The sequence below is a fragment of the Aquarana catesbeiana genome, linkage group LG06, assembly GCF_042186555.1.
Source record: "Aquarana catesbeiana isolate 2022-GZ linkage group LG06, ASM4218655v1, whole genome shotgun sequence".
Lineage (NCBI taxonomy): Eukaryota > Metazoa > Chordata > Amphibia > Anura > Ranidae > Aquarana > Aquarana catesbeiana.
In genome coordinates, this window is record NC_133329.1 from 85,910,784 (window position 1) to 86,178,767 (window position 267,984).

At 43.8% G+C, this 267,984-nt stretch overlaps 2 protein-coding genes and 1 long non-coding RNA gene across 3 annotated transcripts; all 3 read left to right on the plus strand.

Moving 5' to 3' along the window:
• The first annotated feature begins 1,306 nt into the window (after window positions 1-1,306).
• On the plus strand, window positions 1,307-163,963 carry MYO15A (myosin XVA). The gene is made up of 64 exons (XM_073635189.1): window positions 1,307-6,430; window positions 20,655-20,737; window positions 22,431-22,494; window positions 22,808-22,917; window positions 23,064-23,138; window positions 23,977-24,067; window positions 25,934-26,037; window positions 27,018-27,081; window positions 28,232-28,345; window positions 32,785-32,946; window positions 35,262-35,375; window positions 35,452-35,510; window positions 38,183-38,306; window positions 40,776-40,871; window positions 41,221-41,352; window positions 41,834-41,959; window positions 44,848-44,925; window positions 46,698-46,852; window positions 48,282-48,327; window positions 52,240-52,364; window positions 53,355-53,475; window positions 54,895-55,070; window positions 58,724-58,808; window positions 69,636-69,689; window positions 69,841-69,922; window positions 73,826-73,956; window positions 75,553-75,648; window positions 77,235-77,470; window positions 79,091-79,269; window positions 80,163-80,235; window positions 81,178-81,366; window positions 81,491-81,603; window positions 82,881-82,972; window positions 90,445-90,565; window positions 93,212-93,273; window positions 95,468-95,647; window positions 95,866-95,944; window positions 98,142-98,289; window positions 103,828-103,960; window positions 106,464-106,572; window positions 109,142-109,263; window positions 110,930-110,989; window positions 111,377-111,452; window positions 117,513-117,628; window positions 118,074-118,192; window positions 130,396-130,537; window positions 130,673-130,784; window positions 131,004-131,078; window positions 132,534-132,739; window positions 133,053-133,225; window positions 138,722-138,794; window positions 139,817-139,889; window positions 141,682-141,755; window positions 143,546-143,628; window positions 145,325-145,455; window positions 148,672-148,766; window positions 149,973-150,050; window positions 151,996-152,092; window positions 152,287-152,447; window positions 152,557-152,690; window positions 153,935-154,068; window positions 155,608-155,741; window positions 158,215-158,355; window positions 163,471-163,963. Exons 1-64 carry the CDS (start codon window positions 1,307-1,309, stop codon window positions 163,570-163,572), a joined length of 12,216 nt encoding a protein of 4,071 aa, XP_073491290.1. The 3' UTR covers window positions 163,573-163,963.
• A 19,293-nt stretch (window positions 163,964-183,256) lies between these two features.
• Window positions 183,257-210,755, plus strand: ALKBH5 (alkB homolog 5, RNA demethylase). Its single transcript, XM_073636374.1, has 5 exons — window positions 183,257-183,846; window positions 187,709-188,004; window positions 200,305-200,385; window positions 207,271-207,405; window positions 209,793-210,755. The coding sequence occupies exons 1-5, from the start codon at window positions 183,481-183,483 to the stop codon at window positions 209,977-209,979; spliced, it is 1,065 nt and encodes a 354-aa protein (XP_073492475.1). The 5' UTR covers window positions 183,257-183,480; the 3' UTR covers window positions 209,980-210,755.
• A 19,889-nt stretch (window positions 210,756-230,644) lies between these two features.
• Window positions 230,645-247,131, plus strand: LOC141148709 (uncharacterized). Its single transcript, XR_012245245.1, has 3 exons — window positions 230,645-230,908; window positions 245,810-246,033; window positions 246,950-247,131. It is a non-coding gene; the product is annotated as an uncharacterized lncRNA (long non-coding RNA).
• Window positions 247,132-267,984: the final 20,853 nt, after the last annotated feature.

Below are 267,984 nucleotides of genomic sequence, written 5' to 3' on the forward strand. Positions count from 1 at the left end.
TTTAGGAATCTTGTCTTGACTTGAGTCGCAAAGATTTTAACAGTTCCATTGCCGGCAATGGGGTGTGACTTGTCATGTGATTTTGAACTGTCAAATCGTATGAAAAATCGCACTGGTGTGAACCAGGGCTAACTCTCTTGCAAGGGAGATTCCACTGACTTTCTATTGGCAAGCAAGTGGCACCTCACCCATCCGGTCAAGGAGGAATCATCACTGTATGATGAGTATTTTCTTTGCTCTTTTTAGAGACCAATGACTGAACGGCAATTGTGACATAGGCCTTATTTCCTATGTGGTCATCTGGACAGGATGTGTAGTGAAAACCTCCCCAATGGGGACGGCTGTCACAGAAGCACACAAGCAATTATGCTGCATCCTCATTGCATATGGTCATGTTACAGTTTTGCTACATTTGTCCTGGGTCAGTTATAGTGTTATCAACTATAACATTTATTCCTAGTAATAGTTTTAGTGTTCAGAACTAATGTTAGTAATCTAAAACTCCCTTTGCAAAGAAGTTCAGCTGGGGTTGCACCAACATTCTCCTGGACTTGTTCTTTCTTATAAAATGATTGCACCTTACCACTTAAGTCTTTTCTTTGTAAAAACTCTGAGAGTGGTAAAGTAGGAATGGTACAGGCTACTTGCATTATTCATACTAAACTGAGCCAAGAAGATAGTGTTACAGCACAGGAGAATCACCTCTATATCTTAGCATATTACTTCCCGGCACTGCAGAAGCCTCACATCTACTCCGTGACGGTATCAGAAGAATTCCTTCCAGCTTGCAATGCCACAATTTGGATTTTTGTTTTGTTCGTGCTTGGAGAGGATCCAGTGAATACATTAGCCATTTTTATTTTGGAATCTACAACTTTTCCAGGAGAATTTCAGAAAACAAGATCATTTTGTGAGAAGCAACTGCTTGAGGAAAGGATGTATGTCTGGGTCATAACTTTACAACCTTGGAGAGGTAACTGAAGATGTTCACTCTACGGCGAACTTTATATTCATGAGCATTTTGAATTGCTTTGATGGCAGCTTAGTAGGCTAAAGTATTTTTCTTAATTAATGTAACGGCATTGGTTGCAGCTGGGTCACTGTTAGATTTTTTTTTTTTTTTTTTGAGTATCGCCTAACAGCATGAGCGTTCAATTCCGCAGAGTGTTAGACTTGCCATTTACTCACTGTGATATCAGCCTGCCGCTGATGTCAATAGACTCAAACCGACGAGAAACTCTGGGATATAACTTTGAGTGAATCCCCGAAAACAAGAACTTTAGCATGAGCTTGGAAAGCTGTCGTCATGGGGGGAAAAAAAGGTGATGCAAAGCCGGCAAAGAAAGGTGGCGGGAAGGAGTCTTCCGCGCCTGCAAAGAGTGAAGCTAAAGGGAAGGATGACAGAAAAGGAGGAAAGGATAAAGAAAAAGAGGACAAGAAAAAGGGAAGGGATGCCAGGAAGGGAAAGAAGGAAATAAGCGAAGAAGAAGAAGAGGTTTCTGAGCCAGAGGTTGCTAAAGAGCAAAGCGAAGAAAGCAAAAATGAGGAAGAGGAGGAAGAAGACATTCGACCAGCAAGAGCTAGGAGAGGTAGAGACAAGGGTGTGGCGGCTTTAAAAGGGGCTTCTAAGGCAATGGCTGGCATGAACAAGGGTATGGCAAAAGGAGCAGTTGGTGCTGCCATGGATCTCAAAGCTAAGGAGCAGAAGAAGGATTTAACAAGGGCTCAGCTAAAAGGGGCGACAAAAGCCATGGCGGGGCTGGCCAAAAAACCACCTCCACCAGCCAAGAAGAAGAGGAGTTTAAAGGCCACCTCAAAAATGTTTATGAAATTTAGCAAACTCAAGCCAAAGAGATCCAAAAAAGGGCATTTCAAAGTGGCCTCAAAGCTCTTCATGGGATTCAGAAACAAATTTGCTGCCTCATCATTGTTAGATAAGAAAAAAAAGTCTGCAGCGATGCTGAAAAATACATCAAAGCTTATGTTGGGTTTAAAGAAATCGTCAAAAAAGCAACTGCCAAAACCACCTGATAGTTCAAAGCCGAGGCCTTCCTTTTTGCTTATCAGATTGGGGGGCAATGCTCCAAAACCTGAGCAAGAAAAAAAAGGCCCAAATAAGCTGTTTGGAGGCCTTTTTAGTAGGAAAAAGGCTAAACTAAAGTTCAAACCTAGAGCTAAAGTGCTTACTAAAGTTTCTGCAGCTGCCAGTTGGTTGACCAAAAGGTTTCTGTCCAAAAAAACCCGATATTTCCAAAATGAAAGAGCCATACAGGATGCTTGGCTGACTAGGATGGGTGCCCAGAAATTGCCTTTTCCTTCAGAAGAAGAGCTTCAAAAATACAGGATGAATATAAAACGGTTCCCTGGTGGTCACAGGTTCTATGGCCAAAATGAGGATGTGTATGGTCATCCTAAGGACTTTGAAGCCTACCGTCACCAGCGATTTCCAACTCAAAGATATCTGCAAGGTGGACCAGGTACCAGGTATGATGATCCATCAGTTGGTTATTATGACTACCAAGATGAGGAGTGTGGGTTTGATCATTATGGCTATCCTAATGAGGAATATGACTATCCCTATGACCAAAATGGGCAAGATTTCCCATATGGTGGAACAGAGGAGGATTATGATAATTATTCTGGGTACCCTATGGAGGAAGATTATACTTCTTATCAGGAGAACATGGAATATTGCGATGAGGAGAGTCATCTCCTTAAAAGTCAGAATAACTATTTTGATTATGAGGTTGAAGTCCATCATCCACAGAATACCTATTCATCTTATGGCTATGCAGAAAATGAAATGGATTATTCAGGGGATCCACTGAATCCATATGACCAAAGTGAAAATGATGACTCATATGGTTATTTTAGTGGGCAAGATCCATATTCTGAAATGGAGGAAACAAATGATTACAATGCATATGGTACAATGGGTCCAGGTACCTACAGTAGATCCCCTTATGCAGAACCCGTAAACCCGTATGCTCACCCCTTGGATGATATAATGGAAAATGAGGACTTAGGGACCATGGCAGAACACAGTGACCAATTCGATGGTCAGGATATAGAAGAAGATTCTGCTATTTTTTCCCGAAACAGGAAATATAAATTGTTTCCAAGGCCTCAGGTTAAACTCTTTGGCCGAGAGAGACTGGACGTTCCATTGCCACCATCTCCTCATATATCGTTTACAGATTTTGATGAAGAAGAGGAAGAAGGTGAAGATGAGCCTTTGTTGGGACCTCAGCAGTGGGAAACAAGGCAACCTGCTACAAGATCCCTTTTTACAAAGTCAGCTCAAAGAAGCTTTGGCCAGCAGCATGCAAGAGGTGTTCAAAAGCTGCTTTCAACAAAACCAATAGGAAAAAGATTAAATCCTCCTCAAGACCATTACCAAGATTCAGGTTCTCAAGATTACTCCCCTAGAGCATTTGGTAGTCCACTAGGACAGTTTATGAAAAGGACACTCTCCCCTAAGCCAATCTTAAAGCGCAATGATAGTCAATCACAAAGGCATCCTGTTTCCCCACCACCCAGAAGTCAATTTTCAGAAACTTCCTTTGCCAGAGCACCCTCCCAACAACTACCTGTAAAACATGTTAGAATCCCTAGCCCCATCAATGATTACCACAATGCTGACACACCTAATGCGCGGCAACTAGAGGCCTTGCAAAAAGATCTAGAAAATGAAAGGTCCTCCCCCTTACCTTACCATAAACGATTTGGCCATAAGTTGACTGGAATGGAAACATCACAGTTCCCAAGAAAAACTGGGTTGTTAACATCTAACAACAACAGCAATGAAACAAACTCATCTTTACAGCAGTCTAAATCGAAATATCCTCCATCACCACACATGCATCCAAGATTTAATAAGCAACCACAAGATGTCACCATGCCTCCATCACCAAATCTTTCAACACGACAGAGGCCAGTTTCTCCAAAGCCTTCTATGAATGCATTTGGCCTGAACAAGTCCAATATTATTGGCCAAAATCAGCCTGCACCACTCCAGCCAGGTTCTTCGTTTAGACAGAGAGTTCGTTCACCTTCACCTCAAATGAACCAAACTAATTTTCAAAGACCTCCTTCTCCAACAAGAACAACACATTGGGCTTCAAACTCTACTATTCCAGCAACATCTCCTGTAGGAACATTAAGCAACACAAGTGCTGCATCCCCATCATCACCTTCCTCCCTTAGACGGGGAAACAGCTTTAGAAATGACCATGGCCACCCTCTAAGCACTCAACCATCCATTAAACCTAGGCATGGTTCTAATACTTTGCAGGTCCAAGGAATGAAGAGCAGAGAGGATATCCAAACCCATTCCAGCACAACATCTCCCAGATCAAGTCCACTTCTCCAAAGGTTTGGCAGCATCAGAAATAAAGAGTTTCAGTCACCACAGCCAATGAAGATGCCTGCTCACAGTTCCAAATTTAATACTGAAAACCAAGTAGCCCACCAGAGGTCTCCTGTTGTTGGGAGAAGACAAATAAATAACACCCAAAACTGGGGAAATATTGAAGAAACAACAAAAGGGGCAGCTAAAAGTTCAGTGATGAATCCTTTCATGAAAAATCTTAGGCGCACCAGTGAGATGAAACCGCTAAATTCACCTTCACCCAGAGGGTCAATGGCAGATATGTCACCATATAGCCACAACAGCATTAATCCCCAACAGCAATCATCCCAAAGAAAAGGAAATATGTATGGAGCAGTCGGTGCCCAATCTGAACAGCCGAAGTCACCATTATTGGGAAGACATGACAGCCATTCACCTCATTTGTATCCGCCTAGACAAGTGCCAAGCCCCCTGCCCAGGCAAGGAAGTGAAAATTCCATGACAAGGGAATCCTATGATAGATCTTCTCAATCTCTTCCATTCTCCGATAGACCAAGATCGCCATTGATGGGGCATCATAACAGCATTAAAGGAACGTTGAACCATCCTCCGCAATTCCCAGCCTCCCCAGTATTAAAAAGACAAGGGAATAGACGTATGATGCCCAATGAATTCAGTGAGGTCTCCTCTCAGTCTGTTCCAATCTCAGATCAAGCAGAATTACCTATGATGGCAAGACACAACAGCATGAAAGGGACTTTAAATCGTGCACCACGGCCCCCAATTTCTCAAATGGTAAACCAACAAAGGAGCAGCCATTTCACACCCAGTGAATTTAATGAGCCACCTACACAAGCTCCTCCATTCTCTGATCCGCCAAGGTCACCTTTAATGGGTAGACATAATAGTATTAAAGGCACTTTGAACCGGTTGCCACAACATCCAGTTTCCCAACCTTTAAACATGCACAGAAGTAGTTCGTTTAAAAACAGAGATGCTAATCAAGATGCTCTGCAGTCTCACCCAGTAAAACCAAAATCTCCACTCCTGGGCCAATATAATGGCTTAAGACAGTCATCAGAAATGTCAGCACCAGCAAGTTCAGTTCCTGAGCCCAAAAATCCTTTTTGGAAAAGGATTGGTCAGCCTCTTGTAGGGATGTCTCAAGGTCCTCCACCATCACAACAGTTGTTAGGCAGACAAGAACGTCCTGTGGCTTCCCATCTTCCAGAAAAAGCAGCTTCAAATACATTTGTAAAGAAGTTCGGTCAAATGGCAGGTAGTACGCATAGGCCAAAATCTCCATCTTTGTCTTCTCCATCACAAAATATAACACATTCTCAAGATAACTGGCAGCCTTCTCCCAATCAAACACTGCAGCGGAATGCCATGCCCTATGCAGGAAATATGAGCCATCCAAAGTCACCTTCTCAGCCTGCACCAAAGTCTTTAGGTGGTTTCATGGCAGAGTCATTAAATCAAGCAAATCATGAATCTTCAAAAACAGGATCCACTCTCCATCTAGAATTCCGGGGTTCCCCTACTTTAGCTGGTGCTAACCACTCGCACCCAAGGTATTCTCCACGAAGAGATCCATTTATGGGTCATGGACCTCCGAAACAATCACCAATGAGTCATGGACCTCCAAAACATCCAGCAATGGGTTATGGACCTCCAATACAACCAGCAATGGCTTATGGACCTCCAAAACAACCAGCAGACTTCTACGAGGGTGACTTTGAAGATCCCGTGGGAAGATATGCTGTAGTAATGCCCCAAGTTCACAGGATGGAAGCATTCAGAGGACGAGGTAGTCCTCGGGGAAGCCTGAGAGGTAGCCTACGGGGTAGTGTACGAAAACCACCCTGGCCAAGACAGCATGTGGGGCATTTTCAAGGGATGCCAGGTATGAGGGCCCCCAACAAATCTATGTATCCGCCATGGACTGAAACACTAAGAAGGGGCTCACGCAGAGCCAAGGAAAAGGTTGCTAGCTACCTTGCACATGGTAGCATGAGATCCCAGGGAGGCTGGCAGCAGATGACTGGAAAAGGCCACGGACCTCAATTTGACGACAAGGTATGTTCTTTTTCATGTCACTTTTAACTATACTACTATATATAGTTGTTTCAGTACAGTTAGATGTGTTTCGTTAAAAATTATTTGGTCAGACATTACAGTGAAGAACATGAATACTTGTTGACACTATTGTTTAGGAAAACTGTTATTATTTTGTAGTGGGGGGGGGGGGGGGGGGGTACTATCTATCTATCACAGTGATCATGTAATCAGAAAATTGAATCCACCTCCTGGTGTTAAAGTGCACTAACACTGATTTTAAAAAAAATATTCTATTCAAATATGTATTCTCAAAAAATACCTTCTATTGTTTATAGCCTCTTCCAAATCTTTTTTTGCTGCTGTGATCTGACTTCCTGTTAGAGAGTGGCTACGTTCATTTTCCATGATCCCCCTGTATGTAGAGCACCCCCTTAACCACTTCAGCCCTGGAAGATTTGGCTGCTCAATGACCAGGCCATTTTTTGTGATTTGGCACTGTGTCGCTTTAACTGACAATTGCACGGTCGTGCAACTCTGTAACCAAACAAAATTGGCATCCTTTTTTTCCCCCAAATAGAGCTTTCTTTTGGTGGTATTTGGTTATCTCTGCGGTTTTTATTTTTTGCGCTATAAACAAAAAAAAGAGCGACAATTTTGAAAAAAACACATTTTGTACTTTTTGATATGATAAATATCCCCATTTTTTAAAAAAAAAAAGCGAATTTTTTCCTCAGTTTAGGCCGATATGTATTCTTCTACATATTTTTGGTAAATAAAATCACAATAAGCGTATATTGATTGGTTCGCAAAAAAGTAGCATCTACAAAATAGGTGATAGATTTATGGCATTTTTATTATAATTTTTTTTTTTTTTTACTAGTAATGGCGGCGATCTGCGATTTTTATCGGGACTGCGACATTATGGCGGACACATCAGACACTTTTGACGACTTTTTGAAACCATTTACAATTATACAGCGATCAGTGCTATAAAAATGCACTGATTACTATGTAAATGTCACTGGCAGAGAAGGGGTTAACACTAGGGGGCAGTCAAGGGGTTAACTGTGTTCCCTGACTGTGTGTTGTAACTGTGGGGGGAGGGGGCTGACTATAGGAGGTGACAGATCGTTGTTTCTAGCTATTAGGAACTCCCGATCTGCCTCTCCTCACAGAACAGGGATTTGTGTGTTTACACACACACGTCCCTGTTCTGCCTCTCTTGCCCGTGATCGCGCGCGACCACCGGCCACGAGCATCGGCACCCCCGCAATGCAGCGGGCGCGTGTGCCTGCTATCCAGCTTAAAGGAGCCGATGTACAGCTACGACGATTCGTGGGATCGTGCCAACCTGCCGCAGTATAATGATGCCAGCTGGTCGGCAAATGGTTAAGGGCCGCAAGTAACTTGGATCCCCCACCCTGCACAGCCAGGCTCACCGAATTTTCACAGTCACTTCAGAGTCAGAAAACAGTCCAGTACTTTGTATTTTTTTTTGTTTTATTGAGGGTAATAAACTTGGATGGGGATAAGGAATTACGGGATGCCCACTTCTGAACAATTCCAGGAGCAACTTTTCCTATATACAGTCTATATGCACTCCTCTGCTTCTTCCAGCACTCGCTTGCAGTACTTCTCTGGCACGCTGATGGTGGATCTGACACAGCACTTAGATTCTGAGCAAAAGCTTGTTATGGGCAGGAACCCGAGAGGCCCCTTAGTTGTGTAGCAAAAAGGTCAGTGTCCATCCCTGTGGCTACTGATCCCAGCACCACCACTTTAGGCACTGCCAGCCTGCCTAGCTACAGTTGCCCCTTTCACTAGCTCTCCTGGCTAACTTCTTCAAAGTCCTCTCAGACTGACTCTCTCTCAACAGTCCTCCCAGACTGAACACTCACCAGCCCACCCTCCTTGCTGCCGTGCCTCCAGGAAGGGCTTCCTCTGTGTGTTTTGGGGGATCCTTCCAGTACCCAAGCCCCCAGACCCAAGGTCACCCACCCCCCCCAGACATGGGGGCGCCCTGCAAGGGCCTCCAACCTCATCCTCAGCACTCCATCTCCATCTTCCACCTGACTGCCCCTGCTGGCATGACTGGTAGACGACCTCATAAATATGCCAAATAGCTCCTCCTAACCTCCGCCCACTACATCTGCCATACACTCCGTACCCCCCTGCTGGACATACCACCCACCGCCATACACTCTGTGCCCCTCTCCTGCACATTCCACCCAGTGCCATACACTTCATGCCCCGCTCCTGCACATACTACCCACCCCCATTCACTCAACACTGTACGTTTCCTATTTAACATTACCACATTCTGCACCATGTAAGTCATCTCAAATCCTATTTAACTACATAACTAAATACGCCCCTGGCCTGATCTATCCATCCATTCACTCCCTTCCTTCTCTCTCCTGCCTCGCAGTGAGTACTCTTATGTAAGGGGCACCTTTCTTTCTTTCCCCCACCCCTTCCCTCATGCCAGCACAAATCCTCCTTTTTTATCCCTATACAGACCAGGATCCCCCAGTTTCACTCCAGTTCTGCTCTACCCATCCCTCATCTCCTACCCACTCCCCCCTTTTTACCCCCTCCTCCTCTACCCCATGGTTCCCAGTCCCATCCCCACCCCCATTTTTTCAGGGGCTAAGGAAGGACCCTGAGGCGGAGCATCTTACTACTGCTTGTATGGGTGGGATGTGTACTGCGCCCATCCTTGCTGACCCTCCTCTCCTATTCATCCCATGTGATTGGCGCAGTACACATCCCACCCACACAAGCAGCAGCATTAATAAGATGCTCCGCCTCGGGGTTCTTCCTTAACCCATGCAAAGATTGTGAGTGGGGCCTCATGTCTAAATATTGCCTAAGGCTTCACAAACCCTAGAGCCGCCTCTGTCTGGAAGCTTCTCCAGGGTTCAAGAAAATAGGGGGAGGTACCAGAGAAGCTGCTTGCTGAGTCACCCAGCTTCCCTAAGTCACTCAGCCCTGACCCATATTCATCCCAGGCCTGACTCTCAGCCAAACCAATTTTTCCTACACTAACAAACCCATTTACATCTGACACTAGCTAGAGGGTGCTACAGTAGGAACATAGCCACCATCTCTTGCTCACTACTAAGATGGACTATGGGATGTGTAGTGTGTGTAGACCGGTGCACATGACTGCAACTAACATGAACTGCTTGTTCTAAACCAATGGAAGAGAGTGCTAAAAAGAAAGGTTGTAGAGCCCAGTGAGGAAGTTACAAGAAGGCAAAAAAAACACAGTAAGAAGTTATTTAATTAAAAATAAACTACAGGGTCTACTGTGTAGTAAATGGATTATTTTTTAAAAACAAGGTTCATGATGTGAGTTGTTGCCTGTCTGCTGGTTATCTCTTTTCACAATTTCCTGGATTCCCTGCATGCTTTGCAGAAAATAATGAATACGTGTCGCAGAATTCAGGGTAGTAAATTTGTGGGATTCTTCACAAAGTAAGTATACAAACTTCAAGATAATTTAGGGAACTTGCCGACCACGCTATAGCCAAATGACGGCTACAGCGCGGTCGTCCAGTTCTGGAAGGGCGTCTATTGAGGTCCTCCCAAAACTATGCAGCATGCACCCAGCGCATTCTGTGATTGCTGAGTACTTCGGTAACCCTGCCATTTTTTTATACAGCGGGCAATTCGGAATCAGATAAAAGTGGTCCTGGAGGCAGATTCGCCACGGGATCAATTTTATAGGCAGCGGGAAAGGTCCCCCCCCCCGCGGGGGGGACCTTTCCCCCTTTACTGACCCCCCGCTTACCGGAGGGGTCAGTAAAGGGGGAAACGATCCAATCCCCTGGAGCGTTGGGCAGGAAGTCAAGTGAAGGCAAGATGGCCCCCACTTGACTCTATGCCTTTGCAGGACCAGAGCGACACCTGACGTCACCCCCACCAATAGGCCTTTTTTAGTAAATATAAAATGACTTTTTTTTAATTTTTTTTTGCTTTTAAGTGTAAATGTGAGATCTGAAGTCTTTTTGACCCCAGATCTCACAATAAAGAGGACCTGTCATACTTATTTCTACTTCAAGGGATATTAAAAAATATTTAAAGGGACAGTGTAAAAATGAAAAATAAAAAGTAAAATAAATAAGAAAAAAGATAAAAAGAAAATATTTTAAAGCGCCCTGTCCCTCCGAGTTTGCACGCAGAAGCGAACGCATACGCAAGTCAGGCCTGCATATGTAAACCACACATATGAGGTATCTCCACGACTGTTAGAGCAATTATTCTAGCCTTAGACCTCCTCTGTAACTCTAATCAGGTAACCTGTACAAAAATTTGAAGTCATCGCCTATGGAGATTTTTAAGTACCATAGTTTGTCGCTATTCCACGAGCGTGTACAATTTTAAAGCATGACATGTTGGGTATCTATTTACTCGGCGTAACATCATCTTTCACATTATAAAGATTGCGGCTAACTTTACTGTTTTATTTTTTTCTTATTCAAAAATGGGGTGTGACATAAAATATTGCAATGATCTCCATTTCATTCTTTACTCTGCAAAAAAAAAAAATAATAATTTATATATATATATATATATATATATATATATATATATATATATATATATATACCGGTATACCTAAGTAATTTTCTAGCAAAAAATTCTGATTTTAACTTGTAAACAACAAATGTCAAAAATAGGCTTGGTCAGTGGTTAAACGTTTGCTTTTTATGTTTCTTCAGTTACTTCCTGGTTTCTTGCCTAGGCAAACAATGTCATACATCCCAGGAGAGGAGGAGGGGTTTTCTCAGCTAAGCACACCATCCTGTTTTCATGCCTGAGCTAATGGCAGATGGTTTCCAGAAAGTAAATGCTACATGAACCATCTGCCCTTACTCAAGATGGCCAGAAATGCAAGACGGATGTTTTTCAAAGTGGTTTCTCAGCAAAATAAAGCATGAAGACATGGATGGATGGGGGAGTTTGCTGTGAATATTAACCACTTAAAGAGGAAGTAAACCCTCAGCAAAAAAACAAAAAAATAAAAAACCCTGCAAGACAAAGGCATAATTAGCTAGTATGCATAGCATACTAGCTAATTATGTATTACTTACCTCAGATCGAAGCCCCCGCATCGGTCTACATCTCCCCCTTCGACCCCTCACATGTTGTCCCGGAGTGACTTCCGGGTATCGCCGCTCCGGGACTGTGATTAGCAGGAGCGGCGATGACGTCACTCCGCACATGCACGCGGGAACGTTACAGTACAACTGAAGCAATGGCATATAGCACCATTGCTTCAGTTGTCTTAAGTGCGCATGTGCGGCATGACGTCGGCACATGCAAATACGGGGATATCTCCTAAACCGTGCAGGTTTAGGAGATATCCTTGTTAGCTACAGGTAAGTCTTAATATAGGCTTACCTGTAACATAAAGTTGTAAACAAGGGTTTACAACCACTTTAAGGACCACCCCACGTACATGTACTGCGGCAGGGCGGCCCCTAAGCGTAAAATCACATACCTGTACGTGATTCCTGTTGTCGGCTCTGGGGCAAGCGCGGGTCTGGGGGGGCCGCGATGGCTCCCGGGACCCGCCGATCGTTCGTAGGAGGGGCAGAACGGCGGTCTGTCAGAGAGGAAGAGAGAGATCTTGTGTTCCTGCTAATTAGGAACACAGATGTCTCCCTTCCTCCAGTCAGTCCAGAGAAAGCACTCCCTAGAATACACTTAACCCTTTGATCACCCCGATGTTAACCCCTTCCCTGCTAGTGTCACTTATACAGTAACAGTGCATTTTTTTTTAGCACTGATCACTTTATTGGTGTCACTGTTCCCCAAAAAGTGTCACTTAGCTTCAGATTTGTCCGTTACAATGTCGCAGTCCTGCGAAAAATTGCTGATCACCGTCATTGCTAGTAAAAACAATAACAAAAATAAAAAGTCCATAAATCTATCCTATAGATTGCAGACATGATAACTTTTATGCAAACCAATCAATATACGCTTTTTAAAATTTTTTTACCATAAATATGTAGCAGAATAAATATTGGCCTAAATTGATGAGGAGATTTGATTTTTTTTAATTATATTGGATGTTTTATAGCAGAAAGTAAAAAATATTGTTTTTCTTTTTTTTTTTTTTACAGCACACTCCATCCAAAGCTTAAAGCCCAACTCCAGGCACAACAAAAAGTACCCTTGCAGTGTGGCCACGGCAAGGGTTAAATGCTTGTTATTTCTAGGGGTGCCATAATAAGAAGGAGTACCTTGTTCCATGCTCCAACAGGGTCCTCCTAGCAGTGTGCCCTGCTCACTACAGCCTCCTCTCTAAGTAGCTCTCAGTTGCAATCGCACACTCATCTTCACTATGTACAGTACAGGGTTATTAGCCCTGCATTGTACATGATGACATAGCGCCCAACTGTCCCTGATTTTGAGGGACTGTCCCTGATTTGGAGCAATGTCCTTCTGTCCCTCATTCCTCCTCATCTGTCCCTCATTTTGGTCTGATCCATATAGTTATATATAAAATGCACTTTTTATCTATCAAAAAAGTGTTTCCCAGTGCTAAACCTTTCATCTGATTTCTAATTTGCTGCATTTGTAAATTCCAAAAGCCAATATAAAGTAATAGTAGTGGTAAAAAAAGCACTTGTGCGTTTAGGCAATCTTGTTTTTTTTTATACAATTCTCCTTAAAGGGGGTGTGGCAAGGGGTGTGTCCTATGCCTGCATACTTTTGCTGATAGGTGTCCCTCATTCCCATCTCAAAAAGTTGGGAGGTATGTGATGACAATGAATGGCTGCTCGCAGACAGGAGCTCTGGGGGGGGTGGGGGGTAGCACCGGAGTGGGGGATAGGGGGATAGGGTAAGTAATCATGTTCATTCCCCTACTCTAAGATATAACAGCCCTGTTGCAACATTTTTTCTCATTTCTAGAGTTGAGCTTTAGAAAAAAAAAAAAACCTTTTAGCAAGAGTTCTACTTTAAGTGTTTTGCTTTGATACCTTGCTTCCCAATAGGAATACACAAACGCCAATAGGAATACGACAAACATATGCAAAAAAAGAAAGCTCTAGATCTAAACCTAATTACTAAAATTTAATATAACCTTTAACACAAAAGATTTAATTTAATGTTTTAATTTTAACGAATATAAAATTAAAGCTTTAAATTCAAAAATAGTTTAAGCTCTCATTCACATCGGCTTTGAAACTGTGCAACTTCATCTGAAATTGCGCAATTTCAAAGCCGCATGTCAGTGCGACTTCCGGTGCGACTTTGAAGACATCTGTGCAGCTTCATGCACAGATGTCTATTCAAGTCGCCCCCGAAAATGCCAAAAGTGGGGCAGGGACTACTGTTTTAAATCGATGCGGCGCCGCAAAAGTCGGTGTCACATCGTTTCAAACGCGGCCATTGCCGACAAGAGGGTGCGACTTGTCATGCGGTTTGACCTGTCCGTTTGCATGACAAGTCGCTCCAATGTGAACGAGGGCTTACATCTCTTTAGGTCAGCAGCATTAGGTCAACGAATACCTCGTGATCATGCCATGAACGTCCTTTTTCAGGCACTTCCTGTTATGGGGTGACAATTGTCTCCCAATTGTGCTTCTGTGTTGTCACCCTGTCATTTGCACCCATGGTGGAGACTACAAGCAGCTGCGCTGACGTGTATTTCATAGGCATGTTCTAACATTGTCACTTGCAGGAAGCCAGTTTATACCAACTTCTCCAGTAAATGCTGGGACAAGTGACTGTAGACAGGAAGTAGCTGGAAGAGGATGCAGGAGATCAACAGCACTATGATGGGGAAAAAAAGAATGAAAAAAAGGCAAACCAGTATTGTTTATAAAAAAATAAAATAAAAAAAATCTTCATGATACAGAGTGCTTTAGCAAAGGAAATGTCATCCAGTTGGGGTTTATATGTACTATAAAGTAGAACTCCGGCCATAAGTAAAAAAATAAATAAAAATGAATAGACCAATAAAAGTTAAAAGAGCAATGCTTGTGCTTCAATATTGACCATCAGTTCAGAAATTTCCCCCGCAGTGCCTTTTTTTTTCTCTGCCTCTAGATTACCTCAGTCTGATGGTCATTCTCATTCAACCCATGTCCTCTGAGCCCAGGTCTTCCTGGACCCACCCCAGTCTGTGAGTGGACAATGAATGAGCAGCACAGTGATAAGCTTCTTATTATTTGTATATCACTCTGCTCTTTTCTACTATTAGAATTCTTCTTGTCAGCACATGATCTGATTAGCTCCTTGTGCTGTTTCTTCCCCTTACACTGCAGCCCTGCTGTATAGAGACACCAATAGGCTGATACCAGGTCAGATACAGGTGTTTGTATTTAAAAAATGCATATAATGATGTATGAATGATCAAATGGACCTTCACCCTAAATTGACTTTCATTTCATCCTGCCGACCCCCCCCCCCCCCCCCCCCCCATTTTTTTTTAAATTTACATACCTCCCAACATTTTGAGATGGGAATGAGGGACACCCACTAGCAAATGTATGTAGGCATAGGACACGCCCCCTGTCAACCCCCTTAAAGGAGAATTAACCAAAAAAAAGGTTAAGGGCCTCTTTTTTTTACCACTACTATTCCTTTATATTGGCTTTTAAAATTTACCAATGCAGCAATTTGGAATTTGGATGAAAGGTTTAATACTGGGAAACACTTTTTGAAAGATAAAAAGTGTATTTTATATACAACTATATAGATCAGACCAGAATGAGGGACAAATGAGGAGGAAAGAGGGACAGAGGGACATTGCTCCAAATCAGGGACAGTCCCTCGAAATCAGGGACAGTTGGGAGCTATGAATTTAATAGGTTTTCTGCTGCAAAACAACACATCTGCATTTCTCGCCTAGGTGAGAATGACTATCCTGCCCCCACCTCCCAGATTCCAGATTCTGCCCATGCATGAATGTGCCACAGCGATTCAGAACACTACGGCACATCTGCGCATATGCAGTTTATCCGCACGTCTGCGCATAGGCAGCGTCTCGCGTGCATGCGCAGAGATGGGGTAGTCATGGATGTCCAAAAATTTGCCCTGTCTGTGCATGTCTGGAAAATCCCCCCCCCCCCCCCCCCCCACCATCCGCATGCATGCAGATGTGCCTAAGCACTCTGTTGGGACCCAAAGCCTTTTGGCACATTTTCACACGTGCCAGACTTACAAAAATGGTGGAGCCAAACTCTGCATTTATTCATTTTCATTTTCATTTTTATATCTTCTTTGAGTTTAGCTTCAACTGCATATCGAGTGTGGTGCTATAGGATGGAATCCTAGAAATTCATTTAAATGCCCCCCCCCTTATATTCCTTCCTTGCAGCTCATAGTTAGAGATAGAGAAGTGGGACGTGATCTCAGATGCCCCCCTACACCAAGACTTGCCCTCCAGCTTCGGCCAGTTATCGATTTCAACCTGCATTGATTTCCACCAGGACACAATACACTTTATATTCCCTTCTAACAAATGATATCACGGAAAGTCAGAGGGGGGGGGGGTGGAATGGGCCAGACTGAAGTCAGTATCTCTCACAATAGGGATTTATGTAAATGTGGGGACCTGATCCAGTTCCAGCGACTGCAGGAGAATGAGAGGGAAGTATTGAATTAGGAATTGGATGTACTGTTGGCAAAGGTTTCAGTGGTGGGGTCACAACAGGGATGGTGTACATGTCTGCAGTAAAACGTGTGCGCCATTATTATTACTTAACCCTTTTACTGCCAGAGCCATTTTTGCATTTTTTTTGCACACATTTAAAAAATCTTTATTTTTTTTGAGGCCTAAAGATTACATAAACTCCCCAAAATATTATATATTTTCTGAAAGCAGACACCATAGGGAATAAAATAGTGGTAGTTCTATTTTTTCATGCCACCTAATATTAGCGCAACAGTTTATAAAACACAAACATTTCAGTTAAAAATACACTAAAGTTAATTGTAGGGCACACAAACACAATTTAATACCAAATGTTTTTGTGAAATATAAAAAAATGGGGTTGTGCCGAGTAAATAGATAAATAGATACCCAACATGTCAAGCCTTAAAATTGCGTGCGCCCATGAAATGGCGACAAACTATGGAAATCTATATTTTCCATAGGCGACACTTTAAAAGCCCCTACAGGTCCTCAGTTTAGAGCTCAAAGATTTTTTTTTTTCTGGGATTTTAAAGAGATTGTTAAGCCAGAAGTTGAAAAAGCTGACATCCTCTCTGTTCCATGCATATATAAAGCACTTTGTGTCATTTTTTTAATGATGATTTTCCTAAACACCCTTTTCCACAGCTCTGCTGTGCGGTTACGTGATCCCCCTCCACTCTCATTCCCTTCTCAGGTGGGAGGGGCTGAGATTCCCCTCTGACGTCAGCTGGCCAGCAGAGGGAGACCACATGACCGCACAGCATAGCTGTGCAAGAAGGTATTTAGGAATATAATTTTTAAAAAATAGATGCACAGTGCTTTGTAGGTTCCGAAATAGGAGGGGATGCCAGAGATTTTAATATATTATTCTACAGGAATAGCGGCGGGAGGATCGGGGGATCAGCTCGGAACTCAGATCTTATACTGAGCTGACAGGCAGGGAGGGAGGGGGAGAGAGGGACTCACAGCAGAGAGTGAGATGACGGAGGCACGTAAACTGACCACGGTATCATGGATCAGCAGCCATGATTACTGTGGTCAGCACACACAGGGGGACACAGGAACAGGCAGGACTAACCAGGTATTTTACATCATAGAATGGGACAAATTACACAGCACTTAGCACTATGATATAGGTCATGTTTTAAAGGAACGGGAGTCTTTTTTTTTCAAGGTTACAACCACTTTAAGCGTTTGGGTGTAAATTTTTACACTTTTTAAATTTTTTTTTTTTTTTTACTAAACTGTTTTTTCATCATATAGGGGACAAAAAGCCATACATTTTTTTGCCCAAAAAGTTTTCTTTAATGAAGCATCAGGGGAACCTTCCAATGAAACGAATAGAGTGCAGGTCGCTTCAAGTTCATTAGCAGGAGGGGGAGATGAGAAAGACGTTTGCTGAGCTCCCTTTGCTCTACCCAGCAACACCTGCCCTGCCCATCCTGGCTCTGCTGATGGGTGCGTGGAGCCTGCAAAACATGATGAAAGTGAGTGCGGGGGGAATACCCCCTCCAAGCCACAACCTACTATGGTTGTTGGCGGTGGTAAAAGGGTCAAAGGAGAAATCCAGTTTTGATTTTTTTAAAATGATTTATGTACGCCAACAATTTACGCAGCGCTTTACGTATTGTACATTCACTACAGTCCTTGCTCTCAAGGAGCTGACAATCTAAGGTACCTATTTCACATGCACTTGGCCAAGTAACCTACCAGCATGTCTTTGGAGTGTTGGAGGAAATCCATGCAAGCACAAGAGAACATGCAAACTCATTGTGGATAGCATCCTAACCAGGATACAAACCACTGAGCCACTTATTTTGCTCCATTTCTTTTCCTCCTGTGCTTTACAGCTCCACATTCTGCATGCAGACCACCTTCGTCTACTCTCCTCCATCAATAGTTTTGGGAACATTTGGCTGCACACCACTGAACCTCAGCAGCCCCTTCCTGTTGCAGCATTTTTTTTTTTCACAAAAAGTTTTATTTTTATTTTGAAAAGTTTCATAGGAAATTCAGAACATACAAAAGTTAGTGCATTTGACATCAACAAGGCATTATAATTCAAACAGTTATAAACCAATGAACTAACATTTAGTGCCCCTCACGTGCTCTCCTTAGTCAGTCTAGTAGGGAATTAGCCCCTTGATTTCTAGTGGTTGTGGCAAGGTTTTTTTTTCCTAAGTAGGGCGATGATGCTGCAATGCTCTGTAGCTTATTGGTGGTAGTGCTGTGCGTTGAGGGCCAGTAAGGGAGCAAAAGGCAGCGTTTGGTCATACTATTAGTCTTTAGTTGGGGGTGGATAGCGTCCGACTCTAGGTTATCTCGCCATCCTAGCTCTCTCCTAGAAGAGAATCAATGTAGAGAAGGGGGTAGGGGAAGAAATAACAAAAGAAGGGACAGAGTAGAAGGGTGGGTAAGGAGTGGGGGGGGGGGGGGTAGTTGAGGGGGGTGCACCTCCAGGGGGGTGCAGACCGCCCGGGGGCCAAGTGGAGAAGGGGTGGGAAAAGCCATCAGCTACCCTCTCCAGGTGTCCCCGGGCATAGCATATAGTGTACAGGGTCTATTGCACTCTGGCTCCATATCACCGAAGGGGCATGGACACGGGGCTGTTGCAGCATTTTAATGCCTCCTTGTAGTTCTTAGTACTACAGAGGTGAAGCAGCCGCTACAGCCAGTAGACTTTGCCATCATCACAAATAGCACAGCAGCAATGGCCACAGCAGCTTCAACCACACAGACCTCTAGGACATGTAGTTCCTTCCTCACCGCTGCCCCTTGTTCACCACCACCGCCAGGAGAAGAACAGGATTGGTGTGGTCACATGATTGCTACATTCCCAAAAAATATACTAAGCTAGAAATCTAAAATAAAGAGTGTGTATTGTCTGGGGGTAGGGGAGGGGACTTGGGAAAATTAGTACTTTAAATGTTCTGATTTAAGAAGCAAATTGGACCTTGTGGGCCCTTTATTATCAACAGACACTTCTACCACCTGCCACAATTATTCTGGAATATAAATTTCCCATTGCAGGCAAAATCTGTCATATTTGTGCAGTAAGCTAGAACAATGTTTCTCAACCTTTTTACAGCCAAGGCACCCTTTAAAGTTATGCATACTCTTGGGACCCCCTTTTCTAAAGTTTAAAAAACTAACTAACATCCACGCACCCAACATTAGAGGTCATTTATTCTTCCAAAGCACACTGGCACTGACTAGTATTCCAATGTTTCTCTTCTCCCTCACTCAGTCAATATGACCCCAGTGCTGATGGAGAGGGGCAGGAAGGGGTAAAAAAAGGATGCTGTAAGGCACCCAAAAGCTGGAAGATTGTAATGGTGTACAATGAAAACCTGAGCCTTTGTGTAACTAAAAGACAAGCTTGATCCACTCACTGGCTTGTATGCAATTTTAGGGCAATTTTTAGGCATTTTGCCAAGGCACCCCTGAAGAAACCTGTAGGCACCCTTGTTGAAAAAGGCTGAGCTAGAAAATGAAAACCTTTTATGGCAATGGGTTACCTTGTGTGGCAATATGGCTACTTTTCTTAACCTGACGCATAGTGGGCAGACAGTTCCTTTTAGCTTTTCTGCCCCAAACTCCAAAGCAATTTTGGCCATACCTATCGACCTATTGCCCACTGTCAGCTGAGGTGTTAGAGCTGTTTCAGGCTCTGAAAATATCCCGATAATATTTTTCAGGATCCACCCAGCTGTCTGATTGACAGTTCGTGGCTGAGAGCCGAAGCCAGTTGCACCCGCAGCCTCTTCAGTCCAGCTCTGCATTAAGCGCTGGAGGAGCAGAGAGCAGAGTTCTGACAATCACTGCTTTCCACTCAGAGCTGACCGAGAACTGAGCGATCAGCGGGCATGTGATCACTCAGTTCTCTGGCTTGCAACAGACTTGGGACAGCTGCCGCAGCAGACAGATAGAGGTGAGTATCAATGTTTTTTTTTTTCATAAACTCCTTTAAGCTCCAAAACACTAATAGAATTTAGCTTGAACATTTAAATCTTTCTTGGATATTTTTGCTTGAAGGAACAAATATTTACCAGTGTATGTGGTTTCTCGCTTGGACAATACCATTTATACCAAAATTGAAAGGTAAAAGCAAATTAAATGTCAAATACTTTTGTTAAGTCTCTACTGGCATTATTGAATGTACTGATGAGACTTTTCCTTCAAAATTGTGTTCGCATATGAACCGGTGTGTGGACAGCTTTAAGCCGGCCAAAGGTGGATCGAATCTCGGCTGGTTTAGCAGGGACCAGCCAAGATTCGATCCATGTTTTGGCGAGCTTGTTGTAATGAAATCGATCCATTATAAGACTAACCAATTGCATAGGGTCATAAATGGGCAGCTTAGGACAATTGGCTTAGGAAGGTGGTCGGTGGGGGCATATAAATCTAGCCCTAGCTGAAGTCCCCATGATATATAAGAAGTAGAGGGCTATACTGACCTTTTTGCTGCTACCCAAAATGGACTTACTTGCAGGCAGAAGGAGAGAGAGAAAAATTACCCTTGAAGAATAAAAAGTTAAACTTTTACATTTCCTGTTATTTTGTCATGTCATTGGTTCTTGCCAGATGCAGCCCATGCGGAGCTCGCAGTACACGGAACCAGGCCAAGAGCAGGGTGAGAACATGGTCCAGGATTTGACACAGCTGGAGTAAGTGTTTTTGTATATTCAGTGGTTTGACATAAGCATATACTGTATGTTCAGAAAAAAAAAACTCAAGACACCTGGAGAAAGGATCCTCAGATAACAGAAAGAAATATAAACTGGCAGAACCTTCGTTAAAGCGGAGCTCCACCCAAAAGGGGAAGCTCCACTTGTCTGCCTCCTTCCCCCCTCCGATGCCACATTTGACACCTTGTGGGGGGAAGGGGGGAGCGCTTACCTGATTTTGACAGGTACCTGCTCCCACTTCCTGCTGAGTTTGCCGCAGCTGGCCCATTGAGAAAGCACAGCACGATTTGCGCATGCGCAGTAGGAAACCGACTTGAAGCTGCAAGGCTTTGCTGGCGGTTTCCCTTATCCAAGATGGCTTGGGTTAGGACATTGCTGGATCCCTGGACAGGTAAGTGCCTTAATAGTAAAAGTCAGCAGCTACAGTATTTGTAGCTGCTGACTTTTAATGTTTTGGTGGGAGGGGGGAGGGGCTAGAGCTCTGGTTTAATTTCAGGACAACTCCCAGGGGATAACAAGAGCAGGGAAAACATTGAAAGTCATATTTGAAAACTTGCTTGAATTTTTTTTAATTATATTAAAGCTGAATTCCATTTTTTTTGTTTTTTTTTGCATAGTTACAAGTACAGTATCCCAAGAACTTTAATTACATAAGTGGATCAAGAACACTTACAAGAAGAATGAATAAAATAAGCTTGTCTGTCAGTGGGTCTCCAGGGGTGTAATCCCGGCGGCTGACATCTATCTGGTCATCGGTGTAGTTGATGGGACTATCCAGGCAGCCAGAGTGCGACCTCCTATCCCCTGGAGGCTCCAGACTCCACTTCCCTGCTTCCTACACAGAGCGGTCAGACAGCATCAACTACACCGATGACCAGATAGATATCAGCCTCCTGGATTACACCCCAGGAGACCCACTGACAGATGAGCTTATTTTATTTATTCTTCCTGTAAGTGTTCTTGATCCACTTATGTAATTAAAGTTCTTGGGATACTGCACTTAGATTGGCGCGTCCTTTTCTCTATAGCTTCTCCACTTCCACAGGGATTGGCCAGGTATGGAATAAGTACACTTGCATTGGTCCAACCTGGACCAACGTAACTATGCCACTAACTAACCTTAAAGTGAGTCGAGGTAAGTTAACTCCTTACTCATTTTTTAAAGCAGAGCTCCACCCAAAAGGGGAAGCTCCACTTGTTTGCTTTCTCCACCCACCTCCGCTGCCACATTTGGCACCTTTTGGGAGGGAGGGGGAAGGGGGGAGCGGGTACCTGTCATCCCCACTTCCGGGAGACCTCATTGCGGTGAGATCCCTCGGAAGTTCAGCCCCCCTCCTCCTTCTCCCACCACCGGGCCATTCACAAAGTACAGCACGCTTCGCGCATACGCAGTAGGGAACCGGCTATGAAGCCACAAGGCTTCACTGACAGTTTCCCTTAGAAGGAATGGCGGCGGCAGCACCCGAGAGCTGATTGAAAAATCGACTGGGGTGCCGACATCGCGGGATCCCTGTGACAGGTAAGTGTCCTAATATTAAAAGTCAGCAGCTACAGTATTTGTAGCTGCTGACATTTATTTTTTTTCGTGGGGGGGCTGGAGCTCTGCTTTAAGGTAAAATTATACTCTGTGCTATTTGTGACACAATGATTTAAAGTTGTTTTTTTCTTGCAGAGATCTACAGGAAGTGTCAGTTCTTAACAACCTACGTAAGAGGTTTGAACGAGATCTGATCTATGTAAGTACGCATGTTACATATTTAGTCAAGTTGAAAAAAGACACAAGTCCATCCAGATCAACCAATAGAAAAAAAAATGTGAAAACCCACAGTTGCTCCAGAGGAAAGTAAAATAAAACTAATAAAGCATGATCCAATTTGCTTCGGGGGGTGGGATCTTCCTAAACCCATAGGAGGCAATAGGATATTCCCTGGATCAACTACTCTATAATGTTTGTATCCAGTTATATTTTGTGCATTTATGTTCATATCTTCATTCGAGTGAATTCCTGCCATGTCACTACTGACATCTGTTTTCTCCACCCACCCTTAGACATATATTGGTAGCATCCTCCTCTCATTAAACCCTTACAAGATGTTGAATATTTATGGGACAGACCATGTGCTGCACTACGAAGGTAGAGCCTTGGGAGAAAATCCTCCGTAAGTCCATACTTTGAAGCATTTCAGACAAATTGCCTGCATGAGACTTGGTGGGAATATTTTATTTATATAGTATTGTGCTCATTTATGGCGGGCATAATACATACCTTGCTATTGGCAATGTTTATACCATGTTTCTCTTGCAGGCACCTGTTTGCTATTGCAAATGTCGCCTACACCAAACTAATGGATGCCAAACACAACCAGTGTATTATCATTAGGTGAGTATCTCTGTAGGGTCATATGTACCACCATCTATCACTAAGGGTAGCTTTTAAAAGTCACCTGTTGAAGCCATAACATGAAAGTCTGGAGCTCCAGATTACAGGGAGACACATTAGTCCATGGATGGTCGTAGGTTCCTGTTGCAACCTTCAAAGGATTCCACAGTCTCATTGGTTGTTCCACAACACAAGCTTGTTTGACCCATCGAACGTACGTTCTTTTGGGTTCAAATCTTCCGGTAAGCCTCCATATTGTTGGTGGTGGTGTTTCTTCACTTCAAGTTTATATCTGTTCACCATCACGATCTTCATATGAAGCTTTTCATACATATGGGACTCAATATCACATATTTATCAGCAGTCTTTATTTGGATTTTGTTTTGAAAGTTTTATCGGTAGTCACTGAGCTCATCACACTATACTCATAACCGTATGTGTTATATTTCTCATTGTGTTCATTGTGTTTTCCTTTTATTATTTCATATATTAGCGCTACACTTTTTTGTTTTTAATATTTCAGTTATAGGTTGAGTCTGGTGGGGCAGGCTTTTATGTAGCTTTATACATCTCTTGGGAATTCCAACGGCAAGATTGCTCAGTAGTTCTTGGCTCTGTTACTAATTACCTTGGACTTTTGGGTAGTTCCACTTACCTGGGGTGTTTCTAATTCTTATGTTTTATTCTCCCTAAAATAAAATTGCAACAGATGTGCAGATTTGGCAATCTAAACAAAGACAACACATCATCACTCAATTCACTGAGAGACAGATGAAACTGCTAGAAAGGTTTCTCAATGAGAGTATTGGCGTACTAAAAACTGTTTATTTATTTTTAGTGGTGAAAGTGGATCTGGTAAAACGGAGGCCACAAAACTCGTCCTGCGTTACCTGGTAGCGGTTAACCAGAGGCGCGGTGTGACAAACCAGGTGAGGTTTTTTTTTCTCTTCTTCTTTCTCTGTTTCTGTCTGTGCTCCCACTACCGAGATTTCTCTTCAGTTCCTGTGCTGGTGACACCCAGTCAAATCCTAACACTTATGCCGCGTACACATGATCGGACATTCCGACAACAAAATCCATGTTTTTTTTCCAATGGATGTTGGCTCAAACTTGTCTTGCATACACACGGTCACACAAATCTTGTCGGAAATTCCGAACGTAAAGAACGCGGTGATGCACAACACGTACGATGAGCCGAGAAAAATTAAGTTGAATAGCCAGTGCGGCTTTTCTGCTTGATTCCGAGCATGCGTGGAACTTTTTGCGTCGGAATTGTGTACACACGATCGGAATTTCCGACAACGGATTTTGTTGTCGGAAAATTTGAGATCCAGATCTCAAATTTTGTTTGTCTGAAATTCCGATGGAAATTGTACGATGGAGCCTACACACGGTCGAAATTTCCGACAACAAGCTCCCATCGTACATTTCCCGTCGGAAAATCCAACCGTTTGTACGCGGCAATAGGGTGTAACCAGGACAGGAGATAATGGGAAATCTCACCGATTAGGATACAAAAAGTAAGAATGCTGGCTGACTGTACTGCTGTTTGTGCCTTCCTTAAGGTACAGGCAGCAGACATAGTCGCATGCCTGTTGAAGAGGTAAGATGTAATGGGATCACTTTAGAATAAATCATTTGGATGTTATTTGAAGATCCTTGCTTGGTGTGCTGGCTAATATGTATATTGATCCCTTATGGCTGGTTCACACTACAGGTGATAAATATGGGCATCACTGCAACACGAGGTAGCACTCTGTGCATGCAAAAGTGTATTGTGGTATCATTCATTTTGGAAAAAAAGAGAGAGAGAGAAAGAAAGAAAGAGAGAAACAGAGAGATAGTATGGACATGGAGATAAAAAGAGAATGATACGTATAACGCAAGAAAGATATAGTATAGACATAGAGAGGTAACGAGAATGATAGATATAGAGAAAGATAGAAAGATAGAAAGAGAGAAAGAAAGAGAGAAAGAGAGAAAGAAAGAGAGAAAGAGAGAAAGAAAGAAAGAAAGAAAGAAAGAAAGAAAGAAAGAAAGAAAGAAAGAAAGAAAGAAAGAAAGAAAGAAAGAAAGAAAGAAAGAAAGATATAGTATAGACACAGAGAGATAAAGAGAATGATAGAAAGAAAGAAAGATATAGTATAGACATAGAGAGATAAAGAGAATGGAAGAAAGATATAGTATAGACATAGGGAGATAAAGAGAATGGAAGAAAGATATAGTATAGACATAGGGAGATAAAGAGAATGGAAGAAAGATATAGTATAGACATAGGGAGATAAAGAGAATGGAAGAAAGATATAGTATAGACATAGGGAGATAAAGAGAATGGAAGAAAGAAAGAAAGAAAGAAAGAAAGAAAGAAAGAAAGAAAGAAAGAAAGAAAGAAAGAAAGAAAGAAAGAAATAGTATAGACATAGAGAGATAAAGAGAATGATAGATATAAGGAAATAAAGAATATTACTATTATTAAGTTTAGGAGTAATGACAATAGATAGAAGCGGTATATAATCATCATCAGTGTGTCTGTGCTCCAGTAATGACCAGTTCATAATTCTAAATCCTGACTCTGCTTCCTTTCTATGAATGCACTCACCTCGGACACGGTAGATAGAGGTATTTACCTGTTATCAGCTCTGTGTGTAATGTGTGGTGATTTATGCATTGAGCATATCTGCATCTCTGTATGGCAATGCCACTGTAACTGTTCATATGGATGTATATGTGTGTACTTGTGTGTGGGTGTATACTGTATACAAAGACAAGCAGATATGGATTTCTTTGTCCTTCAGATTCTAGAGGCCACACCTCTGCTGGAATCTTTCGGAAATGCCAAAACAGTCCGGAATGATAACTCCAGCCGGTTTGGCAAATTTGTGGAGATCTACCTGGAGGAGTAAGTTTTTGGATCCTTTTTAATTAAAGAAATATAAAACTGATGATTGTCTGTTTGTAATCCATTAGAAAATGGTTGTATTAGTTGACAATCAGACTTTGGACAATATATTCAGATTGTAACAAGTGTGGCCAAATAATACATAAAGATACCCAGTTACCTACATCACAATTTGTAGAAGGTAAAGAACAGGTGCAGAGCCCACTGTGGGTTCAAATGGATATTTTATGGAAACATTTGTAGTCATAGGACTTTATGTGGACATTTTGTGTGGACTCTATGTGGAGTATTTTTAATATGTTTTGTAATGTTTTAAATGGAATGAAGTAAAATTGTGTCTTTTTTGATACTCCGTGTTTTTATAAATGTCCACATAAAGTCCTAGGACTACAAATGTTTCCATAGTATATATGATATGTAGGGACGTGGACATATAACACACACAGTTTGGGTTCTCAACCGCGTGTGGATTAAAATGGAACCCATCTAAGGGCTTGTGAGGAGCCAAATGTTTCATACTTTTACAGTAGGTACATCCGACTTACATTTGATGCTCTGAGCTGCATTTGATCTCCTTCTGAGCTGTTTCTGAACTTTCTGTAAAGTACTGACATTCTTTTCACCTTCTTCTGAGCTGCCTTTGACATCCTTCTGACCTTCTTCTGATTTGCCTTTGCCATCCTTCTGAGTGGCCTCTGACCTCCTTCTGTGGTGCTTTCGAGCTTCTTTCTAAGCTGTGTTGGGCCTGCTTTTGACTTGCTTCTAGCCTATTTTTGAGTTGCTCCTGACCTTCTTCTGAGTTGCTTTTGACCTTCTGAGCTGATTTTATATTTACATTACATTGCAATGTAAAAAAAATGCAGTTCTGACACAAACAAATGCCTGTGTACACAAGCCCTAGAAATGCACTACCCTCTCCTGAGCATTATGCCATTTATGTTCATGTCGTTAACACTTTTCCCTAATGTTTTTCTGCACAGGGGTATAATTTGTGGTGCCATAACATCCCAATACCTGCTTGAAAAATCCAGAATTGTGTTTCAGGTAAGTCCTGTGTTTGATATCATCTGAGGTCCTCCATCATGACCCAGTAGGAACACTTCCTTCCGCTTCTGACCATCTATCTGCCCCTCTGATTACAGATTTATTTGCAGACAATGAGGCTCATAGGCAGCCCATTAATTTTGAACAGACTCCTGGTGTGCCTCGCTACACAAAAAACATACCTGCTCTATTTTTGACAATGCAGCACACCACAACACACAAATTCATATCTGTACATTGTGATGCCCCATAGCCCAGGTGTGCTTTTTTCATATTGACATACATATGGCATCTTTATACTTTTAATGACTGTATTGATCAACCTTATCACTGGTCATATTCTTCCTTTTCCTGAAACTTCTTTAAGCATCGTGTCTTGGTGTCTTTTCACAATATGTCCAAAATAAGGCTTCTTGTAAAAGGTTGGTCTTTATTTGTTGGACCTGTTTTGTTTTCCTTGCTGTTGCTGTGCACAGTGTTTTTAGAATTATTCACCGACAGCAAAGATCAAAGCATTAATGCATTTCCTATCTTGCTTCTTCATGGTCCAGCATGGACAATTCTGATCTTTGTACTTAGACCTAGACTCCTCAAAGCTTTCGAAGATATTTACTAGGTCTTTCATCTTTGCTCTTGCAAGTGCCAATCTGCTTTGAATTTCTTAACTGCTGAATCCTTTATTGTTAATAAATGATCCAAGAAGGCATAAGCTGTCCACTATTTCTATGTCTTCCTTATCAACTCTGTAATTGGCTGTATTTCCTGTTGTCATAACCTCAGTTTTTATATCTAGTTGCAGACCCATTCTATTCCTTAATCTTCTTCTCTGAGGCTCTTGGGGTATACATGTGGATTAGCACAAGGCCAAAGTGTGAATCGCCAGTAGTGAACCTTTTGCCGTAGTTTGACAGATTTTAGGAGACTGTAATCAGAAAATTAGACAAATAATCAGGAGATGACTCTACAAAGACACAGGGACTGTCATGGACAGGGAAACTGTTCCTACTTGGGAACTACTTTTACTGGTCAGCTACTACTGTTTTATTTTTTACACATTCTATTAAAATGTTTACCAGGCTTCCCAGATAGAGTACATGTATAATAAATGTTTGAAAATTATGAGAGCAAATATCCCCTTTTCATATTTCAGGCCAAAAACGAAAGGAATTACCACATTTTCTATGAGATGCTGGCAGGTCTCCCAGCTCAACAAAAGCAACTTTTCTACCTGCAGGATGCTGAAACTTATTACTACTTGAATCAGGTATGTCTCCGATTAGGAAGCTTTGAGTTACCTTAAGTCTTTTATGTTATTTTAATTGCTTCTTCAGCTGGCCATCGACAGAGCAATTTTAGGAAACCTTCTAATTCTATGATCTGTCACAAAAAAAAATTTGGTCAAAATGACTTTCCAACTTTTTGGGAAAATTGTTCACTATAAACAATGTTTTGTGGTGTGTTTTTTTTTTTTCTTTAATGTTATCAGTACAAGCGATGGTAGAGCAATTACAGTCTAAAAAGCCTTTTTCCTCTGACATCTGTACACTTGATTTATGTACTTTGCTTACTTACAATGTGTTTTGCTATTTACTGAACAATTTTCAGCCTGGATAATATGATATGTTTTGGGCAATGGCCTTTCATATTGATATTGTTGAATTTGATTACTGTTTCTTTCTTCTACTGTAAAAACATAATACAATAAAAAACATTTTCACCTCTAAAAAGCCTTTTTCAGCCTTTTTAAACTGGAAGAATCCTTGAAATAACTTTTAGGTCCTTCAGGGAACCCTTAATAATAATTACTGTATCTACAGCTCGCAGTACATTAGTGTGAACAATAAGGTGAGAAATAAAAGAATAGGGAATGTGGCATACAAAAGTTAGCCTTACACTAGTAGAATTTAGTTTGAAGTGTTTAATTTTAAAGTGATACTAAACACACATTGCCTCTTCTATTTCTGTATATGGATGATGGTCCTGTAATTATTTTAATAAAAAAAAACATCTAAGTACCTTTTTCATAATAGATATAGAGCTGGCACATGACCCAGCTCTCTCCCAGCCTGTCTGCAGGGAAACATAAGCAGGAGGAGCTTCTAGTCCTCTGCTGCTGGTCACATGTTCAAAATAAAATAAAAACAACCTTTGGAATACAGAGTAAACATAAATAATTAATATCAATAAACTGTTTTAAATTGTCATGCAAATATATACTCGCCGGACACTTTATTAGGTACACCTGTTCAATTGCTTGGTAACACAAATTGCTAATCAGCCAATCACATGGCAGCAGGTCAATGCATTTAGGCATCTAGACTTGGTGAAGACAACTTGCTGAAGTTTAAACCGAGCATCAGAATGGGGAAGAAAGGGGATTTAAGTGACTTTGAATGTGACATGGTTGTTGGTGCCAGACGGGCTGGTCTGAATATTTCAAAAATTGCTCATCTACTGGGATATTCACACACCCATCTCTCAGGTTTGCAGAGAATGGTCAGAAAAAGAGAAAATATCCAGTAAGCGGCAGTTGTGTGGAGGAAAATGCCTTGTTGAGGTCAGAGGAGAATGGGCAGACTGGTTCAAGATGATAGAAAGGCAACAGTAACTCAAATAACCTCTCGTTACAACCAAGGTATGCAGAATACCATCTCTGAATACACAACACATCGAACCTTGAAGCAGATGGGCTACAGCAGCAGAAGACCACACCAGGTGCTACTTCTGTCAGCTAAGAACAGGAAACTGAGGCTACAATTCACACAGGATCACCAAAATTGGACAATAGAAGATTGGAAAAAACGTTGCCTGGTCTGATGAGTCTCGATTCCAGATGGTAGGGTCAGAATTTGGCGTAAACAACATGAAAGCATGGATCCATCCTGCCTTGTATCAGTGGTATCAGGAACGATATGCCATATATGGTGGCAATGCCCCAAGGTGCGAAGATTCTGGATAAGGGTTTACAACTTTATTTTTACCCTTACCTAAATCAACCTCATTAAATCCCCTAAACATGCCCTGCTGGGGCTTAAAGTTGACGTGGTCTCAAAAAAACAGAGAAGGCTTGTCACTTTCATATTTATCTCTGCTAGAATGACTATAGCCAGAAATTGGAGGTCAGCTGCCATCCCATTTGACCAACCTAAGCACAAGCTCTCCTGGATCATGATAAATGAAAGACTCTCGGCAGTCTTGAATGACAAAATAATGGTCTTTGAAAAAGTCTGAAGCCCGTGGATCAATTACTTGACTGGAGATCCCCGTACGACTCCGATCTGAGGAGCCTTAGAGCAGCATGGACCAGAGCTTGGGGTCCCCCCCTCTCTTCTTTTCTTTCTTCTCTTCCCCCTACTTTACATCTTCTTGATTTAATAAGGAGCCTGACGAGTACCATCTAAGTGCCAATAAAAAGGTACCCAGTGCTCTTACTCGTGTAAACGAACATCAGGTACTCTGCAATTGATATAATTTTTATATATTTTGCTATTGTTATACCTGATGTAAAAACGCTAATAAAAACATTGAAACACAAGAATCGAAAAAAGGATATTCCCAGGTGCGTGCAATCAGCCTGCAGCCTGTACATATCAATGATGGGCTGACAGGCACCATGGCTGTTTGCATGTCACCTTTCATCCGATCGGTTGTGTGCGATTAGAGGCAGATGAACCACCCTAAACGCAAACACCTTTTTATAACTGCCGCTGATTTCCACCAATTCTTTGTGGTGTATGGCCTTGGTCGGCTATGTGAATGAGGCTAACTAAAAAGATTCCTTAGTTCTGCATTAAGCCCTGCCACCTTTCTTTCAGATCATAATCTGATAAATCTGTGCTTTTCCCAGTAAGCATATACAGTGCCTTGAAAAAGTATTCACACCCCTAGAAATGTTCCACATTTTGTCATGTTACAACCAAAAATGTAAATGTATTTTATTGGGATTTTATGTGATAGACCAACACAAAGTGGCACATAATTGTGAAGTGGAAGGAAAATGATAAATGGTTTCAACATTTTTTACAAATAAATATCTGGCGTGCATTTGTATTTAGCCCCCTTTACTCTGATACCCCTAACTAAAATCTAGTGGAACCAATTGCCTTCAGAAGTTACCTAATTAGTAGAGTCCACCTGTTTGTAATTTAATCTCAGTATACATACAGCTGTTCTGTGAAGCCCTCAGCGGTTTGTTAGAGAACCTTAGTGAACAAACAGCATCTTGAAGGCCAAGGAACACACCAGATAGGTCAGGGATACAGTTGTGGAGAAGTTTAAGGCAAGGTTAGGTTATAAAAAAAATATCTTAAACATCTTACGGAGCACTGTTCAATCCATCATACAAAAATGGAAAGAGTATGGCACAACTGCAAACCTAGCAAGACATGGCCGTCCACCTAAACTGACAGGCCGGGCGAAAAGAGCATTAATCAGAGAAGCAGCCAAGAGGCCCATGGTAAGTCTGGAGGAGCTGCAGAGATCCACAGCTCAGGTGGGAGAATCTGTCCACAGGACAACTATTAGTTGTGTACTCCACAAATCTGGCCTTCATGGAAGAGTGGCAAGAAGAAAGCCATTGTTGAAAGAAAGCCATAAGAAGTTCCATTTGCAGTTTGTGAGAAGCCATGTGAGGGACACAGCAAACATGTGAAAGAAGGTGTTCTGGTCAGATGAGACCAAAATGGAACTTTGCCTAAAAGCAAAACGCTATATGTGGCAGAAAACTAACACTGCAAATCACACACCATCAGTGTAACATAGTGGTAACAGCATCATGTTGTGGGGATGCTTTTCTTCAGCAGGGACAGGGAAGCTGGTCAGAGTTGATGGGAAGATGGATGGAGCCAAATATAGGGCAATCTTAGAAGAAAACCTGTTAGTCTGCAAAATACTTGAGACTGGGGTGGAGGTTCACCTTCCAGCAGGACAACGACCCTAAACATACAGCCAGAGCTACAATGGAATGGTTTAGATCAAAGCATATTCATGTGTTAGAATGACCCAGTCAAAGTCCAGACCTAAATCCAATTGAGAATCTGTGGCAAGACTTGGAAATTGCTGTTCACAGACGCTCTCCATCCAATCTGACAGAGCTTGAGCTATTTTGCAAAGAAGAATGGGCAAAAATGTCACTCTCTAGATGTGCAAAGCCGGTGGAAGCATACCCAAAAAGACCTGCAGCTGTAATTGCAGCGAAAGCTGGTTCTACAAAGTATTGACTCAGGGGGGCCGAATACAAATGCACAACAAACTTTTCAGATATTTATTTGTAAAAAGTTTGGAAAACCATTTATCATTTTCCTTCCACTTCACAATTATGTGCCACTTTGTGTTGGTCTATCACATAAAATCCCAATGAAATACATTTAAGTTTTTGGTTGTAACATGACAAGATGTGAAAAATTTCAAGAGGTATGAATACTTTTTCAAGCCACTGTACATACCTTCCCGTCTCTCTGTTCACTCACAAAAGTGAGGAGAAGAGTCCTACACAGGGTGGAGAAATCTCTCCTTGCACCTATAGGACACCCCTAGTGTTTGGCAACCATCAACTCAAGTGCTGTCACATAGGGGACAGTGATGGAGTCCTCAGCCCTGTGCAAGCTCCAAACCACTCAAAGGTTCTAACCCTACTCCACTCTATCCTAAATAATAAATTAAGTGTTGATTGGAGTTGTCATTTGCCTTTTATTTGTTATTCAGGGAGGTAACTGTGAGATCCCATCCAAAAGTGACGCAGAAGATTTTCGGAGGCTCCTCAACGCCATGGAATCCCTCAGCTTCAATGGAGAAGATCAGGACAGCATCTTCCGAGTTCTGTCTTCCATCCTGCACTTGGGCAATGTCTACTTTGAGAAATATGAGGTGAGAGCTCACAAACTTAACTGGGGCATATTTGTAGTGCATTTATATTAAACACAAATTATTTCTTAATATCTGATACATCGTATAAGGATCTTGATATGTGATCATTTTACAGCTTTTACACCTTTACAGAACTAGGAGAGGTAAAGAGTTTAAAATAAACATGTAAAAATGATAATGCTTATTTTTAAGCTCAACCTGGGGCAAACAGCTAAACACACAGATACATATAAGATAGCTCTTTTACCTGCAAAAGGATTTGTAATTCTGTAACTGTCCATCCAGTTCTGAAATTTAAACAGCTCAGCCACACAGACAGAGTAGAAGACTTTAATTTTTCTCTGTTTCAATTAGGTTACCAACACAGGTCTTTCCTTCCGCCAGTCTGTGACAGGACAGTGAAAGAAGAAGCAGCACGTTACACTGATTAGCTTATTTTGCTGTTCCTCTCTCATCCACTCTGAGCTCTGAGCTGTACAGGGACTGCAAGTAGCTGATACCAGGTCAAATTCAGTTACTTACACTTCTTGCATTAAAAATAATACATTTAAGTTTTTCTTTTTACTGAATGCATAGCTGCAGTGATTTGTGTCTTTTATATCTGCCAGTGGCTCAGCCTTAAGCACATGCTAAGTTAAACATACGTGTATTCAGACTAATTAATTGACAAGCGGAGTTCCCACTGTTAACATTTTTTTTTTAGGATGAATATCTTTTGTTTCTAACGCTTATTTATAGCACTCACGTTTCTGTGCTGAATCGGTCAATTGCCGATTTCATAGAGGAATATATCTTATATTCCTCTTTCCTGGCAGTTTCTATAGTGCTTGTGGGCATGTGAAGACCACAAGCACTATCTTCCGGGCTCTGGTGCAGCTGAGCGACCAGCATGCACCGCCCATTCTCGCGCATGCGCTGTATCTACAGCGCAGCGCCGTACACTTCTGACGTTGCCATCACATCGGGCGCCGGCGTCGGAAGTGCCCGCCCCAGTTGTGAATGCAATGAAGCCCTCGGCGTTGCCCACTGACACCTGGGAAATGATGACAAGCATCTCCCAGGAGCACTAGCGAGCATGGGCGCCGAGGGAAATTACATCATGAAGAGGAAGAGGTAAATTACGAGGGACCCCCTAGCAACAGACATGAAAAGGTGAGTAAAAAAAAAAAATTTCCAAATGTTGTTAATTGTATTTATGCAGCTGAATGATGCAAAATTAATTTTATGAGTGGAACTCCGCTTTAAAGTGTACCTGATTTGGCTTAAAACAGTGCTGAAGTGTAGGGACTTTGTGGTTTCTGCAAATTCCAGTGTTAATCTTCAAACAGTGGAGCTCCTTGGGGTTAGGGATTGAGTGCAAATTCATTGTGAATATTTTATGACTGCCAATAGTTATGCTTAAAACCTGAACTCTGGCACATATTAAAGACACAAATTAATGCAGCATACATAATTTATTGTATTTTTAAATGAAAGAAATACAAGTACCTGAAACTGACCTGGTATCAGCCTGTTGCAGTCCCTGTAGATCGGAGCTGGAGTAGAAACAGTACTAGGAGCCAATCAGTTGCTTCTTTTCACTGTCCAGTCACAGGATGGGGGCAGGTCCATGATGACCTGGGCTCAGAGGAAGTGGGTTGAATGATGCTGGACAGAGGACTGAGGACATCATGCAGTAGAAAAAGTACTGCGGAGGAAATATCTGGAGCAAATGTAATTTTTTTTTTTTTAATTTTATCTTTCAAAGGACTAATCAATTCGTCTGGAGACCTGCTTTACATTTCCAAAGAAAAGAGATAAAAATAACACACTGACCTTGACTTGGAATGAATATACAGTATTATAGTAAAATCTTGGTTTGAGAGTAACTTGGTTTGAGAGCATTTCGCAAGACAAGCTAAATTTTTAAATAAATTTTGACTGGATATATAAGTAGCGTCATGTCACAACTGAGTATAAGAGAGAAGAGAGGTGCCTCTCAGTGTAGCAATATGGTTACATTTAATGAAGGTACAACATTTAGCAACATATTGCTACACTGAGAGGCGCCTTTGCTTCTAATCCCCTTGTGGAGGCTTCCATTTGTGGATGGACATTTTATGGTTACACAACCTATCACATTACTATAATCTTTTTATATGGACTATAAACTGAAGGACTTATGAATAAATGGTTGTGGAACAAATCATTTCAGTTTCCATTATCTCTTATTGGGAAATTCGCTTTGATATACAAGTGTTCTAGATTACAAGCATGTTTCCGGAACGAATTTTGCTTGCAATCCAAGGTTTTATTGTATGTGTCTTGATTTTTAGACTGAGTCTCAAGAAGTGGCTTCAGTAGTGAGTGCGAGTGAGATACGCGTGGTGTCAGAACTCCTCCAGATATCCCCTGAGGGGCTACAGAAATCCATCACCTACAAAGTGACGGTAAGTAAAACAATAAATACACAATAATTGTGTGATATTAGGATGCAGATTATAATAATATTCTCTGGTTGTACAGGAAACCTTGAGAGAGAAGATCTACACTCCACTGTCGGTGGATAGTGCTGTCGATGCCAGGTAAGCCTTTAAGAGGACTAGTCGCGACTCGGCTTACGTAAGTATCTGAATATTTGGTCTTGATTTATTATAAATGTGCTGTCTTGCTTATATAGGGGCTTATTTACTGTCCAATCAGAATGCCTTTTAGTGCCAAATTGTGCATTGTCCATGGGCAATAGAGTTGCAGTTGTTAGGGTTTGCTTAGCAATTAAGTTTTAAGGTGAAACTAAATCAGATATTTAGAAGGGGAGGGAGAATATGGGACTTTATATGAATCATGCAGCCAAGGAAATAACACAGCAGGGTGTGTCTGGTGTGTAATACAGAATTAATAAGAACCACATATGTTACATAATACCATGCTACAGAAAATCAAACAAATAAAATAGAATGTATTCCATACAGATTAGTAACATAATAATAGCATAGCATGGTAACATATACACAATGTAGCAAGGATAAAAACCAAACTCATTGACATTTATCTCCATGATAAAAAAGTAGTAAGGTATTAATTGAACCGGTACACTCCAATAAGCCTAGCATAAGTAATATTGATAAAATGGTAATCTTAAATTGTATTAATAAAGGCATTTGATAGCTCTGAATCAGTACACTCCAATAAGCCTCACATATGTAATATGTGATGATAAGTGATAAATGATAAGATGGTAATCTTGAATTGTATTGGGAAAGGCATCTAATAGCTCGACGCGTTTCGTGACTGAACGCCACTCATCAGGAGCAGAAGAGAGGCTGGAGTCTATAACAATGATATTAAAAATTAAAAATTACAATGATATAGGGGTAATTATAATAAATCCATCTAAACAAGGAAGATGGAAACAATAGAAATATAGGTATATATCCAATCATACTCCAAAGACCAGCAGTGGATCTGGGTGCAAACATGGGAGGCCGGAGACCAGCCGGAAAGGTCACCAGCCACGGGAGCTGAGCTAGTATATCCCACGGCAACTGGATGGAATTGAGCAGCTGAGGCCAGCAGTCCCCAGTAATAAGCTCCCATATGTAAATTATGTCAGCATAGCCATCTATAACAAATGTAAATAGTATAGTGTATAAATATTATATAAAGTTGGGTAGGAACTAATAAACATATTAAGTATATATATCAGATATGTGCACAGATAAAAAGGTAATAGTGGGCATCTTATGCTGTTTACTGTTAGACAGGACCTTTGTAGGTGGGGTGCAGCATGGTGTGGCCGCAATAATTGCACACATTCAGGTGGAATAACTTGTATAGAAACAGTGCAGCAACAGTTCACAAAAACCCCCGTGAGAAGACTGCCCAACCAGGTGCACTCATGGTTACAGCAAAGTGAACAGAGCGGGTTCCAGCCAGAGCGAGAGCATCTGTAGAGAGAGGCAGAATATGGTCTGGCTGTTTCGTGCCCAATCAGGAAGATGTCCAGGAGAGATGTGACCCTACGCTTTCCCTCCTCATCAGGAACCTTTCTCTACCACTGGTACTGTCTCTAACAGATGAGGTTCCTTTCCCTATGCTACCCACTTGCATAAAGTGCGCCAAAACCCAGGAGGCAGGGCCTTAAATAGGCTTTGTCTGACCCAAGACGGCTGTCAGAGTCGCATGGCGCAACAGCATCCAATTGGACCGCTTCCCCAGTGACCAAGGTAACCATAGAGGAACCAGGTTCCACCTGACTTCCTCTCCAGCTGCAAAGCAGCTGCGGTTGAGCACCACCTGCAGTGGAGAAAATAAACTGCACATGACTACACTTTGATTTTTCAGCAGGATCACTTTAATTCTATAGAATTCTTGTCTAAACAGAATAGATTTAAACAGCTGTGTTATGTGCAAACAGACAATTGACTAAGCCTGCCCTGGTAAGGCTATTGGGATTCAGAGGGAGTTATGTTGTGTCTGTGCCCACCTTCAGCCACTGGCATGCTGGGCCAAGGGGCGACCAAAAAGAGGCAGCCGCCTTGGTATCGTTAGCACGGCATAGGGGGTAAAAAGGGCAGGACCTGTAACAGTTCACAGCTCATGGGGCGGGAGTGCGCACTTTGTTCTTTTTGCCTTGAGTGCTGAAGGACCTTGTCCCAGCAGTGCATACTGGCCAGAAGTTGTGTCCATGCAAAGCTTTTGAAGAAATTTTTTTAGCCCACAAAAATAGGAGATGTTTTTCTCAAATTGAATTTGATTGTTGTTATGTGGTAGGTTTGGATGCTTAGCAGAGTAGTTTATATAGACATATTTAATCATACGCTTGTGAGAGACCCATGTTTACCCGCACGGGCATGCACAGGTGTTCCATGCATCCCCGTTCAGGGCAGCCCCTTTCATGTCAATTGGGACACAGCAGCTGCACAGACACAGCTGCTACTCCCATTTGACATCCATGCAGGTTCAGGTCCTCGAACGCATACTGTCTGCGTTCAGGGACCCACATCCACACAGCTGTCAAATAGGAACAAATTGGGACTGCTTACATGGACATGCATGGAACATTTGTGTATCCCTATGTGGGCACACACAGGCCTCACACAGGCGTACGCTTTTTTAGGCTTGTGTGAATGAGACCTTTTCCTTTAAGCTTGTTATACTAATTGATTGTGTCAAGCATCCTCCATAACGAGATGATTCTTGCTTTCTTAGCCAATATTCATAAAGCAATATTAGTGATGTTGCCATTGTCTTTCAGAGATGCTATTGCCAAGATTTTATACTCCCTACTCTTCAGCTGGCTGACAGACAGAATTAACAAGCTGGTATATCCCCGACAAGATGCCCTGTCCATCGCTATACTAGATATCTATGGCTTTGAGGTGAGATGTCCTAGATTTAATTTTTAATAAAAAGGGTAAAAAAAGGGCAAAAAAAAACACATTTATCCCAGCCTCACTGTTTTAGTACTAAAAATTAAGTCAATGGTTGTGACCAATGGCTTGGGTTCAGCAGCTCCCCACAATGCAGGGAACCCCTCCAGGAAATGGAGGCCACCCAACTCCATGTCATAGATGTCTCAAGCGTCCTTTATTAATACCTACAACAGGAGTACTAAAGGCTACCAGCGTTTTCAAGGGGACCAAAAAAAACACCTTGATAAGGGCTTAAACAGCAAGAGTAACTTATAAGACTCAAAAACAAAGCTCCTGAATAGAAGTTTTGACAGGAGAAATTGTTCATAAGTGATTGTGACTGTATCTGTGGCCAAATGAAATTTTTAGGAGAAGAAGTATTGGTTTGCACTGTGGTTTCTTCAGGTCCACTGGTTAGAAGTGTGGGTCAGGTCGTAATGTGTGTGTATATGTATATATATATATATATATATATATATATATATATATATATATATATATATATATAGTGAAATGTTGATATTTGGAGGTTATCATTTGCTGTGGAAATGGGTGAATTAATTAATCTGATTTACTGTATACGGCAGCTATAGTTAATAAAGGGGAGACGTCCTACAATGTCACTTTAGGTTGCTTATATTTTTCCCTTTAAAAAATATCTAAATATAAATAGAGCTTTTTTTTTTTTTGTTCCAAGGCCTCATTCTAAAAACACAACCAGTGATTTTCTTTTAATTCCACAAGACTAGCTGTCATCCTACTTTGCAGTTATTTGCATTATTTATACTCTGATACATGTGTGTTGGAATCACTGTACTTATAATACTGCATTGTACTGCACCTTCTTTTCTGTATGTTAGAACGTAAAAAAAAAATTCAGTTTTCAAAAGAAGAAAAACTTAATGGCTGACCAAACACATATAGTGTACATGATTCCATAATGGTGCTTCTCCAAAAAAAAAAAAAAAAGGGACATCTATTCCTAAACTCCCTCTGGAATGCAAAGCTGCTAATATGGAAAAGGTGGTCTGAATACGCCTGGCCAAAATCAGATGGAACCCCCTTCTCATGGGTTGGCTTAAGCTGAGGTGAAGGCTGCTATGAAGAGACAGGAAGGATTTAATGATGTAAGGATCATACTTCTTCCCCACAAAGGGGACTTATGCCCCTTACACACAATCGGACTTTCCGACACCAAAACCGAGGATTTTTGTTCGAAGGGTGTTGGCTCCAACTTGTCTTGCATACACATGGTCACACAAATGTTGGCCAACAATTACGAACGTAGTGACGTACAAGATGTACGTGATATCTCCATTGCGAAGGCTAGTTTTACAAGACCGAGCGCTTCCGGCTCCTACTTGATTCAGAGCATGCGTGTTTGTACTTTGGACTTTTGTCCGACGGACTTGTGTACACACGATCGGAAAGTCCGACAACACACATTTGTTGGCGGAAAATTTAAGCGCATGCTAGCCAACATTAGTTACCGCCAAGAAGCTCGCATCCAACATTTCCCGTTGGAAAATCCGATTGCGCGTATGCGGCATTAGACTCTGCATCCTTGTAGGAGAAAAATATGCAAAAAACCTGTGTGCTATGACAAAGGCAAAGCCTACCTGACAGTTATAAATATTCTCCAAACCTTGGCCACAAAACCCTAAACCAGGAAACAAGGGCAAGCAAAAAGTACTGTGAGCATATGCCTTTACTTATACAGTGGGGTTCCAAACCCATAGTGTTTATTTCAGGCATCCTTAAGTCGCCATGCCACAGGGGCACTAGCCATGCAGGTTCTCTTTTTTCCTAAAATCAGATCTAGATAGGACTGCCTTATGAGGAGTCACTAAACTCCTCAGAATTCTGGACTTGGCCAGACCAATACTAGCCCACCAGGTTCCCTTGTCTAACCTGGCATGGCTTTCTTCTTGCCTGGTGGAAAGGACCTTTCAGAACCCTATCATACTAGGTTGAATACTTTGCAACCTGTAAACCTGAGTGACCAAGGTACATGGTTAGTTTCTTCCTTTGGCATTTATAAGGACACTAAACTTTATTTTAGTAAAAAAACTCAAAATTTACCTTACAAAAGGCTGTGTTTAAAAAAAAAAAAACATGTAGACTGCGTCACTGACTCTACCAGGGCAGCTTGCAAATTATGGTGCTCATAAAATGTTGCTATAAGGGAACTCACATTCCTAAACAAACGAAAAAATCCCAGCACACTTAGCAACTAGCCTGCAATACAACCAAATTGACCCTGTCTAACAGTTAATGTTAAAAACACGGGGTTTAGTCGCACACATTTGCAAACATGTGTAAGCCGCAGTGGCCACATCAAGGCCCCCCAAAACTCGTATCTTAGTCTGACATTTTAATGCAGTCACAGTGTTTACTTTTATTATTTCAGCTAATAACATTTTTTTTTAATTACAGGACCTTAATTTTAACAGCTTTGAGCAGCTGTGCATTAATTATGCTAATGAATATCTGCAATTCTTCTTCAACAAGATTGTGTTCAGAGAGGAGCAGGTAAGGACTTGGAACGTTGACCTACCTTCAATTTTTGATGCTCAAATTTACCATTGAAGGTGATCATTTATGCACAAAAAGAATTTATAGATTGTTTGTTTCTCCCATGTGAATGGGCACCAATCCCTCCCACTACAATGGTAAGGTAGAATATTACTGAACATATGACTCCTGTGTCATATGTTTGGTCAACCTACATGGCAGGTTCCAGCTTTTCAGCAACGCAGAAGAAGATTGAGCTCATTCACAGACACCTTATAGCAGCTATGGATATCTCTATCATTTGAAGCCTGGAAAATAGTGCATTTTTTTTTTTTAAATAACATTGGTATTTGTATTTATTTTGCAGGAGGAGTACATCCGAGAACAGATTGATTGGAGAGAGATCTCCTTTAACGATAACCAAGCATGCATAGACATTATTTCCCATAAGCCCTATGGAATCCTGAGAATACTCGATGACCAAAGCTGCTTCCCACAGGTAACTATGTAGGTCTATAAACTGTTCTAATGGATGTACATACTTGGTTGGTAAATTATGTGTCTGGATAAACCTGATAGAGCAAACAGAAACCAAGCCTATAAAAGAATAAAGTTTATACTTGGCCTTTCTGGCAGGTGGGGGTCATCAGGAGTTCCTGGTGCTGTTGCCATCTGACATGGGTGCTTTGGATAAGTTGTTCCCCACTGGGAGGTGTGGTTCAACCCCTCAGCTTTTATATCTGTGCAGGGCACAGTAGTGGAATAGAGGCTAATGGGTGGAACCATATTACAAAGCAGAGGACAAGCTATCTGACACACCCTCACAGAGCTCTTCAGGGTCTCCTGAAAGCAGAACTTCAAGGAGATATATAAACAGCACAAACTAATCCAGTTATATACTAATTTAAAAAAAATCATGCTTACATCTATGATTTTTCAAATGCAGATTTATATGGTGCTTTGGTCCTTGCTTCTTGTAGGCCACTGACCACACATTTCTCCAGAAATGTCACTACCACCATGGAACCAGCGAATTGTACTGTAAACCAAAGATGCCGTTACCTGAGTTCGGGATCAAACACTTTGCTGGGAAAGTCACTTATCAGGTAAATCACATCGTGTTTTACAAATCTGGAAAAACCTCTCTAACAAATTGCTTTTGAGTGCCAACTCTCGTACACTCATTCTAGAAACACAACCGGTGATTTTCTTTTATTTCCACAAGACTAGCTGTCATCCTACATTGCAGTTATTTGCATTATTTATACTCTGATACATGTGTGTTGGAATCACTGTACTTATAATACTGCATTGTACTGCACCTTCTTTTCTGTATGTTAGAACATAAAAAAAATTTCAGTTTTCAAAAGAAGAAAATCTGAATGGCTGGCCAAACACATAAAGTGTACAGGGTTCCATAATGGTGCTTCTCAAAAAAAAAAAAAAAAGGGACATCTATTCCTAAACTCCCTCTGGAGTGCAACACTGCTAATATGGAAAAGATGGTCTGAATACTCCTGGCCAAAATCAGATGGAACCCCCATCTCATGGGTTGGCTTAAGCTGAGGTGAGGGCTGCTATGAAGAGACAGGAAGGATTTAATGATCTAATAATCATACTTCTTCCCCACAAACGGGACTTATGCCCCGTACACACGATTGGACTTTCTGACAACAAAACCATGTATTTTTGTTTGAAGGGTGTTGGCTCCTACTTGTCTTGCATACACACGGTCACACAAATGTTGGCCAACAATTACAAACGTAGTGACGTACAAGATGTACGTGATATCTCCATTGCGAAGGCTAGTTTTACAAGACCGAGCGCTTCCAGCTCCTACTTGATTCCGAGCATGCGTGTTTGTACTTTGGACTTTTGTCCGACGGACTTGTGTACACACGATCGGACAGTCCAACAACACACATTTGTTGGCGGAAAAATTGAGAACATGCTAGACAACATTTGTTGGCGGGAAGTCCGAAAACAATCCGATGGAGCGTACACACCCTCGGACTTAACGCCAACAAGCTCACATCCAACATTTCCCTTCGGAAAATCCGATCGTGTGTACGCGGCATAAGGGCTCTTTCACACAGGCACTGAATTCTAAAGCACACTTTAACACACATTAGTATCTATAGTGTTAATGACCATTTTGGACACATTGAATGGGTTGCATCAGGCAACGTTCTCTCATGCCCTGTGAGATGTGTTTTTTTCTATTTTTACAAGGCTGAAATGGAAACTGATCACTTTTGAGGCCCTGGGTTTAGGTGTTGAAAATAGGCAGTTGGGTTGCATTTTTAATGCATCCCGACTGCCTAGCAACATCAATCAAAACTGTTAAAATAGAAAGTGGATGAGGGTGTACATACTACAGGATTAGTGTTGCTTCACGTCACAGCGAGAGGAAAATAACACTGCCTGCAGAGTTTGGCTGGTGTTAATGCTTTGCAACTGCATCCATTCACTTCTATTGAAATGAAGTGATCATTTCCTGTTTTAACCTTTTTTTAAAAATCTCAGAGCGTTTGAGTAGCATTGCCTGATGCAACTTGAATGTCTGTGCTATGTGTCGTAAACGCTCCTTAATGCTTTAGATGGGTTAATGCATATTAAAGGCTGCTTTAAAAATCAGCACCTGTGTATAAGAGCCCTTAGGGCTCATTCAAAACTAGTGGTCAAGGGGTGGTAAAAGCCCCTGGTTGAGCCCTGTATTTACTGCTTCCCAGCTGCTACCCCCTTTATCTGCAGAGGCAGTGGTTGGGGGTGTAAATATGCCGTGGCCGCCATGATGCTTTGCTTCTTGGCAGGAATTATGCCCCCTGTTGCTTTCAGGGTGCGTAGCTCCTGCTAAGCACAGCCCATTCAAGTAAATGAGGCCGCTCTGCAAGTGCCCCCAAACAATAGTGGTGCACTAGTGCGGGGATCAAGAGGCTATATTAGGCAGCGAAGAGGCCTCCTTTTTGCCTGTCAAATGCTCTCTGAAGAGCCTACTGAATGTGGATCATTTTCAGAGAGCACCACTAGTGTGAACCACAAATATGAATGACCCCTTTTCTTGAAGTGAGTTCCTGAGGCGTGCTGCAAACTTCCCGTCCACCTTTGCAATAGGAGTGGGAAAGGATAGAACCTATGGCATATTAGATTTTTGTCTTCTGCCCCGTACACACGATCGGACATTCCGACAACAAAATCCATCGATTTTTTCCGACGGATGTTGGCTCAAAATTGTCTTGCATACACACGGTCACACAAATCTTGTCGGAAATTCCAAACATCAAGAACGCGGTGACGTACAACACGTACGACGAGCCGAGAAAAATGAAGTTCAATAGCCAGTGCGGCTCTTCTGCTTGATTCTGAGCAGGTGTGGAACTTTGTGCGTCGGAATTGTGTACACACGATCGGAATTTACGACAACGGATTTTGTTGTCAGAAAATTTGAGATCCAGATCTCAAATTTTGTGTGACGGAAATTCCGATGGAAAATGTCCGATGGAGCCTACACACGGTCGGAAATTCCGACAACAAGCTCCCATCGAACATTTTCTGTCAGAAAATCGGACCGTGTTTACGGGGCATTATTGGGTTTTTTGTCATTCCTCTACCTGGTGTCCCAAGAGAGGAACACAGACAGCAATTAAAGCCCTTCTCCACTTTATTTTATTTTTTTCCACTTTATTAATATATGTGCTTTTATTACTGTCTGTGTCCACACTGGATAGATTTTCTTCTCTTCCAGTCTTTGCTTCCTGAACTGGTAACAGTGAGAAGAATGAAAAAAATCTAAAAAAGATGAGGCCAAAAGCAATACAATTTGTCCGACTTCTTCTCTATGCTGTCCAAAACAGAAACAAAAAAAGCAAGAATTGACAGGAACTTTACATTATTAAAACATATTTCATTCTCTCTGCAACAAAAAAAAAAAAATTATAGTAGCTCTATATAAATAAAACAAATTTCAGTTGTGACCTTGCATTTTTATTTTCAGGTGCACAAATTTTTGGATAAAAACTATGATCAAGTCAAACAAGACGTCCTGGATCTTTTTGTGAATAGTAAAATTAAGGTAAGAAGCCAAATCTCTGCATTAAGTATGGGGGCAATGAAGGATAATTCCACATTGTTCAATGCACCTTCCATACCAGGTAATTAGCGATGATAATTGCTGACTGACTGTAGGATCCGTATTCAACCAGTGAGATGGTGAGTTTTTCAAGTGGAAAATTCAGAGGTTGGACACTGCTGGCAAAATCACGTGTGCTGACTGGTCAATGCTGATCAGTCAATGTGCTTTAGAAATTCTCTAGTGAATAATTAACCAATGATCAGTGATGTTTTGCTTCTTTATAAACGTGCCTAAAATAATTAATTCTCTACTACTGAGAAAAAAAAAGCAGTGTTGGTTTATGACATACCGGATAGTAAACTTTGATGGCTGACATACGCTGGTTGGTTTGTGGTATGTAATATAGAGATCTAAAATCATGCATGTAAAGCGCTATCCTCAGTGTTCACAAACATCAAACATAAGTAATGTCCCTTTCAATCTACAGTACACCACATGCAATTTATGTTTGAAATTAAGTCTTTATTTCAAACATAAACTGCATGTGGTGTATTGTAGATTTAAAGGGGCATTACCTATGTTTGATGTTTGTGAACTCTGAGGACAGCGCTTTACATGTATGGTTTTAGATTATTATTAATAGCTGTATATGGATATGTTGGCAGCTTTCTGTTTACATTTTATTTAATGCTGGGCTGTGATTTATAACACATTTTCACCCAATGTGGGTAGGTTTTTGTGCTTAAAACCTCGATGGCTGATATAGGGTGGTTACACATGGACGATAGATATTTGGGTTATGGCATGCGTTATAGAAAACCTTGATGGCTGATATATGGTGGTTGCACATGGGTGATAGATTAGTGGTTTATGGCATTGTCAGGAAAATGGCTGTAGGAGAACTGGCAATAGTGCCAGTACTAGTAATGGACGCTTTCAGCACATTGCCATGTGCAAGAAGTGCGATCCGGCATACGCAGGTCCGCAACGGTGCTAACATGAGTACACGCATGCGGAAACGCACAATGTGACAGATGTGGCCACTTACTGACCTATATAAGACTGCTGCTGAGCCCGTCACATTGCTGGATTGTCGTCAGCCTCCTGACCTGTCTGATCTGCTCTCCTGGTTTGACCCCCTGGTCTGGCTTCCATTACGGTCTCCTACATGCACCATTGCCAAGTGTTACTGAGGATTCCTAGAGACTTTGGCCCAGCTGTGTATCCTGCATTATCCGGTATGCTTCAGGTGACCACCGGCTCTACTCTCCTCTACCCATCTGGCAACCTGTGCTTCTTTGGGCACTACACCTTCTGTACCATCTTTAGGGGTGTACTGCACTTAGCCGCAAGGGGAGCCCTCTCAGCACTTCGGCCTCTAAACAGGTACGTGACAGGCATGTGGTAAATAAAACCTTGATGGCTGATATGGTGGTTGCCAATAGGTGATAGATTGTTGCTTTATGGCATGTGGTAAAGAAAACTTTGATGGCTGATATATGGTGGTTGCACATGGATGATAGATGGTTGGGTTATGGCATGCATTACAGAAAACCTTGATGGCTGATATATGGTGGTTGCAGATAGGTGATAGATGGTGGTTTATGGCTTGTGGTATAGTGAAACCTTGATGGCTTTATGTGGTGGTTGCACATGGGTGAAACACGGTTGGTTTATGGCATACAGTATACATTAGGTACCTTGATGACTGGTACATCCTGGTTACATATGGGCTGTATATGGTCTTTATGTCCTTTCTTCTGTTTCCTCAGGTAGTGACCAACTTGTTCTACAGCCATGCGCAGGTGCTAGCACAGCAGAAAACCATGATGGGAAAAAGCAGCACCACGACCAGAAAGTTTAAGGCACAGACAGTGGCAGCCAAGTTTCAACAGTCCCTTCTGGAACTGGTGGAAAAAATGGAGAGGTGAGTAATTATGTGTCTGGGGGGACAGGAGGTTGGCATCAATAGGATGGGGGGAATAGGAAAAGGAGGGATGTTCACAATTTCCATCTTCATGCTCAATTTCACTGAGCTGATCTAAAAGTTGCCCATACACTATAGAGCAGTGGTTGTCAACTTATGAGCTAAAGGGGGCCTCAAATGTGGCCCATGACATCACCAAATGGTCGCACACGATGTTCAGTATATGCAATAGGACTGTCAGCCACTGCAGACCTAATAGAGGAAATGGGGGTCAGGGAGTGTGGACAGGATACATTTTTGGCTGGGGATATGCTGCAGAAGACAATATGGAACAGGGAACATGTTGCATGGTGCTAGTAGAGATCAATGCTATTACCCTAATCAATATTCCCGCTACAGACTGTTGAGGTCTCAGGGCCACACATTTTATAACAAAGGGCTGCATGCAGCCTTCGGGCTGCAGGTTGGGAACCAAGGCCATACAGTCTCTATACAATCTTCTTTAGCTTTACCAAAATGACCAAAATGATGTAATATCAGTCATACCTAAACAATCTATTCAATCTATGCAATCAAATCATGCACTACATGGTTTATGGTGGATCTAAAGAAGATTGTACAATCAGATTGTATAGCCCCACCCTTAATAAATTACCAAGTCCCACCTGATATATTCCTCTATGGGTTAGGATATAAAAAGAAGCATTGGGATTGGTTGGATGTACCTGAGGTCTATTTTAGATTTCCCTTTACAATATAGGGCCCCCCCCCTTGCATCAGTCTCCCCTCTTTAGATCAAAGTACCCCTTTATATAGCAGCCCCCTTTACATTACAGTCTCCTTCACATCAAAGCCCCCATCCCTTTACAGTAGAGCCCCCCTTTTATATTTTAGCACCCATCGTTACATTGCAGCACCCCATACATCTCAGTCCCCCTTTCCATAGCATTCCACTCTTTACATAGCCCGCCTTAACAATACAACCCCTTAACCTTTACATCAGTGTGATCATCCCTCCCCCTCCCCTTCCAGTCCTACCTTTCATAGCAGAGGGCAGGGAGGGCGATCATTGTGGATGAAGGGCGTGTCATAGTAACCAATCTGCTCCTTGTTAACTCGAAAAGCGGGGTAGCTCCGGCCCTCCATCCAGACCGATCGCTCACGTGAAGAGGACAGCAGTGTCAGGAGAAAGAGAGGACAACCAGGCAGCTAAAGGGTGTGTCTGTCCGTCCACTATTTAGCGATGCCCGATATAGGTTCTAGTGATGTAATTCATCCCTGGGGATTAGTAGTTCTGAATCACGGATGCACTGCAATCATGCATTAAAAATTTTTAGAGAAATGTCAGCATATTTTTCTCATGATGTGTGTCCAGTAATACCTTATTACTTACCAAAAAGTTATTTTTAATGTTGTGTTTTTACTACAGATGCAACCCCTTCTTTGTTCGATGCATCAAACCCAATAGCAAAAAGGTAAAGAATGGAAAATATTGACTCAAACAAATGCCGATGACAGCAAAGGGTTCTGCACATACTGCTGTAAAACTAAATCTATTCATACAGTAGTTTATAAGCCTAGTGCTACATCAGTAAATTTTAGACATGTGTCGTTTAGCTCCGAATGATTTTTTTTTAACGAATTTTGACAAATTCGTTAATTTCTAAATGTTTCAATTTCCAAATTTCGAATTTCCGAAATTCAAAATTTCAGAATTTTGGAAATTCTGAAATTCAGTAGTTTTGGAAATTTCGGAAATTCGAAATTCGGAAAATGGAAATTTGAAAATTCGGAAATTTGAAACTTTGGACATTCAAACAGCCAAATTTGAAAGGAAATTCCAATACCCATAATTTAATAGTTACCGTATTTATCGGCGTATAACACGCACTTTTTTCCCCTTAAAATCAGGGGAAAGTCGTGGGTGCGTGTTATACGCCGATCCCCGCTAATTGTGAGCTATCGGCGGCATTCACATAGCGAGTAGTTTGAAATATGGCGCTGCGGAGTTCGGAGGGACTCGGCGGTGCTGAACGAGCGCCGCCGAAATCACGGAGCCGAGATATACATAGTCGAGTGTATTCGGTTCTTTCCGGTGTCTTGCCGAGAAAGTTCCCTGGGCGGATTAGTTCCCCCATTGTACTGCGCAGGCGCAGCGCCTGCGCAGTACCAGCTACTAGCAGCCGCCGGAGATAGCCGAATGACAAAATCCACAATCAGCTGTACACGGCGCCTGCGCTCTGGGTCTAGGTTCCTTCCCCACCATCCAAGTGAACCTAGAGGGGGAATCTAAAAGAGCCGAGCGAAGCGAGGCCGTGCCCGAACCGTGGCGTGCGAAGCGAGCCCGCGAGGGGCCCTCTTACAGGCGCCGTGTACAGCTGATTTTCAGCTATTTCGCTTCGGCTATTTCCGCGGAACTTTCTCGGCAGAACACCGGCGCCGCTCACAGTCACGCCCAGTCCCGCCATTGGACCTGTGTTATGTCCATCATAGGGCGGGACTGGGCGGGACTGTGAGCGGCGCCGGAAAGAGCCGAATACACTCAACTATGTGTATCTCGGCAGCGTTCGTTCAGTTCCGCCGGCGCCGAGTCCCTCCGAACTCCGCGGTGCCATATTTAAAACTACTAGCATGTGTATGTCGGCGGCGGCGGCGGCGGCAGGCGGTAGGCATGGACACTGAGGACAAGGCTGCACTGGAGACAAGGCTGCACTGGGGAAAAGGCTGCACTGGGGAAAAGGCTGCACTGAGGCAAGGCTGCACTGACAAGACTGCACTGGGGCAAAGCTGCACTGATAAGGCTGCACTGACACTGAAAAGGCTGCAATGACACTAACAAGGCTGCAGATGAACACTGTTGAGGCTGCATTGATGGGCATTTTAATGTAAGTTTCTTTTCCTTAAACTTCCCTCCTAAAAGTTTTTTTCCTTAAAATTCTCTACTAAACTTGGGGTGCGTGTTATATGCTGGCACGTGTTATACGCCGATAAATACGGTAGTTATTATTAGTTAGTTATTATTTTGAATTTTACTGATTTTCTTTCTTTTCAGATTTTCAAATTTTCGGATTTTCGAATTTCTGAATTTTTGATTTCCGAAAATTCGGAGTTCAAAAATTACGAAATTCGAAATTTCGGACATTCAAACAGATAAATTTGAAAGGAAATTCCAATACCTATAATTTAATAGTTGATTATTATTAGTTAGTTATTATTTCAAATTTTACTGATTTTCGAATTTTCGTTTTTTCGAATTTCTGAATTTGAGTTTTTGAATTCCGAAAATCCGGAAATTCGGAATCCAAAAATTCGGAATTCAAAAATTCGGATATTCGGAATTCGGGAAAATTTGGAATTAGAGAATTCAGAATTCGAAAATTCAGAAATTTGAAGTTTCGAAGTTCGGAAATTTGAAAATTCGGAAATGTAAAAATTCAGAAATGTGAAAATCTGAATTTTCGGATTTCCGAATTTCCAAATTCGGAATCTCTGAATTTTCGAAAAAAGCAAAAAAACGAATGAAACGAAAACAAACAAATTTTTGGTGAAGAAGATTACATGCAGATTTAGTTGCGCCATGATGCCAGTGATGGCAGACAGTAGCTAGATTCCCCAAACCAGTCACATGCTGATTAATAGTAGCAATTTTTTTTTTTTTTTTTTTTTAACGGGCGATCAGTTTCTAAGTAGTGTTTGATCACAAGTCATTTATGTACCTCTAGATTATATGTTTAGTTCTATGATATTACTTTATTAGATACACCTGTTCAATTGCTTGGTAACACAAATTGCTAATCAGCCAATCACATGGCAGCCACTCAATGCATTCAGGCATCTAGAAGTGGTGAAGACGACTTGCTGAAGTTCAAACCAAGCATCAGAATGGGGAAGAAAGATATTTAAGTGACTTTGAACATGGCATGGTTGTTGGTGCCAGACGGGCCAGTCTGAGTATTTCAAAAGCTGGCGATCTACTGGGATTTTCACACACAACCATCTCTAGGGTTTTACAGAGAATGGTCCGAAAAAGAGAAAATATCCAGTGAGTGGCAGTTTTGTGGAGGAAAATGCCTTGTTGAGGTCAGAGGAGAATGGGCAGAATAGTTTGAGATGATAGAAAGGCAACAGTAACTCAAATAACCACTCGTTACAACCAAGGTATGCAGAATACCATCTCTGAACGCAAAACGCATCGAATCTTGAAGCAGATGGGTTACAGCAGCAGAAGACCACACCGGGTGCTAATCCTGTCAGCTAAGAACAGGAAACTGAGGCTACAATTCGCACAGACTCACCAAAATTGGACAATAGAAGATTGGAAAGACGTTGACTGGTCGGATGTGTCTCAATTTCAGCTGCAACATTCAGAATTTGGTGTAAACAACATGAAAGCATGGACCCATCCAGCCGGTTCAGGCTGGTGGTGGTGTAATGGTGTGGAGGGTATTTTCTTGGCACACTTTGGGCCCCTTAGTACCAATTGAGCATCATTAAAACATCACAAACTACCTGAGTATTGTTGCTGACCATGTCCATCCCTTTATGACTACAGTGTCCCCATCTTCTGATGGCTCCTTCCAGCAGGATAATGCACCATGTCACAAAGCTCCAATCATCTCACCACTGGACAATGAGGTCCCTGTATTCCAATGTTCTCCACAGTCACCAGATCTCACCCAATAGAGAACCTTTGAGATGTGGTGGAATGGGAGCTTCTCATCATGTATGTGCAGCCGACAAATCTGCAGCAACTTTGTGATGTTATCATGTCAATATGGAGAAGAGGAGGAGAATAAAATAGACCTAGATGATACATATGGTGTTAGACGCACCATATAGACACTAAATAGAGAAAGAGGGGTCATTGCTGAAGGGACTGATAAGTACTATTACTCTTCTTTTACGGGCTGGTGTCTTTTATTCCCTTATTTTACTAGATGCAGGGTCACTTTAAAGTAGAACTGAAGGCAACATTTTTTTTCATTTTAGATAGATTATGGGAGGGCTGTTACCCCTGTCATGTTTTTTTTTTTTGCCATCTGTGTCCCACTAGGAAGATTTCACTTTCTGTCCAATAGCTAACATAGGAAGTGAAAGGCAATCCCTCCAAAGTGAAGAAATCCCTGGATGTCCTCAGAACTAGTGTTCCCATTGGAATATTTCCCATCTATTACTGTTCTGATGACAACCCAAAAATTGGGTGATAAAGGTAAACAGGACAAATAGAGGGGGTGAACCTGGCGGACTTTAGTTATACTTTAAAAACAAAGTATTTTGGAGACATTTTTGTGCAGAATGTTATTTAAAAAAATATCTGTATTTGTACAAGTTGTCCCTTCTACAGTACAGATGTATGCGATATATGAGTCTGGTCTTAATGATTGCAGGAGCCTGAGATGTTTGAGGCTGATATTGTGGTCAGTCAGCTGAAATACTCCGGGATCTTGGAGACCATCCGCATACGGAAGGAGGGCTTCCCTGTTCGGATCCCATTCCATTTCTTCCTGACCAGGTAAAATCAGATTTTCAGCACTATACATACAATTGTTTAGTACTCTTCAGAGCTATCACTAAATATGTTTAGTATCGGTTTAATTATTTCTATGGTTTAGGTTTTTTATAGTCGATTTCCCTGGTATCCAACATATGGCCCCCGGCCCTCTGCTTGTGGACCATGGGCTATTGGGCACCATATAGATTGGCAGCAGGGTGCAGGTACTGGAGGGGTCCCTGTGCCCCGGGATCTGGCACTGAAAGAGAGACTGTGCTGTAGGCAGAGTTATCTGTAACTTTGACTACCATAACCATCAACAATGGTGTCAGTTGGAGGATGGTTAACTTTCACTGGCACACTGGCATAACCACCCGTGAAGAAAGGGGGGTAATTTTTACTGCCATGATTGTAATGATGATCACCAATGCTATTATTGCATTCATTGCAACCAATGTTGGGGGTTATTATTGTTTTCACTGACACCAGTGCTGAGGGTTAATATTGCGTCCACTAACATCACTGATTGGGGTTATTATTGCACTCACTGATACCAATTTCCGGGGTTATTTTTGCACTCATTGACACCAATTTTCAGGGTTATTTTTGCACTCACTTATACCAATTCTATAGATTATTATTTTACTCACTGGCACCAATGCTGGGGGTTATTATTGCACTCATTGACACCAATGCTGGGGGTTATTATTGCACTCATTGACACCAATGCTGGGGGTTACCGTACTCCCAACTTCTTCAGTGTTCACTGCAATATGCTGCAAAGGACACAGCAGAACTTTAATTTTTGGGCATTGAGGGGCAAAATTTGTGCTGCTATTGTTGTGGCCCTATGGAAGTGTTGACCACCCCTGGTCTATGACATCATATTCTAATACTAACATTCGTCACTAAATGACTTGAGTTACACACTTATTGGTGTACAGTATATTAGTGTAGCTTCTGTGAACTTTTTAGCATCCTGTTTAATTGCACTTCATCCTAAATCTCCAGGTATCGCTGTGTTATGGACCTGGGACGTAATATCCGTGCAGACGGGCAGATATGTGTGACTTTGCTGAGAAAATTGTGTCCGTCTGTAACCCCCAATATGTACTGCATTGGGGTCAGCAAGGTATTTACTACAACCTGGACATGGCATGGGCTGAACCAGCATTCGACTCTAATCCAAAGAATCAAGCAGTTTCTATGGATGATGTCAGGGAATCTTACTATCTATTTATATATATTTTACTCTAATCAAAATTATCTAATATTTTCTCTTTCTATCTATCTTTCTCTTTTTCTGTCTATCTCTCTTTATTTCTATCTATCTTTCTTCCTATCTCTCTTTCTCTTTCTTTCTATCAATCTCTCATTCTCTTTCTTTCTATCAATCTCTCATTCTCTTTATTTCTATCAATCTCTCATTCTCTTTCTTTCTATCAATTTCTCTTTCTTTCTTTCTTTCTTTCTTTCTATCTTTCTCTTTCTTTCTATCAATTTCTCTTTTCTCTTTCTTTCTATCTCTCTTTTTCTCTTTCTATCAATCTCTCTTTCTCTTTCTTTTTCTCTTTCTTTCTATCAATCTCCCTTTCTCTTTCTTTCTATCAATCTCTCTCTTTCTTTCTACCTCTCTTTTTCTCTCTTTCTATCAAGCTCTCTTTCTCTTTCTCTTTCTCTCTTTCTTTCTATCAATCTCCCTTTCTCTTTCTATCAATCTCTCTTTCTCTTTCTTTCTATCTCTCTTTCTCTTTCTTTCTATCAATCTCTCTTTTGCCGCATACACACGACCGGTTTTGCCGTCGTAATAAACTCCGACGGTTTCTACGACGGAACTCCATTCAAGTGGTCTTGCCTACACACGGTCAACCCAAAGTCCGACCAAAATCCGACCGTCCAGAACGCGATGACGTACAACACTTACGACGGGACTAGAAAAAGGAAGTTCAATAGCCAGTAGCCAATAGCCAATAGCTGTTGGCTTCAGAGCATGCGTCTTTTTTGGTACGTCGGAACAGCATACAGACTATCAGTTTTCCCGATAGGAATTGGGATCCGTCGGAAATATTTAGAACATGTTCCATTTCTAGGTCCGTCAGAATTTTTGAAAAAAAAAGTCCGATGAGGCATACACACGATGGGAATAGACGAAAAGATTCCGTCTGACTTTTTCTGTCGGACATTCCGCTTGTGTGTACGCGGCTTTACTTTTTTTTTCTATCAATCTCTTTCTTTCTTTCTTTCTTTCTTTCTTTCTTTCTTTCTTTCATCTCCTAACTATCTTTCTACATACTCTTAAATCAATCATAAGAATAATAGTAGATAGTTATCTAAAAGGCAGCCTTATTCAGAAATTGTACTTCTTTATATAGATTCTGGATAAAGGAAGGTGAATTCACACAAATTGTATAATAAATATTCTGATATATAGTGGCAGAGTTTGTAATATCCTATTATCCAGAATATTTGGTATTCACATGTTTTGTCTTAGTCGTTCTCTCCAATACTGTACTGACACTCAGATCCCCTCTCTTTTCTTTTTTCACTTCAGCTTTTCATGAAGGAGAATCTCTACCAGCAGCTGGAAAGTAAACGGGACCAACTGATGAATAAGGCAGCGGTGACGCTACAGCGCTACAGCCGCGGGTACCTCACCCGGAAACGTTACACCACATTGCGATACCGGATCATTAATCTGCAGGCACTGGCACGAGGCTACTTGGCTAGGTATAAATAAAATATAACTTCGGGGTGGACTGATCTTGAGAAACCAGCCTATCAGCTAAATTGCAGTGTTGTAGATCTCATCTCACTACTTGAGTAAACAGCAGTGAAAATTATTATTAGCAGTGCTTTATGTTTTAATATATGGCATGGAAAGCTGCAAATAATTGGTAGCTCTGCATACTGTTTTATGCATGACCACTGCAAGCAGTTCTCCCGCAATAAATTTTAATATTACATTGTAAGATGAAAGTACAGTATATCTGTATCCAAAAACATTGGGATAAAGCAGGAAATGTGTGTGTGTGTGTGTGTGGGGGGGGGGGTGTTTCCTTCACTTCTTGTCCTGGGGACACAACAGGAAGTGAGAGGAAATTTCTACAAAGTGAGGAGGAATTCCCTCTTAGACACTTGTCACCAGAGCAGGTGTCCTTTTGGGAAGGTGCAGCGTGAAGCAGCGGCAGAAAACATGCAGAGTCCAGGTGCAATAACAGGAATAGAATATAACAGAAGTACAGCAAAAAAAAACAGACAGGCCCGGCGGGAAGGCAACTCAATTGGGAGCACTCACAAGTTGTTACAACAAAGCATCAGAAGAATAGTAAACCAAAGGTTTTCCCTGAAGAAGCTCATGCTGATTGGGGGAAACACGTCAGCTGTCACGACACCACGTGAGTGACACTTAGTCGTCACCTCTGATGCAACTTTGCATGTCTGCACATGCTCAATTGTCTCCTTGAGAACCGCGATATCCACCTTTGGAAAGGCACGCTGAGTGGCTGCTATAGAGATAAAACCGCGATACCCCGAGCAAAACCTGAGCTACTACTTCTGCCTTCTATTGACTCCTCATGCATTGCCTGGACGAGAGAGCAGGCTATCTTGGGTCATCACGGAAGTGAGTCTATTTTGCCATAGGCTGGGTGAGCGGACCTGCCGGTCTTTGATCAGTTTTTTCAGCGTTACACCTTCACTGTCACAGTAAAAATCAGATGGCTATGTGCGGTTTATCAGTCCTTTGCTTATCTCTGGGCTATTATCGGTGATATTGAGAACTGTGTTACCATAATCTAAATTCACTGAATATATGCCTCTTTAGCCCTGTCTGCAGAGGGAGACCCCGGGTTGTGAAGACAAACAGAACAGTATACTTTGATTAAGTGCTTACTGTTTGCTAAATGGTGACCCAAGGCCCCTTTTTCCTGACTGAATTACTCATGGGGTCACACATCCACACATTTGCCTATGGGAGTCTGGAACCTGGGCAGTAATTATAATCGTGTTCATCTGGTAGTCTGTTGAATTCATCAATTGGTTAGACACCCTGTGGATTTCTAACAACTCAACAAAGCCATTATACCATCCTATGGGCCTTATATGTGATATGTGTATGTGAGCGGTTCTGAATGATGCAGCTGCTTTATGAATAGACAACGTTGTCTCTTTTTAACTCTTTTTTGCTGAGGTGCTGTGGTGGGAATTTTTTACCCAGTTTTTTTGTATCCTAATTTGAAAGTTTGTATTAAAAATCCCTTATCTAAGCTGCATGGTCCTTAGTAATCTCTTTTAGGTGAGGTATGACCTCACCTTGCTTTTCTATTGTGTTTAACTGCACGATTACCGGGATCACACCCTGACTGGTGAGTCAGCGACTTTTAGGAACGCTGTTTCTGTTCACAAATTGACCTTTACAGCGCTTATACTATAGTGAGTTACTGGCAATTTTATTTTATTTTTTATCAAAGGTGCCAACAACATCTGTCTCAAGGAGCGGATTGCGGCCTGGTTAGTCTGCACCCAAAATAGACCCTGCCTGACCCAAGATGGTCACCAGAGTCACATGGGGTGTCAGCATCCAATCAGATAGCTGCCTCCCTGTGACCAAGGATACCATAGAGGAACCAGGTTTTCTCCTCCACCTGCATTGCCGCTGCGGATGAGTGCCACCTGCAGTGGAGAAAGTAAACTGCACCTGCCTACATCCTCATTGTAAAACTTACCCTAATCCCTTGTTCCGTAAAAAGTTAGATTTCCCATCACTTTTTGTCTCAGTGGCAAAGTTCACCAGGACAAACAGAGAGGGTGTAGATCCCTGTGGGAACTCAGACAGCAATGACAACTTCCAGATTCTAGTTAAAACAATTGAAAGGGTTTGGCTATAGATACAATTACATGGACAGAGCATGAAAATAGTATACTTAATCAGTTGGGGAACTGCTGTATGTCCAAGGGCTCTTTTTCCAGGAAGGATAGCCCTGAAAAATTGGATGTAATGGTTCAAATAAAGTAGAACTACAGGCAAACTTTTTTTCATTTTTTTTTTTTTTTAGATAGAGTAAAGGAAGTTTATAACCCATGTCAGGTTTTTTCCCATCTGTGTCTCATTGTGGAAATTTCCCTTTACTTCCTGTCCCATAGCCAAACAGAGTGAGAGAATTAGTGTCCCCATTGGAACATTTCCCCTCTATTCCTGTTCTGTTCTTTTTTCACTTTTACACTCAATGATGACAGTAAACAGGAACAAATAGAGATGGTGAATCTCTCTAACAGGGGAACAAATAGCAAAAAAAACCTGACAGGGATTCTGATCCCTCTCCGCTATCTAAATTTAAAAAACATTTTGCATTTAGGTATGCTTTAACCACTACCGGACCGCCGCACGGGGATATACGTCCTAAATTTGAAGAGGAACATCGTTGTTATGGCAGCTGCTAGCTGCCATAACCCCGATATCCTCTTCTTCGGCCGGCGGTCCGGTTTCCGATAATGGTGGTCTCTGCGGCGGATTTGCCGCAAGATCACTTTCATCGGTGGCAGGAGAGGCCCCCCCGCCACGCTCCAGTGCCCTCCGCCGCTTAGTGGAGCCGTCGGCATCGGCGGAGGTGATGGGATCCTCTCACGTCAGTGGCATGGAGAGGAGTGAGGGGAAAATGGCCCTCACCCATCTCCATAAAATTGCAGGGCGGAAGCGACGTCAAAATGTCACTTCCGCCCATAGCTCTTAAAGGGCCATTTTTAAAAAAAAATTTTTAAACGACAACATTTTTTTAAATTGCATTTTAGTGTAAGTTTGAGATCTGAGGTCTTTTTGACCCCAGATCTCATATTTAAGAGGTCCTGTCATGCTTTTGTTTACATTCCTTGTAATAGGAATACAAGTGACACAATTTTTTTTTTTAAAAGAACAGTGTAAAAATAAAAAATAAAAGGTAAAATAAATAAGAACATTTTTTTTTTTAAATGCGCCCTGTCCCGCCAAGCTCACATATAGAAGCGAACACATACGTGAGTAGCGCCCGCATATGAAAACAGTGTTCAAACCACACATGTGAGGTATCACATATGAAAACAGTGTTCAAACCACACACGTGAGGTATCACTGCGATCGGTAGAGACCGCTGCGCAAATACGGTGTGATAGAAAGTATTGCAACGACCACCATTTTATTCTCTAGGGTGTTAGAAAAAAAATGTATAATGTTTGGGGGTTCTAAGTAATTTTCTAACCAAAAAAATGTTTTTTACTTGTAAACAGCAAATCTCAAAAAGAGGCTCGGTCCTTAAGTGGTTAAAAAACTTGTATAGAATGTACTGGCAAAAACAACATTTTCTTCAAAGGAATTTTTCTGGAAAGTGATGTTTTCTTTCCATCACCAGGCGGAGGTTTCAGAACTATCGGAGGAGTTTGCAGAGGTTCCGAGCTGTGGTCCGTATGTACGTGAACCGGAGAAGATATCTAAGGGTAAGTTGAGGAGTCACTGGTGAAATTTTAGGAAAATGTTATTATTAGAGGCATTTACAGTGGGGACGGAAATTATTCAGACCCCCTTAAATTTTTTACTCTTTGTTATATTGCAGCCATTTGCTATAATCATTTAAGTTCATTTTTTTCCTCATGAATGTACACACAGCACCCCATATTGACAGAAAAACACAGAATTGTTGACATTTTTGCAGATTTATTAAAAAAGAAAAACTGAAATATCACATGGTCCTAAGTATTCAGACCCTTTGCTATGACACTCATATATTTAACTCAGGTGCTGTCCATTTCTTCTGATCATCCTTGATATGGTTCTACACCTTCATTTGAGTCCAACTGTGTTTGATTATACTGATTGGACTTGATTAGGAAAGCCACACACCTGTTTATATAAGACCTTACAGCTCACAGTGCATGTCAGAGCAAATGAGAATCATGAGGTCAAAGGAACTGCCTAAAGAGCTCAGAGACAGAATTGTGGCAAGGCACAGATCTGGCCAAGGTTACAAAAAAAAATTCTGCTGCACTTAAGGTTCCTAAGAGCACAGTGGCTCCTTAATCCTTAAATGGAAGATGTTTGGGACAACCAGAACCCTTCCTAGAGCTGGCCGTCTGGCCAAACTGAGCTATCGGGGGAGAAGAGCCTTGGTGAGAAAGGTAAAGAAGAACCCAAAGATCACTGTGGCTGAGCTCCAGAGATGCAGTTGGAAGATGGGAGAAAGTTGTAGAAAGTCAACCATCACTGCAGCCCGTCACCAGTCGGGGCTTTATGGCAGAGTGGCCCGACAGAAGCCTCTCCTCAGTGCAAGACACATGAAAGCCCGCATGGAGTTTGCTAAAAAAACACCTGAAGGACTCCAAGATGGTGAGAAATAAGATTCTCTGGTCTGATGAGACCAAGATAGAACTTTCTGGCCTTAATTCTAAGCTGTGTGTGTGGAGGAAACCAGGCACTGCTCATCACATGTCCAATACAGTCCCAACAGTGAAGCATGGTGGTGGCAGCATCATATTGTGGGGGTGTTTTTAAGCTGCATGGACAGGACGACTAGTTGCAATCGAGAGAAAGATGAATGCAGCCAAGTACAGGGATATCCTGGACGAAAACCTTCTCCAGAATGTTCAGGACCTCAGACTGGGCCGAAGGTTTACCTTCCAACAAGACAATGACCCTAAGCACACAGCTAAAATAACAAAGGAGTGGCTTCACAACAACTCCGTGACTGTTCTTAAATGGCCCAGCCAGAGCCCTGACTTAAACCCAATTGAGCATCTCTGGAGAGACTTAAAAATGGCTGTCGACCAACATTTACCATCCAACCTGACAGAACTGGAGAGGATCTGCAAGGAGGAATGGCAGGGACCACAGTTCTGAATAATGATGCAAAAAAAGTTTTTTGCTCATTATTTTTTTATTCAACATAATCCAAGTTAGTTTGCGTTTCATCAATGCTATGTCTATAATAGGGCTTTTCCAGCTGACGCAATGGCAATTTTTGCCACCAAGAATATATAGTATATTAATGTCTGGGTATGTCTAGGGTTATTTTCCACATGTTTTATTCAGTAGGGTGACACAGGCATCTTTAACAACATTGACCATTGTGATCGAAAATATGAATGAATGAATGAACCCTCAGCCAGAAGCGATGAACCTTGGGGCATGTCCACCAAGTATAAGGTGATGATCCCACCTGTCCACAACCCCTGAAGCTGGAGGCCAAGGTTGCTGGGTACATTTTGGAGAGGTGCTCTGGTACCAGGTACCACCTGGCATATACTTTGTATACCGTCTCAATCAGGGCAACATTGTAGATTTGTGTGCTCCAGTTGCACCAGTCCTCTGCCCAAGGGCTTATTCCCAGATCCCTCTCCCATGCCACCTGATATGTTAGCCTGGTTATAGGGATAGTAAACTGTATATAGAGCACGGAGATGCCCCCCCGGAGGGCAGCATCCTGCATGCACCTGTTCTCAAACATGGTGCGTGCTGCCAGGTCAGACCTGGCTTTCCGTAATGATTGAAAAAAGTTTTGAATTTGTTGTAGGTGGAAGCTCTCCACGGGGGGGCATCTCCAAACTGCCTGTGTAGCATGAGGAGGGACTTAGTGTAGTGTGAGGAAGGACTTATTCTTCTGTGGTCTAGGTAGTCCCCTATACAGTATAGTCCCTTGTTCACCCACCAACTATTGCCCTGAGTGGAACCCATTCAGGGCAATAGTGATGGTTGTGGAGTTGGAGTAGTTGGACCAACTGTGTGGCTATATAATATTTCCGAAACTCAGGCACCCTCATACTCCCCAGGTCTTTGGGAGGATACATTGTAGCCCAAGCTATTCTAGGACCTTTAGTACTACTTAGTGGAGGATTTTAGATTGAAAACGGCATATGGCAGCAACGGGAACTTTGATAGGCAGAGTTCTAAAATAATATAGTAACCTTGCAAGGACTGTCATTTTAACTGATGCGATTCTTCCCATCCAAAACAGACTTGCATCAGACCATGCCCTCACGTCTTCCAATAAACGAGCAAACAAGGGTGGGTAATTGGCTTTGTATAGTGAGGTTACATCAGAAGTCTGTTGGATACCTAAATAAGAGAGGGACGACTGTTGCCACGAGAAGGGGAATTGAGATTTGATACTCTGAAGTGTTGAAGTTGGTAAATTGACATTCATTCAGCGCTTCTGATTTATCATGGTTGACTAACAGGCCAGAAATTTTTCTGAATCGGTTTAATAGGGACAAAAGATTTGGCAATGTGGTATGGGGGGACGTGATAAGGTCTGACGACAACGTCGTCTGCAAATTTCTAAGATGTCTGGGTTGTGGCGGATCGCTAATCACCAGTGTTTCAATGGCAATCATAAATAATACTGGAGATAATGGGCATCCCTGTCGAGTGCCTGACGAAATTGGTATTGAGTCCGACCTATGACCCCTTAAAAGTATCTGAGCCAAGGGTGAGCTATATAGCGAGTGCATCAAGACTGAAAACGTAGGACCAAAATTCCACCTAGCCAACACCCGAAAGAGGAAGGGCCACGATAGTGAATCACTTGCCATTTCTTTTAAGCGTTAAAGCAAACGTGGACCTTGGCCTTGGAGGGCAAAGTAACATGCCCACCTTTCCTTCGTACACCTGTTGCTGTTCGCAAAGAAAAAATTTAATCCAATCTCCCACTGGATATACAGCTGGCGCTTACACATATCTGTCTTTCTTTACTCGCCTGTAATGGGGTACCTCCTCCATGATCCCCTCCTTGTTGGACGCCAAGTGTGGGTCACATGAGAGGCATTCCCTTGGGGTGGGTTCTTCTGGGCTACGCTAGGTATCTTGAACAGGGTCACTACCTTACACATGGGCAGGGGCGTTGCTAGGTCTACAAAAGATCTCGGGCTAGAGCCTATAGCAGCGTAGTAAAGAAAGTCATACGCTTGGGCGGGCATACACATGTATATACAGTAATATACGTGTGTGTGTATATATATCCCCAGAGAGCCCCCCACTTACATCAGGGTCCCCAGAGAGTCCCCCCTTACATCAGGGTCCCCAGAGAGTCCCCCCTTACATCAGGGTCCCCAGAGAGTCCCCCTTACATCAGGGTCCCCAGAGAGCCCCCCTTACATCAGGGTCCCCAAAGGGCCTCCTCCTTACATCAGAGTCCTCAGAGAGCCTCCCCCTTTCATCAGGGTACCCAGAGGGCCCCCCATTTACATCAGGGTTCCCAGAGATCCCACCTTACATTAGGGTCCCCAGAGAGCCTCCCCCTTAAATCTGGGTCCTTAGAGAGCCTCTGCCTTAAAATCAGGGTCCCAAGAGAGCCTCTCCCTTGCATCAGGGTCCCCAGAGAGCCCTCCACTTACATAAGGGTCCCCAGAGAGCCTCCCCTCCCCTTTGGGGACCCCTGCAGAGACTGGAGGCTATTGGCCCCAGATTCGGGGCTATAGCCCAAAAAGCCACCCCCTAGCGACGCCCCCTAGCGACGCCCCTGCACATGGGGTACCTTTACTTGAACAGACGACTGCAATCTAGTTGCCTCTCTTCATTTTAACATACTGTACACCACCACTGTCATGGCTGCATTTAGGAGGGACACGCAGAGCTGATGCCCTCTCTCCAGCGTATCACCGCTACCTCAGTCCCAGTAACAGTATGGAGCCCCGCTGTGCACCTAGCATGGACTTCATGCGTGGCCTTACTTAACTGTTCCGTACCTGTGCAAAGGTTGAGAACCTCTGCAGTGCTGATCTGCTCCCATTGCTTCGGGAGACGGACAGCTCACGGAGAGAGTGCCAACGACAACTCCTCCTGAAAGAGGCTGTCCCACTTGCCACAGACACACGCTTACAACAGGCTGTTAGACAAACCTCCATTACCAATGGTAACCACCTGTGTGTTCATACCCCAGTGTAAGTTGACATAACAGTAAAACATAGAGAACAGTCTTTCCCTAAACTAATCCCTAACTTAGGCTTGTGGCTGCCCCGGTGTACCTGCACAGGAACGAATCCATAAGTGGTTCCATCTTGGCAGTATCCAGGATTAGGCATTTTCAGGGCGGACTGCAGGTCCCAGAAATCCCCCTAAGCTGTTGAAGGCTTCTGAAGCCAGATGTTCATTAGCAAGTACTCCCGGATTCAGCATAATTTAGCAGGCTAGCGGGACGGACTCCAGCAACGAAAACCGCGAACACAAGCAACCAACAGCAAACAGCAGCGACAGTTCTGGACCCCTGTCCTTTTTATAATACACAGGACCGGTGGGTCGGACCCAAGAAGCCTGCAAAAAAAGACCCGGGAAACATAATTAACTCTAACCCTCCCAGCTGGGGCAGCGCCTGACTAGGCTGAAATAGGCAACCTGCCTACACACCTGCAGCTGATCAGAGTATTGGAGGACTGAAGGCAATTTATGTGTATATATAGGGCCTGGATTAAAATTAACTTTTTGCTTTCCACTGTTACAACGTGGGTCAGCTTGAAAGCTAAATGGGTCACACGACTAAATACACATCTGAAATGCATATTTCTTAAGGCTGGGTTCACACCATTGCGAATTGGATGCGCATCCAATTCGCAATAGCAGGAGATTTTGACCTGCTCTCTATGGAGCCGGTTCACATATCTTCGCAGCGGGTCCGGTGCGTTTTGCACAAAAACGCTGTGCATCTTCTGGTCTGTTTCAGGTCAGAATCCAGCCCAAAATTTGGGCTGAAATCGGACCTGAAATGGTGAACCAGCATGCACCGGACCCCTACTGTGAGCCGCATGTGGCTCATATGTGAACCGAGCCTAACTGTTTTAATGTCTAAAATATATGCTATTTTGGTCACCTGGCCTTTTGACCTCTCATCCTCTCTTTCCTGCTGCAGTTTATTAAGACCCATACACACTATTAGATTTTCTGCAGATTTTTGTCTTCAGATTTACCAAAACCATGTAGTGCAAGGGCCTGCCTGATTGCATACAAATTGAAACTCTTATGCTGCGTACACACGATCGGGATTTTGGACGGAAAAAGATATGACGGCTTTTCCGACGGGATTCCGCTCAAGCTTGTCTTGCATACACACGGTCACACAAAAGTTTACTGAACTTTCGACCGTCAAGAACGCGGTGACGAGCCGAGAAAATGAAGTTCAATGCTTCCGAGCATGCGTCGAATTGTTTCCGAGCATGCGTAGGAATTTTGCACGTCGGAATTGCTACAGACGATCATATTATCGTATAGCAACTTTTTCCAACTGAAAAATTGAGAACGTGCTCCCAATCTTTTGCTGGCTGGAATTCGGCCAGCAAAAGTCCAATGGAGCATACACACGGTCGCATTTTTTTGACCAAAAGCTCTCATTAGTCTTTTGCTGGCCGAATTTCCGATCGTGTGTACGGGGCATTAAGGTTTGACCTCATATTATATGGTTTGGTAAATCTGAAGACAAAAATCTGCAGAAAATCTAATAATGTGTACGGGGTCTTATTTTATCAGCAATGTTTGGTCATCAGCCCATCCCAGCATGCTCATTGCACAATATAGTAGCATGCATGCTACCAGTGATAGACCAACAGCACAGAACCTGACTGGTTTAGAGCAGGGGTCTCCAAACTTTTCAGTACAAGAGCTACAGTACATTGTATAAATTACAAATCTTGATGAGCTGAAAAAATCTCCACCAGTGTTCTGCCTTGCATCAAATTCCCCTCTTACATCAGGGTTACTATAGAAATCAGTGGCGGCCCATCCATAAGAGGTGTGCGGACGCTGCCCCCCATATCCACGCGTCCGGCCCCCTAATCTACATGCAGGATGCTGGATGCATGGATTCCAATCAGGGGCGGGGGGGGGAGCCCACCCAGTTGCGTGACAATAACAAATGAATATTCGCTATTGTAACACTGATTCTGCCTCCCAGCCAATCAGGAAGCGGGTCCTGAGACCCGTTTCCCCATTGGCCGAAAGGAGAAGCTACCCTATTGGCCAAGGGAGGAGGAGGGAGGAGACGCATGGCGAGGACACCGACGTGATGCCTAGAAGGAAACACCGGGGGAAGCCGGCTGCCTGTCGCCTGGAGGGAAGTGCTGCCCAGGGTAAGTGTTACAGGTGACAGACCAACCCCGACCCGACCGAGGGGGGGCGGGGGGGGTGATGGTGTCTGGCTGTGCAATGTTTGCTGCCCCCCTAAGAAAATATATGTACCACCGGCCGCCACTGATCGGAATCTCCACTTACACCAAACCCTCATCAAAGTCCCTTCTTACATAGGGGTCCCATCAGAGTCCCCCCCCTTACATCAGGGTCCCCATCAGAGTCCCTTCTTACATCAGGGCTCCCATCAGAGTCCCCTTTACATCAGCTCCTATCAGAGTCCCCCTTCACATCAGGCCCCCATCAGAGTCCCTTCTTACTTCAGGGTCCTCATCAGAGTCCCCTCTTACATCAGGGTGCCCATCAGAACCTCCCTTACATCAAGGTTCACATCAGAGTCTCTTCTTACATCAGGGCTCCCATCAGAGTGCCTTTTTTCATCAGAGTCCCTATCCTCAGTCCCTAATCCTCAGTCAGTACACATTAAGGATATACCACTGACCCTAGCTGTGGGTCAAAAGAAATCTTGTAGCAGACCGCATATGGCCCATGAGCCCTAGTTTGGGCTTTCCTGGTTTGGAGTATCAACTAGTGTTGCACTGGTATCGGTACTGGTGCCAATACTGAGTATTTTCACGAGTACTCGTGAAAATGCTCCGATACTCGAAACTGATACCTTTGTGGTATGATTTGAGCCCATACAAAATGTATGGGCTCAAATCACACTGCAAAGAATGGCATGCGATTTGAACAGGAATGCGGTGCGATTCCTGTCTTAATCACATGCGGTGTTTCCCCACCGCTCCTGTGTGAACCCAGAATTGTCATAGCGATTTCAGCCTGGGTTCACACAGGAGCGGTGGGGAAAACCGCACGCAATTCAGACAGGAATCACACTGCATTTCTGTTCAAATATCATGCGATTCTTTGCAGTGCAATTTTAGCCCATTCATTTTGTATGAGTTGAAATCGCACGCAAAGGTATTCGTACTCCGTATCGGCGAGTACTTGACCGAAAGTATTGGTATTCGTACTCACCGGCAAGTAAATGGTATCGGTGCAACCTTAGTATCAACCTACTCCAAATGTGAGTCCTGTTGTGCCCAGTTTACAGGAGGCTTATATCCATTAGATCCAGTTACTTGATAGTTCTACATAAAATATTTCTCATTGATTACATCACTGGATTAAATATTTTCTTTCATAAGAATTTTTATAGTTTAGTTAAGTGGTACAGAATAGAATACCAGTCTGAGATGAAATTCCATATACACATTCCTGATAATTGTCACCTCATCTCATCAATACTTCATTCAATCAAAATTTTTGATTGATTCTCATAGAAAAAATAAAAGTCTACCACACGTTCATAAAATTATCAGACTGAAAGATTTAGGGACTTATTCCAAAGTTTGCAGAAATTGTAAAATATTTTTTTTTTTCGCTAATTATTTTATCCCAAAAATAATAAAACAATACACCGAAAATATATACAAGTCTAAAATAAAAATACCAAGCACTTTGAAAACTGCATAAAAATAATTTTTGTTTTCAGCCTGCATGAGTCAGAAATGTTCTGCTGTTATTTTTTTTATATTTATTTGCGCTGCTTGTCCGAGCTCAAAGTCCAGCTGTCAGCTTCTGTATAAAATACAAAGGCGCAGCCTATATACACATCACTGATGTATCCCCGAGACCTGCACTGCTTCCATCCTTAATAAGCAAAATGAATTTGAAAGCCCAAATATACCTTCCATTCAAATCAGCTTCCAAGTTCAATCAAAGCAAACGGTGTGCACAATCTTACAGATCATTTCCTTCCCAAAGCAGCCATAGCCTGGGTAAAAAAAAAGCCTGTCACCTGCCAGCATGCTGCGGAGAAGGACGCTTGCTCTATGTATGGAAGCAGTGGTCTCTCTGCAGAGGTCCAACACTCCACATGATGAGTGAGAGCAGGAGCTCTCCAATTGGCAAAACACATGCTTCCTGTCGGGCATTCACTCATTCGGAAATATCAGTGTTAAGTGGAGTGACTGTCACATGTTCAGCTGAGATCTTATAACAGGGCAGTGCAGTAAGAAGCAATCTATTTTGGCACAGAATGAAAAGTGACTGTTGTTAATATAGGTGATATCACTGCTCCAGGGCCTTTCGATCCCATAACTATAAATAAGTATGACCTGAACAGGGCTGGACCAGGCCGCACCTTGCCCAGCTTTGAGGAGACAATCGATCAGTGAATGCAAACTACAGGACAGCATGAAGCAAGTACGCTTTGCTCCAGAAGAGGGGCCCAGTGTGAGTCATTCTGCTTCTTCAATGGGGATGCATTAGGGGGCTAGTCAGCGGTGGGCTTATACATAGAGGGCTGAGAGGAACCAAAGGCGAATAGAACCATTATTTTGGGCATGGAGCCACACGAAAAAGTGAGATTTGAGGTGCACCAAAGATCACAACATTGTCATGGTAGTAGAGGAGGGGAAGGACAAAATCCTGTGTTTGCTCAATGCTCACCAAGGCAAAGGCCCATCATCAGACTACTGTAATGGATCCTGGAAAGCGGAGCCTTTAATCCCACTGCATCTCATCATCAAGGAGTTCCAGTAAGACTGTCACTGCTACCCAAGGAAGGGGACCTTAGTGGCCCTGGAACATCGCTGTTCTGTTTGGTGGTGAATGAATGCCCTGTTTCTTGTTTCCTAACGTCACTTTTAAGAATTGGTAAGCTGCAATATAATAAATGTCTGCTTTTGGGTTTAATACCGCTTTAACCCTTGGCCCCAATCCCAAAACTTCACCCTTAACCTACCTAACCCTAATCCAGTGTTGGTCAACTTTCTTAAAGAGGAATTCAACTCTGCTATATATCTTTCTTTTAAATGGGCCCCAGCGGGTTTATACCAGTCTTCCAGTGCTGCTCTGTCAGCTGGTCCCAGGTGTGTTGCTCTTCTCCTAGTCTTTCTTCCGTGTTCGGTCTGTTCGACTGCTTGAATGGCCACGGAAAAATGAGGCCATTCCCGTGCATGCACACGAGTCACTTCAGTATGGCACAGAGGGGCACCATAAATGTACTCTGAGCTGCACATGCTTGTCTCAGTGTACATTACTGTTGACACACAGGGAGAAACATTTATGACAAAAGAGAACCCTGCCTTTCAGCTGTTTTCTGCTTGGGGGGGGGGGGGGGGGGTTTAAAAGCGGACCTGGCTTCCAACAAAGGGCCACTGGTAATATTTAGTGAATGAAATTCTATGGTTAGCTATAAGAGACTAGAGACATGCAACAATAAATTGTCAAAGACAATGGGCATGCTACAAGAGAGGTCAGAGACTGTAGAAATGCTGCAGGACATGGTCAGAGACTGTGAATGTGCTATTGGAGATGTTGGAGACTACCAACATGTTTCAGGAGTCTCTTGGGGCTCACTACTATTACAGGGCAGTAAGGAAACACAGACCACTGTCTGCAGGGACCTCAAGGGCTATTCAGAAATTCCCATACGGCCAGAGATTGGGCACCAGGGCCTCAAGCTCTAACACTTACCTTAAACAACAGATCACATTTTTACTACCCATGGAAGCTGTAATATTACTATTTACATTATGCAATGACTTCTGTTATCAGCCTAAAGGCGGCCCCTGACTACAACAAAGTGCCAAAGATCATATTAAGTGAATTAAATCCTAAAGTTAGCTATAGGAGACTGAAGAATGCTGTAGGACATGGTCAGAGCCTGCAGACATGCTGCAGAAGATGGTTGGAGACTGTAGACATGCTGTAGGATGTTGTCAGAGACTGTAGACATACTGGAGGACATGGTAGTAAACTGTAGACATGATGAAGGACATGGTCAGAGACTGCAGACATACTGCAGGACATGGTAGGAAACTGTAGACATGATGTAGGACATGGTCAGAGACTGTAGACATGCTGCAGGACATGGTTTGAGACTGTAATCTGTGTTATTACTATTTACATGAGGCAGTGACCTCTGTTATCAGCTTTATAAGTGGATTCTATAATGATCTACATTCCTGCAATAGATACTTGTGTAAGCTGTATAAGGAAATGCTGCACTTTATTTCAACTATGTAAAGTGTGAAAATGTAGAGGAAACTAGAATAATGCTTTTTTTTTTGGGGGGGGGGGGGGTCTTGTGACCATCATGCTGGTATCATATATGTATCTATAGCTTACATTTCTGTATCCTGTGCTCATAGATGAAGGCTGAGGTCCGCAGGCAGGCTGAAGAGGAACGCAGGAAGGCCGAGCAAGTAGGTGCTGCTAATATAAGTCATAATCATTTATATACCCCACAGTGTTAAAAAAATAGAATAAATGTCTCCACTGCCTGTAGCAAGAGTACACATTTTACCCATCTCATTTTGCTAATTGCATTTTTCTGTCTTTCCTTGTTATTTCCAGGAACTGACTAAAAGGGAAGTGTTCAATGTCACTCATCTGGAGCTCCCAGCCGAACTGGCCGGACTCCTTCGCACAGCACCAGGTAAGTTGCGCACTTAGGGGAAATAAAGCTGAAGTGTGAACAAAAACATTAGCTAAGCATCAGTAAGTTACTTCTAAAGCAGTGTTTCTCACCTGGGGTGCTGTTTGGGATCCCACCTTGGCGCCGTAAATTTGTCCTGGATTGGAGTTATGAGTTGGGCCAGCCTCCAGCACCATAACAAGCAATAACACTCTATGGCCACGAGGCACAGCGACATTTATTACTAAATATTATGTTGGTGACTGGCATGCTTGCACCATGACAATGCATGATGCTGACCCAAGACAGGTGGTATGCAGGCCTATCCCCAGCATTCAGGAGAGGATGGAGGCCACCTCCTCCAGACCTCCTCCACCTCCTGCCTTCTGCTGCCCTGCTATCACCAAAATGTAGGGCCCTGATGTGAAGAGGGGACTGTGTGATTGGGAGGCTCTGTGATGGGGGGCTGTGTGATTGGCTGGCTTTGTGATGGGGTGACCTGTGTGATTGGGAGACCCCTGGTGTGAAGAAAGGCTTCTGATGGTAATTTTATTGAGGAGGTTGTGTGCATTGTCCCAGGCTTGGATTTTCCATTAATAAGTAAGGCTGACATTAAATACATTTCAGACTGGGTGCCTCCAGATTTTGCATACTTTTAAAGGGTGCTGTGACTGTACATAGGTTGAGAAACACTGTTGTAATGATGTGTGTCCTACTGGTGGCTGCTGCTTCTTTCTTGATAAATGTTACTTTTATGCAGCCTCTGATGGTGAAAGTTCTGGTGGGGAAACTGACCGTTCCGACTGAAGCACAGCAATGACTCTTGCTGTGCAGCTGCTTCATTCAGAATACATCTTGTATTCTTTTTAAAGAATACAAGGTGTTCTGTGATTGGGCAAGGGGAAATCATGGCATTCACATGCCTCCTGTCCAATCACAGAATGCTTTTTATTCTTATTAGTGAATAATAGAAGGCATTTTGTGAATGGAGAAGAGGCACAGCAGGCGACCTGCTGTGCTCCAGCTCCGACTGTCAGTTTCACTGTCAGAACGTCAGCGGTGACATCACCATCAGAGAAAGAAGCAGCGGCCACCATTGGGGCACATATCATTAAAGGTGTTTTACTGGTACATACAGTGCCTTGAAAAAGTATTCATACCCCCTGAAATTTTCCACATTTTGTCATGTTACAACCAAAAAAAGTACATGTATTTTATTGTGATTGTATGTGATAGACCAACACAAAGTGGCACATAATTGTGAAGTGGAAGGAAAATGATAAATGGTTTTCAACATTTTTTACAAATAAATATGTGAAAAGTGTGGCGTGCATTTGTATTCAGCCCCCCTAAGTACTTTGTAGAACCACCTTTCGCTGCAATTACAGCTGCAAGTCTTTTTGGGAATGTTTCTATCAGCTTTGCACATCCAGAGAGTGACATTTTTGCCTATTCTTTGCAAAATAGCTCAAGCTCTGTCAGATTGGATGGAGAGCATCTGTGAACAGCAATTTTCAAGTCTTGCCACAGATTCTCAACTGGATTTAGGTCTGGACTTTGACTGGGCCATTATAACACATGAATATTCTTTGATCTAAACCATTCTATTGTAGCTCTGGCTGTATGTTTAGGGTCATTGTCCTGATGGAAGGTGAACCTTCGCCTCAAGTCTTTTTCAGACTCTAATGCCTTTGTCTGGCGGACTTTTCGACGGACTTTACGACGGACTTGCCTACACACGATCAACCAAAGTCCGACGGATTCGTACGTGATGACGTACGACCGGACTAAAACAAGGAAGTTCATAGCCAGTAGCCAATAGCTGCCCTAGCATCGGTTTTTGTCCGTCAGTCTAGCATACAGATGAGCGGACTTTTCGACCGGACTCGAGTTCGTCGGACAGATTTGAAACATGTTTCAAATCTAAGTCCATCAAACTTTTGAGAAAAAAAAGTCCGCTGGAGCCCACACACGATTGAATTGTCCAACGGACTCAGGTTCGCCGGACCAAGTATGCCGTAAAGTCTGATCGTGTGTACGTGGCATAAGATTGCCCTGTATTTGGCTCCATCCATCTTCCCATCAACTCTAATCAGCTTCCCTGTCCCTGCTGAAGAAAATCATCCCCACAACATGATGCTGCCACCACCATGTTTCACGGTGGGGATGGTGTGTTCAGGGTGATGTGCAGTGTTAGTTTTCAGCCACACGTAGCGCTTTGCTTTTAGGCCAAAAAGTTACATTTTGGTCTCATCTGACCAGAACACCTTCTTCCACATGTTTGCTGTGTCCCCCACATGGCTTCTTGCAAACTGCAAATGGCACTTCTTATGGCTTTCTTTAAAATTTTTTGTAAAGTGTACATTGATGGGTTTGCGCAGACATCGTGCGTGCATGCGCGTGCCCCCTATCATGGCGGGAAGCGGCGGACGTCATATGACGCCTACCCAGGATGGGAGATCCCATCTGTGGACGTCATTTTAATATATGCGGGATATGAAGTGGTTAAGGAGGACTGGGCTACCTCCAGGCCCACCTGCCTTTTGCCTATTCATTAGAATGCATGTGCTCCCACTGTGGAGATGCTCATGAATTTAGTAGTGTTAGGACTGCAAGCAATACACAGGGTGTCGTGAAGAGGCCTTGCAGCTTACGTATGTGTTTGCAAGTGTGTGCTAACTAAACCCCTGTTTTTAACGCAGACTGTTGGACAGGTTAATTCGGTTGGTAAGCAGACTGGTTGGTGAGTTGAGCTGGGAATTTCCTCTGGTTTTGTCTTTCATGCTTTTTTTTTCATGCTCCTTTTCATGCCCTTCCATGTGCTCCTTGCTGTGAAGGCCAGTTATAGGTGGGGGCAGGGGCCATCCCTTTGATACAGCTTCTCTTAAAGGGCCATCACTGGTGTTTTCTCTGGAATGATAAGAAGCCAAAAGAAATGTAGCTGCTTGTCTTTGTTGAGCAGAGTACTGAAATCATGCGCTGGAAGCTTCTTGTTTGCAGCAATAGCTTTGCTTTTATGGAGGATTAGCAATGCATGTCTTTACAGCTTGAGAAATCATGAGACAGGAACTAACCACAAACAAGTGCACTGAACTTAGATAGACGCTACATCCTGTCATATCATAGAATACACATTATTACACTATCATACTACAGCGCCACCTGCTGCATAGATAAGTATAATGCATACAGTATACATTTCACAGTACAGTACTTTACATTACATGCTGTTGTTCTACCAACAGTCTTTAGCCCAATTGTGCAGCATTTTCATTGTTCTGCTTAAAGCTGCACTCCAAAGACATATTAAAGAATAAAGGACTTCTGTATTCATCATAAATAACATAAAACACATTTTAAATGTACAAACACTGTAGAGCAGAATTCAGACTAGGAGAAGGAGGGGAAGTACTTTAAGCCAATTAAATTTTACTCCATGCATGCATGGAGAGAGCAGGCTGAGCGAAGATAGTATCAGTGTGCTGTTGCCCCCTCATTGTCCAATCAGCAGGTGGGGGTGTGTTCCAGACCATGCTAAGGTGTTGCATCAGTGGAGATGTTGAGGTCTATCTGGCAGGGATGCTCTAATCAAAAGACCACTACTACTATAAATTCTTTGGCAGTTGAAAAAGCTCACATATTGACAGGATACCGTTAATGATGGATATTGGGGTTGATTTACTAAATCTGGAGAGTGCAAAATCAGGCGCAGCTGTGCATGGTAGCCAATCAGCTTCTAACTTCAGCTTGTATGATTATTGTACAGCGATCAGCTTCTACCAGGGGGCTTTTAGAAAGCTTGCCTATGTCATGGTTATTGGGTCAATGAGGTCAGCATGTACTGATTCACAAAAAAGCAAGGAAGTGAGCCAAATGCTTTTTTTAATAGATGGTAAAAAGGTTCCTTCTTTTTTCTTTTCCCAGCTCAGATAAACGTATTGGTACAATGTGTTATATCTACTCACCAGCCCAGGGTCCAGGTGGGCACTCAACTCAATCTGCCCCTCGACATCAACAACTACCCCATGTTCAAATATGTGCGAGTTTTCTTTAGGGTAAGTATCTAGAATTTATAAGCATTTGGCACTAATGTATCACGTCCATGCAGTCATGGTGTGTATTTTTATAGGGGAAGAAAACACTTCAAAGTTATTGCTGGAATTTTTAATGACTGCATAGACCAGAGGGCCTCAGACTTTATAAACAAAGGGCCAGCTCACTGTCCTTTAAATTTTAGGGGTAGCCAGACTGTGGCCAGTGGGAGTAAAAGATGTTCCAGCAACAGTATCATTGATAGTTTACAATCCCCCGGGCTTGGTGATTAGTAGGAGTACAAAAATGCCTAGTCAGTGATTGGAGGCATAATGCCACATTGTCTAGGTCAGTGGGAGGAATAGTGCCCCATTGTTGGTATTAACGGGAGGAATAGTGCCCCATCAGTGCTGTCAGTGGAATGAATTGTGCCTTATCATTGGTGTCAGTGGGAGGAATAGTGCCTCATCCTTGGTGTCTGTGGGAAGTTTTGTTTTGCATCAATGGTGTCAGTGGGAGGAATAGTACCCCATCACTGGTGTCAGAGGAAGGAATTGTGCCACATCATTGGTTCTAGAGGGAGGAATAGTGCACCAATAATGGTGTCAATGGCAGAAATTTGCCCCATCATTGGTGTGAGTGGGAGGAGTAGTGCCCTGAAGACCCAAGGCAAGTAAAGGGCCATATCCCCCCTCTAAGATTGTAATCTAACTGGCAGGGCCCTCTGCTTAAAATCCTGCCTGTAGACCACAGTTTAGGGAGCACTAGCATAGACTGTGTATTAAAGTGGAAGCCAATAGAATTTTTTGTTTCATCTGTAGCAAGCCTTAAGGCTCATTCAGATAGGTGCCAACACCCAACCTGCATGCTGCACCGCTGTTTTCTGTGTTTGCTTCCGCCTTGGAACTGTATGCAGGCAGCCTATAGCACTAGATGCAAACGCATTTGCTGGTTTTCGCTTTAAGGACTCGAGACTTGCTGTTTGGCTTTTCTTGTACTTAGTGGTGCATTGGATGTCAATTGAAGTCTTTGTACACAATATTTATTCCTTTTTGATAGCATTTGGAAACTGGCTGATGGCCAGTTTTCTGTTTAGCTGTTCTTCAGAATGTTCTGAGCTATCTTTTTATTTTTAACACTGTAGCTCCTGTTTTGAAATATATTCTGCGTGACAAAAAAATACATCTTCTTTCTGATTTAAAGTTCTGTTGGGTTCTGGTGCGTTTTTTTAACCAGGGCTTTTTTTATTTGGATGTCATTGAACTATTAGACCCCATTCACACAGGGGCAACACGACTTGCAGGTCGCCTCACCGAGGCGACCTGCACATGACTACCCGGGCGACTTGCAAAACGACTTCTGTATAGAAGTCTATCCAAGTCACCCCAAGTCGCCCCCGAAGTCTTACAGCAACCTTTTTCTAAGTCGGAGCAACTTGCGTCGCTCCCCTTAGAACAGTTCCATAGCACAGAACGGGAGGCGACTTGTCAGGCGACTAGGTCGCCTGACAAGTCGTCCCTGTGTGAATGGGCTCTAAGATGTTTGATGTGAAAAGTTGTATCTTCTTAAAAGGTCAGTCAGATTTGATGTGTTTGTAATGTTGTGATCTCTGTCTGCAGGAACCACTCTTTGGCATGTTGACGATGACTCTTGGATCTTCTCTGCTTCCAGTGGAGGATGATTTAAAACCACAGGCTGTTACTGCCTTCAAACTGGTAACTGCAGTCTTTTAAGTATAAAGACACCTTAATATATTTAGATTCTTACATCTCTACCAGTGGTCAGGGCTACATTTTTCATAGAGGCATCTAGGCACTTGGCTAGTCTAATTGTCTAGCCAAGTGGGGACTATCAACTATAAGCTCATCAGGGATGAAATTGAATGGTTCTGTGTAAGGCCAAATTTATCAATAAGCACAGTAGCCCTGTTCCAATAAGTGGTAGGGTCAAAGGGGTGGCTATGCCATCTATAGCTATCAGCCATATATGTTGACAAGTGAATTATGGGCAAACTCCATGGGTGCACAGGAATTGAGTCTGAGCAAGGTTTGCTTTGATAGGCTCTTAGGGGTATAAAATTGCAGGATGATGGACATGGAAATTGGTAAGTGCACAGGCTGGGGTCTACATGTGGCCTGAGGAGGTTGTCTGATCTGTTGAGCCTAACGTTTGGGCTTTGTGAAGAAACAAAGTCTGTGCCTGTTGTTGTACAGGCGAGGTTTGTCACCCTAAAAGGTAAATGAGCTGTAGAACAGAGGCACCATTCAGCCCATGCAGATATGGTAGCCTCTTGTCAGAAAAGCAGAATTGTTCAAGCATTCCCCGGAGAACTGGCCAGCAGCAGAGAGGCGTTGGACAAAGTAAGTCTAGGTCAAATTTGAAAGTTTACTACCCAGAGTACACAATCAGATGTGAAGTATGGTGCTGCATGCAGTCACAAGCTGATCCAGATCCCCTCAAGCAGGGGTATTTTGACAAACAAGCATGAGTACAAAGATCTGCAGTTACCCTGCTTAGTGTTTTTTTTGTATTTAGACTCTTTTTGTAAGTAGATGGCTGAGCAGGCGAGGAACCTTGCTTTACCAAGAATGTTGTGGATTGACATGTATGTAGGTATGGGGTGACATCCCTCTGGGCTTCTGTCCTAACTAAAGGATCCTCCATAATTGTACTTCCTTTTGTTGGCTGCTATACTAACTAGAGTTGTCACCAGGCCTGTACTTCTTTTGTGGGCTGCTATCCTAACTAGAGGAGTCTCCAGAACTGTACATCCTTCTCTTGGAAGCTATGCTAAATAGATGGGTTCCCAGAATTGTGCTTATTTCAGTGGGCTGCTATACTAATTAAAGAGGTCTACAGACCTGTACTTTTTCTGTGGGCTGCTGTCCTAATTAAAAGGTCCTCCAAAACTGCACGTTCTTATGTGGGTTGCTATTCTAACTAGATGGGTCTCCAGAATTGTGCTTCCTTCAGTGGGCTGCTATCCTAATACTGTACCTTCTGCTGTGGGCTGGTATTCTAACTAGAGGGGTTTTCAGAACTGTACTTCATTCTGTGAGCTGCCATTTTTTCAATACTGTGTCTGTATGCAACTATTCACTGGGTAAGGATCACTGCACTCAATCTATCCAGTATTTGGGTTTACATGTAAATCTTTAACAAAAAGAAAAGGTCAAAATGACTAGTGTACAGTACACTAGAGTACATTCTACCTCGCCACCAGCTCTGGTTGAGAATGTGTATAATTTCTGTGCATTCAGTGGTAATGTAATAGTAATGACATGTTTTTCCCCACCTCCAGATATTGAGGTTCATGGGTGACCCGTTCCTCAATGAGATCCAGGAAATTGTGTTTGGAAATTATGTCATCCAGAAGTGCTTGTCTAATGTGGGCCTGAGAGATGAGATATTGGCTCAAATAGCCAATCAGGTGTGGCGGAACACCAACCCCAACAATGAAGAGCGTGGCTGGTACTTGTTGGCTTGTTGTCTCAGCAGCTTCGCACCATCTCCGAACCTGGACAAATATCTCCTCAAGTAAGATCAAGAACATGAACTATTTAAAGAAAGAAAGTATAGTATTTTTTTTTATTCTCTTGTACATTGTGTGCTAAAAATACATTTGCCATTTTATTTTGCAAAACTTTAATAAAAATATTGGAAAAGAAAATATAGTACATGTAAGAGGGCAATATTTATTCCACCCTATTTATTTATTATTCCTATTCAGGGCTGAATAATATATTGGTGATATATTGAATATCATTTGTTCTAATGTAAACTATCATGTAGTGTATTTTTCCTGACTGTGTATTTTTTTAATATTGATTTTCTATTTTTTCCATTTCTGATTTTATTATCCTTTAGAGTAGTTTTGTTTATTTTATTTTTTCCTTTTTTGTATTTATTTTTTGTTCATATACCGTCACTTTAGATTTGTTATTTAAATTTTTTACAATCCCCTTACATATACCCAGTGAGGTGACTGACCTTATTTGATACACAGAGATGAAACAAATCATCCTACGTAAGTTGTACATGTCTATCTACAGCGTCTTTCCCTTATATTTATCTAAAGTGCAGAATTTACACGATCTCTCAGCTCTGAAAAGCAAGGGGTGGAACGCTAAAGTTACATCAGCGAGGAGAGCTCTGAGAGCTGATTGAAGGGAGGGGCCACACTCCCCTCCATACAGCACACAGGAAAAGTGCTGAGGCTGTCAATCACAGAATGTGCCCTCCCCGTTACCATTTTTCTCTTGGTGTCAGGAAATCTCATCAGAAGTAATTCATGCTGATAGCAGAGAAACAAAGCAGCAGAGAGAAATGACACTTAGTGGCCTGTATTTCAATAAGAACACACTATAGAAAGATATGCTTTGTTCATATTTCACGTCTGAGGTTTACAACCACTTTAAGTAATGAAGCTAATGAAGGATCTCCTTTGGCACAAGAACAGGTCCAGGATAGTGGAAGGAAGCTTCTATAACCCCCAGAAGTCATTTAAAGCCCACTGCCCCCCTAAAAATCTGCCAGAAATTACCTTAATTTCACCTTCCCTTTTGACTCCAATGTATTTTGCCAAATTGACAGATTTTCACTGAAATTTTGGGGAAATTAAAACTCTCATGCCCCACACACTTGATCAGAAACTCCGTCAGAAAAAACTTGGATGGTTTTTCCGACAGAATGCCGCTCAAGCTTGCCTTGCATACACACGGTCACACAAAAGTTCTCTACGACGAGCCAAGAAAATGAAGTTCAATGCTTCAGAGCATGCGTCGAATTGTTTCCGAGCATGCGTGATTTTTTGCGCGTCCGAATTGCATACAGACGAACGCATTTTCGGATAGGAACTTTTTCTGACCGAAAAATAGAGAACCTGCTCTCAATCTTTTGCTGGCTGGAATTCTACATACACACGGTCGGAATTTCTGACCAGAAGCTGGCATCCCAATTTTGCTGGCAGAATTTCTGATCATGTGTACGGGACATTAGTCTTTACTGTTCATTGTTCCAGACAGATTAAAAAGTGATTCAAAGGGAAAATCCCATTGATTAAAAGGTTCTGCTCATGACTGTTCTTTGCATAATTTTGTTAAAGTAAAATTCTGAAGGCGCAATGACATGTCTCTATACATTCATTTTACTTTGCAGATATGTATCAGATTTTGCTTACAATGGATATAAGCCTGTATGTCAACATAAACTCATCCTCGCGATCCAAAAGTCCCAGCAGGGCTCGGAGACAGCAAGGACCTTCCCTCCATGCTTACTAGAATGGACTGCGAGCCGAGAGAGAGCCAACATGGCTCTGGACATCTACTGCTTTGATGGTATGAAGAGGGAAAGAATATATAACATTATAATGCACTTTAATAACAATTGTGGATATGTAATACTGAAAAATTATAGAAGTACTTGTGCTATAAGATTACATATATTTCTTCTCTATACCAAAGATCTCATCTGCTAAGAAAACATCTAAGCCTCAGGTAGCGGGGCCATACATAAATATTATGCTGCTCTAGGTACATTTGAATAATACAACTTTTTTTTATACAGGATCCAGTATAGCACAGTGGCTTTGTGGTTAGCACTTGTGCCTTGCAGCAATGGGGTCCATGGTTCAAATCTCAGCCAGAACACTATCTTCATGGAGTTTGCATGCTCGTCTGAGGGTTTCCTCCCGGTACTCAGAAGACATGCTGGTGGGATGTTTGACTGCTGTCTAAGCTGGCCCTAGTATGTCTGTACAAGTCGGTTATGCACAAGTGTTATCACATTCTGCATCCCTTTCCCAACCTGGAGCAAATGGGGAGTGTTGACCTGGTGACCTACTTTGTAAAGGAAGGAAAAGGTTCTCAAGTTTTTCAGATATGATGCCCAGAGAGCTGGCCCATATAACCACTAAGAGTCAGATACAGAAAAAATAGTTTGACAAAAACATACAACATCTTAGAAACACATATACAGGAATCATAATATCCTAAATTTCAAGTAGAGGATAGTGGCTGAAATTTGACAGTGGTTAGTAGAAATGGATGGGCCACAGGATGCGATGGGCCATGCAGTTTGGATGTAATTGCAACATTTTGACATCTTTTCCTAAATGACAACAAAAAACAGGCACACATGATGGAAGAATCATGTCTAATTCAGAACATTTGTTCTCTGTTTTAACCATTGACCTTTACTTTACACAACTCTTTGTCTCTTTTCTGTCTAGGTACAAATATTCTGTGCCCTATCCATTCATGGACTGATGGAGAAGAGTTAGCAGGAGACGTCCTCAGGCACAGGTATATTTTTACAATTCAGTAATAATCATTACTTTCCTATTGTCCATGGAAGGACATAAGTCATATACTGTATGGCTATACTGCAGGAGGATTTGAACATTGGCAGCAAAAATATGTAGCTCAGCCCAGGATAACCCTTCCTACTCCCAGCATTCTTGAGTCATTTGCTAGCATCCAAGGGGGATGGATGTCTTTTTATCAGCTCTGCTGGGAGAAGTCTAACCCAGGATGTTTGGCTAAATCCAGAATCAGAAAAATCAGATGAGATAAGTTGATATCCAAATCAGATATCAGATGTGTCCGAACCTGCGCATTAGACTTTTCCCAGCAGAGCTGAGGGAAAGACATCTTCCTAAGACACTAACAAATAACTGAGGCGTGTTGGGTAGAGGAGGTCCTTAGCTGTCCTAATTTTTTTTTTGTTTGCCAGTGTCCAACCCTCCAGTAGGTGGCTGTTTAACCTGGCGTTATATGACTTCCTTTTGTCTTATAATGGACTCCAAGAAAGAGATTTAAAGTGATAAAAAAAATGTTTTTGTTGATATGTGTGTTGCTGGGGTTAGTCCCTGCAACAGAGTAAGGAATGTGGTGTCATGGAGTAGAGCCGTAGCTCTTTCAGATCGAGAGGTGCCAGTTTGTGTGGTTTTAATATCCTATTCTTATGAAGGCTTCTTTGTGAGATGTAGCAGGTGTATCAAGCTGGGAATAGGCCCTGAGGCAAACTTAGCTTCCTTCCCCGCTGAAATTTCACCACCCGTTAATTACTGCGGATAGCACTTTTGCCCCTGGAGATGTTTTAAGTTCTTGAGAATTAATGACTGAATGTTATCAACGAATTCGCTTCCAATTCAATGCATAGGTCCTTGGTACCCTAAAATTGCTTTCATTAACAGACATGTCTTCCTGATGCATGACTAAAATGTTTCTGCCTTGTATCCACAGAGGGGTGATGGATGGATGGAGAGGCTGGTCGGTATCTATTAAAGATGGCGGTCAGTGGTCAGAGCTGGCTGGTCATGACTATGTCCTAGATTTGATTTCGAATGTGGAGCTTCCCAGAGAATTCCCCAAGCAGAAGTCTTACTTCATCACCTCTGAAGGGGTTCGCGAGAGTACCGAGCAGCGGAGTGTGTAGGTATCTTAACTGCAGTCATGCTACAGGCCTCAATGTGTGGAACAAAATGAAGGCATTTAAATGTATTTATTCATTTATTTTATATAGTTTTCAGATTAATTCTTCTTCTGTTACATGCAGAGTATTTGGGAACAGCCCCAATGTGGATGAAGATGTACCACCTCCTCCAATGATGAAAGCCCCTTCCTTACCACCTCAGGGGGTTCCTGATTCTGAGGGGTATTACAGCCATGGTAAGTAAATGCCCAAGAAGCTGGTGCGTGGTATTCCTTTAACAGTCATTGAAACAATGCTTCACAACACTACATTTTTACACCATTATTTAGCAACTGTGATGCCCTGTACATATTAGAATAGAACTGTCCCATGTAATCTTGTGGTGAAAACCAAAACTCAGAAAGCCTTTTTGGAACTAGCATAGTGTATATTTAAAAATAAGAGCTCCAAAGAATTTGAAGAGAAAAAAAAAACATTCTGCTCATTGTCTGAGCTGCAGGAGTTTTAATTACTCTTCTCATTAGCTCCTGCTCTCTGCTCCCAATAAGTTGTATTTCACAAGGTGTCTTAAAAGCCATTGCATATAATATACTTTTGCTTTGGTTCTGACCCCCCTCTTAGCCAGCTTTATGACTCAGGCTGGTGGTGCTTAAAGTATATGTAAAGCCAAAACTTTTTTTTTATCTCCAGAAAGAGTAGGGAAGTTTTAAAACCTATGTCAGCATTTTATTGCTTTCTGGAAATTCACCCACTCTCTTTGTCCTGTTGACCATTGATGCTAGAACAGAATGTGAAGGAACCCAAACTTTTAGGATTATTACCAGAACGGGAGGTAAGGAAAAATCTTCTGGTGTGGACTCCTGCTTCAGTGATAAGAAATGTTTTCCTTCAGTCTTGGAGATCCCCTATCAATTCTGTCTTGTCTCCAGGATAGGAAGTGAAGGGAAATCTCTTGGTCAAGGCAATGATTGCAAGCACACAAAAAATGAGGAGTTATACCCAATCCTTAGCCATTGTAAAACTAAAAATATGTTTTGGCTTTTTATACACTTTAACCTAATTGAGTTGGTACATCATATCCAGATTTTGCTATTATTTTGGGACCTCAAAAGATTTGAATCCTAATATAATGAATTACAGACTGACTACCCCAGATGGGATGCTTACTCACCAGATGTGCACATGTACCCTAAAAATAGGCCTGTGCGTGCATTTTGAGCAGTACAACCCTAAGCATTAAATTAGTCTGGGAACACTGCTGCTATACAATGAGGACCTGTGTTTATGTAATTTGACGGGCAAATGCAGTGTGCTTTTGACATCAGTTTGAGACCCTGCTGAGATCATTTGGATTAAATTGCAGGTGCATTTGACTGACAGTTGATTTGCTCCAAGCTGCTTTGCATTTCTATAGACTTTTATGGGGAAAGAAGCAGTGGGAAGAAAAGCCCGTCAACATGTGGCCTGAAGTAAACTGGGCTGGATGGTGAGCCATTTTGCTTTCTTCCCACAGATTCAGACACACTCAGTGAACCTCCATCACAGAAAGGCATGGACCATTATCTGGACAGTCTGTTTGACCCTGTTCTGTCTTATGGGAATGGGGTAAGAAAACTGTTCTTTATCTACATTGGTAAAACATGGACACGGTCTATCCTTAACCTCCTCCTTCTTTCTTTCTTTCCCATCTTCTTCTCAGAACATACCTTTGGTTAATACACATCATGCCTGACTGACTTTGATACGAGTAGACCCCTACCTTATCCTTTTCTCGCTTTCAAGTTTATAACATAAATGCACAGTGCCTTGAAAAAGTATTCACACCCCTTGAAATTTTCCACATTTTATCATGTTACAACCAAAAACGTAAATGTTTTTTCATGGGATCTTATGTGATAGACCAACATTAAGTGGCACATAATTGTGAAGTGGAAGGAAAATCATAAATGGTTTTCAACATTTTTTTACAAATATATATGTGATAAATGTGGCGTGCACTTGTATTCCGCCCCCCTGAGTCAATATGTTTGCTGCAATTACAGCTGCAAGTCTTTTTGGGGATGTCTCTACCAGCTTTGCACATCTAGAGAGTGACATGTTTGCCCATTCTTCTTTGCAAAATAGCTCAAGCTCTACCAGTTTGGATGGAGAGCGTCTGTGAACAGCAATTTTCAAGTCTTGCCACAGATTCTCAGTTGGATTTAGGTCTGGACTTTGACTGGGTCATTCTAACATATGAATATGCTTTGATCTAAACTATTTCATTGTAGCTCTGGCTGTATGTTTATGGTCGTTGTCCTGCTGTAAGGTGAACCTCCGCCCCAGTCTCAGGTCTTTTGCAGACTAACAGGTTTTCTTCTACGATTGCCCTGTATTTGGCTCCATCCATCTTCCCATCATCTCTGCCAGCTTCCCTGTCCCTGCTAAAGAAAAGCATCCCCACAACATGATGCTACCACTATGTTTCACGGTGGGGATGGTGTGTTCATGGTGATGTGCAGTGTTAGTTTTTCCCCACACATAGTGTTTTGCTTTTTGGCAAAGTTAAGTTTTGGCCTCATCTGACCAGAACACCTTCTCCCACGCGTTTGCTGTGTCCCCCACATGGCTTCTCGCAAACTGCAAACAGGACTTCTTAAGGGTTTCTTTCAACAATGTCTTTCTTCTTGCCACTCTTCCATAAAGGCCAGATTTGTGGCGTGCACTACTAATAGTTGTCCTGTGGACAGATTCTCCCACCTGAGCTGTGGATCGCTGCAGCTCCTCCAGAGTTACCATGGGCCTCTTGGCTGCTTCTCTGATGAATGCTCTCCTCTCCCTGTCAGTTTAGGTGGATGGCCATGTCCTGGTAGGTTTGCAGTTGTGCCATACTCTTTCCATTTTCGGATGATGGATTGAACAGTGCTCTGTGAGATGTTCAAAGCTTGGGATATCTTTTTGTAACCTAACCCTGCTTTAAACTTCTCCACAACATTATCCCTGACCTGTCTGGTGTGTTCCTTGGCCTTCATGATGCTGTTTGTTCACTAAGGTTCTCTAACAAACCTGTAAGGGCTTTACAGAGCAGCTGTATCTATACTGAGATTAAATTACACACAGGTGGACTCTATTTACTAATTAGGTGACTTCTGAAGGCAATTGGTTCCACTAGATTTTAGGGGTATCCGAGTAAAGGGGGATGAATACAAATGCACGCTACACTTTTCAGACATTTTTTTTTTGTTGAAAGCCATTTATCATTTTCCTTCCACTTCACAATTATCTGCCACTTTGTGTTGGTCTATCACATAAAATCCCAATAATATACAATTACGTTTTTGGTTGTAAAATGACAAAATGTGGAAAATTTAAAGGGATATGAATACTTTTTCAAGGAATTGTATGTGGTTCATTTTGATAAAGTTGGATATTCAGTTATAGTGTGGATTTTTTTACTGTTTCCATACTGTATGTTTAACTTGAATTATATTGTCATTATGAACTCGAAGACTTATAGCAGTTTCCCTGAGGAAAAAATAGAACCTTAACTTTCACATTTTAATTTTCGGCATCTGTGGAAGCGATAATGTGCAGTAAACCTGTTCTTTGCAAATTAAGGGCAAAGCGATAGGTTCACATTAAAGCTTATAACACATATATACACATTCTCATTGTTCCTCCCATTATCTGCCGGAATCGAAGAGAGTATGCGACTGAATCCCCTTCAATTCAGCCCTAATTAAGGACAGCCCTAATTAAATAGACCAAAATAAGATATTTGAACCACAGTTCATGGACTTTATGGGCACAACTACAACAGGTAAAATAAACTACAAGCTTTATTGATACATAATAAAAAAATATATAATTAAAAAGCATCTAAATTTAAAAACATAATATCATTCAGCACCATGTATAAGTAGGGGTAGTGGTCCACAATTAGTGGAAATGTATAATAATATAGCATCAGACTAGGAGTACAAATCTCAGCCAATAGAGGGCTCCACCATCCCTTAGCATAAAGCTCAACATGTTTCCCGTATGCCGCTTCCTCAGGAGCAAAGGGTGCTGACATAGAATTGCTACAGTACAGATTGGTCAGAGACAATATTCCAAATGTGCCAGCCACGCCAAATATCAGATAAAGCAAACAATGCGCCTGGATGCATTTACAAATAAAGCTTTATCACATAGAAGGTAAATCAGCAGGTAAGCGGGTATGCTACTATCTTTTTAAATTTAGATGATTTTTAATTATATATTTTTTATTATGTATCAATAAAGCTTGTATTTTATTTTACCTGTTGTTGTAGTTGTGCCCATAAAGTCCATGAACTGCGGTTCAAATATCTTATTTTTGTCTATTTAAATAGATGATTCTGGGATGTGGCACTTCAGGGTTAATGGGTGCCCATTGTGCCTCTCAGTGGTCCCTCATTTGGTTTGTCTTTAATATGCACATGACAGCTCAGCTGCTTTGTGATTGGTTGTTCATGCACTAGGTCATAGGTGTGCACACAGGGTGTGCCAGGTGTGTCTGAGCACACCCTAATAACCCAGTGTGTCACAGATTCCCCCTGCTGCCCGGGGGGGCAAATGTACAGGAAGTTGCACAGAGCACTCGCCATTCATTCACAGTCCAGTGCAGCTGAGGCTGCAGAGAAAGAGACTGGGAAATCTCTGTCCTAAATCCCTTTCTATTTAGACCCCTGATATTTCACCAAATCCTCCCAACGGGGCTCGTAAAAAAATTGTAAAAAATAATAAAAATAAAATTGTAAAAAATAATTAAAAAGTACAATAATAAAGATAAAACTACTGACACCAATCCCTTCACTACTAACACTGTCCACTGTTCTTCTGACACTGTCCTCTGCCCTACTGACAAAATCCACTGCTCTACTCACTGACACCATCCACTGTCCTACTGACACCAATCTCTGCTCTACTGACACGCACATACATGTACACACACACACGCATGTGTGTTTGAGCTTTGGGGTGTACACCCTATACCAGTGATGGTAAATCTTGGCACCCCAGATGTTTTGGAACAACATTTCCCATGATGCTCATGCACTTTGCAGTGTAGTTGAGCATCATGGTAAATGTAGTTCCAAAACTTCTGGGGTGCCAAGATTCCCCAACACTGCCCTATGCAGGCTGTGCACACCTGAGTACCAGGTACTGTCACGGGAGCAGGAAGATAACCCTCGGCCCTGTGTAAGCTCAAAGTAGTGTCCACTTGGAACTTGTATCCCTTCACTTATGATGGATGATGATGGAGAATGGCGCTGGAGAAATAAGACCCCATAGCATTGGGGACAAAGCAGAAAATTAATCCATTTTGGGTGTACTGACCTTTTGACTGATGTTACGGTAAACAAAGCAAAGTACATACAAAAATTCTGCTAGGTCTAGGTTGAACAGCACTGAATAAAAAAGGAGATAAGGTATGAGACCATCTTGATCATCAGCTTAGACTGGTTTTTCTCAAACCTGTCCTTGGGTCCTAGCATCTGATCATCCTTTGTGGATATTTAAAAAAGGTAGTCAAACGGAAACACGGACTACTGTGTCTGGTCATGAGATTTCCTGCAAGACCCTGTTGGTGGGTCATCATGGGAGCATGAGAGTTTTAGGAAACAGTGGTAACATTTGATGAAGATTGAAAACACAAACTTTGTTGTTTTTCCTTTAAAAAAAAAAAAAAAAAGCAAATGCTGCTCTGGTGGATACAAGTCATATTTAATCCATCAGACACTGGATCTGCCTTCTGCTCTGTGTGTCAGTCACTTTGACGGTTCACCGCACGGAGGAGTCGCTGTATCCTGTTACACACACTGACACTCATACTTCACAGCAATATCCAGATACCACCGACTTAGCTATACACAAATTACATGACTAAGGCACCACAGATGTAATCGTCACCCTCATAATAATAACCGCTAACCAACCCCAACCCTTTTACCCCAACTCAACTGAAAAAAAACATCATGACACAATTCTTGTAGTAAAATTGGCCATAGCGGCCATTTATTAAACCAATAACAAAATATAACAAACATTCCTTAAGGCTGGGTTCACATATGAGCACGCAGCGGCTCATAGAAGGAGTCCGGGACATCCTCGTTTACCCTTTCAGGTCTGATTTCAGCCCGAATTTTGGACTGAATTTGGACCTGAAACGGACCAAAAGACGCACAGGGCTCCTGTGTAATTCACACTGGAGCCACTGCAGAGATGTGTGAACTGGCTCCATAGAGATCCAGTCACAATCTCCTGCTGTGTGAATTGGAATGTGGAGAAACCCGCATCCAAGTCACACTAGTGTGAACCCAGCCTAAAACAGGAACCAAAATAATAATACAATAACAACAAACATAAGGTTGCCGATCTTTGGAGGCACCAAGTATCAATTATCCACTTTGTATTTGCGTAACTACTTACACAGTCCCCCAGCCGCACCACTCACCACTAACATTCTGCCGATACTTAACAATTTTAACTTACCGGTTAACCCACCATTAACTGGAATTCCATACCTTAGACGGGTCCCTAATATGATAAGCACATCAGGTTTTTTTTAAAATGCCTCCAAAGACCCCAACCACCAGGTCATTAAAACCATGTAAAGAAGAACTAATCCAATGCAGGGATGTTCTTCCCCACGTGCCTTCACCGGATGCCGGGAACTGTCCCGATCTTCTTAGAAGACCCACTTGCAGCACATCCTCCCTGCTCAAAAACACCAATTAGGTAAGTGGCCTAACCACTTCCTAGTTATCCCTATCTCTCCCTGATTACCCTGTCTCCCAGTCATGCTAGCCTAAGCTTATTTTTATTTATTTTCCTTTGCTTCGGACTATACTGGATTTCCATGAACTATGTTCAGGACAAACTCACTTTTTATTCACCAAGTTGCATTCATTCTTATGTTGGGTTCAGGGACAGGTGGTGGCTAAATAAGTGTCTATTCACAGCTCTGCATTTTGTCGTGATTAGCAAAAAAAAACCTGCTTGCTGTATCTTTGTTATGCAAGCACACACCATCCATAGGGATGACTAGTAATTTATTTAAACTTATTTAAAACATTCACCAAATCAAAAACACATAGGTGTAAATAGTTCCTAACATGTTAACATTATTAGCATTACAAGAAAGTGAATACATATGAACAGGGAACAAACTGTGACAGTGTATTAGAAAATGAGAGGAAAGATTTTTAGATCTACCTAATAAGGTAAAAACAAGTCGAGTAGAAAACTAAAAAATTAAGAAACGGAAAAAAATAAAAGTGTATCTAAGGAATTTTTTTCTAGCTGTGGATACAGTAAGAAATGTTTAAATTCCTGACAGTTTTTGTCGCTCATATAAAGATCCCATAGGTGGCACTCCGTTGCCACATACCAATTTCAAATGCAAAAGAACCAAAGTATAGTAATGCCGCGTACACACGAGCGGACTTTTCGACCAGACTGGTCCGACAGTCTATCCGACGGACTTTCAGTGGACTTCCGACGGACTTTCCGAACAAACGGACTTGCCTACACACCAAAGTCCGAAGGATTCGTACGTGATGACGTACGACCGGACTAAAATAAGGAAGTTGATAGCCAATAGCTGCCCTAGCGTCGGTTTTCATCTGTCGGACTAGCATACAGACGAGTAGACTTTTCGACCGGACTCGAGTCTGTCGGAAAGATTTGAAACATGTTCCAAATCTAAAGTCCGTCAGATTTTCGACCAAAAAAGTCTGCTACAGGTCCGATGAAGCCCACACACGGTCGAATTGTCCGCTGGACTCGGTCCGTCGGACCAGTCCGGACGAAAAGTCCGCCCGTGTGTACACGGCATAAGGAATTTTTTAGGCACCACAACTAGAGAAATACACAGGTTTTTTTTTAGCATTTTTACAAAGTTTTTTCTAGCTATATTTCAAATTTATACAATAAAAATCTTTCATTCTCTGTGAAAGTTCACGTTTTTTTTTTTTTTGTGCAAATTTTAAATATGTCTAATAAACCTTGTAATAATGTTGTAATAATGTGGTCAGTTGTGGTGCATGGCAATCCCATAATATACTTTGGCAGTTTTTTTTCCGCTGCCTGTGTCCAACTGAGGATATTCCCCCGCACTTCCTGTCCCACAGACATTACAGGAAGTGAGTGTATTTAGACAGTTGTTTTTTTTGTTTTTTTTGTTTTTGTAGTTTTAGTGACAACTGTGAAGTTTTGGATTTACCATCTTGTTCTGCCTTGGTGACAATGGTCATCAGGACAAAAAAACATAAATCTACCAGGCGGGGACACAGACAGCAATAAAATTATTACTGATATATTTACCTGCTCTATCCAAAACTTAAAAAAAAAAAAAAGTGGCAATAGATAACTTTGAAGGTTCCTTTACTTTATGAAGGGGTAAAACTAAACAAAAAGCTGGCTAAAATAAACGGATCCATAAAAAATTATTATAATAATTATCGTTTTATTATCTGCAACTTACTGATCATGCTAATATTAGTACCTTGGGCTGGAGCTATAGTGATTTTTTTACAAAGGGGCCTAAATATGATTTCAGCATTGTTTTTCAGGGTAAGTACATTGCCAAAGGCTGGCATAAAGTAATAGGCTGCGCCAATTGCTTACACTTTTTCCCTTGAAACCTTCAAAAATGTGGTTTACTGTTTTGCTCCCCTGCGCACTTCTTCCTTTTTTTGCTCAAGCCTGTATCTTTGATATTGTTTTACTCAATAAAAACTATTACTTGTGAAAAAAATAAAATAAAAACTATTGTACCAGAAAAGTAATAGGCTGCATAGAGCTAACTACCGAGATCTCAGCATCTGTGAAGGTGAGGGATCTTTTATTTATTTTTAAGAATACTTTATTTTTTAATCCCAAGGGAAGTAATTTTTTATTAGTTATCATACTGACTCTTTGCATAGGCCATATGTTGCGCTGAAAGACTGCTGTTGCCACTTTTGGGTCACGGTCACCTGATCCCTCTCAGTGTTGGCTCTTCGTTAGAGATCACTTTCACTCCATCCCTGCTGAGCTCAGCCACCTCTTACCTGTCCTCTCTTCTTCTGTAGGATCTGGAAAAGCTGACGGCAATGTCCCAGAAGATGAAGGGTGGAGGGGGAGTTGGAGGGAGGGATGGGGCTGATGTTCCAGGGGAGTCCAGTATGCCAGCAGAAGGATCCCATCATACAGGTGAGCCGCAATCCTCCTTGTCATAATCATAGTCCCCACTTTTCATAGAAAGCCTTGGGCTCACAAAGTATGCAGCCATTGCTGATCCTTACCCATAGAACGCCTTATTATTTTTTTTCAATGCATACAAGGGGTTTTCTGACTGGACGAGGTGGAGAGGAGGGGCGGCTACATCACAGTCTTCATTTTGTCCATTCAAGGAATGGCCTGCATTAGTTGGAAAAAAAATACAAAGTGTCCTGTGAATGGCAGCATTGATGAGAGAGCAACCCCCTGCGATCGCTGTGCAGGGGGGAAGCTGCTCTCCACTGGATCCAGATGATGACAGCCATTATTACTGTAGTAGCATCACCTACTACAGTGATTCTGACTTTCCCAGTGGACATTCAGGTACCAGATATGCAGTCTTATATTAGTTCAAGCTGGCCCAATGTAAGTATGCAATACAAATAATTTCTGGACTTCAGCTTTAAAGTTAGACTATTGGAAAATAGAAAATGACATATGACACAGCCTGTCACATAGTTATTTTTTACTTGTTGCCCCCCCATGCAATGTAGTTTTATTATCTGTTGATCTTGGCAGTAAATCAATTGATTTTCCACTTCCTTTAACAAGGTGACAACACTCTTCTGTTCTGCAGTGAAACCACACAGTGATGTTGTCACCCTGTGGACAGGATAGCCTTAAAGTGGATGTAAACCCGAAAAAAAATTTTGATGTCATAACGTAGAGTATAAGATTTCCTATCATTTGAGCCCAGTCTTGCCACAGAGAGTTAATCCAGCTCTGAGCAATCCTCTTTTATTGTTCAGTGAGATAAAACTTGACAAACAGAGAAAAACTTTGTCAAATCCTCCCCCTTGCTGTGAGTGACAGGTGATTTACATCTTGTGCACTAGCCTAAGACATGCATTATTTTTTAATTCCCACCCCCACTCCTTTCTTCAGCAGCTCTGCAAGGATTGGCTGTTCCACACCTCACCATGATTTGGCATGCTGAAGTCATGTGGTTACTTTCCTGTCTTTTCACTGGATGTTAGAGATCATAGCAGAAGTTCAGTGTTAGAAATACACAGGAGAAAATGCATATTGACAAGGGGAGTGTAGAGGTGGGCGGGGAGTCTACTGACATCATGACTCCACCCACCGAGCTCCAGACAACAGACCCACCCACAGAATATTCAGTTTTTCGGGTCTCATAACAGACAGAAGGGAGACATTTGACAGGTAAAGATACATGCAGGAGGCATGTATATCCTTATAGTTAACCCCTATGGCAGTAGTTTAGATGACATTGGGTTTACATCCACTTCAAAACCGGCCACTGTATATAAATGTCCTTGTCTTTGAGTGGTGATATCTGACTGATGCCTGTAGCTACAGATATCATTCAGATTCTTTTCAGCCGGTGATTCTGTGCACGATAAGAATGATTATAGCGGCAGTTCCGCCGCTTGATCGTTCTTATAGGCGAGGGGAGGGGACTCCCCCCCCTCCCGCCGCCATCCGGTGCTTCTCTGGGCTCTCCCGTGCCATCGGGGACCTGGAGAAAGAATCGGCCAGCGCCGGATGAGGACGATAGAGATGACTGGTGACCAGATGGTCACCAGTCATCTCTATGACCGTCGGAGGCCCGGGCGCGATGTTATGACGTCACGCCCGGGTACCTGGAAATAAACGAAGCCGCGATCGCGGCTGTCAGCATGAGATCGGTAAAAAAAATTTCCCGATCTCATGCTTTCCAGCCTGGAGGAGAGATGTGGGGTCTTATTGACCCCGCATCTCTCCATAAAGAGGACCTGTCACATAGATTCCTATTACAAGGGATGTTTACATTCCTTGTGATAGGAATAAAAGTGATTAAAAAAAAGTGTCAAAATAAAAAAAATTAAGTAAAATAAAAAAAAAAATGTAAAACGCCCCTGTCCCCGGTAGCTCGCGCTCAGAAGCGAACGCACACGTAAGTCCCGCCCACATATGTAAATGCCGCACAAACCACACATGTGAGGTATCGCCGCGTGTGTTAGAGCGTGTGCATAAATTCTAGCACTAGACCCCCTCTGTAACGCTAAACTGGTAACCTGTAAAAAATTTAAAAGCGTCCCCTATGGAGATTTTTAAGTTAACTAATTATATCTTTATATTGTAATTACATGTTATTGAAAATGACCTTTCCTTTTCAATCTGCAGCTCTGTAAGTTTCTTTAAAATGCAATGCAATATGGCTACCTGGAGGTTTTTTGTACACAGAATGTCCCCCAGAAACATAATTTCCTGCTTGTGTGATTGGCTCACTGATTTTCCCAGAAGTCTCCACTAAGATATAGGTCAGAATTCAGGCATCCCCTGCAACAGAGATACTCCCAATAGGAAATCACGTCTAAAGGGATGCAGACGCTGTAACTTTCCTCATTAGAGCCTTGCAAGTACAGCAGCTGATTGATAATTATGAAACCACTTCCATTAGATTCACTTTCTCTTTTAATACCATCAGCACCCCTACTATAATGGTTATAACAGAAGCATAACACAAACTGTTGTTCTGCTCACTGAAGGTCAGGGACGGGAAAATTGTACAGGTTAGGGGTGTATTTTTTGCAGACTGTATACATCACACTTTGTGGATTGTTGCCTTTTTTTTAGGTATGGATCCAAGTTTATATGCTCAACAGCAAGCTTATATCAACCAGCAAGCCATGATACTGGTGAGTGAGAGCAAGCTTTATTGTACAATGATACATTTCTATTGGTCTGATTGCTTGTAGCTGTATTAAGAAAGAGAACCCCTGGGGGTGGGATTTTTTAGGCACTACCAGCAGACAATGAAAAGTAAGAATAATCATTTTAATAATATTGTAGAAAAATACATAGAAAATATAGAATATTAAACAGAAAAATCAAGATATGCAAATTGATGATACAGAGATCCTATACCAAGCGCGTTTCGGAGATGAATGTTGTCTCCTTCATCAGGAGTTAACAGGAAATATATAATATCTTATTCAATTGCACATACATGAGATTGTTCATATTAATTTTAAAAGAGAGACACTGTCACATGGAGTCATCCGACCATCCTGCCCACATTATCACAGCTTGAAGTAAATCTCTATAAAGGGAATATCTCCAGCCCAGAGCATATAATCAAAAGATATATAAATATATATATATATATATATATATATATATATATATATATATATATATATATATATATAGGGACTATGCCCCAAGTCAATAGAGAGGGGCTTGTCCCTAATCGTGACGAGGTCACGTGTACTGGGGCCTACAGAACGGGAATCCTAAAATGTGAGGTCACGTCAAACACCATCAGACAGGCTTGGAAGGACAGAAAGATCAGGAGATGCTGTAAAGTGATCCAATCGCCGTTGCATTGATGGATATGAACGTGTTGAATCTCTTGTCAGTATCTCCGGATACGTCCGCCTGTTGACCAATGGTCATTGGTCAATGGTTGACCAATGACCTCACATTTTAGGATTCCCGTTCTGTAGGCCCCAGTACACGTGGCCTCGCCATGATTAGGGACAAGCCCCTCTCTATTGACTTGGGGCATAGTCCCTATATACATCTTTTGATTATATGCTCTGGGCTGGAGATATTCCCGTCATAGAGATTTACTTCAAGCCGTGATAATGTTTGCAGGATGGTCGGATGACTCCATGTGACAGTGTCTCTCTTTTAAAATGAATATGGACGATCTCATGACAACATTCATCTCTGAAACGCGTTGGAAATAGGGAGCTCTGTATCACTAATTTGCATATCTTGATTTTTCAATGTTCATGACTTTGTTTAATATTCTATATATTCTATGTATTTTTCTACAATATTATTAAAATTATTATTCTTACCAAACCAAGAGCATTGCAAAAATACGAGTACATAGTTATGCTGGTAACATACACGGCATCAGAGCTATAAAAGTAGCTCAATAAAACGGAGCATGTTCCATCCTTCTTTGCATTTTCTGGTCATTGTGGTCAAAAATGATTGCCTGTTTGACCCCACTAACTGTTAGAAAAATCAAACGGACGTTTAAAAAATGAAAATATTCAAACTAAATTCTACTGATGTTTGGCCAGCTTTACTAAGCAGGAACCTAGTCAGGGTCTCCTCAGAAGGCCGAATACAGTGACTTTTATAACCTTTTTTTATTATGCTATATTAATGATTACCATATAAGTGGAACGTTAAAATAGAAGTCTAGGCAACTATGAAATAATCACTCTTTAAATAATTTACTGTTTCATAGAAAATATTTATGTATTTTTCAGTACAGCTAGTATAAGTACCCGTATTTGTCTTGATATCTACCTTATGTAGCACTTTGAATGGGAAATCATATCAGATCAGAGCTCTATTGCTTTACAGTTCTGTCAGACAATTAACACACTAAAGCCTGATATACACGGGCCGAATGTCAGGCGACATCGGCCGGTTCAATAAAAACTATCTATCAAAGGGTCAGGAATGAAAAAGGTCTGACGACCTTTGAGATCGCTGATCGGAGTGTTCTGGTGGGGGGGGGGCGTTACCCCTGTCAGAACACAATAGCTCAGCAGGGGAGATTGCTGTACTAACATCGAATTGTTAGTATAGCAGCTCTGACCTGAACTGGGTTGAACAAAAAAAAACTAGTAGTGTGTACAAGGCTTTAAACAACATAATTAGCTCAAAATTTGTGATTTACCAGCTTCTCAAAGTTGGTTACTCTGATTTAAGTTGTTGATGACGTCAAAAACATTTGTTAAATTTAGGTAAAGCTCAAAGTTTGTTGAAAACATGGCACAACATAAATGACATGTGGCCTTTGTCCTTTATTTTGTCTTCCATGCCAATAAACACCTGATAACAATTTTGTCCCTCTTTCTTTAGGCGCAGCAGATGACCTTGCAGGCCATGGCCATCCAACAACAAATGGTTAACAGCTCTACTGCAGAGCAACCAGTTGCCACAGGACCCAAGCCGAGCATTAGTACTCCATCCAGCCGGGGTAGTTCATATAGGGTGACCCCAACAGTGGCTCCAATGCCAAGGACTGGGGTACCAACCCAGGTAAAACTTAAGTCTCTATGCCTCCCATATAAAATATATGTGCGTAAACTGTCTGTCTTACCTATAGCAACCAAATAGCTACCAAGTTTCTCCAACACCGGCTAGAAATTGAAGAAAGAACCTGATGATTACCCTTAAACTGATAACCTTGGCCCTGTATGCTTATAACATTTCAGTTATGTTGACATCATTAACACATATCTCTTCTCTGTTTATAGAAGCATGTTGTAAATGGATCACCTCCCTACAGGACTCATACCTCCCCCTCCAGAGAGGGTTCATTCCGCCAAATGCCAGGTAGGTGTGCCTTCAGTGAAAAGGCAAACAGGATAAAAGGTGGAACTTGCAAATTCCATGGAGCATGCAGATGGAACCGTGGTGTGTTCTGAAATTAGTACACTCCAGCACACTAAGTGCTGTACAGCAGGGGTGTCCAAACTTTTGACCTTCCTGGGCCACATTGGAAGAAGAGGAATTGTATTGGGCCACACATAAAATACTCTATCCTAAGGATAGCTGATGAGCAGAAAAAGTTGGACAGATCACAAGTTAACAATTACTGATAGTGAAAAGAGGGCAACATAAAACTAGCGCGACACTGTTTTTGATAAACTAAAGCATCAATATCTGGTTTAATGGATGGAGTAGCAATTCTCAATGAATTCTCAAGGTGCTCATCAGATATTTTGGTTCAAATTTTTCCCTTCATGTGCTTCATCCTTGAAAATAGTTGCTCACAAATATAGTGGTAGATAGTTTCTTTGGGAAGGGAATATAAAACTTGTAAAAGTCTAGTAAAGAGACACTGACAATTTTTTAAAAAATTAAAACATTTTGTTTTCAATGTAAGTTTACGATTTTGTGTTGGGCTGAATTCATAGACCTATTAAGCCACAGGTTGGACACCCCTGCTGTACAGAGTGATAAAGCCTAATCTGCTTGTTGGACATCCAATTCTAAAAGCATGGGTGTTATTCCCTGGCCGACCGTATAACATACTGTAGATATACGTAAGTACTTAGTATGTGATCTGGAACTGCCGTGTAGAAGACAGGCGACCCGGCCGTGGTGTGATTAAACACAGCAGATGTCGATCAATGGGTGCCAGCCAATGAATCTTCACTGGCACCCGCCGATCATCTGGAATTTATACAGGACAGAGCCCTGTCCTGTCAACGGGGAAGTAATGGATTTTCTTTCCATGCAAAGCAGAGCAAAAAAATCCATTACTTGCCTTAATGAAAGCACCACACTAGGCACACATTTAATGCTTTGATCGCCCTAGTTTAGGGTTAGGCAACCTTCAAGAGATGGAGACCTACTTGAACAACACTAGTGAAGTCAAGGGTCACCGCCCCTCCCCAAATAAAAAGAAAGTTAAATAAAGACATAAAATTAAATAAGTATTACAGGGGTAGGGGTTTAGTGCATTACACTCAGAATGCAGTGATCATGACTGCGTTGCTCTCAGAATGCAGGGTTAAGGAGTGCGTTGCGCTCAGAATGCAGGGTTAAGGAGTGTGTTGCACTCAGAATGCAGGGTTAAGGAGTGCTTTGCATTCAGAATGCAGGGATCAGGAGTGCATGTTACACTCAGAATGCAGGGTTCAGGAGTGGGTGTTATGCTCAAAATGCATGGATCAGGAGTGAGTTTTACGGTCAGGATTGTAAGGTTCAGGAGTGCATTGTATGCTCAGAATGCAGGGTTTGGAGTGCGTTTTACGCTCAGAATGCAGGGTTCAGGAGTGCATTTTACGCTCAGAATGCAGGGTTCAGGAGTGTGTTTTACACTCAGAATGCAGGGTTCAGGAGTGCATTTTACACTCAGAATGCAGGGTTCAGGAGTGCATTTTACGCTCAGATGCAGGAATCAGGAGTGCATACACTCAGAATGCAGGGTTCAAGAGTGTGTGTTGTGCTCAAAATGCATGGATCAGGGGTGCGTTTTACGGTCAGGATTGCAGGGTTCAGGAGTGCATTGTACGCTCAGAATGCAGGGTTTGGAGTGCGTTTTACGCTCAGAATGCAGGGTTCAGGAGTGCGTTTTACGCTCAGAATGCAGGGTTCAGGAGTGCGTTTTACACTCAGAATGCAGGGTTCAGGAGTGCGTTTTACACTCAGAATGCAGGGTTAAGGAGTGCAGTTTACGCTCAGAATGCAGGGATCAAGAGTGCATTTTATGCTCAGAATTCAGGGTTCAGGAGTGCGTTTTAAGCTCAGAATGCAGGGTTAAGGAGTGCGTTTTACTCTCAGAATGCAGGGTTCAGGAGTGCGTTTTATGCTTAGAATGCAAGGTTCAGGAGTGCTTTTTACGTTCAGAATGCAGGGTTCAGGAGTGCGTTTTACGCTCATTATGCAGGGTTCAGGAGTGCAATTTGCACTCAGAATGCAGGGTTCAGGAGTGCGTTTAATGCTCAGAATGCAGGGTTCAGGAGTGATATAGTTATATAGGTAAACATATTATTGTCTGTCTCCAAATATGTTACACTTTTAGGTCCATCTAACCGTCCAAGGCCAGAAGAACTCATTCATCATACCACTTTGAACTCTGAGCATTTTCCTGAACCCACACACAACATCAAGGACATCATTAATCAGTACAAGCAGCCAGATGCAGTACGGCCTGTACCTCAACCTGTAAGGTGAGTCCATTGCATTAGCATTTATATAGATTGATTTTATGCTGAGGTCATTGAGATCTGTGTAGCATTAGAAAGGCCACCTGGTCATATCTGAGTCTTTTTCTTACTACTGGTGGTTATTTTATATTCTTGATCAGTAGTTCTCAAAAAGAGTCTATTGATTCATTGAGTGAACTTTTATGCATAGTCTTTTGAAGGTGTTATTTTAGACAAGCATGTAAGTGGGATCAGCTGTTTCTATTTATAATTGATAATTATATATGTACTGTACATGGGGCAGTCATATTTGTAGATATTGCATATATACATCTTGCAGGTTCTGCTCCCTACTGTACAAAGCTACACAATGGTTGTACTTTATTGTGTTGTCTAATGCCGTGTACACATGAGCGGATTTTCCTTCAGAAAAATCTTGGATGGTTTTTCCGACGAAATTCCGCTCAAGCTTGGCTTGCATACACACGGTCACACAAAAGTTCACTGAACTTTCGACCGTCAAGCACGTGGTGACGTACAACACTACGACGAGCCAAGAAAATAAAATTCATTGCTTCCGAGCGTGCGTTGAATTGTTTCCGAACATGCGTAGGAATTTTGCGCGTCGGAATTGCTACAGACGATCGCATTTTCGGATAGGAACTTTTTCCGACCGAAAAACTGAGAACATGCTCTCGATCTTTTGCTGGCTGGAACTCGGCCAGCAAAAGTCCGATGGAGCATACACACGGTCGCATTTTCCGACCAAAAGCTCTCATCAGTCTTTTGCTGGCTGAATTTCCGATCGTGTGTACGCAGCATTACAATGCAAATCTATGAGTTGACTTGCTCACTAAAAAACAATGCATTCCCTGTGTCGCTGATATCTTATTTCAGAAGCTCCCTCTAACATTCAGAACTCTGTATTTACTGATGTTTGAGTTGAGAAAATGTGGATGAATTGTTTTGTCAGTGGCCGTGGTCAGAGTGAGACCCCAAGAATGTGATGTGGTGCTGTGTGGGGCTGTGTTACACAGGGAAAATACTGTTTTTTGTTTTAGTACCCTGTAGACTTTCCAAAACATTTATCCCTGTGTCAGGACCCAGATCTGAACCTGCAGCCTCTGATGTGTCTGGCAGTAGCTCTTCTTGCAGAACCACCTGAGATGGTGTACAGCTCCCTTTCTGATTGCTCAGACAACCTTGCCTTCTGTGTTGTTTCTCTCGAAACCTTGAACCCTTTGCTCCTCCCATGAACTTCCTATGTAATCCATGCCCTTGCACTTCCCGTTTGCCAGATTATTGCGCTCTCTCCAGCCAATATCTTGCTCTTGTTACTCCTCCTGCCATCTGTATCTTTGGTACTGCTCATTACCAACTTTTGGCTTGTTCCTCGATTACACTTCTGCTGGATCCCAACCTGCTATATCTGCTACTGGACCCTGGCTTGCTCACCTCCTGGTGGATGATCTTGAGAACCATGACCTGATACTACCATGCAGAAAAACCCATCTCCAACATCAGGAGCTCTGATGAATACTGGTTAGTTCTTCAAGCCTGACCCCTGACCATGACACCCCGTTTTACAGCTGGTCTTTTTGTGAAATGTAAACTGTTTTGCACTTATTGTTATTGTATGTTTCATACACATTTTAAAAATAGACTGTTGTGGTCTTTAACAGAGAAGTACGGCCAAAGCTTTTTGGCTATGCTGCTCTTCTGGGTCACAGGAGAGCACCTTTTTCTGCGCTCTTTGACCTAGATACAGCTGACAGCAGGCTAAAGCCCACTGTCGGCTGATATCACAGAGCTGGCCCAGGCTCTAAGGGGATCCTGACTTTAAGGTCGGGAACCACCTAGAAGCCTGACCGACAGCTGGCTCAACCTCTAAGCATGGCGGAGAGCCAGTCATTTTCTCCCTTTCCAAAGCCCAGCAATCCAGTGTGCGCTGGAGGGGCACAGCAAAGAGCCAGTGGCTGAGAGTCACTGCTCTCTGCTCAGTGAAAGCCAAGAACTGAGTGATCAGTGGTCGTGTGACCACTCAGTTCTTGGTCTTAGAATCAGCGGGGGACAGCTGCAGCATCGGATCAATGCTGCAGCCATATAGGTGAGTATGTGTTGTTGTGTGTTTGTTTTTTGTATCCCATACTTCTCCTTTAAAGTAGAAACCAACTTTATGGTGTATTTATGTCTTGGGTGGTGGTGGTGGGCAAAGGAGTCAAAATGTGTTAAGTAGCTTGGTTAAGCCTAACACCTCCTCATTTCTGTAGCAGGTCCTACCTGCTGCTCTATCTCCCGCTCTGCCCACCTGACCTCCCCTTCTCCTGTCAGCAGGAAGACTCGCAGGAGACTGGAGCGGCTGTGCTGTGGGTGGCTGCGGGTTTCCCCTCTGCCCCCCCCCAGAGCACCGCCATAGCAGGAGACTGGAACAACCTGCAGGAACTGAGGGAGAGTGCAGCAGTGGGCATGTGTGTCTCTCTTGCCTGCTGCTTGCTCTGTCCCCCCCACTCGGCCCCCCCTTTCACCTGTCAGCAGTGTGAGAGAGAGAGACACACTTATAAGGCTCCCCTGCCCATTCTTATCCCCCCCTCCTTCCCCATTGGCCAAAGGGAGGAACCAATCTCAGGAGGCCAGAGGGGGATCATGGGACATGTAGTCCCGAAGGCAGGGGGCACCATTGCCTAAGCCCAAGTTTCCAGCAGGAACTGCGGCGATTGGTAGATCTGAGGAAAACTGGGGTTTCTGTTATTCTGTCGGGTGCATGTGCGCACATGGCCAGTAGAGCCAACTCGTCGAAATCTGCTGCTGGAGAGTCACCGGAAGTGACGTAGTTGGAGATTTTGATGAGTTGGCTATTTCGACAGAACACCTGGAAAAGGGGAGAGAGAAGAGAGGGAGAGACAGGTGGTTGAGAGATAGAGGGAGAGAGACCAAGCCACAAAAGTCCTTGGGCTTGTGCCAGCCTGGGCACCTGAAGCAGAGGAGAATTCCACCCTGCTCAAGCTTCATTAGGCTGCGTAGAGTTTGAGGGGGAAAAGGAGCTGAGACAGAACAGGCTGAGGGGAGCCAGGAAGATGGACAACCACACGGTCCACCACCATTCAGCCCAAGGACTCTGCTCAGCAGCCCAGAACCACCCAGCTCAGCGGAGATGACCCACACCACTTTAGGAATCGCAATACCCATCTTGGTATTGGGTCGGCCGCTGTCCAGTCACCTTGCGAGCATTTTCTACCAGTCATCCTGATCGGACACCAGTAGGTGATCCGGTGTCTTACTACATCGCCAGGAGCCTGACGTAAGATTTGGGATTTCCGTTGTGTCATCACGCAGAGGATCGGTGAGCAGGTGCAAACCCAACATCCTTCTTAACAGTACAAACACTGCATGCAGACACCAATTCACCTTCCTAGTGTCAGAGGATGCTTGTTTGGAGCTGCCACCTTTAGCGGTTTGTCCTTATAAATTAATAAATAAATAACGGAACATTCTTGATGATTACTGCTCCACTCAAGTTTGTTTAAACCCACTCCAAAAATAAGATCCCCACCCTTTGCTAGCAGAAAACACTAGTACTACTCACCCCAGGACCTGTAACGCTACGGAACTGTGTTTACTGTACCTGTTTAACCCATTTTTTTTCTTTATCTCTCAATGGCGTTTGTGGCCCAGAAAGAGCTGAAAAGTTGACAAACGTCTCCTCCCTCTTAGCACCCATGTTATGGGCATATAGATAGCTGTTTTTTTATTACTTACAGTCGCTAAATATTGAAGGCTGTCATTTCTATTGTATTGATACTCTGCAGCAAGGTTAAACAGTGCTGTAAGTTTCCACATATTTTAAACCGTGATAATATATTCAACTTAGGAGATAACAGGAGAAATTCCCAGTATCCTACAATAATGGACTATATCAGCCACAGAAATTAGACATATTGTGTAAAATCATCAAATATTTATTTGAAAAATACTTCTTTAAGAAAGATTTGGTAATGACTTTACAAAGGAAAATAGTACATAAAATATACATACAGTAGACATATACAAATTAGAAGAACATGGCCCATGAGCGGCTCTCCATGGCGACGGGCGAATGCCTGTTCGGAGCGTAGTGTAGTAAGCAGGCTTTAGTATTCACTAATGTGGTTAGGTTTCGAGTTGGTATTGGTTTACTTACACTGGTATGCTTTATTAATTCCAGAGGGATGGTGTTATGTCACAAAGCCAGTTGCAGATGGATAGTTTATGACCCATTGTGATCTATGTTGGATAATGTACTTTTGAAATTTTACCATATACTTTATACCTGTTCACACAAGCTTGTTATACTATATGACTGTGAGTATTACTATTTCCACAGGCACTTCCAAATTAGCCCCTTCTTTTATTATAAGTCCCCCATACTAATGGATAAATTTGCTTTGTTTTAAAGACATCTTATTAAAGTTTGTACGTCTCGCGGCCCTTACCTGTTTGGTTGTATTACCCACCGCCATAATCTATACTATGCATTGATCAAAGTAAGTTTACTATAATATGGCTGGACAGTTTGTTAGGCAGAATATATACTACTTACTTACAATTTTGACTTATGGCATATGTACTTTTATTTAGGAGTGCTGTCTTTTTTGCTATCTGCGCTGTGGTGTGTCATACGCTGGGTGTGCTCCTATGCCTGCCCTAGGTGTTCGGGTTGATCAACTTGCTATTGTGCTTTATTGATAGGATTATATGATATACAGCCTTGTTAAACTACATATAGATTGTACAATAAAGATCTGTTACTAATACTATGTTGTTCTAGGTAATCCATAAATTGGTCATGTGTCTGGGTCCTGAAGAAGCCAAGTTAATGGCGAAACGTTGACCGTACAGACAATATCATACCATTGTATGGACCATGTTCTTCTAATTTGTATATGTCTACTGTATGTATATTTTATGTACTATTGTCCCCTGTAAGGGCATTACCATATCTCTCTTAAAGAACTATTTTACATTTTTCAAATAAATATTCAATGATTTTACACAATATGTCTTCTTTCTGTGGCCGATATAGTTCATTATAGTAGGATTCTGGGGGTTTCATCCGTTATCTCCTAATAGTTTTGTAGATTTTTTGGATGAGGCCCAAGTCCATTTCCTCCCTTTCAATATATTCAACTTTTTTAACACTACCAGGGGTGTCTGTCTGTTTCTGGTAACAATCCACAGCCAGGATAACACTTGTGTCCTTAAAAGTGTTTGCAGTGGTTTTCTCTAACCAGGTGTGCCGGAGAAGCTGGGGTCATTCTTGGAATTGAGGCACAGAACAGAGAATCTGAAATCAATTGACTCCTTCGAGGGTGGCGCTACAGTACTCTCATCCTGTTTCTGTTATCTGGATTACTGTTATATTAATTATAATCACACTGTCTAAATATTGTTCATAGTATGCATATACTGAAAGATTGGTTGACCCCACAAGATGGCTTCTTTAAGTGGTCCATCCAAAAGAGAGTGAGCTATTTAGCCTTTGTGTAACTATGCTTATTGTTATCCTTATCATATTATAAAATATAGGAAAGAGCCTACACGACCATTGGGGCGGAAACTGGACCCCCATGAAGAAGCACTGAAAATCCTGAAAGGGCAGATGGCCAGCCGACCAATGAAAGGTCCAACACCGGTTTCTAATATGTCCTATGTCCCAAAGGTAGCCATTTGCCAATTGTTATGCAGGCTAAAGGAACACTGTTATCAAAATTTTGAAAGTTCACTCTAATGTATTTAAATATCCACTTTAATATAAACTTAAACTTCTGGCATATTTTTTATATGGATCCAAATATGTGAAAGCTTAAATTCCTTCTTGGCTCTCACTCAGTTATATCCACTTTTTTTGCTTAAAGCACAGCACAACCTCATTGAATTTGTCTCCATCATAAACATCATCGTATCTAAAAACTGTGTTTGGATAATATATCTGAGATGGTTGGAATGACAGTCACGTAGCTGAAAATAACTGTTATGGCAGAGAACAGAGCCTAACATAAGTTATATTTAAAGCCCAACTACATGAACATAAAAAAATCCACCCTTCCATTGACCCCCCCCCCCCCCCCCTATATTGCAAGGGTTAATTGCTTGTTAGGGTAGCAATTCTCAACCTCTTTTCAGTCATGGCACACTTTCAAAAGTATGCAAAATTTCAAGGCACCCCTGTCTACATTGTAATAAACAAAAAATGTTACTAATCAATGGGAAACCTGAGCCTAAGACAATGAAGACAATGCACATGACCACCTTGATCAAACTTCAGAAGCCCCTATTCACTTCAGACACCCCCTACATATCAGTGTCCCCCATCACATTAAAGTCCCCCCTATAAATCAGAGTCCCCATCACATCAAAGTCCCCCCTATACATCAGAGTCTCCCCATCACAGACTCAGAGGCTCCCCATCACATCAGAGGTCCCCATATACATGAGGGCCCTCATCACATCAAAGTACCCTTAGGACAGAGTCTCCCCATCACATCAGTATCCCTCTTAATCTCAAATTCCCCCCTATCCATGTAACACAGAGTTCCCTGCTCAATCTCTGATCCAGGGCAGACTGAGTCTCCTGCTCACTGCCCACCCAGGGGAACCCAAAGGGCACCCCAGGATGCCACTGCATTCTGGCTGAGAAACACTGGTGTAGGGGATTGCAGAACAGGCTGTATCATTCACCTGTCTTCCTGAACCATTGGCTATAGTTCACTCCTCCCCTGTCAAAAGCTCCAGTTTGTGGGTGGAGCCTCAATATCATCTTGTACAATACAGGGACATTAACCCTGTATTGTATGTTTAGGAGGCTGGAGTGCAGTAAGAGCCAGTTGCAGCTTACAGAGGAGATGCAGGGGACCGGTTGCAGCACTGGAGAGAGAGAGGTTGCAGCACTGGAGATAGTGTAAGGTAAGTACACTAAACAAGCAATTAACCCTTGCAGGGCGGGGAGGATTTTTTCATTTTCATGGAGTTTCAAATTGTAATGTAACTGTAATGTCTGCCTTTATTTTAAGCGCTGCGCAAACTGTTGGCGCAATATAAAACCTGTATAATAATAAAATAATAATGCAGTTGGGCTTTAAAAGTCATGTTAATTTAAAGGAAATCTGTCGTGAGAGCTATAGAGGCTGTTATTGTTCATCTCTTACCAAAACTACAAATTTCCCAGCATTCATACTGGTACGTTGGCTTGAGCACTTTGAGTCTCTTACTTGGAACAAATGTAGAGATAAAGCAGGCTATAAACAGATTCCTACGTCCGCACAAACAAGGTAGATGGAGCAATCCTCCCCCCACCTAGACATTGTATTCTGGCAGCGGAACCTGCCGCTGTCAGAATACAATGATCAGCGGCTGTAGCTGATTGGCTGAAGTAGCTGACCGAGAAGTTTTCTAGCATGTCCCCTCAACAGAAGGCGATCAAATGATCAACCTTTGTCAAACAAGTATGGCCACACACTGAATCTGGTCTCTAAAGAGCTGGCTGAATTTCAATCAGTGGACTAAAGGCAAACCTTTTTTTTAGTTTTGGATATAGTGGAGAGGGATTAGAACAGCTGTCAGTTTTTATTGCTCTCTGTGCCCCTGTTAAGGAGATGCGCCCTCTCTATTTGCCCTGCTTACCTTTATCATTAAAAGTGAAAGTAAAAGAAAATCCCAAATGTTGGGTTGTCCCCAGAAAAGTAATAGAGGGGAAATCTTCCAATGGGGACACTAGTTCTGGTGACCTGGTGGTCCCCAAGGAATTCCCTTAATTTGCAGGGGTTATCTCTCACTTCCTGTTTGGCTATGGGACAGGAAGTGAAGGGAAATCTCCGCAATGGGACACAGATGGCGAAAAAACTCTGGCAGGGGTTATAATCCTGCCTTGCTCTATCCAAAATGGAAAAAAATAAAGTTTTGCTTATAGTTCTACTCTACAGAATTCTAACTTTTGAGTTTAGTTTACAGCATGCTTGTTCTAGGTCTGTGATAATGTTAAAGCCAGATACAGTCAGACAACTAGCATTTTCATAAGGGGTCAGCAATGGCAGCTCTCTATTTCTGTTACGATAGGTGTGGTTTCCATAAAGCATAGCGTGATACAGCAGTGTGAAATAAGTATTTTAAAAAAGATTTCCTTTGTATTTAACCATTTTTTTACTTGTACTGTTTTTGGAATCCAGCCTCCCAGAGAGTCAGTGGCTATGGTAAAACCTGTTCCCAGCATCAAGAATAAGAAACCTGCCAGTCTACCACCTGTCAGCCATGTCAGGCCAACCACAGCTCCTCCAGGTAGGAGGTCACATGGGTGCCTGACACATTACTAAGGCTGGCCATACATTATACGATTTTCTTGTACAATTTTCCTTTTAGATTTAAAAAGGCACATTTTTTTTATTTTTTAAAAAGGCAAATGAAATAGCTTCTTTCCAGCATGAAAAAAACAAAAACAGTCCATTACTCTAATACACAAAAGAAAACTTCGGCTCACCGACAGTATTAAAGCGGGGTTCCACCCAAATTTTGAACAATATCTGTATGTATTCTCTTCCTTGCCTAGATGCTGACATGCCGTTTAAAAAAATTTAAATCACCGTAATTACCTTTTATTTTTCTATTCTTCTTTGCACTTCCTGGTTCTCCTCCCGTGGGAGTAGGCGTGTTTCTAGCCTCTCCCAGACTCCTGGGAGCTAGTCTCAGGCTTCCCAGGATGCCACTGAGCATGTGCGGGAACGGGCGGTGAATGCTGGGAGCACAGCATTCACCACATCCAGGAAATAAATGCTTGTGGGCTTCAAATGCCCACAATGAAGATGGAAACCGCCTGCAGTGAATAATTTAAGTTATTCTTTCCGACGAAATCTGACACAGGCGGACATATTACACACAATATGTGAGTATGTAATGCTGAGAAGAAAAGTTTGTGAATTAACTAAAAAAAAAAAAAATGATAGATAGGTGGACCCCCGCTTTAACGTGTCCCTTTACAGGGTTGGAAGTCCCCCACCTGCTCCGAAGGTCCAAAGGGAGTGTCCCCCCGGCACAGTAGTTTCTCAGTAATCCAACAGCACACAAGTGTGTACTGCTCTACACAACACCTCATAGACACCTGCTATTTCAGCCCTTTTGCAGACATATTAACCCTTTTGGTACCAGGATACCTGTAGTCAGAGTTGGGAGGCTTTTTCCTTCCTAAAAATCTCTGAGTCTCTGAATTATGGGTCCCATATTAGGACTTAATAATCATGGGAAAGCTGCAAGTCAGTTTTCCCTGTTTACTGGATTTCCCCGGAAAACCCTCAGGGATGAGAATTTCTGAGTACTCCACAGTGCTTCTTTTCACCCCCCCTTAGAGAGTCCACAACCCAAATAATGGAGACACATACCTCCCACCCAGGACCTATACTTGGCACCCTGTACTAGATTTATTCTGTTGCCACACCCTCAATAGTTTTAGAGAATTTAATAGAAAGGTTCAATTGGGCTTTAGAGCATGTCTCTTTAATAAACATACCACTGTGAAGATGATCGGTCAGGAAAGAAGACTCCATGCTTGGATCTTTGAACCAGATGCAGTGGTGTTGACTGACTAAAGTGTTGAGACTCTTCACATAAATTGTAACTGTTCTCACTATGATTACCCAATTGTATGCAGATGAAAGAAAGAAACAGGAATTTGCTTTTCACTTGATTAAATGAAGTATCTATTGAGTAATGATTCACAACTCCTTTAGTAAACCAGCCATTGTCTTTTCTTGTCCTACAACAATGCATGAACATGAGGGAATAAATTGTTTTTGGTAAAACCTGTTCACACCCAGGACCGGTGCTACCACCAGGCAAACTAGGCAGCTGCCTAGGGCACCCGGCCACTGGTGTTCCTACTCTCCTCTCTCTGCAGCAAGAAACAAAATCTCGGCATCAGCAGGCAGCGCTGCTCCATTCGCACACAGTGTCAGAGGCGCAGCGGAAGACTGTGTCTGTGTCCCGACTCCCGAATGAATGGAAGCAAGCAAACATTCATTGATGGGCACTGGTAGACTGCATTTAATGGGCGCTGGTAGGCTGCATTTGATGGGCGCTGGTGAGGCTGCATTTGATGGGCGCTGGTGAGGCTGCATTTGATGGGCGCTGGTGAGGCTGTCTTTGATGGGCGCTGGTGAGGCTGCCTTTGATGGGCGCTGGTGGGCTGCATTTGATGGGCGCTGGTGGGCTGCATTTAATGGGCGCTGGTGAGGCTGCCTTTGATGGGCGCTGGTGAGACTCCATTTGATGGGCGCTGGTGAGGATGCCTTTGATGGGCGCTGGTGAGGATGCCTTTGATGGGCGCTGGTGAGGATGCCTTTGATGGGCGCTGGTGAGGCTGCCTTTGATGGGCGCTGGTGAGGCTGCCTTTGATGGGCGCTGGTGAGGCTGCCTTTGATGGGCGCTGGTGAGGCTGCCTTTAATGGGCGCTGGTGAGGCTGCCTTTGATGGGCGCTGGTGAGGATGCCTTTGATGGGCGCTGGTGAGGCTGCATTTGATGGGCGCTGGTGAGGCTGAATTTGATGGGCACTGGTTGGCTGCATTTGATGGGCGCTTCATTAAAAATGTGGGGTATACATGGGCAGGGCAAAGGGGGTGGAGTTAGGGATGGAGCCAGGGGGTGGCAAGGTTTCGCCTAGGGTGTCAAAAATCCTTGCACCACCCCTGTTCACACCAGTGTATTGCATTGTCCTGAACGCCACATTTTTGTTGTGCTGACAAATCAAAAGGAGTCTTTCAAAAACACAGCATGGCTAAAACCCATGTCTATGCCAACAACACATGTAATCTGGTGTGAATGATCCAGTCATTGATGCTGTTGTATTTGATGTTCTAGTGTCAGTCTCCCGGGAATTGTCGGAAGATCAGGAGAACATCCAGACTCAGCTTCACCGGCAGTACAGCGAGGAGTACTACACCTACAGCAATGTGCCCTGGAGGATCTACATCCGGAAAGAGGTGACATGTCATGTTTTACTGGAGAACTGCAATCTGTTCAGGGAGACCCAGAGTGAAAGGCCACGAGGTCACTTAGTGTACCTCCTTCCCCAGCCACAGATACTCACCGTCACTTTTCTCCTCTGCTGCCCTGTTTTGGCATTCTGAAGTGAAGGGAGATACTGAGTACTTCCTGGTATGAAGGTAAGGTTGCCACCTCATCCCTTTAAACCCGAATACATATTAATTACACAGTTTCTGAGGCTAATTTATTGTAGCTAAGGCACCGAGTGAGTTTAATTACCACCTTAATCAGCCACAGAACCTGTGTAATTCATATCTGTTCAGGTTTAAAGGGATGAGGTGGCAACCCTATATGAGGGGCAGGTGTAAGCTCCAGCTAGGGCAACTTGGACATTTCACAGGGATTCTTCTCTATTACTCTGGTGGCTGAATGCAGAGCCTGGAGAGCAAATCGAAGAGGAAATACATATATGGGAGGTGTTTTGTATTTCTGTCCAGCCATTCCTGAGATTTACACAGCCCTGCCACACAATCCAGCCCTGTCTATCAGGGAACAATATCTGCTGTTTATTAACACTTATGCCCTGTACACACGATCGGACATTCCGACCACAAAATCCATCGGATTTTTTCCGACGGATGTTGTCTCAAACTTGTCTTGCATACACATGGTCGCACAAAGTTGGTTGGAAATTCCAAACGTCAAGAACGCGGTGACGTACAACACGTGCGACGAGCCGAGAAAAATGAAGTTCAATAGCCGGTGCTGCTCTTCTGCTTGATTCCGAGCATGCGTGGCACTTTGTGCGTCGGAATTGTGTACACACGATCGAAATTTCCGACAATGGATTTTGTTGTTGGAAAAATTTAGATCCAGCTCTCAAACTTTGAGTATCGGAAATTCTGATGGAAAAAGTCAGATGGAGCCTACACACGGTCGGAATTTCCGACAACAAGCTCCGATCGCACATTTTCCGTCGGAAAGTCCGATCGTGTGTACAGGGCGTTACAGGTTATGTCTCTCCCCCACCCGGTTAAAGAGTATTGAAAGAAGAAGCAGTGGACTGATGAGCTTATCTCCCTGTCACTCTGCTCTCTCCTTCTGCATACCTCCCAACTGTCCCTGATTTCGAGGGACTGTCCCTGATTTGGAGCAATGTCCCTCTGTCCCTCATTCCTCCTCATTTGTCCCTCATTTTGGTCTGATCCATATAGTTGTATATAAAATGCACTTTTTATCTTTCAAAAAATGTTTCCCAGCCCCAAACCTTTCATCCAATTTCTAAATTGCTGCATTTGTACATTTTAAAAGCCAATATAAAGGAATAGTAGTGGTAAAAAAAAGTTGTGGGTTTAATTAACCTTTTTTTTTTAGTTAATTTTCCTTTAAGGGGGTGTGCCCTATGCCTACATACATTTGCTAGTAGGTGTCCCTCATTCCCATCTCAAAATGTTGGGAGGTATGCTGTCTGCCAGCATGCTCATTGCAAAGTAGCACAACTGACTTGTGTTGTTTTTCTCCAGTTCCCCAGTCTGAGCTCTTCTTCGTGACCCTTTAGTGAATGATAAAGGGGCACTCTAACTGCAGACTGCAAGAACTGTTCTTTCCTTCAGACATATTGTATACAAGGCCTACTGTCTTATGTATTGTATTATTCTGCAGGTGTTCTATCCCAGAGACAGCTTCAACAATCCTCTCATCCTGGATCTGGTCTTTAGGCAGGTGAGACACTTTTATACTCACCAGTACTTATTAGCCCTTGGTCCACATTTAGGCTATGTATACACCATGTCATTCCTTGCATGCGTTTGCTAAGCATCTAGCTGGTGAGAATGCTGTGTTTAGCAGTGATCGCAGTAGTATGCAGAAATTGCTTTTTCTTGTAGGCAAAGCTGATGTGTGGTAAGCATTACCCTATGAGCTCTAACTCGCGACTGGAAAGGGAGCAGTAAAATAGGTGGTTGAGCCGTGGTTTTACCGCTCCCCAGCCGCCCACCTAAATTCTAACACTACAGCTGGGCTGTACACATGCTACGGTGCCTATGAGTGGAAATGCCCTCAGAATACCATGAATGGGTGACTTACTGTTGTTCCCCTTTAATGTTATAGGTGGTCAATGACACCCTGTCTGAGAGCTGCGTCAGAATCACCAAGGAGGAGAGACAGAAAATGAGATCTCTGCTGGGTAAGAGTACCTGTAATAATGGATATTTTGTCTAAGTTACTCATTCTCACAAACAGCATGCAAACCAAACCATTTTGTTGTAATCATACAGCAGTCCAATCAGGTATGGGCACAAAGTGAGTACAACAAACCAACACTGACCGTCTGGACGTTGGTCAGATGGATTCGAAAATGACTGCTATTCTTCATCTCCTTCTGAAAATGCTATTTTTCTGTCTGTCAAGCTCATCTTCTAGCTTCAGGGCCCCTTTCACACTTGTGCGACCTGAAAGCCGCGTGATTTTGCTGCCATTTTTTTGCAAGCGATTTTGATGCGACTTGTAGCAATGCCTGTGTAATTTTGAGGTCTATGGACCTCAAATCGCATCGAAGTCAGACCAGAGTAGTGCAGGGACTACTTTGAAGTCGCACAGAAATGAATGTTACTCATTGGAAATCATGGGGGTTCGACTTGTCATGCGACTTTGCAGTCCCAAGTTGCAGGACAAGTCGCACAAGTGTGAAAGGGGCCTAATACTTTGTCATTGGCCTGAAAGAAGCATGTGGATCAGTTGTCCTGATTTTACTGTCTGCGCAGTGACAAGGACTGAAGTCGCAGGCAGCCAGATAACAAGCATTTTCAGAAATGGGTCACCAATGGCACCTTATGTATTTCTTTCACACCAGGTTTCCTTTAAATAAAAATAAGCCAGTTCCATCTGTATTTCTCTATGTAAGTCACATACCGCTAAATAGCGCATATCTGACTTATAAATGGTGAAATAGGGGTTAGATTAACGCTAGAGTGTCAGCTGTGAACAGAGAAATATTACCCCCCACGATAAGATCTATATCACAGATACCAGTCTCAAGTCTGACATATACTGTACATCTGTGAAAGAGCGCTCCCACTTTATTAGATATGCAAAAAAGGAGAGGGTTTGGGACTTTAAATGAGGCGTGTACACCGTTGGTCGATGCAGTGACCACAATCTTGGTATGAATACATAAACAAAATAGTTGCACATAAACGCAAACTTTATTGAACTGTCTGTCAATATTTATAACCATGTTGTACCATGATATAACAATTGCTCAATAAAATTCCACAGCAATAATGCAGCAAAAATACACAATAAAATCGAGACATACATTATGTACATGATAAAACACTAGAGGGATTGTCGCACAATATGCTCTACGCGTTTCGTGAAAACATCACTTCCTCAGGAGCAGGCGCTATCCAACTATCTATAAAGAACACATATGTAAGCATCAGTGTCGCTATATCTCAATGGTATTAAAATTATTGGCCCAAAAATTAGCAATATCAGAAATGAACTGTGTAGTTACTCTCGAGAACGGCTCCCATGGTCAGTGCCAGGTACCGACTACCAAGGCTAGACTCATGGGTCTAGCCTTGGTAGTCGGTACCTGGCATTGACCATGGGAGCCATTCTCGAGAGTAATTATACAGTTCATTTCTAAAATATTCCTCATTTTTGGGCCAATAATTTCAATACCATTGAGATATAGCGACACTGATGCTTACATATGTGTTCTTTATAGATAGTTGGATAGCGCCTGCTCCTGAGGAAGTGATGTTTTCACGAAACGCGTAGAGCATATTGTGCGACAATCCCTCTAGTGTTTTATCATGTGCATAATGTATGTCTCGATTTTATTGTGTATTTTTGCTGCATTATTGCTGTGGAATTTTATTGAGCAATTGTTATATCATAGTACAACATGGTTATAAATATTGACAGACAATTCAATAAAGTTTGCGTTTATGTGCAACTATGTTGTTTATGTATTCATACCAAGATTGTGTTCACTGTATTGACCAACGGTGTACACGCCTCATTTAAAGTCCCAAGCTCTCTCCTTTTTCGCAAATTAATAGGGATGGAAGCGCATATCTATGTGGGCCTCATTTAAAGTCCCAAACTTTTTCTATGTTTACTTTATTAGATATATTCAGGATTTAAATCAGAACTAAACTTTCTCAATCAACATGAACTATTTTAATCCCTATGCTGCTAACATAGTGAATGGATAGAAAGGCATATGATATTTACTGTATATATTGGCGTATAACACTCACTTTTTCACCATGAAAATCGGGTGCAAATAGCGTGTGCGTGTTATACGCCAATACTTCAATTTTAGCTGCCTCAGAGGGGACAGGGAGGTGGGCATGGTGAGCGCCGTCAGATTAAATACAGTGAGAATTTCTTGATGACCTCTGTAATAGGAAGTCCCATCTCCTGGGCCGCCATTGGACCACTGTTCTGTCTATCATAGGAGATTCTCACTGTAATCTGTCCGTGCTTGTCCCGCCCCCCTCCCTGTCCCCTCTAGGCTGCAGATGGGCATCGGTTAGACTGCATTGATGGCAATGGTGAGGCTGCTGCATTGATGTCAATGGTGAGGCTGCATTGATGTGGACTAATGAGGCTGCATTGATGGCACTTGTGAGGCTGCAGATGGCATAGTTGCCAACATTGTAAAAAAAAATGTGGGACACTTTTGTGGCTGTAGGCGGAGCTGTCCAATAATTAGGGGGCGGGGCATTCGTCAGCAGGCGTGGCCTAGTAAAAATAGACAAGTGCGGCGCGCCGCGGCGAAAAATGGGTGTGGTTTACGCAAAAATGTGGGCGTGGCTTAAATGGGCGTGGCTCTAGAGGGTGTGGTTAGAGTCTGAAATGAATGAGGGATGGAGAGGGGGAGAGAGGGGGAGAGAGGGGGAGAGAGAGGGAAATGACGGGACAGCAGCCCTAGATCCTACACAATAGAAATATGTGTATTCTAGAAAGTTTAACAATCAGCAGATAAAGATACTCCAAACACCTGGTGTTAGCACTTCAATCATCCCGGCACCATGGTTGTTATGGTGTCAGGATGATTGAAGCGCATTATTTCTATTATTATATTGTAATATAAAATGAAATCATTCAACTCACCATAATGCAGAATCAGTGGGATCCCTGAGCGTGTCACCAGCCACGTCGCCTGCCACCAGCCGTCCGTCCTTGCTTCAGATGTCCGAGCAGTGTCCGTCCTTGCATCAGATGTCCCCAGCGGAGCCCCCCCTCACACCAGGAGTCCCCGGCGGAGCCCCCCCTCACACCAGGAGTCCCAGGCGGAGCCCCCCTCACACCAGGAGTCCCCGGCGGAGCCCCCCCTCACACCAGGAGTCCCAGGCGGAGCCCCCCCTCACACCAGGAGTCCCAGGCGGAGCCCCCCCTCACACCAGGAGTCCCCGGCGGAGCTCCCCCTCATACCAGGAGTCCCCGGCGGAGCCCCCCCTCACATCAGGAGTCCCCGGCGGAGCCCCCCTCACATCAGGAGTCCCCGGCGGAGCCCCCCCTCACATCAGGAGTCCCCGGCAGAGCCCCCCCTCACATCAGGAGTCCCCGGCGGAGCTCCCCCTCACATCAGGTGTCCCCGGCGGAGCCCCCCCTCACATCAGTTGTCCCCAGTACCCCCCCCTCACATCAGGTGTCCCCAGTGCCCCCCCTCACATCAGGTGTCCCCAGTACCCCCCCCCCTCACATCAGGTGTCCGCAGTGCCCCCCCCCTCACATCAGGTGTCCCCAGTGCCCCCCCTCACATCAGGTGTCCCCAGTGCCCCCCCCCCCACATCAGGTGTCCCCAGTGCCCCCCCCTCACATCAGGTGTCCCCAGTGCCCCCCCCTCACATCAGGTGTCCCCAGTGCCCCCCCCCACTCACATCAGGTGTCCCCAGTGCCCCCCCACTCACATCAGGTGTCCCCAGTGCCCCCCCCACTCACATCAGGTGTCCCCAGTGCCCCCCCCTCACATCAGGTGTCCCCAGTGCCCCCCCCACTCACATCAGGTGTCCCCAGTGCCCCCCCCCTCACATCAGGTGTCCCCAGTGCCCCCCCCACTCACATCAGGTGTCCCCAGTGCCCCCCCCACTCACCTCAGGTGTCCCACAGCGGTGCGCGCGCTCCCCCCCACCTAGAACCCCCGCCCCTTTCCATATCAGACTGGCAGCGGGGCGGGGGGTAGGCGGGCCGAGGCGGAGCGGGGCGAGGCGGAGCGGGGCGAGGCGGAGCGGGGCAGGGGGTGGGCGGCGACGCAGAAGCTTCGTCTAGCCCCCCCCCAGCCGTCTTCCTGAACTTCCACAAAATGGCGGCCGGCGGAGACGGCCGCCGACCTCTAGCGGCGGCGGCGGATTCAAAAACGGGAACCGGATTTTTCGGGACATTTCCCGGGACACCACAAATCCGGGAATGAAGTCCAAGTCCCGGGAATGTCCTGGGAAATCCGGGACAGTTGGCAGCTATGAGATGGGCATTGATCAGGCTGCATTGATGGCAATGGTGAGGGTGCAGATGGGCACTGACCCTTATTTTGCTTCAAAGTTCCTTATTTAAAATTTAAGTTTTTTTCCAGAAACTTCCCTCTTAAAATGAATGTGCGTGTTATACGCCAATAAATACGGTACTTTTTTTTTTTTTTACATTTCTTCAGTTACTTCCTGGTTTCTGGCCTAGGCAAAATTAAATCATACATCCCAGGAGTCTTCATGGAAATTATTTTTCTTTTATCTGGAGGAGGGGCTTTCTCAGCTACACAAACTTCCTGTCTGCATGCCTGAGCTAAGGGCAGATGGATTCCAGGAAGTAAATGCTATATCAGGGGTGTCAAACTCCATTTCACTGTGCTCCGCATCAGCATTATGGTTGCCCTCAAAGGGCCGGTTGTACCTGTAAGAGTATATAAATATATCTACTCGTTATCAAATTAAATGAATGCCTCTGCGTTTAATGACTAGTTTTAGTAATAACTGAAGACTTAAGCTGCGAAGGGCAGGTGCAGACTAGCATGGAGCTCACTTACACTCCTGTAACAGATGATGCAGATCTGAAAAGGAGGGTCGCACACTGCTGCTGTCATCCACAAGAAACTTTATTGGAGACTGTTCCTGCTCTGAGTAGTCTCCAGTAATGTTTCCTGTAGATAATTCCAGCGGTGTGCAACCCTCCTTTTCAACTGGCATAAAATTGTATTATTCTCATAATAATTATAAGCAGATGTCCAGAGCACCCACCCTCTATACATCAGAAGTCAAGAGTCCCCCACCCTTCCTTACATCACAGTGCACCCCCCGTTACCTTGTGCTGATGATGGGAAGAGGCTGGGGGCGGAGATGGGAAGCAGAGAGTGCAGGGTCTGGAGCAGGACTGGAGTCAGCTGTCAGAGTCTGCTGAATGCTGAGACCAGGGGAGGCAGAGACAAGGGGGGTGCTGCGGCTGCACAGAGAGGCACAGGATCTATAGAAGGAGTTCTGTCCTCCTCTCTGTTGCTGAGCTGCTGAGACGGAGGGGGGCAAAGATGAGCCTCTCTGTGGCTGCATGGAAACGCGCAGGATCTGTAGGAAGAGTTCTGTCCTCTCTGTCGCCGAGCTGCTGAGACGGAGGGGGGCAAAGATGAGCCTCTCCGTGGCTGCATGTAAAAGCGCAGGATCTGTAGGAGGAGTTCTGTCCTCCTCTCTGCTGCTGACTGCTGAGACAAGGTGGGGGCTCAGATGAGGGGGGGGGGGCGCAGTTATAGGAGAGGTGCAAGGGCCACATGAAATGGCCTGGTGAGCCAGGTTTGGCCTGCAACCCTTGTGTTTGGCGCGTGTGTGCTATATGAATCATCTGCCCTTACTCAAGATGGCTGAGCCTAGAAATGCTAGCGGGGTGTTTTTCAAAATTATTTCTCAACAAAATAAAGCGTGGAGACATGGATGGATGGGTGGGTTTGACTTGAATATAAAAAATGAATTAAATAGCGTTTTTCGTTTTTGGTACTCAGATACAGTTTTAGTTCCGCTTTAAGGATTGGTAAATGACACGCAGAGGAGAGTGCAAGCCCTTCTAGTGCAACCATATTCTATAATTTGTGTATATATAACTGATACATTTAGTCTTCCTTGAGCTCTTGAACCATCTGCATATACATGTGTGACGTTTTAGAAATGGTACAAGTTCCGATTACTTTTCATTCCAAGTTTTATTACTGGTCTTATCATTGGTGTAACAAGCGTGTGATTTTCGATTGCAGCTGAATATAGGGTGGACTCCATTAATGCTATCGCTGATGATTCTGTGAAAAAGAAGGTAGTGACGGCTGCCCGCGAGGAATGGGAAGTGTATTTCTCAAGACTCTTCCCAGCGGCGGTAAGAGAACAGGATGTATATTCAGTTATAACCCCTGGGGAAAGTTAGGAAGCAGCAGAACATGGTCTTTTAGATGGGATTCATAAAGGAAGGTGGATGATATTATGTGGTCATTCTTAGAGAATGGGCAAAGTGACAGGTTCTCTTGAAAGCCCCCCCCCACCACCTGACCCAGTTATACTCACCTTCCCGGCCCTCCTCCACAGGGCCAGGAGTGAAACCCTGCGTAAGCTTTGTGTCTTATGGTGTCAGAGCTTACACAGAGCTGGTAAGCCCCTCCCACACATGACAATGTTTAGGCCCAGCAATTGGCCAGATTTTTGTAAGACCGTACTGCATGCAGTGATCCACAGTAACCAATCAAATATTAGAATTACAATTAAGCTGTGATGAATTACAATTAAGCTGTGATGAGTCTCAGTGTCTTTTTGCCTTTCCCATACAGGGTAGTGTTGGCACTGGTGTGCAGATTCTTGGTGTTTCTCATACTGGGATAAAGCTCCTGAAGATGCTGAAGAGTGGCGGCAATACACCCGAGCAACTGAGAGTCCTCCGGAGCTACAGGTAAGGAAAAGGGCTGAAATTTATCTGTCTGACCTGGTCATGCCAACTGTCCTTATAGAAGAAATTCAGTGTTTTAAAATGAAAAGCGCTCAATGCGATCACTTTACTCCAGTTTTAAGCACAGAGCATGAAACATCCAAAAATTTGGCTGATGCCCCCTCTCCCTCCACTACATATAAAGAGAACTATTCACAATTAACATTATTCGTTTTTTTAAATATCTACTGTTTATCTATTAGAATTGTGCAGGCTCACCTATGAAAAAAAAAAAAAAATAAAATAATATATATATATATATATATATATATATATATATATATATATATATTTATATATACACACACACACAGTATATACAGTTGTGCTTATAAGTTTACAAACCCTGGCAGAAGATTTCTTGGCCATTTTTAAGAGAATATGAATAACACAAAAAATGTTCTTTTACTCATGGTTAGTGTTTGGCTGAAGCCATTTATTATCAATCAACTGTGTTTACTCTTTTTTTAAATCATAATGCCAACAGATACTACCCAAATGACCCTGATCAAAAGTTTACATACCCTGGTGATTTTGGCCTGATAACATGCACACAAGTTGACACAAAGGGGTTTGAATGGCTATTAAAAGGTAACCATCCTCACCTGTGATCAGTTTGCTTGAAATAAGTGTGTGTGTGTGTATAAAAGGTCATTGAGTTTCTGGACTCCTGACAGACCCTTGAATCTTTCATCCAGTGCAGCTCTGACGTTTCTGTATTCTAAATCATGGGAAAAGCAAAAGAATTGGCAAAGGATCAGCGGGAAAAGGTAGTTGAACTGTATAAAACAGGAAAGGGATATAAAAAGATATCCAAGGAATTGAGAATGCCAGTCAGCAGTGTTCAAACTCTAATCAAGAAGTGGAAAATGAGGGGTTCTGTTGAAACCAAACCACGGTCAGGTAGACCAACTAAAATTTCAGCCACAACTGCCAGGAAAATTGTTCGGGATGCAAAGAAAAAGCCACAAATAACTTTAGGTGAAATACAGGACTTTCTGAAAACGTGGTGTGGCTGTTTCAAGACAATAAGGAGGCACTTGAAGAAAGAGGGCTGCATGGTCGAGTCGCCAGAAGAAAGCTATTACTACGCAAATGCCACAAAGTATCCGGCTTACAATACGTCAAACAGCACAGAGACAAGCCTCAAACCTTCTGGTACAAAGTCATTTGGAGTGATGAGACCAAAAATTAGCTTTTTGGCCACAACCAGAAACGCTTCATTTGGAGAGGAGTCAACGAGGCCTATGATGAAAGGTACACCATTCCTACTATGAAACACGGAGGTGGATCGCTGATGTTTTGGGGATGTGTGAGCTACAAAGGCACAGGAAATTTGGTCAAAATTGATGGCAAGATGAATGCAGTATGTTATCAAAAAATACTGGAGGAACATTTGCATTCATCAGCCAGGAAGCTGCGCATGGGACGTGCTTGGACATTCCAACATGACAATGATCCAAAACACAAGAAGGGGTGGGGGGGTCAGCCTGTCATTGCTCATACCATACGCCGCACACTGCATCAAATTGGTCTTCATGGCTGTCATCCCAGAAGGAAGCCTCTTCTAAAGATGATGCACAAGAAAGCCTGCAAACAGTTTGCTGAAGACAAGCAGACTAGGAAAATGGATTACTGGAACCATGTCCTGTGATCTGATGAGACCAAGATAAACTTATTTGGTTTAGATGGTGTCAAGCGTGTGTGGTGGCAATCAGGTGAGGCGTACAAAGACAAGTGTGTCTTGCCTACAGTCAAGCATGGTGGTGGGAGTGTCATGGTTTGGGGCTACATGAGTGCTGCCGGCACTGGAGAGCTACAGTTCATTGAGGGAACCATGAATGCCAACATGTCCTGTGACATACTGAAGCAGAGCATAATCCCCTCCCTTTGGAGACTGGGCCGCAGGGCAGTATTCCAACATAATAACGACCCCAAACACACCTCCAAGATGACCACTGACTTGCTAAAGAAGCTGAGGGTAAAGGTGATGGACTGGCCAAGCATGTCTCCAGACCAAAACCCTATTGAGCATCTGTGGGGCATCCTCAAACGGAAGGTGGAGGAGCGCAAGGTCTCTAACATCCACCAGCTCCGTGATGTCATCATGGAGGAGTGGAAGAGGACTCCAGTGGCATCCTGTGAAGCTCTGGTGAACTCCATGACCAAGAGGGTTAAGGAAGTGCTGGAAAATAATGGTGCTCACACAAAATATTGACACTTTGGGCCCAATTTGGACATTTTCACTTAGGGGTGTACTCACTTTTGTTGCCAGCAGTTTAGACATTAATGACTGTGTGTTGAGTTAGATTGAGGGGACAACAAATTGTTACTTTGAGGGGTGTACTTTTGTGAGATACCGTATATATACTATGTATGTGTGTGTGTGTATGTATATGTATGTATGTGTATATATATATATATATATATATATATATATATATATATATATATATATATATATATAATTATAATTTTTTTTTTTTAAATCCAAATGCAAGTGTTACCTGCATAAATTACTGTGTAGCCAGACAGCTCTGGGCCCCATAGCAGTCACAAAGCCTGCTATGTCTATAGGTTCTTGTACACCATTGTTGAAAGGGGTCTTTCAACTCTAACCCTTGGTTCAGAGAGGATATGTAAAGCTGAATAATGGGGCCTGTTGTGATATTCTAGGGGGTTTCACTCAAGGTGTAACGCTTTCTAAGGAGTTCAGTCCAGCCAGGAAATACTGTTTCAGGGCTTCTTGGCCCATTGTTATTCAAAGGAATAGTTAAAGTTATAGCGAAAAATAAAGGTTACCCTCACAGGGAGTTCCACCATCACTTCAAAGACCAAAGCTTAGGCCCTTTGACTGGTCTCTTAGACCATCTTTTAGCACCGCTAAAGCACAGGCCCATGTCCTGGCCTCTAAACAGGGGACCTCCTGTCTCCCATGTGGAGCCTAAATTACTGCTGTGCCCTTAATTATAAAGGCTGTGTGCACCTGCACACTCAGGTCTCCGGTAAGACCTGGACATAGGGTTAAAGATTTTGTTCCTCCAAAGTCACTTTGAAGCCTCAGAGCTCCAGAACCCAATATGGGATTTACCAAACCTGGGAAAACTGAAAATACATTTTTCTCCCCTTCAGAACAGATATTCTAGAGCAGGGGTCTGCAAACTGCGGCCCGGCGGCCAGATGCAGCCCTTTGCCTGCCTTTACCTGACCCCAAACAGTAGGGCACCATTTCTCCCACTGACACCAACAATGGGGCACTATTCCTACCCCTAATACCAAAGATGGGGCACTGTTTACTCCCACTGATATTCCTGCTGGCCACAGTCTGCCCCCCCCCCTAAAGTCTGAACGACAGTAAATTGACCCTTTGTTTAGAAAGTTTGGAGACCCCTGTTCTAGAGCCTCTCAGCCTGCATCTGAAAGCAAGGCCTAACTCTGTCACTTTATAAAATTGATCTGAAAGAAATTACTTTTCTGTATTCCTAGGAATTATCTTTGAGACAGAGATAGAGAGAAACTGCGTACCTTTTGCTTTAGGGCCCCAAATAATTACAGCTCTGCCTTCAGGCCTGACTGTTACTGCCTTGTCAAATGCCATGAACTTCTACTTATCACCTATGGACTGTCCCTGCTCCAGAGTCTTAAAAACAGTATAACATAACAGCAACCTATAAATAAGAGAAATGTGAACAGCTACAGGGCTCTACTACTGCATACTCATAATTGGGAAGACATCTCCCTTCTGACCCTTGACCTGATTCAGGGCACCAAATAAATACAGCTAAATATCGTGGCAAATGTAATCCTTTTACAGACATTTAAATATTTATAATCAATCATACTAAATATTTAAATCCTTGCCTCACTGGAACTATATGATCGACAGCAGTGTTTCCTAACCTTTTTTCAGTTAAGGCTCCCTTTAAATTATAGGCAATCTCAAAGTACCCTTTAACCACTTCAGCCCCGGAAGGATTTACCCCCTTCCTGACCAGAGCACTTTTTACAATTTGGCACTGCATTGCTTTAACTGCTAATTGCGCGGTCATGCAATGCTGTAACCAAACGAAATTTGCGTCCTTTTCTTCCCACAAATAGAGCTTTCTTTTGATTTTGATTTGATCACCTCTGCCGTTTTTATTTTTTGCGCTATACACGGAAAAAGACCGAAAATTTTGAAAAAAAATGATATTTTCTACTTTTTGTTCTAAAAAAAATCCAATAAACTCAATTTTAGTCATACATTTAGGCCAAAATGTATTTGGCCACATGTCTTTGGTAAAAAAAATGTCAATAAGTGTATATTTATTGGTTTGCGCAAAAGTTATAGCGCCTACAAACTAGGGTACATTTTCTGGAATTTACACAGTCTTTAATTTATGACTGCCTATGTCATTTCTTGAGGTGCTAAAATGACAGGGCAGTACAAAACCCCCACAAATGACCCCATTTTGGAAAGTAGACACCCCAAGGAAATTGCTGAGAGGCATGCTGAGCCCATTGAATATTCATTTTTTTGTCCCAAGTGATTGAATAATGAAAAAAAAAAAAAAAAAAAAATTACAAAAAGTTGTCACTAAATGATATATTGCTCACACAGGCCATGGGCATATGTGGAATTGCACCCCAAAATACATTTAGCTGCTTCTCCTGAGTATGGGGATACCACATGTGTGGGACTTTTTGGGAGCCTAGCCGCATACGGGGCCCCGAAAACCAATCACTGCCTTCAGGACTTCTAAGGGCGTACATTTTTGATTTTACTCCTCACTACCTATCACAGTTTTGAAGGCCATAAAATGCCCAGATGGCACAAACCCCCCCCAAATGACCCCATTTTGGAAAGTAGACACCCCAAGCTATTTGCTGAGAGGCATGTTGAGTCCATGGAATATTTTATATTTTGACACAAGTTGCGGGAAAGTGACAATTTTTTTTTTTTTTTTTTTTGCACAAAGTTGTCACTAAATGATATATTGCTCACACAGGTCATGGGCATATGTGGAATTGCACCCCAAAATACATTCTGCTGCTTCTCTTGAGTACGGGGATACCACATGTGTGGGACTTTTTAGGAGCCTAGCCGCGTACGGGACCCCGAAAACCAATCACCGCCTTCAGGATTTCTAAGGGTGTACATTTTTGATTTCACTCTTCACTGCCTATCACAGTTTCGGAGGCCATGGAATGCCCAGGTGGCACAAACCCCCCCCAAATGACCCCATTTTGGAAAGTAGACACCCCAAGCTATTTGCTGAGAGGCATGGTGAGTATTTTGCAGCTCTCATTTGTTTTTGAAAATGAAGAAAGACAAAAAAAAAAATTTTTTTTTTCTTTTTTTAATTTTCAAAACTTTGTGACAAAAAGTGAGGTCTGCAAAATACTCACTATACCTCTCAGCAAATAGCTTGGGGTGTCTACTTTCCAAAATGGGGTCATTTGGGGGGGGTTTGTGCCACCTGGGCATTCCATGGCCTCCGAGACTGTGATAGGCAGTGAAGAGTGAAATCAAAAATTTACGCCCTTAGAAAGCCTGAAGGCGGTGCTTGGTTTTCGGGGTCCCATACGTGGCTAGGCTCCCAAAAAGTCTCACACATGTGGTATCCCCGTACTCAGGAGAAGCAACAGAATGTATTTTGGGGTGTAATTTCACATATTCCCATGGCATGTTTGAGCAATATATAATTTAGTGACAACTTTGTGCAAAAAAAAAAAAAAAAAAAAATAATTTATCTCTTTCCCGCAACTTGTGTCACAATATAAAATATTCCATGGACTCGACATGCCTCTCAGCAAATAGCTTGGGGTGTCTACTTTCCAAAATGGGGTCATTTGGGGGGGTTTGAACTGTCCTGGCATTTTATGCACAACATTTAGAAGCTTATGTCACACATCACCCACTCTTCTAACCACTTGAAGACAAAGCCCTTTCTGACACTTTTTGATTACATGAAAAAATTATTTTTTTTTGCAAGAAAATTACTTTGAACCCCCACACATTATATATTTTTTTAAAGCAAATGCCCTACAGATTAAAATGGTGGGTGTTTCATTTTTTTTTTTCACACAGTATTTGCGCAGCGATTTTTCAAACGCATTTTTTGGGGAAAAAACACACTTTTTTACATTTTAATGCACTAAAACACACTATATTGCCCAAATGTTTGATGAAATAAAAAAGATGATCTTAGGCCGAGTACATGGATACCAAACATGACATGCTTTACAATTGCGCACAAACGTGCAGTGACAACAAAATAATTATATTTTTAAAAGCCTTTAAAAGCCTTTACAGGTTACCACTTTAGATTTACAGAGGAGGTCTACTGCTAAAATTACTGCCCTTGATCTGACCGTCGCGGTGATACCTCACATGCATGGTGCAATTGCTGTTTACATTTGACGCCAGGCCGACGCTTGCGTTCGCCTTAGCGCGAGAGCAGGGGGGACAGGGGTGCTTTTTTTTTTTTTTTTTTTTTTTTTTCTTTATTATTTTTTTGCTTTTTTATCTTATTTTAAAACTGTTCCTTTCATTTTTTTTTTTTTTTAATCATTTTTATTGTTATCTCAGGGAATGTAAATATCCCCTATGATAGCAATAGGTAGTGACAGGTACTCTTTTTTGAAAAAATTGGGGTCTATTAGACCCTAGATTTCTCCTCTGCCCTCAAAGCATCTGACCACACCAAGATCGGTATGATAAAATGCTTTCCCAATTTCCCAATGGCGCTATTTACATCCGGCGAAATCTAAGTCATAAAATGCTCGTAGCTTCCGGTTTCTTAGGCCATAGAGATGTTTGGAGCCACTCTGGTCTCTGATCAGCTCTATGGTCAGCTGGCTGAATCACCGGCTGCATTCTCAGGTTCCCTGTTGAGACAGGAGAGCCAGAGAAAAACACGGAAGACGGTGGGGGGGGGAGGGCATTCTCTCCCACTGCTTGTAAAAGCAGTCTAGAGGCTAATTAGCCGCTAGGATTGCTTCTACATGAAAGCCGACCGCTGGCTGAAAAGAATGATACCAAGATGATACCTAAACCTGCAAGCATCATTCTGGTATAACCACTCAAAGTCGTGAATGCTGTACCTGAAGACAAAAATATGGTTAACAATAAAGCACAGTAAACGGTAAAGTATAAAAAATTGCAGACCTGAAAAGCAAACATGATAAAACATAATAACAATAAAACATTGCAGAATAGAATACAGTAAAAAAGAGCAGAACAATAGAGAGAATAGAGAGAGAGAGAGAATAGAGAGAGAACAATAAAACGACAACTATTATTTTTTATTTTATATTTTTGTTTGTGTTTTTTTTTTTTTTTTTTTACACTTTTTTTGTAACTGTAACTTTTATAACTGTAACCGGTTCCAGGTTCGGGTCTCTCAAAATGCGATGGCATCTTGGGAGACCCTGTGAAAGTGTGTCCTAGTCTGTGCAATGCTGTACCCTACGCTAATACTCAACTAGTGAATGGTAGCGTTCAAAACATTCACCAATGCAAAGACCAGGATTGTCAGGACAGGAGGGACAATAATAGCGGGTGTCACGCCTATATCCGCGCTTGCTGCAGACACAACATCTTTTTTGGGGGGGTTCGTTGGGTAGGGGTACTCGGGAGGACATAAAAATGCCTCTCATGCAGCCGACTGCATTTGGTTGGGGATGTGAATGGGGGAAGTACGGGCGCTGCAGAAGTGGTGGGTTCCCAATTAGGATTGGCGAATGCAGCAGGAAGGGCACTATGGGCATGACGGGCCTGTGTTTGTCTTCTTGGTGGCAGCGGGACACTATTTGTGCTTGCCACCTCACCAGCTTGAACTGCACTTATGGGACTCGCCACGTCACCAAGTGTTACTGCAGTGCTGGTTTGACTACGACCGGGGTGTACTAGGCCGCTGGCGCTTGCCAGTTCACCAAAACACTACCAAAAAAACTGTTAACGATCGCAGGGATCAGGCCTGACTCTGCGAACGCTGCAGTTATGCATTTAGTGTTTTGTAAGTGACAGTGATCGATCGATACTGCACTTGGGTGGGCTGGGCTGGGCCGGGCGGAGGGGCAAAACGCAGGTGCTAGCAGGTATCTGGGCTGATCCCGCTAACACTGCGTTTTTGGGGACGCCAGTATAGATCTGATCGGATCAGATATTGATCAGTTCAGATACTATACCACTAAGGGAGGTGTACGGTGCGTGCGTGGGTGTTAGCGCTACTGGCACTAACCTGACGCTGCCTGGGGCTGGTGCTTGCCATTTCACCAAAATGCTACCAAAAAAACTGTTAGCGATCGCAGGGATCAGGCCTGACTCTGCGAACGCTGCAGTTATGCGTTTAGTGTTTTGTAAGTGACAGTGATCGATCGATACTGCACTTGGGTGGGCTGGGCCGAGCTGGGCGGAGGGGCAAAATGCAGGTGCTAGCAGGTATCTGGGCTGATCCCGCTAACACTGTGTTTTTGGGAACCCTAAACTGCTGGGGACGCTAGTATAGATCTGATCGGATCAGATATTGATCTGTACAGATACTATACCACTAAGGGAGGCGTATGCTGCGTGCGTGGGTGTTAGCAGTACTGGCGCTAATCTGACGCTGCCTGGGGCGACGCATATCACCGCCGGGCGATCAGGGGGCTAAATCTTTATTCGGTAATAAACGGCGGGTGCCCTGACACTATAAAAAATAAACAAACTAACCAGCGTCACCCGTAACGGTTATACAGTGATCAGTGGTGAAAGGGTTAACTAGGGGGCAATCAAGGGGTTAAAACATTTATTAGGTAGTATATGGGGGTCCCTGTCGCTATAAAACGCTGACGGCGAACCTAAATATTTACGTCCCTAACTAGCGTCACCAGCGACACTAATACAGCGATCAGAAAAATGATCGCTTAGCGACACTGGTGACAGGGGGTGATCAAGGGGTTAAAACTTTATTAGGGGGGGTTAGGGGGGTACCCTAGACCTACAGGGGGCCTAACACTCACTGCCCTGACACTGTAACTGTCACAAACTGACACCAATACAGTAATCAGAAAAAAAAAAAAAACCTGCTTGGTGTCAGTTTGTGACAGGGGGGGGGTGATTGGGGGGGGATCGGGGGGCGATCGAGGGGGGGATCGGGGTGTTTAGTGTGCCTGGCATGTTCTACTGTGTGTAGTGTGTTGGTGCACTTACATTGCAGTCTTCTCTCCTCGGCCCGGAACGGAAAATACCGAGCCGAGGAGAGATGACATCATTTCCTCTGCCTCTGTGTACAATACAGAGGCAGGGAAATGATCCCATTGGCTGAGAGCGATCGCGAGGGGGGGGCCACGAATGGATGGCCTCCCCCTCACCTCCGATCGCCGGGGGAGATTTGCCGACCGCCGCAGGCACCGGGGGGGGGGGTCCGATCGGACCCCCCACCCGCGGGCAGGCAAGGACGTACATATACGTCCTTTTGCCTGCCCGTGCCATTCTGCCGACGTATATAGTCGTGCGGCGGTCGGCAAGTGGTTAAAATTATGGACAGTCTCGAGGATCCCCATTCTAAAATGCAAAAAACTATTCAAATAGTTTTACATAATGCAGCAACATTCACACGTAGGACACCCAATGTTAGAGGTGATTTGTACTTCTAAAGCAAATACACTTTTGCACACTGGTACTGACTAGTATGCCAATGTTTCTCTTCTCCCTCAATTTCTCTCCATCAGTCTGCTAATGTGGCCTCAGCGCTGTGGGAGAGGGGCAGGGGAGGGTCAAACGAGGATGCTGTGGAGGCAACAGGCATCCTCCCTATTAACTGATGACATCATTGGTTGTTAGGATGCCAGTGTCCAGAAAGTCATACTGGTGCATAATGAAAACACATGGCTTTGTGTAACTAAAGGCAGGCTTGATCCACCCACTGGCTTGTATACAATTTTTGGTAAATTTTTAGGCATTTTGCCAAGGCACCCTGGTTGAAAAAGGTTGATCTACAGTATATTAGAATTGAGAACTTATTCTGTATATAAAGTTTAAGGTGCATGAAAAGACAGAGAAATGGTTGGTTCAGATTTCCTAAACCCTGAAAATAAAATTTAGTTTCTCCTTAAAGCTGAGTTCTAGACACATACAGTGGAACCTTGGATTACGAGCAGGAGAATGCTTGTAATCCAAAGCACTCGCATTTCAAAGCGAGTTTCCCCATAGAAGTCCATGGAAATGAAGACTTCTATTACATGCAATACCGCATGTGGCCAGAGGTGGGGGGGGGCGCCGGAGAGCCTTAGAAATACTCGGGGACAGCGCGGAAAGCCTTGGAAAGCCTCAGAAACACTCGGGACATAACACAGGGACTAGGCGTGACTGTGAGCGGAGCTAGCCGCGTACACTCGGCTATGTATGTATATCGGCTGCGCTCGGCTCCGCTCACAGTCACGTCCAGTCCTGCCATTGGACCTGTGTTATGTCCATCATAGGCAGGGCCGGACTTACCATTGGGCTTGACTGGGCTCAAGTCCATGGGCCCCGCGGGCCCCAGCTGAGAGTACTTTGCTATACTCGGCTAGTTCCGCTCACAGTCACGCCTAGTCCCACCCTATGATGGACATAACACAGGGACTAGGCGTGACTCGGCTATGTATGTATATCGGCTGCGCTCGGCTCCGCTCACAGTCACGTCCAGTCCTGCCATTGAACCTGTGTTATGTACATCATAGGGTGGGACTGGGCGGGACTGCGAGAGGAGCCGAGAAAAGCCGACAGGAGCTGAGATACACAGGACCGGCTCTGCGTATCTCGGCGGCGCCATATTTAAACTGCAGTGACACTGACAAGTCACTGCAGTTTAACTGCAACCTGGGCAAGGCTGCAAATGACACGGACAAGGCTGCAGATGGACACTGATAAGGCTCCAGATGGAGGCTGCAAGGCTGCAAATGACACTGACAAGGCTGCAAATGACACTGACAAGGCTGCAAAACTGCAAAGCTGCAAATGACACTGACAAGGCTGTAATGCCCCGTACACACGGTCGTACATTGATCGGACATTCCGACAACAAAATCCATGGATTTTTTCCGACGGATGTTGGCTCAAACTTGTCTTGCATACACACGGTTACACAAAGTTGTCGGAAAATCCGATCATTCTGAACGCGGTTACGTAAAACACGTACGCCGGGACTATAAACGGGGCAGTAGCCAATAGCTTTCATCTCTTTATTTATTCTGAGCATGCGTGGCACTTTGTGCGTCGGATTTGTGCACACACGATCGGAAATTCCGACAACGGATTTTGTTGTCGGAAAATTTTATAGCCTGCTCTCAAACTTTGTGTGTCGGAAAATCCGATGGAAAATGTGTGATGGAGCCTACACACGGTCGGAATTTCCGACAACATGGTCCTATCACACATTTTCCGTCGGAAAATCCGACCGTGTGTACGGGGCATTAGGCTACAAATGACACTGGGCAAGCATGCAGATGGACGCTGTGCAAGGCTGCATTGATGAGCATTTAAATGTAAGTTTTTTTCCTTCTATAGTTTTTTTCCTTAAAGTCTTATCTTGAGGGTTGCTGATTGGTTATTGGCAGTTACTTAGTGCCTCGTTTACTGCTGTTGAGAAAACCTGTTTGCATTAGACAGTGATGTAATGGCGGACAAACGGTATCAGAGTGGCACGCTTAAAAGAAAACTAAAGGTTTAAAGTAATGTATAGAAGGTAGGGCCCGAAAGTGACTCAAGCCCAGGGGCCCCCACCACCCTAAGTCCTGCCCTGCCTACAAGCTGCAGCATCAGGGAGAAGTTTTAAGAGCCAGCTGCCAGAGGAGCTAGAGATGGGGTAAGTAAAAATACTTGTTACGGGTTCCCTAGCTAAAGACAAACATTTGCCCTTGCAGTGCAGGGAGAGCCCCATTGCAAAGGACATTTTTCTTCTCACTGGAGTTCAGCTTGAACTGCTCAGTCACAGGCTGGGGGCAAATACATGACAGCCTGGGCTTAGTGGAAGTAGGTTGAGTGATGCTGGCCATAATTAAAACTGGAAGATTGAGGCAGAAAAGAAGAACTGCAGAGGACTGCTCTGGATTAAAGGTGAGTATTGCAGCAAAAGCAGTTTTTTAAATTTTACCTTTTAATGGACTATATTTTTGTTGGCGTTGATTTTAAATAAAAGCCCTGTGTTTTCATGCCCTTGTAGCTACACAGACATCATGTTTGTCACGGTGCTGTCTAAGAATATGCTGGAGTTCAACCTGACCAATGAGAAGCTTATTCTCTTCTCCTCAAGGTCCAGCCAGGTGAAAAGTATGATAGACAGCTTCCTCATGGAGCTGAAAAAGGTAAGTTATAATGAGACAGGTATATACAGTATATTTAAGCCACCGAGTATTACTTTTTTTTTTTTTTTTTAACTGTATTGACTATACAGCAAAAGTTAATTTCATTTACATTTTTGTTTTGTTTTGCATTTCCAGGATTCCAATTATGTGGTCGCTGTGCAGAATTACGTGACGGAAGACAAGAGTTTCCTGAGTTTCCATAAAGGAGATATCATCCGTTTGCAGCCTCTAGATGGACTACAAAAAGGTCAGTGCCAACTGTTGTAGGTATCTAAAGCACGGCAATGGATAACAACGGGAGGCTGAATTACGAGTACCCAACAGTGGTACATATAATTTTTTTATAGGCCCAAAGTGGTACTTAAACTGGCACTGTATTAATTATATGTCAATGGGAAAGGAACTCTTCTCATCACTCTAACTTGTTCTGTGAATTTTCACGCTGCCCAATGGGATTCTTCATCAGGCCAAAACTATGGCTGCGTGGTAAGGAAGAAAGTCGTATATCTGGAGGAGCTGAAACGTGGCATTCAAGATTTTGGTGGGTTTTTTGTGGCATGTCTTTGCTCTCCGCATGTTTCTTTGTCTTTTCAAAACTTTGATGTCTATTGGCACCATTGATAAGTCTGCTTGCTCCTTGTGTGCTGTTTCCATTAGATGTGCTTCTGATTCCTGGGTTTTGTTTTGTGACACCTCTTTCAAGCCATATGGGTATTGGGGAAAAGCTTGAATATTTTTTATTATTATAGTACATCAAGGCCCTGATTTATCAAGCTAAATTAGTGCTTAAAGTATATGTAAAGCTAAAACGTTTTACTTTAATTTTGGATAGAGTGGGAAACAGTTAGAAACTCTTGTGTGTTTTTTTTTTTTTTAGACCAATTTTAAAATATGTGGGATTTTTATGGTGCTAAACGATACAATTCCTGTAAGATTTTTTACATTTTTATTAAGTACTGTATCCATTTAAAATCACAATGAAAAATATACAGGTTACTTTATAAATACAGCATAAGTTTTAATGTTTCTCTTCTTCATCAATATTACAGTGTTGCTTTCCTTAACATGTTTCGCCGACAACGGCTTCACAAGGAGCAGTGTTGCCAAAAAATAAGCTGATATAATAATAATGATATGTAAAATCATATTTTCAAATATTACCTTTATTAATAAAGGTAATATTTGTAAATATGAATTTACATATGTGTTATTTGTATACCACTTATTATCTGGCAACACTCCTCCTGATGAAGCCGTTTTCGGCGAAACATGTTGGGGAGGTGGATCTCATACCTATAGCAATAAAATACTGGCAGGGGTTCTAACCCTTCCACGCTCTATCCAACACTAAAAAGAAAAAAAAAGTTTTGTCATAAATTCACTTCACCTCTTGCACACTGCAGCTTTTTTTTTTTTTTTTTACTGAGCTAAATTGTAGCCCATTATTTAAAATCTGCCCCTGTGTAAACAAGCACAGAGTATTCCCCAGTAAAAAGAAAAAAAAAAAGAAGAAAATCTGCGTTCCCATTCAATATTTTGCACCGGTGCACCCAAATACGCGTATTGGAGCATAAATATGAATCATTTTTTTGAATGAATTTACCCTAGGAAGGTATTGTGCGCACAAATGCGCGAATGCGCATATATGTGCAGATGTGCAGATACGCGCAAATTCGTGTTAAACAAATACTCAAAATTAAGTCCAAAAAAGCAGAAGCTCAAACATCAGTACTGTGTGCAAGAGGCCTAAAGGGCACACTAAACAGAGCTGACAGCATGTTCTAACCCTTCAATAATATGTACTAAGGCCACTTTAGCATGTCTTAAAGCCCAATTCCACTCTGGAAAGAGGGAATTGGACTTTAAACACTATTTACCATGATTTAACAAGAGGCCCTAGCAACAGAGGCGGGAGTCACCAGATGCAATGTGTAAGGCAGATGGACAGACAATATACATAATACAATGATACCAAAATCCTATTTTTCCTCCTCAGGCTGGAAGTTTGGAGCCCTCCATGGTCGGTCAGCTTCGTTCCCAGGAGAGTGCGTGCAACCGGTTGCAGCTCCGGATTTTGTAAATCTACCAGCGGACAGGAAGGGGGAGCCACAGAACAGACAGAGCCGAGCGGCAGCATCGGCAGCGGTGGCCGTAGCTGTTGCATCAACGGCTGTGGCTCATGAATTTGACAGGAAAACAGATGTGAGTTAAAGTGTACATTGAGCTTGTCTTCTCCTGTATTTTAGGAGGGCCTTTATTGATCTGTCCCAACCAATGCTGGAGGCCACCATTGCTCAAAGCAGGAGAGAGCCCCAAACTGTGCGCCACTTCCAAGAGTCAGACTATGGCAGCCTCCAGCCCTGGTTGGGGGACTTGCCAGTAACACAAGTTAACTCGGACCTGCTCTTTCCCAAACTTTAAATTGTTTATAAATAAATCGTCCTACCCCCACCTAAAACATTTTGTTCAGTGCTAGATGACTTGCTTTTAAAATGGCTTTCATTTTCTTATGTAGGGTTCGCCCACTCCCAGTGAATATGCGGAAAGCTTGGATGATTACACTGACCCATCTACCTCTGAGATTGTGCTGCAGGGCAGTCCATACAACATGGTGGAGTTTGCCAAGAAGTACTTCCGAGAGGGCCAGAGGCTGATGGCACAAGAAGAGCAGGAGAAGAGAGCTCCAGGGTGCGTTGAATACTTTTCATGTCATTTTTCGAAGCTTCAACTATCCCTGTTATCAGGGCTTTATTTATTAATAGCCTCTCCTGGGCCTGTGCTTGGGGGCAGAAGAGGATGGGCAGAGCAAAAATAAATTATTTACCCTTGTAATTTGGCTTAACCCTGTTATTTCCAGCAATGAGGTCAATAAGAGGTGAAAACAATAGTAATATGGCTAGAAATAACGATTATTAAAGAGACAATGAAATAACATCTCTTGAAGGAGCAAGCACAAACCCACTTGTTCCCAACTTCGTTGTTGTCTAGTATTTGTGTAAGCTCCATGGGGCGGATCCACAGTCTAGTCTCGGGAGGGGCAGTGCCAGAAAATACTTTTTTTTACTTTTTTTGCGAGCAATTTATCGGGGAAATGGCTGGTGTTGGCGCTTCAATCATCCCGGCACCATGTTTCTTATGGTGTCAGGATGATTGAAGCGCATTATTTCTATTAATAAATTCTAATATAAAATTAAATGGTTCAACTTACCATAATGCAGAATCAGTGGGAGCCCTGAACATGTCACTTGCCACCATCGCCTGCCACACATTGCGGATTGTCACTTGCCTGCCAACAGATGCAGATTGTCACCTGCCACATCACCTGCCACACATTGAGGATTGTCATTTGCCACGTCACCTGCCACCAGATGCGGATTGTCACTTGCCACGTCACCTGCCACACATTGCGGATTGTCACTTGCCTGCCATCAAAGGCAGATTGTCACCTGCCACATGTTGCGGATTGTCACTTGCCACGCCACCTGCCACACCTTGCACATTCTCACTTGCTATGTCACCTGCCACACGTTGTGGATTGTCACTTGCCACGTCACCTGCCACACATTTCGGATTGTCACTTGCTTGCCGCCAGATGCAGATTGTCACCTGCCACGTCACCTGCCACACATTGCGGATTGTCACTTGCCTTGTCACCTGACACACCTTGCGGATTGTCACGTGCCTTCTAAGGTGGTGTTTTGCTTGTCTCTTGCTTCTATGACCAAGATTCAGGCAGCAGAGAGATAACGTAATCTCTCTGCTGCCCAAGCTACCTGCACAGTGAGGGCGGAAGTTACTGCAGGGATGGGGGGGCAGTGAGAGATGATGGCATCTCTCTGCTCCCCTGCCCGCCGGCTCGCTGATTGGCCAGCCGCCCACTCACACCTAGCTTGCTCTCACCCGCCCACACACAGAGCCACACGCCCGCCTGCCTACAAACCGAGCCGCCCTGTCCGCCCGCGGAGCCGCCCGCTCTCTTATCCGCTCACGGAGCCGCCCGCTCTCTCATCCACCTGCGAAGCTGCCTGCTCTCTCACCTGCCCGGCCCGCAAAAAATTTCTCAGGGGTGGCAAATGCCCCATTGCCCCCCCCCCCGGATCCGCCTCTAGATGCCACATGGTGTCAAAGCTTACACAGTGTTGATGACTTGCTCCCCTCCGCATGTGTTTGGATCTGAAGATTGGCTGCTCAGGTCCTAGCATTGCATCAAACGGAGGAGGTCACATGCTCTCCTAAACCATGAGCACCAGATTTTTTGCAGAGAGCAATGACAAGGGATATGGAGGGCTTTCAAGTACTTTGCCTTAAATGGGTCCTTTCTCTATGCAACATTATCCTGTGAGCTCAGGAGGTTGTCCGTGACAACCTTGGCTCACAGGAAGTTGGATAAAGGATGCTGGGTGTCCTTTCAAACCAAAAGAGGATAAGTGCTGGATGAAAGAATGGAGTATCTATGAGAGACAATGCTGGAGAGAAGATTAGTTTGAAAGTAAAATGTAAAAAAAAATGTAAAAAAAATAGTGCAAACTATGGTTGCCACCTCATCCCTTTAAACCCGAACACATATTAATTTCACAGGTTCAACAGGTCACTTAGTGCCCTTTAGACATTGTTTCTTTACGTTTCTTAACGATTTGTAATTTTGTAAGATGCGAGTTTCCATATTCGGACTTGTTCGTATTTTCGTAACAGTTATATTTTCATTGATACGAAATGATTCGCGTCAACATATCAACAATATATCAGTCTGGATGTCACACCACTTCCTCAAACTCAATCTATCCAAAACCGAACTTATTTTTCCTCCCCCATATGCCCCTTCCCCTTCCCCTGATCTCTCTGTCAAAATCGATGGCACAACTATAAGCCCATCCCCACATGCCAAGGTTCTAGGTGTAGTCCTAGACTCTGAACTCTCCTTCAAGCAACACATCCAATCACTGTCCAAATCCTGCCGCCTCAACCTCCGCAACATCTCCAAAATACGCCCCTTTCTAACCAATGACACAACAAAGCTCTTAATTCACTCGCTGGTCATCTCTCGCTTCGACTACAGCAACTCCCTCCTCATTGGCCTACCTCTATCACCTCTTTAATCCATTATGAATGCTGCTGCCAGACTCATCCTTCTTACCAATCGCTCTTTGTCTGCCACTCCTCTCTGTCAATCCCTCCACTGGCTTCCGCTCGGTCAAATAATTAACCACTTCCCGCCCAGCCTATAGCGGATTGACGTCCAGGAAGTGGTTCCGTTATCCTGACTGGGCGTCATATGACGTCCAGCAGAATAACATGCCGCCGCGCGCCCGCGGGGGCGCGCATCGTGGCGATCGGTGGAGCGGTGTGTCAGCCTGACACACCGCTCCACGATCTTGGTAAAGAGCCTCCACGTGACCAGCTGTGTCCAATCACGGCTGATCACGATGTCAATAGGAAGAGCCGTTGGTCGGCTTTTCCTCACTCGCGTCTGACAGACGCAAGTAGAGGAGAGCTGATTGGCGGCTCTCCTGACGAGGGGTCTGCGCTGATTGTTTATCAGTGCAGCCCCCCCCCCCTCAGATCACCACACTGGACCGCCAGGGATCGCCACTAGGACCACCAGGGAAGGGGCAACATGTGGATGGCCAGGTATGTACCCCATGGCCATCCACATGTGCCCAATGTGCCCAATCTGTGCCAATCAGTGCCCACAAATGGGCACTGATCGGCACCATTATGTTTCATTTATGCCCAGCAATGCCACCAATAAATTTTATCAGTACCACCAATCAGTGTCATCAGTACCACCTGTCATTGCCCATCGGTGCCACCTGTCAGTGCCCATCTGTGCCCATCAGTGCCCACCTATCAGTGCCCATCAGTGCCACCTATCAGTGCCACCCATAAGTACTCATTAGTGCCACCCATATGTACCAATCAATGCCACCTACGAGTGCCCATCAGTGCCGCCTATGAGTGTCCATCGGTGCCACCTATGAGTGCCCATCAGTGCTGCATACCAGTGCCACCTATCAGTGCCCATCAGTGCCACCTATCAGTGCCGCCTATCAGTGCCCATCATCAGTGCCCATCAGTGCCACCTCATCAGTGCCACCTCATTTGTGCCACCGCACAAATTGCGACAGCGCTGAAAGCTGAAAATTGGCCTGGGCGGGAAGGTGTCTAAGTGCCTGGTATTGAAGTGGTATTGAAGTGGTTAAATTCAAAATACTAACAACTACGTACAAAGCCATCCACAATTTCGCCCCCAGCTACATCACTAGCCTAGTCTCTAAATACCAACCTACTCGTCCTCTTCGTTCTTCACAAGACCTCCTGCTCTCTAGCTCCCTTGTCACCTCCTCCCATGCTCGCCTCCAGGACTTTTCCAAAGCCTCTCCAATCCTATGGAATGCCCTACCCCAATCTGTCCGCTTATCTCCTACTCTATTAACTTTTAGACGATCCCTGAAAATCCTTCTCTTCAGAGAAGCCTACCCTACCCACACCTAACAATTGTATTTTCATTTTCTCCATCAGCTCATCCCCCACAGTTATTACTTTTTGTTTCCACTTGAACCTCCCTTCTAGATTGTAAGCTCTAACGAGCAGGGCCCTCTGATCCCTCCTGTGTTGATTTGTATTGTAAGTGTACTGTCTGCCCTCATGTTGTAAAGCGCTGCACAAACTGTTGGCGCTATATAAATCCTGTATAATAATAATAATAATAATAATAATTCATAATTCCGTTTCGTAATTTTGTTAGATAATTTTCGTTTATTCGGTACACTACTCGTAATTTAGTAATTGTTACTTTTGTGAGATTGCCTTTTTCGTTGATTCATACTTTCGTAGGAAATAAAGAATAATAATCCTATGGTTGCTTTTCTAATAAGTCCTGTACTTACTCCAGTTCACTCCGTCAGTCACGAGACCTGACTCAGTCTCCTCCTCAACTGAAAATAAAAAGATTCAGGAATGCAGTGTGACTCAGACACAAAAGGGATAAGCTGATTGGCTAAAGATATTAAGTATAGTAAGATACATCACTCACTAACACACTGCCCATTCGAAAGAACGATTTGAGAACACGAAATTACGAACATACATTTTAAGATACACTTACACTGTCCATTCAAAAGAACGAATCGAGAACACGAACAAACGAAATTACGAACAGACGAAGAAAAATACGAAAATACGAAATTATGAACAGACAAAGGATTGAAAATACGAAATGTAAATCATTCGTCATAGATGTAATTTTCTTTCTTTTACTGTTTCGGAGTTTTGTATTTCCGTAAGTTTGTCCGTTCGTAAGTTCGTATTTTCGCGTGTTCGTTATTTTGCTTATTCGTAATTTCGTAATTTTCGTATTTTGGTGCTTTCAGCTATTCGGATGTTCGGATTGATCCGAATGTACGAATACTAACAAATTAGTACGAAAATCTATTCGTTACGAACCGAATCGCACATGTCTAGTGCCTTATCTGCATTCAGTTAGCCTCAGAACCTGTGTAATTCATATGTGTTCGGGTGTGAAGGGATAAGGTGGCAACCTTAAGTGCACAGTACAACAAGAAAGCAAATACTCTTGAGCACAGGTGTGTTGATTAGGTAATCCAACAGATCAGAATGGACAATAGCTTTCGGCCTTGCTGCCCTCCAGGATAGGGATATCCTAGTGGTAGACAGAAACAGAAAAAAGAGAGGGCGCACCAGCCTAGTGCATTAGTGCATTATCCTTTAGTACATTTATTTAAAAAGCATAAATAAAATCCTACTCACAAAAGTAGGAAGAAAAACGCGCTTATAACAGTCTTTGACATCAAGCAGTCTGTCCACTGATAGCAGTCTCCGAGTCCTAGAGAGGGGGACATACGAACCGCTTCTGGCTAACGCGTTTCGAAGGTTAAACCTTCTTCATCAGAGCCTCTAAGTGCAACCTGTAATAAAATGGAGCTCTTGGGTTGTGGATAGAGAGAGGAGGTACTAGCACCCCTGTCTGAATTTTATTACCATAGCCATTTTGGATTGGTTGTTTGCTATGCAGGGATGTGGGTTTTTTTATGTCAATCAAGTCAAAAAATACTATTCCTCTACTTGTAAAAAATGTATATTCTGGAGAAATAAGTGTGAATGTCTGATCTTTACTAATAGAGTGCCTGACAAGTTTAACAATCTTTTTTATGTCTCTTATTGCAGAGATTCCTCCAAACCAGGCTCGAAGAAAAGCAGGGAGTCCAGAGATCCTGCTGAATTACTGAAATTTACCAAGGTGACGGGGACATAAGCAATTTAATTATCAAAATGTATTTGTTAGGTTGAAAGAAATGCAATACATTTTCAGTGCCTTAAATTAGTAATTTAAAAATGAATATATGTTTATGCTGTTTCTATGTAAAATATGTAACGGCACATGTATGTTGGGGCAGACTAGGGTTGCCACCTTTTCTTCAAGCCAAACCAGAACACGAAAATTTTTATTTTTAAGGGGGAACGCTGGGGATTCTGGTGTAAAGGGGAACTCTAATGTAAGGGGGTTTCTGATCACCAAACCTCCCACTTACATCAGAGTTTCCAGCATCCCCCCTTAAATTAGGTTTCCCAAAGCCCCCCTTACATCAGAGTCCGCAGGGCACCCCTTACATCTGGGTCTCCCAGACCCTTGCTGTACTCACTCGCTTGGAGACAGGAGAGAGAAGGAGGGAGACTTCAGTCACAGACATTGGATGGTGAACTCACTCACCCGAGAATAGAGGCTCAGGCATAGACACCCTAATTCCATGATGTATCTGCCGATTGCTGAGCTTCAAATTTCCAGCCCACACATCCCTTTGCTATAGCCCAGAATGCCAGGTATTGAAGTGTGGGTGGTCAGGCAGAGGGGGAGGGGTGGAAGTAGGAGGAGCAGATCAAGCCCTCTCTCCTCTCCTGTCTGTGTATGGAGATGGGGTCCATATGCAGGCCTATGCACTCGGCGGTAGTGGTACTTGGGTACTTGGGGAGCCACAGTTAATTCTGAATATTGCGTCCGGGTTTCAGGTGGTCTGAAACCCGGACACATTAATTCAAAAACCGGGACTTTCCGGGTAAATCCTTGACAGATGGCAACTCTAGGGCAAACACATTTGCTCATTACATACTCAGGGCCTGCTTCCCGTTTTGCCGTGCAGTACAGTGATTGTGTTTTACTACTGCTCCTCACCAGTCCAGACATTTTCTGACTCATTGCCCCCGGCACCAGCAAAATCACAGTTCTTTCGGCCTACCTATAACCTGTTCTTTGTGTCTTTACAGAACCCCATACAAGAATCTCTCATTGAATTCAGTGACAGCAGCATCAACAGCATTGCCTCTGAACTCTTCCTAGGTAATATTAAAACAAATTAGCACAAACTGGTACAAAATGAAAGGATCAGGAGCTTGGTCCCCAATCAAGCTTCCCAAGAGAAATGGGGCAATTGGACTATTTTGGTACAGTGAAGCAAATACATTCAATTGTGTAGGCAAATGTATAAAAGTACTACAAAAGTTTATTAATACAAAAATAATAATCAGTTACAGGTTAAAAGCATAATAACATAGCATGTATATCACCAAGACAATGATCCCCAAACAGAGGAGATCGCAATGGGATAGTTGATCACGGATAACATCTCTCTCAACTAGTTTCGCGGCCTATTGCCTCTGCATCAGGAGGATATCTATAATTTGATTAACAGATGATCAAGAACAGTATAATTCTATCAAAAGCATAAACAGTAGCAGAGCAGCGGCCACCCTAAAATAAAAAATAGCATGAAAAATCTCTTAAAAATTTAAAAAAAACATTTGAAAAAAATTTTTTTTCTAAACTCACCTGAACCCTTGTTGTTAGGCAGTCTTCCTAATCTGCCTCTTCCTATTCCGCGGTGTGTCCTGCTCCTCAGTGAGCGGCCCTGTTGCCTTCTGGGAACTGTGTGTGTTCCCAGAAAACCACGGGGCCATTCACAGAGCACTGCGCCGCTCGCGGTGCCGGGAGCCGAGAGTCGAGGGACGGGTCGGCCTCAGGCAGCCGACCTCGCGGGCACCCAGGACAGATAAGTGTACTTATTTAAAGTCAGCAGCTACAGTGTTTGCTGCTGACTTTTAAAAAAAAATTTTACTGCCCGGAATCCCGCTTTAATGCAACATGTTGATTAAATAAAATATTGTATATAGAGGGGGGAAGAGCGAGACTGCTTACCCACATCCCGGCAGGTACGAACTGATACAAATATGAAACTAATATAAAACACTTAACACCTAATTGTCTTAAAATTGTTTAAGTCTTTGTTGTAGCTTTTTTCCCCATTTACCTGCTATCATGGCAATTTTCTGAAATGCTTTGTGAATTTCCAATAAGAGGGTGACAACTCTTAACCAGCAGCTCAAAATTCTGCTGTAGCATTGTCACCTTTTAGTGCCTCCTGTGAAGTAGACATGCAGCGACAGCACAGCTAAGCTTCACCCACAGCCCCGACTGTGCAGAGAGTGCAAACAAAATTTTGGTCACATGACAACTAAGAAATTGGCTCAAACGGATCAAATCCAATTTTTTTCCTTGGTGAAACATTCACTATGAGTGTAGATGCACTAAAAAAAAAAAAAAACATCCACTCCACAGATTGCATTTTATAGGTCATATAATGCAGGCCTTGGTGTGGACTTGGAGCCTACAGTGTGTCACATAGTTCTTGCTGTTCAGCCCCAGCACAGTCGCATGACTTCGAAGCCGGTCCCCAGCGCGATTTTGGCGCGACTTGCATGCGACTTCTTTAACAGAAGTCAATGCAAGTCTAACCAAGGTCGGACCAAACGTAGTACAGGAACCTTTTTCTAAGTCTTTTGATGCAACTTGAAACAATGCCTGTGTATTCCTGAGGTCTATGGACCTCAAGTCGCATCAAAGTGGGACCAAAGTAGTGGAGGGACTACTTTGAAGTCGCTGCGACTTGAAGTCGCACAGATATGAACAGTATTCATTGGAAATCATGGGGTACGACTTGTCATGTGACTTTGCAGTCCCAAGTCGCATGACAAGTCGCACTAGTAAAAACCGAGCCTTAGTGAGTTGGCAAGTGACAGTCATGTGTTTATTAGAACTGTAAAGAGCCGTAGATTGACCTTCTCTTTTCCTGCAGCTGTGATGAGGTTCATGGGGGACGCTCCCCAGAAGGGTCAGTCCGAGCTGGATGTGGTCACCGCCGTGTTAAGGGTATTTTATTAATGATTTTTTTATAATGATGTTTTTCTTGTTTAAACGAATATCATCATGATTCAACCATGCACAGTTATAGATTTCTACAGTTTTGTATGTTATTACAACTGAAAACGCAGCAGTCTAACTCAGTGGTGGTCAACTTAGGCGGTATTAGGGGCCTCAACTGTGACCCCTGACATAACTAAGAGATTGCAAATATGTTAAGTATATCTAGGACTGCAGAAGACTGTAATGCCCCATACACATGATCGGATTTTCCGACAACAAATGTTGGATGTAAGCTTGTTGGGGGAAAGAACGACCATGTGTATGCTCCATCGAACATTTGTTGTCGGACTTTCCGCCAACAAATGTTGGCTAGCAGGCTCTCAAATTTTCGACCAACAAATGTTTGTTGTCGGACTTTCCGATCGTGTGTACACAAGTCCGTCGGACAAAAGTCCACGCATGCTCGGAATCAAGTACGAGCCGGAGATATAACTAGCGTTCGTAATGGAGATATCACATACAGGAGTTGGTCAAGGACTGTGGACCTTCTACAGAAGATGGTAGAAGACTGTGGACCTCCTACAGGAGATGCCCAGAGATTGTGGACCTCCTAAAGAAGATGGTCAGAGACTCTGGACCTACTACAGGAGTTGATCAGGGACTGTGGACCTCCTAGATGGTCAGACGATGTGGAACCCTATGGGAGGCAGTCAGACTGCAGAAATGCTGCAAGTGTGCTTGTAGACTTGTTGCACAAGATTTCTCAGAGATTGGGAAAATGAGTCTGCTAGATATCCCTGTTTTTACATACAAATTAATACTCCAACTACTGACAGTTGGCATTCTAGGGCCTTGCTACAAGTACCAATAGGCCATATATTTCCCTGGGACTGCAGGTTGGGCACCAGGGGCATAACTAATTGTCCCCAGGACTATGAGGACATGGGAAAGTGTTTCAGTCATGACTGCCCCTGGTATATCCACTGTGCAGTCATTTTACTTTTGGTTTGCACCCCTTTTTGCCCACATTTACCTGCTGTTCAAGATTTTATTAGACTTTTAAAGTGAACCTCTCACAAATCTGGTCAATTCAAACGCAGTATGTGATGAACAAAATGTATTAGCAAAGTCAGTGCAAACCAAGCGCTGAAACGACCAGTAAATTCAGGGCTATAGGCAGCTGAATCTACCATACTTTGTATAGTCAAATCCCAATTCTTTCTTATAAAAGTCAGGCATGGCTATCTCCTTCCTGCTTCCCAAGATCCCTTTTGAATAGCAAGGATGCCTATCACTAACACAGAGTCATGGAAAGTGGGAAGGGGTGGGACCAAGCTCAGATTTTACAGAAAAATGTTGAGTATTAGTATTTTTGCATAGTTACCATGGTCCAACTTGGACATACGTATGTGTGATCCCTTGGAAATTGGAAATAACTGTAGTATTCTCTGCTACAGTGATTGCCATTAGCTTGCAGACCATGTGGTGAGTGGCTACCCTGCTGAATAGTGAACTCAGGATGTCCCCTGCTTGGCAAGGGCACTATTCAGAAAAAAACTTAACATTTTGTCAATGAATGCAAGGTTTTCTCTAATTGAACAAGGTGGAGATTGTGACGTCCCAACCACCCCACCTTGTCTAATCATAAAGGGATTTGCATTTATTGAGAGAAAGCAAAATGTTCTGTGAATGGCTGTTCACTTAGCAGCAGGGCAGTCTCTCAGCTGTATAATTTAAAAATATACTGGAAGATGGAAGACATTCATCAACTATTCATCTGTGATTTGTCTTTGCAGATATGTGGGGAACATGAAGTGTTGAAGGATGAGAGCTACTGTCAAATCATAAAGCAGATCACAGACAACTCCAGTACTAAGACGTAAGTAACTCCCATACACAGCAGATGGAAAGTACAATTAATGGAAAGGTAATTTTATATAGCAGAGAAGAGTTAACACCCCTATAAAATTTTTTCACTGACCATGTCCTATTGGGGAGATTTCACTTCACGTCCTGTCCCAGATACACAAAGTATGGGGGAAATCCCTTTTTCAGATGTCTCCAGAACAGGTGTCCCCTTTGGAAGATTTTCCCTCACCCTTCTTGTGACAGCCATAACTTTTTGGATTTCCCATTATTTTTTGGCCCACTCACAGTCATCACCAGGACAAGCAGAATGGATGACTATATTAGCAGGAACAAGGTTTTAACACTTCCATACTGTATGTAAAACAAAAATATAAATGTGGTTTTAGATACACTTTAAGGTAAAACTTACAGTACAGTACAAGCCTATGAGTCACCTGACCTGTTAAGAAAGAGACAAAGTTAAATGTTTGAAAATTGTTTGGATATCCCTAGATCTAGTATATATTTTATACTGTACTTGTTCCTTGTAACTAGGGTTGTCCCGATACCGATACTAGTATCGGTATCGGCACAGATACCGAGCATTTGCCCAAGTACTTGTACTCGGGCAAATGCTCCCGATGCTTCACCCGATACCTGGAAGTCATCGGTGATCGGTGCGTGGGGGAGTTACAAGCTTCTCCCCCAGCGGCTTTAGTGACACAGCGGTGATCAGTGCTTGTAACTCTCCCGCACGCGATCACCGCTGACTGTCACTGCATCTTCCTCCATGCCCCCTCCGTTCCTCTGTCCCCCTCTGCTGTCCCCCTCCGTTCCGCCGTTCCGCTGTCCCCCTCTACTTCTCTGCCCCCCTCCGCTGTCCCCTCCGTTCTGCTGTCCCTCTCCGATCTCCCCCTCCGTTGTGCTGTCCTCCTCCTCCTTCCTTTGTGAATGGACAGAGTCAGCTGACTCTGTCTATTCACATAACTGAAACATTGTAACCTCCTGTGATTACGATGTGTCAGTTTATGAATGGAGAGGAGCCGCTGTCTTCTCTCCATTCATTCTCAGTGCAGCTGAGGCTGCAGAGAAAGGGACTGGGGAATCTCTATCCTCGGTCTCTTTCTCTGTCTCAAGGGGGAGATATCAGAGGTCTGTTAAGACCCCTGATATCTCACCAAAGCCCCCCAACAGGGCTGATTAAAAAAAAAAAAAAAACACACATATTGCAATAAAGAATAAAAAAAAATATTATTGTAAAAAATAAAAATTATAAATAAAAAAAAAAAAAAACACACGTACACCGGTCACCCCCCCCCCCCCCCCCCACACGAAAAAAAAGAAAGCATTGTTTGAAAAAAAAAAAAAACACTGTCACGTGACATTAAAAAAAAAAGTATCGGTATCGGCGAGTACTTGAAAAAAAGTATCGGTACTTGGTCCTAAAAAAGTGGTATCGGGACAACCCTACTTGTAACCAAGTTTGTATTCTCTTTTGTGAAAACCTCAATAAAAATATTGAAACAGAAGAGAGAGACAAAGTAATGGCACTGAACCACTAAACGCTCCCTCTAGTGGCTAATCTGCACATATGCCAGAAAAAAAAAGGATATCTTGTATAAGCAAAAACATTGTGCAAAATATGCACCACTAAATATACAGTATGTGATCCCTTTTAGTTGTTTATTGTAACAAATAACAACCAATCCCTGTGCTCCTTTATATAGGGACAGCTGCCAGAGAGGCTGGAGGCTTCTATACATCCTTACAGCTTATCACAGATGTTCAGAGGTCCTAAAACCGTACTTGTTTAAGTTCCTGCAGGACACGTGCCGAAGCCCTGGGCTGCACTTTCAAGGTAATCAGCGGACTCCAGAAACTGAACAAACATCTGGACATGTGATCTTGTTCAGTGTCCATCTAAATACTAGATTGATAGGAAAATGTGTTGCATTGGGGTGGATTTACTAAATCTGTGACTTTGGAAGTGAAGTTACACACATTTCCCCAAGAGCTTAGTAAATGCAGTAAAGCCCTGCTGATTTCCATCATGTGCAAGCAAAAAATGCAGTTTTTTTCATTTTTCTTGCACCTGATTGGGTATTCTTTACAAAGCGAAGCTTTATTATATTTTAGGGCTGTTCCTGATTAAAATTTTCGTGTTTGATTAATCGATTTTTTTAAAATCGATGAATCGACTAATTTCGATTCATTATAACGCACATACAGATCCAACTACTTTTAGCTGATTTAGCACAGTTGATATGGCAACGGCCGAAGCCGGACATAGTGGGGCATGGCTAGGATGTCACATGTCATAAACTCAGCCTCGCCGTGCCCATAACCTCAGCCTTACCGTGCCCATAATCGCAGTCTCACCGTGCCCATAATCACAGCCTTACCATGCCCATAATGCAGTCTCACCGTGTCCATAATCTCAGACTTACCGTGCCCATAATCGCAGCCTCACCGCTCCCATAATGCAGTCTCACTGTGCCCATAATCGCAGCCTCACTGTGCCCATAATCGCAGTCTGACCGTGCCCATAATTGCAGCCTCGCCGTGCCTATAATGGCAGCCTCACCGTGCCCATAATGCAGTCTCACCGCGCCCATAATCGCAGCCTCACTGTAGTCAGTGCCTGTGCCTGGATTACACAGTCTGCGGGCATCTCCTGCTGTGTGTCTCGGAGCTGAGTGTGAAAACTTTGGCCGCGCTGTGAGAAAAGTCCCGCCCTCCTCCTAGATCAGCTCATGTGATAGACAGAGGCGGGACTTTTCTCACAGCGCAGCCAAAGTTTTCACACTCAGCTCGGAGACACACAGCGGGAGATGCCCATATGACATATAGTGGAGGAGGAGGAGGTGGGAGCGGAGCGCTGCGCTGCAGCCACAGCTTGGCCCGAAGCGGCCCCAGGGCAGGCAGCCTAACGATCAAAAAAATTTTGATTGATCAAAAAAATTAACGATTAATCGAGGAATTAATCCGTAGCCCTATTATATTTACATTTATTAAGGAAAATGAGCGCAACTGCCCAGTCTGTTTGCCTTTAATAAATCCATCCCACTGTCACACTTATGATGTGTGTACTAACTATTCATTGCTTCTGCAAAGCAGCGCTGTTTTTTTTTGTTTGTTTGTTTTATGTACTGCTGTTTGTCAAAATGTACTAAAATAAATATAAAATATATAAAAAAAAACCTAGATTGAGTGCATGCTATTTCCAGAAATTTTGAAGCAATAGCAAAAAAATGTTTTTTTCCGGAAAAAATGGAAATATATGGGAAAATTGAAAAAAAATTCAGCGTGGAGTAGTTTCACAAATTGAAAGTCATATTGTTACATTTGGAAGGTGAATGCTGTGTATATAAAAGTATTATGCTTGAAATAAAAGTACAGCTTATTCAGTAAATAACCAGTTAAGCTCTTTGGACGTACTGTGTGTTTCTGACGTCCGGGAACACATCCGCCGGCGGGGGAGAGAGACTGCAGTGAGACAGAGGCAAATCCATGCCTTCGATCTCACATGGAAACAATGAAACCGGAAGTGATGTCACTGTCCGGTTTCATATGCACACTTTCCTGGCCAGTACAGCCAGACCCCTAATGTCGCCAAAAAAAGTACCTGTCACCTGCCCAATGCTATCACATGGGGTTTATTAACCCCTTGTGACAGCGATTGCATATATATATATGTATTAAAATTAATTAAAATAAAAATTGCCAAACCCCCGTTGCCCCGCACACCTGCCCAAACGCGAGTCCAGGGTGTGTACACACATGTAAACACACATGTAAACCGCGGTTGTACCACACATGTGACATATCACCGTGAACGAGCTCCTAGTTAACTGTAAATCGATGAGCTATAATGGCTTTTAAAGTGTCACCTATGGTGATTTTTGGGCACCATAGTTTTTGGCGATATCACGGGTGCACTCAATTTTAAAACATGGAATGTTGGGTTGTATTTTAACCAAACATGGATATTATATGTTGTGATTTTGCACTAACATTTGTTTTATTATATTTTTTCCGAAAATTTGTGTTTAATAAACAGTTGCGCAAATATGACGTGAAACAAAAATTTGCAATAATTACCTTTTTAATCTACAGGGCCTCTGCTTTCAGAAAATATATAATGTTCTGAGGGTTTAAGTAATTTTTTTGCCAAAAATTAGGATTTTTACATGTATGCGACAAAGAAAAAACATTGCTCTGGAGCCGAACTGGATAAACTAAACCTGCTCTTTAAAATTGTAAAGTATTTTTTAGTGTCTATCGGGCACTTCTGGCATGCCAGGATGTGTTTTGTCATCCTTGTAGCATTTGGAAAAGAATATTTCTTCTCACAATATTTGCACATTGCAGCTTTGCTCTCAGCAGAAATTGTGCTGTGGAAATGTTTCCAAACTCTAGATGTTGGTCTCACCATTTTACTGAGAGTAGTAAAAGAAAAACCTATTTACTTACCAGACTATAGGGAAACATTATGCTGTGATGGTGGAGAACATTCGTAGGAATCATTTAAAGGTTATAAAGATAAACTCATTTATCAAACAAATTTACCATCTTACCTGTCAATTAAGACCTGAGATGCCAGAAACTATCAACTGTATCCCAAAAATCACCCAATAGTAGGAGGTACAAGATGGAGCCTACAAGCAAACAACACATGGTGCCTTTCCCCTGCAGTACCCCTAGTGACAGAATTGCATATTTCTCTTATTTGAGACCTGCATTGAGAAGTACAGTGTTACCTGAACTGTATTCCAAGATTTGCTTGTCTTCAGCTGAGAGAACTTGCAATAATTTAAGACTTCACATGTTATATAGTTTGAATACCATGTCATAGGTATATCACTTATCGGTGTAAAAAAATGTATTCTACACTTATTTTGTTTCAAATTTTCACGAAAAAATAAGGCAAAAAACGGCTTTGAAAAAAAGAAACGGAAAAAAAATTTGTTTTTTCCAATTTTTTTCAGTTTTTCTCCAGGCTTTCCTATTTCTAGCACACACAATGACAAAATACTTCTTGGGTACTCATGTCCCTTTGTTTTTGTTTTAACAGGGATAGCAAAAGCCTGTGAGCAGAACCTACGCAAAACTTTGCTGTATGGAGGTCGGTGTGAATTCCCCAGTGCCATGGAACTGAAAGCCATGGTGGTAAGTGACATGTATATTGGCCAGGGAACATAAGCCTGACTACATATACAGAAAACCCATACTTAGATAAATATGAAGGCTGCCTTCACTGAGCTCCTACTGTGAGAGATAGCCGCTTGGCAGTGGTGCTGGAGATTTAAGTTTACTGTAATGAGCCACTAACCTAGAAGAAGCTTGCAGCAAGGGAAGTCAGAATGAAGTCACAACTCCTGATCTACAGACTTGTTCCAGATCATTGACTCAGAAACTACAGAAGTTGTTGGATCAGTATTACATCCAAGCAACTAGCATTTTCAGAAGGAGAGGTATAGCCTCTCAGTAGAGGTCTCTGATTGTAGAATGTGTAAAATCAGTAGTTGTGAGATAAATAAATTCAAAGCAGCAAAAGGGATTGTAGGACAGTCAGTAAAAGTAGCAGATGTTTTTGCCTGAACACAGAATGACCAATCAACCAGTAGAATTTATAAGTTTATATATCTTGTCTCACTTTCTTAGATTTTTTAGACTGTGTAATGCATGCAGTAACCATATTTTACCATTAGATAGAGCTGCAGTGACATCTCTTTTCTTTACTTTGGCTGGGTTTGTTAAAAGGGTTTGTTAAAAGGGTGGTAGAGCATAATAAACTCACATTTTACAAAAAAATGCTGGGTTTTTATGACAGAAGAGAATCGGTTGGTCTATGCTCTCATAAATGGTTCCCCCTGCCTGTCAGCGGTAATATACACTGAGCCGCGCATGCACATCTCAGCATAAATTTACGGCACCGCTTTGTGCCATGATAATGTGACTTCTGTGCACATATGCGGGAGTGACATCCTCCCAACCTGGCGATTCAAGTGGCTGATTAGATGGAACCCAGAAGGAAAACTGGGAGAAAATGTCGGTGCCCCTGGCAGCACGTTGCTGACAGTACAACACTGGAGGGCATTCATTGACAGGAAAGTCTGTCATAACTTGCTATTATGCCATGCCTGCAAGTACATTATAGCATATATCTCCTGGAGGTTCATTTATAAAAAAAAATGGAGTTTAATTCTGCTTTAAAGAAAAAGGAAAAAGGTTTATTTAAGGGTGAATAGATTCATAGGAGAGAAACTGATTATTCCCAAAATGAGAACTTAAATGACGATTTCTGTGGATGCTAACCTATAAAACCTGTTTATTTCCCTGTATAATTTCTGAAATGTTTCTTTATCCCCCCAGGCTGGGAGAAGTTCCAAGAGACAGCTGTTCCTCTTACCTGGAGGAATTGAGCGACATCTCAAGATAAAAACATGTTCGGTCAGTTCCGTTATTTAGATCAAGATCCTAAAATGGATTTTTAAATATACTGGTGATTGGGAAAAGTTAGGTGGACTTTTTTAAAGTAAAGGGAATAAGTTGTCTAGTTTTTAACTTGTGCAAAGCTAGCCATAGATGACTTATTTTTTATCAGCCAAAAAATGAACAGATTCCTCCAACCACACAAGCAAGGTGGATAGAAGAATCCTCGCCACTGAGACACTGGGGGTTATTTATTAAAGGCAAATCCACTTTGCACTACAAGTGCAAACTACAAGTGCAAAGTGCACTTGAAATTGCACTGAAAGTGCACTTGGAAGTGCAGTCGCTGTAGATCCGAGGGGGACATGCAAGGGAAAATAAAAAACAGCATTTTAGCTTGCACAAGATTGGATAATAACATTAGCAGAGCTTCTCCTCATTTCAGATTTACCCCTCAGATTTACAGCAACTGCACTTCCAAGTGCACTTTCAGTGCAATTTCAAGTGCACTTTGCACTTGTAGTGCAAAGTGGATTTGCCTTTTGTAAATAGCCCCCATTTTATTCTGACAGAGGGCACTCTGGGCTGCAGCAAGAGATTGAGAAAAAATTTCCAAGAAGCTTGTTCCACAGAAGTTGATCATTAGTGGCCACACGTGGACTAAAATTCATCCAGTCCCAAGCCAGGTGAACTTAATCTATCTACGGGAGGGGTGCTCAACCTTTCAAAGAGCGAGGGCCACTTTAAGAGGTTGTAAACCTCCCTGTGTAATTTGTACCTATAGATAAGCCTAGAATAAGGCTTACCTATAGGTACTGTAAATATCTCCTAAACGTGCACCATTTAGGAGATATTTACTGTATACTGCGCCGATGATGCCACCTATAAGGCTGCTTTCACACTTATGTGCTGCGGTTTACTTGCACCACAGGTGCAGCACAATGCACCTGCAGCTTTCCTGAGGGTTAGCTAAGATTTTCCATAGACTTCTATTATATCTTGTGGGTGTGGTGCACTTTTTAAAAGCGCACCAAAACTTCTGCATTCAGTTTTGGTGCACTTTCAGAAAACGCACCAAAACCGCAGGATGAGATAAAAGTCTATGGCTCAGTGTAGCTAACCCACAGGAGAGCCTCAGGTGCACTGTTCTGCACCCACGGATCAGTGTGAAAGCCTAATATTCCTTTTTTTTATAAATGCTAATATGCCCATTGCAAAAGTACAGTGTATGTGATGTTTAATACACAAACCTTTTCCTCTTCCCTTTACTGATGGCATTGCTCTCCACTTGGTATCACTCTGACTGGAACAGGCGCTACAGAAAAAGCATCGGCTTATGCTCCCTCCACTGCTGGCTCTGGCTCCATGTACTTTGATGCTCTGGAATAGCGGGTCAGCCATTCCAGAGCGTCTGCATGCACTTCCTTGATTTGAAGTTGCAGGCCACATGTGGCCCACTGGTTGAGCACCCCTGATCTATAGCTAGCTTACGTTTTTCCTTTATATGTGTTATTTGAAAGAAACCTTTCCTTGGACAGACGTGAAGGCAGCCATTGCTGCGTCTCATTGTGCAGATGGTAGTTTACAGATAGTCTTTTGATTTATGGATTTGTGCCAGATACTGCCAGGTTGACCTCCCCTTTCTCTACTGCATATAGCTTGGTCACCCCCCTCCCCAAGTGAGTGTTATTAAGCTGTTTTATTTTCAAAATTATTGCTATTCATAAGAAATAAATACTTGTTTACTATGATTATCAGCTCCTTCCAGTGGCCATAATGCAGGATTTTCCTGATTCACACTATTCTGTAAATGAATAACATTTGATCTGGGAGGAAATTGCCTAATACCATTCAATTTTGCTTCCATTTGCACAGAACAAATGTACGTGCAGTTTCACAGTATATATAGCTCTGCATATTTTTTTTATAAATACACCCCTGATAGCATTATTTTATGATATAGGTGGCCTTTGATGTCATAGAAGAGATCTGCACTGAGATGGGGGTGCACAGAGATGAGGCCTACCACGAATATGCCATCTTTGCTGTTACCAACCGGGGTAAGATGGGGAACAATGCTTCCTTCCCAGCTGAAGCCAAAAAAAGATACAATATCTATGCTCTGTTTAACCTAAAATATTAATTATACACTCCTTGTTTAAAAAAATAAATAAAATAAATATATATATACACATTTAGGCATAAGGCCTAACCTTTTCTCAGAATATCCCCCTGTGATCTTTCCTTCCTACAGGTCAGAATGTGAGACCTCTAAATAGGAAGGAATACATCCTGGATGTTTCAGCTGAAATGGAGCAGACTGATAGCAACTACATGTTCTGGTTCCGAAGAATCATCTGGGCTCAGCCACTAAAGTTTGAGAATGAGCTGTATGTGACCATGCATTATAACCAGGTACAGTAGAGCAATGGACTTGGTGGAGGCTAACTTTGACTTCCTTTGTATGCTTAGTGCTAGATTTAGATGAAACAATCAGTAAAGTTCCTTTACTTTCTCTTGCTAGGTCTTACCAGATTACTTGAAGGGGTTGTTTAATGTCTTCACTCATGCTAAGCCCACCGAGCAACAGTTCCAGCAAATTTCAAGACTGGCAGCCCTGCAACATCGCGCTAAAGATAGTGTTTACCTGCCTACCGCGTACGTAAACCAACTTTACATCTTGTCATGTGACATCTGTCAAATCATTTTTTTCAATGAGAGGTGAAAACTGGTCGATGGGTTAAGTAAGCAGAATACAAAACCCACTTGAAGAGAACAAAGGACGGTTGACATAGGTGCTAACGCAGCTTAGTAGGAGGTCAAATGCAGGTCAGAAAAGGGACCAAATGCAGGTCAAATGCAATTGTCAATGAACATTAAATGATCTCAGAAGCCAACATCAGAAAATGTCAGTTCCTCTCTGTAGTGCCTCTGTCCCCTCCGGACGTATTGCTCCCGGTCTCTGCGATTGGACAGCAGAGCCCAGAAAAGGCAGCTGGGAGTGGACCCCCTTCCTCCACCCACAGAAGTGATCGAGTCAGCCACTCAAATCACTTCTGCCAAAGAGGGAATCGCCGTCTTCAAATTTTGATACCGGGATGATGCCTGCAGGTGCAGGCACGATCCCGGTAAGACCACTTAAACCAAAGGATGTCCTACAGTATTGAGGTGGTTAAACCCAACTCTGAACAAATAAAAATTTTCCTTTGCATTAATTGCTTGTTTTATCCAGGGGAAAGAAGAAACGATTTTACTGCCATTGTGCTTTTGCTAGGTTCAGTGCGTCCCTATATCTTTGAGGGTGGGCTCTCTCCAGGCATATCTGCCCTTAATCTATCCATTATTACATATGTGCCCCAACTCTGGAGACTCTCAAAATTATAGAGTTAGGACTGCAGATAATACTGGTGGGGCGTGATGTGGCCTCTGCAGCTTACGAAACCCCTTATTTTTGAACTGGCTGCTAAGTGAGCTAAGAATTTTTGTTTGTTTTTTTTAAAACAGTTTTACTTACCTGATCTTCCGCTCACCTGACAGGCGGCACTCCACCACAATCCAGTAGTGGACTGTCCCTTGGCATCGTCATGTCCAAAGCAGGGTATGGACCTGGCTCTGGTCTTGATGACGTTAGAACCCTAGGCTGCTCTGAAAAGTGTGGGGGTGCAGAGACTGCAGGAACCTAGCTGTGAGAAGGAGCAAAGGATCAGGTAAGTAAATCTTCTTTTTTTTTTTGGTTCCCCTAGACAAAAACAAAAACAAGCAATACTTTTTTTTATTTGCCTGGAGTTGGGCTTTAACATATCATAGCATATTTTAAAACCCAACAACTAGAGAATATATTTACCTGTGCCACTTATGTGATGTTCTTTTGTGCTCTAATTCCCTGTATTGTCCTCCTGCAGGCGTGAGGTCCAGGATTATATCCCCAATCAGTTCTATAAGTCAGTGAAGCCTCAGTCATGGTTGAACATGGTGATGCAGCACATGCAGCAGATTCAGCCTTTGAGTCCTCACCAGGGAAGAGCTCAGTTCCTAGGTAAGGAGCTTCTACTGGAACTACAGGTCTTATCCAGAATATACCACCACACCAAAGTAATTTTCATTTGGCATTATCTGCACTTCATATCCCACCTCTGGATTTTGTTTCTGCTTTGGAAGTAATGAAGGATTAGGACCCCTTTCAGGTCTTAATTGATAACTGAATATTTTATTTTTCTCTACTGATATTGCCTTGTAGCCTGGTAAAAAAAATACAAATCATTTTGTAAGGATTCTTTTTTCTCAGTATTTTATTAACTAATACATTTTTATTAAATAATATCAAATAGATTTTTTATTAGCCCCGATGAAGAAGACACAGATCCCTGAAACATGTTGGCTTTCCTTCTTAAATTGCTGTGGTATAGAACATTATTTTGCATTATTTTGGACACAGGCACTGTCTCTCCTGAGGCTTATTTCAAATTTGCAGTAATGCTTACCACCCTCTGAAAATTGATCTGTGGTGGATCGTTTTCCATAGAGCAGTATAACAGTGGCTGACAGCCATTGAGCAGGCACCACTGGCTCTTGACCTCTAATTTTTTTTAATTGCTGAACTCCAATTTTACATTGTGAGACCATGCTGCAAGTGCAAGCCATGCATTTGGTTAACAGTTGCAGAGTGGCTCCATTAAACTCAATGGGCAAGTTTGATAGGCAGTGGTGTCTGTCAAACCCTGCAGCCTGAGTTAAAAATGACATGGCCAAGAAGCAAAGCATTGTGGCTGCCACAGGTGTACAGCCCTGTCCGGCTGTATTCTTAGGATTGGGGAGGGTGGCCAAGTTAAAGTAAAACTGTGGCTCAGCCACCTGTTTTTACCACCCCCGGCTGCCAGTGTGAAAGAGCCCCAAAGGAGTGGAACAGTCACATTCCCTTTGCATAGCCTTAAGGTTTTTTTTTTGCTGTCTGTGGCCCCGCTGGTGTGATTCATCCCCTCTATCTGTCCTGGAACAGAAAGTCATGAGAAATCCAACTATTTATGCTTTTCACTACAGGTGGTGGGGGGAATTCTTCCCATTAGGACACCTACTTCAGTGACAACTGTCTAAAAGGGGAGAGATTTCCTCTCGCTTCCTGTTGTCTCTGGGACACTGTTCTATCAAATATAAAAGCAAAAGATTTTGCCTAGGCATACGCTTTAAAGCGGACCTTCACCAGATGTGCTGCAGGGATTCAGGTCCCAAGTAAACCTTGAGGCACAGCTGCACAAGTGCTGGTTTTCCCCCGAAATCTGGGCACAGAAAAGGTTTCCCTGCGCAAAAGACGGCTATCAGGATGGCTCCAAACCTCCCTCGTCTTTGCACGTGTGGAAAATCACTTACACATGCGCAGGTGTGCCAAAGGGCTCCGCTAAGACCCAAAGGCGTGGCAGAGCCCTTCAGGGCATTTGTGCATGTGCAATAATGGCGGCGCTGGAGGGAGGGCAGAGCCGGTACAGAGTCTGCTTTAGAGACATTCAGCTTACTAAATTGCTGTCAGTGCTGTGTGTGGATGACAACACATGAAATGGCAATATGCTTTCTCCTCTTGCAGGTCTGGTCAGTGCCTTCCCCATGTTTGGCTCTTCTTTTTTCTACATCCAGAGCTGTAGTAACAACATGGTCATCTCTCCATGTATCCTGGCTATCAACCAAAATGGGCTGAATTTCCTGAACAAAGAAACCCATGTATGTATGAGTGGCATGAAATCTGCAAATATTTCTATTTATTTTGTGATGGGATGGATCTCACAAGGACACCCTAAGGCCACCTTACATGTGACATCTGCTTTACTCATGTGATGAGTAATGTCATATCCTGTGACCCTGACAAGGCTTTTTTCCCTTCACTGTTCCCTTTAGCAAGAGTATAGAGACAGACACCACACTGCTATATTGCAAGTGTACCCCAAGGTATCCAGGTATCTTGTAGAGCTGGCCTACTACTTCCAGTGATAGAGGATAGATGTTTCACGTGCCCCTCAGGGTCAGATTCCTGCTGCTCTTGTAAGGGTGAGTGGCAGTGCTAAAATTCAGTTCTGTGGTCAGCATGCCCTTGGTGGCCTTGTCACCTTAGGTAAGGGGCACTTTAGGCCTGACCTTAAATCTGGCCTCTCGAGGTCTACTGTTGATATTCTACTATAGGCATACAGATCACCTAAATGGTGATTTACACAAACTCAGAAATATGCTACGTGTTTAAGGCCACATCCACACATTGTCATACTCACCTACCTGCCATTTCTCATAGTCCTATGTTGCTCTATCTACATTTTAGTTTGTGTAGCAATTATTGGACCTACAGTGACAGGATTGCCCCAACTGCATATACACCACCAGGCTTTGGCGGTGGAATATGGCTTATGCAAAACACACCTTATATAAGCGGGGGGGGGAGACATTATGCGAGCCTTAGAATGTCTATATTGTGATTAGATTAGCCGCATATGAGAAGCTCTCAGACAGATACTTGGTTTTCAGATTTAGTTACCTTTAGTTGATACATACCACACAACTTTTCACTCCAGTTTGTTTTCTATTATAGCACACATATGGGAAAAGATTTGTTAGTTTCTTGGAGAAAAGGGAGTCACTGTTGTGTTCAAACATGGAAAACCCTTTCCTGCACTAGCAAACATATCCCTCAGTTGTTACTGTCTACATTGGTGGTTCTCAACCACTGGGCACTGGTTTGCTGCCAGGATGTGGTCTCTCTCCTACCGGGCCTCTAACTAGCCGCAGATCCTCTAACCTCCAACAGTGCCTTCCAGCTCCCATAGTGTCCCCTGAAACCTTCTATAATGGACTGCAGTACCCCTCAGCCCCCGCAGCACCTCCCAACCTTCCACACTTCCACCCAGCCTCCCACAGTGCACCCCCCCCCAGCATATTGCAGAGGCTCCAGTTCCCTATAATGCCCCCAACCTGCAACAGTGTCCCACACAGTCTCCCACAGTTCCTCCCAGCCCATGCAGCAACTTACAGTCTCCCACAGAGCCCCTGCAAAGGCCCCTTTTGGAGAGACCCCTAATCCCAGCGACCCTATCCCTCAGTTTTCCCCAGCCCCCTCCAGAAACCTCATCTGACCTATGGTCATCTGTAGGGCTAGCAGTGTACCATCCTGATTCCACTGTGAGACTTATTGGCTGATTTGCTAAAGGCAAATAGACTGTGCGGTCTGCATGTGCATTTGCACTTATTTTTTCCCCAGAACTTGGTGAATGTGGTGAAGCTTCACTTTGTAAAAAATATCCAATCAGGTGCAAGGAAAATATTTAAAAAAAATGCATTTTTGCTTGCACATGATTGGATGATGGAAATCAGCAGAGCTTCTCCAGATTCACAAAGCTCTGGGGGAAAAACGAGTGCAACTGCACTTATTTTTTCCCCAGAACTTGGTGAATGTGGTGAGGCTTCACTTTGTAAAACATATCCAATCAGGTGCAAGGAAAATATTTAAAAAAAAATGCATTTTTGCTTGCACATGATTGGATGATGGAAATCAGCAGAGCTTCTCCAGATTCACAAAGCTCTGGGGAAAAATGAGTGCAAAAGTGCACTGTCTATTTGCCTTTATTGAATCAACCCCTTAAGTTATTATTATTATTATTATAATACAGGATTTATATAGCACCAACAGTTTGCGCAGCCCTGTACAATATAAAGGGAGACAGTACAGTTACAATACAATAAAATACAAGAGGGTTGAGAAGGCCCTGTTTATAAGAGCTTACAATCTAATAGGGTGGGGCGAGTGGTACAAAAGGTTATAACTGGGGAGGATGAGATGATGGAAGTGATAAAAGTTCAGTTAGTTGGAGGCGTGATAGGCTTCCCTGAAGAGATGAGTTTTCAGGGATTGACTAAAGGCAGCCAGAGTAGGAGATAGCTGGACAGATGTAGAGAGTTCCAGATGATGGGAGAGGCTCTGGAGAAGTCCTGGAGACGAGCATGGGAGGAGGAGACAAGGGAACTAGAGAGCAGGAGGCCTTGAGAGGAGCGGAGAGGACGGTTTGGGTGATATTTGGAGAGAAGTTTGGTGAGGTCGCTCGGTCTGGTTGTGGCTTTTCAGATAATCTGGTTGTGGATTTTTTTTTTCGGCTTTTTTGCTAATTTTTAATGACATCACAGTGTGAGTTACACTTCAATTTTTGGTTTGCAGGAGTTGATGGTGACATTCCCTCTGAAGGACATCCAGAGCACCAGAACTCAGCGTCCAGCACCGGGGTTCAGTTACCCTTATGTGGATATACTGCTGGGGGACATGACATCACAACGGATAACACAACTACAGCTGGAACAGGTAATACATGGCCTCTTTCTGATACAGAAACATACCAAAAAAGACAGATGGACTCTCTGTGTGGTCCACTGGGTACAGTACAAAGAACATGGAGTTCAGGATAACAAAAGTTTTATCTATGGTGGGTTATAATACGGGTGATGTGAGCAGTACTGAGATCTCTTCTTGCTTTTAAAGCTAATCTCCAGATTTTCATTTGAATAGCTGGTCCAAATGAACTATTAACTTCGCTAACATATGTAGCAGCTGGGAGTGCTGTATAAACCGTATGTAGCCTCAGCTTACATACAGTATACAATGCTTGGTTCCAGCAGTGGAATGGCAACTTCACATCCCGCTCCTGGAAGAAAATCGATTTGGGCTGAGCACCGCTCAGCCATTCACAGGCAGCTTTGTATTCTATGGATGAATACACAGCTTCCTCTTATTGCTGGAGTTGGAGATCATAACGCTATGTGCCCATATCAGCCAATCAAAGAAAGCTTTGTATTCATTCATAGAATAAAAAGCTCCCTATAAATGGCTGAGCAGTAGACATGTGCGCCGTCAATAAATTTATTTTGTTTAGTTCCGTTTCGTATTAGAATTAATTAATATGTTTGGGCGGCACAGTGGTGCAGTGGGTAGCACTCTCGCCTAGCAGTAAGAAGGGTCGCTGGTTTGAATCCCGACCACGACACTACCTGCCTGGAGTTTGCATGTTCTCCCTGTGCCTGTGTGGGTTTCCTCCGGGTACTCCGGTTTCCTCCCACACTCCAAAGACATGCTGGTAGATTAATTGGATCCTGTCTAAATTGTCCCTAGTATAGGTATGAATGTGAGTTAGGGATCTTAGATTGTAAGCTCCTTGAGGGTATAGGGACTGATGTGAATGTATAATATATATATGTAAAGCGCTGCGTAAATTGACGGCGCTATATAAGTACCTGAAATAAATAAATAAATGTCGTAATTCGTGTCTAAAATTCGATTTAAATTCATACGAAATACGAATTTTCGTTTTCGTAACAATTACGAATGTTCGTTATGATGAATTTATCATTATGAGGGGCTCCCACCATCCCTGTGCTGACTTCCTGGGGTTTTTAACTTTTCGTAACAATTACAAATGTTCATTAGGAATTTGGATCCGAAATTCGTAAACGAAATTTCGTATTTCGTACAAATTTCAAAAGCATAGCAATTTGTATTTCGGATCCTCCCGAATGTACGAATTTACGGAAATTCATACGAATTTGATTCGTACGAAACGAATCGCACATAACGAATCGCACATGTCTACTGAGCAGCCCGACTTGACCTTGCTCCAGGAGTGGGGCAGGAAGTTCCCCTCCTTCTGCCAGAACACAGTCCTAAGGCTATATGCCATTTACTATATACTACATAGCTACCAACTGTCCCTGATTTCGAGGGACTGTCCCTGATTTGGAGCAATGTCCCTCTGTCCCTCTTTCCTCCTCATTTGTCCCTCATTTTGGTCCAATCTATATAGTTGAATATAAAATTCACTTTTTATCCTTCAAAAAGTGTTTCCCAGTGCTAAACCTTTCATGCTGCATTTGTAAATTTTAAAAGCCAATATAAAGGAATAGTAGTGGTAAAAAAAAAGCCCTTGTGGATTTAATTAACCTTTTTGCTGGGGTTAATTCTCCTTCAAGTGGGTGTGACAGGGGGCGTGTCCTATGCCTACATACGTTTGCTAGTAGGTGTCCCTCATTCCCGTCTCAAAATGTTGGGAGGTACGTATTTTTACAGCGCTTCAAGCCTCTGCAAGTGTTAGTGAAGGTATTGTAATAGTTTGCCTGGACTGGCTTACTCCAAACAAACTATTTAAACTTCACTAAAAGCTGGAAGGAGCATGGCCTATATTTAACCACTTCCATACCGGGCCTATTCTGGCACTTCTCTCCAACATGTAAAAATCATAATTTTTTTGCTAGAAAACTACTCAGAACCCCCAAACATTATATATGTTTTTTAAGCAGACACCCTAGGGAATAAAATGGCGGTCATTGCAACTTTTTATCTTGAACAGTATTTGCGCAATAATTTTTCAAACGCCTTTTTTTTGGAAAAAAAAAAAGGTTTTATGAATTAAAAAATAACAAAACAGTAAAGTTAGCCCAATTTTTTTGTATAATGTGAAAGATGATGTTACGCTGAGTAAATAGATACCTAACATGTCACGCTTTAAAATTGCGCACACTCATGGAATGGGGCCAAACTTTGGTACTTAAAACTCTCCATAGGCGACGCTTTCTAAATGTTTACAGGTTACCAGTTTAGATTTACAGAGGGGGTCTAGTGCTAGAATTATTGCACACGCTCTAACGAACGAGGTGATACCTCACATGTGTGGTTTGAACGGCGTTTACATATATGGGCGGGGCTTACATGTGCGTTCGCTTCATAACGCGAGCTACTGGGGACAGGGCGTTTTAAATTTATTTATTTTTTACTTAATTTTTTTTATTTTTACACTTTAAAAAAAAAAAAATGTTGATCACTTTTATTCCTACTACAAGAAATGTAAACATCCCTTCTAATAGGAATCTATTGTGACAGGTCCTCTTTATGGAGAGATGCAGGGTCAATAAGACCCCACATCTCTCCCCCGGGCTGGAAAGCATGAGATCGGGAAAAAAAACACCGACTGACAGCGATCGCGGCTCTGTTTATTTCCTGGGAATAATGGCCTCCGACGGTCATAGAGATGACTGGTGACCATCTGGTCACCAGTCATCTCTATCGTCGTCATCGTCGGCACCGGATGGTGGCGGGAGGGGGGGGGGGGACGTCCCCTCCCGTTGCCTATAAGAACGGTCAAGCGGCGGAACTGCCGCCATGATCTTTCTTATCGTGCACAGAATCGCTGGCTGGAGAGAATGATATCTGGATAATGCCTGTAGCTACAGGCATCATTCAGATATCCCCTAACAAAGTAAAGGACGTCATATGAGGCTCTTGGTATTGAAGTGGTTAAGGTGAATGATCTGGGCTTGTAGTATGCTGTAAAAAAAAAAAAAAAAAGTAAGTAAGTAAAGTCTTTAGTCATAGCAGGAAGTAGGGATGGAAACCCTGTCAGGTTTTTATTGTTGTCCGTGTCCGTGGACACTTTTACTTCGTGTCCAATGGGGACACAAACAGTAATAAAAAAGCTCTTAGCGTTTATTACCCTTTCCCACTCTAAAACTAACAAAGTTTTTAGCTGGAGCTCTATTTTCAGTCTTTATTGCAGTTGCATGAAATCTAAGAATAAACGGAATAATAATAAATTGATAAAGAATTTGTTTCATGCATAAGGAGCCATTAATCCAATTATAAAGGTGTTCTGGACCAACCAGGGTCATACAGCCCATGAAGTAAAATTATATATATTTTTTAAGTTTTAAGTTTTTTGAATAATTTGTATAAAATATTTATTTCATATATAAACCTAAATAACAGGGTGCAGCTATGACTGTGTGTTTGAAATGCTCCTTTCTCTCTCCTCTGTGTATGTTCTGTACTTTGCTTTACCCTTGGATCTCTAACAAGACCAGATAAGAGGCGGTATGTTATGTGCTCACTTAGCATGCACCAGCCATCATTGCCCTCATCTTGGCGTTCATATACATCTTACATCCTTCATAAACAGTAAAGTGGGATTTATGTTAAATGTATTTATTCTATATTCGCATTATTATTTAAGTGGGGTTTATTTAACTTTCTGCTAGAGCTGTTACTTCATTTTACACACATTTTAATTCTATTGTATATTTGTGAGATTCAGAAGTGAATGTGAATAATCTTATTGGCATATTTTTGAATCAGAGTCTCAAAGTCCCCCCCCCCCCCAGGCTCCTGGTATTTAAAAAAAAAAATATATATATTATATATATATATATATATATATATATATATATATATATATATATATATATATATATATACACACACACACACACACACACACACACACACACACACACACACACACACACACTTACCAAAAGTATTGGAAAACCTGCCTTTACACACGCATTAACTTTAATGGCATCCCAGTCTCCGTAGTGTTCAATATTGAGTTGGCCCACCCTTTGCAGCTATAACAGCTACAACTCTTCTGGGAAGGCTGTCCACAAGGTTTAGGAGTGTGTCTATGGGAATGTTTGATCATTCTTCCAGAAGTGTATTTGTGAGGTCAGGCACTGATGTTGGGCGAGAAGGCCTGGCTCACAGTCTCCACTCTAATTCATCCCAAAGGTGTTCTATCGGGTTGAGGTCAGGACTCTGTGCAGGCCAGTCAAGTTCCTCCACCCCAAACTCGCTCATCCATGTCTTTATGGACCTTGATTTGTGCACTGGTCCAAATCATTTGGTGGAAGAGGAATTAAGGTGTGGGGTTGTTTTTCAGTGGTTGGCCCCTTAGTTCCAGTGAATGGAACTCTTAAGGCGTTCAGTATACCAAGACATTTCGGACAATTTCATGCCCCCAACTTTGTGGGAACAGTTTGGGGATAACCCCTTCCTGTTCCAACATGATTGTGCACCAGTGCACAAAGCAAGGTCCATAAAGACATGGATGAGTTTGGGGTGGAGGAACTTGACTGGCCTGCACAGAGTCCTGACCTAAACCCAATAAAACAGCTTTTTTTTTTTTTTATCAGTTCATTTTTTATTATCATTTTTTCATACAAAAAGAAAACAACAAGAATAAAAAACAACATAAACCCAACATACAACCCCGTCACGTGATGAGATGGGGTTTTCTTATCCCATCTCAATAGAACCCCTTTGGGATGAATTAGCCAGGCCTTCTCGTCCAACATCAGTGCCTGACCTCACAAATGCGCTTCTGGAAGAATGATCAAACATTCCCATAGACACACTCCTAAACCTTGTGGACAGCCTTCCCAGAAGAGTTGAAGCTGTTATAGCTGCAAAGGGTGGGCCAACTCAATATTGAACCCTACGGACTAAGACTGGGATGTCATTAAAGTTCATGTGTGTGTAAAGGCAGGCGTCCCAATACTTTTGACAAAATAGTGTATAAGCTTACTGTGTGATCCATGATTCTGTCCACATGTATACAGTAAATGTTCTCCTTGTCACCTCATCTCTTCTTTCCTACAGGGCCTGGAGCTGTGCAGAGTGGTTGCTGTACATGTCGAGAACCTACTACAAAGTCGTGACAAGCGCCTGACCCTCCCTCCCAGCGAGATCACGCTGCTATAACCACTGCTGCCGCTAGAGAAGCCTTCACTCTGCACCTTATATCAGTTATTCCACACAAACTCTTATTATTACTCCTATAGAACTCTTATCAATGCTAATTAATATTTGCATCTAAACTGACCAATCTAAACAGAATCCCAAAGCAGATTCTGAAAACAAAATCCAGTTTGGAGGGTCCATAGGGTTATCATTGTCATACACATGTGAAAGAATTTTACAAATTTGGACCTGTGGCCACTCGTACTCCTTAGCTGGTCAATACAGAGTGTTAGACCCCCTTTCACACCGGGGCGGTTTTCAGGCCTCCCATTCATTCCAGTGTGACTTTTCACACCGGGGCGGTGCGCTTGCGGGACGTTTTTGGAGCGGTAAATACAGCCCCAAAGATGCTGCTTGCAGGACTTTTCATAACGTCCCACAACCACACCGCCCCAGTGTGAAAAGTCACACTGGAATGAATGGGAGACCTGAAAACCGCCCAGTTTAAGCAGCGCTTTTGCTGCACTTTTCGTCCGCTAGCGGGATGCTTTTACCCCCCCCAAAAAAACGGGCAGCGCTTTCGAAGCGACTGAAAAGCGATTTGAAAGAGCAGCAAAATGGGAGTTTTTAACCCGTTTTTGTGGGGGTTAAAAGCATCCCGCTAGCGGACGAAAAGCATTGAAAAAGCGCTACTTAAACAGTTTTAGCGGGGCTTCACCACTGTTTAAGTGGCGTTTCTGCACCGATTTTCGGCCACTAGCGGCGGCTTTAAAACCCCAAAAAAGGGTTAAAAACTCCTGTTTTGTGGCGCTTTCAAAGCTTTTCAGGCGCTTAGCAGAGGTTATTTCCAGCGCTAAAGCACCTGAAAACCGCCCCAGTGTGAAAGGGGTCTTTACCGCTAACGGCTGGCGCTTTCAGCCTGAAAGGGGTCTTAATGAGAAACAAAAAAAATTGGCATGGCAACCAAAATGTTTGGAAGCTGATCAGCTACTTCTATCAGTATAGAGGACAGTATATAAGGACTGCTTAAAGCAACATATTATGAAATGCTAGGAACCCTGGCACTTTCCTATTGTCCATAAGAGGGATGTGGTTCTGTAGTCCTCAGAGATACCTGGGAACAATGTTACTGAAAACAGTGCAGCAGAGGCGGGGAACACAGGGAATTATCAGCTCACCAGATTTTCTGGCAGGATCAACAGATTTTCTTCAATTATATATTTAATAGACATGTGCACTGACAAAAAATGTCTTTGTTTTCATTCCTTTTTTTTTGCTTTTTTCGGAAATTCGAAAATTCAGAATTCGGAATTCGAAAATTCGGAATTTCGAAAATTTGGATTTCCGAATTTCCAAATTTTCGATTTTCGAATTTTCGACTTTCCGAAATTTTCTAATTTCCGAATTTTTTAAAATCCGAAAATTAGAAAATCTGAAAAAAGAAAGAAAATCGTTAAAATTCAAAATAATAACTAATAATAACTATTAGATTATAGGTATTGGAATTTCCTTTCAAAATTGGCTGTTTGGGAACGTAACGAATACGAATTTATCTGAAGTTACGAATTATCCGAAATAACGAATGCCGCATCTAAACAAATGGAATGGAACAAATTAATAATAAATAATAATAATAAAAAGGTTAATTATTATTATTATTTATTATTATTAGATCGTTACATTCTATTCTTTTAGATACGGCATTCGTTATTTCAGATAATTCGTAACTTCGAATAAATTCGTACTCGTTGCATTCACTAACAGCCAAATTTGAAAGGAAATTCCAATACTTATAATTTAATTGTTATTATTAGTTAGTTATTTCAGATTTTCGAGTTTTCAAATTTTCGGATTTTCATTCTTTTGAATTTTCAGATTTCCATTCTTATTTTGGGATTTTCACATTTCCGAAATTCCGAATTTCCGAAATTCCGAATTTTCAAATTTCCTCATTTAGAATTTTTGAATTTCCGAATTTTCAAATTTCCGAAATATTCCAATTTCCGAAATTTCGAATTACCAAATTTCGGAATTTCGGAAATTCGAGATTTTGGAAATTCGAGATTTTGGAAATTAACGAATGTGTCAAAATTCGTTAAACTAATTCAGAACTAAACGAATTACACATGTCTATTATTTAACCTCTTCGCACTCACAGTATCTATATATGCGGCATCTTGGCGGGTGGGCCTTAACACCAAGAAGCCACATATATGCGTACCAGAATTTAAACAGAGCTGCCCTGCGTGCTCCCGCCACAGTTACCGGCGGCTAATGGAAAGCTCCCGATCTCTACTTGTGATCGGGAGCTTTCCAATCATGTGACCGCTGTGACATCCAATCACGGCCATCACATGATCAGAAACTCAGCTCCGCCTCCCGGCATCAGAAACCTCTTAAAGGGCCAGGAGGAGCCAGCATTAAGGAGTTACGAGACCAACAGGAAACAATTATGACATTTTTGTTTTTGGGACTAGATACCATTTAAAGGAAAATAAATGCTACATTATAAGAACAAAAGCTAATATCAGCACCAAGGACAGCAGATGTTACAATGTCACCGTCTGAATATTGTGATTCTAAATCAGTGTTTCTCAACTCCAGTCCTCAAGGCGCCCCAAATAGGTCATGTTTTCAGGATTTCCCTCAGATGAAACGGCAGTGTTAATTACTAAGGCCGTGAAACTGATCGAATCACCTGTGCAAAGTAATGGAAAGCCTGAAAACATGACCTGTTGGGGGGCGTCTTGAGGACTGCAGTTGAGAAACACTGATCTAAATTCTATCAGATATCACCTTTTATGATGTTTTAGAGCAAATCTGTGCTTTGCCCATTTAGGTAAGATCTTCAGGTTTGCTTTTAGTACCTCCCTCCCCAGCAGTGCATACTTACCTTTTTTCCCCCACCACTTCGTTCAGCCACTGTGAGTGAGAAAAGGTAAGCTCTGTGTAAGCTCTAGTCAGAGCTTACACAGAGCTGAGGACTTTCTCTCCACTTCTATATGGCAGTCCTGGTCCAATCCCCAGACAACAACACTGTCACATGACAGAAAGGTGAGTGAGTCAGATACTCCTCTATACCCAGAAGTACCTGTTATTTTCTTTGGAATGGAGTGGCGAGGGGAGTAATGTAAAGATAAGTGCTGCTGGGGGTGGGAGTATTAAAGGATAAGTTCATTTTTTAACAAAAAATAATAAATGCACATTTTTTTGCAGGTAAAAAAATGTGCATTTACTATTTTTTGTTTTAGGAGCCTGTAAGTGTAAGCTGTCTGCCCGTACATGCTAAACATGTTACACCCTAAATATGGGTGTAACAGGTTCAGAAAGGTGAACTTATCCTTTTAGGCTGGGTTCACACCTATGTGAATTTTTCCCCGCATCTAATTCGCATAGCAGGAGAATGTGACCGGCTCTCTATGGAGTCGGTTCACATATCTCGAGGGCGACTGCGGAGCGCACTGCACAGAAATGCTGTGCGTCTTTGGCTCTGTTTCAGAGCCGAATTTAGGAGAAGATTCGTCCCTGAACGGGAGAATGGGGATGCACAGCGTTTCTGTGCGATTTCAGTGTGAACCGAGCCTTAAAGAGAACCTGTTGCTTCACCCTGTGTGGGCAAAGCACAAATTGGCTCTACAGGACCACTAATTTCTGTGTGATTAGTGGTCAGTTGTGTGTGCTGAAAAATATCAATTCCGATCGAAATGCCATTTTAAAGAATAACATTAATTTTCCAAAAACATTGGTGGATCACTTTTCAGAGGTATTTCAAAGGCAACGAGGGGGGGGCGATATGTCGCCTCCTCACCACCTCTGTTAACCCCGAAAATGCCAACCCACCACGTCGCTACCGCATGCTTTGCAAGGGGGGGTTCCTACACAGTTCCATTCACAGGTCATGTTTGGCAGCTGTACTGCCCGCCGAATGCGACATGCCGTATAATTTTTGCAGCACCCGCAAAGCATCACGATCAAAAAAATGTACATTATTGGTCAGTTTTTTTTTAGACATAAAAAATGTGTTCGTTTTCGTTTCATTCGTTTTCTTGCTTTTTTTAGAAATTCGGAATTCGAAAATCTGAAAATTCTAAAATTCTAAAATCCAAATTTTCTAAATTTTTTTAAATTTCCAAATTTTTGAATTTCCGAATTTTTGAATTTCCGAGTATCGAATTTTCGAAATTCCGAATTTTTCGGAAATTCGGACATTTCGGAATTAACAAATTTGTCGAAATTCGTTAAAAAACGTATTCAGAACTAAACGAATTGCACATGTCTAGTATTTTTGTGCGTATGAGCATAAATCACACCTCCCCCTTGAATGGTACATTATTTTATTTGAATATTTGGTATTTTGGGAGCTAGAACAATTTTCACACACATGAATACGCGCAGTATACGGACCCTACTCACCAGGAATATCCAGCGTTCATAAATCAGTACCGCGTGCAAGGATCCTAACAGATCCGAAATAAGTTCACGTGGAAAATGTTTGGAATAGGAAAAAATAAAAACAAAGAAAAAATATCCAGAAAAATTTCCTGCTGCCTTCAAAACAATCAAATCACCCAAAAAAACACGCAGCACCCTCCGCCATCTTTCCAGGCAGAGAGAAGAGCCCAGCAGAGCTCACAGCATTGGATGCTGGGTTATACCAGGACGCTGTAAATGGTCACCTTTTTTTTTTACATTGTATATGGTCACCTTGGTGCCTATTTTCTATGCAACTCATTTGTGTAATTAGAGATGCGTGTCTTGTTTATAGACATTTTGGTCAAATATTTTTGTTGGTTTTATATATAGATATAACAAATTCTGTATTTTACTTTTTCTTGAAATACATTTTTGTATTTTTTTTTTTTCATGGTGTTTTAAAATATTTTATCTCATATTTAATTGTAAATAAAATACATTTTCTCAAAGCTCTGCTGTAAAGAAAGTGTTTTACTTTACTGACATTTAAACCTGAACTCCTAGATAAGTAAAAAATCATCTAAACACAAGGGCCAAGGGTATTCCTCCTTGCGCCCCGGTTCATGTTGGTGCGTTTTGACATGTGATTTGGCATGTCAAATCGCATGTCAAATCGGCAGCAATTGCCGGCAATAGCACCGTCCTGACCGGTGCGACTCTGCATTCACGGCGTCGCACTGATTTCAAAAAGTAGTTTCTGTACTACTTTTTGCGATTTCGGGGTGCGATTTTGGGATGCCATTGACATCTGTGCAGAAGCCCGCACAGGTGTCTGAAATCGCAGCACACGGCTTCATTATTGCAGCTCAGTGTGAACCAGGGCTGGCTTAATGTTGGAATGCTTTGTGTATATCTTCCAGATCTGTGGAGTAATTTAGTGTGAGACTTCCCCTCTGTGCAGGAACTTCAGACCCCTCACTGCTGATCTCTCTCCTTGTGCAGAGTGACTGGTCTTGTTTCCGCCCCCTTCCATAGTTATCTGCAGGCAGCCTGTAGTGGCTGGAGCCTGTTGGGCCCCTCCCACTGCTTCCTGCACAGGCTATGTACAGCGATTATGTCACTGCTATTTTACATGGCAACATCTGGGATTGCAAAGGCATTTGGTGCCCACAAAATGGATTTACAGTATATCCTTTGTGGCTATTGAGGAACTTGTATATTTAGCCACTTTAGCTTCCGGAAGGTTTTACCCCCTTACGCCATTTTTTGCTATTTAGCACTGCACTATTTTAACTGGCAATTGCGTGGTCATGCAACACTGTACGCAAATTTATTTATTTTTTTTTCTTCCCCACGAATAGAGCTTTCTTTTGGTGGGATTTGATCACCGCTGGATTTTTTATTCTTTATTATATAAGCGAAAAAAGACCAAACATTAAAAAAAAAAAAAAAACAATATTTTTTACTTTCTGCTATAAAACATATCCAAGAAATTAATAAATATCAAATGTCTTCATGAATTTGGGCCAAAATGTATTCTACTACATGTCTCTGGTAAAAAAAAAAAAACAATTAAAAAATGTATATTGATTGGTTTGCATGAAAGTTATAGGGATTGATTTACTAAAGACAAATAGCCTGTGCACTTTGCAAAGTGCAGTTGCACTCTGCAAGAGCAGCTGCTCCAGAGATTAGTAAAGGAGCAGAAGCTCTGCTGACTTTCATCAACCAATCATGTGCAAGCAAAACTGCATTTTCCTGTCGCATCATGGCAGCATACACGTTGGGTTGTGACTCCGCCTCCACAACCTGATAGGACCACATAGCTATAAATTAGAGAGTAGACACCTGCCCCAGTATTCTCTTATTTTTCCTCACCTGTCAGGACGCACGGATCAGCACCCCCTTACCGCTTCGCCCCAGCCAGGTTCTAGCCTCTCCTGGATGGAAGTCCTTCTTGTACAGCCTCTAAACGAGCTAAATGGAAGGAGCCCCACTCTGGTGATCTCAGGGGCATACTCTCATCTCACTCAGCTGTCTGACCACAAATATAAGCCTTAAACAGGCTTCAAGTGCAGCAGCCCACAAAAGCCTTAAACAGGCTTGCTGGAGGAATGGCCAGGAGGACTTCATTGTGGCCTCATGAAATAAGCCTTAAACAGGCTTAGTTGTGTGCAGCGGTCTCCCCCCCTCTTTCCCCCTCTCCTACCAGTACCTCTGCCCGTCTGCTGGGCTCTGTGGTTCTCCAGATCTGCTGTCCGGAGCGCCGAGCGTTCTCGGCGTCCTCGCGCATGTGCGGTGCGTCGTTTGGGCACCGCTGGGCCGCTTTCCAGCTTCCAAGATGGCGCCGGGTGTCCCGCGGCGCTACTGCGCATGCGCGAGCGTCCGACGCTGATGGCGGCGGATTTAAAAGCCCAGCAGTAGCTGTATTTGCTGCTGCTGGTTGTCTATGCATGACAGATCGTTTGTTTGGACTCCAAAGTGCTCTACAAAGGTAAGAGGCCTTCCTTTACACTGCCTTTAAGTCAGGATTCCGGCTCCCTCTGAAGTCTCCTCTGCATAGTGCTGTTTATTCTTTCTCCCTGCAGGTTTCCAGTCCGCTTTCTCTCCATGGAGACCGCTGCCCCAGCAGATCACCGTCAGCCTATTAGGTAAGGGGGGGGAAGACAAGTGTAAGTATTGAAGATTGAAAAAGAGAGCACTACTAACGCTGCCTAAATTGGTCAGCTCTACCAGGTCTTCAAGAACGTCTGCTTCAAGACAAAGAGAGTCCTCACGCAGGAGAAGTCGCTCCAGACACAGAAGGAGCCGTTCCTATCACAGAAGAAGCCGCTCGAGAGGAAGCCGCAGAAGAAGCCGCTCCCGGTCGCGCTCTAGACACGGCCGATCCCGCAGAAGATCGCCCTCACGCAGGCATCGTTCCCCCGCACGCCACTCCCGTCCTGCCGGGAACGCATGCTGGGTTTGCGGCGCAGCGGCTCTTCCGGGGAAACTGGTCTGTCAAAAATGCCTGGAAGAGGCCACAAGAGAGAGAGTCTTGGAGGTCGGAGATTCAGCTGGGGCCGTAGCCCCCCAGGCCTCGATATCAGATGTGGATTTCTCCACTACTACCTCTCCAGCCCAGGCTAGCACATCAAAGGAGCAAGACTCCCTGTCTGATAATGAGGGTCTGGAGGTATCGGCCGGATTCGACTTCAGTCTGATAGAGCCGTTTGTTAAATCGGTTAAAGAGGCGATAGGATGGGAGGAACCCCAGGAAGCCCAACCGAAACAAAGGAAGTATTTTCCTCAGCTCAGAAAGGATCCAGAATCCTTCCCGTTCATTGACGAACTTGAGGACCTGATCAAGGAAGAATGGCAGAGGCCAGAAAAGAAGTCTAGTCTGAATAACAGACTCCTGAAACTATACCCACTCAAGGAGCCTAAGGTGAACCCTCTGGTGTCCCCTCCGGTAGTGGATGCATCCCTGATGCGCCTAGCCAGGCATGTTACCCTCCCGTTAGAAGACGCGGTAACGTTTAGGGATGTCCTCGACAGAAAGATCGACATGGATCTCAAGCGGGCTTACCTGTCGGCTGGAGGCGCCTGCAGGCCTGCAATAGCACTTGCTGCAGTAGGAAGAGCCATCTCGAGCTGGTCCACAAGCGCGGAAAAGCTTGTATCAGAGGGGGCAGACCAAGAAACAATAGTAAAGGCGTTGCAAGAGTTAAGCCTGGCGGGCGACTTTGTGGCTGAAGCTTCAGTCGACACCATCAGGTCTGCGTCTAAATCTATGCTGGCCTCAGTAACAGCCAGAAGAGCATTGTGGCTGAAGCCCTGGACGGCGGATCCAGCTTCCAAATCCAACTGGTGTCGTATTCCGTTTGATGGTGAGCACCTCTTCGGAACAAAATTAGACACAGCCATCTCCAAAGTAACCGGCGGAAAGTCCGGGCTCAGCCCCTCAGACAGGAGGCCCAAGCAACAGAGACCTCCTCCCTTTAAGCGGAACCTCCCAGAGAGGTATAGGGACGCGAGAGCATACAGACCAGGCAAGGAGTATCGAAGGAGCTGGAAGAATCCTCAAACCTCCTTTATGAAGTTTCAGAAGCCTAAGGCGCCTGCTTCCAGTGACCAGAAGCCCTTTTGAAGGTGCGCCCGTCCGGCCAGCGGTAGTGGGAGCAAGACTCTCCAGTTTCAAGCTGGTCTGGGCGGAAACCATAAGAGATACCTGGACCCTGGCCACTGTCACCTTCGGCCACAGGTGGTCCTTCAAAAACCGGCCCCCAGGGGATCAGTTCTATCCAACCCGTATTCCCCCATCTCGGGAAAAAAGGTTGTCGTTACTGAACTACATCCAAGATCTTCTCCAAAAACGAGCAATAGTAGAGGTTCCACTGGCACAACGAGGCAGGGGATTCTACTCTCCATTATTTCTCGTCAAAAAGAAGTCAGGGGACTTTCGTCCGGTTCTAGACCTAAAGAACCTCAACAGGTCCATCAGAGTGGAGTCATTCAGGATGGAGAACTTGCAGTCTATCCTACAGGCCATAAATCTGGGAGACTGGATGCTCTCCATAGATCTCCAGGATGCCTACCTGCATATTCCAATCCACGGGGCATTCCAGAAATTCCTGCGATTCTCGGTGGGTCAAGGGCACTTCCAGTTTCGAAGCCTTCCCTTTGGCATCTCAACAGCCCCCAGAACATTTACGAAGGTGTTACTACCAGCAATAGCCTTTTTGAGGGAGAAAGGTCTAAGGGTCCACCATTACCTGGACGACATCCTCCTCCTCTCAAGCAGCCAGGAATCACTCGTCCAACATCGCGAGATCCTGGTTTCCACCCTAACGAGTTTAGGATGGATAATCAACTGGCAGAAAAGCAACACCCAACCTACCCAAAGGATGGTCTTCCTGGGAGCCGAACTGGACTCCCGAGCAAACACAGTGAAATTGCCAAGGGAGAAATTGTCCCTACTCATTCAGAAAGTGAAAGAGGCTATCCCAGCGTCATGTCTACCGGCCAGAGCATACCTCAGCCTCCTAGGTTCCCTATCAGCAACCATTCCAATGGTCAGATGGGCGCAATGGAATACCAGACCCCTACAAGCCTCCTTCCTGCGCCAGTGGGACGGATGGTCCATGTCCCAATTGATTCGCATCCCAGAGGAAGCCAGGCTATCTTTACGGTGGTGGACCCACCCCGACAACCTCAGCAGGAGCAAGCAGATAGTCATCCCCCACCAGGAGGTAGTAACTTCAGACGCCAGTCTGGAAGGATGGGGGGCACACTACCTACACTATGCAGCTCAGGGCCGCTGGCTCTTCAAAACCAAGGATGTAGTATCGAACGTCCTAGAGATGAAGGCAGCCTTCCAAGCCCTCTTGGCATTCAGCTCACTTCTGAGAGGGAAACAAGTCCTCATTCGAATGGACAACCGAGTGGCGGTAGCCTACATCAACAGGCAGGGGGGTACCAAGAGCATCTCCATGATGCGGGAAGTCGGTCCGGTGATGCAATGGGCTCAACTGAACCTGTGGGACCTGAAGGCGACCTATATTCCGGGGGTTCAGAACTTACTGGCGGACTCTCTCAGCAGAACATTCGTTTCCAACAACGAGTGGTGTCTAAGCCCACAGGCCTTTGCCCTCATATGCCAGACATGGGGTCATCCAGACATAGACCTCGCAGCAACACCAGAGAACAAGAAGTGTCAGAGGTTTCTATCGAGGAACCCCTTCCCCGCAGCGGAGGGTACAGATTGTCTCCAGCACGCCTGGAACTTTCGCCTAGGCTACATTTTTCCATCAACCCCACTGATAGCCAAGTTCCTTCTGAGGCTCAAACACTCAACAGCTCTAGTACTGGCTGTGATTCACTTTTGGCCACGGAGGCCTTGGTTTACCACCCTCCTGCAACTGAGCACAGCGGATCCACTTCCACTCCCGGTAACAACGGATCTACTAACCCAGGGCCAGCTACTACATCCGAATCCAGAGAGATTGCACCTAGCGGCCTGGAGACTGAAAGGTCTAGGTTCCTAGATCAAGGATGTTCTCAGAAGGTAGTCGATACCCTGCTTCAAGCCAGGAAATCCTCCACGAATAGCACCTACGAGAGAATCTGGGAAAGATTCTCTTCCTTTGCTCAGGAACAAGGCTGGGACCCGTCTTCCCCATCAGCAGTACAAGTGCTTGAGTTCCTTCAGTCAGGTCTAGACAAAGGCCTTAGGTCTAACACCCTGAAAGTCCAAGTCTCTGCCATCTCTGCCTTGACAGGGGTCAGGTGGGCACTTAACCCTCTGGTGGTGCAATTTCAAAAAGCCTGCCTGAAGCTAAGACCGCCCAGGAAACCTTCATTTCCAACATGGGACCTATCAACTGTCCTAGAGGTTTTATCCGGAGAACCATTCTTCCCACTTGAGGATACCTCCCTCTGGGACCTGACTCTAAAGGTATCATTCCTAATTGCCATGACATCAGCGAAGAGGGTCTCAGAAATGCAAGCCTTGCTGATCAAAGAACCGTATCTGATGGTTTACCCAGACAGACTAACCCTGAAGCCTTCAGACGGGTTTATCCCAAAAGTCTCCTCTGCGTTCCACTTTAACCAGATTGACCTCCCGGCTTTGATCACGGATCAGGGCGTCCCTCATCCCCTGGATGTCAAGGGCAACATTCTCCATTACCTTTCGGTAACCAAGCCATTCAGGAAATGCGAGAACCTTTTAGTCATCCCACATGGGTTCAGGAAGGGCCAGGCAGCTTCTGCCCGTACCATCGCCTCATGGCTCGTGAAAGCTATCAAGAAGGCCTACTCCTTAAGCACCTTGCAGATTCCGGGAGATCTAAGAGCGCATTCCACCAGGGCAATGGCTACTTCATGGGCAGCTTACTGTAAAGTTTCAGCGGAAACCATTTGTAGAGCGGCCACTTGGTCTTCGAGGAACACCTTCATTTCTCATTATAGAATAGACGCTGCACGCTTAGCAGCAGTTGAATTTGGGAGGGCCGTTATACAGGCCAATTCTTCTGTTTCTTGTCAATAAATTTTGATTTTGCATTCCCACCCAGTTTGGCGAGTTACTCCCCAACGTGTATGCTGCCATGATGCGACAGGAAAACGGAAAATTGTATACTCACCTTTCCGTAATTTTCCTTTCCTGTCGCATCTTCATGGCAGCATACAATCACCCACCCTCTAAGGTGACATGTGTATATATTTACAGAGAATACTGGGGCAGGTGTCTACTCTCTAATTTATAGCTATGTGGTCCTATCAGGTTGTGGAGGCGGAGTCACAACCCAACGTGTATGCTGCCATGAAGATGCGACAGGAAAGGAAAATTACGGAAAGGTGAGTATACAATTTTCCGTTTTCTCTTTCGTTCCTTGACAGACACAGCGCTCTATTATTCAGAACCATAGGGTTATACCGCCCCCTACAGGAGTGGGACACTAGGCAGAAAAAAAGACTTAGCTACGCCTATTGGAGTCAGCTGCTTCGCTCTAATGCCCGGTACACACGGTCGGATTTTCCGATGGAAAATGTGTGATAGGACCTTGTTGTCGGAAATTCCGACCGTGTGTGGGCTCCATCACACATTTTCCATCGGATTTTCCGACACACAAAGTTTGAGAGCAGGATATAAAATTTTCCGACAACAAAATCCGTTGTCGGAAATTCCGATCGTGTGTACACACATCCGACGGACAAAGTGCCACGCATGCTCAGAATAAATAAAGATATGAAAGCTATTGGCCACTGCCCCGTTTATAGTCCCGACGTACGTGTTTTACATCACCGCGTTCAGAACGATCGGATTTTCCGACAACTTTGTGTGACCGTGTGTATGCAAGACAAGTTTGAGCCAACATCCGTCGGAAAAAATCCTAGGATTTTGTTGTCGGAATGTCCGAACAAAGTCCGACCGTGTGTACCGCGCATTAGTGTGCTGCCGCCAGGTGCTATCTTGCCATCCCCCTATGGACTTTTACTATAGACTTTTGATGGACTTACAGTGCCTTGCAAAAGTATTCACCCCCCTTGGCATTTTTCGTGTTTTGTTGCCTCACAACCTGGAATTAACATGGATCGTTTGAGGATTTGCATCATTTAATTTACAGAACACGTCCACAACTTTGAAGATTTTTTTTTTTTTTATTGTGAAGCAAACAACAAATAGGACAAAATAACAGAAAAAGTCAATGTGCATAAATATTCACCCCCCTAAAGTCAACACTTTGTAGAGCCACCTTTTGTGGCTATCACAGCTCCAAGTTGCTTTGAAAAGGTCTCTATGAGCTTGCCACATCTTACCACTGGGATTTTTGCCCATTCCTCTTTGAAAAACTGCTCCAGCTCCTTCAAGTTGGATGGTTTGCGCTTGTGAACAGCAATCTTTAAGTCTGACCACAGATTTTCTATTGGATTGAGGTCTGGGCTTTGACTAGGCCATTCCAACACATTTACCTGTTTCCCCTCAAACCACTCAAGTGTTGCTTTAGCAGTGTGTTTGGGGTCATCGTCCTGCTGGAAAGTGAACCTCCGTCCTAGCCTCAAATCACACAGAGTGGTACAGGTTTTGCTGAAGAATATCCCTGTATTTAGCACCATCCATCTTTCCCTCAACTCTGACCAGTTTCCCAGTCCCGACTGCTGAAAAACAACCTCACAGCATGATGCTGCCACCACCATGTTTCACTGTGGAGATGGTGTTCTTTGGGTGATGTGATGTGTTGGGTTTGTGCCAGACATAGCATTTTCTTTGATGGCCAAAATGTTCAGAACAGAGCACCTTCCTCCATACATTTTGGGAGTCACCCATATGCCTTTTCACAAACTCTAAACGTGCCATTTTGTTTTTTGCTGAAAGTAATGGCTTTCTTCTGGTCAATCTGCCATAAAGCCCAACTCTATGGAGTGCCCGGCTTATTGTTGTCCTATGTACAGAAACTCCAGTCTCTGCTGTGGAACTCTGCAGCTCCTCCAGGGTACCTTAGGTCTCTGTGCTGCCTCTATGACTAATGTCCTCCTTGCCCGGTCCATGAGTTTTGGTGTGCGGCCGTCTCTTGGCAGGGGTTTGCTGTTGTGCCATGTTCTTTCCATTTGGTTATGATAGAATTGATGGTACTCCTAGGGATCATCAAAGATTTGGATTTTTTTTTTTATAACCTAACCCTGACTTGTACTTCTCAAAACATTGTCCATTACTTGTTTGGAGAGTTCCTTGGTCTTCATGGCAGTGTTTGGTTAGTGGTGCCTCTTGCTTAGGTGTTGCAGCCTCTGGGGCCTTTCAAAAAGGTGTATAAAAAGGTGTATACAGTGGAACCTCGGTTTGCGCTGTATTTCTAAAAATCCTAACTCTGTTTGCGAGTGTTGTCTCGCGAAACGAGCAGGATTCAGGCCAAAGCGGTGTGCAGTACCGCTTTTGGCCTGAGGTGGGGGGCGCCGGAGCCAAGCAGAGCCGAAAGTCGCCTATCGTCGGCGTTCGGAAATGCACGGAAAGGCCCGAGGACAGTTCGGCTACCCTCGGCAAACCTCGGAAAGGCTCGTGAACGGAGTCTTTCCAAGGTTTGCCTTGGTCCGCCGAAGTGTGCTTGGGACTTTTCGGCCATTTCCAAGGCTCTCCGGTGCCCCCAGCCTCTGGCCGCATGCGGTATTGCATCCCATTGAAGTCAATGCGGAACAAATTATTTTCCTTTCCATTGACTTCAATGGGGAAATTCGCTTTGATATGTGAGTATTTTGGATTACGAGCATACTCCTGGAACATATTATGCTCGTAACCCGAGGTTCCACTGTATATGTAATGACATATCATGTGACACTTAGATTGCACACAGGTGGACATCATTTCACTAATTATGTGACTTCTGAAGCCCATAAGCTTTTTATGGGCTTCATAACAAAGGGGGTGAATACATACGCACATGCCAATTATCAGCTTTTTTATTTCTGAAAAATAGTTTTATGTATATATTTTTCTAATTTTACTTCACCAACTTAGACTATTGTGTTCTGACCCATCACATATAATTCAGATTAAAAAAACATTGAACTAAAGGCTGTGATGTAACAAAATAGTTAAAAAGCCAAGGGGGTGAATACTTTTGCAAGGCACTGTATTTCCCACTATATGATGTTCTGTTGTTTTATCCGTAATACATCCCTTTAGCGTTACTATATATTTTCTCACTGTACTAATGACACTGGCTGGGAAGGGGTTAACTGTGTGCCTGACAATGTGTGCTGATTTTACTAAGAGATGTGACTGTTTTATGTCCCTGCTTTGCAGGGAGAAAACACAGCCGCATTGCTGCTCCGTGTACAAAGTTTTACTAACAACACAGGGTTCTGTACTGTTATCGGCTTAGCTCATCATAAATCATTGGCCGGGACCTTCTAATCGACTTGTGCTGTAGCGAATGATGGCACAGATGGGGCGGCATGCACGCGCCCCCTATCTGGAAATGCTGGATCATGTCTATTGTATGTGATCCGGTGAAGCGGGCCGCCCTGCCGCAGTAAAAAGACGGTGAGTAGTCCGCAAGTGGTTAAATCAAAGTTTCTGCGCCCGGAGTTCAGCTTTAACTTGAAGTGACAGGTTTGCTTTAAAAGGGGCCTGACTGCTGTCTCATATTTCCTGGCATGTAATGAAAATTACAACCTGAAGAGAACACTAGCTCGGTGCCAGCTTGGCCCACACAATATAACATGGGCTGAAGAGATTTGCGGAGAGTGACATGACAGGTACACGCTCCAGCTAGTTTTAACCCTGCGCTGCCGGTGGCCCCGGTATCCAGAGACAAAGGGGTTGTGTTGTGTGAATGTAGGAGCTGTCAAAGCGCATTTGAAGGCGCACTACATCTGCCTAATCGGAATGGCAGGCAAGTGAGGGGAAAAATAAGAAGTTCAAAGCAGGACAAGAAGAACTGAGTCTTGTAGAGCTCAGAGGCCCGGAGACCTCGCTGCACTTAACAACGCCTGAGATCACAGAACACGCAGGAAGCGCGGGCTGCGTAGGAGATGGATTCCACTAGAAAGACTTCACATCCAAGTTTATTAAAGTTCACCTATTTTCTTGCTGAAACATTTGTGCTTTGCATTATTTACTGTCTCGGTTCTACTTACAGAACTGGTCACCTGGGCTTATGTAAGTGTTGGAACTCACAGCCTTAAAGTGGTTGTACACCTTTACATATACCCAGTGAAGTGACTGGCCTCAGGTGATACACAGAGATGAAGCCAATCCTTCTACATAAGTTGTACCTGTTTATCTGCAGTCATCTCTTCTCTACATCTCTTCGAAGTGCCAATTTATTAAAGCTTGTCAGAAAGCAGGGGGTGGGGCCCTATTTGGGGAAATGGGAAGAGGAAATAGGTTACCTACGGGATGAGGAACATAGGTGTAAGATTCTTAGGGTAGCGTGCTCTACCTTTAGGGATATTAAGACAATAGAAATGTGTTATAAACTGATGGCGAGATGGTATGTTGTCCCGCAAATAGTACAGAAGTATAGTGTAGAGACCCCACCAACATGTTGGAGGGGATGTGGTGCCCTGGGGACCTTTGCACACCTATGGTGGGACTGCGTGAAGATCCAGCCTTATTGGGAAAGGATCATAGATAATATTTACCAAATAACAGGAGAGCATGTTCGGAAAGAGTTGTGGATATGTCTGTTCCATGATACGGATAAAACAGTAGCTCAATACAAGAATACCTTGGTACCCCACCTTTTGAATGCAGCCAAAAGCCTGATCCCAAGAGTGTGGAGAACTCCTGATCCCCCCTCAATGAAAGAATGGATAGTAAAAATAGATTGGTTGAGATCAATAGAAGAAACAATATATAGAAGTGAAGATCCCATGGAAACATATAGCAGTGTATGGGAGAGGTGGCTAGAGTTTAAAAAATCATTAGAATATATGATGATGGTGGAGTGTTAAAGTTAAGTACCACCCACTTTTACAACTCTTCAGCATCCCTCGCTAAACTGTGCACTGTAAACGAATTGGATATTTTTTAATTTTTTTTCTCAGCACTTACTGTATATCTGCTGTATTCATTTTTCACTTTCTCCTCCCTGGCCGTGGCCCATCGCATCATTTCCTGTTTGCAATGCCTTCTGGGAAGGGGCGGCAACTTCCTCTGACACTGCTGTTGCTATGGAAATCTGACCTGAAACCTATTACACTGCTTGTGCTGCACTGAGCATGTGCGAGATCTGCAAGGATGAGATCCAGGAAGAAGTACAGTCTGGCTTCAGATGCCCACACTTAAGATGGCCACGGCCTGCTGTAAGTTTATAAAATAACAAACTACTGCTATAAACTAACAAAGCAGACCTTAGTTTACAGACTAACTTTACTAGAATACATTAAGCTTGTGTATTATAGGGGTATCTTTATTTAAAAAGTATAATTTCGGCCGGAACACCACTTTAAGAGGAGTCATGAAGGTTGATGCATGGGGGGTGGGGGGGAGATAGAGAGAGAGAGAAGGGAGGAGGGAGGGGTGGTTATGGGATTTATTTAATTATCTATTAAACTTTGAATTTTCCTTTTCAGGTTTTGTGATGAGGGATAGTATGTCCAATATAGATTAATGTATTGAAAATGTAAGGCGGAGATACCAACTTTTGTAAAAATGTAATAATTAATAAGGCTGTTTAACCTGAATAACCTATACCAATAAAAAGAGAATATAGAAAAAAAGAAAGCAGGGGGTGGGGAGCTAATATTACACAGTCAAGGTGTTGAAAAAATAGTGAAGGGGGCGCTCTATATTAATAGGTAATTTGCTAAACAAATAAGATCAAATTGAACCAATACTGCTGACATTCAATAAAAACTAAAGTGCATTGTGCCATATATACTTGAAAATTCACACAAGTGATATACAAATGATATTCATAACAATAAGTGGACCGATATGGCCGTGGAAAAAGAAGGGGAAATATTACACACTGCAGAGCTCAGTGAGGAGAGCTCTGAGAGCTGATTGGAGGGAAGGGATACACCCCCCCTTCACACCGCACACAGGAACAGAGCTGAGGCTGTCAATTACAGACTGTGTGCTGGAGCTCCCTCCCCATCATCTTTTTTTCTCTTGGTGTCAGGAAAACTGGTCAGAAGTGATACTTGCAGGAAGCAGCAGACATAAAATGACACTGCTCTGTATAAAGACAAGTACACACTATAGAGGGATGTGCTTTGTTCATATTTCATGTCTGGGGTTTACAGCCACTTTAAATGTTTGAAACCTAGTCCATGGTAATACTCAAAGTATAGCCTGCCAAACAGAAGTACACCGGCTCAGTGAATAAGACTCCACTCACTGGTAGTATCCGGGCCTTTGGGTGGGCCTGCCATAAGGTAGGTGTCTGCTCCTCTCTACTGGGAGTAACCAGATGCTCTCTAATCAATCCAGTGGAATTCCAGTCAAAGCTTATCTAATGCTAAACCTGATCCCAACCCCATTCTAGGCCTAAGCTATCTAACCCTGTGAAGAAAAGATCGCTACTTACCTATTCTGAAGCCGCTGTGATCCGGTCTCCAGCAGCGGCTTCTGTGTAAAGAGAGAAAGCCAACAAAGGCTGGGAAATCAAAAGGGAGATGGTGTCACCCATAGGGGGCAAATCCACTTTGCACTACAAGTGCAAAGTGCACTTGAAATTGCACTGAAAGTGCACTTGGAAGTGCAATCGCTATAGATCTGAGGGGGACATGCAAGGAAAATAAAAAAATAACATTTTAGCTTGCACATGATTGGATAATAAAATCAGCAGAGCTTCCCTCATTTCAGATCTTCCCCTCAGATTTACAGCGACTGCACTTCCAAGTGCAATTTCAAGTGCATTTTGGATTTGTAGTGCAAAGTGGATTTGCCTTTCGTAAATAACCCCCATAGACTTACTATGGGGCTTCCATTGTCGGCTGCCTCTGCTCTTCACAGAGGCCGCTGACAGCTCAGCCTGGGACCAAACTGGAGCGCCTTCAGAATAGATAAATATAGCAATCTTTTCTTTTACAGGGTTAGATAGAATAAGCTTAGAATGGGTAGTTGGAGCAGTAATAATGTCACTGGTTCTCAAAAAAGTGTCCGATTTGTCCGCCACAATGTCACAATCCCACTAAAAATCGCTCTTTGCCGCCACTGCTAGTAAAGAAATAAAAATAAATAAAAATTCCATAAATGTATCCCACAGTTTGTAGATGCGATAACTTTTGCGCAAACCAATTAATTTACGCTTATTGGGATTTTTTTTTAACCAAAAATATGTAGAGGAATATATATTGGCCTAAATTGATGAAGAAATTAGAATTTTTACATTTTTTTATTGAAAATGTTTTATAGCAGAAAGTGAAAACTATATATTTTTTTCAAAATTGTTTTTGTTGATAGCGCAAAAAATAAAAACCGCAGAGGTGATCAAATACCACCAAAATAAAGCTCTATTTGTGGGGAAAAAAAAGCACATACATTTTGTTTGGGTACAGCGGCGCACAACCGTGCAATTGTCAGTTAAAGCGACGCAGTGCCGAATCGCAAAAAAATGGCCTGGTCAAGAAGGGGGTAAATTCTTCCGGGTCTGAAGTGGTTAAAAAAGATGTACAAAAACGGTCATACAAAGGCCCAAAAACATGACGCTCCGGAGTGAATGCAGCCTGGTGGCCAAGAATAGTACAAATTGATTTTTATCCATCCCCTATTTAAAATAAAACTAAAGGATATCTATATAGTTTTGGTTTTACATTTTAATAATGAAGGTTTGGAAGGAGTTCCACTTTAAAGTCCGGCCTGTCACTTTATTAAAGCGTCCCCCAGTAGATTTGGGGTGGAGCTTGCACACATGAGGAGCGCGCCAACATTGTCGGCCATCTTGGTGCACCCCAGAAGCCCCCACTGCGGCGGCCATCTTTGTACTCACCCCCTGGGAGACGTTACTCTGGTCACGTCGACACTCTCGTGAAGCCTCCAAAACAAAAGGCGCCAGAAGCTCCTCATCCTTAACAGAATCTTGTCTGACTGTAAAACTCTCGCAGACCAGCCCAAAAAAATATTCCTGAATTGTCTTAGCCGCCATTCCCAGGCGTCTTTTGTTTAAAAAGCCCAAAATTCGGGGTATTATGTAAAACGTCCGTACAGGCACAGCTATGGCCAGCCCTGGCTTCTAGGGGTCCTACGTGATCTTCTCTTTGCCCCGCCCATTGTTAGGACTGGCAGGACTATGAGCCAATAGCAGAGAGGATCTCTGCAGGCCGTGGCGGGGACACGCGCACCGCCTCGGCACGTTTCCCCGCCCACTCTGCTGATTGATCCGCCCGCGGACCAATGGTAGAGAGGATCCCCTCAGATCGGAGCAGTGACGTCGGCGGGCCTTGGACGGTGCTGGCGCAGCGGTATCCGCTCTCCGGTGTGAGGGGAAGAAAGTAAATGGGGGGACTTTGAGTGAACCGGCGGACATGCCCAGCCCCGGGTGACCGAGCAGCGCCGAGCCTCCCCCTTCCCGACCTCGCAGTCCAGTCATGTCCGCCGCCAGCGGCTACAGCGACCTGCGGGAGAAGCTGCAGTCCCGCGAGGTGAGGAAGAGGAAGCAGCCGGCCTCGGACACGGAGGAAGAGGAGGCGGAGCTGGAAGAAGAAGAAGAGGAGGAGGAGGAGGCGCGGAAGGTGCGGAGCGGGGTCCGCCAGGTGCGGCTCTTCTCCCCGGAGGAGTGTGCCGGTATCGAGGCCAAGATAGACGAGGTGGTGGCCCGGGCCGAGAAGGGGCTGTACCGGGATCACACGGTGGACCGAGCGCCGCTCCGCAACAAGTACTTCTTCGGGGAAGGATACACGTACGGGGCCCAGCTACAGAGGAGGGGCCCCGGGCAGGAGCGGCTCTACCCCAAGGTAGGTACCCCCGGGAACACGTGACCTGACAGGGGTATTATTGGGGGGGGTCTACTCCAAGGTAGGTTCTCCTGGGAACACGTGACCTGAGAGGGGTACTATGATGGGGGGGGGTGTCTACTCCAAGGTAGGTTCTCCTGGGAACACGTGACCTGACAGGGGTATTATTGGGGGGGGGGGGGGTGTCTACTCCAAGGTAGGTTCTCCTGGGAACACGTGACCTGAGAGGGGTACTATGATGGGGGGGGGTGTCTACTCCAAGGTAGGTTCTCCTGGGAACACGTGACCTGACAGGGGTATTATTGGGGGGGGGGGGGTGTCTACTCCAAGGTAGGTTCTCCTGGGAACACGTGACCTGAGAGGGGTACTATGATGGGGGGGGGGTGTCTACCATGTGACCCGGTGGGTACTATGGTCAGGTGGAGGGGTTCTACCTTAAGATGGGTACTCCCGACAGGGGTACTATGATGGGGGGTGTCTACACCAAGGTAGGTACCCCCAGGGAACACGTGACCTGACAGCGGTTCTATGATTTGGGGGGGGCAAGGTAGGTAGGAACATGTGACCCGACCCTGGGTACTCTGACGCAAGCACATGACTTGACCTTAGTACTCTGTTTAGACAATCTCAAAGTGGGTACCCCGGGGAACACTTGACCGGACAGGGGTAGAATGATTTGGGAGGGGGGACCCGAGGTAGGTACTCCCCAGGGAGCATGTGACCCGACGGGTACTGTGGTCAGGTGGAGGGGCTCTACCCTAAGGTGGGTACTCCCCAGGGAACATGTGACCCGACCCTGGGTACTCTGACACAAGCACATGACTTGACCTTAGTACTCTGATTATTTAGGTAGGTCCCCCGGGGAAGGTGTGACCTGACAGGGGTAGTATGGCTGGGGTGACCCAAGGTAGGTACTCTCCGGGGAGCATGTGAACCAACAGGTACTATGATCTGGTGGAGGGGCTCTACGCTAAGGTGGGTACTCCCCAGGGAACTTATGACCTGACCCTGAGTACTCTGACACAAGCACATGACTTGACCTTAGTACCAAAGGTGGGTACTCCCAGGAAGGACGTGAATGGACACAGGGAGGGAGACTGGTACTTCCAGAGAGCCTGTCCTGCAATCTCGGTACACTGATTAGGTAGGGAAACTCAACCCCAAGGTGAGTACTCTCTCTGGGAGCTTGTGAATGAAGCTAGGTTCTCTGAATAGGCAGGACGCAGTACCTCAAGGTGGGTACTCCCGGGGAGCATGTGACCTGACCTGGTACTATGAGCAGGGGGAGGGGCTCTACCCCAAGGTGAGTGCTCTTTGGGAGCATGTGAATAAAGCTAGGTTCTTTGAATAGACAGGCAGTACCTCTAGGTGGGTACTCACAGGGACCCTGTACTGCAGCATCCATACTCTGATAGGGTAGATTCCTTCCACCTAAAGGTGGGTACTCCCAGGGAGCAGATGACGCAATCTGGGTACTCTTAATAGGCAGAGGGAGGGAGACTAGTACTTCCAGAGAGCCTGTCCTACAACCTGGGTAGACTTATTAGGTAGGGAGACTCGCCCCCAAGGAGCATCTGACACAACCTGGATACTATGATCAGGTGGAGCACCTCTACACCAAGGTGGGTACTCCCTGGGAGCATGTGACCTGAACTTGATACTTTGACTTGGGTACTTTGATCAGGTGGAGGGGTCCACACTAAGGTGGGTACTATTGGGAGGGCACGTGACCTGACAGGGGTCCTCTGACTAGGTAGACTCTACCCCAAGGTGGGTACTCCAGGCATCACACATCCTAAACTTGTTACTCTGATTATGCAGACTTTCCCACAGGTTGGTTACTCCCAGGGGACATGTTCCCCAACCTGGGTATGCTGACTAGGTGGACTCTAGTCCAAGGTGGGTACTCCTAAGTAGCATATGACCTTACCTGGGTGCTCTGAATAGGTAGATTCAACCTAAATGGGTACTGCCAGAGAGCACATGACTTGGATACTTCAACTAGGCAGACTCTCACCCCCAAGGCGGGTACTCCCCAGGGACCATGTTACCTGACCTGGGTACTCCTGACTAGGTAGACTACCCCAAGGTACTCGCCAGGAAACATGTGGCCTGAGTACTCAGATTAAGTAGACTCAACCTCAAGGTGGGTACCCCCAGGGCGCTCAAGCCTAAACCTGCGTGTTCTGTTCAGGTGGAGGGACTCTACCCTAAGGTGGTTATTCCACAGAGAGCCTGTCCTGCAAACTGGGTACACTTTTTAGGTAGGGAGACTCGACCCCAAGGTGAGTACTCGCAAGGAGCTTGTGACCCAACCTTGGATGCTCTGTTTGGTTGGAAGAACTCTACAAGATGGGTTCTCTTATGGAGCACGTGATCAAACCTGCGTGCACTGGTTGGGTGGAGGGATTCAACCTCAAGGTGGGTACTCCCAGGGAGCATGTGGCTAAAACTAGGTGCCCTGAAAAGGTAGGGGGGAGGCTGTACTCCCAGAGGACATGTACTACAACCTAGGTACTGTGATTTAGAAAGAGGTAGGGAATTGGTACTCCCAGGATATTACCAATGAAAGTATCACTACTGATGGCTAGACTGTACAATAAGTGGGGTAAAATCGGGGACTGTGATACTGTCTTGGGAGTGTCTGCACACAGGTGAGTACTGCCAGCAGAGGAAGAGAAACTAAGCCTCTAGGTGGGTACTTTCAGAGACTACAGAACATCTGCCGCAGACCGATGCATTTAATAAACAGAGGTTGGGAGACAGTGTCCCAAAGTGAGTATTACTGGGGAATCTACATTAAAGGGGTTCTAAAGGTTACATTTTTAAAAAAAATGACAAACCTGTTATACTTGCCTGGTTTTGCACAGAGCAGCCCTGATCCTCCTCTTCTGGGGTGCCCACACGAAGAGCCACTTCCCCTGGGGACACTTGTGCAGGTGCGCTCCTGAGTCCTGTTGCGTTCATTGACAGACAGCAGGACTTGCCCCTGCCCCCCCTCTCCCCGCTCCAGTGTTACTGGATTTGATTGACAGCAGCGGGAGCCATTGGCTCCTACTGCTATCAATCTATCCAATGAGGACAGACAGTGGCTGGGCTTGTGCTTATCGCTGGAACAGATTGGGCTCAGGTAAGAAAAGGGGGTGGAGGGGGGGCTGGGGGCAGCTGCAGCAAAGAAGGTTTTTCACCTTAATGCATTAGAGTGAAAAACCACGAGACTTTACAATACCTTTTTAAGTGGGCTTCTCCTTAATTGCCCCACCCCCCACAGTAGTTGTAATGCAAGCAGGTGCCAGCTCCAGGCACAGTGATGTACCTGTAGAGAAGGAAGAGGGCCCCAAACTAGAGAACATTTTGCACCTACCTGTGTACGTTGTATAAGGAGCCTGAAGCATAGCCCAGGTGGGTACTCTCAGTGACACAGTGCAGGCAGCAATGGGAGAAATTTGTATTCTCTGTTCACCAGACAGGAAATGTATAATTATCTGTCTTTCACGGCTGCTGCTGCTTTTATAAGCATTTGTCCCACCAGACAGTTTTTCTTAGTTTTGGATAGAGTGGGTTGAAGGATTTGAACCTCTCTCGGGTCTTGCTGTTTTCTAGGACTGTATCAAAGACCTTTTCCATTACTTTGCTATGCCCAGTGATGTGGAAGATGGGGGTACAGGAAAGTTATAAAAGAAGAGAAAATTTTTTTTTTTTTTTAATATAGGTACGTTTGGCAGCCAGTAGTGAAATGGGTCTAGAAAGTGTAAGCAGACCTTGCATATTACTCCACAGCCTCTCTTTTTTTTATTTTTTGTTCTTTAAGAAAAATACTTCTGGTTATTCATTGATTTTGTATTTTTTTCTTTACCCCAAGGGTGAAGTGGATGATATCCCGGACTGGGTACACGAGCTGGTCATCCGTCGCCTGGTGGAGCATCGCCTCATCCCCGATGGCTTTGTAAACAGCGCTGTTATCAATGACTATCAGCCCGGTGGTTGTATAGTCTCTCATGTGGACCCTATCCACATCTTCGAGCGACCCATCGTCTCCGTGTCCTTCTTCAGCGACTCAGCCTTGTGCTTCGGCTGCAAGTTTCAGTTCAAGCCCATCCGTGTCTCTGAGCCTGTGCTCTTCTTGCCTGTGCGAAGGGGTAGCGTCACCTTGCTCAGGTAACTTGGGGAGATGAGGGTCTGACTGGGGTTCCACGAGTTGTGTGACCACAATGTTGTTAATGCTTTTATATGTTTACAGACTTTCTTTTTAGCTCTGCTGTAGAACTGAAAAAAAGCCAACTTTTCCTGTCAGCACAAGTGATGCTGAACTTTATAGTTCTTCTTTAATGTACTGTACACAGCTGGTGTCTCAGAATAGTTTGGGTTCCTGTGGATCTGCAGCTTCAACTACATGCATGGAGGGAGAAGACATCCATGCATACCTTCTCATTTTATGACATTCTTTATCTTCAAAATGTAGTAAAAGCAGCATAGTAAAAGACTTGGTGACAGGGCATGATGGTGCCTGTAGTCCCATCAGCAGCTATAGGGATTAGGGTTCAATGGTGTCAATGTGGGAAAGTGAATCTAATGGGAGTGGCGTCATAATTATCAGCTGCAGCACCTGCAGGGCCCTAATGAGGAAAACTGCTGAGCCTGCATCCCTTTTTAGATGTGATTTCCTATTGGAAGTATCCCACCAAAAATTACATTTTGTTGCAGGGGATGCCTGAAATCTGACTTGTATCTCAGGGCAGACTTCCGGTAAAATCAGTGAGCCAATCACACAAGCAGGAAAAGTTTCTGGGGGGCGTTCTGTATACATTCTGTATACAGAACACCTCCACATAGCCATATTGCAATGTCAGAAAATGACAGGGCTGCAGATTGAAAAGGAAAGGTAACTTTTAATAACCTTTAATTGCAATATGACTCGTGTTGCAGTTGTATATGCTGTATTTTCTTTATTTGCTCCCCCCCAACCACCATGAAAGTGGCGTTACCCTTTAAGTCTTGAGATCCTAATGGACATATAAAAAACACACAAGGCCGCCTCCCCTAAGGTGTAGTGTTTTAATTAAAAGTATAAAAGGCAATAAAAATGCACTTGCTATATAAAAGTGGATGAAGGTTTGTCAAACTTACATAGAGCTCCATATGATCACAGTGAGGCTGCAGAGCTCAGCAGGCATGTGGCCAGTTGAAGCAAAGTTCTTGATGGAAGTACAGCTGTCAGGATTTGGCTTGCGGTCACACTGGGTACGATTTAACCACTTAAGGACCAAGCCTATTTTTTTTTTTTTATTATTATTTATTTTTTTTTACACTTGGTGTTTACAAGTTAAAAACAGTATTTATTTATTTTTTCTACAAAATGACTTAGAACCCCCAAACTAATAAATATATATTATAACTGTAACACCCTATTCGTGCAGCTGTCTTATATTGTGAAAGATAATGTTAGGCCGAATAAATTGATACCCAACCTGTCATGCTTCAAAATTGCGCCCGCTCATGGAATGGCGACACACTTTAACACTTAAAACTTTCCATAGGTGAAGTTTAAAAATTTTATACAGGTTACCAGTTTTGAGTTTATTGTAGGTCTTTTGTTGGAATTATTGCTCTCGCTCTAACGATCGCAGCAATACCTCACGTGTGGTTTAAACATCATTTACATATGCGGGAGCAATTTGCGTATGCGGTCGCTCCTGCACGCGAGCACGGTGGGATGGGGTGCTTTAAAAATAAGAGAATTTTTTGGATCACTTTTATTCCTATTACAAGGCATGTAAACATCCCTTGTAATAGGGAAAAAAAAGCATGACAGGACCTCAAACACCACTTTTTTTTACTTTTTTTTTTTATCTCAAAACTGCAATTACAGTTGCATTCAAATCTCTTATGGCATTTGTCCTTTTTTGGGCTGCCTTTTACATTTTTATAGCTTTTTGAACTTCAGGTATCTCGAGTATTAGATTGATGTGAGAGATTGATACTTGTGGTTCTCCAACTGCTGATGGCGCCTGTGAGGTCTCCAGACTGCTGAGCTGCTAAGATAAGTTGGTGTTTACAAGCTAGGATGGCAGGATGTGTCACAGTAAATCCAGGGTAATGCCTTGATGACAGGACACAAGAACACCCCAGGCTGCTTTTCTGTGCGATATAGGTCATTGATTACATACACATCTGACAGGACAAATACCAGGCTAGATGGGTCACACAGCCGCCTTGGTGGCAATTGCAGATTTGTAGGATTGTATGGCTAATTGGTTGAGGGTTAGTAAATTTGTGTCTTACAGGAGTCTATAGACACAATGATGTGGCATTGGTTCCATAGCAGAATGTACCAATATAACATTCAATATGGAGACTTGACGAATGCTTGCAGCATGAGGTTATACAATTTTTTTTTTTTTTTTTTTTTTTATTGCTTAATTGGTTTCTAAAGCCAAACAACCCCACAATCCAGTCATTTTTCTGTTTCAATAAAATTTTAGCAGTATTTCAACTGTGTATGTATGTATACATACGTATAATATTTTCAGTAGTATACCAAAGAGAAATGGAGCTAGGGTATTCTGATCCCTAATTTTCATAATGGCTTCTTATGTAAACATAATTTCTAAATAGTACATCCTGTATTTTTTATATAGCAATAAACCTGCCAACGTAGCTAATTGCATGTGATGCTCACTTCAGGTTTAGATGTTAAATGGACTTTGCAGGGAGAACGTGGAAGTCCTTTACACTGGCCCTCTGCTGTTGATCATTGGGGGTGTCCTGCTTGGAAGTGCTGTTAGCTTTGTAGGCTTTCATCATTCTGCAGCTCACTTAGGTGTCTGTGAATATCCCATAGCTTTCTAGTGCAGACCATCTATGTACTATAAAAACAACCTTGAGTTCTAGATAGTAGTAGGCTGCATATTTGTAGTAAAACTTGTCATCCCAGAGCGGGCTAAAGGGGTTTTCTTTTTAGCTCCCCAATAAAAGCATATTTTTTTTGTTGTCAGATATTTGGATCCAATATGAAATAGTTCTATAGAGGATTACTGGCTTCTTAACCCCTTCATGACAAGGGTAAAACAAATCACAACTAAGGCTTGTAGACGGGCCAAATGTCAGGCGACGTTGGCCAGTTCAATAAAAACATATAAACGGCCCGTGTATATGGCAGCTGGCTTCTGTCGGATGAGCATGCTGGAAAACCAGAAGCCGACCAGCTCTCAATCAGCGCTCTCAGCCAATGGCTGAGAGCACTGACCCGAGTTTTCTGGGGGGGGGGGGGCGGCATAGAACAGCAGGGGAGGTTGCTGTACTAACATCAGGTTGTTAGTACAGTGACTCCGACCTGAGCTGTCGGTTTGTTTCGTTCAACCTGCTGGATTGAGATGCTGAATACTGTATATTGCCTCTTGAGACCTGTTTTTTGTATCGCGTTTCCGATATTGACTGTTGCTAATGCAGATCACTAATATAAAAAAATGTACACCTTGAATGACTAAAATGCGTACACTGCTACTACTGACTTTTTTTTTTTTTTTTTGCTTGGGTGTCATGCTGATCCTGTAGGTTCCTCTGCAAATGCAAGATATAATACTTGTTTTGTCTAATGGGGATCCAATGGATAGTGTTTACTTTTAGCCTACGATCCTGCAATGCATATTGGCAGTGGCCCTTGGTCCTATGATGTATGTAGGGTGTCAGCAAGAGGGGCAGCAACCAATTAACTGGGATCAACGGGGAAGAAACTTTCAAAACAATTTTTTTTTTTTTTTTTTTTTTTTTCTCCTGCTTCCAGACCAAAGTATACTCTGCATATGCTGTGAGTGTAGACATTTTGTGCGGATGCCTCTTCTTCTTTTAGGTGAAATTCTCTGTCCATGCTTTTCACCACACAACATTCCTCCCCCGCCCCAAACACACGCACTGCCATAATCTACTGGTTCTAAAAGACTGCCACAGGCTCTCATCAGGAGAGCCTGACTGTGCCCACCCTTTTCAGCTCAGCTATTTGATTCATAGAAGCTGTACTACAGCTTCTATGAATGAGAAACAGTCTATGGGTGGAGAAGGGGTCCGTTGATTGATATGTCTGCCCCCCTTCATAAAAGCTGGAGTAATGCTTCTATGAATAGAGCAGCTGTGTGGAAATAGTCAGGCACTCTGGATATGAGCCTATGATGGGCCTTTACTTCTATTAACACTGCTGCACTGGAAGATTGCGGGGGATTGGGTGGGCACGGACAGAGGAGGATTTCACCTAAAAGAAATAGTCGGCACAAGGGACACATCCTAATGACTGCAAGTTATGTCCCTTGTGCTGATTTTAGTGTTTATGTTGCTGCAATTTGATCTTTCAGTTAGACCCCTTTCACACTGAAGGCCCTCTACAGGCGTTTTAGCGCTAAAAATGGTGCCTGTAAAGGGCTTCCTATGCCTCCCCAGTGTGAAAGCCCGAGTTCTTTCACACTGGGGCAGTGCGCTTGCAGGACGGGGGGGAAAAAAGTCCTGCAAGCAGCATCTTTGGGGCGGTGTATACACCGCTTCTAAACCGCCCCTGCCATTGAAATCTATAGGCACTGCCTATTAGGCAGTGCTGCCAAATCGCTTTGGCAGCAGTGCTTTTAACCCCTTGTTAACCCCTTCTTTGGGATTAAAAGTATCCAGCTCCCGCCCGCACAGCGCCGCTAAAATAACCGGAGCTCTACCGCTGGCTCAGGGCGGTCTTCAGTGTGGTTTTGAGGCAGTTGTATTAGTTATGGCTGCTTTTTGAGTTTTTCCATTTTATTATATTTCCAACTGTGAGAGCTGAACATCTGCAATCATATGACCGACATCTGATGGGTTACTTGTTTTGAAATCTGATAACTTCAACAGGCTGTTTTTGTGTGTACAGAGCAACCGAATATGTGGGCTTTGCCAAGAGATTAGTATAATTTTAGGAATAGTGAATAGCCAAAGCTTGCTACATTGACTGTTTTTGTTTGTATGTTCTCCCTATGTTTGCGTAGAATTACCATTAACCAGTAACCTACTGCATATTGAAGATTAATTCCAGCCAAAGCTTCCTTTTCAAAACTTAAAAAAAAAATAAAAAAAATAGTGCAGAAGAGGTCAAAGTGGTTCTAAAAGCTTTTTACCTTCTTGCTTTCAGTGTGCCGCCCCCCCTTATACTTACCTGATCCCAATCGGAGATGTGCATGAGAGCAGAAGCTCTCCTGGGTCTCTCCCTTCCTTCATTGGATTGATTGTAGAGGAGAGCTTAGTATAGACCTTCATTACACCTGAGGTTTATTGAAATTGTCCATTTACAAGTGGTGAGTAAAGGCCGCCCGTTACCGGGAAGTGCCTCCCCCTTTGCAGGGCTGTAATGACAGTTCTCTTTTTGACAGCACCTAAGAGGCCATATAATTGACTTTTGATTCCAGGTCAGTCCCTGCTGTACTTGCCATCACAGCCCTGACAAAGGGGGAGACCCCCCCCCCCCCAAAAAAAAAAAAAAAAAAAAACGTGGACTTCACTCACCATTTTCAGTACCTCAAGTGTGATGAATGTCTATACAGAGCGCACCTCTACACCCATCCTAGTTTTAAAGGAAAGTGGTACTGAGGGCATATCGAGGTGGCCACTGCAGACCTTGCCTTCTGAAAATACTAGCTGTAATGCTGATTTTAATGATTTTTAACTTTTTAAGACATTGGGCATGAACAGATTAGGAACTCCAGGCAGATATAAAAGACGAATGCAGCTTTGTATTAATACATTGCATGTTTTAGTTTTTAATGCAAGCAGTAAAAGTACCCGAGTTTGAATTGCTATCAGCCTTTTGCAGTCCCTTTACAGCAGAGCTCAGACTGGCCTAGGGAGAAGCAGTGCAAGGATCCAGTCATTTGTGCTGCTGTTATAAAGTGTTACTAAACCCAGGAGCCTATATTTACTATTTCTGGTCTCCCACAGTACACAGAACATGCAATTTATATTAGTAAATATGAACTGCTAAATAACTTTTCTCATCGGCAGTATATAGCAGTCTTATGACTTCTATCAGTGCCTGCTTAAAGCTTGTGTGAGTTTTCATTCTCCTCTGACTGTCTTATGAGGCTGCAGGACCCCTGACCCTCTGTCTGGACAGTACTGGATTCACAGATTGTTAGAATGCGGTGACTCTGATACTGAAGCAGCTGGTATTTTTTTTTTAGAAATTCGGCAAAGGAATCCCTGTATTTCACTTGTTACAAGTATTTTGGCCTGCTGCATTTCCTAGTGCTGGCTTCCATTTTAAAAGTGAAGGCCATGCTCCCGTGTGATATTGGGATGCAATTAGTCAAGTCACTTCCTTCACTTGATTCACAAGGACTGTGCGTAATGAAGTGACGCATCCTGAAGGTCTAATTTAGCTTTCGCTGTGTTGCTCCAGCTGTCGGTATCCTTGTTCTTTCCAGAAAGAGTCATGCTCTTGAGGTCGGGGAACAGTCAAGTGTCGGCCTCTTGGCCTGAGGGGGCCAGTAAGCTGTTGGGCCTAATTGAAACAGCTATTGAGAACTGTTGCATTTCAGTATCGGGTTCTTAGATTATAGATTTTATGAAATTGCAGGATAGTGGGGACAGCTAAAGTTCTAACCAAACTTTGGGTTGATCAGCGGCTGCAGCAATTGGAACTAGAGTGGAAGGGGGAACAAACTCCCAAGATACATTCTTATCTCTGCTTTGCTGGTCTGATGCCTGCGAGGTGCCAGCAGCCTTTTCTCCCTGGTTTCTTCCAGGTGCCAGTCTTCGGCCATCTTCGTTGGTTGGTGCGGGATGACGTACCGTAACTCCTCGCTTACAAGATCTTGTGCATGTCCCTCAGTGGCTACGCTCATTCCCTGCTGAGCTGGCCGAATTTCGTTCAGTGAATGATCCTGGTACACGCAGGAGCTGTGCATGCTTATGGCCTAAAGACCATGAGCGGGCAGGTAGGTTCATCTTATTGCAGAAGAGACATGCAGTGTCTCATGCAACGTCTCTTCTGCAACAATGTTCCCACCTGCACCCAGTGTGTTTTGTGTAGGGGTTTTTTTTTTTTTTTTTTTTTTTTCTCTTTTGTGCAGTCTAGGGAACATGATCTGTTTTGCCAGGTGCACACAGCCAACATATCCTGCCAAATGCTCATTTTAAACAAAGCAGTTTGATTCACGTGCTGTCACTTCCTACAAATGTTTATTTCCAGGTCCTTCCAAACTCTCTTTATATAACAAGACATGAGGTGTACGTAGTCTGGTGTGACTGTTTGGCTGTTTGTTTTGACAGCATTTGTCAGCCTGTGCGTTCAATATATTGACTTAATTGTGATGACTGATCACTGTGGTGTTCTGTTGAATAACCTTATTAGCATTTTATGTAATCCACTTGAACAGGACATAGTAATTTAGCTTTTAAGCCTCAGATTATATTTGTATTACCCGGTGGAACCTGAAGGTAACCGGACAAGCCACTTCCAGATGGCTATAAAGTTTTCGTTGTGACATAACTCTCCTTGGCTGTAAGTTGCTCTATTTTTGGAAAGTGTTTTTTCTGGGAATTTATTTTTTCCCATTTAGGGATTTTTTCCTTTTTTAAACGTGGGTGTCCTTTTACTATCCTTTCAGGATTGAAAGGGTAAAATTATCGCAGCTGTCTTTTTATAAATTGTTTATTTTTTTTATGGTAGGGTGTGATGCTGCATCATACATTCCTGTCTATTTTTGCATATCTGTGCATTCACCTTTTTTTTTTTTTTTTTTTTTTTTTTTTTTTTTTTTTTGTACAAATAACCCCATAAGTGATACTGCATTCAGATTGCTTTTCAGAGAGTATATGACAGGCAGTGGGGGGGGGGGGGGGGGGGTTGTTTCCTCCTCCCCTAAATGCCAGACAACCACATGCATTTTTTTTGCAGTTACAGCGCAGCCCGATTCAACTGAATGGGTTTGCGTTCAGAAGGTGGTACCTGCCAAGTGCAGCAGGGTATAATTCCTGCTTTGGCCATGAAGCAAAGTGCTGTGACAGGGAGTTAAAGGGTGGTTAAAAACACAGCCTGACCCCCAGCTGCAGGTTTAAACAAGCTCTAAAAGAAAATGGGCTGTATCACAAGTGGTAGATCAGATATTGGTTTTACAGATTGTGCCATGAGTGGTAGGCTAAAAGCCTGTGCATTGTCCATTTTGGGTAAAGCAACAGTTTTGTGGTTTGTTTTTGTTTTTTTTTTTTTTTTTTTTTTTTTTTTTCCCCGTCTCCTGCTCTTTCATGTATGTATGACAACACTGAGCCAATCACCAGTCTGCATACGAGCTGCTTCACTGTTGAAAGGTAAAATTGTTCATTAATATGTTGTGGGGTCGACGTCTCTAAAATAAAGTGGTTCTAAGGTTTTTTTCACTTTAATTCTATGTATTGAGGTGAAAAACCTTCTGTGAAGCATCTCATCCCTCCCGGAGCACGATCCAATCCAACGATGCGCACAAGCGCAGTGACTCCCGCCACTGTCTGTCTCCCTCCTCATTGGACAGATTGATGGCTCCCGCTGCTGTCAATCAAATCCTGTGACACGGGGCTCGGGTTGCGAGCATGTACGGGTGCCCCCATGGAAGGCGTCTTTTTTTTTTTTTTTTTTTTTTTCAATGGGGCACTCGGCGAGGAGGGTCCTTAAGTGCCGACGAGACCCCAGAGGAAGAGGATTGGGGCTTCCCTGTGCAAAAGCATTGCACAGGGCAGGTAAGTATGACATGTTTGTTATTTTAATAATAAAAAAACCTTTTTAGAACAGCTTTTAAAGCAATAACTTTCTTTTCTTTAGACTAAAACCCATCTTTAACTGAAAAATATTCAGCTTGTTGGTTCGTCCGTGAGCACTAGTTCTGTGATCGCTTTTTTCGGTCCTATGAGGCTGTTTTTAAAGTGATTGTAAAGGCAGGTTTTCGAGCCCTCTCGATCCAGTGATGTTGCACTAGAGCCTTGGCTGTCCGGGACTCTCCCTCCTGATTGGCTGAGACACAGCAGCGGGTGCCATTGGCTCCTACTGCTGTCAAAATCAGTGAGCCAATGAGAAGAGAGAAGGCTGGGCAAAGCCACGGCTCTGTCTGAATGGACATCCAGAGCACTGGCTTGGCTCGGGTGCCCTCATAAGCAAGCTGCTTGCTGTGGCAGTACTCGGCAGGGGGGGAGGGGCCAGGAGCTCCAGCGGGGGACCCAAGAGGAGGATCCGGGCTGTTCTGTCAAAACCACTGCACAAAGCAGGTAAGTATAACATGTTTTATTTTTAAACCCCAAAAAAATAGACTTTAACATCACTTTATGTGTCAAGAGGATTGTTGTGCCAAATCCCTTTAGAATCAGAAATTGGCACTTTGTGTGTGTCCTCAGATTTACACAGCTCATAATGAAGCCCTGTCTGGCAGAGTGGAGACATGATTTTTCTCTGCTGCAGTTTAGCAGAACTTAGTCCCCCCCACCCCCCTCCACCCCTGAACACCCCCACGAGCCTTTTGACTGGACAGTGAAAGGAGAAGCAACACTTTTTTGATCTTATTTGTCAGTCTGCTCTCTCCTTCTGTCAGTGTGTTTCTTGCATTGCAACATGGCTTCTCCCTTAGGCAGTCAAGTGTACAGCAGACTGGCTTTCTTGTCTGTGAGCAGCTGCTGCAGAGAGGATGGAGCGCTGACATCAGCAAGGCTATGCTATTGTCACATTGTCACAGCTCCTGGAACACTCAGCTGGTGGTGAGCTTTTCTTAACACAGTACCCGTAGCTGTGAAATCACGTGACCCGGGCTCATTTAAAGAGTGAGTATACAGGAAAAAAATGCACACGTGTGCACGAAAAAAATGTATACACACATCAACAGTTATCTATGTCTTCCTATATTTTTTTTTTTTTTTTTTTTTTTAACCTCTCTTGAATTATGGCATAAATGTGTGGTATTGTTTCCCCTAAAGCTGTCTGTAGTCGCACCGTTAATGATTTCATCATGTTGGCGGTCATTTGTGCGGATGAGCAATTTTACATCCAGCAAGATGGGGCGCCACTTCACTACCACCGAGACATGAGAGCCGGTCTCTTACATTCTACCAGGACATTGGATAGGATGTAGAGGTGCTGTTCAATTCCCTCCACATTCCACGGACTTGACACCCCTGTGGGGAATATTAAAGGATGTGGTGTACCCTAGGAAACCACCTACACTGACTGCACTTGGGGAAGAAACTGAAACCTCATGCAGAGCAATTCCCATGGGCACTCTAGTCCAGTGTTTCTCAACTCTAGTCCTTAAGGTGCCCCAACAGGTCATGTTTTCATGATTTCCCTCAGATGAAACGGCTGTGGTTAGACCCCTTTCACACTGGGGCGGTTTGCAGGCGCTATTGCGCTAATAGTGCCTGCAAACCGACCCGAAACAGCCGCTGCTGTCTCTCCAGTGTGAAAGCCCCGAGGGCTTTCACACTGGAGCGGTGCGCTAGCAGGACGGGAAAAAAAGTCCTGCTAGCAGCATCTTTGGAGCGGTGTACACACCGCTCCTGCCCATTGAAATTAGTGAGACAGCACGGCTATACCACCGGCAAAGCGCCTCTGCAGAGGCGCTTTGCGATGGTTTCTAACCCTTTCTCGGCCGTTAGCGGGGCGGTTTTACCGACAAAGTGCCGCTAACAATAGCGGCTCTTTACCGCCGACCCCCGTCCCAGTGTAAAAGGGGCCTAATTACTTAGGCAGTGAAACTGATCGAATCACCTGGGCAAACTAATGGAGAGCCTGAAAACCTGACCTGTTGGTGAGCCTTGAGGACTGGAGTTGAGAAGCTCTTGTCTAGTCATTGTTGTTCATGTAGTAGTTCACTGAAATCTAGTGTCTGGATGCTAATGGTGACCATTTTGAACCCCTAATGTGATTGCTTAACTCAAACATAATGTACAGCTACAGTAGTTTATATAAATCTAGTAATTTTATGCATATATTTTTCATGTTAAAGTGTGCCTACATTTTTTTTTTTTTTTTGGCCCCTCTGTATGTGATAGATATAAGACTTTTTTTTTTTTTTTTTTTTTTTTCTTTATGTTGACTTTATCCTAGTCCCATCTGTGTCCAGAGCGTGATTTCTTGTTTACACTCTGAATGCATGTGCGTGATTTCTGTCACATATTAAGGTTAAGCTGACAGGGACTTTGAGTGACCCGGGCAGGTTTTCCAATTTTGGAAACACTCCTGCTTGCCCTTGCAGTAATCCATATTAGGAAAGTGTAGGCTGTGAAACAGGATCTCGTATCTTGTGCTGCAGGAGCAAGGTATAAACTTGCACTTTCTCCAGTAGTGCCTGTTATTGCTTGATGCAATATTACTAGTGAATAATTGCTTTTAAAATCCCCACGCTATATAACTTGGACCTGTTTTCACACGGGCTTCAGCTTTTATAGGGGCAGTCTGAGCAGCAAGCTTTCTGCAAGCTTTGAAATCGCCATTCAACTCCCGTTTGTAAATGTTGAACACAGATCCTAGTGGGAGTGCCGATTGCCACTTTAAGCAAGCTGCTAGCAGCCTTCAGCACTTCTTAAAGCTAGTCGGGAGTCTGCTAGCAGCTTGTTTTGAAGTGGCAAACTCCACTCCCATCTGTGCTCAACATTTTCAAACTGGAGCTGAATGGTACTTTTAAAAGCTTCAATAAAGCTTGCTGTTCACACTGCTGTTATACAAGCTGAAGCCCATGTGAAACAGGCCTTACTCTTGCAGCAGAATGATGGTTTAATTGCCCTTTTTGCTTACCAGTACAGCACTGTGATCTGCAGAGGCGCTTTGTTGGCGGTATAGCCGCGCTGTCTCACTGATTTCAATGGGCAGGAGCAGTGTGTACACCGCTCCGAAGATGCTAGCAGGACTTTTTTTCCTGTCCTGCTAGCGCACCGCTCCAGTGTGAAAGTCCTCAGGGCTTTCACACTGGAGAGACAGCAGCGGCTGTTTCGGGTCGGTTTGCAGGTGCTATTATTAGCGCAATAGCGCCTGCAAACCGCCCCAGTGTGAAAGGAGCCTTACTACAGCCGTTTCATCTGAGGGAAAACATGACCTGTTGAGGCACCTTAAGGACTAGAGTTTTATTGGGATTTATAAAGCGCTACAACTTGGTGCAAACTGCCCACACGGGGGCAGGTCCACCCACAGTGTAGAGCAAACATTAAAGAAGAAAGACATACATCTAACAAAACCAAGTAAAATGAGTTCTGCATGTTAGTTTTTACTATTGTCATTTTAGATTGTAAGCTCCAAGGAGCAGGACCCTGTAATTCTTTTATTGAATCGTATTGTAAGTGCACTGTGTGACTTATTTTCATGTGCTCTCCAGTTTGCACAGCACTATCTCGAAGTCTTTTATTTTTTTATTATAATAATCAGAATAGAGCAATAATATGACTTCCAAGTAAGACAAGCCTTTTAAGATTATGTTTTGTTTGTTTTTTTTTTTTTCCTTGCAGTGGGTACGCAGCAGATGAAATCACACACTGCATAAGACCACAGGACATAAAGGAGAGACGTGCTGTGGTAATACTTAGAAAGTAAGTTAAACGCTTTGTTTTCATATTGTTTTAAAGCAGATTTTACTGCTACAACCTAATGAAAGTCACACATGAGCTTATAAACGCAGCTTCGGTTTTAAACCAAAACAATATGTCTTCTTGTAGTGGAACAAACTATTTGAGGTTTGCTATTAGGAAGTAGACGGCTTTTCCTGATGTCTTCCAAGCAGTTTGGATTCCCCCTAGGCAAATATTCACATTCCTTTTTGGTTGTGTAGGAGAAACTGACTACACTGTGGTTGGCTTCGCCTTGCGTTCTCCTCCCTCCGCTGTTAGTCAGCTGTCTTTTCCTGTGTTTGTACTTTACATGGAGTCTGTCGCACCCAATGCTGCAGATACTGACTTTTCTTCTCAAATCTGTATCCTCATATAGCACTATGTTTGGGGTCCCCTGACTATAACAGGCGCTACTTTCATAAGGACAGATGGCATGTGCAGACATTTGGCAGCAGAATTCCTTTTTAGATAGTGATGAAGGATAAAAATGCTGTCAGGTTCTTATGTGCCTAAGACCCCATGTGTCTCTTACTACCTATCCTCATGATGTCTGTGTGTATATATCTGTTGACATTGGGACAGGAGGGAACAGAGAGTAATACTTTGTCAGAAATTGTGTAACCCTTATTCGTTCTACTGTGCATATGGTAAATTTTCTCCTTTCACGGCAAAGACTGCAGTAAAGCCTAAACTAATAAAATCTTGGGCACTCCGTTAGGACTGGGACTGATGCGTGCATTCTACATAAACTAAGTACTTTGACCTTGCCTATAGCAGTATCATCCTGACCCTTCCAAGTTCCATTGTATTACATAGTAAGTGAGGTTAAAAAAAAAAAAAAAAAAAAAGACAAGTCCAACCTATGTGTGATTTTATGCCAGTATTACATTGTATATCCCTGTATGTTGTGGTTGTTTTGAAATGATCGATGCTCCTTGCTGAAACCTCCACCTGTGGAAGATAATTCCACATCCTAACTGCTCTTACAGTAAAGAACCCTCTAAACAGTTTAAGGTTAAACAGCTTTTCTTCTAATTTTAAGTGAATGGCCGCTTGTCTTATGTGTGTGTGTGTGTATGTATGTGTATATATATATATATATATATATATATATATATATATATATATATATATATATATATATATATATATATATATACATATACACATACACCCACACGGTTTGGTCCAGCCCCCCTCACAGAATTTGACAGCAGCAGGAGCAAGCGATGTGCATGGCAGCCTTGACTGAGGCTACCCTCAATCATCACCAGTGAGGCGAAACGGGGCAGGGCAGAGCTGCCGCTCTGTGTGAATAGACAACCTGCTTGCTGTGGGGGCACTCGTTGGGATGAAGTAGCCTGGAGCACTGTCGAGACCAGAGAGGAGGAGGATTTTGGCTGTTCTTGTGCAAAACCACTGCAACAGAACAGGTGAGTATGATATGTATGTTAAAAAAAATAAAACAACTTTTTAATATCACTTTTAAGGGGAGGGCTGAATGGAGCTGCTATTGAAAGGTGTGTGTGTGGCTCACAGCAGGGGTCTTGCGTGTCCTGGTTCACCGTTTCAGGTCCGATTTCAGCCCGAACTTTGGACTGAAATGGACCAAGAGATGCTTCCGTGCGTTCCAAACAAACCCAGACAGCCTTGCAGGGGTATCTGTGTGTTCTGTAGGAAGAAGAGTATGCACAGCAGAATGTTCATTTTTTTTATGTTTTATTCTACCTAGCCACGTGAAGGCGGTCCTGGTCCATTGTGAAAGGTCTTTCTTGACTGCGTCAAGCGGGGGGGTAGTTGGCAACATAAATGGTATCAAAACGGTCTGTTAGCTGTCTGCCCAAATATTTAAGAGGACCTGGCCCAGGTAAAGGGAAAAGCAGCCTGCAAGCTACTTGCCAAAGAGGGGGTCAGTTGAATGGGTAGGATTTCTGACTTTGAGACATTAATCTTGAAATTGGAAGGCAGTCCAAAATGCTTAAGTTCTCTTATCAGGTTTGGCAACGAGATCAGGGGTTCTGAAAGGTGGAACAGCACATCATCGGTGTATGCTGACGGCTTGTGTTCCGCATTGTCAACCTTCAGACCTCTTTATATCTACATTCGCCCTTATGGTACGCAGTAATGGCTCTAATACCAAGGCGAAAAGGAGGGGTGAAAGGGGACACCCCTGTCTCGTGCCATTTCTCATTGGGACGCGAGGAAAGTGCCCCGTTTAACTTGACCTGTACGTGTGGAGTATAGGGCCATAATTGCTGTCCGCATACGTGGTCCTAACCCCTGGGTCTCTTAACACCGCTTGCAGATATGACCAATCCACTCAGTCGAAGGCCTGTTCAGCATCTGTCGATATAATTTTATATAAGGCTTAGGGTCGGCACGGGCCCAGTGGATAATTTGGATAGCTCTAAGGGAATTGTCTCTAGCCTACCCACCTGTGATAAATCCTGTTTGATTGGGGTGGATGATATGGGGCATAAGGTGTTTCAGTCTGTTCGCTAGAATTTTTGCACTGTGATGTGAGCCAGCAGCACCTCCAGTGGGGATAGTATTGCCCTCGGCTATGGAGATGCAGTAGCTACACATGGCTGTCACCAAGAGGGGAAGGAAAGCCTTATAGTACGCTTTGGTGTATCCATTAGGTCCAGGGCTTTTCCCGTTGCGCATTGATCTGTGGTCAAGGGAGGAACATCAGCCGAGGCCTGATATTCCTGGATGGCCGCCGATCTGGGCACCTGAGCGTTTAGGGCTGGTCAGGGGTTAAGTTGTACAGTTGGGAGTAATATTCCTGAAACCCTGAGGCAATTTTAGAAGAGTGGACCACCGTTTCACCTGAGGGGGGTAAAGCTTCTGTACGCATGCCTGATCGTGCTTTCGAAGAGCCCTTGCGAGCATACGACCACATTTATTGCCCTGTTCATAGTATTTATGGGACATGTATCTAGCTTGCTTACATGCTTGGCGATCTAACAACCGCAAGAACAGTTCCCTCAGGTCGGTCAGCTTCTTCAGTGCCTCAGGGTCTCCTCTATGTTGGAGTTCTGCCTTTTGGAGGGCATCAAGAACATTTTTGAAATCTGCTTGATGTGGTGGGGGTTTTTTTTTTTTTTTCTCTTGGAGCCTTAGGATATCAGTCCCAACCCTACACACACTCACACTCAGTCTGTGCTGTTTTCTTTTAGCCTCCACGTCCAAGCCTTATGGGTGCCGGTCGGTAAGGTGAAAGCCATCACGACCGGAGCGTAATCAGAGATGGTTGTTTCCAATGGATGCAGACTGCAGAAGCCGCCCCCACCCCCCCATATACACACTATCTGTGCTGTTTTTGTTTAGCCACCACGTCCAGTCCTTATGGGTGCTGGACAGTAAGGTGAAAGCCATCATGACCAGAGCATGATCACAGATCGTTGTTTCCAATGGATGCAGACTGCAGAAGCTCGAGTGTAGGGCGGTCTACATAGATGTGGCCTATTCAGGTATATACGTTGTATACTTTGTAGTAGCTAAAGTCCCTGCTGGTGGGATGAAGCACCCTCCAACTATAGATCAGGAGGTGCGACTGAAGGACCTTGCCAAAGTGCTTGAGGAAGGCATAAGAGCATGAGGGTAGGGTATGGGACGTGTCAAGTAAGGGGTCGGGGCTTACATTAAAGTCGCCACTAAAGACTAGGAAACCCTCCCTTAAATTCCGCCAATAGGGCCGTATCTATGAAAGTAAGTTGGTTGGTATTGGGGGCAAGGATTGTATACGTATAAAATTTCCCTGCAATTGTACCTTTCAGAAATACATAGTGACCTTGAGGAGCTATTTTGTTTCCTGTGGACTGGTAGGGGCAGGATTTATGAATTGCAACTGTTGTACCCCTGGATTAGGAGATCGGGGAAGTACTATGGAACCACTGGTTGTAAAGATGGGTGGGCAGCTTAGGCATTAAATGGGGTGTAAAATGGGTTTCCTGTAGGAAAACCACTTGCGCCCCCGACTTTAGTTTGCTACGTTTGCCTGGGGAGCAGAGGCCGCGTACATTATAAGATATTACCTTAAATGTGGTCATGGGGGGGGATCTGGAGGACGGGTGGCTTGCCAAATGTGCCAGTGCAGACGGTGAAGCAGGGGGATGCTCCTGGGAGAAGAGGAGAAGGAAGAAAAGAGAAAAAGGGGGAAGAGAGGAGGGAGGACAAACACAGAATTACCAGTTAAGACAAAAAAATGACTGTCATAAATCGGATCAATAAACTAAACATCTGTAGGTCTGGTTCGGGACCCTCCTCTCTAAGGGTGAGAGCCTCAAACCGCAACCTAGAGTTCCAATAGGGATCTATACCCAAAAAGGGGCGGCCTACGTGGGGAGGGAAGAGTCAGGAAGTCCCACTGCATCTTGCAAGTTGCCAGGATTGGGGGGGGGGGGGGGGGGTGTTACCTTATCTAGATCAAGTGCCCGCAGACTGCTAATGAAGTCTGTGGTGGCAAGGTCGGGGTATACCAAACTATAACATGGGCAATATCAACAATGTATATCGGACAATAAACCCAGAAGAACAAGGTTGCATATGTCTTGGGTACCGTCTCCGCAGTGGTAATGTAAGATCAAGGAAGGGGTTGTGTGATGGAGCAGGGTCGCCCCACAGCAACGGCAGAAGATCTTGGATACTACCATGGAGTCTGAGAGCCTGCTCTGTCGGTCTCTGGAAGTGGAGGGGACCAACGAGGGATCAGGAGCCGGATGCTGTCTATCTCTCTTGCGACTTCTGCGTTTAGTTGGCAACCATGGTTGGGGAAGCTGTATCGCAGGGGCGTCAGACGGTCCTCTCCAGTCTGGGAAATCCAGAGTCCAACCCGAGAGCAGATAGAAAGTGTGGGAGGTCATCTTTGGTGCATAGGGTGACCTGTTTGCCATCTTTAGTCACCTGTAAGAAGGGGGCGAAAACCCTCAGCGCTATGTCAGTCCTGGATTGCAGCCAAGAGGGGGCAGAGTGCTCTGCGCTGCATGGGGGTGCGTCTGGAGAAATCTTGATAGAAAAATTAATGTGCTCCATCAAAATCAAAAAAGGGCTTGCCACGCATTTTTTGCATGATGCGGTCTTTAAGTGTGAACTTTATGAAGCTTACAAATGATATCTCTGGGACTGTCCACATCTTGAGATGGGGGTCTGAGTGCTCTATGTGCGTGATCTATCTCGATGGGAGCAGAGGCTGGTAGTTCCAGTATTTCCCAAAAGTTGTCTACCAGTGTGGGGATAATGTCCCTGGAAGCTGTGGCTTCTGGCAGGCCCCGGATCCTGATATTCGCCCTCCGACTGTGATTTTACACATCATCCAATTGACATGGTAAGGTATCAATCTGCTTATCCTGCATGAGGCATTTAGCCTGTAGCATAGCAAGGACAGAGCTTCCTCGACTCTCTCCTCCTAAGGATTCCACTCTGGCGCCCAGATGTGAGGTGTCAGCCTTGAGTTGTGCAATGTGCTCCAGGGTCCTCTCTAGTGGAGAGGGACAAAATATGGCGGCTGATGTCCTCATCCCCAAGGTAGTCAGGCACTTCAGAGCTTCTATCTGGAGAGGCAGGAGGGGCTGATTCACTCACCGACCCTGGGAAGGGGATCAGGGAAGCTGCATTCTTCTGTGGCTTAGTTGCGGCGAGCTGGGAGGATTTTGCGGCCTTCTGGGCCTTCCTGATCTGCGCCATCTTGGAAGCCTCGCGGTCTTGTCCGCAGGTCCCGGGGAAGTAAGACTCCAGCTGTCCCTGCCGCGATCGATCAGTCCGTGGTGGCTGGGAAGAAGGCCGCAGTCGCAGGGACATTGGATGTAAGGATCCCCCTCCGGAGCTATACTGTATACGCAGGTGGTACGGAGCTTAGGCGATGCACATCCGCACTTCTCTATAGCTAGGACACACCCCCAAGTACTACTTTTTAATACAAATATAACCTGTTATAAAGGTAAAAAAAAAGTTAACACTTTAATGCATTAGATCTGTGTGCCTTTGTTTTGTTCATTATTATTTATTACTATGTGAATTCTTTGGATAACAGTTTGACACTGAAACATTCCATTTCTAGCCACTCAGATTCCACTTGCGGTGGCCAGAGATGCTGGTTTCACATTGTTGCAAAACGCCTGATGTTCAAAACCTTTTTAGGGCTAATCGCAGACTGCATTTACATTTTAGATGTTTTAAAATGGCTAAAAGGTTTGCTTTTATTGACTCAATATAACCCATAGCAACCTATCCGGTTAGGCTGTCTTATGGTTTTTAAAGTACATTTAAACTCTAGTATAATTTATTACAACTTCCAAGTCCTTAAAATGTGGTGGTTACATTTTTTTTTGTTCCCCCCAATGTTTTTTTCCTTTTTTTTTTTTTTTTTTTTTTTTTTTTTTTTTAATTCTCACCAGGTGATCCTGCATCCTGCAAATAACACACTTCCTGCCGCTGGGTGGCTGCACTCACTTTTCATTTTATATGGAGGAAGCCATGATTGCTGCACTATAAACATTGGCCTTTGTCCAAATCAAATAATGGGAGTGTGGGGTTATTCGTCTTACAGAAGAAAGATAACCTTGTTTATGCTCCCACTTCAGCTCACAGGAAGTGACAAGGACACAGCAAGATCAACAGATTTTCTGTACTTGCTGAAAAGTGAAAATGAATGCAGCCACTGTATCTAAGGGCTGATGAGCTTAATTTGACAGCAGTACAGAATAGGCCTGAAAATGTTAGGTACCAACTGTAATTGTTTTAAACCTACATGGTCCTGTGTTTTGTCAACCTGATACAAGCAAATTGTATTTCTCTTTGCAGTTCTGCTCTGCTTACATCTACATGCTGGTATTTATAGTAGTGTATGTTTTCTTTTATTGCCAGAACTAGAACAGAGGCTCCACGTTTGGAAAAGGCCCTTAGTGGAGTTTATCATCCTGATCGACTGTCTGGGAACAGGCAGCATATCCTGAAACCAAAACGCTCCCACCGCAAAGCTGATCCTGACGCAGCTCACAGGTATGGAAGTGGTTATAGATATTTTTTTTTTTTTCTCCTTTGTGTGTATGTCATCTTAGAAGGCTGCCATAATTGGGGGAGAAGCATAGTTCCCACAGTCCTAATCTCTCCCGCCCAACCGTTACTGCAACATTTGAATAGAGCTTTCCGCTGAATACACAAAATACTGTATATAGAAGTTGTTTTGCATAACAAAGGATTTGTATTTCTGTCTATTCAGTCCTGAGGTTTATACAGCTTTGCCACATAGTTTGGTCCTGTGCCTACCCCCACCCTGTGACTGCACAGTGAAAGGAGAAGCAACACACCAAGCTCATCTCTGCTCTTTCCTTCTATAAGCATGCTGTTTGCACTGCAGAACACCTCCATTGTTTGTCCTTTTCCCAGCACTGTGGGGTTAATTTACTAAAACTGAAGAATGAAAAATCTGGTGCAGCTGTGCATAGTAGTAAATCAGCTTCTAATGTCCGCTTGTTTAATTATCTTTGATAAAAGAACCTGGAAGCTGATTGGTTTCTATGCACAGCTGCACCAGATTTTGCACTCTAGTTTAAGGCCCCTTTCACACGCCTGTCAGTTTTGACGGCGGACCTGAACGGGCGCTCCATGTTAGTCTATGGAGCGTCGGATGTCAGCGGAGACATGTCCGCTGACATCCGATCCGCTGAAGAGCAGACGGATGGCCTTAAGTCCAGGTCCGTCGCTATCGGATCGGGGGAGATCTGACGAAAACGGACACGCTGTCCATTTTCGTCCAATCCCTCCATAGGCGGCAGCGGCACCTGACAAACCCCTCCCTGCTCAGTGAGCAGAGAGGGACCTGTCATCCGCCGGCTCAGTGGAGATCAACGGACTGATCTCCCGCTGAGCCGGCGGACCGAGGCGGGCTCCGTAGAAACTGAGCCCGCCTCGTGTGAAAGGGGCCTAAATCTAGTTAAATCAAACTCTCTTTCCTTATTCTTCCCGGGTAGAATTATTGGGTGTTTACATATATACCCAGTGAAGTGAATAGCCTCAGGTGATAACACAGATGAGAACAATCCTCCTACATAAGTTTTACTGGTTTATCTGCAGTTTTCACTTCTTTACATCCCTCCAAAGCCCAGAAAAAAAGGGACAACCCCCCCCCCCCCCCCCCCCCCCTCCCACAGGAACCGAGCTGAGGCTGTCAATTAGCTGGAGCTCCCTCATCTGTCACCTTTTTCTCATGGTGTCAAGAAAATGTGTCAGTAAGTGACTCATGCAGATGGAGAATTGGGGCAGCAGACAGAAATGAGACAAATGCACACTATAGAGGGATATGCTTTGTTCATATTTCATTTCTGTGGGGCGCGCGCTCTGATCAGCCGGTCAATGAGTCGCGACTGATCACAGATGGGAGCAAGGGGCCAATCCCGGCCCCTAACCATGTGATCAGCTGTCAGCCATGTGATGTAAACAGATTAATTGCTTTTTTTTTTTTTTTTTTTTTTTGCTCTCTGTGGGACATCGGGTCCCGATCATGGAGAGCCACTGCTGCTATGCAGTGCCAGATATCGGTGCAGACTCCTCAGTGCACATCAATGAAGGAGAATTCCCAGTTTTCAAAATTTTTTGTTTTTAACAAATTTTGAAACTTATTTTTTGCAAAAAAAATAAAACCCAGCAGTGATTTAAATACCACCAAAAGAAAGCTCTGTGGGGAAAAAAAATGTAATAAGAATGACAATTGCATGGTCATGCAACACTGTACCCAAAGTGTGAGCGCTGAAAATTGGTCTGGGCAGGAAGGGGGTGAAAGTGCCCAGTAACCAAGTGCTTAAGTCTAGAAAACTGAGATTATAGTCCAGTATAGTATAAAGTACTGTAAGGGACGTGGCTGTGGATTAAGGGTAAATATTGCAGCCTATGGTGTGTTTGTGGTGGTTTTGAGAGCTGTTTAAATCCCTTTTTTTTTTTTTTTTTTTTTTTTTTTTTTTTTTTTTTTTTTTTCCACCCCCTATTTGTCCTGTTTACGTTTTTTTGAAAGTAAAAAATTTTGGGTTGACATCAGAACACGAATAGTGGAAATCTTTTAATGGGGACACTAGTTCTGGTGACACACCAAGATTCTCTTGATTTTGGAGGGATTTCTTCACTTTGTTTTGGCTGTGGGACAGGAAGTGATGGGAAATCCTCCCGATTGGACACAGCAAAAAGAGAAGACATGGGTTACAACCCTCCCTTGTATCTAAAATGAAAAATAGATTTACCTTTTTATTTACACTTTGACTTTTTGGTCCTGATTATAAGTGCTGATAAATAAAAATGTGAAAACCTTTTCACTGATTGACATGTGCATGAAATCCATTTCAGCTAGCAGCTGAATCCCTATAATTAAACCCGATCTGTTTGCCCCCCTTTCTCAGACCTCGTATTCTTGAAATGGATAAAGAAGAAAACCGAAGATCTGTGCTTTTACCAAAACCAAGGAGAAGGAGCATTGTCAGCTCTGAGAACTATTGGAGGAGGCCCTACGAGTATGTGGACAGCTACACAGACACGGGGGAGGATGAGGGAAGCCCGGCCCGCAAAGTAAAAATGAGACGACACTGAGGAAGCTCTTCCACGGACTCCGGTCCCCAGTCGCTGGACTGTGGAACTACTTGTATATTTTCTTTTTTCCCCCTCCGCCAAGGTGGAGTTGGAAGATGCGGTCTCCTCTGTAAGTCAATGCAACGTGTTCTGGATCCTGTCTTTCTCACTTTCCAGCATGTTTCTGACGTGTGTTTGGGTTTATGCCAGCAGAGAACCCTCCTGAATTCTTCTTTAAAAAAAAAAAAAAAAGGGGAGCGAGCAGCGGTCTTGTACAGCATTGATCCTAACTGCTGATGGTTTACAGGCTGCATATTGGCAGCAGCTTGAATGGCACTGAAGGAAAGTACTGTTTATGTTGAAAGTGAAAGATGCCAGCACTCTCAAGGGACACTTCAGTTGACGACGTTTAGTTTGTTTCAACAGTTTGTGTTTTTTCCTTTTCTTTATTTTTGTTTTAGTCCCTGTGAGTAAGCGAGAGAGAGAGAGAAAGAGAGAGTGGTCACTGAGGTGTGAAGGACTGACGAGGTGTCGGGTGGTGCACGCTCCGCCCTATGAGGTAGGAGCAGATGTACACGCCTCTTCTCGCCATCTGTCCTCCTTTATTATATAAATTAAAATAATGGTTAGGAAAAGTCCGCAATGTTTTTTGAACGATTCCGTATGCTACAAAAGAAATCCAGATGTTTTATTTCTAGCAATATAAGCACTAATAATAAAGTATATAAGCAGATTTGTTTATTCTGTACTGGCTCCGGCTGTCTGTAAATTATCAAATTAAATTCTGTTTTTGCTCAGTGTGTTGAAGGATTCTTTTTACTCGAGCAGGTAACTGACTTTTTTTTTTTTGTTTGTTTTACGTTGGGCTTAAAGTTTTCCTAAACCCACAACCGTAAAATTAGCCTGTATATGCTGTAAAGCATGCTTGTTATACTCGCTGTGGAACCTAAGGGGTTAATCCTCTGCATTGTGTAAAAAGGCTGCTTGATCCTGTCTTCTCTGATTCTCACCTTCCACTGTCCCCAATTCATATCCTGATAGTAGAGAGGGTAGGAAAGGCTGCACATGCTCAGTTTGGTGTGTATTGCTAGAAAATTTGTGGGGGGGGGGGTTTGTTTGGCCCTGTGCTGATCACATGCACTCAATCAGCAATGTCCACACAGAGGGTCAGGGGTCCTGCATCCTCGTAGGACAGCTCAGTACAGTATGAAAACCCCCTTACAAACTTTAACCTGGCACCGATAGAAGTCACAAGATTGCTATATTCTGCTGATGAGAAAAGATATTTAGCAGTTTAGATTTAGTAAAACTACAGTAGAACCTCGGATTACAAGCATAATCCGTTCCAGGAGTATGCTCGTAATCCAATGTACTCGCATATCAAAGTGAGTTTTCCCATTGAAGTCAATATGATCAAAGAATTTTGTTCCGCATTGACTTGAATGGGATGCAATACCGCATGCGGCCAGAGGCTTGGGGGGGAGGGGAGTCTCGGAAACGCCTGAAAAGGCCCAAGGGACACTTCGGCTGAACTTGGCAAACCTCGAAAAGACTCCATTCACGAGGTTTGCCAAGGTCAGCCGAACTGTCCTCGGGCTTTTCCGTGCATTTCTGAACGCCGACGATCGGCGACTTTCGGCTCTGCTCGGCTCCGGCGCCCCCCACCTCAGGCCAAGAGCGTTACTGTACACCGCTTTTGGCCTGAATCTTGCTCGTTTTGCGAGACAACACTCGCAAACCGAGTTAGAATTTTTAGAAATGCAGTGCTCTGTTTGCAAAACGCTCGTTAACCGCGTTACTCGCAAACCGAGGTTCCACTGTATTGCATTTCCATGTACTGTGGGAGACCAGAGATAGTGAATGCAGGCTTCTGGGTTTAGTAACACTTTAAAGTGGAGGGTCACTAATTTCATTTAGAGCTGAGCTCCTGCCTTCTCTTCAGTTTTGAACAGTTGTACAGGCTGCTGTACTGCAAGCGCTTACTCTGATTTTTGCTGCACACTTGTCAGCTGCTTACATCGTTCATAGCTGCAGAAAATCGGAGCCCCTCCCCCCAGCCATTGATCTAACTTTATTGAATAGAGGAGAGAGTCCTAGTCTTGACGTCACTGGGTCTAACCAGGTATTTAGAAATGTCATGAACATGATGTTTGAGGGGGAGGGACCAGGGAAGGAAAAATAAAAGCAGATTTATAATGAATTTAATGAATTTAATGAATACTGTACATTAAAAAAAAATAAGATGCAACCAAACATCCACTCCTAGGTCTTGTTTACACAATGTCTGAGCTACGTGGGTGTGCAGGGTTTTTTTAAAAACAATTTCTTGCACCCTATGTGTGGTGTGAATGGGGCACATAGAAGGCTACTTGTTTATGTGCCGTGCTCATTCTACTTATTAGCAAGTACAAAATAATGCAGCTCCACGGGCATGGTGTGATTAATCCCTTAGAATCTAGAGATATGCAAGTAGCAACTTTCTGTAAAGGTTGCTCTTTGCATAGTACAGTGGAGCTGACACATTGTAACACAAAGTAAGCAAACTCTCACCGTTTTGCAGCAAAGAGGTTCACTTTACTTTTAGTACTCCCCAGCAGCACTCTCCTTCCCTTAGCTCCCTTGCAGCCAGCCACCAGGAGTGAAGCGAACTGTTGTGTAACCTGTGATGCTCAGGTCTATGGCCTCCGTTTTGACCGCATGGTCATATGTTCCACCATTGTCTGAACTAGGAGGTATTTCCTTCAGCTTCTGACACTGGAGTGGTGGGAAAAGGAAAAAAAGTGAGGTTAGCCTTGCTGGGGATGAGTGGATTAAAGCAAACCTTTTACTTAGCCTTAATGCCCCATTCACACCTCCTGAAGATCAGATTCAAGGACCCAAGAAGGAGCAGGCAGCTTCCATTGCCAATTTGGTCCTTCAACTGGTCATTCAGGCCTACGGTCTGAAACATAAAGCTCCTCCCTTTAGGGGGGGTTAGAGCTTATTCTACCAGCGGGTGTAGGAACCTCCCTGGGCTTTTCGCCATCAGGTATCTGTGGCTCAGATTTCTAAGGCTGCTACCTGGTCTTCAGTGCATATGTTCACAAAATTTTATCAAGTGGATGTTCGAGCAGCCAAGGATTTGGCTTTTGGCCACAGTGTTCTGTGGGCTGCTGTATAAGTTCTGATGGTTATTGTTTGGCAGGGTGTCTCCCTCCCCTCAAGGCTATTGCTCTGGGACGTCCCAGCAGGTAATGAATATTAGCATGACTCTGTGTCCCATGATGTAATCAAAGAAAAGGATTTTTACAGGCAAGTATGACAAAAAATCCTATTTTTTTTTCTCTGCTTTTTACAGTGGTGACCTTTTTGACCTGTACAAAATCGTGGTAAAAATTGCGCAACTTTCTGCCTGAAAATGATACTCTGGTGTGAATGCAGCCTCAGTGTCTAAAAAAGAAATGTCTCCCCCTAGGACTTTACAGCCAAAAGGATAACAGCAGTGAATAATATATGTAAAAGATCAAAATGTTATACAAAGAATATAAAATCTCTGGTTTCTATACATGCAAAATTGGACACCTTCATAACCACGAGCATATAGAACATTCATGTAGGGCTGGGAAAAAAATCGATTTAAATCTTGAATCGAGTTGAGAGGTCAAATCGATTCAAAATTTAAGAAATCTGTAAAACTTCTATGGATTACCAGAATATGATGCAAAATATTTTATTTTTGTTTTAAAATTTGCCAGGGCTTCCTTTTGCTGTGTCACATCCTTCTCCTCTCTTCCTTTATTCTTTTCTTTGTCTTCCTTTTTATTTTCTCTTCTCCCCCTTCTTCTTTTTTTCCCCATTCATCTTTCAGGACAGCACCATAGAGAGACACCGGCTCCTCCCCTCTTAGGAAACACCGCCTTCCAATTCAATATTTAAATCTCATCCTCCCAACGGCCCCTCAGTTCAGGTGTTTCCTCCGGTGGGGAGACACTGCTTGGGAACCGTGGCGGATCAGTCAGGGAGACTGAAGCCAAAGATTTTGTGTGAGGAAGAGGGGGAGTCGGGTCTCTCTAGCTCTTTCCCTCTACTATTGTTTGTTCAGTTAGGTAAAGGCTGGGGAAGCCATACTTACCTGTTTTTAAAACTGAATTGGCGCGCCTCAGCCTCTCTTGGGGAAAGAAACAGCTGAGGAGGTCCGTGTTTCTTCTGCCCAGGGGGGCGCTGTGGGAAGTGCCTGAGTCTCTCCTGCTTGTTCAAGCAGCCAGCGTTTGAAGCTCTATGGCCGGGTCGGATGACGGGTGACGTCAGTTCCGGCGAGGGCGGGCACTTCCGACGATTCCGCGTCTTCCGGTTCCGGACGCGGGGAAAGAAAACGGACCGAGCGTTCGGCTGGTGCGACCCTCTTGCTTTGCTGTAGAGTCAGCTGTCGGGGGAAACGATCGACCACCATCCTCAGCGGACATGTCTGAGACAGAGGTCTCTAGAACTGCTCCAGGAGACAGTAGCACCAGCCATGCTAAGGTAAGTGGAACCCTGGGGTGGTGTTCCCTTACCTAAATCCCGATAGCTTCACGGGTGTTCTCCCCTCACTGGTGGTCGGGGGGAAGGGGAGTGTGTCTGGGAACCTGGTGGTGGTTGGTCCTGGGGGGGGGCACTCCTGGTGGTCCTCTGTAAAAGCACTGGTGGGATTGGGCATTTATGGCGACTCTCTCTTTCTTTTTCAGAAAGCCACAGAGAAAAGCAAGTCGCCTCATGGTTCAAAGAAAAAATGCCCCTCTTGTAGAGTTAGTATGGGGGAATCCTGGACCAAGGCACTTTGCAAGGAGTGCATTGATGGATTAGTCAGGGAACAGGCAGCAGAACAGGGTACAGATCTTGCTGCATCCGTCAAAGAGCTTTCTAGCACCTTTCAGTCCTTTAAGGCACTCTTTTCTAGCTTCCAGTTGCCGCAAGCCCAAAGCAGTCCTTTACCAGTGCAGCAGAGTGTTACACCTAGCCCAGTGGATACTCCCTCTGTTAGTGGAGAGAGACCAGGGGGCTCCAGAGTGGAAATTGAGGAGGAGCCAGATAGCACCGCTTCAGATTCTCAAAGGGAATCGGATGTGGAGGAGGTGGATGGGGAATCCACAAAAACCTCTCGCTATAAGCTTTCCCTGGACGAAGTGGAGGAGCTCTTGGGAGCTATTCACACCACTTTGGGAATTCAGGAAGAAAAGAAGGTGTTATCGCTCCATGACCAAATGTACAAAGGTCTTGGGGAACAAAAAAGGAAGGATTTCCCAGTCCATGATGTATTGGTTGAGGCCATAAAGAATGAATGGAAAGATCCTGACAGAAAACCTTTCTTTTCAAGGGCTTTGAAGCGAAGGTTTCCTTTTTCAGAAGGGGAGTCTCTAGTCTGGAATAAGACCCCTAGGCTGGATGCTGCTTTTTCTCAGGTTTCCAGGCAAACAGATCTGGCCTTCGAGGACATGGGGGTTCTTGCAGACCCCATGGACAGAAGGATGGACTCTCTCTTAAAGAAGTCCTGGGATTCGTCACAGGGAAACCTTAAGCCTGCCATGACGGTCACAGTAGTGGCCCGCAATATGGAATATTGGCTTACGCAGATAAAGGCGCATATTGAGGCAGGAACGCCAAAAGAGACTATTTTGGCTTCCTTTCCCATGCTACTTAAGGGTGTAGCGTATATTGCGGACGCTTCCGCCGAATCAGTGCGCATGTCCGCAAGGTCTTCAGCCCTCACTAATTCGGCTCGAAGGGCCCTATGGCTTAAGACGTGGCAAGGAGACAGCGCGTCTAAAGTTAAACTCTGTGGAATTCCCCTCACAGGAGATCTCTTGTTTGGCTCAGGTTTAGAGACCGTTTTAGACCGGACAGCCGATAAGAAAAAGGCCTTTCCCATTAAAAAGAAGTTTGGGGAGCAGGCTAAAAGAAAGTTTCGCCCTCAGAGAAAGTTTGAAACCCCAAAAGGAGAGCGGCAGAAAAAAGCTTGGGGGCAGAAGGGCAAGGGGCGGGGAGGGGCGATTTTTCGCCCTCCTGAACAGCCCAAGAAGACCCAATGACGGGGTAACCACGGTGGGAGGAAGATTGGGGGCCTTCCTCCCACAATGGGAGATGATCACCTCCAACCAGTTTGTGTTAGGGATCATAAGAAGAGGTTACCAGCTAGAGTTCTCAGAACCTCCTCAGCACAGACTTCTGGTCACCGAGCTGCCAAAGTGTGCAGAGAAAACGTCAGCTCTTCTATCCTCCCTACAGGAGTTAGAGGAACAAGAGGTGATAGTGAGGGTTCCTGTAGAGGAGATAGGCAGAGGCTTTTACTCCCACATTTTTGTGGTCCGCAAGCCTTCGGGAAAATTCAGGCTTATCATGAATCTGAAGCCTCTGAATGTCTCAATTACCTACAGGAAATTCCGGATGGATTCTGTCTATTCGGTGAAAGCGCTTCTTCCCCCAAATTGCTTCATGGCGTCAATAGACTTAAAGGACGCTTATCTGCACATTCCAGTCGCAGAAAGTTACCAGAGGTTTCTCAGACTGGCGGTGAAAACTGGGGAAGGAACGTTTCATCTACAGTTCAAAGCACTCCCCTTTGGACTATCCTCTTCCCCCCGCATCTTCACCAAAGTGATGGTGGAGGTCCTGGCTTTCTTGCGGCTCAGAGGCATCTCTGTAGTCGCGTACCTGGACGACCTACTCCTGTTTGCTCCTTCCCCGGAGCAGTTGTACCAGGATCTTCAGGTAGCAAGAGACAGCTTAGAAAACCTGGGATGGCTCTTGAACCTGGAAAAATCCAGTTTGGTTCCGGCCCAAAAGGTCACCTTCCTGGGCTATGTACTGGATTCGACAAAACAAAAAGTGTTCCTTCCAGCAGAAAAAATCCAGAAGGTGGACAGAGCAATATTACTGCTCCAGGGCAGCAGTCAGATCTCAGTAAGGAAAGCAATGTCAGCACTGGGCTTACTGACTTCCACGCTTCCGGCAGTTCAGTGGGCAGGGCTGCACTTTCGCCCCCTACAGCTGTTTATTCTGAGTGTCTGGGACCACAGTCCAGCATCTCTGGACTCCCTTATATCTGTGCCAAGTCAGGTCAAAAGGTCCCTCTGGTGGTGGAGGAAAGGGTCCAATCTCTCACAGGGCCTGGAGTGGGTTCTTCCAGTGTCCAGAACGGTTACGACCGATGCGAGCGGCACAGGGTGGGGAGCACACCTAGATTCCCAGATGATGCAAGGCACCTGGGAAAAAGAAGACGCAAAGAAGTCCTTGAACTGGAGGGAACTGAGAGCAATAGAGTTGGCTCTCAGAGCTTTTCAGAGAGAACTCCTGGGGCAGTATGTGAGGGTCCGTTCGGACAACTCATCAGCAGTGGCCTACATCAACAGGCAAGGGGGAACCAGGAGCAGATCCTTGTGGGGTCTGGCAGAATCCATCCTCAGGTGGGCCGAAGGGAGCATTCTCTCTCTCTCTCTGCAATACATCTGAAGGGGGAGCAGAACCACGTAGCAGATTTTCTGAGCAGAAAAATGCTGAAGGAAGGCGACTGGGTCTTGAACCAGGACATCTTCGAGATGATTACTCGGAAGTGGGGGGTCCCCTCCGTGGATCTCTTCGCCTCAAAGGCGAATACGAAAGCTCGTCTGTTCTTTTCCCTAAACAGATGGGACGGAGCAGCCGGGGTGGATGCACTAGCTCAGAGCTGGCGTTTCTCAAAGTGTTATGCCTTCCCCCCTCCCGTAATGATTCCAGCAGTTCTGAGAAAATTTCGGTCAGAAGACACAACCCTCATTCTGATCGCACCACACTGGCCAAGGAGGCCGTGGTTCTCCCTCTTGAAGAGTCTGACAGTGGAGCCTCCCTGGATTCTGCCTATCCGGGAGGATCTTCTCTCTCAGGGTCCAATCTGTTGCCCTCAGGTGGAGCGATGGAACCTCGCAGCGTGGCTACTGAGGAAGAATTGCTAAAGGGCAAAGGTTTCTCGGATCGGCTAGTGACAACTCTCCTAAATTGCAGGAAAAGAGAGACGCAAGCCATTTACCTAAAGGTGTGGAAACGCTTTAACAGTTGGTGCACAGAAAGCTCCTTCGATGTACGAAGTTCTGTAGCAGTATTAGAGTTTCTGCAGGCAGGAGCGGACAAAGGATTAGCCCTTAGCACCTTGAAAGGACAAGCATCGGCACTAAGCGTTTTCCTGGAAAAGCCACTAGCTATAGATCCTTGGGTAGCTAGGTTTTTTAGAGCTTTAGGCAGACAGAGGCCTGTTAAAAGTTCCCCATTCCCAGTGTGGGATCTTTCCTTAGTTTTACAGTCTCTTACAGGGGATCCTTTTGAGCCATTGGAATCCTGTACCTTGAAGTTGATCACCCTCAAAACTGTGTTTTTGGTGGCGATCACCACAGCAAGGAGAGTAAGTGAACTCGAAGCCCTTTCTATTAGGGCGCCTTTTTTTCAGGTTTTTCCGGACCGTTTGATTTTTAAAACGGATCCGGCCTTTTTACCAAAAGTGGCCTCTAGTTTTCATAGGGACCAGGAAATTATTTTACCTACCTTCTGTTCGAATCCTGTGAGGGAACAGGAGCATATTTTTCACAAACTGGACGTTAGAAGGTGCGTCCTTCAGTACTTAGATAGTACAAAACAGTTTAGGAAATCCGATTCTTTTTTTGTATTGTTTTCAGGGGCTAGGAAAGGGTTCAAAGCCTCTAGACGATCAATAGCCAGATGGTTAAGGTTGGCCATTAGCCAGGCCTATGTAATCGGGGGTTTGGAGCCCCCGGAGGGTATTAAAGCACATTCCACCAGGGCAGTGGCAACTTCTCAAGCAGAGTGGGCTGGTGCTTCTCCGGAGCAGATCTGTAGAGCAGCAACGTGGTCCAGTTTTTCCACGTTTGTGAAGCATTACAGATTGGACCTGCTGTCAGCCAAAGACCAAGCCTTTGGGCGTAAGGTGCTGCAGGCAGTAGTCCCTCCCTAAGGTAAGGTGCTCGCTTATCCTCTCTATGGTGCTGTCCTGAAAGATGAATGGGGAAAAACGGAGTTACTTACCGGTAACATCCTTTTCCAGGAATCTTTCAGGACAGCACTAGTACCCACCCAGGTTTTTGATTGTCTATGAGAACTCATCGCATGAGAACGTCAGGTAAGATAAAGATTTGTATGACGTATTCTTGTGTCTCCCCAGCTGGCCGGAGGAACTCGTGAAGAACTGAGGGGCCGTTGGGAGGATGAGATTTAAATATTGAATTGGAAGGCGGTGTTTCCTAAGAGGGGAGGAGCCGGTGTCTCTCTGGTGCTGTCCTGAAAGATTCCTGGAAAAGGATGTTACCGGTAAGTAACTCCGTTTTTTTTGTTTTTTTTTTTGGATCCGCATTTCCCCTTTTATCTAGTTGAGTTGCTATCACTTGTGGCTGCGTATTATTATGTTTACCCACGGCCCATTCCGGCGTACTGGTAGGTGATGGTGAAGTCTGGTTCTAATGTTTTCCTTGGGGGGAGGATTTCCAAGTGGCATGGCTGTTTGCTCCGTATGACCCTTTCCTTTATGTTGAACTCCTACTTTACCTGGCATCCTCTTGGGTCAGGAGTAGCTGGCGGCATAATATTTGATTCCCCCTTTTATACCTTTTCTTACTGTTTTAATATTCACCATCTGTGTTGTGGATTCCATTTTTTTTTTTTTCTTATACATTGTATCATATACTCTGGTAATCCATGTAAATTCTGCAGATTTCTAGGTACGACAATGTTCTGTTGTACAAATGTTTTCTATATATTTCTGTGTTTGCTTGTTTAGGGTAAAGTGGTGAAGGCACCTAATGAAGATTTATTTGATAATTAAATGCGTTGAGAGCCTTGGGGTTTATAAGAATTTTGCTTGATATGCATTTTTATGTTCTAAATGCTCATTGTTATAAAGTTATCCAATTTTGCACGTAGAGACCAGAGCTTTTATTTAGCTTTTTTTTTTTAAAAAAAAAATATTGATCTTTTACATAAATATTATCCACTGCTGTTCTCCTTTTTGGCTGTAACAAAGGTCAAGGGGAGTATTGGCATATCTTGCCAGTGTCTCGTGTGTGGGGTGTTTTTTTTTTTTTTTTTTTTTTTATATATTTTATAAATTCAGCAATTACAGCTCCCATATTTGTCACGGCATATTCCCTTTTGAATCTGCATTGCAGGCAGACAAATAGTATGGTGCTGAGATTAGACCAAGGTGATCTCATCGTTCTGCTGTCCAGTTACAGGCTGGAGGTGAGTAGAAGATGACATGTATGTTACTGAATTGCAGCAGATAAATTGAGGTCTCCTTCCCCTACCAGACAGCTCTGTGCTGTGTAAATATCAGATCTGGATCGACAAACGCCATCTTTTTGACATTCAGAATGAATATCTTTTGTACAGGTGCATTTCAAAAAATTAGAATATTAAAAAGTTAATTTCTTTCAGTTTTTTTTTCAATTGAAAAAGTGAAATTTGTATATTATTATATTAGATTAATTGCACACAGTGATATATTTCAAGCATTTCTTTATTTCAATTTTGGTGATTATGGCTTACAGCTAGTGAAAACCCAAAATTCAGTATCTCAGAAAAGTAGCATATTGTAGACTCAGTGTTCACACTCTAATCAGATTAACTCCAAAACACCTCCTGAGCCTTTAAATGGTCTGTCTGCTTCAGTAGGTTACACAGTCATGGAGAAGATTGCTGACTTGACAGTTGTCCAGGAGACAGTCATTGATACCCACCCGCCACAAGAAGGGTAAGTCGCAAAAGGTCATTGCTAAAGAAGCTGACTGTTCAGAGTGCTGTATCCAAGCATATTAATGGAAAGTTGAGTGGAAGGAAAACGGTGCACAAGCAACAGGGTTAGCCACAGCCTTGAGAGGATTGTGACGCAAATACCTTTCAGGAATTTGGGGGAGATTCTCAAGGCGTGGACTACGGCTGATGTCAGTGCTTCAAGAGCCACCACACAGATGTATCCAGGACATGAGCTACAACTGTTGCATTCCTTGTCAAGCCACTCCTGAACCAGAGACACCATCAGAAGCGTCTTACCTGGGTTAAGGCGAAAAAACGACTGGACTGTTGCTCAGTGGTCCAAAGTCCTCTTTCAGGTAAAATTACATTTCATTTGGAAATCAAGGTCCTAGAGTCTGGAGGAAGAGTGGAGAGGCACAGAATCCAAGTTGCATGAGGTCCAGTGTGAAGTTACCACAGTCAGTGATGATTTGGGTAGTCATGTCGTCTGCTGGTGTTGGTCCACCGTGTTTTATCAAGTTCAAAGCCAGCGCAGCCCTCTACCAGGAAATTCTAGAGCACTTTGTGCTTCCCTCTGCTGACCAGCTTTATGTGGATGCTGATTTAATTTTTCAGCAGGACTTGGCACCTGCCCACACTGCCAAAAGTACCAATACCAGGTTTAACCACTTACCGACCGGCCACTGTATATATACGTCATTTTTTTGAAGTAGGATATCTCGGTAACGGCAGCAGCTGCTGCCACAACCGAGGTATCCATCTTTAGGGCCGGCGGTTCTGTACGCGATAATGGTGGTCTCTGCGGCGGGCTCGTCGCGAGATCACCGTTATTGGCGGCGGGAGAGGTGCCACCCCCTTCCGCCGCTTACCGGAGCCGTCGGTAGCGGCAGAGGCGATCGGGTCCTTTCGCTTCCTCAGTATGGAGACGAGTGAGGCTAAGATGGCCCCCACCCGTCTCCATACTATAGGACGGCTGAAGCGACATTACGTCAGCTCTGCCCACTTGTCTTAAAGGCACAATATTTTTTTTTATTTTGTGTCATTTTTTTCAAACGACTTTTTTTTTTTTTTTGCATTAAAAGTCTAAATATGAGATCTGAGGACTTTTTGACCCCAGATCTCATATTTAAGAGGACCTGTCATGCTTTTTTCTATTACAGGGGATGTTTACATTCCTTGTAATAGGAATAAAAGTGATCCAATTTTTTTTTTTTTTTTTAAAACAGCGAAAAAATAAATAAAATAAAGTAAAATTTTAAATAAGAAAAAAAAAAACAATAATTCTAGCCCTAGCCCTCCTCTGTAACGCAAAACATGCAACCTGTAGAATTTTTTTAAACGTCACCTATGGAGACTTTTTAAGGGTAAAAGTTTGACGCCATTCCACGAGCGGGCGCAATTTTGAAGCGTGACATGTTGGGTATCAATTTACTTGGTGTAATATTATATTTCACAATATAAAAAAAAAAATTGGGTTAACTTTACTGTTTTATTTTTTTTATTCAAAAAAGTGAATTTTTTCCAAAAGTGCGTTTTATAAGACCACTATTTTATTCTCTAGGGTGTTAGAAAAAAAAAAAACAATATATAATGTTTGGGTGTTCTAAGTAATTTTCTAGCAAAAAACCTGTTTTAAACATGTAAATACCTAAAATCCAAAACGATGCTGGCCTTTAAGTGGTTAACCACTTCCCGCCCTATAGCGGATTGACGTCCGGGAAGTGGTTGTGTTATCCTGACTGGACGTCATATGACGTCCAGCAGGATAACATGCCGCAGCGTGCATCGCGGCGATCGGTGGAGCGGTGTGTCAGTCTGACACACCGCTACACTGATCTTGGTAAAAAGCCTCCGGCGGAGGCTCTTTACCACGTGATCAGCTGTGTCCAATCACGGCTGATCACGCTGTCAATAGGAAGAGCCGTTGATTCCTCACTCGCGTCTGACAGACGCGAGTAGAGGAGAGCCGATCGGTGGCTCTCCTGGCAGGGGGGTCTGCGCTGATTGTTTATCAGCGCAGCCCCCCCCGCAGATCACCACACTGGACCACCAGGGATCGCCACTAGGACCACCAGGGAAGGGGCAACATGTGGATGGCCAGGTATGTACCCCATGGCCATCCACATGTGCCAATCAGTGCCCACAAATGGGCACTGATTGGCACAATTATGTTGCAGTGATGCCCAGCAATGCCACCCTTAGGGGCATCACTGCAAACAAGCAATGCCATCAGTGCCACCCGTCAGTGCCCATCTATCAGTGCCCATCTGTGCCAACTATCTGTGCCACCCATAAGTAACCATCTGTGCCACCTACGAGTGCCCATCTGTGCCACCTACGAGTGCCCATCTGTGCCACCTACGAGTGCCCATCTGTGCCGCATACCAGTGCCACCTGTCAGTGCCCATCATCAGTGCCCGTCAGTGCCCATCATCGGTGCCCATCAGTGCTGCCGTATCAGTGCCCGTCATTGAAGAAGAAAACGTACTTATTTACAAAAAGGTTTAACAGAAACAAAGAAACTTGTTTTTTTTTTTTCAAAATTTTCGGTCTTTTTTTATTTATTGCGCAAAAAATAAAAACCGCAGAGGTGATCAAATACCACCAAAAGAAAGCTCTATTTGTGGGAACAAAATGATAAAAAATTTGTTTGGGTACAGTGTAGCATGACCGCGCGCAATTGTCATTCAAATTGCGACAGCGCTGAAAGCTGAAAATTGGTCTGGGCGGGAAGGTGTCTAAGTGCCTGGTATTGAAGTGGTTAATGATCTTTGTATCACTGCTTGATTGGCCAGCAAACTCTCCTGGCCTAAAACCTATAGAGAATCTGTGTGCTCTTTTCAAGAGGAAGATGAGACTCCAGATCCGACAATGCAGACGAGCTGAAGGCCGCTATCCAAGCAACCTGGGCTTCCATAACACCTCGGCAGTGCAACAGGCTGATCGCCTCCATGCCACACTGCATTGATGCAGTATTTTGTGCAAAAGGAGCCCTGACCAAGTATTTAGTGCATACTATACTGTACATTGACATACATTTCAGTAAGCCAATATTTCTGTATTAAAAGTTTTTTTTTTTTTTTTTTTTTTTTTTTATTGGTGTTATGTAATATTCTAATTTCCTGAGATACTGAATATTGGGTTTTCACTCGCTGTAAGCAATAATCATCAAAATTTAATAAAAGAAATGCTTAAAATATTCCGCTGTGTGTAATGAATCCTATATCAGTTTTCAGTTTTTTTTTTAATTGAATTACTGAAATAAATGATCTTTTTGATAGTCTTTTTTTGAGATGTGCCTGTATTTCATTTGTGTATTTACATGTTTGGCTGTAGTTCAGCTTAATCGGTTTACGCAGATATACTGTGGCAGAATAGCTCTCTTGGGCGAAAATAAATGTGTGTGTGTGTGTGTGTGTGTGTGTGTGTGTGTGTGTGTGTATATGTATGTACACACACACACACCCACCCAAGGGCGTACGAGCGCCGCCGGAGGCACGCCTGCTGCACAGCGGGGGACCCGATGCGGGCGCGATCGTGTGCACGAGAATTTGTGTGTGTGTAAACACACAAATCCCTGTGCTGTCCGAGGAGAGAAGACCGATCGTGTGTTCCTACATAGGGACAGCGATCTGTCATCTCTCCTAGTTAGTCCCATCCCCACACAGTGAGGGAGCACAACCCCTTGATTGCCCCCCTAGTATTAACCCCCTCCCTGCCAGTGGCATTTATACAGTAATCAGTGCATATTTTATAGCACTGATTGCTCTATAAATGTCAGTGGTTCCAAAAATATGTCAAGTCTCCGATCTGTCTGTCACAATACCGCTAAGAATCGCAGATCACTGCCATTACTAGTAAAAAAAATAAAATAAAAATGCCATAAATATTTCCCATAGTTTGTAGACGCTATAACTTTGCGCAAACCGATCAATATTGCGTTTTTTGTTTTTTTTAAACAAAAATGTAGAAGAATATATATTGGCCTAAACAGATGAAGATATTTTAGTTTTTTTTGTTTTTTTTTAAATTGGGATATTTATTCTAGCAAAAAGTAAAAAAAAAAAAAATTTTTTTTTTTTAAATTCTAAATTGTCACTTTTTTTTGTTTACAGCGCAAAGAATAAAAACCACAGAGGTGATCCAATACCATCAAAAGAAATCTCTATTTGTGGAGGGGGGGTGGGAGGGAGAGACATCAATTTTGTTTGGGTATATGTGTGTGTGTATGTATATGTGTGTGTGTGTGTGTGTGTGTGTGTGTATATATATATATATATATATATATATATATATATATATATATATATATATATATATATATATATATATATATATATATATATATATATATATAAAAAAAATTTTTGGAGCCTGTAACGCATTGCACCAGCGATCAGCAGATCGCTGGTCATGCAGGTCTCTTGCAGATCTGTCAATGTATCTGTACCTGTACATCCCGTATGGGCAGTCTGATACATTGATGGGAAGTATCCATGAACTACCATGGCGCTCTACAGTGCAGTGATAGTTCATTGAAAACTACAATCTGGCAGTGGCAAAGGATACTGGGCTTGTAGTTCATTCACACACAAAACTTTGTGAATGACGTGGCCTTGTAGGTGGCACTCGCCCACCTGTGCTGATTTCAAAAAGTGACAGCTAGTACAGGGGAACTTTTTCCCATACTGCTGTCACCGGGAAGGGGGGGGGGGGGGGGTTTATTGGGCAGTGGCTGCAGCATTGGGAACTTGTTACATGTTCCCAAAGGTGAACATATCCTTTAAAGGTCAACACCATCTTTACGTCTGTTGCACACCTTTAGTGTGTATCATGTGGTGCCAAGAGGACCTCCTTGACAGCTTGAGGGTGATCTTCTCCCCTGCAGCAGCTGAAATGAATGCTGCTGTGTGGGGGGCTTCACCTGCACAGCCACCCCATTCATTCAGAGAGATCGATGAACTACAAGTACCATCTGCTGCCATGGTAGATAGACCTGTAGTTCTCAATAGAACACAAGTGATCACTGCACTCCTGCTGTTGCACACGTGATCCACTTATTGCGATTGCCATGCATTGCAGGCTCATCCGTACAAAAAAAAAAAAAAAAAAAAAAATGGATTTAGTGGTCCTCCCCAAAAGGTGGACTTTGTCTTCTGAAGAGGCATTGTTGCCACATACTGCCCTTAAAATGAAACATTCATGCAGCAATTTGAGGCTCATAAGAAGAGCGATCAGCCTGTCTGTGTTTACTTCTTAGTATGTGGAGACAGGGTCTCTTTAGGGAGTATTGGACGGTGATGTTTCACCCTCCATCCTTGTTAACTGAACCGTTTGTTATTGCAAGCAAGAGAACCTTATGATCAGTGATGTTTGCAGGCTATTCTTAATGGCAGCCACTTGTGTGCAATATTTCCCTTGAGCACTTATTTCTTGCCCTAGAGTAACCTGAATGTGCACCACATTAACCTTTTTATAAGAAAACATATTCCGTTTATAAATCAGCAAAACACTTGAGATTGAAGATAAGTTTTCCACGATTACGTAAGATATTCTTATTTAATTAACTTTTCTTTTTTAGGTGGTCACATGTAATTTTTAGTTTAATGGCAAGAGCAAAATCGACTTCTGACTTCTAACAATGGTGGTTACTAGTGCTGTCTCTATTGATGTCTAACTTACTATAGTATGAAAGGATGTAACTGAATAGACCATACCTCACAATATGCATTCTGTGATATGGAAGAATAAAAGTGATAATTCCACACTGGCAATAATCATAGGGCTCAAAACTGCTTTTAGACTGGTACAGCCAGGAGCCCTTTATTTGTCTCAGGTACTTTCCTCTGGTATTAGCGTGTTTTCTGTACAAGGTAGAATAGCTGCACAATATGACCTGGTTCATTGAAGTCTATCACTCAGTAGTTGGTGGGTACAGTCTGGATACTTCAAGCCATGGGACTTTAAATCAAGCACGTGACAAATAAACAGTTGTATATCCAATACACGTGATTGCATATTTATTAATCCCTATGTACACATCTCTTCACAATAAAATGTAGTAATATAGAGCTGATTTATAATATATCCATATAAAATATCTTATAAATTCATTTGTAGTTATAATATTAATATACAGATCCAGTCACAATATTAATGCATGATTGTATAATAAATTGCATCCAAGAACTTGACGTGTTTAGTGGATCTCTGTCATCTTCCTCAGGAGCAGAATCAAGGTGCTTATCTGCAAAGGATAAATTGATAACAGTATAACAATATTTAATGATTGGATAAAGGCTTCTCCATATCCATCAGAGAGCAATACTACTTACAAATCAGGATTAAATAGGACATGGCAATACTGAAGGGTGAAGGACCCTGGGGACATCTAGCCCGGCAGCTGTGGCTAAATGACCTGTGAGGACCAAAATGACAAATGGATTGCTTGGCACATCTTCACGGTTGTTCTAAACTTAGGGTCTGGCCACAGTGCCCCTCAGCCTGCCTGTCTGCCAAAGTGCTGCCCTGCCCTGCCCTGCCCTGCCTCTGCACTCTCAGCAGTATAGAGGGGGAAGAGGTTGCCCATCCAGTAAGGTAGCTGTTACCAGTGAGTCAAGAGCTTATAGAAGGTTTCCTGCATCTAATGCCGCGTACACACGAGCGGAATTTCCGTCGGACAAATCTTGGATGGTTTTTCCGATGGAATTCCGCTCAAGCTTGGTTTGCATACACACAGTCACACAAAAGTTCGCTGAACTTTGAACTGTCAAGAACGCGGTGACGTACAACACTATGACGAGCCGAGAAAATGAAGTTCATTGCTTCCGAGCATGCCTCCAGTTGTTTCCGAGCATGCGTAGGAATTTAGCATGTCGGAATTGGTACAGACGATCGGAATTTCAGATCAGAACTTTTTCTGACCGAAAAATTGAGAACGTGCTCTCAATCTTTTGCTGGCTGGAATTCCGATGGAGCATACACACGGTCGCATTTTCGGACCAAAAGCTCTCATCGGACTTTTGCTGGCAGAATTTCCGCTCGTGTGTACGGGGCATGAGAGTTCAGTGAGGACTTATGAAACCATCCCTTTTTTTTTTTTTTTTTTTTTTTTTTTTTTAAATCATGGAACATCAGAGGAGAATGAGTGAAAGGTTGTAAAGAATATGTAAAGTTACACATTACCCTTTCCCATCTTTTCAGATTATTTTAGTTAAGTGCTTTATATGCCAAATTATCTTTGCGTTAGACGTTTTAGATCTCTTATGTCAACATGTAAAACTGACATACACCATAAAGCCAAAAGTGTGTGGGCTCCTGATCATCACACCTACAGTATATGAGGTTGTGACAATAACATCTTTGCTCTACTTTGAAGCCTTTCTTTTTTTTTTTTTTTTTCTTGAAAATTCTGTTTATTTGCTTTGAAGCCTTTCTACAAGATTTTGACGCGTGTCTATGGGACTGTGCACTAATTCAGCTTAAAAAAGAAAATTTATGTGATCAGGTACTGATGTTAGATGAGAAGACCTGGTACCAAAGGTGTTCTATCGGGTTGAGGTCAGGCCAGTCAAGTTCCTCCACCCCAAACTCTCTCATCCATGTCTTTATGGACCTTGCTTTGTGCACTGGTCCAAATCATTTGGTGGAGGGGGGATTATAGTGTGGGGTTGGGCTTTGCCCCTTAGTTCCAGTGAAGGGAACTCTTAAGGTGTCAGCATACCAAGAGATTCAGGAAAATTTCATGCTCCCAACTTTGTGGGAACAGTTTGGGGATGGCCCCTTCCTGTTCCAACATGACTGCACACCAGAGCACAAAGCAAGGTCCATAAAGACATGGATGAGCGAGTTTGCGGTGGAGGAACTTGACTGACCTGCACAGAGTCGTGACCTCAACCTGATAGAACACCTTTGGGATGAATTAGAGCAGAGACTGCGAGCCAGGCCTTCTTGTCCACATCAGTGCCTGACCTCACAAATGCACTTCTGGAAAAAACATTCCCATAGACACACTCCTAAACCTTGTGGACAGCCTCCCCAGAAGAGTTGAAGCTGTTATAGCTGCAAAGGGTGGGCCAACTCAATATTGAACCCTACGGGCTAAGACTGGGATGCCCTTAAAGTTTGTGTGCGCGTAAAGGCAGGTGTCCCAATACTTTTGGTAATATAGTGTATATGCTGAAGCATTAACAGTATGGAAATGCCTGAACTCAGTAATTTGGAGGAGTATCCACCTACTTTCGCCATATACTGTGGTGTAGTTAAATGCCAAGTAAAAGCTGCATGAACATAAATTGGCCCCATCTCTTCATTACAATTTCTGCTTTTCTTGTAAAAAAAAAATAAACATATAAAGTCCTCATGTCTCTGACAGTCATAGGGCTCATTCACACAGGCATTACATGTAGGTAGGATCTTGCTGGCAGAAGACCCTGTGCAGGAATTAATGGTACGTAGTGCATTGCGTATGTCCATAGAGTTAAGATACACATGGGCAGCTGTTGGTGAGTGTGACATAAAAAGTCATTCATTCACTGAAGGCTGAGGTCATTCTGCGGTGCTGCCTAAACTTTGTTTACATATTTCCCCTTCTAGCTCTGTTCTGCAGCTCACATATTCTGCTTATTGCTGGAGCAAGAAAAGATACCCACACAAAATGTTTCTAGGTGTCTGGTGTAAAAAAAATATCCTAGATTGCACATTGGAAGCCCTCCTAAGCAAAGTCTGTCAAACTCAACTAAAAATGTCCTTTAATGACAAATTATGCTCCAATGTTGCTTTCTCTTTCTAGCAAACAAGGTTGTGTAAGAAGCTGCAAGTGTTTTTGCTGTTTCACAACTGTCCACTAGGTGGTGACATAAGTCCACAGAGTATCTGTTCCCCTTGTACTTTCAGATCCATTGATGGTGTGATAATACAGCTGGATTGTCAATGGACGCAATGTTACAGTTTTTTTTTATTGGATATGTTTTATAGCAATAAAAAATATTGTTTTTTTTTTTTGTTTTTTTATAGCGCAAAAAAGAAAAAACGCAGAGGTGATCAAATACCAACAAAAGAAAGCCCTATTTGTGGGGAAAAATGCCATCAATTTTATTTAAGTACAGCATCGCACCACTGCACAATTGTTAGTTAAAGTGACGCAATGCCGTATCGCAAAAAATGGCCTGGTCCTGAAGGGGGGTAAACCTTCTGGGGCTGAAGTGGATAATGCATTCTATGCATTATGATAAAAAAACCTTCTGTGTGCAGCAGCCCCCTCAGCTCCCCGAATACTAACCTGAGCCCCATCTAGACCCAGTGATTTTGCACGAGAGACTCGGCTGTCTGGAACTCTTCCTCCTGGTTGGCTGAGACACAGCAGCGGGCGCAATTTGCTCAATGAGGAGAGAGGGGGTGGGGCCAAACCGCGGCTCCGTGTCTGAATGGATACACAGAGCAGTGGCTCGGCTCGGGTGCCCCCATAGCAAGCTGCTTGCTGTAGGGGCACTCTGCGGGAGGGAGTGGCCAGGAGCGCCGACGAGGGACCAGAGAAGAGGAGAATCTGGGCTTCTCTGTGGAAAACCACTGCACAGAGCAGGTAAGTATGACATGTTTGTTATTTTTAACCAAAAAAAAAAAGAGACTTTAGTATCCCTTTAAGTACCGTCCCTTGTGCTGATTTTTCCAAAAAAAGTTTTACCTAAACTTAGGCTTTAATGTTGCAAAAGCACACAGAAACAGTTTTTTTTTGTGCCGCATTCACATCACAACACTGGTGTGATGTGAATGCTAAATTTTTTTGGGAATGCATTGGATGGCACCCTAAGTCACTGCAGTGTGAATAGACTGTAACTTTATATACTCTCAATAAAGTTAAAACAAAACAAAAACAATATAAACAGTGCAGTGCACTAAAACACCTTCGCTGCCTGGCAAAACTGCCTGGATTGGTTTAGCTTGTGGCTAGGGCGAATGGGCCCTTATATAGAGTCCCTGCCAGGAACAGCACTTCCTCTTTCAGTATGACAACGCTAAGCCACTCGTTCAGAAGCAGTGTTGTCAGCCTGCTGTGTGTGTGCGCTCCGTTGGGCTGCCAATGACATCTCTTCCTGTAGCACAGCGATCAACTAAAGGAACTCTCACAGCAGGCTTCAACTTGCAAGGCAGTTGCTTAACGTTGATAACCTGCAACAGGAAATTCTGTTACTGTCTGGATCTCCAGGTAACAATCTTTGCAACAGATTTACAAAAAATAGGTTGAAAATGAAACGGTACGATGACTAAACAGCATACAATATGTGAACTTTTTATAACCCCAGGAGCTTCCTGATAAGAAATGTCCCCTACTTTCCTTTTCACTATTACTGAGATTTCTTCTGTAAACACATTGTAAGGAAGTCATTTTATCAGTTTCCTTGGGGTAGATGTGTACTAGATGAATCCAAGTCACTGGAGCGTAGAACATTTCCAGCCAAGATGTCCATTATGAAAGATGCCTATCAGGAAAGAGGATAATCATATAAAACATTTTGAATGAACATTGGGAAACATTATAAACTTGTAGAAACTATTGAATGCTAATTTACAATTTCCTGCTATGTGTGCAGATTGTAGAGCAACCAACTCCAGAGACTTGTGTCAGCTGCAATGACTTTTCACATAGGATATTGACAGAAAGGGCATGCCAGTATACAGAATGTGGATGCGCAGACTGGCACATAGTCATGTGTATGTACACAGAGGTGTGCCTATGCACGCATGTATGTCATTAACGCTGGTGCCAAGTGGGCTATTTAAACTGATCTGCTGCACATGACCAGTGCTGTCTTGTCTAGAGTTTTCCTGTGAAACCTATCTCCAACTCTGTATCTGATTATCCATCATCAACCCAGCTAGCCCTGCCTACTCCTAATATCTACCTGTATCGACCCTGGCTTGTCAATTCTGTTTGTTCCTGACCTGCTCATCTGTTGACTCCACTTACGTGATTATAATCAACCTGATTGTCAGTTACTGACCCGGCTTGCCTGACTTAGCTGATCATCTGCCTGCTGCCAAGCCAGTCTCTGCTGATCATCTGCATGCAGCCCAGCTAGTCTTTGCTATTTATCCGCCTGCTGCGAAGCCAGTCTCTGCTGATCATCTGCCTGCTGCCCAGCCAGTCTCTGCTGATTATGCGCCTGCTGCCAAGGTAGTCTCTTCCGATCATTTGCCTGCTGCCCAGCCAGTCTCTGCTGATTATCCGCCTGCTGCCAAGCCAGTCTCTGCTGATGATCTGCCTGCAGCCCAGCTGGTCTCTGCTCATTATCCGACTGCCAAGCTAGTCTTTGCTGATCATCTGCCTGCTGCTCAGCCAGTCTGGGCTAACTATCCGCCTGCTGCCAAGTTAGTCTGCTGATCATCTGCCTGCTGCCTAGCCAGTCTCTGCTGAATATTCGCCTGCTGCCAAGTTAGTTTTAGCAGATCATCTGCCTGATGCTCAGCCAGTCTCTGCTTATTATCTGCCTACTGCCAAGCTAGTCTCTGCTGATCATCTGCCTGCAGTCCATCCAGTCTCTGCTGATTATGCGCCTGCTGCCAAGCCAGTCTCTGCTGATCATCTGCCTGCTGCCCAGCTAGTCTCTGCTGATCATCTGCCTGCTGCCCAGATTATCTGACTGCTGCCAAGCTGGTCTCTGCTGATTATCTGCGTGCAGCCCATCTGGTCTCTGCTGATTATCCGCCTGCTGCCAAGCCAGTCTCAGCTGATCATCCACCTGCTACCAAGCTAGTCTCTGCTGATCATCTGCCTGCAGCCCAGCCAGTCTCTGCTGATTATTTGCCTGCTGCCAAGCTATTCTCAGCTGATGATCTGCCTGATGCCCAGCCAGTCTCTGCTGATTATGCTCCTGCTGCCAAGCCAGTCTCTGTTGATGATCTGCCTGCAGCCCAACTGGTCTCTGGTGATTATCCGGCTGCCAAGCCAGTCTCTGCTGATCATCTGCCTGCTGCCCAGCCAGTCTTTGCTGATTATTCGCCTGCTGCCAAGCTAGTCTCTGCTGATCATCTGCCTGCTGCCTAGTCAGTCTCTGCTGATTATTCACCTGCTGCCAAGTTAGCCTCAGCTGATCATCTGCCTGATGCCCAGCCAGTCTCTGCTGATTATCCTCCTGCTGCCAAGCCAGTCTCTGCTGATCATCTGCCTGCTGCCCAGCCAGTCTCTGCTGACTATCTACCTGCTGCCAAGCCAGTTTCTGCCAATCATCTGCCTGCTGCCCAGCCAGTCTGCTGCTCTTTCACCTGCTATCCAGCTAGTCTCTGCTGATTATCTGACTGCTGCCAAGCCAGTCTGTGCTGATGATCTGCCTGCAGCCCAGCTGGTCTCTGCTCATTATCTGCCTGCTGCCAAGCCAGTCTCTGCTGATCATCTGCCTGCTGCCAAGCCAGTCTCTGCTGATCATCTGCCTGCTGCCCAGCCAGTCTCTGCTGATTATCCACCTGCTGCCCAGCCAGTCTCTGCTGATCATCTGCCTGCTGCCCAGCCAGTCTCTGCTGATTATTCGCCTGCTGCCAAGCCAGTCTCTGCTGATCATCTGCCTTCTGCCCAGCCCGTCTCTGCTGATTATCCACCTGCTGCCAAGCCAGTCTCTGCTGATGATCTGCCTGCAGCCCAGCTGGTCTCTGCTGAAATTCCTGCCTGCTGCCAAGCCAGTCTCTGCTGATCATCTGCCTGCTGCCCAGCCAGTCTCTGCTGATTATTCGCCTGCTGCCAAGTTTTTCTCAGCTGATCATCTGCTTGATGCCCAGCCAGTCTCTGCTGATTATCTGCCTGCTGCCAAGACAGTCTGCTGATCATCTGCCTGCAGCCCAGCCAGTCTCTGCTGATTATGCACCTGCTGCCAAGCCAGTCTCTGCTGATCATCTGCCTGCTGCCAAGCTAGTTTCTGCTGATCATCTGCCTGCTGCCCAGCCAGTTTGCTGCTCATTCACCTGCTATCCAGCTAGTCTCTGCTGATTATCTGACTGCTGCCAAGCCAGTCTCTGCTGATCATCTGCCTGCTGTCCAGCCAGTCTCTGCTACTTAATTGCCTGCTGCCAAGCCAGTCTCTGCTGATGATCTGCCTGCAGCCCAGGTGGTCTCTGCTGATTTTCCGCCTGCTGCCAAGCCAGTCTCTGCTGATCATTTGCCTGCTGCCTAGCCAGTCTCTGCTGATTTTTCGCCTGCTGCCAAGCTATTCTCAGCTGATCATCTGCCTGATGCCCAGCCAGTCTCTGCTGATTATCCGCCTGCTGCCAAGCCAGTCTCTGTTGATTATCCGCCTGCTGCCAAGCCAGTCTCTGCTGATCATCTGCCTGCAGCCCAGCCAGTCTCTGCTGATTATGCAAAGTGTAAATTCTCCAGTGTTGTCACATGAAAAGATATAATAAAATATTTACAAAAATGTGAGGGATGTACTCACTTTTGTGAGATATTGTATGTCCAACCTTACTACGTGGCTAAAGTTTGGCCTCGTTCAGACAGGTGCTGGGGTGTAGGCAGCCTATGGAAGTGGATGCAGCCATGGTGACTGCACAGACTGTCACATGTAAAAATTTGACATCTGCACACAAGTGGGTGCATGACCCCAAATGCATGCTGTCTGCACAGGAAGTTCCTGAATAAGGGCAGGATCTCCAGTTATTTTTTTAATTAAAGCTGCAGATTTAGAAACCTATCAAAGCTATATTAAGATAGTAAAGGTATGTGAGATGGAGCAAATGTGATAGAGCCCACCTCATTTCCTGGCTGGAGGATGTCCAACATCATCTAGGCCTTTTCGTCCCCAGCCTGCGCCTTTCATTCATTGGAATTTTGTTCTTTCTATCATAGAGGCTCAGCATAACATGTGGGTGTTACCTAGGGCAGTGGTCATCAACCCTGTCCTCAGGGCCCACTAACAGGCCAGGTTTGCAAGATAACTGAAATACATCACAGGTTATATCATTTGCTGCTCAGTGATTGCAGTATTCTAGTCTGCATGTCCCCAAGGTAATACATAAAACCTGGCCTGTTAGTGGGCCCTGAGGACAGGGTTGATTACCACTGACCTAGGGCATTCTGCATACAAATCTGTTCTTAAGCAGTCTGCTTAGGAACTCCCACTAATCCAATCCAGCAACCATCTATCAAGGCACTCATCTAAAACCCCCCCCCAAAAATTGCAATACATACATAATTACAGCAACAAGTAGATGAGAAGTGGAGGGTTGTAAGGCTCATTCAAACTAGTGTTTGAGGAGCTATAAAACCACCTGGTTGAACAGCTTTTCTACCCCCCAACTGCTTCCCCTTTAGCTGCAGAGGCAGGGTAGGGGGATGTACAGATGCTTTCCTTCGTGCCTGCGGCAGGAATTAAACCCTGTTGCATTCAGCAGGTGTAGGGCCCACTGAGCACGACCCTTTCACAGTGGAATGCATGCAATTTTTGCACACTAGTGTGGGGTTCAAGGGGTTAAAGCAGGTGGTGAAGAGGCAATACAGTACCTCCTTACTGTTTGTCAAAAGCTCTCTGAAGAGTGATCCAAATGTAAATTGCTCTTCAGAGATCAAAGCACTTGTGAACGAGTCCCTAGTTTAAATATGACAACTGGGGTCATAAAGTTTTTGTTTTTTTTTAATCATTATTATCTGGGCAAGGTCATGCACTTATGTCTTCTGCAGACAGAGCATGTATATGAGTCAGAAGACACGTGGAAGGAAATCACAAGACTATTATTCCAGTATACGAGTGTCTGCAAAGTAAAAACAGATTTAGGATAACTTTAGACAAATGTATGACATACCATCTAATGTGCTTCTGTAGGCAGATTACAGCGACCTGCTGGAACCTCCTAAAAACTGTCTCCAATCGATTTTACATAACCCCGATTAAAGTAAACCATCAATCAAAATCCCGATCCATTAATTAGAATAAGGACATGAAAAATGTACAACCGGAGGTTACCTTTAAATGATTAGCTGCGGAGATATAGGCAATAGAAGTTATGCACACCTTGATTTTTCCAGTAAAAGTCAAAACTGTCCTTGCCCCTTTGACCATATGGCCCTTTAACTGGAATCTATCATTATACTCCAGTTATACTTAAAGTGATATTAAAAGCTGTTTTTTTTTTTTTTTTAAATAAAAAAGATGTTATACTTACCTGCTCTGTGCAGCGATATTGTACAAAGATGTCCCTTCCCTCCTCTTTGGCAGTCCCCTGCTGGCGCTGTCCGCTCCTCCCTCTCCAGGTGCCTCCGCAGCAAGCTGAGTGAGAAGAAGGCACCCATTTGCACGCACTCCCGAGCCAGGCTGTGTGCATTCATAGACACACAGAGCCCCGCTAGGCTACGCCCTTGCTCCTTACTGGAGTTTGATTGACAACAGAAGAAGCCTATGGTTCCTGCAGCTTTCAGTGTCTCCTCTAAGATAAGGAAGTGAGAGGAGCTACATCGAGGCAGCGCCAGAGTAGTGAAGCAGAACTTCACTCTCTCAATCTTCATTGACTTTTTTAATCGTTAACCACTTCCCATCCACGCTATAGCCGAAAGACGGCTACAGCACGGACCTACTTTGCCGGGAGGGCGTCCATAGTTGTCCTCCCGTGCTCGAGCGGCCTGCGCGCCCCCTGCAAGTGACTTCTCAGCAAAATAAAGCATGGAGACATGGATAGATGGGGGGGGGGGTGTTTTGAATATTAAAAATTAAAGGGATTAACCTCAGATATATATAAAAGTCTAAATACTTATAGATTCTTTGGGGAAACATAGTTACATGCTTAAATGTAGACATGTGTGATTAGTTTCATACGAATCGAAAATTCGTATGAATTTCCATAAATTTGTACATTCGGGAGGATCCGAAATACAAATTGCTATGCTTCCGAATTTTGTACGAAATACGAAATTTCGTTTACGAATTTCGGATCCAAATTCCTAACGAACATTTGTAATTGTTACGAAAAGTTAACGAACCTAAAAGTTAAAACCCCAGGAAGTCAGCACAGCACAGGGATGGTGGGAGCCCCTCATAATGATAAATTCATCATAAGGAACATTCGTAATTGTTACGAAAAGTTAACGAACCTAACAAAAATTCCTATTTCGTACGAATCCAAATTGAATTTCGGACACGAATTATGAAATACAAATTAATTCTAATACGAAACGGAATGGAACGAAACAAATTTATTGACGGCGCACATGTCTACTTAAATGGGAGGAAAATCTTGGAGAACTCTCCCCTGAACAATGGAAAATCATATGGTCCCGTGCAGCCAAAAGCTCTATATGTAAGCTCTGTAAGGAAAACAGGGGCGTAACTAGAAATCACAGGGCCCCATAGCAAAATGTTGTATGGGCCCCCGCCCCTTCCCCCCCACACACACACAAAAAATGAACAATGAATGTTGGCGCTTCAATCATCACGGCACCATGGTTGTTATGGTGTCAGGATGATTGAAACACATTATTTCTATTATTACATTGTTATATAAAATGAAATAGTTCTACTCACCATAATGCAGAATCAGTGGGAGCTCTGAACGTGTCACTTGCCAATGTCACCTGCCACAAGTTGCGGATTGTCACTTGCTACAAGTTGCGGATTGTCCACTTGCCACGTCACCTGCCACACATTGCGGATTGTCCACTTGCCACATCACCTGCCGCATGTTGCAAATTGTCCACTTGCCACATTGCGGATTGCCAACTTGCCACATCACCTGCCACACGTTGCAAATTGTCCACTTGCCACGTCACCTGCCACAAGTTGCGGATTGTCACCTGCCACAAGTTGCGAATTGTCACTTGCCACAAGTTGCGAATTGTCACTTCCCACGTCACCTGCCACACGTTGCAAATTGCCCACTTGCCACGTAACCTGCCACACATTGCGGATTGACAACTTGCCACGTCACTTGCCACAAGTTGCTGATTGTCACTTGCCACGTCACCTGCCACATGTTGCAAATTGTCCACCTGCCACGTCACCTGCCACACATTGCGGATTGTCCACTTGCCACGTCACCTGCCACACGTTGCAAATTATCCACTTGCCACATCACCTGCCACACATTGCGGATTGTCCACTTGCCACATCACCTGCCACACATTGCGGATTGTCCACTTTCCACAAGTTGCGGATTGTCACTTGCCACATCATCTGCCACACGTTGCAAATTGCCCACTTGCCACGTCACCTGCCACACATTGTGGATTGTCCACTTGCCACGTCACCTGCCACACATTGCGGATTGTCCACTTGCCACGTCACCTGCCACACATTGCAGATTGTCCACTTGCCACATTACATGCCACACATTGCGGACTGTCCACTTGCCACGAGTTGCAGATTGTCACTTCACTTGCCACAAGTTGCAGATTGTGACTTTCACTTTGCTAAGGTGGGGAATGGGTATTGACACTTCCTGTTTCCCATTCTGAGTCAGGCAGCAGAGACATAATGTAATCTCTCTGCTGCCTGCACAGTGAGTGAGGGCGGAACTGCCGGGATGCACGGGCCCCGGGCAGTCAGAGATGTAATCTCTGCTCCGCCACCTGCTGATTGGCCAGTCCACCCACCGAGCCTCCCAGCTGGCAGCGTCCCGTACGTTCCCTCACCCGCCCACCATGCCGCCCAGCTGCGTCCGCTCGCACAGTCAGTGTGACTGTACGAGCGCCCTAACGGACGGGCAGCTCGGTGGCTCACGCGACGCCAGCTCACTTCCACGCCGAGTCACGGGGCTTCTCGGCTGCGGGGCCCCATAGTGCCCACGTGGGTCGCTATGGCGGTAGTTCCGCCACTGCTTATAAGGTACTATTCTTTTGGTACATGACACCATCTCACTTACATGCTATATATCCAATCGGCCTCAGATCGCTGCTGGGGATTTCTCCAAGGCCGGGGCACGTTATTCCACATCTACTGGCATTGCCCATCTTTACAGCCTTATTGGCGCTTGGTCCGGGACCTCCTCCATCGGCTATTTGAGGCGAATATCCCTTTTTCTCCTAGGCTTTTTTTTATTGGGATTTCTCCCTCCTAAACTACCCGGGTTAGCCAAAAAAATTAACCACACATATTCTAACAACGGGGAGATGTTTAATCATAGTTACATAGTTAGCATGTTAGCATGTGAATAAAGACACCAGTCCATCCAGTTCAACCTGAGTGAATGTGGGTGCGTGTCTACAATTGTCCCTATCCCTGTACATTGTGCTTATCTATTATATTATTATTTATTTAAGGTACCCATATAGCGCAGCGGGAACCCCCGCCCGAATAGCTGATAGGCTGGATCGCCATAATGCGATATGGTACCTCCAGATCAGTTGTTCTCAACCTACTAGTGCCGCGACCCCTTGATAAAATTTCCCAAAGTTGTGGAGACCCCTAACAGTAAAATTATTTTCGTAGCGTGAGTTGTCAGCACCCAAGGCAAGACAAGTAATTTGCGCCCCTAACCCACGGACATTTAGCACTCCCTGAGTCCCTTCCACTCATACAGTATTAAAACCTCTTTTGGTAAATTTTGGGATGTACCACTCTCTTTGTTCTCCTTTCTTTCCCTTTTACCTCTCTGTATCCTAATTTCCTGTTTGTTTTCCCCATCCCTCGCTCTAGCCATCTTTCTTGTTTTTTCTCTAATTCTTTCTCTCCCTTTTTTCTTTGTTCCTCCTCCTCTTTCCCTCTCCCTTCTATGTATTCTCTATTTTTATTCCTGCTCTTACTCCTTGGTGGGGCAGGGGGGAAGGGGGGGGGGGTGGGATGAGTGGCAGTTCTGGTGGGGGGGTGGGATCAGTGGCAGTGCTGGGGGGAGTTCTGATCAGCCAACTTAGGTGCTCTTGATCAAGGTCATCTGCTGATCCGAGAACTGTAGTGGGGACTTTTAATGGCAACTATAATCACAGGTAGTGTTACTCACTGTGTCTCCGGCTTCACTGTGTCTCCGACTTTGTGGTGTCTCGTAGCAGTGACACCTATGCCGAAATCAGGAGATAGGGTCTCCTCCAGCCCCTCCCATTTCACATTCCTCACAAGTCAGCTGACCTCTAGTCTCTGCCCCCCAGCCATGCCGTAAACTGAATGGGCGGTTGCAAAGAGGCTGAGTGGGCGGCCGCGGGCTCCAGGGACAGCCCTGCTGGGTGGCCGCAAAAAGGCTGGGAGAGCGGTGCGGGCTTCCAGAATAGCCCCGGATTCTGTGACCCCTGGCAAATCATCATTCGACCCCCAGGTTGAGAACCACTGCTCCAGATAGACCTCCCTTGATATCTTGGGATTTCTCTCTTCCCACAAGATGGAGCCTTTGAGCCCAGGAATGACGAGCAAAGCTGGTTGATTTCCTCTGTGTTTTTGGTTTTACCTTTTTCTTTCATGGATATGCAGGCTACGCTATTATAAGCTATCAATATGCTGGTATAGTGTGTTTGATTGTGGTACCCTCACTATTACTATTTTAGAACTATGTTATCATCCTTCTCTGAGATACACTCTAGATTCTTATGTTAACAGGCTATATCTCCTCTTAGTTTCTTGTTGGAAGCTTGTATACTATAAAGTACATTTTTTATTTTTCTCTTCTATTTTTGTATTGAAAAATATAAAAACTTAATAAAAATTGTCAATTATAAAAAAAAAAAGAATTAAATTTTTTTTTAGTTTGTGGTGCTCAGACACAGTGTCGTTCTGCTTTAAGGTAAAAAAAAACAATGTAGAGTTTAGAACCACTTTAGGAGATCACCCAGCAGTGCAATTCCCCCTCCCCCACTCCAAGGGTTAATTGCTCATTTAGTGTAGGGCAAGGATCTCCAAACTTTTCAGTACGAGGGCCACATTGTATATTTTACAAAGATTCAAGGGCCAAAACACAATCAGTTTTATAAATGAATAAATACAATTTTAATGAATGCATATGCTTTACTTAGAGCTTTTTTTTTTTCGTGATCAGCATGATATGATTCAGAATAACAGAGAAACACCTTCAGTAAAATGAAGCATAGAAATTCTATGTAAACTTCAGCCAGTAGTAACGATCGAACAAAAATACACCAAGTCTGCACCTTTCTCCTCCCCAGTTCCCTTTAAATCAGGGTCTTCATCAAAATCCCCCTTTACATTAGAGTCCCCATCAGAGTCCCCATTACATCACATTCCATTTCAGAGTTCCTCCTTACTTCAGTGTACCCATCAGAATCCCTCTTAAAACTGAGTCCCCCTTACATAAGTGTACCCATCAGGATCCCCTTTACATCACAGACCACGTTAGAGTTCCTCCTTACATCAGTGTACCCCTCAGAACCCCCCTTAAAATAGAGTCCCCCTTACATCACGGTCGCCATCAGAGCTCCCTTTACATCATAATCCACATCAGAGTTCTTCCTTACATCAGTGTACCCCTCAGAACCCCCCTTAAAACAGAGTCCCCCTTACATCAGGGTCCCCATCAAAGTTCTCTTTACATCACAGTCCACATCAGAGTTCCTCCTTACATCAGTGTACCCGTCAGAACTTACCTCATCAGAATCCATTTCAAGGCCCCCCCTACATCAGGCTACTCCTTTGATCATAATCCACAGCAGACTCTCACCTTATTGAGACTGTGCACATTGGTTGTGGGCTGAATAAAACCTTGTAGTGGGCTACATGTGGCCTGTGGGCCATAGTTTGGAGACGCCTGGTCTAGGGGGTGATGGATTATCTGAATTAATTACCCTTTTTTTAAGGAGGCACCCTCTTCACTGTACAACTGGTCCCCTGAAGCCACCCGTTTTTACTGCTTGACCAGTCACAACTCTCCAATGTCAATACGTACAATGCAGGAGCAGCGGTGAGGTGAGGGGCTTACCCACATTCTGTGAACATTGGAGAGTGGAGAAGAGCGCCAATGACAGGGTTGAGCTCAAGCATGTTTGGATCCTAATCTGAACCCACTTGAGCATTCCCTCCAGGAAGCTTTCATCTGTACTGTGCCAATCATAAGCAGCCAATGCATTCCCTGTCCCACAGTGACACATATACAACAGGTACGTATACTAGTAGCAATCATTGTAGTAGCAGTGCCTACTACAGTGGGGGCAGAAAGTATTCAGACCCCCTTAAATTTGTCACTCTTTGTTATATTGCAGCCATTTGCTAAAATCTTTTAAGTTAATTTTTTTTCCTCGTTAATGTACACACAGCACCCCATATTGACAGAATTGTTGACATTTTTGCAGATTTATTAAAAAAGAAAAACTGAAATATCACATGGTCCTAAGTATTCAGACCCTTTGCTCAGTATTTAGTAGAAGCACCCTTTTGATCTAATACAGCCATGAGTCTTTTTGGGAAAGATGCAACAAGTTTTTCACACCTGGATTTGAGGATCCTCTGCCATTCCTCCTTGCAAATCCTCTCCAGTTCTGTCAGGTTGGATGGTAAACGTTGGTGGACAGTCATTTTTAGGTCTCTCCAGAGATGCTCAATTGGGTTTAAGTCAGGGCTCTGGCTGGGCCATTCAAGAACAGTCACGGAGTTGTTGTGAAGCCACTCCTTTGTTATTTTAGCTGTGTGCTTAGGGTTATTGTCTTGTTGGAAGGTAAACCTTCAGCCCAGTCTGAGGTCCTGAGCACTCTGGAGAAGGTTTTCATTCAGGATATTACTGTACTTGGCCGCATTCATCTTTCCCTCGATTGCAACCAGTCATCCTGTCCCTGCAGCTGAAAAATGCCCCTACAGCATGATGCTGCCACCACCATGCTTCACTGTTGGGACTGTATTGGACAGGTGATGAGCAGTGCCTGGTTTTCTCCACACATACCGCTTAGAATTAAGGCCAAAAAGTTCTCTCTTGGTCTCATCAGACCAGAGAGTCTTATTTCTCACCATCTTGGAGTCCTTCAGGTGTTTTTTTAGCAAACTCCATGCAGGCTTTCATGTGTCTTGCACTGAGGAGAGGCTTCCATCGGGCCACTCTGCCATAAAGCCCCGACTGGTGGAGGGCTGCAGTGATGGTTGACTTTCTACAACTTTCTCCCATCTCTCGACTGCATCTCTGGAGCTCAGCCACAATGATCTTTGGGTTTTTTTTTACCTCTCTCACCAAGGCTCTTCTCCTCCGATAGCTCAGTTTGGCCAGACGGCCAGCTCTAGGAAGGGTTCTGGTCGTCCCAAACCTCTTCCATTTAAGGATTATGGAGGCCTCTGTGCTCTTAGGAACCTTAAGTGCAGCAGAAATTTTTTCTGTAACCTTGGCCAGATCTGTGCCTTGCCACAATTCTGTCTCTGAGCTGTTCCGGCAGTTCCTTTGACCTCATGATTCTCATTTGCTCTGACATGCACTGTGAGGTGTAAGATCTTATATAGACAGGTGTGTGGCTTTCCTAATCAAGTCCAATCAGTATAATCAAACACAGCTGGACTCAAATGAAGGTGTAGAACCATCTCAAGGATGATCAGAAGAAATGGACAGCACCTGAGTTAAATATATGAGTGTCACAGCAAAGGGTCTGAATACTTAGGACTATGTGATATTTCAGTTTTTCTTTTTTAATAAATCTGCAAAAATGTCAACAATCCTGTGTTTTTCTGTCAATATGGGGTGCTGTGTGTACATTAATGAGAAAAAAAAAATGAACTTAAATGATTTTAGCAAATGGCTGCAATATAACAAAGAGTGAAAAATGTAAGGGGGTCTGAATACTTTCCGTCCCCACTGTATAGTGATTTCCAGCTTCCTTAGGGAATCGCACAGCTTTGACACATATATACTTACATTGATCCAAGCTAACTATGTAAAAAATATTCATACCTGAACTTCAGCTTGAAGCTCATCACACGTGTTACAATCTGATTGTACACCTTCCTTTAGATCTAACAACTATGTATTACAAGTGCCTGCTTGATTGGAGACAAGCTGATTGGATAGTTCCTGACATTTACAGGAAAAGCTGAGATTTACATCTAATTTACATCTAATTTCAGCTTCCTTCCTCTCTGTATCTACAGTCTGTTTTGATATGAAGGTTTCTGTTTATTTTATCAGGTGCCCAGTTGGAATCACTCAGGATAGTGACCGATTTTATGGTGAAATGAGCTCACAGAAGTAATACCCCCTGGGGAGCATTGGCAGTTTAGAAAAGTCACATATTTGGGGTAGTTGCAGTACCTTCTTGCCACCTGAGGGAGCACAGAAATAATGCCAATAACACAGGTATGGTAGTAGCCCTGTGTATGCTCCAATTCCAGAAATGCAGTTCTGGCACCTCCAGCACTGAATGTATGTAATGAGAAGGGAAGTGGGGTGTGCTGGAGGGTCAATTGATTCGGACTGCTGGTGATGCTATTATCCCTAGGGGAGATCTATTGTCTCAATTGCTGGGGGTTCAATTATTGCTGAAAGGGATCTACTGTTGGAGGGTGGGGGTTTACTGATGCTGGCTGCTAGCAGATGTGTTGTTGCTGGGGGTATATTGTTGCAGGGGATCTATTGTTGCTGGGGGATCTATTGTTTCTGGAGATCTATTGTTGCAGGGGGAGATCTATTGTTGCAGGGGGAGATCTATTGTTGCTGAGGGAAATCTACTGTTGCTGGGGGAGATCTGTTGTTGCTGGGGGTCTGGTGTTGCTAGGGGAGGTCTATTCTTGCTGAGGGTGATCTATTGTTGTAGATCTATTGTTGGTGGGGGGATTTATTGTTGCTGGGTGGATTTAATATTGCTGGCTGCAGGAGATCTATTTTACTGTCTATCATTAACAAATAACATACAAATTACTTAGTACCACAAAATGATATTGGTTATCTAAAAGGGGCAGAACTGGGAGGTGGGAAGGGGGTGGAACCAATGGAAGGTACTGGGAGGTAGGAGGCGAAGACAAGGGGTGACTAGGAAGGGGGGAGTACCTGTACCTATTCTCTGAGAAAAAAAAGCCCTGCATAAGGCTTTTCCTTTGTGCTCCTAGAGGCTGAAGAGGCCTGATTTACAAAGTTACCTCTTTAAAGAGAACCAGAACTGTAAAAGCTGTGCACATAATAAGGCAAAAAGTGGGCAAAGGACAAGTCACCGGTATTGCCATGTTGTCTACATTCAGCAATTTTCTCCATTACTGACTTGCTATATCTTTTTCTACACTGTGTCTCTGTGTGGAGGTGGCCATCTTGGTAGAGGCAGGGCTTTGCTTTCCCAGTCACTGCTGCCCACTTGGCGACTGGTGATCTGATGACTGGTGGGGGGAATATTTAGAATGCAGCAGAAGAGATGGAGAAAACACAAGACCACAGAATGGCCGAAGCAAAGGCAGGGAGATTATTGCACTGCAGGTCCCCAGGTACAGCTTCCTCTCCAGCAAGGAGAACAGTGAGCAGCACAGTAGTGGCATCACCAGATCTCAGTCCAAATCTGATGAGACTAGCAGTCGGAAACAGCAGTACCTTTGATCTCACACTGCAGCACATCCTTCTCCATTTCTGAATTGCTCCTAATTTAATGTACAGAGGTTAAGGCTATTACACTGTCCTAGGGGCACAACTTTACATTTTCAACATCAAAGTCCAACTTCAGCTCAAATTGGAAGGGTAAGAGCCTTTGTCAGAATTTTACTATTAATGCCATTTGGTCCCTATTGGGGGAGATTTCCCCTTACGTCCTATCAGTGGACACAGATAAAAGCCCATTCTAAGAGAGTGGGGGAAGCTTAGAACCTCTGATAATGTTTTTAGTGTTGTCTGTGCCCTTACGTCCTAAGCAACTGCACCCTTCTCTGTATCCTTGTATGTAAATACAGAGTGCTGAGAAGATGCCTCCTCGGAGGTGGGTCCATGACTCCCCAAACTCAAAGGATTTCCTCAGTCTTTAGGGTCATTGAAACTGGAAGACTGAGGACACCTAGTGGTGAAAGGCTATTACTGTGAGGAACAGAGTGGAGGTGAGTACTGCAGACATTTACACACCACCCCGGGTCCCCAATTTGTTATAAATTTTGCTCAGAGCTGGGCTTAAATTTAATATCTATCTAGAAATTCAGCATATGCTTGTAGCTTAGCCTGTGAATTCTTAGCAGCTTAGTCAGCCTGCCATGTGTGAATCCTCTCATTAGCGCTACAAACACACAGCACTCAATTAGCACATATTTTCCATTCATTTCAGCCGTGAACAGTGTGAATAGGCCGCGGGTCCTCATCAATCCATGAACTGGAAACAGCTCTCGTGTTGTCCTCATTCTCTAATCAGCCAAGCCGGAGACATCGATGCAGCCCGCTCCATCACGCACCCAAGTCGCATTAGGTGGCGGGCCAATTGATGACTACAGCGCCTAACTGTCAACATTTCAACCTCGTTTCTGGGAATGGAGCCTTTCCAAAAGGAAACATGTAATTTTTGTTTTTGTAAGGGCTGATGTTCAACCCTTCATGTCACTAATTTAGAGGTCTTAATTTGAGTAAAAAGCCTTATCCTTAGTAAAATGAATATGACTTATCCTATACGGTGTCCTAGAAAAGCGCCTGAAAAACAGCAAAGCTGGCTTTAGAGTACGCTTCAGTGAGACGTGTAAATTTTGCAATTAAACTGATTTGGAAAACCTGGCTTGCCTGACGGCTTTGCTCTGCTTTTCACCCCGCCATTCTCTCTTGTCTAATTGCCTGGCCTGCCTGCTAGCCCCCTAGGTTTCCCAGTAGCCTTATATTCTGAATGACCATGAACCTGAGTCTGTGACAATGTACTTTGGTTCTGAGCAGCACCTTCTGTAGCGTTTATACAGGGCAGCTGCACAGAAAATAAGCTGTGCTCCTGTCCAGTGGCACTGTGAAAAGCTTGCTGAATATGATTACTATGGTTTATATAGAGCTCAAGTGATAGGTGTCCAGACAGCATTAGCAGAATATTTGATGGGACCATGCACTGATGTTTAAAGCAAGCCTGGCACTATAGTAACATTATAAAATACAGCCATACCTGTAGAAGAAAGCATTTTGCTGATACACTGATTCCAGGTGTTCTGTAAATCTTATACAATGACAAATTAAAGTCTGAAGCCTCGTACGCACGATCGGATTGTTGGACTTTTTTCCGAAGGGCGTTGACCCAAACTTTTCTTGCATACAAACAGCAAGGAATTGTTGGCCAACAAATATGAACGTAGTGACGCACTACGTTGTTTTTCAGCCCTTTAGCGCCACCCTTTGGGCTCCTTCTGTTAATTTCGTGTTAGTAGAAGTTTCGTGAGTGTTTATTCGTGGTTTTCATTTCGCACTTTTCATTTTACGCTTTTCATTTCGTGTTTTTCAGTTCGTTTCTGAACAGCCGTTCGTCAACCAGCCATGTTGCGGAATCGGAGGAGATAATGTGTTATTTATTATTGGCCTTGGAGTTATTGCTTTGGCAATTTTTTTGGATGAATAATGATTTGATTCGGTATATTTTCTATATTTTTGGATGCATAGAATGCACTTTTTGGTTAAGTTCTATTGGCAGATAGCATGTCTAATTTTGTTTGTTTTATTTTTTAATGCACAATAAAAAACAATGTGTAGAATAATACTTGGCTATGTGTTTTACTTTAAATGACAGTTTGGGAGTAGGCAGTTACATTTAAAAAATACAATGTAAAATTGACAAGGGACACCCATATAGTTGTATCTTTGATCTTAAAAACTACGAGATAATGGTGTTGTGGTAACTTGCCCAAATAAATAAAAAAAAAAAAAAAAAAAAGCATAATAATATTATTCTTGATATCACTAGAAAAAAAAAGTCTTTGAAAATTTGTTTGCAATAACTCCATCAGTATCATCAGCAAAGTAGCTTCATTATTATTCTATTAAAGTGGTTGTAAACCCACTGGGACCACTTCAACCTACAGGTAAGCCTAGATTAAGGCTTATCTGTAGGTGCAACAAATATCTCCGGTTAAGGAGATATTTTACAAAAGCCGGGCACCGTTGTCTACGGCGCATGCGCACCGTAGACAATGGCGCAGGCGCACTGAGCATGCCGTTAGTGAAGGCGAACATGCCGTCACTGACGGCACCCACGCGCATGTGCCGGAGTGACGTCATCGCGGCTCTGGCCGGTCACAGCGCCGGAGCCGCGATACCCGGAAGTCACTCCGGGATAGACGGCGACGGCGGAGGAGGCGAACGAGGGTCGCTTCGGGGGCTTCGATCTGAGGTAAGTTATTCATAATGAGCTACTATGCTATGACTTTGCCTTGCAGGGTGTATTTTTTTTTTTAAGGCTTTACTTCCTCTTTAAAGAAGAAGAGAATTGTGCGCTGCATTTCGAGATTTCATAATTTGCCACATCACGAATGTTAATTCTCCATTACGAACGCTGGTTTACAAGACCGACCGCTTCTGGCTCGTCCTTGCTTCCGAGCATGCGTGTTTGTACTTTGGACTTTTGTCCGACGGACTTGTGTACACACGATCGGAAAATCCGACAACAGACATTTGCCCACGGAAAATTTTAAAACCTGCTATCCAACATTTGTCAGCGGAAAATCCGACAACAATCGTCCAGTCCAATGGAGCATACATCTCACATTTAAATTTAGCTAAAAAAAATGAAGAAAAAAAAAATCAGCACAAGGGACATTACTGACCTAAATTGTGATGTGTCCCTTGTGCTGCTTTGTCCTGCATTTAATTAAATTTCTCTCCTCTCATTTCCCAGTGTGGTGGGGGTTAATAGAACTGAGAGAGGCACTCATCAAGAGAGCCTGAGTATTCCTGCCCTTTCCACCTCGCTCGGCCATTCATAGAAGCCTGTACTACAGCTTCTATGAATGAAGCAGGATATGTGAATGGATGGAGCGAACCTATTAATTATCTTCCCGTCCTCCATTCATAAATCACGGTTCATTGATAGAAGCTGTAATACAGGAAGAAGCAATAGACTGGGGTAGAAAGGACAGGCATAGTTGGGCACTCTTGGTGAAGTCAGATGTCAGTTCTTCAGTTCGATTAACCCCCACCACACTGGATGATTACAGCATGCGGGGGTTGGGCATCAGAAGAGGAAGATTTCATCTTTTTTTTTTTTTTATTAAAATTAGGCTTTAACCACTTCAATAGAGGGCATTTTCACCCCCTTCCTGCCCAAGCCAATTTTCAGTTTCCAGTGCTGTCGCAATTTGAATTACAATTGCGCGGTCATGCAACGCTGTACCCAAATGAAATTTTTATCACTTTATCCCCATAAATAGAGCTTTCTTTTGGTGGTATTTGATCATCTCTGCGTTTTTTATTTTTTGCGCTATAAACAAAGTAATAGCGACAAGTTTGAAAAATAAACACAATATTTTTTACTTTTTGCTATAATAAATATCCCATTTTTAAAAAAAAAAAACTATTTTTTTCATCAGTTTAGGCCAATATGTATTCTTCTACATATTTTTGGTTAAAAAAATCGCAATAAGCGTATATTGATTGGTTTGGTGTCTGGTTTAATTATAGTGTCTACAAAATAGGGGATAGTTTTATGGCATTTTTATTATTTTTTTTTTTTTAACTAGTAATGGCAGCGATCTGCAATTTTTATTGTGAATGCGACATTGCGGCAGACATATCGGACACTTTTGACACCATTTTGGGACCATTCACATTTATACAGCGATCAGTGCTATACAAATGCATTGATTACTGTATAAATGTCACTGGCATGGAAGGGGTTAACACTAGGGGGCGATCAAGGGGTTAATTGTGTTACCTAGGGAGTGATTCTAACTGTAGGGGGAGGGGACTCACAAGGGGAGGAGACCGATCGGTGTTCCTCTGTACTGGGAACACATGATCGGTCTCCTCTCACCTGACAGGACGTAGATCTGTGTGTTTACACACACAGATCCACGGTCCTGCTCTGTTAAGGGGCAATCGCGGGTGCCCGGCGGACATCGTGGCCGCCGGGCACGCGTATCGGCTCCAGAGTGATGCTGCGGGGGGCGCACACACACGTGCCCCCCAGATGGCCGGGAAGCCCAGGACGTCATATGACGCCCGCCCAGGATAGGAGATCCCTCCTGCGGATGTCATATGACTATGGCTGGGATGGGAAGTGGTTAAAGTGTCACTAAACCCAGGCCCCTGCATTCACTATATCTGGTCTCCCACAGTACACAGAACATGAAAATGCAATAGCTTTAGTAAATATAAATGGCTAAATACCTTTTCTCATTAGCAGTACATAGCAGTCTTGTGACTTCTATCTGTGTCTGGTTAGAGCTTGTAGGAGGAGTTTTCATTCTGCTCTGTCCCATGAGGCTGCAGGACCCCTGACCCTCTGTCTTGACAGTGCTGATCACATGTATTCTCCCAAGATAAAAAAAACTCTCTAGCAATACACACCAAACTGAGCATGTGCGGCTTGTCCCCTAGCCTCTGTTCTATCAGCTGATAGATTTGGGACAGTGGAAGAAGGAGAGGATTAGAGAAGACAGGATCAAACAGCCTTTTTACAAAGTGCAGAGGAATAACCCCTTAGGCTTCATGTACACCAGACGTTGGATAACCTCTTCTAAACAATGTAACTTGACAGTTACCAACCATCATGAAAAAACGCCCCCCCCCCCCCAAATATTCAATTGATCTGCATGGTGAAAAAAAACTCAACTGCCTAGAAACAACTATAAATCACCCTGTGTACATGTACTGATAAGATAACATAGAGGAGAGTTCAATGGCTGCTGAAAAAAACACCTAACTTCACCTAAACCTTTGTTTACCAGCAGCAGTGTACATGAGGCCTAAGAGGATTAACCCCTTAGGTTCCACAGTGAGTATAACAAGCACACTTTACTGCACATATAGACTGATCTTACTGGTGTGGGTTTAGTACTACTTACAGCACCAGAGTCCTGAAGAATGGGGAGATCGTTATGTCCCAGAAACATGTTGGCTGTATTATTTTATCCTGTTATGAACCAATATTATTAAAGGATTGTGGCTTCTCAGATCTTCTGTTTGGCGCTGATTAGACTGTATATATATAGATACGCAACTGTAAAAGCAGACTGTTTATTATCACCTTTGCTGCTGCCTATGCCACTGATTCCTGAGAACTGTTGATATACACAGGGAAATAATAATAAAAGGTGCAGCGCTAACTCAATGGGTGACCATACAGAGAAATATATAATATATAATAAATAATAAACCGGAAGCAAAAAGAAATGTCCAACAGTAAATGTCCCAAAAAGACTGACATAAATCCACCAGAGGTGTGATGATAACAGCAGACAATGATGTGTGATACTGGAACCCTTCACCATAGATCGAATGGCCTCTCACCTGGTCCTAAAGATAATCAGGCAATGATACAAGATCGGCAGACAAGGAGATCTATATGACAAGGGACTCCTCCGGATGATCAGATGGCAGGTGGGTATCATAAGCATGTAATCACAAAAGGACATCTGCTGAGGAAGTCCCCGCCCACTGGGACGCAACGCGTCTAGAACGTGACGTCGTGACGTCATCCGCTGCTACTGCGCATGCTCCACCGCTCACACACTGTGTGTCCATGTTCGTTTCCTGGCACTTGTGAAGTGCCTGATATGTAAGTTTGATTTTATTCGTTTTACAATAAACATTTGAATACGGAGAGCACTATGTCTGTCCCTTTTGTGATTACATGCTTATGATACCCACCTGCCATCTGATCATCCGGAGGAGTCCCTTGTCATATAGATCTCCTTGTCTGCCGATCTTGTATCATTGCCTGATTATCTTTAGGACCAGGTGAGAGGCCATTCGATCTATGGTGAAGGGTTCCAGTATCACACATCATTGTCTGCTGTTATCATCACACCTCTGGTGGATTTATGTCAGTCTTTTTGGGACATTTACTGTTGGACATTTCTTTTTGCTTCCGGTTTATTATTTATTATATATTATATATTTCTCTGTATGGTCACCCATTGAGTTAGCGCTGCACCTTTTATTATTATTTGTCTAGAGGGATTTGATCGTTTACCCTGGTGTTCAGCTGCTTCATTTTTTATTTACATTTTTATTTTGTGACATACGTGCGCTGATATACTTTTATATTTTAGATATACACAGGGAAACCAGCACTGCCATAACTGTCGATCTCCGGGGGATCCCCACAGATCTCACTGCTGACCTCCACATCCCCACCTACAGTGCCTTGAAAAAGTAGTCATTCCCCTTTAAATTTTCCACATTTTGTCATGTTACAACCAAAAAACATAAATGTATTTTATTGGGATTTTATGAGATAGACCAACACAAAGTGGCACATAATTGTGAAGTGAAAGGAAAATTATAAATGGTTTTCAGTTTTTTTTACAAATAAATATGTGAAAAGTGTGGGGTGCATTTGTATTCAGCCCCCCCCCCCCCCCCCCCGAGTCAATACTTTGTAGATTACAGCTGCAAGTCTTTTTGGGGATGTCTCTACCAGCTTTGGACATCTAGAGAGTGACATTTTGGCCCATTCTTCTTTGCTATGTAGCTCAAGCTTTGTCATATTGGAAGGAGAGCGTCTGTGAACAGCAATTTTCAAGCCTTGCCACAGATTCCCAAGTGGAATTAGGTCTGGACTTTGACTGGGTCATTCTAACACATGAATATGCTTTGATCTAAACCATTCCAATGTAGCTCTGGCTGTATGTTTAGGGTCGTTGTCCTGCTGGAAGGTGAACCTCCGCCCCAGTCTCAAGTCTTTTCCAGACTCTAACAGGTTTTCTTCTAAGATTGTCCTGTATTTGGCTCCATCCATCTTCCCATCAACTATGACCAGCTCCCCTGTCCCTGCTGAAAAAAAAGTATCCCCACAACATAATGCTGCCACCACCATGTTTCACAGTGGGGATGGTGTGTTCAAGGTGATGTGCAGTGTTAGTTTTCCGCCACACATAGCGTTTTGCTTTTAGGCAAAAAAGTTAAATTTTGATCTCATCTGACCAGAGCACCTTCTTCCATATGTTTGCTGTGTCCCCCACATGGCTTCTCGCAAACTGCAAACGGGACTTCTTTTGGTTTTGTTTCAACAATGGCTTTCTTCTTGCCACTCTTCCATAAAGACCAGATTTGTGGAGTGCACGACTAATAGTTGTCCTGTGGACAGATTCTCCCACCTGAGCTGTGGATCTCTGCAGCTCCTCCAGAGTTACCATGGGCCTCTTAGCTGCTTTTCTGATGAATGCTCTCCTTGCCTGGCCTGTCAGTTTAGGTGGACGGCCATGTCTTAGTAGGTTTTCAGTTGTGCCATACTCTTTGCATGTTTGGATGATGGATTGAACAGAGCTTCGTGAGATGTTCAATGCTTGGGATAATTTTTTTTTAACCTAACCCTGCTTTAAACTCCACAACTTTATCCCTGACCTGTCTGGTGTGTTTTTTGGCCTTAATGATGCTGTTTGTTCACTAAGGTTCTCTAACAAACCTCTGAGGGCTTCACAGAACAGCAGTATTTATTCTGAGATTAAATTACACACAGGTGGACTAATTTACTAATTAGGTGACTTCTGAAGGCAATTGGTTCCACTAAATTTTAGTTAGGGGTATCACAGTAAAGGGGGTCAAATACAAATGCACCCCACACTTTTCAGATATTTATTTGTAAACAATTTTGAAAAACATTTAATATTTTCCTTCCACTTCACAATTATGTGCCGCTTTGTGTTGGTCTATCACATAAAATCCCAATAAAATACATTTACGTTTTTGGTTGTAACATGACAAAAATGTGGAAAATGTCAAGGGGTATGAATACTTTTTCAAGGCACTGTAATCATGTAAAAGGTGGAAGTCAGCAGGAGAAATCAGTGGGAAAATCTAGGAAAACTCTACTATGATTCCAGAGTCGTCTTTAAAAATTCCTGTATTGGCAATGGCTTCAGCTGGCAGCAGATGATATAAATAAACTGATTGTTCAACTTACCCAAGTAGACTTTTGCGCTGTGGTGTTGCACACGTTATAGTGCATTAGCACAAGTCATGTTACTGAATTGCGGTACTATTCATTTTGAATGACACTAAGGGGTTGATTTACTAAAGGTAAATAGACTGTGCACTCTGCAAGTGCAGTTGCTCCACAGCTTAGTAAATGAGGTAAATCTTCACTTTGCAAAGAATACCCAATCCCATGCAAGGAAAATGAAAAAAAAAACAGCATTTTTGCTTGCACGTGATTGGATGATGGAAGTCAGCAGAACTTCTGCTCATTTACTAAGCTCTGGAGCAACTGCTCTTGCAGTGTGTGCATAGACAAGGTTCACACTTTTCCACTGGAGTGTGTTGACGCATGTTTGTTAGGCAGCCCATTCAAAATGAATGTCCTGGCAACGTACCTCAACGTCCCAGAAAACAGACCTGCAGGTAGCTGGGGTGCAGCGTGGTGTGGCAATAATATTAATAATTCACACAGGCAGGTGCAATGGAAAACGTGTATTGAAATAGTACAGCAACTGTTCACAACAAACTTGGTGGGAAGGCTGCCCAGCGGGGTGCACTCACGGTTTCCAGTAATGTGAAGATGACAGGTATCAGATAGCATCTGTTAAGAGAGCAGAATGTGGTCTGACCGTGTTGTGCCCAAACGGGATAAAGTCCGAAGGAGATGTGTCCCTACGTAAAGGAACCTTTCCCTTACCGCTAGTACTGTCCCTAATAATACCTGTCCCTACTCTGCCAACCCCGCAAAAAAAGCATGCCAAGCCTGGGAGCCAGTGCCTTAAAAAGGCTCTGCCTGACCCAAGATGGCTACTCATGGTCACATGGGGCGACAGCATCCAATAGGATAGCTTCCCCAGTGACCCAGGAAACCATAGAGGAACCCTGTTCCTCTTGACTTCCTCTCCAAAAACAGTGCCGCTGCAGAAGAGCGCCACCTGCAGTGGAGAAAGTAGACTGCACCTGCCTACATGCAATGTCTGTTGGCAAGGTGCATTGGGTGACATTGTAAATGAATGGCACTGCCTCGAACCAACACAAGTAACCAAGTCGTGTTGCCTCTGTGCAGTCGTTTGAACTGAGTGTAAGGCACCACATTTGCTTGGCAACACATGTTGTGTTGCATTACAAAAAAGGGTCACATCCAATTTTCAGTGGGCTGCATTAATACAATGCATGATAAAGCGCGTTAATGCAGGTGCGTTAACGCAACAAAAAAGGAGTAATTGGGCCCTAAATAATTTGATTCCCCAACAACTATGCATTACAAGGGCCTTCCTTTACAATGTACAATGTTCAATGTACACTATATTGTCAAAAGTATTTGGACACCTGCCTTTACACGCACATGAACTTTAATGACATCCCAGTCTTAGTCCGTAGGGTTAATTATTGAGTTGGTCCACCCTTTGCAGCTATAACAGCTTCAACTCTTCTGGGAAGGCTGTCCACAAGGTTTAGGAGTGTGTCTATGGGAATGTTTGACCATTCATCCAGAAGCGCATTTGTGAGGTCAGGCACTAATGTGGATGAGAAGGCCTGCCTCACAGTCTCTGCTCTAATTCGTCCCAAAGATGTTCTATCGGGTTGAGGTCAGGACTTTGTGCAGGCAAGTCAAGTTCCTCCACCCCAAACTCACTCATCCATGTCTTGTTGGAACAGAAAGGGGCCATCCCCAAACTGTTCCCACAAAGTTGGGAGCATGAAATTGTCCAAAATATCTTGGCATGCTGATGCCTTAGAAGTTCCCTTCACTGGAACTAAGGGGCCAAGCCCAACCCCTGGAAAACAACCCCACACCATAATCCCCCCTCCATCAAATGATTTGGTTGACTGGCCTGAACAGAGTCCTGACCTCAACCCGATAGAACACCTTGGGGATAAATTAGAGCGGACACTGCAAGCCAGGCCTTCTTTTCCAACATCAGTGCCTGACCTTACAAATGCGCTTCTAAAAGAATGGTCAAACATTCCCATAGACACACTCCTAAACCTTGTGGACAGCCTTCCCAGAAGAGTTGAAGCTGGTATAGCTGCAAAGGGTGGGCCAACTCATAATTAAACCCTGCGGACGAAGACTAGGATGCCATTAAAGTTCAGGTGTCCCAAAACTTTTGGAAACATGGTGTATTTCTGATCAGTTAGTCCTTTGAACCATAAAGCTGTTGGGTAATCTATTGGAGATTGTACAATCAGATTGTAATTTGGGAATTACAAGGGCTGAAGACGGATAGATATGCCATCCACAGCGGAACCAACACTTCAAGGTAGTGATAGGTTATGTGTAGCTAGGGCACTGGGCTGTTCAAGTTATGGGCCCCCTCCCAGCCCAACTTGTGGGCCCCCTCCAAGCCCTCCCCACCCCGGTAAGATGGGCCAAATGTAAATACATCCAGACTTTGTATTAGGAAGTGTACTTTGTGTAAATATTAACTCAAGCATTGGACTTTATTGTGTGCTTTTCAAGCTGAAATCTGGGCAAACAGTAATGCAAACAACCAAATACACAGATAAAGTACATGAAAGGGAGCTTTTTTACCTGCCAGGGGATTTATGTCCATCCATTCCTGAGATGTACACAGCTTTGTCACACAGCAGAGCCCTGTCTGGCAGGACTGGAGACCTGATTTTTTTCTGCGGCAGTTAAAGAAGAACTTTGCCTTCCTCCCACTGTCCCATCCCCCCCCCCCCCCCCTTACCTCTAATGTTAGGTTAGAAACACATTTATATGCCCAGTGATCCAGCATTGTTCTGTAGGGATCCTCCACTAAACACCCAGGTCCCACAATATTATCTTCTTCTGATGTCATCAGGAGGCCACCTGTCTGTTCCAGGTTCTTAAAGCTGGCCCCATGATGAAGCACATGTGCCAAGGCACGTCATAAAGGGATCTGCTACAAAAACCAGGGAAGAGAGCGCTGACCCCCCCCCTGATGACATGGAACATAGAGCAGGGCAGTTTTTAAGGCAGGGCAAAAGGGGCATCTGCCCTGGGCCCTGTCATTGTTGTGGGGCTCAAAGAAGCTGCCTCATATTTGGCAACTATCCCAGTTTAAATTCCCTCATCCCTTGAGGTTTTAGTCCTGTGCTGTGTCCTGATATCTCAGTGTGAAGTTCTGTTACTAATGCTGCCCAGCTCTGCCCTATTGTTGTGTACAGATGACTCACCTGCAAATCCTGTGTTTACATGTAAATACCGACATTGATATGTAAATAGTGGCGGCATTTATATGTAAATAGAGGTAGACCGGCAGGATTCATAACCTGCCTGAGGTCATATCCACCATCACCTATACTGAGAAGGGATTACAGTTTGGGGTGCACAGATGAGCAAGGAGGGGATGTATAGAGGTAAGGAAGTAAGGAAGGTGGGTGCAAAGATGAGCAGAGGAGGCAGGTAGAGTTAAAGGGGAGGGGGACTGGAGAGGATGGGGAGGTTTGGGGTGGTTGAGGTTAGCATGGGTTTTAGGATGCAAAGGTGTACTGACAGGGTGGATAAAGATGTAGGTCATGTGTAGGGCAGCCCATTCATTTCAATGGGCTGCTCTATGCACTACAAATGCGGAAGAAACTCCCAAACCCTTTTCCAAAATCCCGCAGTGCCAAGGCACATGTCAGCAGATGCGTGAGGGTGTAATTAACAATTAATGGCACTGCTGTGTATCTGCTAAAGGGCAGCACGTTTCTGTGGTGTCAGGAAAGAGATTTTGCATGCTTTCCCAACACACACAAATGTGAACGCAGGCTAAATGTCTCAAATACATTGGTGGTCAGTGTAAATCTTCTCATTACATTGAGAAAAAAAAAAACAAAAAACATAGAACAACGAATATAAAATGAAAATAAGAATAATAATAAATTAAAATAAATAATAAATTAAGTAATTAGTAAAGAAAATAAAGAGAGGAGAAAAAAAAAGGACAGGAGTAGAATTGATTGTCCAACCAATAACATGAAAGGCTCAATTTGCAGGTGGTGGGTGATGTGTGGGGTCTCCCTTCTTTCTAGGCGGTTTGGTGGGTCTACTTCCACCTCACTGTCCCCTTTTCACCCTGAACGCCTCCAACATAGGGAGCTGTGTACTAGGAAAGGAAATGCCAGCCAGGTCCCTGGCGACCCTTAAATTAAAGTCACTGTAATTAAGAGATGGCTCCGTCGGGCAGAGCATAAGGACAGGGGGGCCTCCATCAGCCTCCTGTTAACCTAATCCCGCCCCCCGCCGGGACCACCTCAAGGCAGGGTGCCCATTTCCTGCCAGCCCCTTCTTTGTCAACCCTCGAATGAGTTGGGTGGTCACACATCAATAACTTCTCCGATCAGTCTAACTAAGTGGCATGCCCACACCCGGCCCACCACCTAGTAATTCAACATCACATATTCTCCTCGGTCGAGAGACCAGAGTAGTTTTAACAGGGTTAGAGGAAGGGCGGTAAAAGAGGGTAGAGAAAGTTAGAGGAAGAGGGTAGGGTGAGTTAGGACAACCTGGGGTCTCGCATTCAGCTCCACCTCTCTCGCCACCTCCATGTTGTCATTATAGAGTACTATGGAAGTTCGGGAGGGAAAAAGCATCTCCCTTCCTCCATTGGCTATGAGGTCCGAGGACCTCTTTTAAGGAATGGGTCTGCCGATTCTAACAGGGCCACGTCTTTATGGGCAGATTTGTGCTAGGATGGGTGATTTTTTTTCTTTGGGGCAAAGATTTGTGCTGAGAGGGGGGATTTCAGCAGGGGGGTGGATTTGTGTTGGGAGGAAGGGGGATTTATGCTTAGGGGGTAAGCATACAGATTAGTGCTCAGTGTTTACATGGTGGGAATTTTGCTGACACATAATGCTCATACATCTTGGGGGGGGTAGCGCAGTTTGGCATGCTCACCCTGGGCTCTAGATGACCTTGTCTCAGCACTTCAAATGTGGTCATGGCAGTGGTTGTAAATCCTTACACGTTCCAACTAAAGTGTCTAGCCCCAGGCGATACACAGAGATTAAACAGATCCTCCTACACACTGTAAGTTGTACCTGTTTTTCTGCAGCCCTCTCTCCTCTAGATCCTTTCAAAGTACACTGATTAAAGGCTATTTCTCCGTTTCAGCAGGCAGTGGTGGGGATCTGATGCCGCACACTGCACAGCAGAGAGCAGGGAGCTGAGTGCACTCTGAGACCTAAATGTATGGAATGGACACCTCCCCACTACACAGTCTCATAAGGAAACATGTATAGCTGAGGCTGTCAATCGCCTTGTCTATGCTGGAGGTGGTGGGGATTTTGTGGTGTCCACGTAACCTGTCAGAAGTGACTCATGTATCTAGCAGAGGGAGGAGAGAGCAGACAGAAATCCCATTAGATGCTTCGGACTGAGGCAAATACATATTATAGAGGGATATGCTTTATTAATTTTTCATCACAGAGGTTTACAACCACTTTAAAGCGGGGGTCCCCAACCACCTGGACGCAAACTGGTGGCAATCCGCGGCCTCTCTGCAGCCAGGAAGTCTGATCTGTCACATGTGAGGTGGGCGAGCAGAGAAATGACATCATCTCTCACCGCCAGCCCCACATCACCGCAGTTCTGCCCTCACAGCTGCAAAGGCTGCCTTGTTATGTGCAGCCACGGGCGAGCAGCGAGATGACTTCATCTCCCACTGACTGCCCTCACTCTGGAACCCAGCCAATGAGCATGTTCTGTTTTCCCGCTTGGGCGCTGTAACTTGGTATAGACTGCCAGAAGCTTCTTTCTGTGCTGTCACTGTTGCCTGCCACCAAATTGCTTTTACATTTAAAAAGTGACAAGCTGCATCTAGTATTTTTTGGTGGCAGGCAACAGTGGGAAGCTTTAGCTGGTGGCAGGATACTGACAATCTGCATCTGGTGGCAGCGATGTGGCAAGTGATAAGCTGCATCTGGTGACATGGCAAGTGACACGCTCAGGGCCCCCACTGATTCTGCATTATGGTGAGTTGAACTTATTCATTTTATATTACAATGTAATAAAAGAAAAATTGCACTCCAATCATCCTGACACCATATCAACCATGATGCAGTGATGATTGAAGTGCCAACAGCAGGCATTGCCCCGACAAATCTCCCCCCCCCCGCGCACGCAGCCGGTCCCCAGTGCCAAAAAGATTGGGGGCCACTGCTTTACAGGCCATACTTGATTGAGGAATCAACTATCCTGGCAAGGATATTATTGGTATCAACTCTGTGGGTATAGAGTGCCTGGAATTTAATATGTTTACTAATGGCGCAGGCCCAACTGAGATTTTATCTCCTAACCGCCTGCTGTATCACCCAGTAACACCAGATTGTATCTTCCGGATGTGGTATTGATGCAGCAACAGCATATCATATCAGAAATTATATATTATTGCACATGGCAACATATGATATTTCACAGCAATAGTATATTACATCCCATGTGAATAATATATCACGTAGGCAAGTGCCATAACAAAATATTATATCACACAGCAATGATACATCACTTAAAAGTAATGTTTTAGTGTCAGTTCACACTGAGGCAGCACGACTTGCAGAGCGACTGCCTCTGGCGACCTGGACACGACAGGAGCGGCGACTTGCAAGACGACTTCTGTATAGGAGTCAATGCAAGTTGCCTCAAGTCGCCCCCAAAGTCGTACAGGAACTTTTACCTAAGTCGGAGCAACTTGCGTTGCTCCGATTAGAACGGTTCTATTATACAGAACGGGACGCTACTTGTCAGGCAGCTAAGTCACCTGACAAGTCGTCCCAGTGTGAACCAGCACTAACATCACACAGCACAGCAACTATACATCACCCACCAATGTGTAACATTGTATATCACTCAGACAAAATACATTATATTATATGGCCAAATGATTGAGCTCAGGTGTTTCCCGTATGTTGTTGGACTTGTGGTTATATTGGGTTGATGCACTGCAGGCATCATCCTTGTACCGTTTTTTCTTTTTTTGAGCCATCAGTTGGCTCTCTTGTAAGCAATCCTAACATTTAACTAGCCACTGGATTGCTTTTACAAGCAGCGGGAGGGGACATCCCTCCCTCCTGCCGCCTTCTGTGGCTTTCTCGGGCTCTCCTGTCCCACATAGTGACCAGCTGGCTCCAGGGCTGGTGCAAGGATTTTTGACACCCTAGGCGAAACCTCATTTTGCCGCCCCCCCGGCTCCACCTCTTAGTCTACCCCCTTTGCCCTGCCCATGTATACCCCACCTTTTTAATGAAGCGCCCATCAAATGCAGCCTCACCAGCACCCATCAAATGCAGCCTCACCAGCGCCCATCAAATGCAGCCTCACCAGCGCCCATCAAATGCAGCCTACCAGCGCCCATCAGTGCAGCCTACCAGTGCCCTTCAATGAATGTTTGCTTGCTTCCATTAATTCGGGAGTCGGGACACAGACACAGTCCTCCCTGCTGATGCTGAGACTTAGTTGCTAAACTATGACTAAGCACTCCTTGTAGTGCGAAACACGTAATTTTTGTTCCACTTTGCTGTGACCTATTATTTTGGATGACACGTTATTGAATAAAGGCAAATATCTTTGGAGTGCGGCTGTCCAGAATTTTTTTGATGTCTAACTGCCATAGCATTGCCAGCACCAGGACTTCTAGACTGAAGGAGATGCCATTTAACTTGATCTGACCCACCTGGAGCGGAGCTACTTGGATTTCTGGACTTTGCTATCACTTCTGGTTTACAAGGATGTCAACAGCGCCATTTTTAAAAATCAAAAGCATTCGAAAACAGCGATCTTGGTGTTATTGAATGCTTTCAAGGGCAGAGGAGGGATTTGGGGTCTTATAGACCCCCGATCCCTCCATGAAGAGTACCTGTCACTGCCTATTACTGTCACAAGGGGTGTATACATTCTTTGTGACAGCAATAAAAGTGATAAAAGAAAAAAATAAATAAAGCAACAGTGTAAAAAAAAAAAGTCATACATTTTGTATAGCTGAAATCACATAAAAATGGTGCAGGACCCTTTTATTTCCCTGCACCTGAATCGCATTGCATGAGTGTTCAATATGAAAATCGCGCTGCGTTTTGTGACCTGTATCGGGGTGTTGGTAATCTAACATTGACACCCGCAGCAGATAGCATGGACGCCGTTCGATTGCTATTCAGTGCGATGCAATGCGGGGAAACGCAGAGAATCTTGTGCGTTTCCCGCATCGCATCAGTATGAACCAGGGCTCAAAGTTGCACTGAGTTACTTCTGAGTTTATTTTGCATTCACATCAACTTTCACACAAAAAACGCAGCTCCAACAACCCGTGTAGACAAGCCTGAGCCCTGGTTCACCCTGATGCAATCTGGGAAACGCACAAGATTCGCTGCGTTTCCCTGCATCACACTACATAGCAATTGTATGGTGTTCATGTGATCTGCTGCGGGTGTCAATGTTAGATAAACGACACCCCAAAACGGATCGCAAAACGCAGTGCGATTGCCAGAATCGCATTGCATGGGTGTGAACACCCAAGTGATGCAATTTAGGTGCAGAAAAAAAAGGGTCCTACACTGCTTTGGTGCAGATGCAATGTGATTTGAGCCATACAATATGCATGGCTCAAATCACACCGCGCATACATTGCATGTGATGTGCACAGAAATGTGGTGCGATTCCTGTACTAATCACATACGGTGCGATTCCTGTGCGGATCACATGCGGTGTGATTCCTAAGCAAATCACATGTGGTACGCTTCCTGTGTAAATCACATGCGATGTGATTCCTGAGCAAATCACATGCGGTACAATTCCTGGGCGAATCACATGTGCGATTTCTGGGCAAATCACATGCGGTGCGATTCCTATGCAAATTACTGTGATTAACTGCAGGAGACTCAGCAAGGTCACTGCAATTGGTAAGAAGCTCCATTCAAAACAATGGGAGGCTGACAGCGCCCCCAACTGTTCACAGCTGTTCACATGTACTTGGTCATGCAGCAATTACCAGTGGATGATCGGCCCTGGATACAAACAGTGGCCCTTGTGGGCATTTCAGTTAAGGAACCGATCACTCCACATTCGTTTGGTTTATCTGTTCATGCAGGTCCAACATGTGCTATATTTAAAACCAGTATTTTGGCGTCTACTGTAAAAAAAAAAAAAAAAAAATGCACAGCATGGTGTTAAAAAAATGCATGTCAACTTAAGTATGTTTAAAGTGTTACTAAACCCAGATCCTGCATTCACTATATCTCTCACAGTACACAGAACATGGAAATTCAATTATTTTAGTAAATATAAACTGCTAAATACCTTTTCTCATCGGCAGTATATAGCAGTCTTGTGACTTGTATCAGTCTCTGCTTAAAGCTTGTAGGAGTTTTCATTCTACTCTGACCCTCTGTCTGGACAGTGCTGATTGGCCCTTTGCTAATCACATGCACTCTCCCAAGAAAAAAAACTCTCTAGCAATGCACACCAAACTGAGCATGTGCAGTCTGACTCCTAATGCTCTGTTCTATCACAAGATGGGTTGGAGTCAGTTAAAGAGGGGGCGGATCAGAGAGACAGGATGGGTCAGTGACGTCAGAAGGGGAGGGGTCTCCGGATGGCGTCATGTGATGGCCATGCCCCCATCGTCATCTAGGACATGCTTGACATCGGCACGGACAGATCAGCGGTACGCAGCATCAGAGGTGGGTCGTTGGCGGCAGAGGAAGGAGAACACCAGACAAAGAAGACAGGAGAAAGAAGAAGAGCAGAAGAAGAAGCAGCAGGAGAAGGAGACGCCCAGAGGAGGAAGACTCGGGAGAAGATGGAGGAAGACCAGAGGAAGAAGCGGGGAAGAAGAAGATATTTTTAATATAAGAATTGTCAAAAAATGTCTACTGTATTTTTTCACACTACACTACTTTTTTTTTTGGTGAATGGGTGGGGGTACCCCATACTCATTCACATGGGGGGGAGGCCGGGATCTGGGGGCCCCCTTGTTAAAGAGGGCTTCCAGATTCCGATAAGCCCCCCGCCCGCAGACCCCAACAACCACCGGGCAAGGGTTGTCGGGAAGAGGCTCTTGTCCCCATCAACATGGGGGCAAGGTGCTTTGGGGTGGGGGCCACAGAGCCACCCCCTGCTCCAAAGCACCCACTCCCCCCATGTTGAGGGCATGCAGCCTGGTATGGTTCATGAAGGGGGGGGCGCTTGCTCGTCCCCTCCCTTTTTTGACCTGCTGGGCTGCATGCTCGGATAAGGGTCTGGTATGGATTTTGGGGGGGACCCCACGCCATTTTTATGTTACATTTTGGCATGGTATGGATCTGGGGGGACCCCACGCTGTTTTTTTTCACATTTTTTTTTTTAGCCGGCAATTCTCTTTTTATACATTCAGCAGGGAAGCCCGCTGACAGCTGATTACTCATCGGTTGTTAAGGATGCGGCGGCTGTCTTCCCGGCCCCCTCCTTAGCAACCAGTTATATCAAGTGAATGTACAGCTCAAAAAAAAAAAACACAAATCGCAAAACGCAAAATTGTGGTAAAAATGCGGTACTTGCGTTTTGGATGCGGGTCCATTGAAGTCTATTAGGCTATATTCACACTAATGCCTTTTTGATGCATTTTGCATTTTGCAGGAATGCAGGGAAATTTTTTTTTAACTTGAGTTCCTATGGAACATGTTCACATCAATGCATTTTTGTGCCTCTGCATTTTTGGAAAGGGTCGGGGACTTTTTTCCCCGTAAAATGCAGCGTTCTGCATGTAAATATTTCAATGGACCAAAATGCAAGTATCGTGTTTTTACCGCAATTTTGCGTTTTGTGTTTTTTTTCCCACTGTATATAGCTGGTTGCTAAGGAGGGGTCGAGAATCCGGCCGCTGCATCCTTAAAGCGGAGGTCCACCCTAAAAAAATAATTGCATTAAAATGCTCTGAAAAATGTGAAAAAAAATAGAAAAAAATATCTTTTTACTTACCAGAAATAGCTGTTGCTAGGCAGATTGTCCTAATCTGCCACTTCCTACACCGCGGTGATCTTCAGTCTTCTCCTCCTTGCGTTGTCTTCTGGGGAAGGTGGTGCGGTGTGTTCTGGGAACTGTGTGTGTCCCAGAACACAACCAGCCATTCACAAAGCGACGCGCGACTCGCGCATGCGCAGTAGGAAACGGGCATTGAAGCCGCAAGGCTCCACTGCCTGTTAACCTTACTTTGAATGGCGGTGCTGGGACCTGATCCGATGGACGAATCGGCCTCGGGCAGCCAACATCTCGGGCACCCTGGACAGGTAAGTGTGCTTATTAAAAGTCAGCAGCTACAGTGTTTGTAGCTGCTGACTTTTACATTTTTTTTTTAACCGAACCTCCTCTTTAACAACCGATGAGTCATCAGCTGTCAGTGGGCTTCCCGCTGAATTAAAAAAAAATTGCAGGCTAAAAAAAAAATTGTGAAAAAAAAACAGCATGGGGTCCCCCCCAGCTCCATACCAGGTCCTTGGGTTTAGTATGGATTTGGAGGGGCGCAGAGCCCCCCCTGCCCCAAATCACTCATCCCCCCATGTTGAAGGCATGCGGCCTGGTATGGTTCAGGAGGGGGGGGAGCTTGCTCGTCCCCTCCCCTTCCTGACCTGCCGGGCTGCATGCTCGGTTGAAGGTCTGGTATGGATTTTGGGGGGGACCCCCACGCCATTTTTTTTTTCACTAATTTTTTTTTTTAGCCGACAATCCTTTTTTTATACATTCAGCGGGAAGCCTGCTGATAGCTAAAAAAAACGCCCCACAAATCGCAAAATCTTGGCAAAATCACTGTAAAAATTCGGTACTTGCGTTTTGGATGCAGGTCCTATTTTGCATGTAATAGAAGTCTATTACATGCAAAACGCTGCATTGTGCGGGAAAAAAGTCCCCGACCCTTTCCAAAAACGCAGAGGCACAAAAATGCATTGATGTGAACATGTTCCATAGGAACCCATGGTAAAAAATTTCCATGCATTTCTGCAAAATGCATCAAAAAACACACCTATGCAGGTTGCAGTTTGCATATTGCAGGTGCATTTTCCGTTTTTCAATACATCAATAAACACAATGCACACACTTTCTTCATTCAGGGCCGCACACTCGCACAGCTGTCCAATTGGGAGCAGCGGCTGTGTCCCAAATAAAATGAATGCCAAAAAAAAAAGTGCATCCCGTGCAGGCAACCATGGCCCTTTCATGGACATACACAGGGCTTTTTTTCAGCGGGAACACAGTTTCGGCACCTCCAGCACTGAGTGTATAGCATGGGGTGTGGGGTGTGCTAGAGGGTCTATTGATATTGGCTGCTGAGGGATCTATTGTCACTGGTGGGGATCTTATTTTTTTGTGAGCGTCTATTGTTGCTGATGGTGAATCTATTGTTGCTGGGGGGTGTTATGTTGCTGGAAGGGATCTACTGTTGAGGGAGAGGTCTATTTTTACTGGCTGCTGGAGGATCTATTGATGCTGCCTGCTGGGAGATCTGTTGTTGCTGCTGGGGGGGAGGTCTAATGTTGCTTGGGTGGATATTTTGTTACTGGGTGTGATATTTTGTTGTGGGTAGTTCACTGTTCCTGCAGGGAATCTATTGTTGCTGGGGGAGTCTATTGTTGTGTGGGGATCTATTGCTGGGATTCTATTGTTGCTAACTGCAGGGGATCTATTTTACTGCTTTTCTTTTTATCATTAACATGTTCCATACAAAAGATTTAGCACCACAAAATGATACTTGGTTCTGTATTCTCTAAAAGGGGCAGTACTGGTAAGTGGGTAGGGGGTGGAATCAAGGGACGGTGATCAGAGGCAGGGCCGGATTAGCCACAAGGCCACCGAGGCCAGGCTTCGGGGCGGCAGTGGTGTAGGGGCGGCGCTGCTCCTGCAGCGACTTCGCGGCCGCCCCCCCCTTTCGTGCTGCCCATTAAAGTCTATTATGGGCACCAGTGCCCATAGAAAAGATGGCCGCGAGCCGACCACGCAACTGCGCATGCGCCGTTCCGAAGCCGGCCGGGCTCGGGAAAGCTCGTAAGCGCTCGGCCGGGCGGCGCATGCGCAGTAGCGTGATTGCGCCGCCCGGCGCCATTTAAAAAAAAATTGAGAGTAGCTAGTAGTGTCAGCGGTGCGGCGGCGGGGAGAGAGATGACATCTCTCATTGCCCGCACCGCTGTTCTGCCCTCCTCCTTCTGATGGCAGGCAGCATGGCAACATTGGCAAGTGACATCCCCATCTGGTGGCAAGTGACATCCCCATCTGGTGGCAGGCATGGTGGTAAGTGACATCCCCATCTGGTGGCAGGCATGGTGGCAAGTGACATCCCCATCTGGTGGCAGGCATGGTGGCAAGTGACATCCCCATCTGGTGGCAAGTGACATCCCCATCTGGTGGCAAGTGACATCCCCATCTGGTGGCAGGCATGGTGGTAAGTGACATCCCCATCTGGTGGCAGGCATGGTGGCAAGTGACATCCCCATCTGGTGGCAGGCATGGTGGCAAGTGACATCCCCATCTGGTGGCAAATGACATCCCCATCTGGTGGCAAGTGACATCCCCATCTGGTGGCAAGTGACATCCCCATCTGGTGGCAGGCAGCGTAGCAAGTGACATCCCCATCTGGTGGCAGGCAGCGTAGCAAGTGACATCCCCATCTGGTGGCAGGCAGCGTAGCAAGTGACATCCCCATCTGGTGGCAGGCAGCGTAGCAAGTGACATCTCCATCTGGTGGCAGGCAGCGTGGAAGGTGACATCCCCATCTGGTGGCAGGCAGCGTGGAAGGTGACGTCCCCATCTGGTGGCAGGCAGCGTGGCAAGTGACATCCCATCTGGTGGCAGGCAGCGTGGCAAGTGACATCCCCATCTGGTGGCAGGCATAGTGGCAAGTGACATCCCCATCTGGTGGCAGGCAGCGTGGCAAGTGACATCCCCATCTGGTGGCAGGCATGGTGGCAAGTGACATCCCCATCTGGTGGCAGGCATAGTGGCAAGTGACAAGAGATGGTGGCAAGTGACACGCTCAGGGCTCCCAATGATTCTGCATTATGGGGAGTTGAACTATTTCAGTTTATATTACAATGTAATGATAGAAGTAATGTGTTTCAATCATCCTGACACCATAACAACCATGGTGCCGGGGATGATTGAAGCACTAACACCAGCCATTGCCTTGAAAAATTGCCTGCGAAAAATCCTTACCCCTCGCGCGCTTACCCTGAAGTATTTTTAGTCTGTACAATTAAAGCCAGTTATTTTCAGTGTTCTCATGTGTGGAGATATGTTTTTAATTGATCTATTGTAGAAGTCATCGATAAAGGACGTGGTGTGTGTGTGTGTGTGTGTGTGTGTGTGTGTGTGTGTGTGTGTGTGTGTGAAAGACCCGGCCTTGGGGCGGCAAAGGGAGTAAATCCGGGCCTGGTCAGAGGTGGGTAGGGGGCAGAGACAAGGGGTGACTCAGACGGGGG

Bases quoted from the DNA above. Each gene is read 5' to 3' on its own strand.
- MYO15A (XM_073635189.1), top strand. From the start codon at position 1,307: ATGGGGGGAAAAAAAGGTGATGCAAAGCCGGCAAAGAAAGGTGGCGGG. The intron at 48,328-52,239 runs GTAAAGAATGGA...TAATGATTGCAG, and splicing joins TCAAACCCAATAGCAAAAAG to GAGCCTGAGATGTTTGAGGC. The intron at 110,990-111,376 runs GTGAGACACTTT...TTAATGTTATAG, and splicing joins TGGATCTGGTCTTTAGGCAG to GTGGTCAATGACACCCTGTC.
- ALKBH5 (XM_073636374.1), top strand. From the start codon at position 183,481: ATGTCCGCCGCCAGCGGCTACAGCGACCTGCGGGAGAAGCTGCAGTCC. The intron at 183,847-187,708 runs GTAGGTACCCCC...CTTTACCCCAAG, and splicing joins AGGAGCGGCTCTACCCCAAG to GGTGAAGTGGATGATATCCC. The intron at 188,005-200,304 runs GTAACTTGGGGA...TTTTCCTTGCAG, and splicing joins GGTAGCGTCACCTTGCTCAG to TGGGTACGCAGCAGATGAAA.